We start from the raw sequence: 244,792 nt of genomic DNA on the forward strand, positions 1-244,792 counted from the left end.
TAAATAAATATGTCTATAAGTATTGTAAATTTATTATTATTTGTTTATTTTATAAATATTTAAAAAATGATATTAAAGGGAAAATCTATTGTAAGAAATTACTTTCGTCTAGTCACACTGTCCTTATTTATACGTACGTAGTAATCTGAATTCGGCAGTTAATTAATAATATTTTTTATTCCTCATAGGTATTTTTCATTTGTTTAGGAGCTCTTGGTCTACCTAAGGTCGTAAATATTTAATAACCATTTATTACACATATAATACATACAAATCAATGTAATTCCTATAAAGTGCAGTTGCTGTCCTGGAAATGTATACTTATTTATTTAATTTAAATAAAATATGAATATTAAACTGTGTATTCTATTAAAAATTGATCTAAATGAAAAACAATAATAAAAGTGATCAATTGGTCACGCCAAGTAATACAATGAAAGCGTGATAATTGATTCATTTTGTTCAGAACATTGATAAGACGAGGCACAATTTATTTGTGCATTCACCTTTCAATTATTAAATTTCCTTTATATAACGTAACAATATAATTATAGTTACTTACGTTATTTTTAAAGTTAATTGAATTATTTTCATTAACTTTTACATTTAAATTTAATAACTGCTACATTACAATGTACTTTAATAGGAACATTTTAATTTTACAACAAAAACAAATATTCCGTTTTGTAAAGAGACCTTTATAAATATTTGTTGTCGCTTCGGTGACTTTTTTGTATGTTATAGTATTGTATCTTTGTACTGTATTGTATATATATATAAAGTTCTATTATATATATAAAGTTGTAATTATATATATAAAGTTCTATTTAAATGCAGTGAAGAAAGTGTCTGCCCGGATAAGCATAAGCTCCATTTTTATGAAATTTAAAATGTACACTAAAATAACTCATTATAACATATTTTTGCGACATAGAAACCATAAAACACGAGCAGTGTGTATTTTGACAGCGGGTTATTACACCAAACACCAAATAGGTACTTCGAAAAATTTGTTCACTAATTATTAGTCGACGATGACGAAGTTTTTGGAATTGGAATATAAAGGCATAAAATTCAATTACGGATACATGTATATGCATAATTTTCTTAACAAAAACAATAACAAAGACTTCCTAGTATAACTCATAAATATAAACGTAACCTGCAGATTTCATATGCTCCAAACCTTTCGGTAGGAAATTTTGATTTGAAGTAATTCAATGCTCATAGAATTAAATTCCTTGATGGTACTTTTTGTTCCTTAGTTCTTCACTATAGCAGTAAATATAGATAATTTGGTATCATATTAAATATCTATTGCAGAGTTTAAAAGTCAAACTGAACTATTATGTATGTCACAGGCAAATTATTTTATACACAGAAATTTAAAAAGGCTGTTTTCTTGCACATTCCAGAAAGCAAATAGTCATAGATAAAAATATATTGTTTTTTAAATCTCATGACAGGTTTGCGCATTCACCTGCAATAAATCTAATACGAAGTTATGACTAAATGGTTAGTTAATTCAGTAATTATGCAACAGTGTAGTTTCGTAATGGGAGTTCATTGATCATCTCAACGATGCGCATGCTCGTGGGTATATCGTAGTTCCGGATAGCATGTTACATTTTGTTTTAATAGACGTTATAAAGCTCCTGTCTTTTATTTAACGACATTACAATTAATCTTGCTCTATTTATAACCGGTTTTTTTTATTAAAATTCCGCAAAATCACCAAGAAATAAAAAAATAATGGAGACGCCTAATGTATAATAATATAATAATTTAACTGACACAGACAGTGACAATGACAAAATTCGCTTGTGATTTAGAATAGATTTCTGCCACCCAAATCGTAGATATAATTTATAAAAAAAAAGAAACTAATCTGTTGTACCGAAAATAATAAGTATTTACTTATAATATAAATAGTGAAGGACACATTAATATGGCATATTACAACATGAGATAGTGACTTCATCCGCGTGCATCGTTGTGTTCAGAATAATATTTAATGATAGCTTTTTTATTTGTGAACTAATTGAAATAAAATAACACAAAATTTTATGTGAAGCATATCACAATATAGTGAAAACCCAATTCAGTTGAGCCGTTTCTGAGTTAAGCTCGGAGAAACGCATAAGCAAAAAAATCTAAAAATCATTATTTTGTATTTTACACGCAGACACGTCAATCATTAGGAGACTTTACCAACGAAAGTCTTCTAATGATTGATTTTCACTAATATCTTCCATGAACAGGTTATATTTGTATTATATGCACAGATATTCTAGATTGATGTCAAGTACATGATTTGCAAAAATAATCAGATGTTCCGAATCAAATCTAAAATGTTCAATATTTTACGATATGTACATAGGTGTGCATATTGCAAATAATTACGCATTTTAGAATGTTGATTATGTAGACACATATTATATTAATACTGTACTGAAATATAGTAGTGAAATATTGACTCACATGACTTTCATCGCTGCATGCGGTCTGTTGAAAGTAAAGTGAGTTTACATAAAAATAATATTAAGTACCTACTTGTCTTAAATTGCGAACTTTATGCAAACGATTTGACCGCCGTGGTATGGAATGGAGATATTTCGAGCATATATGCGAATGTGAAATTTACGCGTAAATCAACAAAAAATATATATGATACACACTTTTTGTTTCTACTAATTTAACATAAATTATAATCACATTATACTTATGAACGGGTGCTCCTTGTGGGGACTGATTCACGCTAATCACTATGACTGATTTATGTAAATATTACAGAAAACCATAAAATGTAAAAACAAATTTTGTTTTACTTGTTTAAAAGAGCAAGAGGTAAGTTTCTTGTTCATTCTTTTTGGCTAAGTTTGTTTTTCGGTATCGAACGAAAATCTACTCATAAGTGTTTTTATATTAAGTTTATTTGAATACAGACTATCATAACTTAATATGAGAAATAATAATACCAGTCCTATGCTACGTTTGATAATTCCCTATATCCACTCTGGAATATGTCTACTTCAGCGACCATCTGTTCTGAAACAGATATGACGAGCACGCTGTCACTTGAACTCGCAAATTCGAAGACTATGTCGGTGAGCTCAGTTGTGCCGATCTTAGCACCGCATTAGGGGCATGTATTGTGTCATGACCATTATTGTTTCATATATCTTTTATGACAGTTATCCTTTAAATCAATAAATCTATTATTTCAGTAACTCTTAAAATATAATATTACATTTTCTTTTTCGGATTTTCCTGATTAGTTTCAATCCCCATTGTAGTCTTTATTCATTAGTACGTTATGCATCAAATTCGTAAATACGACAAAATCTTATTGAGGATCTCAATGGTACCATGGTAAGTAATATATTTATATAGCATTGTGGCAATTAGGTTCCAGGTTAGATTTCCGGCGTTGGGCGGAGGAAAGGAACTTTTCTAAATTGCCTCAGGTCTAGTGGTTCTGGGTTGTTGTCTGATTTCCCATAACACAGGTAAATCTGGTTTGAACAGCAGACAATTAGTGTATTTGCGTAGAGTATATATTAGATCTGTGATAACTTTGTTGCTAAGTACGTCGTCTCCAAACAAAGTGCGATATGTAAGGCATTCACATATAACTATGAGTGTTATAAACGCGAAAGTTTGTCAGTATGGATGGTCAGTTGATGATGATAGAGAGATGAATGGATGTTTGTTTCTCTTTCACGCAAAACTATAGAATGGATTTTGATGAAACTTTTCAGTAATATAGTTTATACATCAGAATAACAAGTAGGTTATAAATTTCATGCGAGTGAAACCGTAGGCATAGCTAGTATCAATAGATACATGTATGTTATATATATATTTACACACACACTAATATAAATAAGATAATTATATTTTAGTTTCTTTCTAAATAATTCGTATATCATGAATATAAACTTTAATACCTTGTTATTAAAAATATTCTTTAAAGGAAAATATTATATAAAAAAGTGTAGCGAATTTATTAAAATAAGTTTATATTTAAGATTTGCTTCGATACAACAAAGTCATAATTGGAAATAGTATTTGAGCAAAAACTGGAAATAAGACGGAACCAATATACATCATAATATTTTGCAATCGATAAACAAGACATTATGGGATCTTACAATGTTCTCGTAAGTGGCTCAAATAATGCTTATATCTTTTACGATAATATAACGTTTTATGACGTTGTTTTAAGAAAAGTTATCAAATACGTACTTATATAGAAATGAGAAAGTGAAATTAACGAGAGTAGTTACAAGTTCATATTGGGAAGTCTTTTTTGTTTATCAAATTTTGTTTGTTTGTTAATTTACTTTCCAAATTGTCGTTTTTAATTAATTATATTTATGCAATTGAATCTAATAAATAAAACTATATTATTTAGCATTAATATATATAATTATATAAGTATCAGTAGGGTTTACAATAAAATTGTATACTGTATTTATATTCAAAATTAAAACCTACTGATAACAATTAAAGTGACTATCCACAAATTGTACTAACAGTAATATACACAACTATGTTATATTCGTAGTGCTTATTTACAGTGGCGCTACTAGAATACATTATAATAAAAATAAAACAATATTTTCTCCCTGTTCCTTTTTTGTATTATACCTATTTATTAAAACGACTGCCTTAATATGAAAATTCTTAGTTATACTTTATGGATTTTGGACATGTTTGGGAATATTCAAAATGCATCTGTTTATTTAAAACTTATAAGCTGTGGAGAAGAATGGTTACTAGGATAGAGATGACTACCAGTCCCTATTACTGACAATGCTTTCTATTCTAACCCCTTTTTACTTTTTAATATATTCTAAGGATTTATTGTCTTTCCGTGACACCGGAATGAGTACCATAATTATATGAAGAATATACGATACTTTTTAAATCATATACCAGATTGTTTGTTTTTATATCGATAAGAATTGTGGTCCTTTTAATAATAATTGTTTCGATATTAGTCAGAATCCTACTTCCTGGTGAGAGCCGTTTATTTGCCACACATTCACAAGGCCAAGTTAATTCTCGTCATTCACTTATGTAAATACTAATTAAACTTTACGAGTACTTACCTACTTAATTTCGTATTCTAAATTGAAATAATATTAAATAAACTTGATATACATTGGTTTTAGTTTAGAAGATGTCATTAGCGATTTCACCCACTTGACTAAGTGCCTATATTAGAAATTAGCCTATATCCTTTTTAATTTTATGTTTACATACCTAATGCTAATTTTCAAAATATCTAAATAATATGCTAAATTTCATGATGATTATTTTTAACTGGACAGCAATCAACTAGGCAGTCTAACCAAGAGTGGTAGATGATCTCATATATGTAGGTTTATTATTGTATATGCGTCTGGCCGTTAACAAACAAACAAAGTGATTTTCGACTTTGTAATAACAGTTAGAATGGATAATTTAATAAAGATAAAGAAATAATGAACCTGTTTTTGATTATATTTTTATTTACCACTGTAGTAATATAATATTAAATTATATAAATATACCTAGGCACTTTTGAATACTCATTTTTTTATTGCTCCACTTATTCGGCTTTTTTTAAACGATGCGATAAATAAACTATGTTACAATGATTCTATGTGGTTTGTCTACTTATAGTTAGTGAACTCATATAATTTCATATCGTTCATTAATCGATAAGTGAAGTACATGTAGGTACATGGGAATAAATCCTAGATTAGCGTTTTCCTGTGAACATCGCCTCAGTTGTTGGTCGTAGGTAAAGGAAGTATAGTAGATAGTCCTCGTAAAACGATCCGGTATGTGACCATAAAATTATGTTCAGCTATATTTTCCGTGGGAATATTCCCTTTTAACATTTTTTTTTCGTTTCTAATACATCTTTGTTATTATAAGTACTGACTTAATTATTTGAATCTCAAAAACGTTGAAAAGAGTCAGATAAGGCAACGAAATTACAGTAATTAGGTACTAAGTAACTTAGTCCTCCAGAATAGCAACTCATGAGTGTTACGGGTGTTACATTATGACAAACGGATATCGATCCGTGGTGCTTTTCTTGTACATATATAAGTGGTACGGTTCTTTTACTTAAAAATTATAGATTCGAATTTGTGACATATTTGTCACTGTTGACCGGGCTACTGTTAATTAATTATGTATTTTGGATTCTCTTTACTACTTTTTATTTATGAGGAAGATGTCATTTTTAACTAACTTTTCTGACTAAAATTTTTATTTTAATCTAATTATTATATAATACATACATATTATTCAACGTATGCAAATTTGTACTGCAGGTAGGCATTTGTTTACACTCACACATATAGTTAGATATTTATCTTACCTCAAGTAGAGATAACATAAATATTCTGTTCTGTTCATATGTAGATATAGTGCATCTTTAAATGTTATTTATAGTCTATACGAGTGACATGATTAGTGAAATGGAAATATCTCAGATATTTTGCGAAGAGATCAAGGAATTCCTACACATAGGTATCCTTAATTATACTCGATGCAATTTCTACTAGATTTTAAATTTGAACAAATACCAGTGTTAAAGTTGTAATTCCTAATACATGAGTTTTTAATACAAGGTTAGAAATTTTAGACTTTCATTTACATACATTGACTGTTAAATTTTTGTTCAAATACTTTATTTTGTATATACCTCTATCTATAATGGTGCTCGTAGTCTTAGTTCATTGGAATTGATTGTCATCATTGTGGTATAGAAATACACATGTGTATAATGTGGTATAAATAGAAAACGTAGAAGACGATGTAGAAGTCTACCTTTGGTAATATACTGATAGTCTTTCGAATAAAGTTTAAATTCGTTAGTTACTTAAGAACTATTTAAGTTTAGATGGAACATTTTGGTATTTTAAACTCGTAAAAGCTACAACTATGAAAATAAAAGCAAACAAAGAGTTATTCCTATTAATAATAATAACGATTATGTTAGTTATTAATTAAATCATAATAAAATAAACACAAATATGTTTGTCCATAATTGTAAAGGAAAATAGCAATGAGTTTCGATTTTCCGATAATATTTCTGGTATTCTTTTAAATTGGATCTTAAGGATTGCAATTATTTTGCGATATACTAAAAAGGCGGTAGATAGCGAGGCAAATACCTTATACGGGTTTTCTAGCCTATATAGCGTCAATTTATTTGATTCCCGGGGCCATTGAAGTAGGTAACGAGTTTATAATAAATTTCAATCAGGAAATTTAATTTGCAAATAGTTCAGACGTCGCTTCCTTTAATTGAGATAAAGTCGAAGATTCATCTTACACTCGATACAATTTTATGCAGGAGATGGAAAATGTTTCAAATAATCTTAACGAAAGTTATAAATGCGAAAATTGCTTGTTTGTTTGTCATTGCTTTCATGTATGAGCGGTTTAACCAAACATCTTGAAGGATATATGTATACTTAGCGGTTGCATTAGAAAGGGATATTGATTACTTTTAACCTAGTCCCGTGAAGGAAATTGTAGGGGCTAGTCTATATTAATATGTATTAGTCTATGTTAAAATACTAACATAAACTAATACAATTCCTTACTTAATATTACAAATTGGAGAAACTGTCTGTCTACTTGTTTCCTTCTTATTACTAAATAAGTGAACAGCTGGATGGTAGGGATAGTAATAAAAATATTACCTACCCGCATAAGAAGCCGAAGGAATAAATGATTTTGAGTTCAAGTTTGAATGTAGAACGGACCTTAATGTAATTTGATACTGAAATATTGCATCAAAAGTTATAGATAGTTATAGACATAGACTATCTTCTATTTAAGAAAAACCTGGGACACGGCTGTGGATTTACTATAGAAAGAAAAAAAGTTGTAATACAAAACGTAAAAAGTACTTATTATATTTAAAAAATGTAAGCGCAAGGATATATATGTAGTTATAGTTGGCTACATTATCAGTAATTACCATAGACCTTATTTTACGTGGACAACACCACGATTTATTAGCGTGTAATAAAAACTGAAGCGAATACATATCAAGTTTGTTTTATAATACTTCCATTTGGAATAAGAAATTAAGTGATCGCGAAGTTTAATTAAGTAGTATGCATATAATTGATTGAAGAGAATTAAGTTGTCTTTCCGAACTTGTGGCAAATAAACCACTCTCACTCGGAAGTTGATTTCCGGATAATGTCGAAACAATTGTTAAAAGAGGACTTTATGGACAACATAAGTAGTTATTATATTTTCATAAATTCTACCAGATAGGAAAGTGCCCCTAACTGCCAATAGTTCTTTAAAACTAATTACCTAATATCCGTGGATAATTAACTCAGCGCCATCTAGTCCTACGGTAAGCAGAGCCTGTATTATGGGTACTAAACAACTGATATACACACATAGATATATATTTTTAGTCAATACATATACTTAATTGTAGTCATGAATATAAATGATTGCACCGTGTGAGGAAATGAACTCGCGACCATCGGAAGTAAAGCGGTGTGCTACACCACTAGGTGACCGACGCCGTTAATATCGTGTTCATTATTATTGCAAGTAGAAGATTAAACCTAACGTAATTTCGTTTAATTCTTGCATTCACTTTCTCCTTTCTTATACGTACTTACCTACTCTAGGTTGAAGGACATGTTCGTCTATATAAAATATAGTACTATATGATGAAGAATTGAACTTCAAAGATTAGGTAATATTTTAGTTAACTACGATCACTGAGCACAATAGCTATTTAATATTATAAATTCGAAAAAAACTTAATATTTTTTCTTCTACTCTACGCTTTAGCTTTTACAATTACCATATTTGGGATATACATAATATTTAAAATGCAGAATATAGTATACTTTTATTTTAATCCATCATGGTTACATGGACATAGTCATAGGTCTAATCTAGTGTTTTATTAATAACATGGAAAAATTTTAAAGTTTTTCTTTGAATCTGTTTATTGCTGAATTTATAGCAACGTTACTAGTTTTTTTTTTAAATAAATATTTTGGTAAATTGTATGATCTCGTAATTCACCATGCTATGCACGTGGTACTGGTTGATGCTTTTTATACCCTACAATTTTACTTCCATGTTTTAAGACCCCTAACAAAAACACAGTTTATTATAAAGTAACACTGCTTGGTAGCTTAAATAAGCGAGAGACGAGAAGTTCGGACCAAGTTCACTACTACCAAATTTTGACCTGATACCAAATATTATCTTTAAATTTAATCCGTTCCACTGTTCAATTCTTGGTAAGAAAGTAATCTTATTTTCAGTGAGGAATTGTTAGTAATGTGGAATAATGACCCTAATACTAGCAACGTACCATATCAGGTTGACCTCCACGCTGTTCCCCATGGAAACCATCGTGGTAAATTGCCATTTACCAAGATGGGCTAACTAACCTTCTAAAAAAACTTCGTGCTTATTTTATCGTCCTGCACTGGTGCCCCGCCAGCTTAAACCGTTAGCCCAGGATGTACCATTTCGTTATAAACCATTAAAAATTCTTATTTTGATTTATTTAAATATTAATTTACTGTTTCAATGTTTTCTATTATGTCCCCAGATATGTGACGTCTCTGGTATTTCATAACATCAGGTATCCTTGCTCTAAAACCAGTCTACATGTGAGGTCTTTACCCTGATGTCTTTAATTAAACACGTCGACTGGCTCTCCACGTAATTAGCAACACGAAGTAATTGTCACGTAAAGACTTCTATAGATGCTTGTTAAGGTATCGTAATGCAATTGAAAAAATCATTTAGAATCAATCAATAGCTTTTTATGTTATCTTTAGTAACAAACAAGAAATGCAAAGTAATGTATGCATAAAAGATGTAAGGAGTGTAATGTAAGGAGACAACAGACTTATACTTTTTTCATTAAACAACAATGCACATTCACACAAAATCTTAAAAATATAGAACTGGACAACATGTTTTTAAAAGATCAACAGTCTAATTTCTCTTTACCAAATTAGGTACTTCATATGAGACGAGGCGTAAAGACAGATAAGATAAGATACTAATGATCAAGTAAATTCGAAATATTGTACAAATGTGTAGATGTTGCTATCTCTCATTATTTGACAGTCAGGTGGACAGGATGTAGATTTTTATATCTTGCGGTAAAATGTTCTTATGTCAGTATAGGATTATGTACCCACATATACTATTGACCGAAACTTAGCTTACAAAATAAGCTTTTGATAGCTGAAATATGTAACACAAACGCATACGGCTTTGCACCTAGTCTAATAAAAAATTTAATATCATACGATACATATGCATTTAAGAGAAATTTAGTACACAGAAAGTAATTTTTTATCATTGAGCTAACAAAACCGTGAATACAGATATTTTAATATCTAAATCTTCACCTTTCTTATAGTTTGACATTTGTAAATCTTGATTTTCCACCAACTTGCACACGTAGGTGAGCCCTCGAGGGATGACCACTTAGCCTCTGTAAAGGGCTCTACTTCATCCGGTTTCTCAGTTATCCAGCATCAAGGTGTTGTTTCACTAACAACGGTTAATATTATTTATGTACAAGATCAAGCGACTCGTTTCACTTTCCCTATGTCAACATGTGCATGCCTCTTCAGTTTCTTAGGTCTTAATCTAGATATTCATCTTACCTAGTGTATATCTCAGTCTATTTGTAGATATAATAATTATACAATTATAAATTTTAAATGCACCAAAATGAAATAAATAACTATTGTAATAAATTGTAGGTATTTGTAATAAAAAGTCGCACCATAATCGGTCCATTCTTTTTATTTTTTTCATCTACTGAATGCCACGGAACTCTGGATTGTGTTATATACGCCTATAGTCCTCTTTCCACGAATTGCAGGAGACGCGATAAAAATTTAAAAATATTTCCATTTGAACCAGGCAGAATTTAAAGTAATTTTTAAGTTTTAAATTACCAGCGTCACCAGTGTGGAAACCAGTCAGAGAAACTGGTGATAAATTTAAACAAAGTTCTGTCACATTAATCAATCACGATATATCAATGAACAGTCTAATAAGGGTAGTAGAAAAAACTGCTGGCACCAACCAACATTGACATTTCTATGCTTCAGTCAGCTCGTGACTACGGCGTCGTAGTCGGAACGTGGGGAGAGGTAAATGCTTTTATTTACCATAAAATTATTCGTGTTTATCCGATTATTAATAAGGTAATTTAAGGTAAGGTGGTTCTAAGATTACCAGAATAATAAATTTACAGTTTATATAATTCTTACTACTACTTATTACTTTAATTTCCTAATAATGTTGATCTGTCGATGGTAATCGTGATTAGATTCACTTCATTACTTTAGCTGTTGATTAATTTTTACTAATAAGTAACTAGTGTAACATCTTGATCTTAGTAGTTACTCTAATATTTCTTATTTATCATAATTACATAGTTTAAAACAAAGTCGTTGACGCTATCTGTCCCTATGTATGCTTAAATCTTTAAAACTACGCAATGGATTTTGAAGCGGTTTTTTAATAGATATAGTGATTCAAGAGGAAGGTATATTATAAATATTTAGAATACATGTATACCTGTGCGAAGCCGGGGCGAGTAGCTAGTAGACGCTAAAAGACATTTAATATTCCCAAAATAGAAGATGACAGTCTTTAACGAATCTACCGAAGTACAATATCAGTAGACACACAAATGAAAATTATGGTACTTTCCACAGATTAAATAATAGTTACTTAAACGGTTATTCAAGAATTCGTGAGTTGTATATATTAAAAATTGCATCATAATAGACTATCATTGTAAAAATTAAGCATAATACTAATATATTATCATATATACGATATTAATATGTTAATTATAAATCGTGGTAGTCTCTTTAGTCATTTCAGTAGTAGGTACATTCTTGTTTCATAGAGACCAACTAGACTTTGCTTTATAATATGTATAGATGAATAGCATTACCCATATTATGCTGTTATAGAGAGCTCATGCCATTCTAGAGGGCAAAAGTTCCTTAATACCCTATAATTTCACTAACATATCGTTCAAATTCAATATCAGCATACGAAGCAATCTGCTTGGCAACTGAAATAGATGAGACAGCAATATCCACAAATACGACTTTGTACAAAAACAATAAATAAGATTCTATTATTTAAGTACAGCTCAACCCTATATCGCATCTTCCCTGTGCAGACGATCATAAACGGCGAAAGTGCACGCACCCTGCGTCCGGACGTATAAACGCATGCGTTGCACGCCGCGCGCCACTCGCGAATTGAGCACGAATAGGTGCGCGCGCGCATGCCGCCTTACCGCAACGTGAACTCTGGTGCGCGAAAAAAGTGCATAGTGGTATTAATTTTCAAAATTTGTGACCAATTTCATACTTTCTACGGGTGTGAAGTGCAAGTCCATTTTTGAACGCGGTGAGTTTTTTTAAAATCTTGACTATGACTTGATATATATATATATTTTAATGTTACATATACGTATAATTTATTTTTTTAAATTAAGTAAATAATATTTAATTATTATTGATTTTCGTGGAAAAATTAAGAATTGTCAATAAAGCTGTGTATATTACGTATTTACTATTTTTTTAACATTTAAATTATTTTAATAAAATAATAATAATATAATTAATGTAATGATAAATAAAATATGAAAATGGTTCTTAGAATTTGTAATTTATTGTTTGTATGCGCGAGTAAGATGTATCCATATATTAAAGGAAGTGTTTAAATAGTTTCATTAATATTTTAACAAGTAATAAATATAAAATTATATACACCGTTATAGACATGAGCCTGCATGTGTACATTGTTTAAAATGGATCATAGGAACCAATTACAATTACGAAGCAACATAATAACTCTATAATTTTGCATGTTTTATAGCTCCTAAAGATATGAGGCAAAGAAGTATTAAATTTGCATCAACTTGCATACTAACGTGTGCAGCTCTATCCTCATTTTAACAACAGATATTTCAATCATGCATCAAAAGCAAAGTTCAGCAGCTAAGTCGGGTCTGGATGTGAAATTGTTTATTTTTTCAGTTACAGTTAAAATTTCTTTTTGTCACAAAAGTTTTTCTCCGCAAATCGCGACAATGGTAACCATAATAAAAACTCGTCACCCACTCAGATTTTATGACAAAGCACTAAACTCGAGAAAAGGTAACGGGTCGTCAAAAAAAGCAACCTCATCTTTTGACTAATCGGACACCAAACTAGCGGACGGACGTGTCAATTATAGTAATAATATTACAACCGATTATCTTTGCTATTTTAATGAAAATATGATTTCGAATCAATTACTCTACATTCGCGGACGATACCGTTTTGACGGTAATCGATTAAGAGAATCATTTTACGCACGTTTCCGTGAAAGTGCCAGACAATTGGGTGCGAACTTAGAATGTAGAAAGTGATTATTCGGAGTACCGTGTTATGCATAAAACTAAGAGTTTAAACAGAGGCATGAACTCGAGTACCAGACATCGTCTAGATTTGCAGACTTGGCACCTGTGTTTACAACTCTGTACATACATACACTTAAGCTTAATATTTATGTATACTATAATTTTATAATCGAGAAAAAATAATTTATGGCACACTATTTATGGACTGAACCATAATTTAATCTTAGAATCGAATAAAAAAACTAAAAAGAAAAAAAAATTTATAACAAATATAATTCTAACAAAAATATTTAAATTCAACGAAAACAAATTTTACAGATATACCAGAATATATCCACTCAGCTTTATGGCCTATTATTCTATGCGAACATGCTGCTATTCTTCAGTGGCACCAGGTAGATAAGAGAGCCACTAAATAAAATATTAAATAATATTTATTCAGACTTAATTATTATAAAAAGAGAATAAAAAATATGGCATTGTACATATAATCTATATCTTTGAAATAAACCTTTGTACAAGTCATAATAAAGCATAAATAAATAAGTATCTATGTGAATAAATAAGTATCTACGTGAGACTATTTTAATTTAATCATATTTGGATTCTATCCAAAGTTACGCGTATAAAAAATCGTAATTTCATGATCGCTATAAGTGGATTTGTCTTACATATTCGTATTGGCACAGATTGTAATTATTGTAATCATATGTGATAGAGTCAATAGCTTCATTACGTGCCATGTGGACTTGAGGCAATATAGATGTACTATACATATTCTGAGCTAGGATTAATAGAATAATCTTGAGAAGATTATAGTACTAATCCTAGTTCAGAATAATATATATTCGTTAATTCTTATTCGCTTATTGGGCCTATTACTTTTGTAAATAATTAGATATAGATACCTAAAAAGTTAGTAGGTACTTTCTTTTTTTTTAAATTATATTTATTTAGTTTTTTAATTTGTTTAGAAAAAAATAATATACCTACATATATTTAATGAATGTACATACAATGCGCCGAAAATAAAAATAGAGCAAATATATATAATGCGCAGAACTGCCAATGCAATGCGTGTTCTAACGAGACTAGTGTTTTTTTAATAAGTATAGCCGTGTTCGTGTTGTGACGCCACTTAACGGATATTAGTGAACGTTTTGTTAATATTTGCCTGTCAAACCATTGACATGTAATGTCATCTATCTCTCACCTTCGGTATGAACTTTCAGCGGATATCCGTAGAACGGTCGGATGATTCATATGCTTAGAAAATTGATGAATGCGTCGCGAAATCTTAGACATTGATGTCAGAATATTTATATTATTAAATATCAGCATAATTTTGTTGTATCTGTCACTCCTTTCCATTAGATATAGTTAACAATAAATTTATGCAAATATTAACAATTTTGTTGTATAATTTTCATCAAGAATGACTAAGCAATCGGTTTTTACAAGTCTCGAAATTTGAGTCAAAGAGAGAAATCAATATACGTATACGATAAAATTTATTATTAAATATTTTGTTTATTAATTAACATATTTGTTAAATATTTTGGTATATTACGTTTTTATTGATGGTGACGGATGATGGTGAATAGTTTATTTGTTATTGTTCAACAACATTTCATAATACAAATAAAAAAAACTATTAAGTAAAAAAAAAAAAAATAACATCAACGCGAGAATAAACTCTGTACATTAAATTAATTAATGTATATATATATATATAATATACAGGTAATGACCAAATTTGAGAAACTTTTTTTATTAAATAAAAAATAACATACATTAATAACGAAAAAAATACTTACATAATCTTAAACAGAGGTATTGCAATTACGTAGTATAAGTAAGTACGTGTGTACGTGTATATCTATGACTATATTAAATTATATACCATGCTCCTAATTAATTGAAACATTCCAAAATAAAGGAAAATCATGGTAAATATTTGTATCTACTCTGTATCTTGATGCTGTCCATTGCTGACAACTTGGTGACTGTTTAACAACTTGATAACTTAGTGACAGTCGTTTATAAGGTGAGAGTCTACATTCATGTATATACACTCATTAATAGTATATGAATTTATTGAAGAATGTAAATACTTATATATATATACACTAGCTTTTCTACACTACGTACTACTACTACTACTACTATACGTACTTATACACTAGCTTTTCCCGCGACTTCGTCCGCATGGAATATAACTTTATTTTTCTAAAATAAAAGTAGCCCATGTTATTCCTTATTACAATAGCTGCCTGCCAATAAAAGTCCCGTCAAAATCGGTCCATCCATTTCAGAGATTAGCCGGAACAAACAAAAAACAGATAAAAATTGTAAAAAAAATATTATAGTGTATGTATCGTATTTATATTCATATGCATGTAGTAAAAACTGTTATTTCAATATTACAAACAGACACTCCAATTTTATTTATATGTAGGTATAGATTACAACTTTAGTCAAAGGCATTGACGTGCCTACATTTTGGTAACATCATTAGAATTTGACTTGACAGGGAACGATTGTTTTTAGTGTTATTAATATCGAAATACGCAAGAAGGATTCAAACCTGAGTACCATTTAGGCTGTGTTACACCGCTCGAACATGCGAGGCCGTCTGATAATAGTCGTAGTATGTTGAGTATGATGGTTGTCTGTGATACTGTTCATATCCATAGGCGATGATTACCACTTTGCATCAAGTGGGCCGTCAGTGTGTTTACCATTAAAGTTATATAAAAAAAACTATCAACATTTCCAGAGAAGCGTTGATGCCTGAAAGCAGGCAATTCATGACAGGTCTATTATTTGCTACACCCACAGAGGTAATTATTATATAGACCTTTTTTTTAGTAAAGTCAGCATCTATCATATGAGCGTACGAATTAATAAATGTTCAGATATCTTCATAAACGTCCAACTCTGGCGCCGATAATTGTATGGAATTAGTGATGTGAGATTGATATTACGGATGGGTAAATTGTATCGCTTTATGTCAGCGGCCACTATGATTTAACTCGCCACACTTATTACATGAAACGTTTATAAATCTTTCACGTTCCGCAAAATTGAGGGAGCGTACTTACTGTATTAATTTTGGCTTTGTCTATATATGTAAATTTATACGAGACCAATATTTTTTTGGAAATATATGGTGATTTCAATAATAAATTGCATTAAAAATAATAGTTTGATAATTATATAATTTGATTATAATTAGATAAATAATTAGATAATTTGATAATGTAATAAATAAATTGCATTTAAGTTATATAACAACTTAAATGATATGAAATTAAATATAGTGATTGGTATTGTTATTTATATTACATACATAGCTCTTACTTTTAGTTTTTACAGACATGAAAATATGTATATTATTCTTCATATAATTGAGTAAAATTGTTCTTCGTCTTATTTAATATGCACTTGCTAGAATGCTCGTGGTCATTATGTAGTGGAGTGAGAGACAGATATCATCCGCCTTACGACAGCTCGCCATTTCTCCCTACTGGCTGCCATTCTGGTATACTCGTGGAGTGGACTAGAATGAAAATTGTTACATATTTTAAATTTATATTAATTATTGTAAAAATATTAAAATTATGTCAAGTTTATATTGTCAATATATTTATGTATTATAATAATTATATTCCAGTATCATTAAAGTAATCACTTATTATATAATCCACAGAAGGTACATATATAGAGTTGTATAATATAGTCCTATGTGTATGATAGTGTAATGAGCCATTAACATACTCGTAATAGTGGTGTAGTTACAAATCCCAGCTAAACATGATGGCCTTTCGTTTTCATATTGCTATCAACTTGTGGAGGTTTATTACTGAGTTTTATTTCATTTTAAAGAGGGAATAAGTCCTGAACAAGCATAAACTGGAACGCACTTGTCATGAAAGCATCCATTAGACACGTGTGCAAATCATTATTTTACGATAGTAAATAATTGTCCCAGAAAATATGCCCATAGCTTATTATGTCTCGTAAAAAGGTAGTTGAGATTATGTAAACCCGAAGAATTTTAGGTTTTAAAATTATTATAATTATCAGACATGAATGTTCAACCATTTTACTTAAGAGTTAGGTTTTAGTTTTGTCATTATTTAGCATTGCATTCGTACACGTTTTCATTGATTTATGTTCCTCTGATAAGCATAAAAGCTTTATGACTAAAGCTTGCACAAGCATTGTCCGCCAATTACTAAGACAAGTCAAACGATCCAAAAGCAGTAGACTATATTAAAAAAGGTTACAATGAATTTTCAGCTCAAATGCTTTTTGATAATTTTGTCGAAATTTGCTACAGAAATTATCCGAGCTATATCTAACGGAATGCGAGTAGTGGCCGGCGGCGAGCGGCTTGTTAGTACCATTTTCATCGTTAATCAGGGCTTACGGACGAATTATTTCTGTTGTTATGCCGTAACCGAATTTATAGGATGGCCACAAACAAGCTTGCTAAATCTTTATGGTACGTATTTCACCGTCAAGTGGTTGTGAATATGTAGGTAACTATGGTCATAGTTAAATACTTGAGCAGGACCACGGTGAAACAAACTTTATTACTCGGGTATAGCAGAACAGTTAATATTCACAGCTTAATAAGAATAACAGTGACAATGTATATACTCGTAGTATGCTTTTCTAAAGTAATTTAGGTAATAAACAGTTGTTTTCCACGGTTTCGTTTACTACAACCTGTTGCCTGTCTTTTCTTTCGGAGTTTTATAGGAAATAGTGTACTATTAAAGAAATGTATAACTATATATTATAAGATTTTATACAATAAATTTAATACATAGTTCCATAGACAAAGTAAAAAAATCACAGTAGCAAATATGTTTAAGATTATTAGAATTCCGTATAAACTAAATTACAGGTAAGTAAATACATATTTAGGTTACGTATTCAATATGTAGGTATACAGTAAATTAATGTTCTTAAAGGTATAGTAAAATATAGTAATTTTAACTTTCACTTTAAATAAAACATTTAGGTAATACATATAACGAGACATTATTAAGTTCATTATTATTGTTTGTAAAAGAAATTTGTAGGCACAATTCAATACATTTATCTTGCATAAAACATGATTCACACGACTAATCGAATGAAAGTGTGTGTGTAATTTGTGTAAAAACGCTTTGTCTGCGTTCAGTCTACAGATAACCACCGAAATTGGTTTTTGAGTTCATCTAATATCACGCAAACACTCTTGAATAACTGTGTGAACGAGCGGAAGCGAGACCGACATTTAGCTTTATAATTATATAAATCTCTGCTCTCATTACACTTAGTAGTATTAAAACGACAGTTTTACCTGTACAATAAAGAATAAATAGAATATCGGTGTTGATTAGTAAACATAATTTTTTTATAGTACTAGCTGACTCCTCAAACTTTGTTTGCTGTATACCTAAATTAAAATTACTATTAAAAAATAGGTTGGTGATAGAAGGGTGAAAATTTAGGACTGTGTGTATTTTTAATGCCATTTTATAAAAAAATAAAAAAGTACAATAGATAAAAAATAAATGTTAGTGGTAGATAACCCTTATCACTTAGGGGAATAAAAAAAGATATTAGCCGATTCTCATACCTTCTGAATATGATTATAAAATTTCATAAAAATCGGTCAATCCGTTTCGGAAAAGTATGGTAACTAACATTTTGAAACGAGAATTATATATATAAGATTGTTAATTTTATTAAACTAAATGAAATTATATCGGTTTTAATTCAATGATATTTATTGAATATTATTTGTGGAAAGTTCTAACTGGATTATTTCATATAAAATAATAAGTTTAATTTTGTTGTAAAATTCAAAGATTTAGATACATTAAATAAACTGAAATTTGTTTATATAGACTGGAAATAATAAAGATATTAAAGTATTTTTTTAAGAGATTATTAAGACAATATCAGGTTTATTCCAATATTTTATCCAATTCACTTTTGCCATTATGCTTTTTGCTTCAGATTTCGCTATCGCTCGTTCACCTTGTCCCGGTGTTAATACATTTATACAAAAATATTTTTGCAGTGTAGATAAACTTTATTGCTGTACTATAAAGTTGATTATTCTACAATTTAGATGACATTTACATTCGAGTTGGATACAATACGCATTATTCTGCGTACCACTTGCTGCCGTGATTACTTTCGCTATGTAACTTATGGCTTTATAATGATCGACAACAGTCATTCTTTATCATAGACATTTGACCAATGCCTCTTGACCTATAAATTGTATTAGGTACATAATAATTGAGTAGAAAATTTCTAGCATTCATAGGTCGTACCCATTGCAATTCTTCATACAATAACTAAAAGGTATTTTAATTTTTATATGGTGATTTTTTCAATACGCATAATGTATTAGTAATTTTGTGATTGTCATGAGAGTGAATCAAACTGATAATACAAGTATTTGTCAATAATTGCTTAATTATTGAGATCAAGAAAGACTATAATAAGAAAACAAGTAACATGGAACAAAATAACAATAAACAAAAGAGAATCGAAACGGAAAGAACCAATAATAACCAAGAATAAAAATAAAGGAATAGTGACGCAAGAAATATGAGTGAATAAGATAAATGAGATAAAGTTGACTGAAATATACGAAGCAATACAAAATAAAGCTATATTAGATTAAATACAAAAATTAATATTGAGCGATAGTGGCAGGGTCTTCTCTTACCTTGCTGTGTATCATAAAACAAGTCAAATGTTGTTGAAATAAAATAGTATAAAAATGTGCAGTAAAGTGACCTACAATAAATTGCAAGTTGACCACAAAATTGAATCGCCATCATTACCCTGGATACAACGGCATTCGTGCTTATCTCTGTTGTACCTACTTTCGCCTCTCCATTATTTATTCCTGCATATTTCTTTAGAGAACCGCTTCTTTATTGTTTTAATACATTTATCAATCTTATAGTCTAGGAAAACATAATTTATTTAACAAATAAATCAGTTGATTTTTTCTAGCTTTTTATTTAGCAACGGGTAACATTATTTGCGTGTGATATAGTCATTATTAATTAATGTACGCTATTTTTTCTACTTAATTTTTTTATAACTCAGGTGTCCTGATGGTGCTGTAGGTATTGTGCTATAGCTCCATCAGGTCCTGGTACTATACAACTGTTGCTAGGCATATAATTGTATAAAATTTAATTATTAGCACTAAATGATACTCTATATACTAGTATATACTTACAGTAGATGATACAAGATTTAGAACGTTTGTATATTTTCAAACAATAGGTATTTTTTCAATCCTGATGTATATGTAACTATTTATGATAACACATGTATAGATTATATAAATATGATTAAAGTCTTTACAGTGTGCTTTTAGTTATTTTGAGTGCTATTCAATACTGTAAATGTTAAGAGAGGGAGGAGCTGTTAATAGTGGGTTTGCTGGCGCCATTTCTAGTAATGTACCATGCCAGGTCGAAATCCATGCGGTTCCACCGGGAAATAGTGGTGGTTAATTCTTAATGAATTCGATGAGTTAACTGACCTCCACTAGTGCACTTCTAGCGAGGCCGAATGCACCTCATTGTCATCCATACTAATTGCAACGGAAAATTACATAACATTGCTGACAGTCAACATTTATAGCTCGAATATGTACAATGAAAACTCGGGATAGACTACTCGGAAATCGAAAGTGACACAGGTAGCCGTAGGCGACTCGCTGCTACTTTTGTTTCTGCAGTTCTTTACGGAGGGCAATTATTACCTAACAGAAAGTAATTTACGGGTTATTAACTGTAGCCTCATTCAAATCATTTACCACATGTACCTATACAAAAGGCAGTGAAAGGAGGACCACAATTTGCATTGCGAATTAGAAGTTTGTTTAATTAGCTTATTACATTCGCGAAAAGCCTTAACAGATAGCTACCATCTGTTACGAGTTTTTTGGCAGCTCTCACCTGTCTTTTGTATATTTTGTGTAATTACGCTTTTGTGGTTTAGAATGAAATAAATTGTTGCGAGTATTTCTTTGGTGTCTGGCTTTATTAGAATAGAGAACGTCTGATAATACCACGTATAAATAAGAGGTATTTTTTCCCGTTTCTTAACTAGATTCACGGTTGGACGGTGTTCTTTCAAGATTTGTAAAATCTCAACGAGATAACTGATCTAATAGATTGATCTTTACTTTTTATTTGAGTTATATTATTATAAGATAAACCGCGTGTAATGCAATACGACAACGTTGATACTTTCAATTTTTCGACACCTTTTCAATTTCAGTTAGCATGATATTTTAGTATTTATTTTTAAACCTAATATTTGTGTAGTTGGTAATTATCTAGTGAGAAGGAGATATAAAACTTTTTTTCCTATTTAAATTTGGAATGCTTACCTGTTTTATAAAACATGGAGTTTTATTATCTCCATAATTTAAGTTACGATTTATACAAGTTGGCTATATATAGGTAGTCTTTATAGATAGATAATGCTGTTTTATTTATTTTTTCTAAAAGAAGAAGATTTCTTCAAATAAAAAAATTAAAACAATTGTTTACTCACGACGCCTATTTAAATTGTAACGATATAGGGCGTTGTCATATGTTTTACATTACAAAAGTAATAAGTCATAGTGTATTGTATTGTTATTAAGAAATTAATAAAAAAAAATGTAACAATTTTGTTTAGTCTGATATATATCCTTCATTAACAATGTTATAAAGTGAACAAATATGAACTATTAGTTCATGTTGTCTGAAAACATGTCAATAATGGTCTATTGTATTTATGAATGAGTTGTATATTATCTTTCCTTGTTTATTTCCTATTTACAACATTTCATTATTTACTGCTTGTACTATCTCATAAATCTATGCAAAGAATTATTTAGGAGACCAGGTTAGCTGTGACTTTCATGCATTTAATTTTACTGTACTTAATGGTTATACTACAGCGGTAAAGTTTTCACATCGGTAATTTCCATGTAAAGTATCTTATAGTATTTGAACATTGGGGAATCCCTATACTACTTATTCTTGAAACTATGTTCAACTTATTTTGGGATTGAATTAAGTCTGCGTCGTGATTTATTGTTACAGCTCTAAGTGGTAACTTGATATAAAAATACGAGTATAAGTGTATCTCATATTGGATGCAATTTAGCTTATTTTACTTACAAATACAAGTAATATAGACTTTCATAAGGGAAAGAATATTTATAATCAGCCAATAGTTTGTTGAGTTTATGCATTACAAACTTACATACAAAAATCTTTGAATTTATAATATTAGTATAGATTGTGATATAATATTGATCTTTGATTCTACATTATATGAAGTCCCAGAACAAAATTCTTGCTTACACTTTTTTACGCTGTTTAATGAACTTAATTAGTATAATACATTATAATATGGGCGATGTAAATACCTATAAATCGGAGCGGAAGACAAAGTACATTCAGCAAAAACTTACCAGCCGGCTCTTGTTTACATCTATTCGTAACTTGTTTACTAGATGCCACTATACAGACACTTGCATTGGTTTTATATACATATAAGGATAGGAAAAAATAATGTTAATTAAGTGCGCAATTTATGTTGTACTGTTTATTTATCCAACGAGATAGTTCTTTGCATTTACTGCTAAGTAATGCGGACAGATTAGTTTTCGCTTTACTAGTATAAAGTAACGCTTTTATTTATATAATAACTAGCTACGCACCCTTTCTTCGTACGGGTGTTATTGTTATAGACACTTCTAATTTGCATAGATATAATATGGTCCATATAGCTCTTACATGGGACTATCCATAAGTGAAAGTATTTTCAAAATGAGTTAAGTATTTTTTGAGTTATTACAGTTTAATCTATTACAAAAATAAATAATTACACTTTATAATTTCAATTTCGAAAATATCAAAACTCTATGTTTAGTATCGGATTAAGCCAAATAGCAAATAGGGTAGTAAAGTGTAGTAAATTCTATCAAGGACCCCTCGATTTCGGTTTAATTAGGTTTAAAAAAATAACTATTACAAATTAATAAATTTAAAATAATCAAATATTACCATAAAATAAAAACAATGACTAAGAAAATGCAATTTGAAGCGGCCGGCGACCGGACTCGCTCGTCTCGACGTCCGTCACTTTTGCGTTATATAATGCAAACCCGATGCAGTTTTCTAGTGTATTAAAATTTTACGTATATTATGATGATTACCTGCCTAATATCGTTTTGCCGTATAAATTACTTTTTGTATAGTGTATAGCATATAGTGCCTACTATATCCCTATTGTCAGACCTACCAAATATATAGTAAAAATCGTTTTGCTGTTTTGAAGGGATAAGAACACTGTGACACGATATTATAGTATACAAGCTGTTCCCGCGACTTCATCCGCGTGGAATTAAACTTTATTTTCTAAAATAAAATATTTTTTCTTAAATTCCACTTTTATTTATATATTAGATTAGATGAGATTTTAGTATCATATGAGATGAAACAGTAGTGAAAGGTGTGTTCAGGAACTTATAATCTCGGTAACTCCTATTTATGCAGCAAAACAACTTGTTTTATAATCTGTATTTCAGTTTGAAGTATAATTAATGTATGCATTAAAATTAGAGAGTGCAGAGTCATATCTCAGTCCACATATTATTAGTCGGCTTGTCAGCAGTTATGTATGTTAAAAACAAATCTCAGGACAATTCACACAGCGCCATCTAGACCCAAGTAAAGCTAGCTAAATCTTGTGTTATGGGTACAAGATTACATAGATATTTTAAATGATACAAATACATAGATATTTTTTTCGTAAATACATAAATATTATAAATAGAAAATACTCAGACCGATACAAACAATCATACTCATGAATACAAATATTTGTGTCGTGCGAGTAATCGAACCTGCCAACCAACGAGGCCGTCTCAATAAAATAATAATTTAAAAATAATAATATATGAACAGAACAAATTTAAGTAGGCACATACGCATATCAAATTGCGAATGTTCCATGCAATGAGAACTGTAACAGTACCACAATATACGGCCACCCATGTCATTAATATTAATGCAACTGAAACAGAGGCGTGTGAACTTAAAATTAAAATATCCGTAACGCGCGCACGTGAGTGGATTTAGTTAGTGCTAACTGTCTAGCTTAGAATAGGTAGCGCCGAGATTGATGTGATCTCATTGTCCAGGTAAGACTTGATCGGCAAGAATTATAAGTCGAGACGCCGCAGAAATCATGCCGATAGCTTTTTATTCGCAACATTGTTGGACGCGACTTTGTTGCCTCGTTTGTGGTGGATTTCTGATATAAATCACTTGCATTAACATACTTATAAAGTATATTATTAAATTAACTGACCAATTAGAGGTTTATTTTGATGATCTTCGTAGTGCAGTGGTCAAGCATTACATTTTTTGACGATCACAGATTTGATCTTTGCAAAATGCGAATATATCGTATTTATTGGTGTGACAAATTTTTCTATTGTATTATATATTAGCTGACCCGCCAGACGTGTTAGCTATTAATATTTAATTCAAACTGTCAAATGTGTTCATTCCTAACGTTAAGTTTGCTGAATGTTTGCAATTCCACAATTTTTTGTTTTTCGTTTCTTGAGGACTCTTAAAAGTCCTCATAATGAAACCTAAAAAGATGAATTAAAATGGGTTATATGTCGTCCTATATCAACGACAACCATAGATCAACGACTGTTTCTTTTAGGAACAAGTTCCACTGTTGATGTACTCATTTGTATATATATATTCATTTATACAAATATATCCAACCGTACATTTTGCTTTATCTATCCGTTCGCAAGAGTTAGATTACCAATTACTTTTAAATGAAAGACAAGCCAATTTATCCTACCACCATTTAACACGAATCTTGATAAAATAAATCTCGGTACTCATATATTTTTTTCACGGACCATATTCAGAGTGGTAATATATTCTACAGTATCGCTATCTACGAGTAAAATTTTGTTTTATTTTTATTTTAACATTGCATTCTCTCTCGTTTTCAATTTTTATCACCTGAAGCAAATAAAATACAAAATATAACTTATTTATCTCATTATTATCTGTATAAAAATTTAATAATATTTCACTACTATTACAAATATATTACATTTTCCAAGTGTTTAAACAATTTAATTTCTCAATTAACAATTTAAATTTAATATGATCAAGTTTTTTCTTTAGGGTTCTTATTATGAACTATTCTCCAATAATTACGTTTCCTTTGTGCCTGAACTCTGGTATTTATAATAAATATTCCAGTGACCCGCCCTGGCTTTCCCTGAAAATCTCTCAAGCAGAATGTACGTTTGAATTAATGAAAGAATTTATCAAGTCGGTGCAGTGGTTCCGGAATTCATTCATCCACATAACAAAATCGGCAAAATTCGTATTATCACAGATAACATAATATGTATTATACTCGTAGATTCAAGGTGTAAATAAAATGAAGAAAGGTGATTGATGGAAATTCACTGGCAGAGAGACATTATTTTATTTCAATAATTATGAAAATTGCCATTTTATCTTCTAGAAAAAGATCACCAGAAATTTATTACTCATTTTAAACCGTAATTACAGATACCTAATTATCACTTTAAAATGAAGATGATATTAATAGGGGCGTTTAAAAACTAGTTTCTGGGCTGTTGAGAAGGTACTCAACAATTAAATTCATATCAAGGTTCTAAAGGTCTGTTGGTTCAGACCTTAACATTGTTGAAGCCAATTACCCACTCGTCACATAGTAACGGTTCATATTGCCGATCAAATAAAGACCATGCCCCGATAACATAAGGTTCTTTATTAAATATCTACGCTTTAGTTAAATATTTATTATGTTTTTGTGAAGTTAAGTCAATTATTGGTATTTACTTCAGTAAATTGCAAAAGAATAAAAATAGAGAGATCAGGTGTAAATGTGTTTCACGGGACATAATGAATAAGACAGAGAAAGGACTATTACTAGAAGTCGAAACTGCTGAGACTGTAAATAGTAGGTTATGTATCAACCATAAATAATATCAAATGGCCTAGTAGTGGTTAATGAATCTATCGATAATAAATAGATCTTTGCATTACTCAGGACAAAAAAGAAGATGTCAGACATAACTGTCTCGTTCTATAAAGTGAATTCAAACATAATTATATTAATTATATACATAAGGATATTTGATTTTAAAGAACAAAAAAATATCCTTGTTATTAACAATGACATTTGTTTTTGACTTGTTTAAACTTTCTGTTTACTTCTATTTTCAGTAATGCAAGGTAAATTTTAAGATATAATTTGCAAATATTTTCTGTATTTTTTAACGCTAAGGGGAACCTAGATGTATCATTGACATGGCCAACTGTATGTAATCTATTTCTATCGCTAAGCAGTTAGTTTTATAAGCTGCGTTAGAATGGTGAGAAATGGTAGTGAAATTACTTGCACAGAGGCATTATATCTTAGTCTTCAGGAAAGGTAATGTATAAGAGGCACTACAGGCAAAGCATATTTTGCAATGTCCCTGGCACGATATATCTTTCCATAGGTGTTTAGCACTATCAATCAAGTAGGCCGTAAGCTTATTTGCTTATATTCCAGTATAAAAACTATTAAGCCGATATATATAGGTACTATCAATCAGTCATGTCAAGGGCAAGAATTAAAAAATGAAAAATGATTTTAAACGGAAGTTTTATTACAACACAAGATCAATTTATTATGCAATAAAATTTTGACACTAGTTGCTTGTAAGTTTATTCTAAAATTCGTAACGCCCAGTTTACTGTTACCAGTTACCCATTTCTTTTGCGGTAAGAATTAAAATTAACGAGCGCATCTATCCAAAGTTTAACGAACTTTACTTACCTAAAAGTTGATGACTTCACTCGCAGCATACAGACTGGAGATTGGGCCAAGAGTATTCTTATCCTGAAAATAAATCTATAATCATAGAAATAAGCAATATGAATATAAATACTATAATAATAAAGCTAGGTGTGATAAGCATAAACATGAACAATTCTTTTTTTTATTATGCTCGAACAGCTTGTCCGTAGGAAAGAATTTTAATTTAATATTTAATTATAATTGAATGCCTTATTTTATTAACATTCCAATAATATCATTAATAATATAAAAACTAATTGTAGTTATTATTATTTCATATAGATTGAAACTTATAGTTTATTGCTAAAATGCTAAACATACCATTTTTTATAAACATCGATAGTAACGAAGATAATTAAGTAATATAGATTTTGACTACTAATACGAGTAGTTACGCCCACCTGATAGTAATCGGTATCCGTCGCCTATATACGTGAACAACACTATATTATAATCTCACGCTTGTGATAGTGGGATGTTGCTGACAGCTTACCCATCATTCAGATTCTCATGCGTTGATATGTCGGGGACGTAAGAATAATAATATTATAGAATAAGATAATAATAATAATTTTACAGCCTTATTTCACCCTCCAATAGAATCACATTTCATGAATCAAAATGTTTGGCGGCTGAAATAGGTGAGCTTGATTACCTACTCAACTTTTTACAAAAGCTTCCTCCGTAAAGTTAACGTTATATAACAACATAAATCTATACGCACCGAAATGATGACGGGACCGTAACAAAAGTGATTTGAAAGTGGCGCATGCGCATTTAAGACGTGACATCGTATTATTCGGTTTGTGTTGTTGGCTGCACGTCGGAACCCCACTGTGAACGTGTAATGTCATTTTCATTGGTTACTGCTTAACCATCAACCCGTACAAGGGTTGCCAACATAAAAATATTGAGTGTTTGTAGGAAGAAGTAAAAAATAAAGTAAAGTAAAAATATTTATTTGACGCAAACTACAATCAGTTTGTACACATTTGTAAATACTGATATGAACTGATAAATATAAATGGGATCAGAATACAGTTACCAATGTGCTTTATGTCTAAGCTGTAATGCTCATACGCTGATTTTCAGTGGAATTAATGCACCGTCACTTTTTGACTGATTTTCATAAGACAAAGATTTTTCTCGTACCTTATACTAAAAATTTCGAACTCGGGATCCTCGTATGTTGGCATCCCTGTCCCTTATTGAAGATAGATTGGTAAGTACAGCTTGAAATCATCTTTCTATGGACGCAGTTGGGGGTGAGGAGTCCAAATGCGTATCAAAGATGCATTTCCGTGCAGCTCTACTATTCTGATCTGTGAAGCCTTGAAATTTATAATCGGTTATTGACATTTAATGTCAATTATTAATTTGGGTTATTATATATTACTTTTATTATATTTTAACGTTACTTCACTAATTAATGAAAAAACTTACTACTTACAACATAGTTTACATTTTAGTGATAAACCACCACGTTTACGTTCCTTCCTATTATATAATCAATCTTTACATAAAATTACATTAACAACCGTTTTGTCGTTAAAAATGAGATATAGTCGTACATGCACTCGCGAAAGATCGCATTTATACTAATACTAATTGTATCCGCGGCTTCGTCTGCATTAACTTTTATCTCCTATTTTAATACTATATTTTTTTGAGATATACTATATGATAGCTTATTTCCGTTCACATAGCACCGTCCGTCTAGTCGTTTAGTTGTTAAAAAGGTCAGACAGACAGACACTTATGCAAAAAAAAATATATATATACATACAATTTAATATTAAAATTGTTGTGTTTAACTATCATAAGTACTAGTGCACCGAAGATATATATTGCAGGATACGTTTTGGTACAAATCTGTCGGGCCGGTATATCGAGTAGAGAATTTATTAATTTATTATACTACGTTCTCTCTACATGTCCGTCCGACTAACCCAACTAATCTTGTCACGTACCAACTTGTCAAGCCCAACCGATCCTCCCTACTGATCAGGCACTACTTATCATCATGCATAGGTATATACTTCACAATGGGAGGGGAAAATTTTTTACTAATTCACATTGAAAAGCATTTTTTATGTTATGTCATGTTTTCATTATCATAAAAAAAAATCATATCATAAACGGAAAATTTACGGCTTCGGTGGTCTAGCAGTTTAGCACACCGGCTTAGTTCTGATGGTCGCGGATTCGATTCCTCGCACGGTACAAACATTTGTATTTGTATGATTGTTTCTATTTGCCTGAATGTTTCTTATGTATTTATATTATGTAAATATTTACATAATGATGGTGCTCTAAGGGCAATTATTATTATAAACACACAAACAGTCAAAATATATACAGATATATATATATAGAATTTGATCTCAGCACAATTTTACTATTTTATTATATATTAAATATAAAGATAAATAAAACTATGTCTATTCTAATCTAAGTTAAACCCATTAAATAAAATCCTTAGATTTAACAAACAAAATTGATATCTCTAACCAATTAAATTATAACAAGATTAAACCGGTTTCTTTATGGGACATAAATTATCCATGTAATAAAATTATTTATGGTGTATTTTAGGTTAAATAAAAGCTATATTTATTAGCATGACCATTTAATGGAGATGTATTGGTTGATTAGTGTCCTAGCGGAGCTTTAATATGACATTAAATAATTACTCATGACGTTTAAAACAATTTTTAACAAAAAAATTGTACTGCCTACAAAAAAGATGAGCTATAAATTATTTATGTTATATTAAAAATAATAGCTTGACGGCCTCGGTGGTCTACTGGTTTAATACCAATGGTTGCGGGTTTGATTCCTCGCATGGCACAAACATTTGTATTCATGAGTATGATTGTTTGTGTCGGTCTGGGTTTTTTCTATGTACAATATGTATGTATTTAGAAAAAAAATATCTATGTATTTGTACCAGTTATCTAGTACTCATAACACAAGCTTTAGCTAGCTTAATTTGGGTCTAAATGGCGCTGTGTAAATTGTCCTGAGATTATATTATTATTATTGTATCTTATAATAATTCATATATAAAGATATGCTATAGGGACGGACGGATTAATGTTTAGAAATTTAGATATCGAGGCATAGTTTACTTTGTGTATATGATACGCTGTAGTTTTTTACTTTTTAATCAATTTTACTTTATATTATCATTTATATTCTATAATGTCTGACAGACCAGTTGCTGGAAACAGTGTAAACTAATAGGATACTATGACTTTATACTGTTTGGTCTGGATTGTTGCATTTCTTCATTTTATATTAATTTAGATATTATCTTTTTGTATCGAGCTATTTTCCATTTATATGGAATATAAATAAATTTCAGTATTGCCATAATTTGTTTAGTACGCGTTCTACTAAGTTGGGGATAAAATCGCTTTATATTGTAATATATGTGCCGGATTATTATAAAAAAATGATAGTGAAGATCCTATAGCATCTATCCATTAATAAACTGGTCAATTACCATAGCAAAAAGTGAAATTGCTATCAACACTAACTACCAATCTTATAAGTGGCAAATAGTGGCAATTTTCGTGATGACAAAAACTATAGCGATCTTTGATCGAGTTGTGGTGTACTTTTTCAAATCGATCATTATACGGAGTTTAACAATTTTATGAATATGTATCATTATTATACTGGCATTCATAAAATTTTTACACCTCTATTAGAGCAGATACATGTTATTAATATCGTTTAGTATGGTCTAGATAATAACGCTATTAAGTAATGGATTTGAACTTAATGTCATAAACAATGTTGTATGTTCAGATTGTATGTACAGACATATTATCTGTATGGAACACCGTACTATAATAATTATATATAGTATATAATAATAATACCAATACATCTCCAATAAATATGGGCGCTCACTACTGGACGTATCTTATATTTATCATCCACGTAGATTATCAATTATCATTATCAACAAACAACAACATCCACTACATACATTATTATATATATCAAAAATTATAAGTTTGAACATTATTTAAGTTTTATTGACAGAAACTACACTTCTATATGCATTTGTGAAATACATGTCGTGTGAGTAACTTTTAATTGATTTAATGTATAATTTAAAACAATATATTAGAATAGGTACTGCACTATAAAGGAGATAAAAATTTTTTGCTTCGCGTATATTTATACATATGACATTTGTCATGACATACTATATCTATAAAAATATATTTCAGTATTTCGTAAGTTTAGTACAAGTTGGTATGCATAGTTATATATATGTAAACAATATAAATAATAGGCGATAAACAAAGAGAGAGCCAAGGGTCAAAAATTTAACTGATTATGTGAAAAATAATAATGATGCAAGTGAAAACTGGTCAAGTAGTTTTCATTCCAAAACCGACCACAAACAAAAGACTCAAGCGTGCGAGAAATTTCAATTACTAGCAATTACTACGTAATAAAAATGATTAAACCCATATCGGTTGAATCGTAATCAACGTAAATAAACGAGGGTAATTGTTTAACACTCTTGACATTTAGGTAAATTGTCAGATGTGCGATAGTTGTTAAAAGTCCAGTCTCACTTGAAAGGTTTTGAGAATCAATTCTCTGTAATTTTAGTCGATCCTCATTTATTTTATTTATTCCCCTTAAATACTGTAGATATTTATCGTCTGTTAATTACTCTTGGGCATCTTAACGGCTAATTTTTTATAAAACTTTAATGATAATATATAGATAATACCCTAATGCATACAATATGCAAATTTTTAAGCAAATGAAGTTTCGGTATGAACTTGTTGTTAATATAGTACAATTGACCGCCAAACGATGATATTGTAGATCACGCAGAGCCATCTTGGCTTCTGTAGTCTTGTGGTTTAGTACATTACCTTACATCGATAATCGCGGATTCGATTCTGCAGGAAGCAACTATTTGTATCACCAGTATGATTCCTTGTATTTTCTATGTAAATAAAAAAAAGTATCTATGTATTTGTAGAGCAAATTAAGCAGCTTGGGGCTACATGACACTGTGTCAATAGTGTATTATTATTATTATTTGGTTCCAAACGAATCCTAACGTGTACTGTGAGAATTAATTAAAAATGCATACATTGTTTCTTTTTTGTAAATACAGTTATACAGTCATGAATATCAGAGGTTTCCATCGTGCGAGATGGAATTCGCAATCAATGACAGAAATATTACTAATCAATAAACAAAGAATAAATAAATGTTAACAAACTATTGACAAAAGAACTTACAATTTCAGTGAGATATTTATAAACAGACTTATTATACAAATGGGAGTAGTAGCAGATAAAAATAAGTTTTTTCTCGTTTACGCGTAACTTTTTCTGGAGTCTATACCTTCACTCTTTTATTCATGAGATGGATAATAACTAACATCATTCCCAAATAGGGCTAACACGTTCACTTAAGTGATAATAGGAATGCTATCAAAAACAGTATCATCAGCGTGAAAGGATGTTGATTTTGCTACATCTAAGCGTTTGCTTGGGTGGTCTGTATAAATATTGTCATGAGACGATTTCTCGATGGCGTAAATGCACTCAAATAATCAGAGCACAGAGACACGGAAGAGATTCCTATGCGAGGGCCTACACCTGGGATTAGCACGTTCAAAACAACTTAAGACAAACTGCGGTACTGTTATATCATTCATTCGATTTACGATTTTACTACAGACGCAATAAAGACGTAACTGATGCATAATTTGATTTATAGCGGCAATTACGATACTACAGTCATCACTTTTTACTTACACTTGCTTATAAGAGGACAGGTAAATTATAGGAAAAGGTACTAATCCCTGGATCATAATTTCTCTGTACTTTACTTCATACGGATTATGATTTATTCTAAACGGTAGGCATTAAAAATAGTTTTGCCGTTTATAAATTATATTATATTACTGCCTCATTTTATGGTACCATGGGTGCAGTAAATCATAGCTCATTTGACGTCACTATTGCAGAAATTGAATTTATTTCAACTGACTTTCAAATGGAAGTCATTTTCAAATGAATTATTTTGTATAGTACGATCTTGTTGCTAAATCTGTAGATATTTTTGATAATTTCTTTTTATTCCAGAAAATATACCCTTAGTATCTACTACAAACTAATTATCTAATTTTTTAAAATAAAATTATAAATAAGTAAGTATCTATATTTAACCCGTTCCTGGGTTTTTAGAGACAATATCTAAAATTTTGCTAATATTTATTAAATCTTCTTTTATTATGTATGCGTTGTTAACTTTATTATATTCGTTATGCTATTGTTTATTTTTTTATATTGTTTTGTGGTTCTAGTTATTTCGACACTGTTGTTACTTTTGCTGTTTTAAATAGTATTATCATGATAAATATATTATTTATATAATGCGTACAATTGTAAATAATTGTGAAAAAGTTTAAAATAGTAAGTGCAAATCTCGGAAGTGTGACACCATACATTATTCCGACTCCTGGATGTAATACAATAGGACATTCACATATTGCATGCATGATTAGCCTGAATGAATATTAAATTTATTTATGTATCTACTTTACGGCGGCAAAAACATATCCTGACATGTAAGCGTGGTAAAAACAATTACAACGAACGTCGATAGCAATATAGTTGTCACAAAACTTATGTCGATGCGACACGAGCAGAATTTTTATTGGTTCCCAATATATAACGGTAACGTGTTATTAACATGCAAAGTGTCTAGATATTTAGCTCTCGATTCGAGTTGCTTGGTTTTCATCAACTCGTTTAATTGTTTGTACACATTCAAACAAAGCAGGGAAGTGTTTGCGCGACACTTCATAACGGGATGGTAGTACAGTCATATTCATATTCATGAAGATAATGGAACTGTTAGTATTTCCTTCGAAAGTTAGATCATTTCTCAATCTTAGAACCTTTCTTATATGCAATTCATAAGGATTAAGATGTCATGCCTGGTATTCTGTATTTTCATTGCCTTCAACCAAAACAGTTTACAAAGTATACTACTTGGAGACTGAAATAGTTGACAGTGTGGTCCCTACGACGGTAGACGACTTTTTAGAAAGTCTATCTCGGTAATATGTGTAATTAACTGATTCTTATCATTATTATCTATTTATTTAAGCGTATCCATAATACGATCCTGTTGGCTAGTTAAAAGAGCCGTGATCTCGACGAAAGATAATAAAAACTAGTTAATTATGCATGTTTTCAGCGTAAATATTAAGATTATGGATGCATTAGGCGTATTTATTTATAATATCTATTTATTTTCATGAATAATTGGTCAACTACCAGCTTAAGTGCGGAAATGCCAGGACGGACTATTGGCAGTATAATTAGTCGGTGCGGAGGTATTTATCACCTTAGTTCTCAGGAACATCGACTACAAACAATAAGCCTCAAGTAGTGTAGTTGTGTTTAGTAGAAGGTTATTGCTTTTTAATGTGGTACTAATTTTCGAATAAAAAATGTAAGAAATAAGTTTCTAATGAAAATAGAGCTGCCAAAGGACATATATACTACGGACAGGATAAAGCTTGTACATGATCATTAACCGTAAAGTAGAAAGTTGAGGAACGATTTATAAAAATATGATAACATACGATCTTCTAAAAAAATATGTATGTGGTAAATATGTTAGTGGATATTAAATAGAAATAATGTATCTTCAATTTAAATGAATGTAATATGTTGCTCCTTTCAGTGGTTATTTTTATTATTACATAAATAACTGCAAATTGAGTAAGTAGAACAAGCAAGTCGCTGTGCTTATGTTTTTTAAACAAAATGAGAACTATGTGTTTTTATTTAAGTTTTGTGTCCAAAATAATATAATCTTCATTACAAAGCGGTGAATCTAAGACGAATAATGTTTTTTTTTCTAACTATACAATGGTTTTTATTCGATGTTTGATTGGCATAGTAAAGTGCCATGTGTATGTACCTACTTTACACAAATACAATGACCTTACATCTTTGCATGCAAATATTGTCTATTGTCGACGATCAAATGTTTGTGTAACGCTTGTTGGAAAGATTAGCGAATATTATGAAATTTTCAAAAACATTTGTCATGTCATCAAGATTTTTTAGTCAATTGAGCAAGAGCTCTAAGAAGTGCTTTTTATTCTGTTTTTAACTGCATCTGTATTAAGTTCAGCCAGTATTTAGAGTGGAAAAGAAATGACGAGAAATTGCATCATCGCTAACAATACAGAACATTGTAGAATAATTATTTATTTTTCTTTTTGTATATCTATTTTATCAATTGATCTGCATTATTGACTTATATGTAGGACAGAAATCTGACAAACAATAAATAAAGGGATTAATTTAAAAATAATTAAAACTTGTTGGTTAGTCAAATTCTTAGAAAGAGCACGTAACACGCGATTAGTAGTCATTGTAGAAATGTCAAACCGTCTTGTGTCCATGCCAACATATTTCTATGAACTAGCTTTACCTGGCATACTTGGAGTTATGTTCCGCTAAGAAGTATTCGTGTAAACTTCTTAACATGGCTAATATAGATGTGACATTGTATTACGCAATGATTTTACGTGATAAAAAATCGAGGAAGATTTTTAATTATAATATAATATATGTAATATAAATATATATTTAGAACTGAACTCGTTTTCCACTATAAGTTGCATCATATTTCTTCTTTCATTTGTTCCAATTTGTTGATTCCAAACTTTCCATGGCTATATATAGAAACTAATTCCATAGAACAGATATAATGTATCATACCTTTGCCATATTGAGCCATTGGCATTCCTTTAACCATATATAACGGTAATTAATTTTATTGGTCATCTAGCTTTTATATAAAAACATTTCCAATTAATTATACCTACTATTTGTGTTCTTATACCTCAAAAGAATATCTCATAATTATATGTAGATAGATAGATAATATATTTATTCGTATCCGAAATATTACGAACAAAATGCTATGAACAGGTAGGTATATACGTGTAAGAAAATTATACATAAGAAGAAATAAAAACAATGCACTTTAACTTACTATGTATACTTTATAAATGAAAACAAAAAAAATATATATTAGGTGCCACAGGGATACGAAAGGGTTGAGCTACTTAGTGAACAATTTACTCAACGAGCAAAACACTGATTTTCAGTAGCAGCCCGGGAGTGGTGCGAACGCGTGCATCAACACAATCGGCCTAATGTATATAAAAGTATTTGCTTAACGTAATACATAATATTAATTTTAACAAGCTTCTAACTGATGTTATATATTATTATGACATATTTCTCATAATAATTTAGCACTTGTTGTCTTTTATCAATACATTTAATATAATATTAATTAACAGTAAATTCTAAAGCTATAAAAATATACAGTTATATTATTTTGTATTTATAGTATATATTATAATGAAGTAGAAAATCTGTTCAAAATATTGTAGACTAGGGAAGTAAACCATTATAATAACAGTATAAGCTGAGCAAAACACTAAAAAACCATCATCGGGTTAGCATCATTATTTCAGCTGCAAAGACATGGCTTGGATATTATTTGTTACGGGGGCATGACACATTAGGCTTTCCAAATGGGCATCACTTGAGTTCCACAAGTGTCACATCATGATATAATATACATATATACTAATCACTTGGGCCGTGAGCATGTTATTTACTACATTATAGTAACACGTACCCTTTAGTGGGAACTTAGCGAGTTGTTATGGTGGTACTTGCAATATTAACTAACTCAACGATACCAATATTTATTGATATAAAACTTGTTATTAATTGCATATATTAATCTAGCCCCATGCTGTGTAGCAGTATCGATTAAAAATGAATAAACTAGTATTACAGTAGCCAACTGGATTATCATAATTGTGAACATGGGTTTATAATTATTTATTCCATAAAAGCTTAATAATATACGCAAATATAATGGTATTACATCAATTAATATAGGATTTAAGGGTAGATCGGATCCAACAAGTTAATACATGCTAAGTATAATATAAAGCTCGAGGGAAGACATTATAAATTTTAGATGCAGAATAATATGACTGTTAATTTAGGTTACGGTAGTTAATAAAAAAAATATGGTGCTTTCTGTCATATACATTAATGCGTGGTATTATTTAGTATTATGATAATTATTGGCTTTCAAGATTTTAAAAGCGTTTTTAGAACAGTATAGGAATATTTTATCAGGCATCCTACGAGTGTCCTGGGAGGGTTGATGTCAGGCAGGCGGCCGGTCATAAAAAACTGAAGCCTAAACTATTCTCTCGTAATATGAATTTGAGTGAACGAATTGATGATCGGACTAGACCGATCGGACCGTACCCTGAGGCGATGCGCAGGTGTAGCACCCGGCCACAGCGAGAAATGGACAAGGGTTGTTGCAACACAAAGGGCGGGTCAAAGATAAGATAAGAAAGGGTAAATAACGAGATGACAGCAAACAGGGATGAATGGAAGAGAAAAACATATTACGTCGACCCCAAATAAATAGGATAAGGAAGAAGCAGATGATGATGATGATGAATGTTGTATTAGTTAAGGAAATAACTAACTTTATCTGCGCGAAACCTTTAGTTCTCGTTCCAGAGTGCTAGAATTTCTATACCCAATAGTGAACTCACTATTGGGTGTACCCTTTAACCATCCTTTAACCGAAACACCTCTTATAGAGACAGCCTCTTGGCGGCTGAAATAAGTGAGACATAGGTATCTACGCAGGCGATTCTGTGACAAGTTTACCTCAGCGCAATTTCATAGATGATCATAGCGTATTGCCGGTATTATCATTTAGTCTTCCTTTTGGTATATGGCCGTTTCAGTTGCAAGTTTCTTTGATATGTAGAGATATGCTTCTTTGGAAAACGTTATTACCATTTTCGCAATTTGCACAAGACTTCAGACGTTCCTCTCTTACTTTGTGACAGGTTTGAGATTACCAATGTAAAGCGCGGGTTCCGTTTATTCCCTGTTGTAACGAACCTCCTTGTTAGAATTACGAGCAGATATCGCTTTATATGGGAATTGATAACGGTCGTAGTATTATTTGTAAATTAATCATAACTCTGTATACTTATGTGGGAATCTTCTATTATTTTCTGATTCCATTTTTTTTTTCTTTTTAATATATTGAAGGATTTTTATACCACAATGGTGGAAAGCATATTATTGTCAGGTATATGTTATCTAATCTATCTATCAAATTAAGAAAACTATAAAATAAATAGGAAGTCTATTTTTTTTGTTTTGCATATTGCTACTATAGTCCATCGCAGTGTTATCAATGAGATGGTCAATAGTACTACTCTTTTATAATACATATTGTTAAGTCTTAATTGAACATAATACAACTGTCATGAAGCGTTTAACTGTAAAATCTACGTTGCATTCCTGCCACTTAATACGTCTTAACTGTATCAGATAGATATGAATCTTTCTCTGAGAGTAAATGATGTAATTCCTTCTGCCAGCATCATAATAGACAGGTTTGTTTTTACTACCATCCTTTGGTATCTATGTATTGTCTTTCATAATGCACTTCTACAGACCATAGATAATTAATTAAAGGTATATTTTCCAGGAAACGAATAAACTGAACTTCTATTACATATTAATTACAGTGTTTCATTTAATTTTTAAATACAATGAGATATAAAGCTACTAATTTTTTGCCAATTTATCGGTGTCTTGTTAATGCACTAGAAAAACACACTTATGTTCATCACCACATAATAATTCTATAAGTAAATATAATTTTGATGAATGAATACGGCATGGTTCATCCGCCTGCGCTAAGAGTATACGTTGGGGCACCAGTCAAGGTTTATAGGATGTGGATAGAGTCAGGTCAGTTAACCTCAACTATCATTGTAAATTAACAATAAATTAGCGATAATAATGAGGGAGACCACGTGATCGATTTAACATGGAATATTGCGAGTCGTAGGAAACTGGATAATTACTAACACATGTTGTAATAATAAATGTTTTATTGCTTTAGACTAATTAACGTCATAATAAATTATCATAGTTATACTATAATCATATTAACTAAACATATTCTCTCTTATTTCTAGATATATCAAGCCGTTTGCAACAAGATTGCAGAGCATCTATCGGAAACTTGCTGTGAGGTGAGTAAAAAACAGTGTATGCACGCGTACCGATATTTGTAGGGGATACTCAGTTATTATTGTTAAGATTTCTGCATTCCGTTATATCGCCACAGAGATTTATTCTAGCTGACCCGGCAAACATTGTTTTGCCTTATAAATTACCATTATTTTATTATTATTTAGATCATTTATATCACCAAGTGGTATAAAAAATAAAATAACACGCAATTTTGACATTTTTGTATAATAAATAAACAAATATAATTCTCAGTCAGATCTATCAAATAGTCTCTTTTTGAAAAATATTACGAAAGCATAGCAATTTCATTAAATTCCAATTCATAGTTATAAAATATAAGTTAATTATACTGCAATATTATGTATCTACATAGTTTCCAAATCAATATGTTAATAACGTTTTAGTTTCAGAATGAAAAGAAAGAATGAAAGTCACAGCAATCCTGAAACTACAAATATTGATTTTTAAATATAATACGATGCATTTCAATATTGTTGTTGTGTACCGTATGTATTTGATTTTTAGTAGAATCAAGTCTAAATATTGTTCTTTATAAAAAAATGTACCTGGAAATCAGTTTTTGTCTCTGCACAATAACCCATATTGAATTTAAGACCTTTTTGCATTGTTGTAACTCACACATATTGATATAAATTAGTTATTCTTAAGTTAAGTAGAATTAAATAAAGTTGTGTATATTTATAAAAATGTATTTTTGTGTATATTGTCACAAATACATAAACTGTTTATCTATCTATATTACTACGTATTTTAATCTGAAATACTTACCTAGTGATAATCTAAAAATAAAAGTCGGAACTATAGTAATTCGAGCATGATCCCGCGCGAATTGAAAGATTACAACAAACCGGCTACCGAGGGCTATAAAGGTGGTTACACACGATCGCATCTGCCATTACGCCGGCCGTTAGAAATTATAGGCAGCGGATTTTGACGCGCCAAACTGGCCTCAGGCCGAGCAATCCTGTGGGATATTTATCCACTATTGGCATTCTTCGCTGATGTCTTCAGTTTGATCTGAAATGAGCTTTAGCTTAACAACGTTTTTTACCTGTTTCTCTAGTACGTAAATTCTGCGCGCGACTTGTACGACTGAGGTATGTTGAAAGCCTTAAAGATTATTTAACCTATTTTTTTATTATGAGGTTTTGGATTATTATTTTTTATTTGTCTTATAGAATCTGTATCACTTGTAATTGTCGAAGACCTAAAGTGCTCATCTTATATTTACTATTGACTACTGTCTAATATAATAGAATAGGAATTAAAGGGTAATTTTTTTTATTACTTTGTCTATGCTAAATTTTATGAGTGTCAGTTGAGGTTAACATGTTATAAAATTTGGCGTATATGATTACTCAGTAGAGTTAAATTTTTAAGGTACCAAGAAGATACAATTTTTTAAAAAATTAGCTAAAATCAAGGGTCAATCAATCAAAGATTAGTATGTTAATGAAGAAATAAAACCTTTGATATAATATTTGCAAATTTACAATTATAACTTAGCAAAGTACTGGCCGTCGTACTGAAAACTAACGGTATCTCTCCATATGAGGAGGATGTTAGTCCATGCATGCAAGCATGTTGGTCAGACGCCTTGTTTTAAGTAGTTCATATTTTCAGTTTTGCTTCTCTTAAATTTGTAGGTATCCTTGGTTAGTATAATCGGTCTTGCATTTATAATTGAATAATTAGCGGACCCGGACTGACGTTACTATGGTACTGCCCCGTCTAATTATTGTTTCAAACAATAAAAATAATAACTGTGTTTTCAAACCAAACATAAATATAGAAAATAATTATCCAAATCGATTTACTCGACAACCATACGCACAGAATAAAATTATATATATACATATGTATAATAATTAATTAAGGCTATAATTTAGAAGCCGATATCCTAAATATAATTTTCGATATATTATTTGTTAGGTAGACTGTAAACCAAGGGTCTTCAACCCGCGGCCCGCGGACCGTTTGCGGCCCGTTGCTGTGTTTTCTGCGGACCGCCAATACCATAGGCCCACTCTCAATAACGACAAAAATTAAGTAATAAAAAGTGCATTTAATATAAAACAAAAAAATCCTTCTAACAATATATATGGTGCGGCCCGCTGTGCAGAATAAAAATGTTTTTGGCCCTCGATTTATAAAATGTTGATGACCGCTGCTGTAAACTGTCGATGCATGGGTCTGAGGTTCCCAGTCTTATCTATTTCAGTCACCAAGTAGCTTGGTTTATAAGCTGTTTTAGTTTTAGGGTGGGAAAAGACAGTCAAATTACAGCATAAGATGCACGATATATTAGACCATCGGAATAGCAACGCATGAGCGTGTTTATGTATAGAGGCGACGATTATTACTGAGGAGATTATTACATGAGGAGACTGTCTTCGGTTTTGCCATTCCAATTCATTCTTATGGAATTATAATAATATTTATATACATAGTAGAAAATAAAGTCGCTGTCGCTGTCTGCCCGTCCCTATGTATGCTTAAATATTTAAATGAAGAAGCGGTTTTTTTAATATATAGATTCAAGATATATATAATACATGAATACTCGTACGAAGTCGGGGCACGTAGCTAGTATTAAATAAAGAGCTGTTTAATGTGGAATATAATACTTTATTATTATTATTGTATATGAAATGAAATATGCATCAAGTACCTTCATTCAAGCATCAAGCAAACATTGTAGCCTATTAATCACGTTCGACTAGAGCTAAATTGTACGTACTTTTCGAAGCGCTTGACCGTGTATGGACCTCTTAACGCATAGGTTTTTGTACAGTCAGCGTAAATGGTTAGAGAAGAAAATAAAATTGTTCGTTTCGATTATATAATATATACATCTATGGATACTAAATATTATGACATTACATATTTCATTTATATAACCTAATATGTTTAAATCATATGATGTAACATAAAAATATTGACGTGTACTCTATGCATCAGTCCCCAGGAATGACAATGCCCGAGTGGGATGCCTTAATCTTGTTTGCCATTTCGATTACATAAAAAATATGTTATTTTTCGCACTAACTGTACTTATATATGTACCGCCTTCTTTAGTGTAAACGTAATTTGAGCACGTCAAGTTGGCGCTTGGTAAACCGGTCGACTCGATAATAATCAGTTCACTCACTCATTTGTCAATGCACTCGCCAGCGCCAGTAGTCACAGTTTTGTTTTGTTATCAATATATCAAACATATGTTTTATCATATTTTTCATATGGTTTTCTAAGATATTTGTCACACAATTCGTTTTTAATTAGTTAAGAAAGTATTTTGACTTCAAACAATACTTTTATGTCAAATGTAATGTATGTGTATGTAATGTATTTCTAAACTTCCGGTGTAAATTACTCTTCTTACCTATTCATAAAATTAAAACCTCATACCCATACAAACTTATTTTAACTATAGAAGCTGCCTATCACAAGAAGGCAATAGCTTGTTTGGATATATGAAGAATAAATTAAATACAAAACAATTCAAAGGTAAAATAGGTTTACTACACGTTTGGAATTTTTTGTATAAGAAGGTAAATCACTGTATCTCAGTAATCATATTTTTGGCAAAATCACCGAATTTGGTAGGAGCCATGAAAGTTAACATAAAAGTATCTCTGGTATAGCTGGTATCAGTTTTCTGCTGTAGCTGCTTGCAACCTTGTTGCATTCCGTCAATGTATTACGCAGCCTAGGCATTATTAAGTACTACTTATTTGCTAAACTGTTAAAACTGCAAATAGGTACTTACCTTTGAATCATGATTTCATAAAAATAGAATATCATGTTGTCTATTTATTTCGTCGCTAATTATTCCAAACATAAAAAACATTTTCTACATATATAAAATGTAAAATAAAAATATAAATATAAAAAGTCCATTAGCAGTACAGCATCAGTACACAGCTTTAATGTTGTTTTAATTACGCGTTTTGCGTGTTGATAAAATCTCAAGAGAAATTAAGACTCAGACGCATTTACCACCATATCTTTTTTATCTCTTGCAAATTGGCCCAGAGATTTAATGTAAATGTTAAACAAACAAATAGAACTTTTATCTCATTAAGATGTACTTACATCTTTACTTTTTTCTAACGTCGTTCAAGTTGGGTACACTAAGATGTTATTACAGATACAATCTACATAATAATTATAAAGAAAAAAAATCATTAGGTGGAAGGTTCTCACCTGCTATGCTCAGCCTGATATGTTGTATCCCTTCGATTGATCCCCCGTCCAATACAAACGGGGATCGAAATTTCGACGGCATGAGCCGCGGTTCAAACCCCTCGCGGTGCTCTTAGAATAAAATCGTATATGTCAGGCTGGAGTTGGCCTTCAATTGCTCAATAAGTCCTCCTATCGTCCAATAAAGCCATAAAGACTAGCTGCGGACAACAGCATTAGAGTAGTCCGAAAATAAGTTGAGGTCCGTTGACAACCATCGTCAGTTCAGCCAGACAATGTCTTTACTATTGCTAATGTCTATCCTGTCTGGAATAACAATCGTGACGTTATATTATTTATTAAAATATTATAGATATCCTTAGTAATTAATAGTACATTATCTTGCATCCTTGTTCAGTATCGGTACTGATCTTGCCAGCACCGATAACTAAATTACAGGTACGATTTCTGTGCTACACAATCACTATTGAAAGCACGAAATAACTGCAAAGTGTGAAAAAATCACATCTTATTTTCAACTGTTCAAGTAAATTGAAGTAGATATGAGCAAATCACGGCGACGTAGTACTTACCACTTCCTTATTATCCGTCGGCTAAGCAGAGTTTCAAATTGTCTGCGGTGGCTTTTGTTCATCAATCAAGTCATTTCTTGGACCTTACAGAGCCAACCGTTTCAGATTTGCCACCTTATTTGGTAAACTATAGACGACTTTTGACGTTGAGGAAGAAATATTTTGTCACTATAAATAATAATAATAAATTTATTTAAGATTGCAAATCCATATTTGTGTTGATAACATTTTGTATCTACTGAGTAAGTTTGTAATCCAAAAAGCCATTAAAGCCGCCAAACCTCAGTTTTATCTATTCTTTTGTTTCTTTTTGTTTAAAATATATATCATTGGGTTAATAAAACGTACTCAGCGGCACCACAAGAATAACATAAAGAAATATATTTTTAATCTTATGCAATATGTATTCCTAACAGCGTAAATTTTCAGAAGTACCTAAAAAAACCATTATCAAAACTTTTACAAAACAAATTAGTATTAAAGTTTTCATTATTATTCATAGTATAGTTATAAATAATTCATAGTAGACTTACAATAATATAATACGTAAATAATGTAGTAAATTACGACATGTTATGCTATAGTTACTTATAAAAATCTTGCTTTGTTTTTGAGAAATTATGTATTCTTATCATGGCAATATAGATGTAAAACCGGTACAAGTTGCTTTTTATCTATACAGAAACAGTAAACTGCAATATAATCTTGACTTGTTTCTTTTAAGTTAATTCAGCCAATAATAAAATGTTCATTAAGATCCAGAGAAAATTTGCGAATATATTTTTAGATTTAGAACTTTCTATTCCATATTATTTATTTCACAAATAGACTCGCAAGATTAAATTTTATTAAAGTTTTTTATTCGCAACTTATTTCATGCGGTAAAAATTACCGTAACCAATAAATAGAAATATCTGCATAATGATTAATGAGGTTGTTTTTAATTAACTACAGCTATCTCTATTAGCGTCAATTGTTCAGTGAGATTGCAAATACGTCTCTATTTATTGATATGCAACACCTACAATACAATTTAAAGCCTCAGAGAATGTTCACTAAGATTAAATTTGAATTTTTGGTGATACTAGATGAGGTTTTATGTGAAGACTAAGAATGAAAGCTTGCCTGATTTTTTTGCACGTAATCATTTTTTTAAGAATTTAAAATTATCCTTCCTTTCAAAGGAATATTATTAACATATTCATCAGTTGACTGCTATAAGACCAAAACTGAACTTTAACTATATATCTATCTACCTTTTATTTTCACTATTTTTAATCTGTTGGTACAAGAGTCAGATATAAAAATGAGCACTCAGCAATCCATTATGAATTCTTCTCGCACAACCCAAAAACGTGGCAGATGAAGACTAATGAAAAATATATCTACAGCCAAGAAACACTCTGAGGTGTTCTCATTTCATTTATACCGTCATAAACCAAGACCACAACTACTCTGTCAATAGTATATAACTTAAGAAGGACATGACTAGACTTTATAGAGATTTTGTTGAACAAAATGTACTTGTAACTACCAATTTCACAAGTCAGACATGGATACAGAAATTTCTCGAAAAAGTACTCCTAATAATATAATATGAATTTACGCTATCGTCTTTTAGAATGGTGACAGCAATCTTCAAATAACTGTAGGGCGACTTGAGGGTGAAATGCAGATGGACGATGCTGTTGATGTACATACATAGAATTGCGCGTAATAATTAAAAGCAAAGAGTTAAAGATAGTGCCCAGTGGCATACCTTGGAAGAGGCCTTTGTCCACCAGTGGCCTGCACTGTGATAATGATGATTCTAACAATATTACTCGATCCACTAGTTAAGTCGCCTTATTATGTACTCGTACGAGTAATTGTCACAAATAAAAATATTCCTATGGGGAGGTTACGAGGTTTATGAAAATGTTTGCGAAAACAATACCCAGTAGGTATTTCTTAAATATAAAATTAATAATTTTTCTTTTTGTAAAATATCACGTGTTCTTGTACACCTCACAACATTATTACTAATATTAATATATATTAATTAGTGCGCAAAACATAATTATGTTTTTTGTTTTAATTGTTTTTTATTGCACACACAGATAGGAGAATGACAGAAATGAGGTAAAAATTATGTGCAATATTCCTCAAGCAATTCGTAGTCAAAGTACAGTGTAGACTAAGTACTCTTTCATAAAATGTTATTATTAATTGAACAACTATTAGCTACCAAAACATGAGCGTGCAACCGTGAGAGCGATGCTTAAATCTATTTTTCACGACTTATAAATCGTTACTTTGATAAACGCAGACAGCTCCCAGCATTTTGGGCGCAACATCGTTTCGATTAAGTTATTAAAGTAATTTACCATTATACTGTTACTATCCAACTTTCAAACATTATAAATCTACCGATCGAGAACAAAATATGACCATTTGTTGACGTATTCACACAAAGGTCTTCACAAAATGGTTACTCCAATTAAAATGTCACTTATTATATGATATATTACTGTGTAAATCATGTAAGATTCACATAGAGGAAATTATACAGGTATCCATATTAATGAGTTGTTTTTGTTCCGTCAATATTGCGCTGGTTATGGCTTGTATATTGTAATGAGTCTCATTCATTCATTTGAACAAGTAAATTGGACATGAATTATGTCATAAAAGCTACTCGGTAGCGTAATAAATGTGTCCATAAACAAATTAAGTAATAAACAAATCAGATATATATAGATACCTACATTAACATATGAATCTATAATTTAAAGTTATTTTTTCTATCGGAAAGAAAATCGATCGAATTTATTTCTTACATTAGGTAAGATTTTTTAACGCTAATAGAGGATCAGTTTTGGTGAAATTTTTATAGTGAAATTATAAATACCAAACTTTGAAAATCTAATACTTTTGTAATATGTTTAAAATTGTTTTTAGGGAAAAAATTTTATGCAGGAAAATTGATGCTCAAAAGCCGCTTAAATATCCTGCATGAATATTGATTTGGTTTATAATGTGCGCTATTAGATAAGTCTAAAGACATACAAATCAATAATATGATTTCTATTCCTTCCACTTTCGAGTTTTCTAATTTTCGGCGCAGTTGCATGCGCATGCGCATGATCTCCGTGATCCGCGATCATGGTGCATGCAACAAAGTCTGCACGAAAGTATGTAGTTAGTGATTTACCAAGCGATTATCGTAACTTAGCATACTTATTACATTTTATAATACTTGCCCTTAATTATTTTTATTATTATTTTTATAGAATCACACAATGACTATTATTTATTTACTTTCGAATGACTATAGGAGGGTGTGTTGTTATGCTAGCAATGTTCAATGTCTGTTTGACATCAACGTGGTAAATTCATGGTGAATTTACAATGGGTTAACTGACTTCATGTTCATCTTATCATCCTCCACTGGTGCTCCGCCAGCGTAAACCGTTAGCGCAGCCGGGTGCATTCATGAGTATGTTTGTCTGTATCGTATTGGATGTTTTCTATGTATTATAGATAGATGAACCCGCGACAATTGGTATAGCGCAGTGTGTAATTTAACTTGGAAGGGAACGAACCCACCGCCGTCTGATTATTTAAGCGGCTTTTGAGCATCAATTTTCCTGCATAAAATTTTTTCCCTAAAAACAATTTTAAACACCTTTTTTATTTTGGATAATAATGGAATGGTGCACCCGGCTGCGCTAACGGTTTACGCTGGCGGAGCACCAGTGGAGGATGATAAGATACATAGAAAAAATCTGTATTAATCACGAAAATATATATCTGTGTATTTGTATCAGTTATCCAGGACCCATAACAGAAGCTTTAGCTAGCTTAACTTGGGTCTGGATGGTGCTGTGTGAATTGTGCTGAAATTATTATTATTATTAGTATATATTTTAAAGCATTATAATTGTTGCATATTTTTTAATTACGGTTTGGAGATGATAACATTTAAATAGCTGCTTGCCATTTTTTATAATGGAACTTGTATATTCTACAACGGCATAGAAACTCTTAACATTAGACAACGCAACCTTCACACGATTATGCAGTAAGAAAGTTTTGACTTTGGAAAAAGACAATTTATGACCGGGAGAACAAGGTCTAACCGCTATTTATAATAATATGATAATTGTAAGAGAATTCCAATTAATTAATTATACGTTAACTTTGTTTTTCACATTACCTTAAAAGAGTAACGGTTCGCACACATTATTTCTCTTCATACGGAAACAAGTAAGTAAGCAGTCGCCATCTGATTACCCGAATATTTGTAACGTAGCTAATGGTGTATTGTTTGGATGTTATCTTAACATCTAGACTCGGGTAGAGTGAGAAACGTGAACATGTACTTTACCTACTTATAACTAATTGTTGAATAGATTTCAATGTATAGATGTCTAGAGAAATTGATAGACTTCATGTTGTAACTGATTTTCAGTAATCTTACAAGTTACAATTAAAAAAAATGATCCTTTAAATAAATCGAATTTTATTAATTTGAGATGTGTTTTTAAAATTAAATGGATATATTGTGCATTATCATAACATAGTTAATAATTTGTTAATAAAATGTCTAATAGCACATTTTATTTTAAATAAATATATTAAAACAAAATATATAATTAATTATCTATATTTGTTGCCCGCAAAATCTATATTTGTATTTTTTGTGAAACATATTTTTTTTACAAAAAAAGCAATAATGAGACACGCACAGATGTAGATACATATAAAAGTACAATGAAAAAGAATAATAAAAACCTTATAATAAGTACTCAACCCTATTAATGCGCATCCAATGTATTCTTGTCTCATTTGCCTCAACGTTTAGAATATGAGGAAAGAGTTGATTGATGGCAATCAGCCACTAATTTACATATTAATAAAGATGTAAGCGTAATAGACTGGCGCTATACATTACTCGTAAAGCATCGCCCTTTTTCCATATGAGAAAATAATGCAACAATTTTTAATGGTAGAAAATACGACGCTTCTAATATAATCTACCTTGCATATTTTTTTTCATTCCGTCAACAGTAAAATGCAAATTTACAGTTCCAACCACTTTATTATTCGCCAATAAAAAGTCCAAATAGCATGCATTTTTCTCACGTAAGGTGTTAAATGAGAATAATTGTGCCAAGTTGTGTTCGATCTAATTCATTCTCAGGTGTGCTTCAGTCAAGCGAAGCATGACGTGTGCACACATAGATACACGTAATGGAATAAAAAGTACTTTTTTCGAATGAATTCAATGTTATCTAAATCAGATATTACGTTTAATAACAGAGGTAATAAATCTAATCACTATATTAAAATGGATTACACTTGCATATTCAATTGTCTCACACTTGGTGTATACTGAGTTTTTAGTAACACACAATTTTGCTTATCAATGCTGAATTTGTGTAATAGCTTTTTTTTTAAACCGGTTTCTACTATGGGGCCATTCAAAAAATTTCGTCACATAAATTTCATGATTTGGATTTGTCACATTTGAGATTAATCTCGCTCAGTAGGGTAACATTAAAAAAAATCTAGAATATATTAAATTAACGAACAAATATCAGTTTTAAACATTTATTTTATTTCTATTTAAAATATTTGTAAGTAGATGTCAATAAAGTTATGCTTGCAATACATATATTGCTACGCAATGTCGTCTTCGTATATTTCCTTAACGTATAACGAAAGACGGGAAATCCATACACTACGATTTTCCCTGTACAAAAAATATATAACTACTGTTTTCCCCATTATTAAATTAAAAAGAAAAACTAAGGACTTAACAAAAAATGTTATAATTTCCTAAGAGTGCTACTCAATTCTGTAGTAGTATTGGTTTTGCTTAGTGTGTATCTAGTGTATTATAGCATGTCCAACCATAAAGAGATACACCAGAAAAACTGACGGCTACTCTATTGATATTATACGATCCATTTTGAGTATATAAAAAGCATTTTATAGAAGAATTAGCGACCGGTTTTGCACCTGTTGTGCACTTGATATCATGTTGCGTTTATATGATACCATATTATTATAAATCTTCTTATAATTTGCTAGAAAAGTAAAGAATTAATGACGCTTATTTTTATTTGAAAGCTAGCTGGGATAGTTTTACCAAGTTTTAGAACTGTTTAAAATTTGTGGTGCTCGTGGACCTTATGATAATTACTATTTTTTTTTAATGGCAAATAAGCTGACGGCAAGTGGTAGCCTGTATACATGACCAGCACTATGGATATCATATTATCACGTGTAATAGTCCCTTCATAAATCCAGGAAACTCTTCACGTCTGATTTCCAATGTGACTAGAGCGGGAAGTCAACAAATATTTATTAAAAACTGTAATTATTGTAAAGGTGTAGGTATAAAATTTATAAGAGGGCTCACAAACAGGTCAAAAGTGTAAGAAAAGCATATCAAAATAATATAATATTTATAGAAAGGAGATGGTCATCGAAGTCAGAAAAAGTAAAACAAAGTACGCGAATACATAATAATATATTTGCTATTGTGAGTTTTTGAATATAGTTTATATTCGTAACCATAGTATCTCTGTGCAGTACAAAGCTACACCTATTTCGGTTTGGTGCGGAATGCTCTGTGTATTATTGGAAAACTTATTAACATAATAAATCCGGAAATACTAATTGTTAGAAATTTGTTTGGTTGTCTACACGTGATAATCGCGGTAACAGCCTATTACCTTACCGATATTTGTGTAGTTTACAGTATTGCAATCTGTTTACAAATAAATAAGTTACGTGTACGAAGTCGCAGGCTCAGCTAGTTTGAAATATACGAGTAGTACTGTGGCAAAAAATGTAAGAATAAGCAATGAGGTATGAGGAAGTCTGAAGGTTACACCAGTAATAAAGAACTAAAGAAATTGCAAAGTATAATCGATTAACTATATATTACCATATGCATGTCACGTGAAGGAATGAAGGTAATTAAAAAATATGTGGAAGTGAACATGGATGGAACCAACCCGGTTTATATGAAAAATAACTCGAAAGGGTATGGATACATTATGAGATACATACTAATATTATAAATGCAAAAATGACTGATATTCGCATTTATAATATTAGTCTCTGTCGTTTCAGCTTTACGGCTGAATAACTGTACATATTTTTAATGACATTTAGCTTGAAGATTGTAAAAGTATCACGCCGATAGACACAGGCTATGTTTTAACTTAAAAAAAAAATGGGTGAAACACATAGTATAAATATAAATAAAAGAAATATATGCTTTAAATAAAAAACAAGCTACCCAATAGAGGAGAACTTACAAAATCTTTGCTAATACATCCAATAAAAAACACATACTTTCTTTTGACTTTCCAGACATAGAGCTTTGTGAATGAATCAACACTAAATAACGAGACAATACCAAAACTAAAATGATTAATTAATAATCTCGAACCTCGGCTTCACCGCTCGCACTAATATTATAATTTTCTTATTACCAAAAATTACTTACACATCAAGATTACATCAAATTACACGTCTAATAGCCATAGCTCTGTAGCAGGGCACTTTATAAATAAAAGAGCTGCCTCCGGAACTAATTGTAGGTTGTTTTTAACATTCATTACTAAACAATGTAACGGTTACCGAAGTAATGCGATGGCTGCACAAAAAGGCGTATAGACAACTCTTAATTTTGATAAATGAACTGGAAAGATCATTTCGTCTATTTTGTAACTAGGTATCTGTCAAAACAAACTTGCGTGCACGGGGCCCATCTTAAAAATTAATTACTAAACTCTCATTCAATTTTCACTTTGGATCTTTGATATGGCAGCTCGTGTGTATAGAAAGTTGATATGCAAGTAATCTACTTGTCAAAGTATGTAGTTTATTATTAACAACCCTTAGAGAAGGGAATTGTTTTTCGATTAACGCGTATAAGTTTCTTCAAGAAGTTACGTGTTATTCGCGATATTTTTGTATCTTTCCTTTTTTGCAAATAATTGAGTTCACTTATCGACGGTGTATAAATGACATATATATGTCTGTTAGCTTCGCACAAATAAGTACACGTAATTTAATGGAAATATGGTAAACATAGTATGTATATCCAGTAAATAGAAGGAAAATCAAAAATAGCTTAGCCATTTGGCAAGAAACGAGTTTGGCAAGAGTATATACTCTTAAGAGAAAGATACGTTTCTTGGATATATGTCCATACCAAATAGTAAGAATGTAATAATTATCCTTTTTGATTGATAAGGACGATGAAGATGCCGAAGGAATCTTATTGAAATACTATGTGAAGATAGAATGCTAAGACAACGGATATATGTTACCTTTTATCTCCCAAAAAAGCAGACGATGTAACGGGCAACAGCTAGTAAGATCGTATCGATATCGTGATCCATACTAAAGTGAGGAGTTATGTATTTTTCTCTAGATAACCATTCACATGTTTATGGTAGACATGTGCTATGTAATTTCATCTAATGTGTTCCCCTATCACGTTTCAACGATGAAATATGTTGCGAAAATTGGATATTCTACGTGAAGCGTTCACGAGTTGATTTTCTATGTTACACTATTCACTCATTAGAACGTGTAAAAATGTTTGACTTCCTTGAAGCCACCACTTGCTTTTATTATGTGACTGAACGGTATATTTATTTTGTATTATTTTTTTCTTAACAGCCTATGTATTTTTATTTTTTTTATAATTTTCTATTTTATTTATTTAGGTGTACACGAGGAGGATTCAGGAGTTAACGACGATAAATTTAAGTATGAGTACCTATATGTAATAGGCGATCTTATCGTACAGTTATATGTTCTTTATAATCTTACTTAAAAAGATACAATTGAAAATTTTGTTTAAAAATGAAATATAGAAGTTTTCATTATTAAATAAATGAGAAGAAATACAATTTTTCAATCGATTACAAATGGGTGCATATATATAGATATTCGATTAGAGTTTTTGGACACGTGCAATAAACGTCAAACTAATGACGCTCTTGTAAAAAGTACAAAGTATCAATATTTTTTTTGCAATCAAGAGGAGTAAAACCAATTTGACAACCCTGGCGTACAAATTTATTGCTTGAGACAGATAAATGAGTAACCATCCAACAATTCACTGCTTCAAGGCATGTACATAGAGCAAGAAATGGTCAAGATGGAACTCCTACTACTACATACGTTGGTACATCAAAAGAAATGCATTATTCTTTAAATGTTTGACAACAAAAGTCTTGCGATTTCCATATATACTGTAATATTTTCATTAAGCTATTAAATGTTGTAATTACAATAAAATGTTATCTTTCTTTGAAATATTTTAAATACCAATAATTGGTATTCACATTATTTTATGTAATTGTTATTTTCTTTCTGTGAGAGGAACAATAAAGAGTTTTTCATCAATTCATTAATTCATCAATTATTTTTCTGGAATGATTGAAGTTTTTTCAAAATTTCAAAACTTTTCATAGTTTCATCTAAAAGAATTATCGTTCCGAGCACAGAAGCATTGTATTAATTTTGAGCACTTTATTGTTCTTTATTTTATTGCAACTGGTGTTCTCTCTATACTTTCTTCATGCACTGCATTAGTTGCATACATTAATGAAGCGACATTAAAACATACCCTAGTCTATTATACGCGCAAAATATTCTGTAAATCTTGTAATTATGCTTTTGTAGTAGATACTATTGATCACTTCTGAGACTAAAGTTATTTCATCTACATTGAAGTCAATATGCATTGAATAATTCTCGGCTTGTAGTCCTAATGATTCAGATAACCAAAGATTATTAAATTCAATACCAGATAAGTTGTATAAGGTGTCTTTGCCAATGGATTTGTGTTAACTTTAATACTAATTGTATAACGGTAAATTTTGCATTGTACTGTTCTTATCAAACGGAAGTTGATGAAGTCTGAACCCTAGTGTTTATGATATTAATAATTTAGATAGGGCAATAGATATTTGCTTAATAGGAGACGGAAATTAGCTCAGTATCTTAGTGAGTTGAATTTTATGAGTCATTTTCGATTCGATCAGGTATATGCTGGCTGTGTAGAATAGAATGTGATTTTGGATTCATACCTACATGTTCTCCTCCCGCGGCGCTCCTGAAATTTTATCTGTAGTTTGTAAACTATGTTTCTGTGCTATTTTTGTCTTTATTAATAAATAAGGCAGACAATTTGACGACACTGAAGACGTTATTCGAGCACTAGAAAATCATAGACGTAAATAGAACAACCGCATAGACCTTTGTCTTTAACAATTAAATGTTTAGTCTTTAATAAGTCATTAGTAAAAAAATATATTTTTATTTTACTATTTAGATGACTGACTGTCTCTATAAATGTTAAATTTTCATATATTTCTTGCACATTTTGTACTTGGTTAACAAACAGAATTGTATGTATGTTTTCTGTTCATTAATGTTTGTTTTCTTAATATCACTGTTACATAAAGTACCTATAAGAAAACAAAAATATCTTCGTTTGTAATATATATTGATCATAAAATGTTTTGACCGAACTTAAAAATTCTTTAACTTTTTGAATGTTATAAATTGTATTATAATAAATTTACAAAACTATGAGTAAACTGGAGTAAGCCTGGGTTCTTTTAAAATATTTAATATACACTTCTAAAACCTACAAGACGTACCTATGATTTTAGCTGCATAACTATAGTGTTGTATCTAATATGTATTGATGTCATGTATCTACAGTATGATTAGATTTATCGACGTAGGTATCTACCGATTAGACCAGCCAGGCCATAAATTATAATCGAGAATTGCAACTAAGTTTCGTTATATTGTAACCGGTTGTTTCATTGTAGCTTGTCTTCATGTATTATTTAGGAGGTATTGTGCATAAATTGAAAAGCTAATGTTAGGTCCAGTCGGTGTATGCATTGTTTGTACAAATGCTGTATACAATATCATAAAGGTTTGCATTGAAATATAATTGAAAATTAACATTACAAATGCAAATACTATTATTGATTTCTATAAGTCTTTTGAAACTTTGGTATTTTACTTTGTATATACTCATTTCAATGTTTTTATCAATAGTAACATAAATCATATTACAACCACCTTATTTTAAATGGTCGCGGGATCGATTCTAGAAAAATATAAATATGGGTATGATGGTATCCTTTTCTTCCTTTAATAACTCAGGACAATTCACATAATGCCGTCTACTCCCAAACTAATCTGAGCTATATATATATGGATAATATTTATGTTTGTGTTACGCGTGTGTATTATATTTGAATTACATCTGACAAGTTTACTAAAAACAGATGTAATTTTTAATTAAACTGTATTTTTACAGTGTATAATATAAACCATTAATTTTGGTCTTAGTCTAAATTCATCGATTGATTAATTTATCTATTGTATAGATTAGTAGAATGCCAATACGGCATTAGTAGCGGACAAACATGTATTTACAACCATACAGTAAAAATTCCAGTAGCTAATCTGTTGGGCTGTCACATCGTAGTAATTAATAACAGATAAAATTTACGATTTTTTTATATACTGAACAGCAACATATACAACTATTAGGTTATTATGTAATACCCGTATTACAACTCCTGAAATTCCATTTTGGAGAACGAAGATGTCATTCTTCCTATTCTGTAATTTTACCCTTCAAAAGACTTCTTACAAAGTCTACCTCATTATTTAATGGATTTATATTGTTTTTTTTTTTAATTCCACTACCATTAACATGTGTGAAACCACAAGCATTCAGAGCGGTAACCTGATCACCACTACTGGAAGCATTACGACCTTCTCTATTCATACTAATGTTGTTTTATTTGTACTGGAGATGCAGCCATGTTTCTATGTATATATAATATCATAATAAAAACTGCTTAGTTTGGAACTAAATGGCACAATATGAGCTGTACATTCACCATCATCATCTCTCACCCCTCTCATCTCGGCTCGATCTTCAGCACTTCTTTTTTAGTTATTAGCTGTCCTTTGTTATTATTTATTTATTTTGTATAATATACATAATTAAATTATATACATACAAAGTCAATATAAGTAGCAACCCTGTATATTGCGTGCACGTGCGAGCAACTTCCCGGTAGCATAGCGATGGCGACACGCTGAGTGCTCCTGCGCACTCACGATATGTCTTGTTTAGAGCAAATGTGAGGGATGCTTACGTAGGTCGAGGGCAATTCCTATTATACACTAGAAATATATTTCTCCTTTTATAAACTACTAGTTTTTGTATCGGTAGTAACTACATGGTAAATAAAATAAAACATATTTCAGCGAGGGTTCTAGTTCTTTAGCTTCCTAATTAATGTCTTGTTTAGTGCAAATGTGAGAAATCCATACATGTGTCGAGGCGATTACTATTAGATATTACTACTATATATTTTATTTTTATTTTCTAACTTCTAGTTTGTTACTACTTTTCCAATTGTAAAAAGTGGAAGTTATCTTCATCGTATAAATACAGAAGCCGATTTGTCCAAGTTAGAGACGATACAATGACTATATCTGGGTTTTAAAAAATACTTAGTTAATTCAGTGTTATATAAGCTTATTGTTTTTATGTTTTATTTAGTTATTGCATTGGTTTCAGTGCATAAAATTATTATAAGTAATTGTAAACATACTCTCACATCTATATACATATCTCCCACACAGGAACACATGATTGGACAGTCATCTAATTACTTAATGCAAAAACAATTAATACACGAATACCATATTTTATATAATCAAAAGTATAGTTTTTTTGTTACATATTACATATTTATGAGATGTATACTCCTAAAATTATTATTTTTTACTATGATCCAATATATTTACATTGTAGTAACGCAAGTTTTTAACAGTGCATACTGATAATTTGGAAGTCTCGAATGAGCTGGAACAATCCCTAAACCCTACTTGTATTAAAGTATTGAATCCTGAATGTTACTTTGATACCCTAACTTCTAATAAATATTCGCTAACGATTATAACTGTAAATATAAGAAGTCTTAACCGAAATTTGGATGCATTTTTGGTGCTTGTTACTAGGTTTAAAATTAATTTCGACGTAATTGTACTGACAGAATGTTGGTTGGATGACAAGGTTACTATACCTGATATTACAAACTATAATAAATTTCACACAAAGCGAAACATTAATCAAAATGATGGTGTAGTTACGTATGTAAGAAATATTATAGAAGTTCAAGTTTACGAACCAGATGGCATAGAAGGAAATTTTCTGATATTGAATATAGGTAATCAATACCAAATTGTGTGTACATATAGACCTCCATGCTTTCATAATCCTGGTAATTATTTGGATTCAGTCAATTGTATTTTAAGTAATCTTACAGCTCCTAATATAATTTTTACTGGTGATATTAATCTTGATATTTTGCCAGGACACGAGTCTGGATATTCCGCAGAATACCTTAATCTATTGTCTATACATGGCTTACAACAATGTATAAATCTACCAACTAGGCAAAATGCGTGTCTCGATCATTTCATGGTGAAAAGTCATGGTTCTCCTAAAACATATGTATTAGATGAATTTACTGACCATTGTCCAATAATTTTGTTCATGGAAAAGACCAATATATCCAATAATGGTAAAACTATAAACAAGACTTTCGTTAATTTTAATGCAATAAAACAAACTATTAAATTTGAGACATGGGATACTTTATATACTTTTAATGATGTTAATTTAGCAACTGAATATTTTAATGGAATACTTTTTGAATTAGTTCAATCTAACAGCACAACTAAAAAAATATCTGACAGAAATCGTCCTCTAAAACCTTGGATATCAAAGGGTGTAATTAAATCAATAAGAAAAAGGGATAAACTACATCAAAAACTAAAAAAATCATTAAACAATGCAGAATTAAGAGTAGAATATGTAAAGTATAGGAATGCGTGTAATAGAATCATAAAAACACTTAAAAAACAATACTATCAAGAGAAGTTAAAATCTGGTTTAGGTAATTCAAAAATGACATGGAATACAATTAAGGAGGTATGTAACATAAGTCAGGCTAAAGTAACATCATCTGAGTTGTTAAAAATGAAAGAAACTTCCAAGGACTCTCTTAATGTCGCAAATGATTTCTTTATCTTTTTGTTATAGGCAGTAAATTAGCTAATGATATATTAAATAAAATTGGTAAAACAGCAACTCAATTGGCTAGTGAAGCGTCAACAGCTGGTCCACTAAAAACTATGTCACTATTTCTAACTGATCCAGGAGAAGTTAAGAGAATAATAACCAGTTTAAAAACAAATGCTGCTCCTGGGTGGGATCTCGTTTCAACCAAGCTCTTAAAAATTCTGAAACACGAAGTAGCATCACCAATAGCCTTTTTATGCAACCTGAGTTTTGAAACGGGGGTCTTTCCAAATAATTTGAAACAAGCCATTGTATGTCCTATTCATAAATCAGGAGATAAATTGATACCAGCAAATTATAGACCAATCTCACTCCTTTCTACAATATCAAAAATTATAGAAAAAATTGTTAACAGACGACTGATTAATTACTTAGAAAAAAATAACTTATTGGCATCAAATCAATATGGGTTCCGGAAAAAAAGATCTACCGAAGATGCAGTGCTTAATCTTACAAACAAAATATCTTCTTATCTTGACTCAGGAAACCATAGTTTGGGTGTGTTCCTTGATTTACAAAAAGCATTTGATACAGTGGTATACCGGTCCTTCTAACTAGGTTACAAAACTTTGGAATCAGGGGCCTTTCGTTAGAATGGTTTAAAAGTTATCTTTCGAATCGGAAACAAAGGCTTCGTGTTGAAGGACATCTATGATTATGCTAATTGTTTATATATCCCAATAGTACTAGGTCCTACCCTGTTTTTAGTGTATGTAAATGATTTATGTATGATGAATTCGCGAGATATGGATGTTTTTATGTTTGCGGACGACACTGTTCTTCTATTTCATGCGCAAAATTGGATAAGTTGTAAAAACAAAGCAGAAGAAGCTCTTTGTAGGGTTACGCATTGGTTAGATAATAGTCTTCTGACACTAAATATTGAAAAATCCAAATACATCTGTTTTACTAAAACAAAAGCATCTAGACCCACCCCCGATTTCAGTATAAGAATACACACGTATCCCTGTAATCAAGATAAACATTTACCAACACATTGTAAATGCACTGAATTGGAATATGTTGATAAAATTAAGTACCTCGGAGTATTAATGGATAACAAATTAAATTGGAATCCTCACATCTCATATACTGCAAAAAAAATTAGAAAACTTATAATAATATTTAGAAATCTAAGGGAAGTGGCTAACAAGGATCTGATTCTGCAAACTTTTAAGGCGTTATGTCAATGTATTATTAATTACTGCATCTGTACGTGGGGATGTGCCTCAAAATCATATTTAATTGAACTTGAGAGAGCCCAAAGGGCGGTGATTAAAGTTATGTTTTCACTACCATATAGACATCCTACAACGCTGGTATACGAACATGCTGATGTTTTGTCAGTGCGTAAAATGTTTAAGACGATATCATCGTGTAACTGTGCCAGCAATAACATGTGAACCAAAACGCATTATTAGAAAATTTAAATATCCAATTCCATTTGTGAAAACAACATTTGCAAAGAAGCAATTTAATTATATAGCACCTCGGTTATACAATGCACTTGCTGGCAAGGATAATGATAAATTAAAGGATAAATCTAATCATGATATAAAAAAGATTATTTTGAAATGGCTAAAACCACTTGAATATGAAAACTGTGAAACACTAGTGTCCCCGTATTGGTATTAATATTTATCTCTCCTTCTTCTTCTCTTATACTCTCTCTCACACATACACAACACACACACACACGCACACACACACACAGAAACACACACACACACACACACATACACATACACTTTGCAAGTAAATAATGATAAGCTTGTGTTATTAACTTATCTAATTGTCTTTTTATAAATTGTAATTCCAAACATTGTGAATTGTAAGAGGAGGGAACTGGTACCTAAAATACAAGTTTCTACTTAGTTTAGGTACCAGGGAACAATTTAAATTGTAAATATTGGATGCAAAATAAAATTATTATTATTATTATTATTAATTAAGTAATTAAGTAGCATCGGTAGCAACTACGTAGTAAATAAAAAAAAGTATGTCTTAATTCTGTCATAGATCTCTAGTTTTCTTGTTAATGTCTAGTACAATATAATAATAGATTTATTCTATCTATTATTATATTGTCCTTGAAATCAGGATATTAGAAATGACTTGAAGTGGTGGTATTATATATTCTTCTTCATGACATCTTTGAGTATCCATGTTCACGTCGATTAATGATTAATGCTTTCTTACGGCTCTATAATACTGTAATTATCGTATTTATTACTTGTATATTGGTAAGGATTTGTAATCCAGACAATTATGATGATGATATGAATGAAATTGAAGCATCTGCTTTTATATTACAGCGCATATTTGTATTATTACATATGTATATATTAAGTATTAAATTATTTTACATAAATTATACACTATGAATAACTCCTTTATCTATATTTTGAAACAATGCAATATTTCCAAACTTTTATAATTCGTATAAAACTAACATTTGACATGTTTGTTTCAGATTTATGGTTTAACTACACTGTTGGGTAAGTGTAAAATTATTATTCACCCTTTTTTGATACTAGAAAGATTGGAACCCAAGCACTTTGATTCTAAGTCGGGGTAGTGACTACTAAATCACAATGTTCTAATAGTAATAGTAAACTAAATTATTCTCTTATAAGGAGAGACCATTGACAATAATATATCATTATGATAGATGAGAAAATGCACGAAAGCGTGAATTAAATTAGTGTATATTTGCCTAATGTATTTATAAAATGATATGCACTGAATGGGATATAAATCAAACAATGACGTAACAATAGCAAGATAGTCGGCTCTCGACTTTATTATATGGTTTTCTCTAAGAATATTATCTATGTGCTTACAGTTTAATTTAAGTATATATGAATTATAGGTAGAGTCGTCGAGGTATAAACTTTTCTAGTATTGTTAGAAAACAAAATAAAATATAGGTACTTTCTAATTACATTCAATTTACACGTAGATACGTAATAAATTTATTTGTTATGATAATTTTTTCATTGTTATACAATTAAAATATTACTTTAAGTACATTTTTAAGGGCTCAATTTATTTTTGTTACCTACCTTAGCGATCAGTCGCAAGATTCTTTAGAAGTAGTCTTCAGTACAGTTTGATTTATATGTGAAAATGTCGTCGTCTCAATTGACCTTTAATGGACCTAAGGACCTAAGGAATTTCATTAAATTCCTTCGTATCAATCTTTGAAAATAATTTACAAATCAATTCTATTAATAATTTAATAGACAAATTTGCATTAAATTGGTATAGGTTTACCTTTAAGATTTTTTACCGTCGCTACTAGACCATCTATGAGGTTTACACAGTATAGACAAGTGTTAATCAGAACATGTAATCCTCAACCAGTTGCGAGCCGAATTGCTAATTATGCGCACACGTCTACAAATTACTGAAGCAGCCGGCGCACCATCCATTTAGCAACCAACAAGCATGACGGTACATACAAAGGCTCCCTAATATGATGATCGTTTTTGGACCACTTTCTTCCAAGTAAAAAATCTACAATTCATTATTGAGTTAATAAAAAAATCGTTAAAAAACCTAACACAATTGTCACGGGTGTTAGAGATTGGCTAGCTGCGACCGTCCACTGCCGGTTATGTTACAGTTTTATTGTGAGCATGCTTCTTTTTTTGCATTGTCAAATTTACAAGATTCGCTTTCACTGGTACGTAGATATTACTGCAATTACGATGGTATATCGTACAATATATTATGACGTGTTGGTATTTATTAATTTAGTCTCAATTCTAATACATATAATAAATCACTTAAATTACATAAAAAGATAAACATGTAATGTTAAACTGAACTCTCTTTCATTTTTAAGTTAATTATACTACCTTTTACTCATCTAAATATGTACCCATAATAATTACGTTTCCTTAGCCATCAATGACGGTAATAAAAAATAGGTAATATCCTTCTATACCCTAAATACTATTATGTATATATATTAACTAAGTACTATAACGATTAGTTAAGCCACGAATTCGTGAAAACTAAGTGACGAACTCTCTTATAGAATATTATTTGAAATTACTCTGTTCCTTCTTGTTAATTCTTACTGACTTTAATATAACAAAGGAATATATTGAAACAAATTTAGTACGTAAAGCTTCCTAATTTAATTCATATAATTTTGTATTTTATGACGGATAAATATCTACGCACTCGTATAAAAACAAATGAATGATAGACGAGTGATAGCGCTCGTTCAATCTTTGCTTCGATCCAAATTATCGCTGAATCATGCCTGTCATTTTGTTACATAATGTTTAAGTATCCAATGATGGGAAGTGATATCATTGCAACTACTTAAACTATTTTGTAGGTTATTTTTTGTGTCTGCTTGGCGATGATGCGGGATTGAAAATGATTGGTTGATATTATAAATGTATTAACGATTAATATTTGTATATCGCTGTGTTTCGAGGGAAGGATGAATATCCCATATGGCATATATAATTAAATGGAACGAAGTTGTGCCAGCAAAACAACGTTGGGCCAGCTAGAAATAATATAAATATAAATCGTCTTTGTGGTCACGGCACTGGCGACGGCCATTTGCCATGGTAGCGCTGAAGACTGAAGGGGGTAGTGTATCGAACCATCACCCTTCAAACAGTAGTCCTCCTTCATGAAGGTGGGCAGCATGTTGGTGGGGACCCTTACCACAAACGCCCTGAAACTCGCAGGAGGCATAGAAACACAGAGACATAGAGACCGCAATGCACTCATTCTTTGTGTAATCATATGATATTCTCCTGAACTCCTGGTGATGCGTCAAAATTGCAATTTCGCAAGTTCAATACGACCTGAGATTATTTCGCAATACCGTAACTTGTTTTTTTTTCGACTAGTGCAATATACTTACTTAAAATATTCCAGGTTATTGACCTCTACAGAAAACCGGTATCTATTTATTGCAGTAGACATTTAGTAATAAATCATTTATTTTATTAATAAATTATTCGTATATTTTATTTATACACTTCAATGCGTGTGTCGATAAAATTTCCATCAGTACACGTTCAAATTTTTCAAATTATTCATTATTGTTTTGCACCATTTTCATGAGAACATGACACAATCTGTCACATAATCATGTTAAAAGTAATTATTATGTAGAAATTATCTATAATTTATACAGTTTTTTTTAAATAATGATTTCTTTGTAATAATTGAATCGGAAATTATTGTATTTCAATTAGCGAAACAACATGTTTCAAAACAGGGAGTAGATAGGGAGAACAGATTTTTCGAAGCGCCATTTTAGTTTTCATTTTACAAGTTTTATTTGACCTTACTCAACATTGGTAAATAAAATTTTCCACGACTATTATTTGCAAAAGTCATAACTAAGAAAGTGTACGTTGAAATCTTCGAGTTCGAGTTCTTAATAAACACTTCCACGTTTATGATAAAAGCAGTTAACGCTACATAATTTTCGTTGAATAAATAACTGTCTTAATATTGCAGATTTACGACTGTTTTTTTAACTTTCAAAGCCATTTGTCAACTAGTTCACTAGATTAAAGTCGCAATTAGCGAAGTTATTTTGCAAATTAACACACATGCTAAAGAAGTTTATTTACACTTTGTTTCAGTCTGTTACCACAATTACTGCTAAGTTTCTGATAAATATTTAATATCAGGTACATATTTCAACCGGATAATATGGTTCAGTATATTAAAGGAGTTGGTATTCGTCGAACGTCGTATCAGTAAACATATTTGAGAAATGATTCTGTAATTCTAGACTATTCTGTGACAGCAAAGCACTAGTTACTTTTCGTTATATATATAATTGAATTTGCTTTCATTTAAAATAGTAAGATAATGCCAGCGACAAATCAGCTTAGGATATTAAAGTGAGACGAGAGACGGCTAAAAATTATATGCTTTAGATATAGAAGGTCTTTCTCTTAGGCTATTAAAATAATGGCGATCTGCGTTTACTATGTACATTTATGTCCAATAACTGCGGATGCCAACGATCTTTTCGCACAGCTACGCAAGGATGATGTTGTTAGGTGTGTTTATTACTGGGAACGATCGAGACTATTCATTTGTTTGAGGTCGTTCAGGAAATATAATTTGATTATATTTTTAGTGTAACTACTTGGTTATAAATATAACGGTATAGAATAAAAAGTCGAACAATATATCGAAATTTTAAAATATTATATTTGTATATATTCAATTAATTTTGAACTCTTGCGATGTCAATTAATTCTTTAATATTCCTATTAGTTTTGTATTTAGATAGTGTAAACGTGTAGTGTTATCTGCCATGTAGTGTAATAGGTATCCTAAATTATTAAGGAAACCTATATCAAATGTTTTACCATGGTCATGTCATGTTATGTCATGAAAAATGATTTTTAACATTCTCGATATTTTATTTTAACTCATTGTGTACACCTTAATGACATAAGACTGTAATCAGAATGGTCTAAAATAATCGTAATGGAATAAACTTTACTAAATTATCCACAACCTGATACTAGGTTGTAATCTAAAGTGACTTCTTATTATAAGGGTTTGTCGCATCAACAGTGATAGTAATGAGTGTTGCATGTGCATTAGAAATCACTTAGTTAACTTGATAAATGTCCCCAGGCTACATGTGTATTTGCACGTCACATGTGTGTTATAAGTATTCACTGAAGACCATGTAATAATCTATAGTTAATCAGTTCGTGTTGACGTTTCTATATTATCGTATCGTATCTTTATAGAAAATTAGATAGACAGTGCAAGTTTGAACTAATTGGTATTTCATCTAATGAGTTTCTTATTCGAAAGGGTGTATCTCAAGCATCTATTCTTGGGCCATTTTTGTTTTTATACTGTTCTTTATGCTATCTTATCTTATCTTTTTGCTATAATAGATGTACTGTAACTTACACCAACTAAAATCCTGTAAATATAATAAATGCTAAGCTAAGCTAAATATAATATTACCATTAAAGAATATATTTTATATATAGTATTTCTAATTGCACAATTTATTAGTAAATATAGTTCTAAGCATGAAGACTTATAATGCTTAAATAATATAATCTGTAAGTTTATAAATAATATACCAGTTCGTCGGCTAAAGTCCGTAACAAAGAATTTAAACACAGAATCAGTTATGCAATGCAATCTATCCATCCAACCTCCATCTCTGTATTAGACTAAGATAAAAATCGCCCGGGTACTTATCAAATATGAACTCCTATTATGATAATCGCGCGTCAATATTAATTAGTAACAATGCAATTACATAGAATGCATGCCATAAATAACTTTTTTATTTGTTCTCTTCATAGCTTGAGGCAAATGGCATTCTCGTATTGTATTACAACACGCGTGTAATGTTGTGTGTATTATTATTTTTTATCTTAGCTGGTTGTTAACTAGATGACAGATTGTATATTTACTGCGTGTTATTCATTTATTTATCATTTAAAAGTCTAATAATAAATGTGAGTATGGTCTCTAATGTACAAACATATTATAATAATACACGAACAAGCATGCCTATGCATTGTTTGTAAAATATCGTTTTACCCAATATTATAAATCTATAAACAGGTTGTCTGTAAAAGATGCGTTTAGTGATAAGGCCGCCTTTTGTTAAGCACATTCTTACGAAAGTTTTCTTTTATGCCTGTTTTAGTTTGCAAACAGTAAAAAACAACATAAAAAGAAAGGGTTCTATTGAATCTACGTATGGAATTTTGAAGTAGAAATATACATTATAGTATACAATATCAAATTACAGGCAATTCGTTCGACACGCTACGATGTCTAAAGCAGAGACTATATTCATTGCCTTTGGCTGTAAATTAACCAGTTTTTGTTCCCAAGTTGGCGTCAAACATTACTAGTTAATTTAAGGTTTGAACAATTCAATATTCAATAGTTTTTATTGTAGCATCAACACCCTCACCAATGCTCTAGTTCAAATTTTGTAGCGCATGCTTTTAAATAGTGTTAATAAGAATGTTTGCTATAAAATAGTAAGTAGGTAATATTTACAGATACAAACTTTTTTTTAAATTGTCTACGTTTAACTTTTTGAGTCTGTATCCAATGATTTCATTAAGATAGATAAACCATCTGTACAAAATGAGAAAATCGGAGAACAATTTTTTATAGGATATTAATGAAATTATATAAACATTTGTGATATTCGTTACAAGTAGAAGATGATGAGTGCTTTCATGAGCAGGTCAATTAGTCTATCGTAACAAATTCACCAAGAATAAACCAAGATGGTTTCCAGATTCCAAAATCTACCATCAATCAATCTACCTCCAGTCTCTATAAACTAAAAGATATTATAATGCTGTTTTCTCCTCTTTATATTAAAAAAAACTTGCAACTAAATAAAACTAACTAAACCATTCAACATATACCTAATAAATTTATTAAATATTTTTTTTTATTTTTTGTAAAAAAGTAAATTTAATTTGTATATAAAAATAATACTTTACAGACAGACAAAATACTTTATATGCATGCTTTTATTTTGTAGAACACCATTAAACTACAGTATCATTGCAATATAAGATTAATATCGAGAAATCGTATGTACCGATTATAAACGATTACTCAAGATCCATTACACCATTTAGCTCGTATGCTTCTGGCTATAAGCTTGCCTTTAATCCAACCACAGTAACACATATATCATTACTTTACATTCTGACGTTATCTATATCCGACTAAATTAGGAAGGTTGTTTAACTATTTCTGTCTTTTTCCTATCAATAAAGAATAAATTCTACTTGTTTTTAAAGAAGCAATCCTTATGCTAATACTTCAAAGTCTCTGTAAAAGTGAAGACAATCTTACATGCTTGCTTTATATGGTTTATTAATTGTATTCCTATTCCATTTCTTAACGTGGCGTCATTGGTGAGGAGGGCACTATTAGTAATAGTAATTGATCGCCTTATTGTTGGCAGTGCATGGTACATTGTTCAGGTCCCCCTGGAAACCGTCGTCTTTATTTCCTGGTGGTAAAAAACCACGATTGCATAACTGTCCTGTCTTCGTGCTCATCATATCATCCTCTTGTACCCCGCATCATAATTAGCGAAAACAGATAAATCATTTCATTATCATTCATAAAAAATACATATAACATGTTTAATACCTAAAAGGGGCATTAGAAACGTTGTATATAAATTATAAGAAACGAAAATATATAAATTATACCTAAATTATATAATTTATATATATAACGTTATATATAAATTATATAAAGAAAATAATAATATAACAAATAAAATCTTTATTAAACTACAATTTAGAAAATTAATTTGGTGAGTGTCAAAATCAATTTGGTAGGTAAGTAGATTGTATTATAATAAGTTCATTTGCATAGTTTTATTTCCTTATAATTTATCATGATACGCTAACTCATTTAACCCCATGCTATTCTTTATTGTGCATGAAAAATTCTATTACCATCTATTAAAAAAAATGTTAGTTAGGTAGCCATAAATAGTTGAAAGAATTTTTAAAAATACTCATTTTTCATTTTCAAGTAAAAGATCCTGTCATAGATAAGTTTTAAATCACATATAAATATTCCTATTACTATAACAATATAACAATTCCACTCTATTAATATTTGCGCTTTATTTTTTTTATAACAGAACAGTAACAATCAGACTTATTCATGGTAATAAATCTTATAGCGGGCGTCTTCTGTAAGATATAACTTAGCTTCATTTTAAACATTGTCAAACAGTAATGTTTGATATGATAAATGTTAACAATATATTATGTGGAATAATAATAAATTTATTCCTAGGTATTACGAAGTAGGTAGGTAGGTAGTAGGTATTGAAGTTACAATGTTGTATTTTTATGTTCTGATTTGTATTATTATAGGTACTTAGAGATATTTATATTATAACTAGCTAGTGTTATTGTGCCATATATACTATGAAAGGAGTAGAAAAAAGAGCCTACTTCCTTTTCTCAGATCTACGAAATATGAATCGTAAGTTTAATAAAAATCGATCAAGCCTTATCGGAGGAGTTCAATAACAAACACTGCGACACGATATTTTGCTACATAATAATGACACTAATGTATTATGTAAATTATAAAAAGTGAAAAATATTTATCTAGTTTTAAATTAATTACAATTCATTATGTACTTTTAGTACATAATCTAAGGTAGGTCAAACATCAAAACATTTGAATTTGTATAAGTTTATATATTGCCATATTAAAAAATCAATGACTTTCCACCGTCTCATACTCCAATCATATGTAAAAAGGTAGTTGGAAATTAAAATAATATTTTAAAGTAAATATATTATTTTCTGTTTGTTAGGGATAAACTCAACCATTACATAGTATAAAACAAAGGGTTGTCCCCTAACATTATTTTTCTATTCTTGGGGAAAATTTTCTATTTATATTTTTTTATTGTGTCATTAAAAATACATACAATCCTAAATTTTCATCTTCTATCACCAACCTCTATTTTTTATAGCGTTATTAATGTATGTATATGGTAAGATAACGTTTGCCAGGACAACTAGCTTTAACAGATATATTATATACATATATATTTATGTTCATTGTATGTATTACTTCTGTTATAACGTGCGCCACATACCCTTTATATCAATACTTATCTTTCCTTTCTCTATTTATATTTTATTCAGAGGTTGCCTGGAAGGTCTGCTAAGCGATAAGGCCGCCTTTTGTTTTAGTTCACGTAAATTTATTATTTTATTTATTTTCTGTATCTTGTGCAATAAAATGTATAAATAAATATAAAAGTAATCCTTACATAGAATGCACCCGTGCGATGTCGTTGCGGGTTGCTGGCTTTAAATGAAGCTGTATCTACTTTCACTCTATATCAGAAGCGCATTATTATAATAAAGCCGGCATGCTTTTGTCTTATTAGAGCGGTCAATGATAATAAGGTAGTGAAACGTGACTGAAATAATAGTGGACTAGGCTTTTAGCAGTCGTCACGCGATTTCCGAGAATTGAATGATAGAATACCTTCGATAGAGTTCGCGTTAAACATTTTCTTTTCTAATAGTCAGGTACTTTTTTAATTAAAGAATATCATATTCTAACAATGAATATGTCATTTCACAAGAAAATATACTTATATATTTATATGTGAAGCTAGATATCACATAGGTCACATTACCTACGTGCCTACGCAATTACCTTCATGTGTGTGGTAGGGTCTTTATTAATTAAAATATCTACTAGTTAACCTGGAATTTGAAGGCAGGCAGATATTAAAAAAAAAGAATGAAGAAAAATATTATGCAATTTAGCTTTTGTGAGTATTAATTAAATTAAAATATATAAGAACCCAAAACAATGTAGTTTAAATTCTTATTAAAAATTTCAAATTCGTATATACCTAAATGCATGTTTATTAAACTTTATTATTTTTAAATACCTATAAAGTATCTACAACACAGAAATTGTAGCATATTTATATTGAATAATTAATTAGAGAATTTCTAAATAAAGCCGCGCCACAATAATTTATTACTTAAATTAATTTAATTTTCTCTAAAGAATTTATTATTCTGTGCAAATTTAATTTCTGCTTATTCATTTTTCGCGAGTCTTCCCTTGTTACCACCGTAAGAATTCATTCTGTCTCACTCTAACGTACTGTCCGCACGTGAGAGCAGGCATCAGTGGTTGCGGTGTATTGAAGGCCGCTCGGAGGTCGGTCGACGACCTAGCTATTTATATCTATCGAGTGTAGCAACCTGTTGTCAGATTCCGAACAGATTACTTCTGTCGCAGAGCAAGCACGGACGTTAGTATACCAGTTTAAAAAAAATAACCCTCGTCCACAAAAAGTGCAGTGTCATTCATTACACGTTGATGATATGACAACGATGTTAGCAGTAATTATAACAGTTGTTTCTTAGGTGATAAATTGATAAGTAATTTAGATCCCTTAGAACTTGTTCCAGGACTCGTTCTCGGTACGGTAAAGCGTGAGACTGCGAATAATTTAAACCTTTGTAATGTGTAAATTATTGTGTCTTGCAGATGGTAATTTACAACCCATCAGCTGTGTTGTCTGCCTGTTCAGCAATAATTATATTACTATGACTATTTAAATAACACACGCTAAGAGTAACTACTTGAAATGGTTACTGTAATGTATGGTAATATAACCAAATGTATAATAAATAAATACTTTTAATTTCTAAAAAACTTTGTTTGTAGTATATGGATATTTTAAAAAACAAATAATTATTAAAATATTATGTGTAACATTGTTTATTAAACTAAACGACAGTTTTATCAAATCCATTATCTATACATAACTAGTTACATATAGGCTGTATACAATCAAGATAATCCATAACTTTCAAAAGTAAATGAGATTGACAAAACACGAGAATATTTATCCTTTAGATAATGTTATAAGCATTTTTATTTAAAAGATTTAAGAACTAAAACTAAATTGTACTACTCTGATATTTACTCGTATTTCACTTCAATGCACAGAATACAAAATATAATACAGTAAATTTTGGCGGACTTAACACAATGCGGCATTTTCTACCAGTCAACTATAGGTGACGCCGAGAATAATTGGTGCCGGTGCAAACGTAATATATGATAAACACAATACAATAATATATTATGTAAATATAAATATTTAATCTGCTCTGTGAAAAAACGTGAAATGACGGTTGTAAATCAGATGTCAAGATCCCACCAGAAGAGACGTCTACCCAGCGATCCGCAACTTCTCGGGTTGCCAACTTGCAGCTAATTTCACTCCAACACAAATCAAATTAATTAAGCCCATACACAGAGGTGTTGGCATAATAATTTGCACAGAACGCCCTTTCGACTAAGACATTAATCTTTTCATTTAACATCGTGGCTGCTCTGTAATTATTCATCGATTATAAAGTAGCCGTATTTTGATATTTAATGTCAAAATAAACTTTAAATATACAGACCAAAACATAGTTCAGAGGTCAAATAAGTAACCATTTTTATGTAATTGGTAAAAACAAGCTGACGGCGTAACTCATTGTAGTTGTAACCGTCACCTTTATACATGAACAACATTAATACATTGCTATTACGGTGGTCATAAGTCACAAGCTGCTTGGCGACTGAAGTAGATATGTAAGACAGGTACGCGCACAGTATATAATGAATAAATATAAATAACCCTGGACAATTAACACGACCCCATCTAGTCCCACGGTAAGCAGAGCTTATGTTATGGGTATTTATTTATTATAAATACATACATAATACACATAGAAAACACCCAGACTGATACAAACAGTCAGACTCATAAATATAAATGTTTGCACCGTACAAGAAATCGAACCCGCGACCATTGGTAGTAAAGCGGTGTGCCAAACCGCTGGACCACCAAGGCCGTTTATTTATGATAAGTTAATGTGTGCGAAAATTTAGTGGCGCTTGTTAATGTGACCGCGAAAGGTATCGTTACTTTAATCAAGAGCAAAAGAAACTTTGCATAATTAATGATGATTTCTATTCACTAACTCGTTCCTACCCTGTGAACAGTGTCGTAGGCCTATTAAGTTATTTTTCATATAAAACCCACGGTGTGTAATTAACTAACATTTGGGGCGTATCTTGGATGAAGCTACATGAATAATCACACGGTACTTCTCTTACAAAAGGAACTATAATGTTTAGAATATTAAGCACGTTCGTACTTAACATGATTTTCCAACATACTGAGTGACCGCACTGGAGTCTGGTAGAACAAGTAGTAAATATTTTTTTTTAAGTTTTTCTAATACCGTAATGGCGCCTTATTTAAAGTTTACTTAGTTTGTTTTTAGAGGACAATATGAGTGAGTAAAGGGTAAAGGCCTATATGGGTACAATATGCTGCTAAGAGAATACAGCTAAAGTATTTATTATTTACACATACTTAGTATATATTTATATATATATATATGCATAATTTTGTGTGTCCATTTGTCTATCATTTTGTTACCTATTTCTAAGAAAAAGGTAGTAAAATTGAAAATGTAAAAAAAAGTTTTTATTCATGTTTTTAAGGAATAAATGATTACTTACTTAATATATTTAAATTTAAATTCAGTTTAGTTGTAAGAATAAAAGTCGGTAAGTACAATTGTAAAACAGATGACTATTGATCGTCTATTAAATAGTAAGGGACATAGTGAAATTGCACGAAAATAGCAGATAACAGTTTTCATCCGAGTGAAATCGATATAACTATCGAGTAAAGCCTGAAGTTATCTAAACACCAGGTGGCGTTGTATAGAGAATAATTCGATTGAAGTATAATAATTTTGTATCGGATAATGAAAAAGCGATTGTGCATCGAAACTTTCGAAATCGACTACGCAATCGTAATAGCGATCGGACAAAAGAACAATAGAATTTATGAACTTTAATTCGATGTAAATAGTACCTATAAATACAAATTATTATGCAGTTTCCAATAAAATTTTAAATGTAAATGATTCCATTGGTTATGATAATATAAAGATTTAAAATGGACCTACTCCAGCATTCCCACCAAACTAGTATCATTAGGGACACATGTAAGGTGATCCACCGGTTAAGCACACCTCCTTATATCTGATGATCGTGGGTTTGATTCCTCATTCTATGCACATTTGTATTCATGATACATTTTCTACTATTTTTATACAATTATAAAATTTTATGCAAACACCGAATAAAAAAAATATATATTATACAATAGTTAGGAACAATCTCGATCACGATCTTTGAATTATCAAAACAGCACAGTACCAAAGACAGACACACATGTCAAACATAACTCTTTTTGTATCTGAGGTTAAAAAAGAAGGTTCTTAAAAAGATAACTTATATATTCTTTTGAACATACATACATGTTACATTGTTACATGATGTATTCGTAATTTCAGATGGATTTTTATTACTCTTAATACACTACACTCAAGTTGATTTCTCAATTATTAAGACCTCCAAGTCAGTAGATGACATTAAAGAGACATTTAGTTAATTTTTTCTTCTCTCAACTCCGGCGACATTTAGTTCACTTTAGTATTACAATGTATGTTGACGTTTTCATAAATGCCAATCATAAATAAATGTCATCATATATAAGTAATATAATCGTATTGCGTCTGTAAAAACTCAACCACTTTTTTACACTATTGATTGTATGTATCTTTGTAATCTAGAGTCTTAAATTGAATTTTACTTTGTTTACCGCTTTCTCTAACAACTTCGGTGGTTTAGACGTTTAGCGTATCGTCGATGGCTGTTGGTTCGATTCCTCGCACTACCGTCGTATTGAAATTGTTTTTTTTGTTACAATATTTAACAAATCCCCAAATTTTTTATGATTTTCTTTACTAACAAATCTCGATGTCGTCACTCTAGTAGTTAGATAGAAGTCCTTGTTCTAAAATTAGTAATTTCCTGTCTCTATTTACGTCTAAGTGTTTAAGCTACTAAGTCATTATATTACCTTGTTAACCGTGTTTTTATTGGACTGCGGCATCGTTTGATACTCTCGGTATTACTTACCATCTAAGGTGTGAACATTAGGTATGTGAAGTGTGTGGTCAAAGAAATGATGATGAAATAGGTAACACGACCATTTAACGAGGTTTCTCTCCTATTTTATTACAAGACTCACATGGAATGGAATATGTCATTTACACTTCAAGAAAAGTATCATTGACAAAGTATTTAATAATAAACAATTATAATTTATAATTTACTATCTATTACTGTTTTTTTTTTAACTATGTAGTAATGTTATCAATAATGATAGGTGTGTAAGGTGGTTTGTGGTTCTCGTTTCCAATCTGAATTTATTAATTATATTTCATCTTTATTAATTAAAAAGTATTTATTTAAGATTTTCTAACTGATTCTAATTTAAGTAGATTATTTTTATATACGTGTCAGTTATATGATTTGATTGTAGTTTAATTAGGCAAATTAATAAATAGATTAAACTATTTTACGTCAATTTATCATACATGTATATATGTCAATGTCAATTTTTCGCTATACTTAATTCTACAGTCGACAACGTGACCAACACTTAATATAATAAAATTATAACTACGACATTTGTAATTGCTATGACGGCGCGGATATTTATTAGCATTTAATTTTACTTAGTAAAATACAGTAAGTGTAATATATAATATAATACTTAAGTATAACATACCATCACGTATACGTGATGGCGTATAAAAGAGGCATTTTTTCTGACGTAGTGAAGTCAACATTTGACAGTACCACATTTCGCTAGGTGTAATTGAATTCACCGTCTGGTTTTTTAGTTTAGAATGGCCTTTTGAGGATTTTAAAACATGATAAAAAAATGAAAAAGTTGTTGAATTTTCTTTGTTTGAGAGAGACTGGAGAGATAGTTAGTTTATATATGTATGAAGATTTTATTGGTGCTAGCCCTATTTGAACTCTAAATACGGTATTTCGGTTTTGGGGTAGTAACTTTAGTAAAGCACAAGGCCGCAACTCTACTCCATAAAAATACGCTGTTTATGGTTACGCCAAACGCGATGCGTACCTGGTTTGTTGATGTGCATTGACACCCCTCCCGGCTAATTCAATAATCAGTGATGTCATAGCTTTCGCCGCGCGCGCACGTCGCACTCATATCGCACCCATGTCTTAATAGTTGTAATCAACCTGAGTGAATTCCTGAGATTCCCGTAACCGTGTGGGCCCACTGAAGAACAAGCACATTGAAGTAGGGTAAGTCATTCATATACGACCAGCCAGTTTCCTATACAACAATATAGTCCATCGAAGAAGGCTAGATCATAGCCACCGCCGCACCATTTATTGGCCTTCCGTCGCCGGATCACAATAGGAATCGCAATTTATTTATTTAAAATTTGTTTTAATTTTTTCCTATTGTGAAAGTCGAGTGAATGACTCGCATGTAATATTGAACCTTATTGCGCATGTAATAGGATCTATTCAAATTGCATACCACGGTTGCACAAATATAACGATACATTGGTATTTTCGTTAATAAATAAGTTTATATTTATGTCGCTTATGAATTGTTCATAACTCGCAGCGCAATTCTTCAATTTCGCTTTATATCTGTTTGCGTTGTTTCGTTCATTTAATTTCACATTCACCCGCATTATATCGATATTGTTCGATCGATCGAAGCTTCTAGAAATATTATGGTTGTCGTTATACTATTTGACGAAACAATATTACCTGTCGAATATTATGTATGATGATTGTAGTGTTTGAATGTTAAGATTGTTAGTGTTGGTTACCGTAGTCTTTACACAAGAAAGTGAGCAGGGCAAGCACACTATTTAATCTGAATAATTATTGATAGGCAGCGATTTTATTTCTGTTCGTAATAGATATTTTATTTCCTTGCAGTGCTCGCCGTATAATACGCTGGTTATTGTAAATTGTTTGGGTATTTAGTTCGCATAGCTGTTTTATACAATACATGTCGGTTAAAGATCGTGCCCTACGTACCTATGATTAAGTTATACGTGGTGTATCGACACAGTGACTAACAACAACGCTTTAGACTACTCCCGCGTAAAATAATAGTTGTGAACGTAGTTATTTTATATCTTTTTAGTTATAGTTATAGATATATTATCTGATTTTCTATGACATCACTCACTTCGATTTCGCTTTATGTATAGTTTATGTTTCGCTCGCATATTTTTTTTTGTAGATGTATGGTCGATACCTACATTCCGTATTGTCGCACTTATGTACCTACATACTACCGCTTATGAGTAGGTATATATAAATTTATTTGTCACGCGCTTTAGTGTTTAAAACGTTATTGTGATTTACTTCTCGCACCGCATATTTAAAATATTGCTTTATGCATTATTTTATTTTTCTCGCATATAGGTATATATAGATAATAGTTGTACCTATTTTTCGCATTATTAATTAGTAGTTTTATAGCATAGTAAGCATATATTTTTTATGTATGCTAGTTTATATCGCGCATCATTTCTCGCATTTGTGTACTTATTTTCGCTACAAGTACATCTGTCTGTCTTGTAGGTATTTAGTACATTAAATACCTATTATACGTTATTATTGTTTATCGCTCGCACTTTTACGGTAGTACAGGTATAGTTGTACGTTATTACCGCACATAGTTTTATACATCGCATTTATTGGTTTTCCTTTGTTATTTTTTAAGAAGTATATATATAAATAATAATAATGGCTAACACAAACGCAAAATTAAAAATGTATGAAGCAAAACGTGCACAATATTTTTCGCAACTTCAGTCTATTTATGAATTATCTTCGAAAACTAAAATGGAGAAACATCGTAATGTTTTTATTGCAAAAGTTAGCCTGATCGATCAAATGCGCACCGAGTATGTTAAAATTGTCGATGAAATTATTCTCCTTAATTTGGAACTAAACCCTGATTATGTAGTTAATTATCAATCTCTCACCGCTTTTGACGAAATGTTTTATTCTATAAAGATGATGGCGGTCTCGTTACAACCTCAATCTTCGCTAACTCCAGCTCCCGCTTGTCAGTCTGCTTTACCAGACAACAAACAGGGATCAGTAAGGATCCCCCAAATTGTGTTACCAGTCTTCTCAGGTGATATTTTAGAATTTCCTTTCTTTTACGAAACATTCAAACAGGTTATTCATGACAATGAATCCTTTTCGGACTCAGAACGTTTTCATTATCTTATGAGTCACCTGTCAGGAAAGGCTAGAAATCTGTGTGCTGGCTTAGTACCAGCAGCCGAAAATTATCCTATATTGTGGCAAGCTTTAATCGACAAGTATCAAGATAAACGCTCTCTTGCAACGTCATATTTAGATAAATTATTTTCTTTAAAATCAATTAACGGTCCTTCGGCAATAAACTTAGAAAAATTTATTGATACTTTCTCGTCGACTATCGCAGCATTAAAGCAACTTAAAATTGAAAAGCTGGATGATTTTATATTTATTTATATGGGATTAAAGACATTAGATCAGGCTACCGCGCAGTCGTATGAGTCATCAATTAGAGGAGAAGATGACATACCGCAGTTTGAAAATTTTATAAAATTTATACGTCAACACGTAAAAATATTACAACGCACGTGTAACCGCACCGCCGGCGCCGCTGCCGCCACCAAGTTGGACGGTCCCGCCGCCGCGTCCGCCAGTGGTCGTGCACAGTCGCATCAACGATCGATCGCTCGATCGCCACGTACATTTTTAGGTACTAATCCTACGCAACGCATTTATTGTTCCTTATGTAAAGGTGATTCACATTCTCAATTATATAAATGCAAACAATTTTCAACTTTCACAATTAATGATCGATTTAATTATATTAAAACTAACCGTATGTGTACTAGATGTCTAAGTAGTCAACATAACTCTTTCAGTTGTCAATCAACTTCCGCCTGTCGAAATTGTAACAATCCGAGACATCATACGTTGCTTTGTTTTAAAAATAATAATTCCGCACCTACGCAAGTATCTCAGGATACGAAAAACGCACAGACATCTTCTACGCACGGTCGCCAATTACCACCATCTTCTTCGTCGCAATTGCCTCCGCTTGCGCACACACAACCCACACAACAGACACGATTAGAACCAACTCCCGTTCCTATTGGAACCACCACTGGTGGAGACAAGGAGTCGTTATGCACGCTTTCATCGTCCATTCATGAGCAGCCGTATGTGACTGAAGTACTTGCTACTGCCAAGGTATTTGCTACTGCTCGTAATGGGAGTGATGTTGTCATTCGCTGCTTATTGGACCCCGGGTCACAAAAGCATTATATTACTTCTAAGTGTTGTTTAAAATTGGGTTTAACCATGCAGCCGGACGCACATACCACCGTTAAGGGTATAGGTGGCGCCACTGAACCAGTTAAGGGTGCAGTTGATCTCTCTTTCCGATCGAGATTTAATCATGAGCAATATTATAATATTCGCGCTTTAGTTTTGAATAAAATAACAGGTAACTTACCAACATGTCAAATTGATGTTGGCGCGCTCAGTTACTTAACTAATATTCCGCTCGCAGATGATACGTGGGGAACACCATCAGAAATTGACCTTTTGATTGGTGTCAACCTATTCGCGACCCTTTTGTCTGGAGGTAAAATTATAAATTCACCTGGTACTCCAAACGCGTTGGAGACTGTTCTCGGTTATCTTATTTTAGGTGAAGCTCCCACCTTAACTTCTACGTCTTCTTCATTCTCGTTCTGTTCCACCACTTCGTGCGAGGTTTCAGTATTAATTCGCAAATTTTGGGAGATTGAAGAAGTAGATCGCAAACCAATAACAAGTATAGACGATAAATACTGTGAAGATTTTTATACCACAACGACCACTCGTAACGAATCAGGTCACTACGAAGTCGCTTTACCATTTAAGTATAGTTCTAAGTCTTTAGGGAACTCTTTCGATATCGCTAAACGCAGATTTTATCATTTGGAACGTAAATTCGCATCGCAACCGCAACTGAAATACCTTTATGATGAGGTAATTCACGAATATATAGGAAAACAATATATTTCTCCCGTAGACGTAATTGAAAATAACAGCCCTAGTTATTTTATACCGCATCACGCAGTCTTACGTGAGGACAAAGTGTCCACGAAAATAAGGCCGGTACTAGACGCAAGCGCGAAGTCTAGTACTGGATTTTCGCTTAATGATATTCTACATACAGGTCCTTCCTTACAACAGGATTTATTTATTATTCTCTTGAATATGAGATTGTTCGCAGTCGCCATCTCAGCTGATGTGCGACAAATGTATTTACGAATAAAAGTTCGCCCGCAAGATCGTTGTTTTCAACGTATTGTATATAGATTTAGTCCTAATAAACCGCTCCAAGTCTTTGAATTTAATAAAGTTGCATTTGGCTTACGTTGCAGCCCGTACTTAGCGTTACGTACTGTAGCTCAGTTAGCTTCCGATGAAGGAAATAAAAACCCTATCGCACTGGTTACCATTGAAGATTCTATGGAACCTTATTTATATTCGCTCGCTCGCAAATTTTCGTCATGGATGAAATTACTTCGTGTAATTTGTTATATTTATAAGTTCGCTAACATTCTTCCACGCGGCGTCATATCCAGTTCCGATTTGGATTTCGCCGAACGTATAATTATTCGCGCTGTGCAGGGGTTTCATTTTAAAAACGATATTAGCAAGTTAAATAATAAGAAACCTTGTACCGCATCAATAATTAAATTAAATCCATTTTTATCAGACAATCTCTTAAGAGTTGGTGGTCGTCTGACTCATTCTGATGAAGATTTCGATTATAAACACCCTATATTACTTCCGGGCAGAGATCATATAGTTCAATTAATTGTAACACACTTTCATCGTAAAAACCTGCATACAGGCCCAGAATTGTTAATGTCAATACTACGTACTAAATATTGGATTCTCGCCGCTCGACGTATGATTCGCACGATCGTAGCTAATTGTAATATTTGTTTCCGCAATAAACCGCGTCCTACATTCCCACCGATGGGTGATCTGCCTGCACTAAGGGTGAAGGAAGTTCCTAAAGCCTTTGTCCATTGTGGCTGTGATTTCGCAGGTCCGTTTTTTGTAACCCCTTATCGCGGTCGTGGTATAACCACTCGCAAAGCATACGTTTGCTTATTCACGTGCTTAACCACTCGGGCTGTTCATATTGAGCTCGCAAGTGAATTGAGTACAGTTTGTTTTCTCGCCGCGTTAAAACGTTTTCTCGCTCGTCGCGGTCCTATTCAATGCATGTATACGGATCATGGTACTAATTTTATAGGGGCACGATCCTACCTACGTGAACTTTATTTGTTTTTATCGCAAGAATGTAGATCTGTTTGGGATAAGGAATTAGCTAACAATGGAATTAAGTGGACCCTTATCCCTCCTAACGCACCGCATATGTCCATTGCCTTTGCAATAATATGTATTCTATAAGATAGGTAGTACGCATTTATAATAGGTTAATAAGTTAAGTTAAAATCCTTTACATTTTTCTTATTTAGTAAATTCCGCATTTGATATTTTTTGTATTTTTTCTTTATTGTTTTTTGTATTTGTCGCATTCGCAATAAGGTTCAATTGTGTAGTTCCTTTATTTTTTTCTTTGTTAATTTTACTTTGACATTATGTCAAGGCGGGGGGCATGGTTACGCCAAACGCGATGCGTACCTGGTTTGTTGATGTGCATTGACACCCCTCCCGGCTAATTCAATAATCAGTGATGTCATAGCTTTCGCCGCGCGCGCACGTCGCACTCATATCGCACCCATGTCTTAATAGTTGTAATCAACCTGAGTGAATTCCTGAGATTCCCGTAACCGTGTGGGCCCACTGAAGAACAAGCACATTGAAGTAGGGTAAGTCATTCATATACGACCAGCCAGTTTCCTATACAACAATATAGTCCATCGAAGAAGGCTAGATCATAGCCACCGCCGCACCAGTTTATTATAAACATTAATGTAATTTGTAGTACTCTACCACGTTTGAAATAAAGAATATATTGGCGTAATAAGTTTAAAAGATAAAATGCAAACAATTATTATAAATTTGTTACCCAGGTGCGGATCACAGTTGGAGTCCGCTTGGTATAAAGCGTTTGTAAACGAAACCAAATAATAATGTCTTGTAAAATTTAATAGCTTTATAATTTTACTTGGACATGGATAGAAATATCATAAAAGACATTCTTGAATAGTGTTTGCCGTACGAGCTGTACATTTTCTATATAATTGCAAGTTACCTGGTTTGTTATTAGACCAGTAATTTATATCTTGTCTATTACATGGAATTATTTTTGGATACGGAAACAATGTCTTGAAGAAAGTATTTAATATGAACGTGGATGGATATAATGTATGAATAGAAGAAGACAACCGAAAAATAAAATGGATGGATTGCGAAAGATGATATGTATAAATAATATAACCTCAGATAAATTCCGATGGGAATTAGTCGATGAAGATGACATATTACGCCGACCTTGACTAATTAGATGCCAAGACAGTGATGATAATGATGACGATGTATAGAAACCTTTACATCGAATTGTACTAATATAAATTATAAATGAGATATATTGAACATAGAGCCTAATTGTTTTGAATAGCAACTTTCTGTAAACTCCAGGGTACATAAGCATAATACACTAAACTTCAGCAATGGGAATGGATACACAAATTATGAAACCCGTAGCAGTTCATTTCACTTTTAATGGAATAGTAAAGAAGTAGACATCTACATGAGATGTCTACTTCTTTACTATTCCAATTTCATAAAGTAATGCATAAGTATATATTTTTACCTTATATTTTTATAGTAATATTTTTAATGCCTATGGGACCTTAGACTATTACTAGTTTTATCTTTGTTCCGATTTATCAACGAATAGATAAGTGCATTAAATAAAATAACTAACGTGAACGTTGTTCATTCAAACTTTCGCTTACGAATTATAGAGTGTGAGAAATTGCGTTTGGAAAATATTTGAAAGCCGCGATGAAGAATGAAATCTGATGTATTATTTATGAAGACACTGTTAGATATAAAATGCCCTTATATGGGAGCTGTGTGTGACATTAAAGATGAAATCGTCTGATATTCCGCAAACATTCCAATGGCTGGTGCATCAAATAATTTGAGAGCATATTCCTTTAACCTTTCGACGGAACTATATAATGAGAGTTAGGTTAGGTATATAAGATATTTTATATAACTGAATGGCAAACAAAGTGAAGACCATCAATTCATTGTACAAAAAAGTAGTCTGAAGAAAGAAATTAAAGCTCCTCCATTTTTAACTGAATTGAAAAATGACAGTAGAGGCAATAAAATTGCTAAAAATAATTTAACCTCCTTGCAGTGCAATGCCAATACATTTACATTATATTTATATCATTCGAATATGGCAGTTGACTATGCCTTAAGCAACAGCGCACCTTACAAGCACCCTGGGGTATGCAACTATTCTTGATTTACGTTTTCAACTGAAAGTCATTGCGTGTAAAAATAACTTTAAGATTAAATGATTAATAAATTAATTTATAGATTATTGAATACAGAATAAACTCATAATTTCTGTAATAAGTATATATTTCTGTTGATTTTATTCCACTGCTTTTTCTACGAAGCTTGTTGCTTGTTGTTAATTTCATATTTTATATGTAAAATGCTGTCTATGTTCTTGTGGCAGCTTGTGGTTCGCGTTATGAGTTCTGAGATACATTCGTACAAACATCGAACGATGTTTCAGTTATACATCTATTTTAGTTAAATTTATTAAAAATGTAGAATTATTAAAATCAAATAAAAAATCGTTTATTGATGTAGTACATTTTAGCCGCTTATTAATTTAAAACGTTACATTTTTATATTATAATTTTTTCCCTACCGTCCAGTGCAGTATACGAATAACGTACAGGTTTAATTATGAAGAACTGGCAAGAAACTCAATTAAATTTCTTAATTTTTTTTTTATATTTTTTAATATATGTCTGATGGCTTTAATATATGTCTTAGCTATAAATAAACTATAAAATAATATATAATATTCGCGCAATTTAATAATATTAATTTATTTAGAATAGTTATGACAAACGTATATTAATTTTATACCTAAAATTAAGTTGAAGTTATTTAGTTGGTATATAAACATATTAATTTTTTTATATTTAAATAGCAATAAAGGTATATTAAAATATTTACATTAAGCTTTTATGTATATGTACTTCTTTGATTAATGTGCTTAATTTTTTTTTATTTTATATATCTAAATAATATAATTATTTACGTTGTTAAATATAGGTATAATAATACTATAAAGTTTATATCACTAAGTACACAAATTCTGATATACGGGATATAATTAAAAATTTGTTTAAAAAAAATACTGCACTGAAATTTTTCAAACTTATAGAAGCTATAGATATCGATAGATGTAGCTATTATGGATCCAATAACCTATAATAACGGTACTAATCCAATCCAGTAGCCTGCAGTAGTCAAACACAAGGCTATCTTTTGAAAGATCATGTTCAGGTGGCACGAATGTTGACGCATTATTGATGATAATCCACTCCTGCTACCGGTGCAGGCCGCGCCGCGGGGTGTCCACGGTACCATCGAGACCGCCAAGTGTAAACATATTTTTTTCAAATTATAAAACCAGAAGTCTAATATGATTTTTTTATGTCTGTTGTTATCTCCAAGTGATGTCACACAATTAGTTTTTTATTTAAAGACCAAACTAATTGGCTTTTTTGTTTCTGTGTTTGAGACCACCGAGTGTATTTATCTTAAGTAGTAGTTGAAATTCGATCATAATTAATTTAAATTATAAGTTTTATTATCTAAGAGTACCTAACTGTAACTATTCTAAAGTTAGAGGCACTATATATAGGTATAAACAATAGAGTATATATGCGTGTGTCTGTCAAATACATGGTAGTTTATGTAATGTTTTTTTAATTAATTAATGATAGAATAATATATTTTTAGGTATTTTAAAAAAAATGCATTTTGTACCCCTTTTCTATGTAAACTATAATGTGCGCAAAAAGTCATACTTCTCCGTCCTCGCAATCATACACGCAGCACGCAAATCATAAAAATATATTTTTTTTGTATTATATAAATTATATATTCAAACATTGTGCGTTTTGTTTCACGTATAAATATATAGAGTTACAATACCGAAGCGTAATATCTTTATTTTTTGTTTATATCTCGGTATAATAATTAATATGTTCAACAAAAGAATCGATAGTCAAGGAATTGTAAATAAATTAAATCAAATACACAACAATTACGTACATATAAGTAGGTAATAAACAGTGAGTAGTTCATAAAACAGACAGTGAAAACTAACAAATAATTTTCGTTCATTTGAGGAATTCTTCATAATTTAAGGTAAATATAAATTAGCCTCTGATAGAATTTGTAATGTACTTATTCATATTTATAATTTATTTTTCTTAATTCTATAGGGGTTGTAAAAATGTAGAAAAAAAACATCTATCTATTTCTAAAGCTGCAAATGAAGTCTAAGCTATTATTAAACGTAGTAATTATAATTAATTTCAAATAAGGAAGTCACTACACGCACTTTAATCCCTAATATATGTACATATTTAATGTAACAGCACTGATGGAACCTTTTATTTGTCACGCATTGGGTGTAAGTTCGCCTCTATTTCTACCCTCGTCTGTCATAAAATCACGGCAATAAATCTGTTACAAGAAGGCGTTGCGTGTCCAGTAGCCGTGTTCACATCATCGAAGCCTTTAACACGCTTCGACAGCGAAAGCACACCTAATTTATATGTAAATATAGCAATTAGAACCTTCTTAGTTGGATATTTACCTGCAGATTCCTATCGCGACCGTTAACGAGAGATTCAAATATAATAATTATGGTGAATTCTAGCAAGCAACTAGCTCAAGTACTAAAGGCATAAATGATCTAATTCGTTAATATATAGGTACTTACTTATAATTTAAAAAAATATATTTTTTTTAAATGATATATATTGTAAAAACTAATCCGAATAAGTCGCTAAAATGTCAGTTAGTTTCTTAATTAAATACAAAATAGTTAAAAAAATACATTACGATTTTTCAAGAGCTATGAAAGATACAGCGATACTATGTTTATAGATCCGAGTTAGGTTCCAAAGTAGAATGATAGGCACTAGTACAAGTTACTGGAGCCATAGATGATTCTTTTTGTCATGTAGTTTTATAGACATTACAAAAGAATAGTTTCTTTAACTAAGATAAATATACTTCAAATAATAATTCAAAGTAAATTAATCAATTGACGGGGCACCAGAGAAAACAAATTCACCCGGAATTTAACATGATGGTTTCAGGAGAACCGCGTGGAGGGCAACTTAACAAGATAGATAGATTAGCATATATTAGACAGATCGCAGTACGATTCGTGTACATATATATTACATAAAAAAATATGATGTTTCATTTTAATCAGATCATCTTCTCTGTTCGCTCTAGAGAGGATATGGAAGTTGATCTGATGAAATGAATGAGTGAAAACAGTAAGCATCGCATAATCTCGCACGGTGAAAACATTTACTCAGGAGTATGATTGTTTGTATTGGTATGTGTTTTCTTTGTATATTATGTATGTATATATATCTAAGTTTATCGTGGGACTAGATGGTGCTGTATTAATTATCTTTAATAAAAAAAACTAATTGATAAAACCTATTAGTAAACCATATTGATTTTATGGAACATAAAAAAATACTGTAACGCTCATAAATTTAAGTTCTTTTTACAGGAGATACTCGTAAGTTCATAGGAACTTATTCCACATTTCCCACATGGAGTAATATAGATTACGATGTTACTTTAGAAAATAGTTCCATATTTAGGTATGAGATGTAATCATTTAAATCTATGTATATTTACACTAAGCTATTTTATAGTTAATGCAAAATAAAAACGATACTCTAATGTATACACACCTTTATACAAACAAACTTCTAATTTAAATCTAGAATATAACATTTCTAAATTGAAACTCTAGATCAAACGGTTAAATTCTCGTATGATACCAATTCCCATCTATTGTATCCCGGACCGGTAACCGATAACCGGTATCCGGTAACCACTAATGGGTGCTCAGCTTACCGGTCCTAAGATTTATTCCCATCTTATCCGGAATAGATTGCGTTCTGTTATAGATTAGGAAATACAAAGTTGATTTGCTTCCACTTATTATGAGATATCGGATAGATACTTGTTCACTCAATATTGTTACAGCAATGGGATGGGTCGAATAAAGGTCATAGATTTATTACCAATTGTGGTTGTTTTTGTCTATGGATGATATTATATTATTAAATATATTTGCAGACTTTGCACAAAGTCGTCGAGGCATGCATCTCACCTTTATCTGTCGCAACCCGGGTATTTTCTTAACTATGTTTTGGTTGAAGGGTGAAATATGGCTGTGATATATGATAGCATTTGAAGGCAGGACATATGTCCTCCGGAATTACAACAAATGAATGGAATTACAAGTCTTACTTGAAAAATTCATAAGTCGTGTTATTATCACAAAATTATATCAGCATTTTGGAATCGTAAATACAGGATATAGTAGTATATATAATAGTAAATACACTACATTATACACGAAAATTGATATTACGTTAGTACTTCATAAATTGACGCATTCTATCTTTGTTTTATATATTTCTTTATTTGGGAGACAAAATGTTTCAGAATGTTATTAGTGTTCAAGTACATACTTATGAATGAATAATAACAAAACCTATACAGAAATCCATGGATTACGACTATTGTAAGAACTTAAACTTATTGAAAATATGTAAAAAAAAAGAACTCGTATTGTAAGTACAACAATTAGGTACAAAATAGTGAATAAAATATTTTTATGTTTATTCTCTACATATAACTTGCTAGTGAATCTATAGTTATTTATATTGACCGTAATATTCTCATCCCAGCATATATATGTATTGTGTCATTCTCGATATCTATACACATACTCACTAATGACTCATAAGGACCTACCTTTTTTTTAAATGTTTTTAAATCGATAAATTTTGAGTATTACAATTAAGAGCCGTTATTATTATCCAATGTTAATAACGCCCACACACAATATTATCACATCGATACCGTTACAAAATAGTTCTAACGCAAAAAGTGTTTTGTATGCAAAATAGTAAATAAATATTCTACGTCTCATAACAAGATGAGATTAAGTGATATGTTGTTATAAATTAAAGATGATTTTATGATCTTTATGTAATTTGAATAGGCAATTTATTTGCTAATTCTCTTAATCGTTGACCTCATGTAATGTTTAAAAAAAGAAATAACATGCTAGTGACATTTTTTATTATATTATACTGTGATATAAAGTATAACAGATCTTTGCTAATCATAATTATAAGGAATACGTAAGAAATTGTGTGTTTAGGATTTCACTTTCTCTCACTTCACTTCATAAAAAAACGATTCATTTCTTTATGTACCAATTTTAATAATTTGATCAAAGAATCATCAAATTGTATTCAGAACCATTCGCGTAACATACAAAACTAAATTTTTACACCATTTTTACAAAAAAATCTACTTAATACCTAAATCTGTAATGTTGCCATTTTTTATTATTACAACATGTTTATTTAAATAGAAATGTTCAAAGACATACTTTTCTTCAATATACAATTTTAATTCTTTGTCTATAGTATTCAAATGATATATATGAGTATAACTAGTGGTTCGCACCATCATTGCGGGGTGTACATAACTAACTAATAAAACAAATTACGAGATTATCCACTTCGAACATACAAATAATCAAATTTTTCGTCTTTATAATATTAGTAGGTACGTATACGTTTGGTTGTTATGGATACCTTTATTTTTGCATTTTTCCAGAACGTTATCTATTTAACTAACGTTTTTCCATTTATTTCCATTCATAAATATTTCATTCTTAATTCATCATCCAAATATTTTTTTCAAATGACCGAATCAATACATTATCTTTTTCATACATCATACAATGTTAATAAAAAATCTAACGGATCTTGACATTACCAGAATTGAAAAAAAAACCGTTTCAAATTAACTACTAGCGTTTTTCTGTATTGTTGATAAATGGTTCCATATTTCACTTGACGATTTATATAAATCAATTTAGTGCATTCAATTCATTAATTCAAATTTTTGTATGTTACGCAAGAGCGTCTATATGTATAACATAACAGTATGTATAGTACAGATGTTAAAATTATGTTTATAAAATTTCTTATACAATTTACTATAGTAAATAAACTAAGTGTAAAAATTTTGTGTATCTATGATAACGTATAATAATTATAATTTCATTAAAATGTCTATGTCTCTAAGATAATAATGTATCATAGAGATATAGACATTTTATGAATATAGATATTATAAACATTGTCAGTTACGGTTATGACTTTTTTGTTAAAATGTATTAATTTTAATTATTGTTTTGTTTTTACTTAGTGTACCTGCTATTGGTTCCAGTCAAATTATGGCATGAAGCTGTTTTTGTATAAAATATAATCACAAATTATTCTCTACTAATATAACATAAAAATATTTGACTCGAGCAAAGAAATTGTTGAATTCCAATAAATTCTGCCGTTAAAATTGATGCTACGGAACAATTGGATTATGATCAAACAAACTAATCTATTCAGCATAACGAAATTACAAAATGTTATGACTACGAGCTACGTAATGACCACGAGATCAGTGGTGACCTTCGGTGGTCTTGTATTACTATATAATAGGATATTATAGAATATGAAATGAAGCAATGTTATATGTATTTCACGAATTAGGTTTAACTATTAAAAAAATATAACAGTTACATATAAACGTACCATTTCTTACGGCCTTATTACTTTCAGCAATAAGGCCGTCTTATTGTAACTATACATGTATTGCTTATGCCTTTACTGTATGTTACAAATAAAGTATATTATACCTATCTATCTACTGTGGACTGACTTTTTATGCCTTTATAACCTAGTACCTAACAGTGGAGTTACAAGTAATTTCACTACCATAAGTTTTTTAATCCTTTTTTTCTTTATTGAAATAGCAAACAAGTTAAAGCGTACCTGGTGATAAGCTAAATAACTGCTGCAGGTGTGTTGCCATTCAAGAAGATTAAGATACCTCTTATTCTATAATTTCAGTGCCGATTCTGCAACCTACAACGAAACACACAGCTTTAAAAAACAAGTAGCTTAGCGGCTGCAATAGCTCCCCTATTTACCGAAGTGTTTAAGTAAACAGACTACTTTTCTGTTGTAATATAACAATTTATAATAAAATAGAAACTTTTTTTTATGGTAGATGTAGAGACAGAGATGTGAAATATATATATTTTGTTTTATAGTTTTGATAAAAAATACATGACAAAATTTTAAATAGATCAATATTAAAAGAGTTTTTCAATTTTCACACTCTAACTGAGATAGAATACAGCTTACAAAGTAATTTGCTTGGTGAAAGAAATTGTAGTTATAAAGTTATCCACGCAAACGACTTTGTTATAACTATACTTAGAATAAAGGATTCAAGCGCCCACCACTAACACCTTACTGCATTTATGTCTCTGAGATCTCTAATGAATGCATTTCTTTACAGGCAACCTGAGAGCACCCTTCACATTACTGGCTGACGCTTTCCGTTTATGAGGTAAGAATAAATTTATAAAGAAAAACTGACCAAGCTTGATTAAGCTTACTAACCTACGATTCAAACCGGTATGTTAGAACGTGTTAGTAGATTTTGTTCTTTAAAGAAGTACCGTCTATCATATAAGGTTATAAATCCTTTTAATTGCAAAAATTGATGTAAATCCGTTCGGTTTTAGTATATATGTATATCACATCAATATTTAAAGAAATTTAATAATACATACTTAGAATTAAATTTATAAGACTTATTTTAACAACAGTATTTTTTATTAGGTGTATAGCCTGAGTAAGGTTTCCCATTTTATTTTTATTGTTTTTATTCAGTGTTTATTGATAGTATACTTATAGTACACACTGTATCAACTGCCTCAACATATCCATGTAGGAAAAACCACTACTAAACAATAAAAAACATAAAAGTTACAAAAAAAAATCGGATTATATTTGTAATCTTTTTTATACTACATATTTTTATACAAGCATAAGGCCCATCTGGTAAACGTTATGGACGTCTGAAATACCAGGTGTGTCACGTGCATATTGCCAACCCTTAATATACCCTTCCTAAAAACTCCATGCTGCGATCGCTCGAGAAAATTTGTAAATATACATATATTATTATGTATGTATCTATTGTATAAATATTGACATATAGAAATTGAAATACTAGTTATTTATGATAAGAATTGCTTGTGGGTAACGCCGACGTTTCCGTATTGAAAAAGACTCGGTTAGTCGGAAAAATGAATATTCATACCAATGATTGCGATACGCAACTACCGTTTTAGAATCAAATGAATTCAATACTCTTCCAAAAGCGGAATCTCTACAAAACAACCATCCAGCGATATGCCCGTGCGATATGGAAAGAATTTTCTTTTGACACTTCTTAGTAGAATTCATACGCCATGACTGTGTACTCCTCTGAATTAAACATAGTTTAAGTAGGGTTTTAAGTAGTTTAAATAAGCCTTGTTTTTACAAGGTTTTGTTAAATATGTAGCAGGATTTAACTATACAATGTAATATGTTAAATAAACACCGATTGTCTTAAATTACCGTAAATATTAAACACTAGCTATGCCCGCGGTACCAGTATGAAATTTATAGCCTATGTTTTATACTGATATATATGTATTAGCCATAAAGTTACTGCAAGGTTCCATGAAAATCCGTTTAGTTGTTTTTGCGTGAAAGAGAAACATACATCGATTCATCAATTTTTATACTCACAAATTTTCGAGCTTATTATATTAGTAAGAAGAAAAGGTAAATAGTTGTAAGATAAAAGTAAAAGTTGAACTATATAGTTCAACTACATTCTCGCGCTAAGTAACAATTCACAGTAACATTATTATTGTGTTACTTAAGTATTATGTTAAATCGAACATTTTTATTTTTGTATTATTTGACTATATAATTACCTAGAAATAACACTTGGTACCTATTAAAAATACTCGTGAGAACTACGAGATATTGACCCAAGGGCCCTTAGTACCTATTCTATAATTTGCTAAAAAAATGAGGCTTGAAATTATTCAATAAAAATCTCTTCAATGTTCATTTATTACTTCTATTGCATTTAACTGTTTAATTTCCAACGCTCTTCCATAATACTTGATGAATACCGATTTGCTGCACCGTCATTAATTATAGATACAAAACGTATTATTATTGAAAACATCACACCTCAGTGATTTCATGCGTGTTAACAACATATTATCTGTTACTTATACGACATTAAGTAATTTGTCATTTAATTCCGTGAAACGCTTTATTGGGTAATAGTATGCTTTTGTACCAGTCTATTTAAACTAGTAAGGATTGCAAAGTAACGGGGTTTTCCAGAAGACACTATTAAAGCTTTTATAGAAATAAATAAAAATAAGGATTTTAATTTATTTAACAAAATTTATACCTTAGGTACTCTAACTCCCGACAACAAAAATAACTGTAAGATGTAAAAAAATTCATAACCTTCATAAGTCCTAATAATTTATAGCAAAAAGCATTTCTGTCATGTCAGTTTTTTTTCGGACTACTCTAATGTTGTTGGACGCAGCTGGCCTTTATAACTTCACCGGACGATAGGGAGCGAGTGCACTCCAAACCCGCGGTAGGACTTATGGAGCGGCTAAGCCCAACTCCCGCCTGACGGATACGACTTTAGTCTGAGGGCACCGCTAGGGGTTCGAATCTCAGGCCGTCGTAATTTCGATCCCCGTTTGAATTAAGCAGGGGATCGATCGAAGGTGCCTTTTCATGTCAGTTTTTAAATAAATTAAACAAAATATTAAAATCAATAATAAAAATCGGTCTATTGTTAAGGAGCTGCGATGCCGCAGACTGACATGTTAAATATAATAAAATACGCCTCTTTTTGAAATTATGTTTAAATGAATAATAGGCAAGCTCACATGAACAGACACTGCTAATCAGTGTCTACTCACAAACAGATATGATAAGATTAAAAAAAAGGTGTGACAAAGCTAAACTAAAACATATATATACAATGTAACTGACTGCATGTTGCAACTGAGTGCAGAAAATATGACATTGACAAGTGTAATTGTAGGAAGCCATAATTCTTTTCATTATAAATGTAGTTAGGAAGTTAAAAAACTCCACTTTATATGAATCGTTATTATATACATTTTTTGTAATAATTCAGTGAATCTCTAGTTGTCAGTATAAGAGTTCTATTCTATTAATAAATAGCTAGCTAGCTATTAGCCGTGACTTTGTCTGCACAAACTATCATTCCCTATTTCACCCCTTCCAGATATTTTTTTAGATGTATTCTACTTTAAGTCAAATTTAATTAAAATCTCCTCAGCCAATCTTTTGTGAAAACGTAAATAGATAAACACTCTTTCATGTTTATTATATTAATGCTGGTTAATATAAAATTTTGAGTCATGGGTATTATACTAGGAAATATACACATGAAATAAATAATAATATTACATACCTATATTTAGTAGATTGTTCGTGACTTATAGGGATAGTAGTGAGATCTAGTGGAGGAACGTGGTGGCCCGTATCACAAATTTTTCGGATTCCTCGTTCTACACAAATCTCTACATTTGCATTAAATTTAACATGCCCAGTTGGCTCTGATGCACTTTATATTATATTTTTTGTGGAAAAAATAAATATACTATTAGTATTAGACTCATCATTAAAATCAGTTTGATAGTTTGTGCGTGAAAGAGTAACAAACATCCTTCCATACTCATAAACATTTGCGTTTATAATAATAATTAGATAATTGTAAAATGACAAACAGTGACGACAAAAACGTGTTACATATTTTGTGAGCTAAAATTGCACCTAATGTTTGCACATATTTAATTATTCATAATTAAGGATTCCTGCCATAGTTCTGTCAACTATAGTCAACTATGGGAAGTCTCAATTGTTAATACGTCTGTTACATTGTTTCTTTGTTCTATTTATTGTCTATGCACCAATGTCCACATTAGTACATCTCGTGTGAACTTTGAATAAGGAATCACGACTGGCTAAACATTAATAATTAATAATTATTGCTGCAGACTGAAGCGTCTGCAATTAGCGATCGTAATTAGTATGTTACATAATATAGTAGACATGTGTGGTGTTAATGACCCACTCGATTACTCTCTTTTCGAAGGAGTCATCCATCTAATGTTATTGATTTCATTCATCTATATATTTGCATAAATATATAGAAGCTTAATTAGAAATGTTGTACAATTAAATTATGCTTACGTTTGAAATGTTATGTATATTTATTGACTTAATGTCAGTAACCTAAGTTTTTGTATTCAATAATTATCGTTAATTTACACAGGGTAGACCGTAGTAAATATTTAATACTATTGGTTACATGCGATTTCGTCTGCTTTTTTTAGCGTATAACTTTATGTGATATAATCTATCATCATATCATTAAGATCCGTTCAGCCGTATAGTCGTGAAGGAGTAAGAAATAAAGAGACGCATAGAGAGATAGACACCCTGTTACACTTATAATATTAGTGTAGATATAATTGAATTCTACTACAATTCTAGTAGTAATTTTATTATGAAATAATAATTTTGAAATTTTTTTACGGTACATACGTGCATATAAGATAATAAAAAAAAAACATTAAGTACTTCACTGATGGTAGCAGTTCAGCGCAAGTAGTCCGTCGGAGAGAAGGAATTGAATAATCTAAATTAATAATATCTAATATTAATAACGTGGAACGTATTAGTAATGTTTATAATAATAAATACTTATTTGCTTACTTGCTACATAGTACAGTTTTGGTTCCTACTAAATAATAAAAGTTAAAAACATAGAGCACCTCGTTAGCATAATTAATTAATTAATTCTATATAATATTATTCGTTAAATTCCTTTTCAATAAATATATCATAATACTAATAAATAATAAACTATCTATCTATATAAACATTTTTATTTAATAACCAAAGCATTGAACCAATTTTAATGTAATTTATAAAAGACTAATTTAAAAATACATCCTCTGTAATGAAATACCTAATACAAAAACAGTTTATAAATAGGCAAATGACATATTTCTGAACAATCATAAAATAAGTACAACAAGTTAAAAATGAAGCGCCGGAACTACTCGTAACTATAATTACATCTGATTTATCTTAAGTTTTAATTATGTTTAGATGTCAAGACTTGATAGTCTCAGTATGCAACAATGCAGTGTAAAAATAAACGTTCCACATCTGATATCATATCATAATATAAATTGTCGAATTATGTTCATGTCATGCTTTCTAGCTGAGTTAAGAGATCTTGTTATGTATGCTCTTATTTTTTTAATTAAAACATCTTATCGTGGTCAATAAAAACTTACATAATTGTTTTGTTTTTATAAAAAAATTGTAAGAAATTTAGTTCTAATGCATATTAATAAAATTTGTTACTGTTCTTCTAACTTCGAATAATGCTTTAGTCTTTTAGGAAGTCATCTGCGTCGGTAGATCAGTCTCACGTTTTTCAGATGCCAAGCAGTTTGCTTTGTAAGCTCTATTCTTGCTGTAGGATGCAAATTAGGCAGTGAAATTACAGGATAACAGGTATAACTTCTTAGTTCTCTGGAACGGAAATGCATGAGTAGTAGTATTACGGGTGTCTCATGATAAATTACATAATACCTCTACTGCTGTTCATGTACATAGACGACTGGTACCACTTACCATCATCATCTTGCTTGCCATTCAAATTGTTTAGAAAATATACTGGATAAGTAACAAGACATCTTAGTCGTCCGAAATGGCAACCAATAAGCAGTGTTACGTAATATTCGAACCCTCGCAGGAAGTAAGGCTGTGTGCTCATGCGCTAGACCATTGTATATTTGATTGTATTGGGGATATAATTATTATGTTGCATTTATTGATACATCTTTATGTAATAAAATAAATTAGAAAGTATGTTTAGCTGTGTGTTTTATCACTACCCTTTCCCGACCAAACAGCAAAACGGATTTTAAAGAAATTTGGTGTAGATAGATTGTATCTAGAGGACGGACATGGGCTGTATATTATCTAAAAGCAGACGAAGTCGTAAGTAAGTATTATAGTTACATATATTAATATTTATTACTCACATGTTAACTTCAATCTGTTTAACTGTCTGAATGAGTATCTAAATGAGTAAACGCACACGCGTGACTCTATTCAGACCGTGACAAATTTTATTGCACTCATGTTAAATTATAGTAAATTTACCGAGGTTAATTATCCCGGATTTTATTTATTAATTGCCGTAAAATGTTAAACTAACATCACTTGCCGTCGACTGTCACGAATTAACCATTTAACCATATAAAAATAGTTTTCAACTCTGTTTTATGCGAGTAAAGTTTTACCAAAATTTAAAAGGTAATTTATTTCTTATAAAAAATTGTTGAGTTATCAATCTTATGGTAAATCATCAAGTCATCTGAATAAATCTGTAGCTATGGATATCACGTTATCATGTGACATCAGTGACAATATTCACCCGTTGCTATTCCGGAGATTGGTTTACCTCTTATCCCTCTTATCCTGCAATATCAATCCATTATCTCATCATTCAACTTAAATACATACAGTAAGAAGCTTCGTGGCTGAAATAGATGATTCTATCCTCCAAAATACATGCCGAAAAATTATATTACGCCTATGAATAAATGTTGAGCAAAACCAGATTGACTTTACTACTAGTAATATAAACATAGTAATGAGTGTGTAAGTTAGTTCATCTTAACTCTCGGACTAAAATTTAAACCTGAGCACTAAGTACTTTAACGATAGAATAAAAGAGAAATTTCAAAGGATCGGTTATTTTATAGTCAGGTCGTAGCGATAACTTTCACTTCGTTACCTATTTTTTAATATTTGCTGTCTTGACTATAAGCAGTGTATTAAAGTTAAATAAAAGGTCTAGACTATTATTACAAGGACTTGAGGATAATAAAAAAATAAATGATGTAAATAATGAGCATGAACCTACTCCACCTGACTCCAGACGAACTTCATAGCATTCCATGGAGCGTAGAGCCAGGTACATCGTGTGGTAAAGAGGGAAACTGGGAGCGTTCTTGGGTATCGTGACTCGGGTGTAGTTTTAAGAGGCCTCTTGCCGACGTACTTCAACATTACAAAATTAGTAAGAATCTGAAAAATTTAAGAGAATGTCGACAATAAAATATTCCAGTTCCAGTTCATATAAAAGGGAATGCTGTACGGGCGGGTATATTAATTGAGGTTACTAACATTTTCATAATAAAATAAGTCACAAACTTTTCTTTTCATATAGTATTTTTTCCCTACATGGACGTCCAATTTTATACCCTATCCATCTAGTACAATTGACTGATTCATATAAGAAGCATCGTAAGGCTCTCAAAGGGTAATTTACGTCACATATTAAGGTAGTAGGATGTAGGAAGCAGAGAAAACCATGAAATGGGTCATCGATCACTCAAACATGTAATTAAAATGCTGACAAACTGGCAAATCCAGGATTCATGTTGCTGATGTCACTTTCTATACGTAGTATTATATAGGTATAAAGAATTTGTACATTGATATATACAATTCAGTAGCTTTATTATTATTCATTATTTTGTACTATGTAATCCTATTGACAAATAATACTATTTAAATCTTGTTGCGAACTAAAATTATGTATTAGTGAAGTTCATTATCTGTACATATTTGTCATTATCAATCTCGCTGTAAGCTTACACATTTATCTTTAAGTTGCGTACGCGCCGGCTGCCGGATAATCTGTGCTAATGTGAACGCCACGCTAGATAGTGTTGCCAGCTGTCACGATCTCGCGCCATTATTCATACGTCTACATGGTTTTTAATCAATGTGGTAAGATAAAGAGCGCGATTTTTATAAAATAAAATTCTGAATCCATTTCTTCGATTATTATTTCACATTCCTATAATTTCGCCTTTGTCCTAATTAAACGAGATGTTCGTGGATCTGTTAATGTATATTAATAACGGTTAACATTTTTCATCAGGTTAACCATTACCTACAATTTGTTGTAAAAATAATGATATCTTCACTGAAAACAACTGAAGTATACTCTATAGTACTTCAGTTTATTTAAATAATAGACAACCGAGACTAGATTTAATCCTTTAATAATATTATTTTAGGTATATTACGTATGTCAATAATTCATATTCTTTACTGTTACATATCTAAAGAAATCAAATATTCAAAAGTAATACCTAAAACGACATATAGTTTCATAATAATACAAAATTGTTCTAGCAACACTGTCGAAGCTAATAGTCTGTAGTCTTATCCGACTTGAAAAGGCCGATAGAAGCCCTACAGATGCCTTGATAATTAGTACTTATTACGTCTCTTACTAGACACGCGGCTACAAAGTAGCCTGTTTAGTGTGCTATGTAAGATTTTATCGTTGACGTAATGGACTTTCATATTGATTTAGTAGTTAACGATATTTATAACAGGACAAAAACTGGGGTATATGTACCTACATTGTTTGTTGGTTGTTTTATTTTAAATTATTATTGTAGCACAACAAACCTTTTTACGTACTTTGTATTCATTTTATTAAATATATATATAACATTCTTGTCAATTACTATAATAATTGTTGCTATCGCGTGTTCATCCCTGGTGATTCAGGAGTAGTTATATCGGCTATAGGAATCATTTTATTACGAATTAAAAAACTCACTAAAAATCTTTTTTGCACTTTTTATAATAATCGTCCACCATCTTGATTTAATCGATATGTATTCAAAACACCATGAATTGAAAAGAAATAAATACTATGAGTACGGACTTTAATAATCGTTCAATACACAGAAAATACAATTAATTCAGTACCTAAACTATTTGTAGGCAGTTGAAAATCTTCCACACGGAACTTTAGTACCTTAACTATAAGAAAGAGGACATAGTATCTATCATAAACTTGATTATAAAGCAAAAATAATAAATGTATTTTCTCATTGATAGTTAGTGGTCAACTTGGTAGCGATAGCGACCCGCTTTTTCCATTGTGATGCTCGATTCAATCAATAAATATGTACAATACTAATCGTAAATAACTGTTAGGTCTTGTAAGATTCAATCGAACCAACGTTAAAGTAATCTAACTCACATTAATAGTGGAAAGTGCTACTGTAGTGCACTTTTGCCGATGGCACTACAGGACTGCCCATATATTATAGTTATGGCTCTTTGAAATCAATAGACACTCATGGATTAAAGACGAAAAATCAAATTTAATGGTAAATTTGATTTTATTCAACCACAGCTAATTTGTAAATAGTGATGCGAGTGTTTATTTAATGATTGATAATGGAATTGTACCGTCGCTTGCGCTAATGGTTACGCTTATGGGGCCCCAGGAAAGAATGATAAGTGGAGGTTAAGTCAGTTAGCCCATCCTTGCAAATTCACCAAAAATTTATCACGATGGTTTCCATAAATACGTAGCATTTTATAGAACTAAGATGCATTGCCTTCTAAGCTTAGCCACTAAAAAAACGCATATCTGCAACATATGCAGTGCAATCTGCATCATATATATTTTTTTTGACGCCACAATGGTCTCTCTTGACCAATCATATGAGACAATAACATTCAAAAGCGAGTTATTCCACTCTGAGCAAGTAATCAGGATATTTTATTTTCAATTCTTTTATACAATAATGCTTTTCTGTACCGAGAATATCATATTTATCACTGATCTTATATTTGCACTTGATTTTATTATACTCGACAGCGACAATGTCTCCTTTTTAGAGTTCCGTAGACTGTCTCTCCATTTGCAAAATATGCTTACTCTGTGCCCACATATAGGTACTTTTTAAATTTATGTACATATATTATTCTCATGTAGGTGGTGCCTCATCCTATGATGGCGATTTTTATTCCTAATTACTTATCTTATTTTATTACACATATAATATAAAATATATATATATATATATATATTATCTTAGTTTCCTTCCCCATAACTAATCTTTAGTTGAAGGTTCTAAGGAAATATACTTCGTATAAGCATAACTTAAGTGAAGTATATACTACCTAAAAATTGTTGAAGTAGGTATATTTTCGCATACTGTAAGGTAACAACAAGAATTAAAAAAATATTTCTACTGAACCTTCAACATATCAACAAATATTCGATTTGGCTTTATTTTTTGTCTTCAGCGTGTGACAATACTTTTTATTTTAATAAGCATATATTCGCAATTTCCATATGAATTGCCTTTATTATAACTGATAGGTACCCATAACGTGTAGTTTATTTTAATACGATCATATATTGTTAGTCTTTGTGTTTTATTCCTATATTCTTATAAGTATTAAGCTTTTGATAAATTGTAGTTATATATTAAAATTTAAATAATAAAAGAATCTTATTCTTCTATGTTTTATTACCATATACAATATTATTAAAAACGACTATAATCTGTTTTTCTTCCTTTGCCTAAACTAAAAAAATTAAACAAACCCAAGTACTTCAATAAACAAGAAAAAAATACTTACGTATAATATGGATACCTCGAAGTAAAGTCCTAAACTAAAACCTTTGGATAATATCTTCTTATACGTATGTAATAGAGATAGCTTCTTTATTACCGATATATAGCTCTAATTATGTACGATGTTGTCGTAAATATTTATAATTTACCTATTTCTAAAATTTATGTAAGGCTATTTTCGTAATTGCCATATCTTAGTTGAAATGATTGTAATTAATAACTGTCTACACTTGCACTAAGTAAGGAACCATGATGTTTAAAGCAAAGCACGCGACAATATATTATTTTAATGTTTATGGTAGTACATCAATAATACGGAGAAAATTCTGCTCAGTGCCTGCGACGGCCGGAGAAATGTCTGGTCTGGAACCATTCGCACTTTGTTCAATTACCAGCGAACTGCTTTATCTCTGATGGTATTAGAAAGCCTTTTACATGCTAAATAGCAATGCTAAATCTATTCAGATAGGTAAATATATGAATTTCTACAATTACTTTTGAGCATAACTAGATTCAGTTGTATAAATTGGTTATGATGATTGAAATTATGTAGGTATAACACCCGCGTCTTTGTTATGATTTATAACAGCCGTTTACAAAAATTATAATTTTATTATCATCACTACTAATGACTAATGTAAATATTTAAGTTATTAAACTTAAATATTTACATTTTACTTTTTCCCGAGATTCCTTCGGCTTTTTTTGAGATATAAATGCCTATGTTCGCCCTCGTATTACAATCTGTCAGATTTCATTACGATCCGTTCAGCTGTCTATTTATTTTTTCGGTTTTTTTTCTCGACTAAAAAGATGAACAAAAATAAATAGATAGACAGATACGCCCACATTTATCCCTAATAATATTATTATTATTAGGGATTGTGAAATTGCTTTAGGATACCGATTTCCTTCCACTCGTGAAATTTTAATACCTATACGTATAATTAGTAAAAATCACGGGATCTTACCACGTTTTATATTTATTTACTGAGTTCCCGATATTTCGGTAGTGTTTCAACCACCATGATCACGGGTAGACTGAAGAGCAGCGGGTAGATGGAAAATGAAATCTTTTTATGGGCAGACATATGCGTCTACCTTCACACGTCTTCGTTTGTTGCTACTACTGGAACTCGCTCGATATTCATCTCGGCAAACTGTCTCACAGTATCTTTACGTACATTTAATACATTTTTTGATCGCGTATTTTGTTTTTGTGTAATTATATCAATCACTGGAGTCTAGGGCATTAGAGAGCCTATAGCCGTTTTCCCGATTGAAATTTTTATATTTTTTTCGGCCTCTCTAACCATTCTTGGGATATAATGCCGTTCTGATGTTAACACTTTTGGTTGGTGTAGTTCAATCCAGTGATTGGGTCCCGATCCCAACAAGTGTTCCGCTATGGCTGATTTACGTGGATCGTTGTTTTTAATAGCTTTTATTAATAAAAGTCAATCACTGGATTGAACTACACCAACCAAAAGTGTTAACATCAGAACGGCATTATATCCCAAGAATGGTTATGAAATACAGAAATATAAAAATTTCAATCGAGAAGGCTATAGGCTCTCTAATGCCTGGAATCCAGTGATTGGTTTAATTAAACAAAAACAAAATACGCGATCAAAAAATGTATTAAATGTACGTAAAGATACTGTGAGTACAGTTTGCCGAGATGAATATCGAGCGAGTTCCTTCCAAACGAAGACGTGAAGGTAGACGCATATGTCTGCCCATAAAAAAGATTTCATTTTCCATCTACCCGCTGCTCTTCAGTCTACCCGTGATCATGGTGGTTGAAACACTACCGAAATATCGGGAACTCAGTAAATAAATATAAAACGTGGTAAGATCCCGTGATTTTTACTAATTATACGTATAAATAATGACCGCGTCAAGTTTAAAACAGTATTTAATACCTATTTTCGCCAGTCGATTAATAACAGTCAATTCTGCAGTAACCATGCAATATTTTCGTATGTATCAATGTCATGAAATCCATTAAACAGTATGGTGTATATAATATAATAATATTAATTCTAAACTATACATTTCAATAGATTTTTATCATAAGTTCTCACGACTTCTGTACAGATTTATATTCAGTCGGTACGAGTACCAGTTATTGTCTACGAACGCCCTTAAACAACTCGTATCGATGCATGATTTGCACACACAGGCCTTTTTATAAAACCTAATAACCATTCAATGTATGTCGTGAACAGGGGGCGCTGCTGTAAATTAAAATATCAGCCAGTTTATTTGCATGCTACACTGAACGTCCGATATATAAAACGTTGTACGGTGCTAATATTTTTGCCATTTTCTATGTGTTAGCCTTCCCGTGTAAGGATGACAGGGTGTAGTTTATTGGTCTTTGCTTTAGATGCAGAGGTGCTGAACATTTTTATTGCTGCATGCAAATTGGTTAGGCCGTTTATATAATGCTGTCAGGGGTAGTCATTATGACCAAGTGCAATGCCTTTTTAGTCTAAAGGCGATAGGACTAACATGAAAATACCATCTGATATGCTTAAATTCACTATAACAACTAACATTTGTCACCGACGTTGGCAAATTGATGAAACTTGTGATAAATATTGCAAAGAGCGGGTGCGAGCTTTCTAACTCTTGGGTAGCTACGTAGGTACTTCTTATCTTCGATAACCTGTGTCTTATGTGCCTTAATTGCTTATCTTAACCACATAGATTTGCATTCTAGCTATTTTATCACCATGATCTTGATGAAGTAGTCAGTTGGCCCCTATTACTAATGTTTTAACTGTACTGTCGAAAGTCTGTTCAGAAATATAAAACAAATAATGTTTCGGTAGATTTTTTTATATTTATTAAATATGGATCAATTAGGTTTAAATAGCTTCAAACTTAGGTGGAAAACGCATTCAATTAAAATTACAATTAGCTTAGTAGTATTATTATTATAAGGAACAAAAACTTGAATTCAAAAAGTACATGGTAAGATTCTCTACATTTATAAAATAAAGTCGCTTTTGCTGTCTGTTCACTTAGCTCATTTAAATGACTACTACGGATTCTAATACAATTTTCAGCAAAAGGTTATTTAAGCGGAAAGTTTATATGTATAATATATACATATTATCATACAAAAAGGCCGAAATAAATTGCACGCGCGTAAAACTATGGGCACAGCTAGAATTTAATAAATGAAAAACCTTTTTCAATTTTTATAAGTAAACTTCATAAAAATCTTTTTTCTTCATTTTTGTTTTATTACATAATTATAGTCTATAATTAGATTGATTGACATGAGTCTAATACGTTGACGACCACTGAAACCTAAACACAGAATACGGGCGGCGCCTGCGTGTTTAATCGGTGGCGATCATTGAATTCCTCATTTAAATAATAGTCAATTCAGTAACCAAGCGGGGATCGTATTTCCATATCAGTTATATTTATGTAACGCGCCAGGAGCAAACCCTCTATGGAGATTAATAACGTTTATCAAGAACTAATAAACAGTTGGTTTCGCTTACGTTCATAATAGGATAAGGTGCGTTAATAACCAACGGATATACAATGTATGCATTTAAAAAAATGTATTTAAGTGTTTCTATCAGTTATAAGTATTTAGTATCCATAGTACAAACTCTGGAGTTTGAGACTAGATGGCGCTGTATGTGTGTCCTAGGTTATTATTTTTAAACATTCATTTATATTTGCTCTCTCAACATTTCTGGATCTGAAATATTGGTAATATTATATTTTTTTATCTCTGTATTAATTTGACTATATAGCAATGTAAGCCCGACCTTCAGTAACTTGAGTCGATTATATAATCTCGAAGATATCATCAAGTGGGTCCAATGTTATTTTTTTCCAATTTTATTTTACTCAATAACTGTATCGAATTCCAAATGCTCTCTGAAAAAATCTGATATAATATATACCTATCTTGAAAATAATATTGAGTCATATATTTGCTACTGCAATAATGATAATGTATGAGAGTAAACATAGTATAATAATGCTATTCTGTGATGTGATACATGCAGGATGCTGTTTGTATTGGTGACAACAAATTAAAATATCTCATATAGGTATATTACATCATCATCGTCAACTAATCATATGATAATAAAATGATAGAAGGAGATAAACCAACAGTTGACTACCCCTGAGTTTGCATACACTCTATTAAAAGCCGTTCCAATAATGTTCCAATGAACCGTCTATCTATCCATTGCAAATTAATTACACGCAAATATATTTTTTCCTAAGCACATGTCGGCGAGTCAATGCGATCGTTAATTTTTCCATCGACCACAAAAACTTAACATATTAATCAATGTGACAAACGATTGTGACGTACGCAAAATATCGTTATCATAATTGCTAATTATATGATCATAACGGTAAATTCTTATGTTTGCGTCAAATTTCTTAGCGTGTCTTCACGCTCAAATTAAAAAAGATATATTATTTACAAACCGGAGTCTTAGTAAGTTAAAAATAGGCTTGCAATTATATTATGTACAGTCTGTGCTAACATGTAAAGGATTTTGTACCTTGCCACAATAACGTTCGCTTAAGCTAATGTTTAACAAAGTTTAGAATACTATATAATTTAATTAAGACAGAGTACTGAATTGTTTCTGTATAAGTATACGTGATTCTAGCTGCCTATGTCAATTCTCTGTTATCGATTAAATTATAATTATAGATTTTTATAAGAGTTTTGACTCACTCGTCTTATTGTCCAGCTCCATTCGACATGTTATTGTTGAGTGAACCTAAGACTTTGGCAGAAGTAACCGGTATTTATTGGAAATAAAGAGAAACGCTTTTTTTTTGAAAAAAAAATTTTTTAGGGAATATATTCGTGTATTTTGGAGTTCTTATGGAGAGCAACACGCTCTCTTAGTATAGTATTTTACTACCCCGATTTACACTAAAAAGGTTATGGGTACAAGTCAGGCTGATATCAAAAACCACAGAACAAAAGAAATAAATGAACACCAATGGCGACAGAATGGCTGTCAAAAGTTGCATCTATTCTATCACCTAACAAAAAAATATACACAGTAAAATGTGGTATGACAAGTATACATAGCGTTCACTGTCATAGCGTCATTAATCGCCAATGGCTTTGACTTCCCCATCCAGGATAACAACGGTGACAATATATTTGTAACTTTGAGATTTGTATTTTATATGAACAGCAATAGTAATCTGAGTTGTATAAAATTGTGGAAAATGATAGATTCTTTTGTATATGGAACTATATTTCTTCGTTTTATTAATTGCAGCTGCCTTTACAGCTTCACCGAAAGAAATGGGGTTAGTACTGAGGGTATGCTAAGAAGAAAAGGGTTATAGAGCAACTGGAGGCTAACTCTAGGTGCGCTCTAGTATTCCAGTCTATTTCATCATACGGAAGTTGGGACCGTAATCTACGGAGCAATAAAACAATATATTTATGTACTTAACTGTTGTGTTCCGTAATCAATTAAAGCAATGCAATCATCATTAAACGATGACTTCACAAACAAGTACCACATAATATAAATCACCAACAAATCGTTTAAGTCATTAATACAACCATTAAAGTTATATGGCACGTCATCAATTTGTAATTTGCTTTAGACAACCGTAGAAACAAATATTTGGTTCATAAACTTTTTTATATAAGACAATCAGATTTAGCAGTTTGATTGTAATTTTTTTTCATTTTTAGCGATGATGTGTTGTTGAAGAATGTTATGGAGGTAGAAATTAAATGAATAATTTTATTTTGTTATTTAACTAGCTGACCCGCACTGACATCTACGTCACGTATGTATAATATATTTATAGTATGCCCCATTAATAGCCTGAAATAAATATATAAAGGAAAAAATATAAAGAATTTTTAATGGCGAAATATTAGTTAGAGAATAGAGTTTTCAACTAACCAAACAAATTTTTACTTTTCATATTATTATTTAGATTTTTTTTTATATTCTGCAATATAAAGTCTGGTTATACCATTGATATTGCCTGTGCTTTTGGCTCATTTCTTTATCTGTGACTATAATGGCAAACAAGCTAACGGCCCATCTAATGGTAATCGGCAACTGTTACTTATATGCACATGAACAAATCTAGAAGCATTAGGTACACCATCACTCATCACATACACCAGTAGTGTTCTTCATGCGTTGCTATTTCAGAATAAGATATCTTACAATTTCACTAGAATATCTAACCTTTTAACTTAAGCATGGCAGGCAGAGATTAGGTAACATAGAAGTACTAAGTGGTCCGTGTGACTATTTTGTATAAAGCATCGCACTGGAATCACTGATGTATAAATGTACATACACTAGAACAGGTTTCCTTAAATTCCCACTGGAACAGAAAAAAAAGAACTACGCGAACAAGGCTGTAAATTTACTATATTTATATTCGTAAATAAAATAACATAGGTACACTATTGAGATTATCTGTGGAATGAAGATTATTTTTACAGTGTATCACTAATACTTTTCATATTTAAAGATAAAAAATATACTAACAGTTTATTATAATGATAATATAATGTTATGGAAGCATTTAAGTTTTTATGCCCATTCACGGGGGCGTCATCATTTTCTTACCAATCACTAACTAGTTCGAGCCAACATCCAATAATTACGATACTATTTTATATTATGTTATTTTAATCACCTTTTCCCATAGCATAACTATTAAATTGATAAACCAGTCGGAGCTAACTTGCAATTTTATAAGATTACAGTTTTTGTCGGATTACAAGTTTACAACTGTTACAGCAACTGTATCCTACACGGATGTTAATTTCACTCAAGTCTCAGGAAGTCATAAGTCACGGACCAAATTGAAACTTGAGTAGAAGTTTCTAATTACGTACTGATTAGATTCAATATTCTACAGTATAGCTAGTTTTCCAATATGCTCTATATCACAATAGAAAACAAAATTAAAAATGACAAATTCTATCTAATTAGTTAGTAGTAGTTAGCAGGTTTCAATTCTATTGGAGGCGGTCCCTTTAAAGTTAAATAAAAAGAAATTATCCATAATAATATAATGTAACAATAAATGTATTAAGCTACAATCATATGCAGGGCTTGAATCATTTTCATAAGCAATTTGTGATTGTCTCATGCTCTGGGACTAACGACGAGGCCTGAATCTCAGTAGACCTGAACTTACCCCTCAGTTGACGGTTCTTCGTATATAGTTACGAGTATAAGATATTTAGTATGTATAAATAAATACGGAAATGTGTTTGTGTAATTTGTTAGCTGTCTGTTTGTTATCTTTTCACGACTAAGCAACTCTTCAGAGCTTAATCGTAAAGATAGATTATATCTAGCTTGAAAAAAGCAAACTAAGTTTTGGATAGCTATTTTGATATCAAATATCTGTACAAGATATATTCTTGATATCAAATATCTGTACAAGAATATATCAATATACATATAACTTAAATTGCTACCAACTTTCCACGAGCTGTCCACCCACTTTCTTCTTCATTTTTCTGACATTCCTGCAGAAATCAGAGATGACTTGTTCGCATGCGAAGCCATAATAAACAGCTAGTAGTAATAAAAACACAACAGATATTCAAATCTTCACCGTAAAAAAATATGATACCAATATATTTTTTGCTAAGTATCTAACTAAACCGCTAATGATCGTCAAAATAGTGGGCGTAAGAGTCTTAGCATGTATTGATCATATAACTATGAGTGCTTATTGCAAACCAATCAGATTACTGTTGTACTTCATTACATGTATACTAACTACCGATTATTATCTGATTCACCAATCTACGAGTCGTTGATCCCAACTGGACATTTTATTCAATTACAAACATTTATTACCTTGTCAGTTGTCAATTTATATATAGTACACCAAAAAAACTTAACTTGATGACAACTGGTGAACGAATCATCATTTTTTGTGACGATAACCGGCTCGTCAGAATTTAAGTTTTTATTCATACTCTTATTTATTGCTGTAAAAAGGAGCAACTGTGACAGATAAATAAAAGCACTGTCTATAATATTGCATACTCATCTTTTAGTAAATGTATGTTTGTAAATCGAATTTTTCAAAAGCTTTTGTTAATGCATTTTTTGTTTATTACAAATGAAAAAAAAACTAGCCCTGGTAGCTTCACCTCCAAGGCTGGTTTTTTATTTTCAATATTCAGTACAGAAATTATAATCGAAGGCATTCTTTTATTTTGATAAGCGTAATAGTATATAATATAGATAGAGATATGATATAGATATATATCGATAGATAGAGCTTGTACGGTATTCTTAGCTATAGCTTACACGGTATTCGAACACATTGAAATTTTGATTTCAACATATAAGATTCTTTTGAAAATGTATATTTAGGTCTACTAGACTAAAGTAATGTATATTTATTGAAAATAAATTTTTATTATATATTAAATAAATTTGTGTTACGTAGATTAAATAACATTAAAAAATGAAAATTATATTATTTCTGGACATCTCTAAAGCACTTTTATGGAAACTTATGTATTTTTCAATAATTATCACTTTCCCTTGTTGTTTAGGGTAAATTGCCGTCATCATAGCAAACGATGTCTATTAACTGTTGTTTCTCCATTTTTATTTTGATCTATTATGAAACACGATTTTATTAGAAACAGAGTCATAAATGTAATTTTTATTTCAAATGTTATATTATGTTAATTTGTAGATTTATCTACGAATGTTTTATTAGCATATACCTCCTCCAGCTGTTATAGTGCTCTATTACCTGCTACTCACTTTGCCCCTTGTGCCCCTATCATAGTATAATCTCTTGAATACCAAAAATCATATATTTGCTGCCTTTAATTATTTTGCATCTTAATATCCAGCTCCATTTCAAATTATCTATATTATTATGCGCTAATATATAATTTTCTTGACTTTTCCTTCTTATCTCCGAAGTCTGATATCACTCAGCTTGATTACTCCATTGTTTTTTGACACTTTGACAATCTTTCTCTAATAGAAAAGAGTCAAAAATGTAATATCCACTCATGCGTTGCCCTTCGGAAGTAGTTTATGCCTTTTCTCAGTAATTTCACTGCCTAATCGCACCCTACAACCAAAACACAGCTTCCAAAATAAACTCCTTGATAGCCAAAATAGGTGAGATCGAGATAGTCTCGCAAATGACTTTTCATAAAATTCATCTAAAATAACATAGAAGGGTTCTATTATTAAGGCGTGAAACCCTAAAAAATATGCCTCCAGCACATCGTAAACATCAAGTTGTGTCCAAGCTTAGCTGGTCCGTGTTTCTAGTTTATAGTTATAATTACAGTTATAATAGTTTGTAATCAGTAAAGGAAATTGTACGTTGTGCATTATTATAACACTATGCATTTGAATATATCTCATTTGCTAATATTATTTTTTTTATTAACCACGATTATAGTCAAATTACATGGCTGAGTGTATCGCCTTAAGTATTTTATAAAAGTAGAATTAAATCTCAGTAATAATACATCATACTCGTATTAGGTAGGCATAGTGCAATACATATCTTAAAATCTGCAATAAATTTCCTTTATGCAATCGCTTGGGGCTCTTATGGAGCGGTACAATGACCATATTCGAGTTTTTCAATACCTAGTATCTATACACGTATAGAGTGAATATTTTATGAATTCCTGTGTTGTGAATTATAATAGTAACTGAAACTACTACATATTTGTAAAATATTCCAGTACCATTTGAAGGTTATATTATAGATAGACGTAGGTAATATAGTATATAATTGGTATGCATATCATTTAACCGGGCGAAGTCATACCATCGTTATTAAAAATATAACAGTCATATATATACAAATTTACTATATTGGATTTTTTATATTAAAAAAAATATATGCAATAACGCCTATCATTTTATAGCGGTATATGTTATAAGCTACTCTTGAAATGTTCTAATGTTCTTGAAATAAATTAGTACACTTCAAAATGTTTATATAAATTTGTAACCAATACAATCGAACATACCGGAACACACATAACGGACACAGATGCATTACAGAAATGTCCTTCAGAGTTGCGACCTAATGGCATATATGGAAGTACAAATTCAGATGTAAAAACAAATTAAAGTGTATTAAAGATATAATCATGTCGTCTAGTAAATTTTCTCCATTTTAGTAGATAGAAGGACATAAGAGAAACATAGGAAGAAATATAAATCAATTTTTATATACAAAAAACAATAATTAAGAGTCATTTCGTTTTGAAAAAGTAATATATAAATAATATTACATAAGCACATAAATAAATCGTAACGTAATCGTTACTAACGTTACTTAATATAACAAGAGCAGGCATAACGTAATTTTATTGCTATTTAAGCATACGCTTTTTATAATAAGCACCCACAATCATGGTATTAAGCACTAGACAGCGTTCTAATGATAAGACTCTAATATATAATGATATCTGATTTTAATGATTGCAGTACATCCATTTTCACTGACACCAATATTACATGATTCAATTTGAAATTCCATATAAGTATTAAGTACGTCGAACAGAAATCAGGCAACGTGTCTTATATATTATTCAAATATAAAATGAAATAATTATTGTAAAGTACAATGAAATAAAAAAAATATTGTAAGAAATTTTCATATTTCTGACTGATTCGGAATTAAGTTCTGTTATTATAAACTAGAAATTAATCATATATATGATTATCACTATCTTTAAAAATTATTTAATGATAAAAAGGATTAAAAATACATAATGAAGTTATAGAATAGTATGCAAAACGTTACAATCGTATATGAAACCTTTTTTAATAACATTTCATTTTAATGATACGATATTTAATTATTGTTTATCTGTTGAAAATGAAAAGTTTATATATCTAATGAGGGTATGTATAATTATCCATTCACTCTGATTAGAATTGTAATTTTAATTCCGAACGAAATACAAATAACACTACAATTATTTGGACGAATGATCCAAGGTCTAATTTGTATGTACTCTCACTAGTTATTGTTTCTACTTAGTGAAAAAATACACTCATAGTTTAACATGAAATATTGCGTACTACCTAATAATTTTATCACTTTCGTTTTCCCACAATGTTAACATAAATTGTATTTTAATGTTTCCTGCTTTCTTTTAAAACGAAAACTAAGTACATCGACTACAAATGTCCACTAGTTTTTTATTCGCAAAATATCATCTTATGTAGTTAATGCTTTATTTTCATGAAGGTAGGTATAATTACAATAACTACAAGCGTAGGTGCAATAGACAGACGCAGGCACCTTTATAAACATAGAGTGTAAATTAGAATTGAGATTATTGACGCTTACACCATGTGTTAAGGGTACTACATAACTGATATAAATATGTAAATATATTTTTTTACCAAACAATTCATACTTTTGAATATAGATGTTTACACCGTGCGAGAAATCTAACCCGTGGCCATCGGAAGTAAAGCATAGAATTTTATTATATTAGGTAGAACTTATACTGTAATATTTATAAATTCAGTATCAATACTGAAATAGAACTATATAATAACATAAGAACAAGTACATCTACTTAACTTTAAGTTTTTCACCTCACAAATTGAGTAGCCAATTTACTCACCAAAATGTTTCTGCTCTAGTGATATAGTAACGGAAAATAATAACACATACTGGTATTGTTATAAACTAGGAGAATGACATCGATGGGGTCAGTTAACTTTAGTTAAAGTTTGTTACTCTACAGTATTTTTGCACTTACATACAAACTCAATCTCAAATAAATACTAACTGATTATGGGAAACAGTAGGCAACTATTTCATTTAAACTATGTAATTAGAATATTTGTTATTTATATGCATATAACGTAATTGTAACATAATTTTGTTACCTAAAGAGCTTACTTTCTTTATAAAAAATAATAAAAACTAAATTAACATATTAAGTATTTAAGGTAATAATATAATACAATAACTAATTAAACTTGATGAAATTTTGTACATATGATACGAATACTCAGTCCTCCAGAATACATGGGTGGTACCACGGACGGCACATGATAACGTGTTGTTCACGTATATGTTATGTATATGCAACGGTTACTATATACCACCAGGTAGACCATCATCTAGTTTGTCACATAAGAAAAGATTATCTGTGGCAATTTATTTTTAGTCTGACTCTTCGGTGATGTTTATTTCCTGAGAAAAATTCAAAGGGGCAGCGGTATACAGGCTCCTGCCGAGTTGGGTTTATATATATGTATAGTTAAAAGTGGGCATGTTAAGTATTCACAATATGAACAACATTGGACTTACCTAACCATATCTCTGACTACCCCATCATCATCATTATCAGTATAGTCAAAATTTATTTTATTTCAAAAGTGCATATAGATAATTAAACTCTAGTACATACTTTAAACGTACGTAACTTTAAACATTGGATAGATTTCAACCTAATTGAATTCATACATATCAAGGCTTAAATTGTAACTGTAATTTGTTTTGCTTTTTGCAACTGATTGGTTTTTTCTAGTACAGCCAATTAAGATATGAATGCTTGTAATTAAGGTTAATTATGATATCTCTGTGAGGCTTTCAATTTACGCTTATCCGAAGAAATAGATAGCAGGTTATAATGGACCAATGTGGGGTTGAGGACCGACCTTGTCGGGCTCCAGGCCTTTGTAACTTGATCCAAGCTTTTTTTATACATCCTGTTTACTCGGTAGCTGACACTTTCTGACTCAGTGCATAAATTTAGTAATATATATTTAAATTTTGACGTGTATTATTAGAATTATCTACATAATACAGATATTATTGAGGAATGATACATGCTTAGTATTTTTTTCTATAGAGCATTAGCTTTTTTATATTCCCTAGAGCTTTAGATAAACGTCACAGATAAGATAATATATAAACGTCTTACTTTTTAACGAATATATTTTTAAGGCGAGTGATTAAATTATTATATCAGATTAAATATTGATAAAGTAAGTCCTAATCAACAAAAAACAATAATTTTGACATATACATACGTACCCTCTATAAAGGGTTCTTAAAGAATAGAGCTTATTTATGTAATTGGAATGGTAAACAAACTGACAATCCACCTGATGGTAAGAGGTAACTGTCGTCTACATAATATGCAGTACTAGGGAACAGACGGTAACTATTATCTACTAACTGAACGGTAGAGAAAAAAATAATTAGAATGTAAAAACTTGACGTTCATAAGCGGCTAATATGTAATGCTACATGAATAAATGATTTTTTAATTTAAATTTGAATTTGAACTACTGACACCATGGTCTCATCTGACACCCACGATACCACTCATGCATTGCCATTTCAGAGGACCAAGATGTCATGCCTAATCTGTACCCAACAAAAAATAATACAGTAGCAAGCTTCTGACGATTGAAACAGGTGACAACAAGGACTAATACTTAGACGATTTTTTAGTCTACTCCTGGAAAGAATTACTAATATAATAGACCCATTTTACAACTTTACAATACTGAAGAAAATATTGATATTTGAAATAGAAATAAAACAGCTCTTTTAATTTTGAAATTGAATCAGGAACTCAAATCATTATTCAAGATGAAATACACAATTTAACGTTAGATTTATACTGTGAATATGCACTTCAAGGAAATGAACGTGTCAATTTGATCTTGATATAAATCTCATCTACATGGAGATTTGCATGTTAAGTGATAAATTATAAACTCGGACAAATTTGTCACATGTATTTACCTATACGCGATAGTAATTCTTGTCATTTTTAAGAGCAAAAGGATATACAAATGTATGAATATATGATCGTACCTATGTGTAGGTAGGTGTTTATTTAATAATAATAATATATCAGAACAATTCACACAGCGCTATCTAGTCCCAAGTCATGCAGAACAATTTTTGCACCGATTTGCGAAATTCTTTCACTATTTCAGAGTAATCTAGACTGTTATGTTAATGCTTTTCCCCGTATGGGAATCAGCTAGTATTTCTGACAAAAAGGACGTTGCCTTACTACTGCTATTATATAATTCCTTCATAAAAACATCAACAGATTTATTCTTCCCGCTTAATCGTATCACGGTAATGAAAGGTGAGATTAATTATAGTGGCCTGACAGCGGGTGAGCAGGTGTGAAAGCTTTGATTAAGGTGCCATTTATAAATTATCGAAGCTCACTCTTATAAATTGCACATCAGATAACAAATTTAAAACTTTTTCGCGATAGATATTTACCATTTTTTATAAGATACCGATATTTCAAAGATACTGTAACTTATAATACAGTGATATATATGCGTCGATTTATATGAATGCTAATGCTAGCGCTAGGTTATCCGCGAATTCGTCCGCGTGAAATTTAACTATTTTTATATTATATAATTTAAAAATAAATTGATATAGGATAAGTTACTCCTCATTAGCTATCTGCGAAGGAAGGTTCCATCAAAATCAATCCAGTCATTTCAAAGATTAATAGACAGAAACACTAATATTTTTAAAATTACGTTTTTAATGTAACCAATATTAGTAACCAATTAGTGAAAAGCTGTTAGTTTAATATTACAAACAGACAATTTTATTTATTTATTATGACATGTAGGTAAAATACTAGTAAGTTATTTAGATTGTTACTTGCGATTTCGCTTTTTTTGACATAAAGGACAGCCTATTCTTATATAGAAAGTATATATTTTATATAAAACTTTTGTCTGCCTGTATGTTTATTCTTGTAAATCTCGGAAATGACTGTACCGATTTTGACAGGATATTCTCTCGCAGTTAGTTAATGCTACAAGATTTTCAGTTGTTTAGATACTAACACCACTTATCAAAAAGAATTGTGATAAGTAAATATTGAATAAAATAAATATATACACAGTTGAAAACTTGCTTCATACTTGAATATATTATTTTCGACGTACTGAAACAAAAAGATAATAACAGTGTAAGGCTCCTTTGAATAATTACTCTAATCGTTTTCAACTGCATAATACATTTTTAACGCTCATTCAGTTGGCAGCTGGGTGATGATTTATGGAATTACACGCCTGCAGCTACGTCACACGATAATTCATTCTTCGTCACATTGTGACATAAAATATTGCATTTATCTCACATTACGCAATTATACAGATATGCATTTATAGTTTTTGTATAAAGAAAACAATTAAAATCTATTGTATACTTTTTGTTTAAAATCGTAATTTTAAAGTCATTTTTATTCCAGTTACCACAGTGGTAGCATCTGATGGTAAACGGTCTCTACAGGCTACTTTGAAGGTTTAGAAAAAATGCTTATACTTAAGTTGATATTTAATAAATTGCTTTTAATAAATTGCTTTTATTTCGTAATAGAACATATATTAATTATATTGAATAGAGATATTGTCCCATACATGCGCTATGTTAATGTAGGTATATTTCGTTTAGGAAATAAATGAAAATTTAATTTAAGTTATAAGCAATAAGAATATAAAGCGTATCTATTATATTTATACTTTATAGATGTACTTTAAAATAAAAGTATAAACATAACATGATATATGTGATATGAAAAAAATTAAAATATTATCTTTGCCGAAGTTTCTAAAATAACATCTATTTAGTAAACTAGGTAACTATGTGAATGTTCACACATTTTTCGTGTGATCAAGTTTTTTATTCTATTAATGAGTCGCCATCCGTCTTGTATGAAATTTCAACTTTCTTGCAACGGATTGTATGATAAACAGTAAACACTGTAATTGAATGATGTGAAGATTAAACAATGTCGCATTTGGTGTTAATCTTTCTTTTTCTTTTAATGGAAACGAATTTAAATGTAAATCTATCTATATTACAATAAAAATCCATATACTTAATCTGTATAGTATTTTAAATACATAGAATCAAATATTTTTTTATATTATACATTTTTTATATTTTTTTAATTTGGATTCAACATATATTTTATTTGGTGTTTATACTTTATACTATAATTGTGTATCTATAACTTCTGTGTCTTATCTAATATAGTGTTTTTCTTTCTTTTCAGATAATCAAGATGGATTTATCAATAACTTTCGTGCTCCTAGTTCTCATATGCCACGTCCATAGTGCACCCAACTCTAGAAGGTCACGAGCGGCTGGTGTATCACTAGAAGAAACTAACAGTCGCCAAAGCAAACTTGAAGAGAAATTCAAAGAGTCCAGCACAACAGCATCACCAGCACCCAGTAACAGAAAAAATAAAGCGCTTAATCTATTCGGTTACTTCCCCTCATTTCTATCTTCTGGTTTAGATTATTCTGAAGACGATGACGACGACGTAACCTTTTCTGTAAATGATGATCATTTCGATGATGAAGATCTATCACGGACGATACCTTCGAGACGCCGACAGCAGAATAAGAAGAAAAACGGAAATGGAGACTATCAAAATGACAACATTAATTCCTTGCAGTATGATAATTCACCGATATTCTATATCAGACTGCCTCCAACACCATATATGTTTGTGCCTGGTTTAGGCTACGTGTCGCAACCTCCCAGCATGGGACCACCAATGGGTCCTATGATGCCTCCAGGTGTCCCTCCTGTGGCTGATCCATTCATTAATTTACCTATAGACTTTATATCGAATGGAAAACCTACTGGCGTCTACCAATGGAATGGTGGGGCTGGTTATCCACAAGTGCCTCAAATGCCCCAGTTGCCACCAGTTGACTTCGGATATGGTGGACCACAGCCTATGATCCCTTCGGTACCTCGACCAGGATATAATACACCTTCGTATTCTAAGCCCAAACCTAAACCTACTCCGAGTAACTCCAAAGTTACGAACCTGAAAGGTCCTTACGTTTTTAATGGCAAACCTAATGATAACGTATATGTTTTAAGGGACACATATAACTCAATATACTCGGATGCCCTTCAAAATTTCTATCCTTAAGTTGGGCATCGTTACTTTTAATTAATATGTGGCTCGTATCGAGCTGTTGTAATTAAGAACTTTGGTGATTCAGAAACGTTTTCTATAAAGATAGCACGCACACTGACATGAACATAGAGCATAGTTTCAATATTTTATTTTTATATAGATTTGATTATTTGCATAATGCCATAAAAAAGTAATTTACGCAGACATCAACGATCAATATTTTTTTGAATCAACTATTTGTGTTAATATTTTATATTCATCAACAACTAAATTAATTACAAACTTATTTTCTTATTTCATGAAAAATTGTAAATTTTTAGTTTGCCTATTTTGAAGTATAGTTATCATTGCAAATGTAATTAACCATAGGCATAATTTTTGTTGTTATTCCAAATTATGCCTCGTTACGATTTACTTACGCAGAAATTTTTAACACAATATATTTTTAAAGCAATAATCTCTCGATAAGAATATTACATTATTATTTTACGCTTTCATTTATTTACGAGTTTATTTTAAATTACTAGATTTAATAGGTCCATATAAGTAAATTGTTTTTAAATTATTTAAAATATTACTGTAGAATTAAGTACGAATCTACACAAGAGGTCTTGTAAATGAAAAAAGAAATCAGATATAACTTTACATTTTATTTTTAATATAAAGTCTTAAACTTTATTTCATAATAAAATAGATAAAAACAATGAACATTGTATTGTATTAGTTTCAAACGATACGACTAATATAGTTATGAAATAGACTAACAGAGTAGAGTGTGATTATTTTACATTATTACGAATATAAAAATACTCGACTAATTTTATTTTTATACGTATTATTAAACAATAAGTAAGTAGTAAGTGATCAGTTGACAATTTTTTTTATGAAGTAGTGTTTTCAGTCAATACCTACTAGCTAGTTGTCACGAGTTAATATGTTAAATTAAGGATATTTATTTTTTTAATTAATTTATTATTGAATAATAGCTTACTTTCTAAATGTACGTACAAATTTGTAAAAATAAATCCGTCCTCAATTTTTAATGAATTCTAAATTATAATTTGTAACGTAAAATAGGCATAATTGTAAACACAAGTAGGTAGGTACGTATAAATAATTTTACATGTAAATAATTAGGTAGATACTAATTGTACTTATCTAAATTATTTATCGGTTTCTGATTTAAGTTTAACTTAAACTCATTGGTATCGCTTGAAGATTATAAAAATGTAGCTGCTTATTGAAAACAGAATTATACCTACAGTTAAATCAGAAACCGGTCTTTTAAGACTAGAAAACCGTAAAATTTAAATACCTAATAATAATGATGCTTTTTTTCATCAGTTCCACATATTGCTTAAATTTAACTAAAAAATAAATTGTATCTAGTATAAAAATGTTTATTCTAAGTCTCTCAGTCTTGGTAATATGATTAATGCACTTTGCCTTATCGATGATATTATACTAATAGTAGTTAATAAAAATCTATGCATAATTAATTAATATTCTATAGGAATACAATGGTGCTGCATCACGATATGTATTGTAGGTACATGTAATCCTCGCCTTAGAGAATACGAACTGCTGAATATCCATCGTCATATACAAACATCATTGCATGCAAAATTTATTGCATCTACATCGTATATAACAAAATATATTCCATAAGAATAGATGTGCATGCCTAATGGTATGCCTCTGTACGTATACCCTGTAATTTCACTGCCATTATCTCACCTTTCAAACTGAACACGTCCGTAGAAGCAAGCTGCTTGGCAACAGAAATATCTAAGTGTATTTAACAAAAAAATAGAATGTAGATAATTATGAAAAGTACCTTATACTTTGAATACAGAACAAAGTATCTTCAGTTAGATATTTTTATCTTAAAATATGTTAGAAATGTAATATTTATTGAGTAAACTACTACCTACAGATTTTTGTAGTTGATTCTAAATTCTGATATAAAAGTGTTCCCCAAACGTTTTAGTGCCTTAGCCTTTATAAAATTCTTATGCAATCTGAGTTACTATCTTAGATAATATTCTTTATACTTTGTTTTCCAGTTAAGTTTATAGAATATTTCTTTTAATTAAAAGCATTGCCTTATACAAAAATAAAGTAAATGAAAGTTACTTCATTTACGATAGCGTAAATATATGTAGGTACGTAAATACATCTGAATTTGTCTACTATATAAATATGTCTTGTATCATAATAATGTCAACAGTAATGTGTTTTTATTTATAAGTTATGAAACCAGTAATTTAATTTATATTATGTCTGATAATACAATAAAATAAATTATACACCTATTCTTATGTTTGCGTTTTATTTACAATATTTAATTATTTATTGGTACCTACAGAAATGTGGAGAATGTATCCACGTATGATGCTTCTAATTTTAGAGTTAGAAATAGTACTAGACTATCTATGTATATCAAGCAGACGTTCCAGTTAAAAGTACCTAGCCATCTAGAATAAAGTTTTAAAATAAATACCTATATACGATTTAGTTTATTTATCTTAGGTACCTACATTAATTTTTGACGCCATATTTCTAGAGGTTTACTTTATTATACCTTCTTATGGTGGCAGGTATTTTGAATAGATGATACGGGAATGTATCCGCCTGCGCTTCCGGTTTACGCTGGCGGGACACTCGTGGATGATCATGAGATCAGATACGATAGGATCTGACCTGTGATCCTGTGAATTTGTCACGATGTGCTCAGGGATCAGCCCATCGTGATAAATTCACCAGAAATTTAAAATAACGTTTTTCAGGGGGAACCTCGTGGAGGTTAACCTGACATGGTATATACAAATTCACCAGAAATTTAATATAACGAATTTTAGGGGGAACCTCGTGGAGGTTAATCTGACATGGTATATACAAATTCACCAGAAATTTAAAATAACGTATTTCAGGGGGAACCTTGTGGAGGTTAACCTGACATGGTATATATTTTGCCTTCATCAGTCCACATTACTAACAATACCCTTTTCCCCCGATGTTAACAGGTTCCACAAATAAACTTCATTTTAGTACTTTTAAATGGGTTTTTAATCTATTGACCTTTGGGGATGAAACAAAAAGATTGAGAGAGAATCATTCCCCGTCCCATCAAAAATATCATTGCTCCTTTAACAAAATTGTTGTACAACTTCATATTCTTAACTAATATATGTGTGAATGTCAACTAGTAATTAGGACTTCGTTGGAGTCATGATATTATACCTATATTACCATTAAATCTATATATCTATACATATAAATAAATTTGGAGTGTCTGTTTGTAATATTGAAATAACCGTTTTTTAATACATGCATATGAATAACACTAAAATATTTTTTTTACAAATTTTGTCTGTCTGTCTATCTGTTTGTACCGGCTAATCTCTAAAATGGCTGCACTGATTTTGACGGGACTTTTATTGGCAGGTAGCTGATGTAATAAGGAGTAACTTAGACTACTTTTATATAAAAAAAAAAGTTTAATCCACGTCGACGAAGTCACGTTTACAGCTAGTATACAGTAATAATAATCCGCGCACCACTAGTTCGAGAGTAGGTAAATACGAAGATTAATTTAGTTATTGAAAGTAGTTCAATAAGATGTCTTGTTCTAATGATAAAAATACCAACTTAATTCCGTCCAAATAAATTAAAAAATTAAAGGGCTTATTGGAATTTATTGGAAACTATCGATACATAGGTATCGATAGTTGTTAGAATATTGTGGGTTTTTGATACGATGTTGTTGTTCGAGACGATGTATATTACAGCTGATAATAGACTGACAATATGTACATTTTTTTGGACTACTCTAATGCTGTTGGCCGCAGCTGACCTTTACAGCTTCACCGGACGTTAGGGGGCGAGTGCAGATGGCACTCCAAGCCCGCGGAAGGACTTATGGAGCGGCTGAAGGCCAACTCCTGCCTGACGGATACGCCTTTAGTCTGAGGGCACCACTAGGGGTTCGAACATCGGCTCAGGCCGTCGTAATTTCCATCCCCGTTTGAATTGGACGGGGGATCGATCGGAGGGGACAATATGTACATAGAAATAATGATCTTATAAATAACAATAGGAAAATGTAAGGTGGGATGACACAGTTTATCGATACATAGGTATCGATAGTTTTCAATTGTTCTCTTCCCAATAAAGCCTGCATAAAAAATTGTGAACCCTAAGAGAACAGTGTTAAGGTCAGTGCGAATGTATAATTCACCAGCACTCACGATCGTTTCCAGGGGAAACTAATTCCAATTAACATAGTATGTACATTTGCAACTCTATGAAATATAATAATTAGGTAACGAGGACATTATTTCTACGAGCATGCTCCTTTATTTATTACATTATCTATATTATGCCTATTTTCTACTAATCACTTATAAAAATTTGTAAAAATTAAACGCAGCTGCAAGGCAATGTTGCCAATTCGAAAAATATTTAAGCTGTCAATTCTGTTTGACAGTGACTTTAGCAGTCATTCTGTCAGTCATATCATCACCAAAGTATGGATAATTGTAATGTGAACATTCAGCCAGCCCACAGTCTCAAACTTTGAATCGACTACAATAATTAAATAAATACAATGTTATTTCATTAATGTTAATGTTAATTAAAATAAAAACAGTATATTATAAGCTTTACTTGTTTATAATTTCGGTAGTGTTAAAATCATAATGCGTAAATAAACAGAAGTGACGACTTGGACAATACCATAAAAGAATAAAAATGTGTTGTTTCCTTTGATAGCAGTGGTCTCGTTAAAATAAAATCATGTTTAGGAGTCGGAGCTGGTTTGGTGGTGGATGGGGACGGCCCAAGAATCCCCATTCGTTGGAGAGATTAAAATATTTACATAACATTCTGTGTAAAAACACGACAGTTTCCGAGAGTAATCGAGGTACATTAGTGGAATCCCTGAGGTGTATAGCTGAGATATTAATATGGGGAGATCAGAACGACAGTTCAGTATTTGAGTAAGTATCAGCTTATTGTTATTTTAATTAGTAGGTTTGTTGGTATCTTGGATACAAGATTGACGTTATGTGTCCTTGGTTTTATTTTACGATACATGTTTATTACCATTGTTATAGCTCTTTGTTAGATGTATCCAATATTTACTGATATTATATTGTCCAAGTGCTAATTAAATATTGTCCACTAATGATGTACTTTTATTGTTTACTAGCTGTACCCGCCTTCGTCCGCATGGAATTTGTCTTTATTTTCTAAAATAAAAGTAGCCTTATTACAATAAAGTTTTTCCTTATATACCTGCCAAAGAAAAGACCCGTCAAAATCCATCCAGCCATTTCAGATATTACCCAAAACAAACAGGCAGACTGACAAACAATTGTAAAAAATGTTATTTTGGTGTATGTACCACATTTATATTCTTACACATGTGGTATAAAATAATATTTCAATTTTACAAATAGACACGGTTTTTGATTAAAATGCTTCCTGAAATATGTCCCCCACTCGAGGTATATACTATAGCAAAGGAAAGTTGTATACCACAGTACAAATTTTCAGTGGAGCCACCAGACATTGCAACAACATGTCTTACAAATCATAAATCTTAATACACTAAACTTCACTATATTACGCACAATATTATCATAATCTTTAATTTATGATGCTTTTTTTACAAATATCAAATTTAATTACAGCTTCTTCTTGGAGAAGAATATGCTATCATACTTCTTGAGGATAATGAGACAGAAGTGTGGTGGCTCATCTTTTGTATGTGTGCAACTGTTGCAGACATTAAACATACTGTTTGAAAATATCAGGAATGAAACATCACTTTGTAAGTTGCCAGTGTAAAATATCAAGCAATTTTTTTACAGCCCTGGTGGTCTAGCAGTTTAGTGTACCATTTCAATTTTAATGATCACAGGTTCGATTCCTCGCACAGAGCATACAATTGTATTCTTGTGTATGATTAATTATATTGGTCTGGATGTTTTCCATATATAGTATGTAAGTATTTAGAAAAAAAAATAACTAAGTATGTATTTATATATTAGTCATCTACCCATAGCTCTGCCTACCTTGGGAATAGATTGGGCTGTGTTAATTGTTCAGGGTTATTTAATGATTTAATTTATACCCTTTTCAATTAAAAACAAGTCACATTTAATAGGGTACTTGAGTATTTTGTTTGAATGATGAAATGCTAGGTGTGTATTAACAATTTTGACTTAAGTATGAAATTGTACATTTTTATTACATGTATAATTTGTTTATACTAAGTATTTGAGAGTCAGTAAAATAAGTTTTTTACTCTACATTAAAAAAGAAACTTCGCCTTATTTTTCTAAATCATTAAAGGTCAGCAAAATATATTTTTTACTTCATAAAAAGATGTTTGGTTTCAAAATCTGCCTGATGTAATAATAGTTTTGTTATTTATTATTTACTATTAGTAAAAAATCATTTAAGTATATTAAAACTTATTATTACTTAATTTTAATTAAACAGACAATAAAAATAGTAATAATGTATAATATCTTCCTTGTACATTAATAATCATGTAAGCTATTCTTGTAATACATAACAAAATTATAATTTTGGTGTGGCTTTTCATTACTACATACTTACAATGATGCTTTACTTTCAGATTATCTACTGAGTAACAATCATGTTAATTCAATAATTGTGCACAAGTTTGATTTCTCTGATGAAGAAGTTATGGCTTACTATATATCGTTTTTGAAAACTTTAAGCCTTAAACTGAACAATCATACAATACATTTCTTCTACAATGAGGTAAATTGTCTATACTAATCTTACTAAACACATTTTCGTCTTTTCTTTTGAGTACCTACTATTATTGTACTCAGAACTAATCCAAAAATGTTTCTGAATAGCTCTAATTGAGAATTGAACTCACAATTACTTATACACAATATACAAGAGATAGCTGAAAACCCATATTTCTTCTAGATATAGTTCTATTTTTGTTATGTATAATATGATAAAGGAATTATGCAACCATCTGTACTAAAGATGTAAAAATATATGTTGAAGCTCCAGTAAACAATAATTATTATATAGCATAAAGTCAGGTCAATATACAAACTTAATTAATTCACCAAGAATTTACCACAATGGTTTCAATGGGACACTACATGGAAATTGACCTAACATGTTACTTTTCTAGCAATGGGCTTACTAGACTAGCAGTCCTCATTACTAATAAGCTCCTCCACCAATATAGCACTAATAAGTATGCAAGGTTTGAGTTCTTCTGGCCTCAAAATTACGTTTCTAACTGATGGTAGATTTTACTTATTATAAGTGTCTATAATAGAGTTTAATAGACTTACATGACAACATATGTCTTATTTTGATTTTGATAATCTTACTGGGAATATGAAAGGATTAAGAAAACAAAAAGCAAATAATATTGCCATCTATAAATAGAATGTAATACAAAAATTACAATAAGATGTCTGTAATTGCAATTTTTTCCAGCACACAAAAGACTTTCCTCTCTACACTGAGGCAATAAAATTCTTCAACCACACAGAATCAATGGTTCGCATTGCAGTCAGGACGCTGACTCTCAATGTGTACAGAGTGCAGGATGCAAGCATGTTGCGGTTTATTAGGGACAGGTAATGTTGCTTTAATTGGTTAATTAGCTGTGGTTTCAACTTTATTCTTTCTGCATGTAGCAATGCAATTAATATATTCATCTGGCCAAATCATACTGGCCAGCTAGTATTTGAATCTATTCATTCATGTTATCATCTCTACTAATATTATAAATGACAAAGTTTATCTCACTTGATAAATAAATGGCTGTACAAAAATTAATTAAATTTTATGTAAAGATAGTGTGGCAGGACACCAGTGTAGGATAATAAGATTAATATAAGGTAAGGTAAGTAACCAGGAATTTATTATGATGGTTTCCAGTGGGGACCGCATGGAGTTCAATCTGACATGATACATTGCTAGCAATGGGGACAATACTCCCCATTACTAATGAGTCCCATTTCCATACGTAAAGATAATTTGTATCATGTGAATGGGCATAGGCTATTGTTTATATCAGAAAACAGACGAAGTTGTATGTAATATTTATTTCAAACAATAATATTGTTAGTAATGATAAAATACATTAAAAGACTATTATAATTAGTTCATTAAGCCTATTCTATTTACAGATATGCCTATTTGTATTATAAATAGTTATATAACTAATTCTTTACATATTACTAATACTATCTATTTGTTTATATGATGTTTTAAATTTATATAAGCTAATTATCAACTTGCTAATTGTTCTCAGAACTGCGGCGCCGTACTTCAGTAATTTGGTCTGGTTTATCGGTAAACACATATTGGAATTGGACGCGTGTGTCAGAAATGATGCTGAGTAAGTCATTATATATAATTATCTGTGATAATTGTCATTCAATAACACGTTCACTGGGGTTGGTACTTAGCAATTAGTAATTATAAACAACATTTACACTACTTGTTTTGAAATTTTTTATGTTAAGTTTCACAGCTTCACCCTCTATTTTAGGCTTATTATGCTGAGAAGGTAGAATATTTAAGTGAACTCCATTAAAATATTAAAACTAATTTGATACTTGTGGTCTATTATTTAAATTTATATTTAGAAACCCTTATGACTACATAGCGTTTTATTCAAACTGTTGTACTATAGAGCTATACTTATGTATTGCCAACGAGTTTTGGAAACAACGGATTTATATTATTCTAATTTGTTTAAGCAACTACCTGTAAAATTTGTCACTAAACTTTGTTTACAATGTTATTTCAATATGTACTATTTTTTTAGCCATCAGTCTCAACAAAAATTGGATGACTTAGTTGCCGAACACTTGGACCATTTACACTATATAAATGACATCCTTTGTCTCAACATTCCTGACTTAAATGATGTTCTAACAGAGCATCTACTTCACAAACTTCTTGTACCTCTCTATATATACTCCTTAACATCTGATTCTGTAAGAAAAATTGCAAGTACCACACAGTATAATAGAGATCATATACAGAGTATAGAAGTTATAACTAGAAATCTGGAAGCGATACTGAAAGGGAAAAATACAGAAGTCTCCCCAGGGAGAATAAATTTTCCAAGAAGAATGGAGTCGGAAGAGGAGAATAAACCTTCGGTCTCTTGTGTAGTCTCTCTATTTCTTTTATCTCAAGTGTTTCTAATAATAACGCATGGTCCAATAGTCCACGCATTGGCCTGGATCATTTTACAGTCAGATTTATCAGTATTTGAAGATGGTGCTACTAAAATACTAGAAATGTACATTAGTAATGCAAAATCGAATGTTAAGTTAGAGTTTTCGAAACCGCAGTTGAGTCTCGAAAAAGCTTTAGAGAGTACATCTGGTCATGACAGAGATTATACCACGCCAGACTACAGCGGTCCTAAAGCATTTGGTTACGATACAGACCATTCCAGTTGTGATCTCGATCCAGAATTAGTGTCTACGTCCTTGCCGTCCACTTCACAAATGAGTGAATCCTCTAGTATTGCACACGATTCCACTGAAGATTTAGTTACACAAATACACACCCTGAAATCTAATGTGTTAGTGTCGCCAAAAGAAAACATGCCAGATTCACCGTTACCTGAATCCGAAATTGATTCAAATGCAAAAAAACCATCTTCGGATCTGAATAATATAACGGATGAAGAGAAACAGAAGTTACTTGGTGCTACGCCTACCACGTCTAGAGAAAGGACTTTGGCATTAGATAGTATATTGGAGAGAGAAAATAAAGAGATAGAAAAGCGGCCGTTTTTGAAGACTATACTAGATTCATTAGACTGTAGTGAGAACGATTATAAAGCGCTATTTGCTCTGTGCTTATTGTTTGCATTGATTAATAATAAAGGTTAGTCTATTGATAATTTAATTTAGATTTTTTATAAAAAATAGGACTGTATAAATAATTTCGTTTTTAGATCTCATTATTAATTGCTTATAATACTAATAGTACTCATTATTAAATTCATACCAATATTTATTTTTTACTCTAAAAAGTAAATATTACAATTTTTTTTATTTATAATACTAATACTGATTTTTGTTTGTTTTGGCTCACCTCGGTCTTTAGTGGGTAAGATATTACTTGATTAATTAAATAATTCAATTAAATGTTTCAACGATTTTTATTAATATTCTTATTTTTATTTCAGGTGTGAATACAGAGTTGTTAGATACACTTCTGTGTCCGGAACCTGAGATTGTTGGTGCTATACCCAGTAGTTCAAGCTTAGAGACTGAGACGACATCTAATGAGAGCAGAGAACAAACACCAACACTTGGTGTGAGATGTTCGATGCAAAGTTTCAATACTTTGCTAATTTCTAAATTAATGACGATTGCTTATTCGAGCTGTAAGCCTGGTAAGTAATTTAACTATGACATAAAAAGTGTGAATACGCTACAGTTTTTTCACATTAAATAGTATTAAATATCTACTGTAACCGTTGTCAGACTACAATGCGCCGAGTATAATATATGCATATTGTTAACGTGAATAAATAATATGTTTTTTTGTGAAGATATTATACTATATTATTGGTTTCACTAGAACATTTATTGTAAACAACGCGTTTTGCTATTTCTTGTAAACCATTCTTATTGTTATCAATTTATTTAAAGCCACGATTAAATGACACTATATGATTAGTATAATATTTGTCGTATGTATTGGTTTTGTCTAGTATTTTTTTTAATGTTGGTCTTTTTACCAGATGGAATAGTATACCCCATTGCACTAACGGTATATGCATCAATAGAAGATAATAGAACGAAGATAAAGTTAGGCCAACTATCTAATCGTAGCGTATTTACTTGTAATGATGACCGTGATGGTGATCATACATTACATTGTTAGCAATGGGACCTCTAGACCCTTTACTAATTACCACTGATTCCCTCCCTACGATGTATGAAGGACTAGAATATATAACATGATCGCCTTTTCCAGCGTCCAAAGTCCGGCTAGTAACGTTGGAGTTGAGCGTTACGCTAATGCGTATAGCGATGCAAGGCGCTTCCGGAGTGGCCGGGGCTCGCCACTTATCCGCAGCAGACACACTGCGAGCCCGCGCCGCATCGCTCGCGAGGAACTTCTACAAGTGTGATGACATATTCCTCGATATGTTTGAAGATGAGTAAGTATTCATAAGATCACAATCTCTAACTATCCTAATTATCTGGATGAATGGCGGTCCTCCACCATGCGTTCGTTTTCCAGAATTTTTTTGCCTCGCACAACCACATTGTGGTTGCCTTTCAGCAGTGGTATTTCCAGACAGATACGATATTGAAACCTTGAAGAAAATAACTTATTTCTTCTTAAAAGGCTGAGAACGCACTTGCACTTCCCCTTGTGGTGCGGGTGCTCATGGGCGGCGGTAATCACTTACTATCAGGTGAGCCGTAAGCTCGTTTGTCCTCTATGCTATAAAAAATGAGGGAAATTTTAAGTAGGAAATTTAAATTTTTATCAGGATGTGGCGCTAAGTCCAATAGACTCATTAGTGGCTTATTAACTGTTAAGTACGACATTTTTTTTTTCTAATTCAATGTGTCCTTTTATTTATAATATTATTGTAGGTACAATAAAGTATTACAAACAAACAAACATTGTGTCATCCAGTTATTAATGTATTTAAAATTAATGACTTTTCATTTCAGGTATTGTGAAATGAGCAAGCGTCCACTGAACGTAGAATGGCTGTGTATGGACGCAGCAATATTATTACCACCTACCCGAACGCCCATGTCGGGTATAGCTTTTGCTAAACGGCTGCCTAGTGGGGAAGTGAGTATTAGTTAATCGTATATACTATGATTATATTTTAACCTCCGTTTTATATTTTTCGTACTATTTATGGTAAACAAGCTGTTGGTTCATATGATATAATTTATGAGCAATATTACCTAATAAGTGTGCTGATACCGTGATATTCAGTAGTCAAATGTATGAGTACATATTATAGGTTATACCTATTAGTTTGGATATCATAATAGGAGGAGGAAGATTTGAGTGTTTGTTTGTAATGGATAAATTATAAAATTAATTAACAATTCATAATTCATAATTTTAACATTAACAAGTTTATTATTTAAAAATAAAAAAAACATTCGATACCATTTCTGTGCGAAACCGGGGCTAAGCGCTAGTTTCATATAAGTATATTGCCTTTTGTTTTCTGTGACAGATGGAAAGGGCTAGAAGAGCAATTAGAACTTTCTTTCTAATACGAGACCTATATTTGAAGTTGACTGGAAAATCTGAGACGCAACTTCCTCTGACTAACCCGGCGCCATTTGTTCAAGTTGGAGATGTTTTAGATCTTAGTAAGTTAATTAAATAATTAGGGTATGCTTTTGTGTTCTTGTTCAGACTTACCTTTGTCTAAAAGAGTATGTGACGCAATTAGCTTATACGTGTGTATGTGTTTATGACGACGTACGCAGTAGGTTACATAGTAGTAGGTACAATACGGTAATCGTCAACAATTAAATTCGTCATGAACTCACCAATTTTTGAATAAACATTCCACGGATTATTGGGTTTCATTATATTATTTTAACGTTACTAAGTAATGGGTGATAATTACATTCACACTTTGCATCAATATGTTTTTTATTGACTTTTTGGCGAGTCGTACATCTCAAGACACCTTTTCAGAGACACCAAGGACTCTGACTTTTTTTTTAACTTCAAATATCTTTTTCTTCTGATTGTTTTCTAACATCACGAGAAAGTAACATCGTTACCTATTTACTATTGTTTATGTGTGTGTTTTTTTAATATATGTTGTATGTGGTTAGTAGGTATACGAAATGTGTTAAACTAAGTCTTTTCTGTTCTACCTTTGCAGATGATTCAGATCTTATATCATGTGACATAATACAGAAGGACGGCACTTGGCAACACAGGTTCTTAGCTGTGGACAATATACAGATAATATTGGTAGAACCAGACAAACAAAGGTTGGGTTGGGGCGTAGCGAAGTTAGTTGGCAGCCTGCAGGACCTAGAAGTAAGCTTCTTTCCTCCTTTAATTATTAAAGCTTGACTCAATAACAGGAGTAATAAAAGTTTGACTGGCATCGCTGCACCTAATGAATTTTAAGATAATGTTGCAGTTTATTTTCTTTTAAAATTCTGACGTGATCTATTTGGTATAAATTATTACAATATTTTTTTTTATTGTCAGGGGTTAATTTTTTTTATATTGGCCGCTTTTTATAAAGACCTTTAGAATCATATTATTTTTTACAGTACATATTCTATTATTATTGCCAGAATGTTAATTATGACGGTAGTTTATTTTGTAGATATGAACTGAATTTAAAGTAAATTTCGAATATAATACAATCTCTGAAACGGAAATTCCTGGAAAATATTTTTTATTATATTTAAATGTAGGTACATATTGCGAGACTGCACTATTCAGTGTTTTAGATGATCAGTCATAATTGATTTAGATACAAGGCGATAAAGAAGATCCTCGCTGCCTCCATCTAACAATTCACAAGCCTCGTGTGGGCGCCAGTGGTGCCCTGCCACGGACAGTATTACTTCGCGCCAAGTTCAAATTCGACGATCACATTCGTAGTATGGCGGCGAAACAGAGATTGACAAAAGTAAGAAAATTTTGATGATTCTGAATACCATAATCTAAAAGTATTATATTTTCTAATTAGTTATGTGGCCCCATTCTAGGCAAAGGCCCTTATCTTCTCTTTTTAATTATCTCTGTTGAGTAAAATCTTAAACTATACAATTTTAATGTATACTGTAGTATGGGAGCAATATACCAATTTTCCTCAGGAGTGAATAGTATGTTTAAGCATACTTTATTAGTAAACTAGTCACTGTTTTATGGAACTTACTCCTTTTTTTAATTTCTTAACAAAATCTAAATAAATAAGTTGTGTTTATAACATCAAATATAACAACATCTCAGTGCAGTTCACACAGCGCCATCTAGTCCTAAGCTAATCAGAGTTGGTCTTATGGATACTAGATAACTGATACAAATATATGAATTCATTTTTTTTATGAATATACTGAGAAAACACCCAGACCTTTAGAAACAATCTTAATCATGAATACAACCGTTTATACATTGCGAGGATCGAATCCGCGACCATCGGAAGTAAGGCCGTGTGCCTTATTATAAAACTTCAAATATATATATATAGTCTATACAACTAAATGACATGTAGTCTTATAAGGAACTGCTTCCTATGTAATGTCTCTTAAAACAATGTAAATATACTGTATTATATATAAAACACAGTAAATTTATGTACAGTATATTTGGAGATATAAATTGAAAGATTTTTGCCGTACAATCCTGTACAAAGTATAACAGAAATCTGGTCGCTGAAATGAAGCTAAAATTCAAGGGTCGCACGAAGTCTCGCCAGAAGAAGATGCAGCAGATCGGACGGCTGCTGGAGGTGTCGGGCGTGTCCGCGCCGGCGATGGCCCCGCGGCATCGCCCGCTGTTCTCTCGCCCCGGACTCACCGCCGTCCGACGGTCCACGGGTAACTAACACACACACACACACACACACACACACACACACACACACACACACACACACACACACACACACACACACACACACACACACGCACACGCACACGCACACGCACACGCACACGCACACGCACACGCACACGCACACGCACACGCACACGCACACGCACACACACACATACACACACACACAGAGGAGCTTACACTTATAATGTGGAAAGGGCTACCCGCCGAGGTTTTCACAAGAGAAGGGTATATAAAGGTACTAAGGGTCGCCCACGTGCACGTGACATCTTGGGTTTCGAAAAGTCCATAGTCTACGGTAACCATTTATCATTAGGTGAGCCGTACGCTTGTTTGCCAGTAACGTACTATAAAGAAAGCATCGACCATTTAATAGAAATAATCTTTATTCATTAAACTTCATTAAACACACTCTTGAATAGTCATATTTTCGGAACGCAGACTCATTATAAACAGAACGAGCAATAACCTTGTGTGTTGCTCTTTTGAGTAAATGTTTGTATTTTAAATAAGTAAATACAATAACAAGTAGAAGCATGCTATAATTAAAAATAAAAATCGCTACGCAATTTATTTTTAGTGCAATCAGATAATATTGTCAGCGCTATGAATTTAACATTTTTTGTACAAAAATATTATTATCATTTACACACTCTTCAATCTTATAATAAGCTTTTTTTTATTAAAAAAATACTTTTCGTGTTTGTTGCTCTTGTGTTCTTGTTATTCTACTGGTCTGATATACATAACTTAAATGCAGCGGTGACACCGTCCATTATGCATATTCTTATTCAGTAATCACAAGTAGATTATGAATTAGTAAATAATTAAATTTTTTTCTTAAATAGGTGGAGAAGGTGATGATACAGAGCGAAGGCTGCGTAGACCGAGCGCACACATGCTAAAAGATGGCATTGTGGTTTATAGAGAACGCACCACAAGTCGAGAAAGGTTAGTACTAGCTTTTCTTATTGCCTAGACAATGTTATGACAAACATAATGGTGTATATTGAACATTTCATCATTGTCTTATACTGAATAATAAGATATTCTTTTAACTTTCGATTTTTCTATTATGTAATATATATACAAGTAATATAGGACATCTCAGGTTTGTTTATATTTTATGACTAGTACAGAATTCGTTAATAATATAAAAAAGCTTTGGAATCTTCTTCTACAGAGTTCTACCTTGGTCCATTCCAACAATTGATTTAAGTAATAAGGTGTTCGCAGTTATGGATTCTCTGAAAAGGTTACGTAATTCCTAAGTATTGCTAACATAATTAGCTATTGTTACGTTCTAAGTTCGGTCACACATTCTGTTCTGTCCGACATAAGCGACACTGTTCCTATTGGCGCATTTCTAAGGAGGGCGGGGCGTAGAAACCAAATGCGCCAATCGAATGGCAGTCCTATAGAGCAATCAACCTACTGAACCGAATGTGTAACTGAACAAAGTCTTGTCCTGCTCTTTTTGTTCTTAAATACTTTATTTTTATGCATAATTTCATATCATCCATGGTGATAAGATAATCATCTTTCTTATAGTTAAATTGGTGGTCATTTCGACTAGTTCCATCCGCATTCTATATGATACTTCATTATTAATACTATTATAATCCTAACGTGAATAATATTGCTGTTGATACGCTATTTTCCTACTTAACAATATTTGTCTATAAAATATGTATTATGGTAGACTATTATAGTGAGACCGTATTTTGGATCCCACAGATAAAGGTAGATAAACATACATTCGACTTAGTTCGTGAAATTTGTACATAAAATGCACAACATTGACGTCTCTATAATAGTAAGGTCGTTACGAAATTAACTACATATATATTATGTTATGCAGACTTTGTGCACAGTTCTCTGCATTTTGAACGTTTGTTGCCAAACTCTTGTTTTTAAGGCTAGCTAGCCTTAAAAACTGCGTTTCGGGACATCTTATTCCTTCGAAATGGTAGCACACGAGGGACAACATAGAGGTGTCACAGGATAGACGAGGTTTTGTTTACTTACCACTCATCATGTGCCCTAAGCTTGTTTATATTATTTGAAATGTAGGTTCGCAAATACTGGACGTATATTCATGTGTTTTCTTGCAATCGATAGGATTACCCTCAGCTTAACTTTGTGGTCGTGTTGGCTTTTCTGGACTGGCAGTCTCTATAAATTGCTTTCATAATTGGTGGTTGAGTCATTTTGTGTATAATATTGTTTAAGAAAAATTTATGTCATGTATTAAAGTATTAATAGTGTCAATAAAACTATGCTTTTTAACAATAGTTTTATTCTCTCTTATATGTGATGGTATACTTAAGTAGATTTTTTAAGGAGTCGTCTGCATTGCTGTTCACCTATTTCAGCTGCCAGTGCAGCTTACTTTGTAAGCAATGTGTCGTTTGAGGGCTGACATATAGCAGTGAGATTTCAGGCATATGTAACCATGTTTCTCTAGAGATATGGGGTTTACAAGAAGGGTATATAGTTTCTTAAGAGTCAGCAAAGTGCTCTCCTGATGATTCAGGCGTTCATAGGCTGCGGTGACCGCTGTCATCAGAGGGTCCGTGAGATCGTTTGCCACTGCCGTGATATAAAAAAACCTTAGTCGTGGGTAATGACAATACATTTATGATAACGTGGTACAACTTACCATCAGGCAGTCAGCTCGTTTGCGCCAGTTACATACAAAATCTTCCTTGAAAATATTAAGACACGTATCACTATTCCTTTCTATCCCTAAGATGCTGTAAGTGGATGAAAGGTATTTGGGATGAAAAAGGACAGTAAGATATTATTTATATTATTGGTATACAGAGAGCTAAAAGATGGATAGACAATGTGAAAGATGATAAGAAAAAAAGGGACTAAATTACGAGACTGCGAACAGGGATGAATGAAAGAGAAAAACGTATTACATCGACTCCAAATTATATAACTACACTACTACAATTATATATATGGGATAAGGAAGAAACAGATGAGAGAGAGTTCTGTAGCCCCAATATTTATATGTAATTTAAGTTGAATTATTTTTATTAATATTACAGCAGTGTATCCCGCAATAGTAGCGCCCACGCGTCAAGGGAAAGTTCTCCTAGGTCGCGCTCTGAAGATATACCCCTCGAAGACATCAGGAGGAGTAGTAATGTGGTGACGAAGAATGAACCCATCGCTCCTGTTATACAAGCGGTTAGTTCACATACGAGTTCAATGAGAATGCAATAGACATACTCGCATGTTTTTGTTTATTGTGTAAGGATAAAAACACAAATAAAAAGATGTACTGCAATTAATTTTAATTCAATAGATTTTTTTGTGAAGAATGTGGAATTTAACGGCTATACCAACATGGTAGAATAATATAATTTAGAATCATATTAATATATTTCCTAGACTGCTTTATCAATATTCATTATTATATGTAAATTATTAATATCTGATCACAATGTATCGATCTTCTACCATATAACCCATTCAAGTTTTATTTGGAGTTGTCTTTCTCTTGCAAAGGTGTGTTGTATTTTTTCCCTTTATAGGCTCATATGATACCCTGATTATTAATACGTAAAAAAGTAGAATGTTATAAAAATTTATATGTACATTTGATACTTTCAGAGCCAGCCGAGTACATCATCACAGATCCCAAAGCCAGTAAATTCCTCTGAAGAGACTTCTTTTATATCAGCGGATGCACCGCGATCGAAGCGCAAGGGGCTTGTCGAGACCATTTGATATTAGCTACAATATAAATGACTATAGAAATAAACATCTTAAATCCTGTTACAGTGAGTTGAATTTACAGTATCAATTAACATTTCAAACTTGGTTCGGACAATGGTCATTGATGATTCTGTATTAAAAATATTTTATGCAGAAATGAAAATGATAAGAATCTATCAAAATATACGTGTATTATTGACTAATAATAAAAACCATTTCAATTGTAATTACGTTTAACAAGGATAATAATGTTGTCGTCGTCATCGAGCGCTCTGTCTCTTTCCATAAGAGGATATTTTCATAGTCATCCCACCTACATTTGACGCCATTTTAAATTTTAAAAAACTCATATTCGAATAATTTTCGTAGGTGCACTGATATTATCCCTTTATGAATACCGCACTCTAAAACGTGAAGAATATAATTAACAATTCTGAACACAGTGCCATCAAAATAATAAGTATTTCACAAAAAAATATATCATACAATAGTCATATAAAAAAAACTACTAATAAAAAACAAATAAATATTTTATTCCTTATTTTAACTTTTCTTGGATGTTGACTCATCGTGTGAAGTGTTTAAAAATGAATTGCATATGTAACCTTATTTTGTATCATCGTGGGAACCCAAATAGATTTTATAGAAAAAAAAATGGTAACAAAAAACATTCGCTTCTTTTTTCGACTCTTAAAAGAGGAAAATTTAAATAAAGAACTATATTTTAAAAACCGCAGTTATGTTTATAGTTCATAAAAATGTGTACGTTAATCTTTTTATGGAGTACCTTTTTAAACATCACCTATATATAGTATGAGGCCCTACTGCGTAACATCATATTAAATCAGTGTTTCCCAACGTGAGATTCACGCTCCAGAGGGTGGCAATTTGATTGTTAAGAGGGCCATTCCATTCCATTCGAAAATAAACTTTATTAAAATTATGTGGGAGGTGAATTTCAATTTTTCCTTATATCATTGAAGATTTTCTTACTGTTTCATTAACAATTTCCTAGTGATTTCGTCCTAAATCCAATTTTTTTTATTTAAGTGAAGAATTCAATTTTGTAATGTTATAAATTATGTGTGTTACATTATATTATATCAGTAAAAATATTGGGAAGCACTGTATTAGATAGTCCTTTTAGTTTAAATTGTAGATAATGTATAGTTAACGAAAGTATAATTTATAAAGGTGTATTTTTGTAACTGAATGATATCGATCTCTCGTTACGTCCGTATATTTCTGTATGTGATAAATATTTGTAATATAGATAGAATATTTTAGGCGATTTCATACGAATCATAATTACTATTAGTTTATTGTCTTATTCGCTCTCATGTTGCAATCAGAATGCGACATACTTAGTGTAATCTTATTAAATTGGAACCATAGATGGCACAGTATATCGTCGCTGTATATGGATACGTGGATATACTGTGTTATATCTATCTATCTATCTCTATAAATGTATGCCACTACCTTTTTGAGAAAAGACACACGAAAACTTACCGTATTCCAAAAGGTTTAATCGTTTTTTTTATAACTAAATGAGTATTAAACAAATTTAATTTTGAGTTTTTAGTAAAAAGTACAATTGCATGTACACATGTTTAAATACTCAAACGCTTTTTTAGTCAAGTCACGTTTTATATATTGCAGACAACTGGCACCTATTCTACCCAGTCTCACACCCATGTGAGAAAGATATTAGAATCTTTATTTTGCTATTTTCTCATCTTTCCTCTCTGTATCCCACATGGTGGTGGGGTCAGCTTTCCTTGTTTTTCTCCGCCACTTTACCCTGTCCCAATCGTCGCAACCATCGCCTTCAACCTCACACGCGTATATATATTTAAAATAATGACATACAAAGAGAGCAAAGTGTAAATAGATCCATGTAATGTTTTTAAGTGATAGAAATGCAATTCGTCTGAAATCGCCTTTTTTGTAACCGAGTCTGCGATTTTTTCTATATTAACTATATTATTTTAATTTAATATATATCATAGTTACATTTTTATTTTTCTATAAACAGTAGTTGTACGTTTTATTTTATAATACACGCAGACGTCTATGTATATAGTAAAATAATGTTTATTGTAATATACTGGTAATTTGGTATCATATTAATTAGATTAATTTTTAAACTTGAGTATTTTATTTAATTTTAACAATGTATTAGTTATAATTTATTTCATTGACTCGTTACATAAGCACATGACTATAGTTACGTATTAATGGTGCGTACAATATCTCATAAATGTAAACATTAAAAAACTATTACTACTAAATATAATATATGTTGGAAAATTCTAAATAGTATGGACAGAAACTATTCTATCATTCGGAATAACCCAGCTCAGCTATAGATAACACAAAATATAATTAGTACTCTCATATCATATTAAAATGTTTAAATACCGATTTTATTAGAAACACTATAGGTATATATTACAATGACGGGTAGTATAATTTTTACATTTATTTTTTTACATGTATTAAATGCTTGCTGACGACAATAGACCTATATGAAGTGGTCTGCATAATAAATGAATGAATATTAGTTGCGCTAACTGTTATGTTGTGATTTTATTTAAGGTTTGCAATAATTGATGTAATTTTGTTTAGAGACATATTGTAGTTGAAATGGAATATATAAAATGTTACATTTATTCATACTGTTGTGTTTTTTATTACAATCCACCAACTGAAATAAGTATTGTTGATTATTGTAAAGGAAAGTACCGGGATTCCTTTCACATGAGCCGTTAATATTATTCCCTTATTATACAATATCTAATCTCATAATAAGAAGGAAATAAATGTTTTTTTTTTTTATTTTATAGTGTACAAAACTATAAGAGGGATTTGAAATTCTTATTTTCTATATATTTAATTCTCCTTTGTAATTCTTGTATCATTAGAATTCTACATTATCCTGTATAAACTTAAAGATAGAATATCTTTAAAAACGTTAAGACTTCACAGGAAAACTTCGATAATATAACGCAACGTGTGACACAAATTCATAAACTCAAATAAAATCCTTATAATACGTACGCTGAGGAAATTATTGACAGTAGACCAAAGTTTGTATAGTTTCATAGAGAAAATGAATATGCGAGTGTGTTAAAATTTTAGAATTTTTTGTAGAATACTCGTGCGAAGCCGGAGCTAGCCGCTAGTGTCTAATAAACGGGGCGTATCATCATCGTATAGCAGTAATAGCATTGAGTTGAAGCAGTTTTTGATTCCGTCTAATTCTATATTTCAAACAAACGATTGGAATTATTATTGCTATTTATTTACGCATGTAGTTATGCGTAAATATATTTTACTTGCGAATCACGAATTTTACCTTTCCGTGTTTGGTAACGGGTAGTATGCAACCTATGTAATGTAAAAAATCGACGTAAAGGTTATAAATTGTACAGACCTTATAGGGAGTTTATTATACTGAAATGGCAAACAGCTGACGGCCTACCGGATGGAAAGTAGAAACCGTCTTTTTAAGTTCGTCTTAATAATGTTATGGTGCACTCACCTGCGCCAACGATATACGTTGCCTGGACGCCAGTGGAGGATGACAAGATGAGTATGAGGTAAGGTCGGTTAGCTCATCATGGCAAATTCGCCAGGAATTCAACATAATAATTTTCAGAGGGGACTGTGTGAAGGTTAACAGGACATGGTACATTGCCAGCAATGGAGTTATTAATCCACATTACTAACAATCCCCTTCCCACCAAGTAGAAACCGTCGCGATACGTGAACAGGACCACTGGAAATACGTTGAATGTGATTCCCGGAGTACTATAACGCGGTACTAGTCATGACGCTAAGATGCTGGTGTTAAATAAAACATTGTTGTCAACTATATTTTCCTTCTAATTTATTTGATTAATCATCTGCTCTCTATACACATGATATGCACCAATGCCTATAAATAATACAAACGATTAGTAATGAACAATATATGGTATGACGTAAACTAATTATTTACACAAACACAATAAATCGATCAACATTACGTTCCATTGCTCTTTATCATTATGTAGGTATATATTGTAAATCTATTCATATCGTTTAGTAACTTCTTTGAGCGCTACGACATTAAATTTATTATATATTTCAAAATTAAATACAAACTTAAATATATTTAATATTTCGTTCAACATTTTTAAACAACATTTAAATCACAGTGATCATTATATCCAATTTGCTTATTTGCACCTTATTAGGTACATTTCTAAAATGAAGAGACACATTTTTATATATTTTTTACAGTACAGTTTTGAAGACATCGCATAATAAAATACCGGATGACTTGTTTTGCCGTTTGGAGATAGTTTACGTGGCATAGGTATGCTAGAATTAGAATTACAATCAATAAACGATTTGAGTTTTTTCTGAAATTACAGTAGCTACCAGTAGACAAAACGCTCTAAATTGTGTACAGCCTGACAAACGTATCTTCCTACTCCGCGCTCAAAAGTGGGTTTTGTTATAACGAGCAGGAAGACTTGAGAAATAAATATGAGAGTATATCATATTTTTGATTAATTGTGAAATAATATTATAGTCAAAAATATTTTTAACAGTACACTTTCTAAATAATTATTTGAATAAATAAAGTAACATATATATATTTGTTATTATTAATCCAATTGCCTTATTCTCCTTTTTTCTGAACGATAAACAAAGTCATCTGATATATATAAATCGCCAACTTTAATTAAAAAGGTCGTAGCGTCATAGTCGACTCTTAAATAAAGTAATAAACTTACCGCCCTTAAAACGCACCTAAAGCTTTCATTTCAAATCTAAATACCGCATCACTAGCCATTAAAATTCAATACAGACAAAGTAGGATTTATAGATAGAAATTATTTCTTAGCTTACATAATACTATAACCGAGACAAAGTAACAATTCGTTATGTAATTTTTCGGCATAAAATTTATACAATAAAATATAGCACTTAAAAACACACATATTTTGCTAGAAGCAACTTACATATACATACATAAAACATGATAGTTTCAAAGTGAAGATATCCAGCCAGAAAAAAACATTGTATCCAGTGAAAACAATATCATCTATATAAGAATGTGCAATAGTATTAAAATATTAAGCAAGTAAATATTGGGTATTTTTTTCTTTATAAACTCATTTATATATACTGTTTTGTATATTGTAAGAAGTAATTAAAAACATATCTAATTAAAACTACATTTTTTGTTACAGTACGAAATTTGGTAATACTCGCTTCACAAGTCCACGTTGCCTAATCGGAGATATCTTCACTATCAAACTAACAATAAGACTATTGTAATGCTATGTAGTGTAAAGGTAAGAGCATAGTTTCTGCATGGATAAGTGTCCAAAAAATGAAGCTAGCGCTACAGTATCAAATGGGTCAATTTTAAAGGAAGCACCAAAATGATAGATTAGACTTTTTAGATTATAATTCCTATATTCACGAAAAAACAGAATTCTCCCACAAGCGTATTTTAGATAAATGTGTATGTTAAAAACACAATGTTTCAAAATTTTTTTTTCAATTGAAGATAATTGTAGATAGAGTATACGAGAACACACTTTAATAGATTAAGTAAAACCTTTAGGTATAGAACATTGGTATTCTTTATGAATGAGGAAGTTAAACTTTTAATTAGTCATTAACTGATTAAAATAAACCAAACAATAATCGCATTTATTAACGATGAAAAAAATTATATATGAATATAATTTAAGCTCCGAAGCTATCTTCCAATAACAACTGTTAAATTCACGTCATACCCTCTTGTTACTCTAGCGCTATTCTGGAGGGATTTAGACCACACTGCAGCGGGGCATGTGCTACTTTGTTACCATATAAAATCTCCTTACCTCTAAACTTCATAGTATTTACTATGTGAACTGTAGAAACACTATGAACTTTCCTACTAATAAATTTTGCGGTCTGTCTATACTTTAATATCAACAACAGTATCCAAATATTGACATTTTAATGAACATGTCACTAACGCAATCTCATAAATTATATATACATATCAATATATTCCGAATAAAACATCACTCAAATAGCTATTGTTATCAAAGTATAGTTCCATAGGCCTTTTAAAACAATGTTTCACTTAACAAAATTATTCTAGAAGAAATCTATCTCGATATCACTTTATAGGAAACATTAAGAAGCAACATTTTCCATGCAAGCTTATGGAAGCACAAATATGCACAAAATTTATTGAAATACATTATATAGTACGTAAGATCATCCGTTAAACACTCAAAACAAGTTAGAATAGTTTTTAAATATTTAGTATAAATATAAAACGTATAACACACAAAACTCTCTGGCTCACAGTATCATTGAAAAATTCCATCTTAGCGAAATTGACGCAAATATTAACGGAACTTAAAGTATCTGTTAGTAAATTGCTTATTTTCCTCTTTACCAAACAAAATATTTATATAGGAATGTATAAATGCTAAAGTCTAAAATTATAACTATTTATAGAATTATATAATAGCGAGCGTTGAAAATAAAACATTGGTGTTATAGATGTGAAAATGCATTTTTTTTAGTTAACAATAGTTTAATTTTTTATAAACTTATCTATCTTAGATTTAGTAAATGAGCAGACGAATTTCCCTTCGTAAAATTTGAATACGAATTTCATTCTTGAACCGTCGATACCGAATTAGACAGTTGGTAAAACATCTATGAAAGTAAATGAAAATTCGCCTGCTGATAGACAAAAATAAATTAACCCTGTCACCAGTTATGTGCGCTTGGATTATAACAATAAAAATGAAATTCCATATATCGCTCCACAAAAATATAGAATTATGTGTTTACCTACGTTACAAGAAAAACATACTGAATAAAACATAGATAAACATGAAGAAACGAAAGAGGATGACAATGTATCTGATGGACATCTATTTCGTTAATTTACACAACACTTTGTTACACAAGCCAGTTAGTCTAAACGAAGCTCATATTTTTCTTAACATCTATACGTTACGAGTATTAATGTATTTGATTTTGTAAACATGTATATAATTTGGAATTACATTAGATTTTAGGCCATCCATTTTGTTTTCCAATACAATTTCAGCTTGAAGGTTTCACCTAAAATCATTGTAAGTAGTTACATATTTAGTATACAATTATCTAAGAATTGTTTAGTATACTTGTTATAACTCTTGCAGAATATTTTTGTAATAGATAGGAACCATAATATTAATTAAATATAAAATATATATTTACTCCATTGTTATGTAAATAAATTACTTTATTAATAGGTAATATAATTATCTCATTTTCTGTAAATAAATTTATGTCAACCAAGGTAGATAATGTTCGTGCTATTTTAAATATATTGATACAAGCGGTAAATATAAGATAAAAGGAAGTGAGATTTCGAAATCTTATCACGAAAACAAGTAATTGACCATTCTTAGATTAAATAATATAAAATAACTACATTAATCTGATTACCAAGGTATAATTGACAAAAACTAATCAAAATCTTTTACAATAGGTACATGTTTTCTGTTTCGTCATATAGAAACTTAACTTCGAAACGTGTTATACACTTTACTCACAAAAAGTTATTCGTCACCTTCATATCATATTCTAATTAAAGTCTGCAGATATACATTATATTTCACTACTAAAGGTGCAAATATTTCTAAAATATATAATATATTTATAAACAGTAAACACTATATTGTGCCATATACAACGCACGCGTAACACACATGTAGGTATGTATGTTAATTTATCATAGTTACACATAACATAAGTATAGTTACTGTTACACAGTATCACTCGCTATACACCAAACATTATGTATTTAGCTAACTATATTTATTATATTTTTGGTGTATATACGTAGTTCATACGCCAAGTTAATATAGAAATTTAATCATTGTAGTATATTATTATTATACGGGTATAACTTTATCAATACAATAGACATAGAACTAACGTAGGAAAACATTTTTATACCCATCGAGTAAGTTCTTGGATGAAAACACTATTTGTATCCAGAAATATTCAGTAATATAGTACATTACTAAACTGTGACATCACTTGAAAACAGTTTATCACTGAGATGTAGGTCAGATTAAATGAAATTAGTCCCACATCCTGAATAGGTATGATGATATATATATTTTTTAAAGTAAGGTTAAACATCAACATTTTGATTACAATACATATTGATTACATACCCATATAAAATTACTCCAGTTTTCAACGTCTCATTCTGTCAAAGAATGATTTCAATCCTCATTCATAAATTGTTTACTATATATACGCGTATATTCTGCAATAATAAAATATGCGACTTGGTTGCCAACTATTCTCATCTGAAATAAATAAAAATTGACAGTAACATTATATGTACTATTACCATAGCATGACAATTTCAGTTACAATTTATATAGATCTGTTTGTAACTAAAACAGACCAGATACTGACGTAATATAGGGTACTTCGTTAATTTTAAAGATATCCTTAATACAATGATTATATGCTACATTGAATTACACTCGGCGCTTGAACTACAAGTATCGTTTGGACATAATTTAAAATAAAGTCACGCACATACGCCATAACATTTTATACATCAGTTAACAATCATTATTGTCAGTTATATATCTATTTATGAATTTATTTATATATATATAAATTCGCGTCTAGTAGTAGGCAGTTTTAACACAATGTTTATATTTAATTCACTATTTAATTTCATACTGTCTGGAGGTGTGGTCTTTAATGTAATGAAACGACTTGGTCGTTTTTTCTTGAATATTAATATCTTATTTTTCTCCAAATATTTTATCAAGTGTACAGATCTATAGTCTTTTCTACCGTAGTAGTAAAAATGCACCAAATATTCAATTCCTTGATCATTTGCATTTAATCAATTCCTGCATAGACAAATAAATCATATTATTTTATCCTATTATTAATACACAGAGTGCGGCATGACAGATTAGTTTCCTGGACTGGCAGCGGACATCACATGATAAAGTGATATCCGTGGTGCTGTAAAATAAAAAAAAATACGATATTTAATACAACCTAACCTAATTATCTTAACTTAATTAATCATTTATGATATTAAGTAAATTAGACAGATACGGAGTAAATTAAAAATTCCATTGTTTTTAAAGAATTATGTGTAACTCTCATCATAATGATTTGTACCAATAAACTATTATTTTTTATTTATGGCTATTAGTTATAGAATATCTTATCTGTGGTTATAAACAATAAGACCACACCTCTGTTTGCAGTATATTTACTAGTTGGCTTTAAGACGGATGGATCTAGCACATTCAATATTAAATTGCTACAAACTTTGAATGAACGTCTTAATTTAAATATAATATACGAACATGTACGACGGCAAAAAATGGCGGGTAGTTCGCTTTACTTTCAATATATGACGTTAATTATTTAGTATCTTTACATAATACACAATACTAAAATGAAAAAGAACCTAATACATCTATCTTTAAGAATAAATGAAATTTTATCCACGTTACGTACGCACTTTTATTAGTAGGGTTTTGTACAACGTTGTTTGTCTGCGTTGATTCTGTCTCACTTCAGTAGCTAGACAGCTTGATGTTGTAAGCTCTATTTCAGTTAAAGGGTAAGATAAGGCATTGAAATTACAGAGTACAGAAATCTGACATTTTAATCCTTCTGAATGGTAACTGGGCATCAAATGGTGAGGTGACGTTTTCCACATATCGATGGATTGTATTTTTTTTTTGTATGCTAAATAGTGTCTTAAGTTTGTGCTAAATATCGCGCAACATCAAAGCTTAATATGATTTTAGATACATACATAAATAATAATGTACTTAGTATTAACGTCATATATTGAATAGATTTTGAAGTTTTCACAGCCCAATACCTACCCGGAAACACTTAGGTCTGGCAGTTTCTCAAATAGATGCTTCACTGATCATGGAATAAAAGCGGGTTATTTATAGTACAAAAAATCAATTTAGAGTAACATACAATGTGTAACAATACGTTTAGTTTTAATATAATTATACAAATAGGTACTATTTGTTTGGGTTGGAATATTTGAACACATTTATTATGTATATTAATGATTTTATAAATATAATTTTTAGGTCAAAAATATTTCTTTACCGCATTAGTTACACATTATATGCACATACACCCAATCCGATAAGACGAAGTTCAAAAACGAGCAAACCATTAAAAACTGATACAAATATCGAGAGCATGCGAGAATATATCCAAACGTGCAAATAATCGACGACCCGTAGCTTATCGTATAGAAAAATCACTCAGAGTCTCACGCTATCACATGATCGATATCCGAATCGATAGAGTCAGATCGTCCGGTGGGGATATAAAAAGGGGGTATTGCGAGAACGTTTATTGCTTCGTTAGGAGCGCAGCTGGGCGGGGCTGAGCACGAGCTCGCCGTCGGCGGCGCCGGCGAACGACACGTTGCGCGGCGGCGGCCGGCGCGGGCCCGCGACCCCCGCGGTGGCCCCCGCGACCCCCGCGGCCCCCGCCACACCCGCCACACCCGCCGGGCCCGCCAGCGCGCTCGCCTGCAGCGCCAGGGCCGGCCGCGGCGTCGCGGGCGAGCTGCTCTGTGCGCCCGCACCCGGCTGCGGTGAGCCCTGACGAAAATAAAGAGACAAACAAAAATGTTATACACTAACCACAACTAAGTAACCTGAAAAAAGAAAAGGAGAGAAAATTTTAACTCTATAACTTTAAATTTATATATTAATTATATAAATACAGATTTATTGACGACCTCGGTGGACTAGCAGTTTAGCACACCGCTCGCCTTCTGATGGTCTCGGGTACGAAACCTCGCACGGTACAAACATTTGTATTCATAAGTATCATTTTTTGTATGCGTCTGGGTGTGTTCTATATATATCAGTTACTTAGTATATGTAACATAAGCTTAACTTGAGACTAGAAAGGTGCTCTGTGAAACGTTCAGGGGTATTATTATTATCCAATTAGAAAAAACGTAAAGCGTACCTGCGGCAGCGAGGCAGCATGCACGGAGAGATGCGAGGGCGCGGAGGCAGTGCGGTACCGGCGCAGGCGCTCGTCCTCCTCCCCGCTGGAGAGGCTGGACACGTCGCAGGAGGAGGCGTCGAGGCGGCGCGCGGGCGAGCACTGCGCGGGCCCGGCGCGCAGGCCGCGCAGCCCGCCCGCCGCGCCGCCGGCCAGCGGCATCTCCTCCCCCTCCCCGCATCCGGACAGTCTGTAACACATACAGTGCCTCTATACGTAAGTATAATTCAGATTGAGTATGCGTATTAAAACCAGTGATCGTCCAGTGGTCGAAATTTTACTTCAGACTTTAACAATAAACAAAATAGTATGTATGAATTTGTGTGTCAAATACAGTATCTGTAATGTTTTTTCTTTGTCTTTGCCAATTTTCGTAAAAAAAGGTACAAAGTTTTTGCATTTCTTGATAGTGGGCAGTAACCGTCGTTTATATACGTGAACAGTACTACGGACATCGTTTTCATATTACACCCGTGAAATCTAAGATCGTATCCTCTAATATCTTTATATATCAAAAATTTAATTATTTACTTTTTCTAATTTGAGCCATTTCAATTACATAAATGGGAATAGCCCGGATTAGGCGCAATATAACAGCAGTAGTGGGGGAAATTCACAGCGCAACACGGATCTCGCTGCACAAAACATTTGTCGAGTTGGGAAGATATTGACCCTGATTTTATTGTCGTGTGTAGGCCGTGTGAGTACCAAATGTCACCTATGTACATGAACAATACTATACATATCACATCATCATATGACTCAACCAAAAATAGTTGTTGTTAGTGGTGGAAATTAACAAAAATACAAAATAGTAAATGAAGATTCCGTGTCGCATTGTGACTTACGTACTTCAGATATAAATGCAGGAATTCAAACAAAATAGTTTCCTTTATCATAATATATTTTCACGGATGAAACCAGTTTACCTTCTGCTCTCCTTGTAATTGGTCCGCCGTCGGCAGCAAGGCTTTGCAAATATGCAAAAGGTGATACGCAGCAAACAGCACGCCAAACCAGCGATGATGAGCGATGGTCCCACCAGACGTAGAGCTGGCGTTTTGAAACCCTGTAACATTACACAGTAATCTATTTATAACAAATATAACTAATATATTTAAAACAATAAGTATTAAAGATCAAAAAAGTCATTCAAATTCATTTTATAAACATTCCACAGTGAAATCAAAAAATGTCAGTCATAGAATACGAATAATCTGTTCGTAATTCTTGATTTACATAGGTAATAAACACGTCACATTGTGCTAACTGACTTGGCCTCATGCTATTGGCATCATTTACTGGTGCCTAATATGGACTCTATTCTTCGCATTTAGTCTCTCATCTGGACCTGGGCGCGGAAGCTTCACGTAACAACATCACCGTTTCGAAGATTTGTGTACGTTGTGGGGCCACTGCTACGCATTCTAGGATTACGAGAGTAGCCGTTTCTTCGGCTTCAGTCTTGACAAAAAAGACTGTCTATGGCACCTATTATGTACAAGTGTTTGTTTAAGGGACAGGGGCCTGTTATTGTCCACTGGTGACTGGACAGCGCAAACCGGTAGTGCTGGTAGGTGCATCATCATATCATCCATTTTAAAGAATATACACACACCTTGTCCCCGGTGCCAACGAAGTATACGACGAGCCCCACGGCGAGGATACCGAGACCAGCATATAACAGTCGCGCAACGCCCCACGGCTCCCCGCTCGTCCCTTCCGCCTCGCCTTCCGACTCTGATGATGACCCATACGAAGCGTCTCGCACCTGAATAAATTTAGATTAAAAAAACATTCAATTCAAAGGACACTTTCAATTTGACGCTCTCGGCGGTCTAGTGAAGTGAGCACATCACCTTACTTCCGATGATCACCGATATAATTCCTCGCAAGGTACAAATATTTCTATTAATGAATATGACTGTTTGTATGGGTCTGGGTGTTTTATATGTATATTACGTATGTACATCAATGCTATCTCATGCAAGTTCTACGCAGTTGATGAAAGTAATATTTTGTCCTTGCGGATAAAATATATTTCATCATACAGAATGAACGAGTATTCGATCACAAGGCGCTTAAGCTTCTGAGATAATAAATTATTCTTAACAGTTTGCCTACACACGAGTTACTCTAAAAGGCTGAACCCCTAGGACTACTTTTCTGTTGGAAAACGCGCTCTCCGCTACCGTTTAAGCCTGGCGAACGTACCCGGTTGTTTCTGTGCCATTTGCCGCGTGGGTCTCGCCTGGCCCCAGGGTGGTCGCCGAGCACGGAGCAGCGTCTTGCCGCGCCCCCTGCGCCGGTGCCGCCCCCACCAACGGACACTGCCGCCGCCTCCTGCCACGCCGCGCGCCCAGCTGCACACTGTAAACCAGATATTATACGTGTTACCAAGCTATTCAATTAATTTTAAAAATTAAAAGTTCGCGTCAGGTTGTCAGTTCTTTGTCGTGGTTTCATTAAAACCACGCAAGAGCAAATCCTTCTATATCATTGGGAAGAAATGAGTTACCATGTGATTACCGCCGTAAACACCAGTAAAATTGAAAGTGCGATGTCGGTCTTTTAAGAAGGATAAAGCTGTTTTCTTGAAGATTTCTATAGCGTATGTGTTCGGAAATATCACTGCTGGACGGTTCCACAATAAATTGGTGCGTGTGTAATTTGGTGCGTGGCAAAATGTTTCTGAAAAAACGCACGGTGGAGGACCGCCATTCATCGAATTCTGGATGATCACGATGGTATTTTATTTTCTGGCGGTTAGTTAATCTTCCTTATTAATGATTATTATACATATTTTCTCTATGGTCCGTGAGCCAACAACAGGTTAAGGTGACCAATTTCCTCTTGAATTTATTACATTATTATATCTTTCTTTATTTCTATTTTGGCAATTATTTATTGTCTTTCATCATAGTCATATGAGCGACCAGGCATTCGGGTCAGAGGACGCAACATCCCGACAAATATTTTAATATCTTTAATCTCCTTTATATTTAATCAATTAATTTTAATTAGCGTAATTTTTTATTTATATGGAACAAAAGTAATCTAGTATAAGGTAGGTATTGAATAAAAAAAACTATTGAAATTAACTTATTTGTGTTATTTTGAATCCATAGTAAACGCCAAGAATTTATTGACTACTACACAAACATACATAATACTACAGTACGAAATTGTTCGAGATCATGCAAAAACTTTCCACTTTCATTTATTGTAACATAACAATAATAATAATATAAATAATGGAATGCCTATAAATTTTTATACCTTAATCCAATACGACTTCTAATATAGGGTTTTCGAAGGTGAAGAAGGTCAAACAGGACATACCATAGCTTTAGAAACTTTTAGATACTAGTCACGCTTTTGGTAAGGAGTCATCCATATTTATATCACACGAATTTCATAATTGTTTATAGTATCCCTTCGTAGTATGATGTTAAATTTTAATCTTGCAAATTTTATTAAATTAGTAAAAATATTTTTAAGTATTAATAGTTGAAATTTTGTATCTGTACTTAGATTTATTGATTGTATTTTAAAGTTCAACCCCTTGTCACACCATGTCACATTTATTTCGTCCTACCCCTTATACCCCCTAATTTGTTACGTAATTTATGATGAACAGAAAATAAGAACATACTCGATAGAGCAATGGTGTATTTGGAGTGTTAATATGTGGAATCGCGGGCGATATATCATGTACGAAGCGAAAACTACGTTGCAATAAAACCCCACTAAAAGTGAACATAAAGAAATGCGAATATAAACAACAGGAAATCGTCCACTACCGAAGTAAGTTGGTATATTTTTGCAAAGGTTGATTGATAAATAAAAAATGTTTATTCGTTATTTATTGTTAGTGCTTTATTTAGGAAGTAACATACACATAAATAAAATTGAAGTGTCTATTTGTTATTTCAAATTAACTGCTCTTCACTAATATCAAAATATAGGTATAGGGTACCTGTATCAAAAAGTTAGTTTAATAAAATGTTTGTCTGTGTGTCTTTTTTTTCTTGGTAATGTCGAAAACGGAATAACGATTTTTGCTTGACTTTCAATCTCAGATAGCTAATATTATATATAAGGAGTAGGTAACTTAGGCTATTTTTTTTTAAAACTATCTGTACCCGCGACTTCGTCCGTGTGGAATTTAACTTTATTTTCTAAAATAAAAGTATCCTAAGGTACTCCTTACATGAGCCACTTGCCAATAAAAGTCCATCCGTCAAAATCGGTCTACCCATTTCAGAGATTAGCCGGAATAAACAGACAGACAGACAAAAATTTAAAAAAATGTTATTTTGGTGTATGTATATGCATGTAGTAAAAAATGGTTATTTCAATATTACAAACAGACGCTCCAACTTTATTTATATGTATAGATTTCATTTATTTTAATAAAAAATAAGTTTTTTGTACACGCGTACGAAGTCGTGGGTAACAGCTACTTATTTATATATATTCAATACAATGGTAGACTTTTTATATAAAGTCGTCTGCTTAATCTAGCTTTATAAGTCGTGTTTTAGTTATAACAGGAGAAATGTGGAATTACAAGATACTTAGGCATGACCTCATAGTCTTCCGGAATGGGAACACATGTTGGGTACAACAGGCGTAGCATAAATTGTTCATGTAACTGAAAGGGCAAACAAACTACAAGTAACGATTAGATTAGATGGCCCTAATGATAATCGGAAACCGTAATCTATACACATAAACAGCAGCATAGTTATCACATTAAAAACTTCTAGATGATCTAGCGAGAATCGAACCTGTGACCGTTGGAAGTAAGACGGTGTGCAAAACAGCTAAAACACCGAGGCCGTGAAGATAATAGATTCTGTTTCTATAAAAATAGTTTATGAGAATTAACATGCAATTGCGAACTATGACTTGATTTATGCTGGTGAAAATGCTATTACAACTGGGTGGGCGCGCCGCACGTCACCCCATCATGCAAACCTGGATTAAACGCCCTACACACGACACAAAAGTTTGGGGTAATATTGGAGCAGTGGTGGTGAAAGTAAAATTGAGTCTCCGTATATACTCACTTACAGCCTACACATGATACAATAATCGCCCTGAATACAAGAGCGCCCTGGACCTTGTTCAGTTCATCAGTGCCGATTTCCCAAAACGTACCTACCGATTCGATTTTACCCCCAACAATATTCAACAAGTTATTGGATAACAGAAACTTATTATGGTGTAGATGTCATACATATGCCAGTGGGGCATAAGAAGATTGTTAATAATATGGACTGACTTCAATGCCAGTAATATACCATGTCAGGTCATTCACGCGGTTTCCCCAAGAAACTATCGTGATGAATTCTTGGTGCATTTGTTACGATGCGCCTGACTGACCTGGCCTCATATTCATCTAATCCTCCACTGGTGCCCCACCAGCGTAAACCGTTAGCAACCATTCCATAATCATAAAAAAAACATGCGAGTATCAGTAGTTATTTACTGATAAAGTATGCCAGCATCAGCTCAGATGCACATCAGTCGAGCAATAGCTGAGTTTGTACCTATAGTCAAATATTTTATATAAGTTTTATATAATTGTATTTATTATTGGCCGTATTTTTTTATTGCATATAAATAATGCGTAATATAAATCTAAATAACGCTCTCCACCACTGCTCCCATATTGCTCCTGATTTTAGTGTCGTGTGTAAACAGTTTCATACCTACTGTGAAATACTTATATATTATATTATTATTACATTGTTCGTGTACCGTGGTCCGTGACGGTTGATATCGTTTTGTTGAAATGAATAATGCCTTTGTAAATACCTAATTTCAGCGAAATTGTATACGTACGTATTTGTGCCTATTCTATAAGTGGTGCATTTAGAAATTTCTGCAATTCAGTGTATTTTATTGCTATATTTCTAAATTCATGTTAGGTATTATCCGTGCATTACATTAATTAAGATACATGAAATCTATAATTGAGATATGATGTGGAAAGCGGCAACATTTTTTATGTTCTCGATTATCCTGATCTCGCTAGAACCTAAGTGGTCTCGGACAGTGCGGTTTCAGAGCAGCTTCCTCCCGCGTACACTTAGATTGTGCAATGAACTACCTACCGAGGTTTTCTCAGAAGACTGTAGCATGGAATTTTTCAATAAGGGAACTCTTATCCTTTAATTTCACTGTCATATATTACCCTACAACCGCAACACATCTTATAAAGTAAGCCTATAGTGACTGTAATAGGTGAGAGAGAGACACACAAAATTTATTTTTTAAAAGGTCCTCGGTTAAAAACAAAGAATTTAGATTATGTTTTAGTGCTAGACTAGACTTGCACTTGTCCCTATTGCCCTAACCAATATTGCGTTTGCTACACACGCAAATGTAGTCACAATTACTGTCTTGTTAGTAAGCTTTACGGCATAATTTATGCCGTGGGGTATATTAAGATACTTCACAAGTAATCCAAATAAGAAACCAAGTTTTCCGGAACACAGAAATGCGGCTAGCATCATGGGAACCTTTTAATTACATTTTTAATTTTCATTATTTTTAAACGATTGTTATTGTAAAATGTAATCTTTTCTATTAATAGTCTCATACATAGCTTTGTACAATATGAAAAGACGACAGTGAATGAATACTAAAAATACTCGTGAACGACGTGCTGTTTTTAGTCTGTTCTAATCACTATAACTAATTTAATCGTATATCGTTAGTCAGTTGAGTGTGTATTTAATATTTTGACTCTAATAAATTAGCGCTCATTGGTACAACTTAAAAATGTAGTTGCAACAATTATTTTAAAGAGCAACACGCAAGTTTCTTTCTCATTCCTTTTGTGATGAGACAGCCTTTCAAATGGGCGGAAGATTAGGAAAATACAAGTATGACTATTTAAAAATGCATAGTTTAAAGGTTATTTGAATAAAGAAATACTATTCATTTCTATATTTTTTACTATTTAATAATGGAGTAGTGAATTAAGCACATCATTCGTCTAATAAACAAATATAGCAATGTCACATACTACAACATAAAATACACATATATATAATACCAAGTAATTTATTTTCATTATATTTATTACATGCAATTTTGCTTTCAGCAGGCAGCTCTGTAATACGCCTTTTAGTACCTAGATATGCAAATGTTTAACTATGTACTACATTAAATACATTTAATGGTTTAAATGACAAGAATTAAGAAAATCTTTTCATTTATTTTTACATGATCTAAGAGATTTGCTGAGACTATCTCTTCTCAAAGTACGCGTAATTCACATAATGGAATTTAAAGAATAAAAAAAAATCCAAAAACAGTAATTTATAACATTAATACTAGATTTAAAAGTCTGTCGTTCCTAAGTATCCTTTAGAAGAGTCACTAGGTCTTTTATAGAAATGGATATCAATTTTTACTATATGATACCAAAGGATATTCTGGAATTACCTTTAAATATCTAAATTTAAAACTTTTGTTAAATCATATTTATTGCACAAATGCTATTTACTCGCTAAACAACGTGCTTACTTAAAATTTATTTCACAGCAGAAATAATTCAGGATGGTATCTACTTCCTACGAGAGACATACGAAGTGACCTTATATTGCCTGTAAATTATCTAAGGCATAGAAATGAAGAGGTATTTCCGAACTATAGAAGTTTCACTATAGAAGTTTTCACACGCAGTGAAACTTCTCTAAATATACAGTTACTATACTATACAACCTGCATATTAGGCGTTATTATTCATCAATTTCGAGCGTCACAAATCATAATAAGGGTGACGCGAAAGCCTTAATTTCTGCACTACATGCGATTGAAAATTATACCGTAGGCATACCTGCACAGAGTTCCGTGTCGTAACGGTGTAAAAATACAGTGCAGCTCTACCCATTTTATCCTCAGGATATCGTAAGACTCGATTAAGGGAAGAAAGCATAAATATACAAGGTGCAAAAGAAGGAAATTTAAAATGAATATCTATCTATACCAAGTCACTTGTCACTCTACTTTATAAACTAATTCCAATCCGATTACATTGGATGTGCCGTTTCGCACCGTTTGATACTGTTGAATTGTACATTAGCATCGCGTTAATTTTTAATATACATTAATTGTCACACCTATTTATAATTTTTTTATTCACAACGTTTTCATTATCTTTAGCTATTTGTACCTACGCTGTCTCATGTGGGTTGAAAATCACCACTCCACTGAAAATCAGACCTGTGATATAACTTGGTTATGCTACAGTATAAATGCTGAGTTGGTGTCACTTACTGCGTTGCAAATAGGTTTAAACTTTTATGCTAGCTAAATACACTACAAGCGTTATTCTAAATTCTACTGATACCTACTGATGTACTGCTGAATAAGTCTTAATATATTATTATTATTTCCATATTACGCATTCCATGAAGTAACTGACATTGTTATCGATTTATTTGGTGTATTCTTGATGACTTCATGAAAGAACAGTGCAAGAATGAATAAAATTAATAATATAATATAATAATAATCTCAGGACAATTCACACAGAGCCATCTAGACCCAAGTTAAGCTAGCTAGAGCATGTGTTAAGGGTACTAGATAACTGATGTATATACATAGATTTTTTTTTGTAAATACATACATATTATACACAGAAACCACCCAGACAGATACAAACAATCATACTCATGATTACAAATTGTTTGCGCCGTGCGAGGAATCGAACCCTCGACCATCGGTCGTAAAGCAGTGTGCTTGACCACTTGAAATTGATATTGAGATTAAAGTCCAGACTAGATCTTCACAACAGTGTGTTGAATAAAAATTATCGAAGAGTAGTTGAGTTACTTTAGGAATAACCAAACTAGTAATTAATAACAAAATGTTGGTTATATTAATTTTATTTTTTTTAGTGCAGATCCTTATTCTGTGAGCAAATTTCCGTGCCTGACAGTATGATATAACTATATTTTGGTATACTTGTCGTTAGACCATAATTAACAACCATCTACGGTGATTATTATTACTATGAAAATGTATGAGATTTTAGTCGTCGATTTCTTTGTATGGGTTATAAATATCTATTTTTATGATTCTTTCTGAACCCAATCATTATTTACGCGTTGATTTGGTGCAATATTAACTTCATCGTTATTGTAATTGGTTATCATTTCGTGGAGTATAATCATAAATTATAATCTACTAGGTATGCCAATTCACAGTGCTATTTGACAATATCACCAGACATTAAAATAAATTATACCCTAGGACGATACCTTAGTCACGAAACATAAGCTGACTGAAAAACAACAAAAATAACGTACCATACAATATAGTTGTATAGGTAGGTAGGTATATAGGTATAGGTATGTAGTTATTCCGTAGAATTAGAATAATATTATATTGCCTACTTTTATACATACTATCATACTATTTATGTACTTACTTACTACCTACATCATGAGTAACCTTTTAAAACATTATATATAAATACTAATTTGAAACCTAATAGTAGTAGATATCTTCAATTCGTGTTTTTTTATGTAATTGGAATGGCAAAGAAAGTAATGGCCCGCCTGATGGTAACCGTCATTTTGAATTTGAAGCATATACACTCCTAATTTTAGAACAATTTGATCATTTTAATAAGTTAATTAAGACTTATATTTACTTATTTGTTAAAGTGTATATAATTTTCCCTTGACATGGCAATTTCGTTTCTGACCATGTTTCGAGGTACTCTATCTAAAAATAAAAAGTATTAAGTAATATTACACTGTAATCCCTGATGGTAGCATTGTACCTTCGTACACGATTCGTACTGTAGGCGTAATTGTACAAGAATTCTACGCCTACGCTAGGAGTGGTGTGCGAACATGCTTAGCGCCCTCGCGCGCTATAATCGTACATAATGCATATAATACGAGGTTTGTGTTAGCGCCTCTGACTATAATGCATTGTGTGCGATTACGCCTACACTAGGATTCGTTTACGTATTTACTCAGTGCACATAAGAATATTAACTCAGCGTGTACCGACTGCAAATAGCTATGACACAAATAAAAAGAGTTATTATTATGGTTAAAAGAGGAAATGGAGTGGAAATACCGGGCTCATATACATAAAATATGATTATACATATATATATAAATGAACATAAAGAAAATAAAGACAAATATATGTAAATGTCTTATTCCACAGTGATACTGCAATGGCTACGCTAAAACTTGCAGTCTACCGTAGTAGTTTTGCAAGCTAGTAATCCTACCGGCTGGAAATAGTAGGTACATGATTTGCGTTATCGTCTCTCATTATCCTCAATTACAGTGTATGTAATTATCCTTATCTATGCAAGGACTCGTATGCGATGTCCTTAGTAGCATCACACGCTAGTAATCGTATACAATGTAAATAGTACGTGATACGTGATTACGTATTGTGTACGACTACGTCTATACCATACCAACTACAGGATTACGAACGCTGTTGAAATCGTAGTTAATACTCGATAGGTTCGTGTTATTCGAGTCTACTCGAACCGATTCGGGTTATTCGAATACGTTATTGAAACCTTCAATAATAAAGCACAGAACTGTAATTTTATCGGCGGGTATCACTTACTATAAGGTAAACCGCAGGGTTTCTTGTCTTCTAGGCAATTAAAAATAACGACGATATCGCGTAACATATGTTCTTTATATAAATAACAAAGTTTTGAAAACCTTTTTTTAAAAATCTGTTAACAATTTCATAGTACCAATCTATTATCAAATTTAACATAGAAGAAATTATATTTACTCGTATTCGGTGAAATAAACATTGAAGTACCTACTATTATGCAGTACCGAATATCTGGCATGTTTTGTCAATAAATTATGTAGTGCCTAATAGGCATTGCAGTTTGTTATCAACATAGCAAACACATAGCGGCATTCGTCATCGTCACGTCACTAATATCGACCACTGCGATGTCTGCACTGCGGGGCCTTGACACGTCGACATCGATGTCACTGCCGTGTCAGATTCTGTATCTGCACATATCGTAGATATCTGACAAATTATCGCCTTGTGAATATTTTATATGCCTTTTGCCGTAGTTGCATTTATGTATTTTTGATGGAGTTCTAATGTATTTTTATGATTACGTATGTATAGACTGTGTTTTGTAGAATACTAGCCACTTGTTGGCCATGTTTTGAGAATACCAAAACTAATATATGGATATGCTATATAGTTATGCTCTTTTCTCATCCGCAAAATTGTAGTTGGTAGAAGCAAAATTGTAGTTGCAATGTTAGTTTATAAGAACAAAGATACAATATAAATTTGTCAGCCGTAGAATTATAATTAAATAGTAACTAAACCAACCTAACCAGTAAGTTAGAAGAGAGAGCATTTGCCACTTCAAAATTTTAAACGTTGTGACTGGTTTTGAGCTTACATTTAGTTACGCAGTCTTCTCTCTTCTATACCTACAATTATATACATATAAGGAGAGAAGATGTACAACTGAAGGCTTGTATTCCACATTGACTCAGGATTCTCTTCCTGACCCTCGGTTCATTCTATATTTTCTCTTTTTGCTGTATTCGCGATATTGTCAGCTTTTTTGGGATAAAAGTTAACAATTCACATCAAAATTAAGAAATGTACAACCGTTTAATCGTAGAAAGGTAGAAAACAGACAGACAGATATTCTTTCGCATTTATAATATTTACATTATTTAATAATGTTTCTACCACCATTACCTGATTTCCTTTATCGCCCACACCTATTGTTTGACTTGCTCGATAAATGCCAACTTATTTATTTCTAATATAATGCTATTCCCATCCCCTTATTTTCGCCTTAAAGGTTAAAATATCTCCTATAACTTCTGACACAAGAACCAAACCTAAATGTATAATACATAGATTGAGATTATAAAGAGAGAGAGAGCCTGATTTTAATGTGAGAAATTCTATAACCACTGCACCTACTAATACATTATTTCATTATATACAAACAGCGGTACATTGTTCCAGAAAAACGTAGACTATAATATATAGCCTATTGTATGTTTATATATGTATATAACACCCACAAATGCGCCGGGGTCTACTAGTTATAAAAATATGCTTTGGTTGGCTAAACAAATCCGTCTATTTGGATAAAGTCGCCTTAATTAATTTCTTAACAACTTTCTTATTCTTTACCTTTTACTTTTTTTATTAGTTTATTGTACAGTACAATAAACGAATAATAACGAACAAATGTTGACTATGTTTTATAAGTATACAACTATGGGAATATTTTCACGATACAATGTATAGCTGTACAAAGCATTTGTCACATTTATTAAGCTACATGTACCTACTACTTATTCAGCCATGATCATTAGAAAGTTTTACAATATAGTTATTCACTGTTGTAAATAACTATGTTGTATTAAAATCCGTTGTTGTAGCAACGGATTTTAATGCCGGTTTCACTATCATTTGACTAGATAGTATTTTCACGAATAATTATTAATATAATGAATTTTAAATACCGAACGGTATTGGCCTTAAAAGAGAATTCAATTAGTTTACTTATCAAATATTTTATATTTAAAAGAGATTGTATGTTTTTCAGTTGTTTGTATGTAATGTAAAAAAAAAAAATCCTATAGTTTACGTTACATAATCATCATACTTTACATTTTAATAGAGCTACTTTATTTTTATGATAACACCGATACCTGTATTATATAGGCATTAGGATCTAAGTACAATATAATGAAAATTATTATCAGGTAATTTATATACATAGTATAAAACAAAGTCGCCGCCGCTGTCTGTTCGCTTATATCTTTTATTACCCAACGGATTTTAATACGGTTTTCAGCAATAGATAGAGTGATTCAATAGGAATGCTTATACTCGTATGTATAATACATGCGAGTTATATATATATAGAACAAACAGAGAAATTCAAAGATTTGTAATGAATATGTACAAAGCGGATATGGGTTGCTGGTATTATACATAGAAATACTTAGATACATTTTTTTTGTAAATATATATTTACGTAGAAAACACATAGACAAACAATCATACTCATTGATACAAATGTTTGTACTGTACGATGAATTAAATCCACGACCATTGGAAGTAAAGCGGTGTGCTAAACTGCTGCACGACCGAGGCCGTCAGTATAAAAATATATTTATAAAACATTATTATTAACTAAAAGCCCTTTCGTATATTTAAATGGTGACAAAATGCGATATACTCGTACATTTCCTAAACGTTTTCCTCTCCGCTCACATCTCGTGCATGAGCCGAGCATAAGAAATGTAACATTTTCTTATTACGATGCGGTATTTGAAATATTTCAATAAAGACCTAACCGCAATTACTACGTACTCTTACATATTTTTACCATTTACTTAGTTTATTTAATAAAGTATTAGCTCTATCTATAGATATTTTTGTTTATATTAGAGACAGGATATTTCTTTTAGTATTATTTGAATTAAAAAACATAATATATATGATAGGTCCATGTGACAAAATGAGTAAAATGTAATTCTTGCCAGCTCTTCTCCCTTGCTAGCTAAGTTGTACGGGACAGTAGGGATAGTGATAAAAAAATTACATGCATAATCGATGGAAACTGTTCTATATGTATAAATGGTTTTAAAATTAGAATTGGACATCTTTTCAAACAATTAAAGAATATTTTTGAACAAAGTAATAGTATCTATATATACATATATATATCTACTGGTATATGTATTATAGTTATACTACCTACCGGTGTGTTCGATGCCATATTTCATCTTCAAACCGGAACACAGGTTGCAGTGCAAGCTAATGGCAGCGGAATTGCATGAGATAAATGATATATATATAATATATATGTGTATATCTATAGATACTAAAATATAACAAGAATAAGTGGCTGAAGTGTCCTTTTTACTGAAAAAGACGTATACTTCAAAGTCAATATGTCAGCAGTAAGTAAAAGTATTGCTGCATCATTCCACTATCATTTTCACCTCGGAAACCTTGCTATAGCAAAGCAAACCTTAATTTAACCTCAATAAAATCCAAATATTTCCTAAGTGACACGATATACGAAAAAAACGTTGCCAAACAGAATTGAGCCATGAGACTTGTATAATAAAGTCTTGTTATATTTTTAAAGAAAAATATTGCTAACACAGCAGCGTTTATGGTGTAGGGTAGCGGTAATAGCTTCCGTATGATAGCTGAATGGAAGCCGACAGCGTTCGCTTGCTTTACAAACGCGCCGCTACGCAAACTACCTAAGCGATTTTGAACAGTGACGTGTTATTGATATCAGCGTTGTTTGATGTATTTCTGATAGCTAATAATATGGCAAGCGATTGTGTGACTTATGGAATTATACGTTAGGTTAAATGTATGTCACACTAACTCATCTAATTAAAGCCGATGGCTTCATTATGCGTTTACCACTGAAACATATATTTTCACGCTATTCTTGAAAAATATTATTTTATGCAATAATATTTCAACAATATTTTCTAAAAGTGGAGATTGTACCTACGAACGATAGACCTGATTTAATTGATGAATAGGATACACCTCTGCGAGAGGGATGTAAATACCTTACTTAGCATAAATAGATTCGTGTTAAGGCCCATTTAATTATATTAATGTAATACAATATAATATAATATCCTCGACAATTTATACAACGTCTTCTGGTCCCAAGCCTAGCAGACCTTGTATGGACATGGATACTAGACATTGATATACTTATATACGTTTTGTTTTGTAAATACATACTCATGAATATAAATGTACCATGCGAGGAATCGAACCCGCGATTAGACTAAATAAACGCTATGTTAGACTCTTTTATGATGAAGGATATAGGCTATTATTAAATAAAATGAAATTTTGAGAGTTGAAGTACGTTATCAAAGATTGAGTGAAGAAGTCACGGGTAGTAATTTAAAAACTGAAACTAAGAGATCGGTCGCACTCATCTTCTAGATATAAAAATCTATTGTTCATAAATAAATCCAAGAACATCAAGTACATAACTATTCTATAACTTAAAATTCAATACTTCATAATTTAAAATTCAATTAGTTAAATTGTTCCGCAAACTAATAATAAATTAACCTTTGCACTGTTTAATAAATGTTTAAAAAAGCAAATAGTAGAATATACATTATGCAATACCGTCGTTCCGGAGTCGTACAAATTGCACTTGTGCTAATTAACCCCTCACGCCTGTTGCATTCTATACAATTGCGACAAATACTCTTGTTATGCATATGTTATTAAATTTATTACGTATACAAAGTGAGTAGTACTTAAGTGTCCTGAAAAAATATGAAATAATTTACTTGAGTTAGTCTATAAAGAAATAATCAAACTTTAGTAATACTATGTAATATTATGTTATCTGTGGTAATAAACAACAATAATTTTGTTTGTTTATTCACAAACATTTGGTTATTTAAAATAGTTGACCTAATAAATAAAGAATACCTTAACCGTCAATAGTTTTCAGTAAAACTAATCAATATTATGCCGTTTACAAATTTTTTTTCAGTATACTACTACTAACGATGAATAGCAAACAAACAGCAGGACAACCTGATGGAAAATTGTCACCGTCGCCTTTAGACATGATACATATAAATAGCACAGGGGTCACCACAAAATACATTGCAATACCCGTGGTACCGTCTCTATATCGGAGATCAAAGGTATCATGCCTCCTTACGCTATAATTTTAATGCCATTTTATTATTTCAAAGCGGAACACAGCTTGCACACCAAACAGCTTAAACAGTACGACTTAAAGATTGAAATTTGCCCAAACAACACAAACGATTGTCGAATTCATGTGTTGGTTGACTCTGATTAAGATAACACCCAATTGCAATTCGTCTGTGATTGAAAAAGAAATTAGTGGAGTGAAAATAAAATGCAGTTGCGAATACTAGTCTCCCATCCATTGATTTCTTTTTGAAATGGGTTATTCATACAATTACAAATTTTAATGCTAATTTTATGAAAAAAGTTTGAAAAGGTCACATTTGTATATTTTCTTCCATTTATATATAACATAACTAATTCTTCATTCCAAGAAATTAAATATGATAAGCCTAAAGATAGGCATGTACATCGTTTTTGTAGGTATTCAACGTTTTCTGTAGTACAAAGGAATGTTATAAAATCGAATGGATTATGTATTTGTGTAAGCGTCTTTACATCGTCCTTCCAAAGTAATTTGCGTTCTTATTCAGAAATACTTTGAAGTACGATTTGCATACCCCGTATGATATTTCTCATAGCAACGTACCTCTAACGATTTACTTCGCATCTTGATAAAAGAAAGTGGTACCGTTTGTTAAATTCCTTAATATAATTTGCCTTTCTCGTCGACCTACTTCAAAAAGAAGGTTCTTAATTTGAATGTTTTTGTTAGTGTTACGCGATATCTTCGCCAATTCTTTTTGCAATCAATAGAGTTTATTTCAGTGTTGGTTCCGTACAAATTTCTTTTCAGTTAAAATTTGTTATTTTTCATGGAGCTAAATTTTATATTCAATTATTTACGTCGGATGTTGAGATGAAAACAAACAACCATCTTTACTGTCTTGATAGTCAAATTTACTGATGTTTACAGGACAATAAGTAGAGGTACGACAGAGGGTTTCGTGTTTTGTTTGTGGTCGAGAGGTAATAAAGGTGCTTTTGTAGGTTATGGGTATCTTTCTATAACAACCATCATACTACTACTATGTAATATTATATTATCTGTGCTACTACGCTGGATAGATTGCCTGGCATAGTTTCATTTCATTTGGTTATTTTGGTAAAGTCATATATAACATGATACTAGGTATGAGAACATAACACACGTCCCCTCCGAACGATCCCCCGTCCAATTCAAACGGGGATCGAGATTACGACGGTCTGAGCCGAGGTTCGAACCCCTAGTGGTGCCCTCAGACTAAAGTCGTATCCGTCAGGCGGGAGTTGGCCTTCAGCCGCTCACATAAGTCCTTTCGCGGGTTTGGAGTGCCATCTGCACTCGCCCCCTATCGTTCGGTGAAGTTGTAGAGGCCAGCTGCGGCCAAAAGCATTAGAGTAGTCCGAAAAAAAATAACACATTTTTATATGCATAACTACAAGAAGCATTATTATACCAATACATAAATACTCAAAAATTTATAAGCATTAAGAAATAAATATTAAATTTGTTTTTTTATATAAGGAAGCAGATATCTTTTTAACTAAATATGTTTCGTGACAGTTGTAAGTGTAAATGCATAACTATACATAAAAATATCTAGTTGTTTATTGTCATAATACTTTGAGTGGTAATACGAGTGATACAATATTGATAGTAGTTAGGAAATAAAAATAACGAAGTCAGAAACAATAGAAAACGGGATGAATGGAACGAAGAGCGCCTGAGGACGATAATTCAAGAAATGTTACCCGTAATATTTCTTGCTAAAATTGTTGTTAAAAATGATACAGTACATTGTTCTCGACTACATTGTCTGTGACCTAGTAATTTAGCCTTCAAATATTTGTTTTTCGGGTGTAACACTGACAAACGTAGAATTTTTAATATCTAGGCCGGCAGTAATACTGCAAAATTGTTCTCTGAATAGACATTAATCGATACTAATATAATATGTTTTATGAAGGTTAAGATATGTCAATGAAATTACGGGATATAGAGATGTGATACCCTTGGTGTATATATATATATATATATAGGCAAATGCATACAGGAAACAGTTGCAATTACGAGCGAGTTGACGAGTCATTAGCTTGTTTTTGTTTGCTATTTCAGATATATAAAAAAACAAACTTGAAGTATGCTTATTTCTTGATAAATTATATTATTAACTATAATATTAGACGACTCAAGATATCAGTACTTGAGATACAAAGGGGCAGCAGTAATGCTATCAATTTGTGAGCTCTTTCAGACACTACTTACTTGTAGACAAATTGAAGTCGAGTGGAGAATATTATCTGATTCTAGTATTACAAAAATAATGAAAACTTTGTGAGTATGTTTCATACCTAATCATACTACTAAAGAGTGTGTGATACATGTATACACAAAACATAATATACATTATTTTTCGATATCGATTTAGGTCTATTTAATTGAGACGACCAAGGTCACAAATTGGCAATTAAAGTTTAAAAAAATCTATTACAAACTATTACACACAAGCAGTCGTGGAATCTCAAGATATATTTATTCACATCCTTGAATTTAAAATTTAACTTATATTTTTATATTATTTTAGATTTAAAAGTCTTTCTACGTGATGGTATATAAGGATTATAAGCACTTGCTCGTACTACAAATAATTTTCACCAGCAGTAAGTGACGTTAAGTTACTCTAGTTTGTTCATGGCCATTGCTGCATTGCATTAAGAAATGTTGTCTATTTTATTTTTAATTTATATTATAACTAGCAGACACGACCACGCGTTGCTATGTATATATTATTTTATTCAAGAACCTTAGGTTCTTGTATAAAATAATATTGCGACTATATCTTTCAAATTACACATCCAAAAAATTTCGCAATCGGTTCAGTAGTTTAGGAGTTCATCGCAGACAAACAACGTGACAAGTAACTTATATATATATATATATATAAGATAGTAATAAAACTGTATCAGGACAATTTTTATAACGCCATCTTGTCCCAAGCTAAGCACAAATTGTGCTATAGATACTAGATAACCGATACGAGTACAAAGATATATTTTTTATAAATACATACATATGCACATAATATATAAAACTGGAATCCTTATGTTTCAATCAACCCACTGTTAATTGTTACTCCGTCTGTACTATATTTCACAAATTAGTAATGGTTGATTTGAAATTTGGAAGTTTTAAATACTGCTCCGAAATGATAGCCTGTAATTTCAAAAGATAAATAAAGGGTTTTAATAATTTTTCAATTTAAAAAATAATACCACTACGTGACATAATTAGCTACATAGGCTTTACAAAAGCTCTTTGTCAACATATTAATAATTTCCTTAGTACAGGTTCCGTATCAACTTCAAACATAAATATTTAATTTTTCACGTCCTTTAGCCTGATGGCAGTATCGACTTGCAAATTACATATATTAGTGGGACCTAGAACCTAGTAATTTTACTCGAATTACAGCGTGCAAGCATTAAAATATTTATTATGGTAAAGTAGTATGTGACCAGATAACTTTGTTCAGAGTTTAGTTTCTGGTCAATAATAATAATAATCTAAGGACAATTCACACAGCTCCATCTAGACCATGTGGTATGAGTACTTGATAACTGATGCAACTATTTAGAATCTTTTGTTTTTCGTAAATACATATTACATATTCAATTCACTCTGACACTCTTTGGAATAAGGTGTGCTAAACAGCTGGACCACCGAGGCCGTCAATGGTCAGTAAAGTTATAAATATATTCCCATTAATGTAAAAACGTCACAACACAATTAAAATTACACAATGTACCACAGTGGTGAATACACAAAGATCGAAAGTTCAGAATAAACTACACCTAATTTCTCTGAAGTAATAGTGCGAAACTGAATTCAACTAATACTTTTTTTATGGTAAACAAGCTGACGACGCAAAGGTGGAAAGGATTAACCTGGACAATTTGAAAGATGTTATCAACCCTGAAGTAATACGTTGAGATGTTTGAGTACTACCACAAAGTAAAAGTAAAAACTTCTAATCCAATCATTACAAATATTAAAATTTTTCACAGAAACACAAAAAGGAAAGAGAAATTAAACCGCAAAGAAGTAATATTGCTAAGTTAGTCCAGTATTAAGTTACATATTCCTCGAGTTATTTTTGTTAAACCATTGGTAAATACCAGCAAAAGTGTGATGATGTAAATTTACAGGGTACAGAGTCATCTTAGACCACCGGAGTGGCAACGCATGAGTCATAGACAAGTCATAATAATTGTAGCGAACTCCTTGATAATTTTTTATACAATTTTTAAATTTTATAATAATATATTCTTTGTCATATTCTTTTTGTTACTTTCTATTATATATCGCTGTCATATTAGTCGCATTTTATTTTATCTCCGTATTTTCCTTATAAAACCCTCAGCACCTCTCACTCATCAGACATATTAGATACCTCCGCTTCAATAATAATGTGCTTTCTATGGTGCTCTTCACTTATTATAATATATGGACCGTCAACTTGTTTGCCATTTAATTATATAAAACAAAAAAGTTGCCATTCTTGGTACTATTACAAGTATCAAAGTACCTTTGAATACTAGCACGCTGGTGACTTGAGAAACCAATCGAATACCCTATTATTATATTTATATTTTCATTGTTCATAGGTAGTATTTTAGGTATGTATAATTAATTACTTCAATTAACTTAATAGTACCTCATATTAACCATAGATTATAACTTTCAATAAGTCAACCATTTATTATTCAATATAATGCCATAATTATGTTAATTTGTTTAAATCTTAAATTGTTTTCAATCAGATTCGTTAGTTAATAAACATTATTTACGAATTAGGCTGCCCCTGTAAAATAATACATATATGTATCTATTTTTGGTTTTATATATAAACAACATATAATTATTTGCATTTGATCATTTGATCATATTTATATGTTACACAACAAAAGTATTTTTATGTATGTTGTAAGTTAGTAGTATAATTTGTTGTTAGAATTTATAGAATCTACTACCCTAATACGGTCAGTATTAGAGTAGTAGATTCTAGTAGCGACTTCATATTTGTTTTATTCTTAAAACTATAATGTATAATAGTTGTTATTAATATTATAGTTATTACTAAAACATACCCATGAAGCAGGAGGATATCTCGGGAACGGTGCGATTGTCTTCGTGGCGACATTACTTGGTAATTCATGCTTGATCCCTCTTTTAAGTCGCTGTTTTCTTCTCTCCCGCGATTTGGCTCTTAGCATAAGAGCTGCCTGCATACTTGCCAGTTTTGTGGCCTTGGATAAGCGCTGGCAAAACACTCAGCCGGCGGCCAAGAGCAAGCGTCACACGACTAGTTCACAATACACGCACTACACCAGTCACGTGCAACGTCACAACACTTGGACCGCTTTAACGTCTACACATTTAACTTTAAAAACTCACTAGCTTTATTATTTAGAAATGCAGATTCGAGCAAATTTACTAACACTAATACTAGCGCGACTATAGAACTACTAAATTTTGAATCTACCTATTTATTACTTTATAATTTAATAATTTTGAAAATATTATTTATATTTTACACATCAAACGTCGATATCACTCTTATATTAGTCCCATCACAGCGTTAATTACTTTCAATTGAATCTCACTTTTAAATGCTTTAGAATTGGATAAGATAGGCACAAGAAAGGCGCAAAACTATATTAAATTTATAGCTAATTGAACGATTTAATTACTTAGTGGTCGTTATCTCTTAATATACGATATGTTTGTGAGAAAATAATGAATAATGGAAGCAGGCGCAATTTGGCGTTTAATATAGATTAGTATTACGTTTGTTATGAAACAACGTTTGTACTGTGTCCACTTTTTTTAATGGTTTCACTCATGTTTCGTTCCTGATATCAAGGCGAAGTCTCTGATTCTTCGACACCTGCCATCGGACGCTGCTCCGTTTAAGGTGTCGCAGTTTCATGGCCGGCCCAGTTTTAACACTTCACAAAACAACACTATCTTATAACACATGTTATTGCTTATATTTCATTAATTCACTGGCGCTTCTCTATTTAAATTTTAATTAAATAACTTTAAATGAAAGATCATTTTGTTAAATGGAAGGCTATTAAAGGTGCTTACAAACGAAATTTTACGCGAAGTTGCATTGTCTCGCTCATGCTATAACATTAATTCTAAATAGATCACAACAAACATTTACTTAACTACAGTACATAAATATAATTTGAATAGTTTACAACACATAAATTTCTTATATTCTATTAGAGGCCATACATAAATCACGTCACATGAATTTCATCACTTTTAACCCATTTTACACATGTGTCAAGGACAAGGGGGCCTCATCCTTGTCATATGTGTAAGACTCTCGCTCCCTAGTGTGAAAACACATACTTTGGAACTTTATTAAATATTTAAGTTTTCCGTCAACAGTTCTAGTGTTGTGTATTATTAATATTATATATTAATTTTTTAAATAAATTTTATTGTGTAACAGGTGGAGGGAGTGAACTTAAACAGTCTAACAGACTAACCTAGTCTCTTTCCTCCCCTTGTGACGTTCAATCTGTGAATGGCCCTTTAATACACATGCTTAGTCTGATACAAACATATAGACACACATCACAGGCAATTATACCTCGACGGTATCGCATGGTGAATGTGGCTCGGAGACGAGTGCGGAGAGAGGTCGCGGCGGCGCAAGCAGGCGGGACTCCCAATGTTGGCAGGAGTAGGCGCGGACGCCGGTCGGCGCGGGGTGCGGTGGGCTGTGCGAATGCGGGCTCGGCGGCGCGGGCTGCCGGCCGTGCTGGCGCGCCTGATTCAATACACCTTGTTGGTACAACTTACAGTTGATAAAATTTACATTTTGCAACTACAAATAATAAGTAACAGGGAGTTATGTAGTTAAGTATTAGTTTTAAGGTACAATGGCACTGAATGTGCATGGCAACTTTTAGTTTGTACAAAAGTCACAAAATTTTGAATATATAAAAAAACAAGTAGTTGCTACCTTTTGGCATCGCTTCTTCCATATAAAGAAAGAGGAAAGGAAGGTCTGTATGAAATTTTATATACTATATATACATATATATTGTAATTGCTTCTTCTTTTTATATATATATATCCTTTACTATTTTTATACGTCCAAGAAAAAGGATCGCGGATATATGTATTTTAATTTATTTTTAGTTACCATAATAATACAAACACTTCTCAAAATGGTGGAATACACACATATCCGATTACGATTGTTATCCTGGATGGGATAGTCAGAGGCACTGTCAACTATCGACATCATTGTGAATGAAATACTTTGCATCCCCATTGGGCTTATTATTTAGTGTCATGAGAAAGTGTGTTGAAAAATGTCGTACGATATACGTGCATATTTAACACACTCGGCTCTATTACACCCTTGCCTTCGGCTCTGGCTGATTATTCGCCTTGTGTGTTATAACCATTGGAACGTACTTATATTGTACCTATCGGCATACTATTATATCACTAAATTTATACTGTAAATTAGGCTTTATGGTAACAATTTACCTTACGGCCCGCGAGCGACGCGCCGCCCGCCGCCGCGTACATGCACCGCCGCCGCGCACCGCTCACCTAGCGCGGCCCATCCTCTACCCGCCTCGCAACTCCGCGGTCCTCCTTGCCTTATCGAGGATAGTGAAGGCGCGCAATGGCGCCTCGCCACTCCACCGCATCCGTGCCTCTAGTGAGGTACACCTACAACATCCGTCCACGTTAACGGCTTCATTTTACGTCTATTTTAATGTCTTTTATTATTTTTCTTTAAATAAATTATGTCTCTTAAAGTAGTAGTAACAAAATATTTTAAAGGTTATGGGTATTTAATGTTTTATGGATACAATTATGTCATACTTGATGGCGCAATGAAGAGGCTTGCTTACACGAAGTGAAAATCTTCAGTATCTGCTAGAAATGCCTACTCTTTAATATTTGCCTGTTAAAAGCATAACACGTGTCTAATGGTAAATAGTAGTCTATAGATATTACAAATACCAGCTGTGTCACGTGCTCGTTTGATCCATAGAAAACTATACCATATCTTATTTTTTAAACAAAAACAATATCACTTCTTTACGAAACTTCGTGTAAGAGGCCTCTCAAATATTTCTCAGGTAAAATATTGCAATATTATTATATTGATACGTTAAGAATAATTCTATTGTACAATCTCAATACCGGACATGACAAAACAGTAATATTTCATAACTTCATATTTTTTTCATTACATTTATTACATTGACGTTTTTATTATACTAAAAAAAATAAAAAACAATAAGCCACGATAAATATGTTGCATTATTCACAGAAAATACGTACAGCAAATATATACCTAAGGTATACATGACAAATTATATAAGGAGCGTTATTAAACACACATAAAATTGTATCTTATGACCCTATTACAAAGTCACTAATCAAATGATATTACATTACAATCTACTAGGTCTACATTCAATCAGTTCAATTCACACATTTCTTTTAACAATAACATTTCTAATTCAACCTTGTTACATATAAAATTGTTAATATGTTTGAAAAACATAAAAATGGTATTTACAATAAAAAATATTTCTATAAATATTTCTTAGTCGTAGTTTCAAAAATACATAGTAAAAAAATTTTCCAATAGCATCAACATTAATTTAATTTTATTGCTACATTTTCTATCCACGCTTATATTTCACTCATTTGAAACATTTTTTAATTCTCCACTTATATACAATATTTGTTTCCTTTCTGGTGTGTATATGTATATATATGCTTGTTTTTTTTTATTTTATTATATTTATAATTTATTATTATTTAGACTATATTAATTTATATATATGTTTGCATATATTTCATTGTGACGCGTATTATTTATTGCACCTATTTCTAACATTCCACAATTCCTCTCAGGTACTCAAAGGTTAACTGGAAGAAATCTATCTTTTGGGATAGGTCCGCAATTTTACACATATATTCTATAAGTCAGTAGTGTCCTTTTATTTATATTTTATTGCAGAATAAAATACATATTACAAATAGACAGCTTTAGCGCAAGACAAGTCATTTTAGATCGTTAAAGCTATAATAAACAGATTCACATACAGCCGACGTTATTGTGCTTATTAACGTAATCTTCAGTGAACATCACGTTAAATATACGTCTTACGTTACTGATGCCCTATTTCACAGAATCTCAGGGAGATTACAGTGTTATTTCTTAAAATTCCAAAATTAACTTCTTAAGCGGTGCACTTACTCTGGAGTTATGGTAGCAAGAAGTGAACTGTGCTTTATGGCCTATATTAATAGTTACTACACACTCTGTTCTCAGCTTAGTGTATTAATTATTAATAAATAAAACTTATTTGCGTAAAAGAATATATACATACAAAAGGTATAAAAAAAACAAAGAAAAAGATACAAAGTAAGTACGTACAACTATATTAGTTAGTTAACAATATTCGACATAGGTACAATGAACGATATATAACAAGTGTCTGTGCAAACCACTAATTTTCATGTATTGCCTAGGGACAAAAGCGCGGACGCATGCAACGGGACCGCCACATCCATCCAGTCCCACTACTCTATCACTAACAGAACTCTAAAAACAATTGTATGATTATAATATAAAATAAATAAAAAAATATTGAAATACGATAAAATAAGTATAACAGAAAATTAAAAAAAAAAACTCATTGCTAGTTGCCAAATCCCAATTAATAAAAAAAAAGATAATAAATCAGCTTGAAATTTAATGCTCATATTGGATATCCTAAAGACTGACTTGGTACATCGGCATTCGTGGGTACCTGTGTCTCCTGTGTGTGTGATGTCCGCGGTACTGATCATTTAGGCTACAGTTACCACTTTCTATTGCAACAATAGTCTTACTAAAGATATATAATAAATACAGAAGAAATCATGTACAAACTATAATATAAAGGACATTCGTATGCGTAAATGTTCTATGCCGATGTATACTGCGTTTATATGAGCAGCTGTCCCGTCCAGATGCTAATAACTACTATTGTATTATATAAATAATGCGCAAATGGTCCATTTGGCTAGATTTTGATATTTTTGTGTCTACTACATAACTCTTGCTAACACCCGCAATGTTTCTGTATATAACCATCTGCGAATGTAGCCTAATGTTATCTAATCAGCTTTATTAATTATTTTGTTATAATTTTGCGCCAAGGGTGTGTAATAGAAGTGTAAAATAAATCAATAACTGTCAAATTGCTAATTTAAACCGTATATACCGTACGGTACCGTAATATACCACTTTTATCACAAATAGACATAACTTTATATTCTACGTCTTATAAAATTTTAAATATTTTATCATATTCTAAACGTTGTCTTTCAAGTAGCGTTCATAATATTTATAGAAAAAAATCCGTAGTCGCCGTAGTATGTCGTCTTTCTCCACCCGTCCTCATAAGCCGTCATATCTGAGTTGAGTGAGCTCAGATATGACGGCTGATGGAGATTTCCTTTTATGAATATCATCTCTTACACAGTGCAATGATCTCTTATTTCGTAATTCACTTTCATATTAAAATCTTTAAATAATGGTCCTTACTTCTATCTTCTCTCTCTTTATAAATATTAGCTTTTGAATTTAAATATTTATTACTCACACATAACGGTGGGCAATGAAATTTTGTCCAGAGATAGATCATATTGTACTTTTGGCTCAAGAATACTTTTTACTCCTATATACGCAGGTAGAGTGGGAAACAGTTAATACGTACTAACATATTAAATTTTATTATTGTAAGAATGGATAACTAGATCCAATTCTCTGAGCGATAAATTATTTTGGATTTTATCGATTATGGCCCAAGTTTGTGATAAATGACCTGTGATTAAGTTCATCAACATTTCGATAATTTGTTTAGTTATAATGATTGAGAACTTTACACGTTAGTTAGGAGAAGGCACATATTTCCATGTTTGGTGTAGTTCCTTATTAAATTGTTTTTCAGTTGTTTGGCGACCTCGATGGTCTATCTGTTTGACTTACTTCCGATGGTAGCGGGTTCAATCACCACATAATGTTTGTATTATGTGGTGATTGAACCCGCTACCATCGGTTATATCCATAAATATAACTATTTCTAACAGCTGTTCAGTACCTAACCACATCCTAAGTGCTGCTTTAGGAGCCACAGATAAAATAAAATTACATATTGGAACTAGATGGCGTACTGTGGATTATCGGAACAAATAATTTACAAGGAGTATATTTTTTTAACCTTTTAACTTAATGAATTGAATTTAAATAAACTTTATTATAAATATTTTTTGAATAACACGAATACATACGAAACCTCATTTAAATGCATTTTAGATATTTTACCACTTTCTTGGTTTCAAATATCTCTGAGGAAGGAAGGTAAGTTAAATAGTTAAAATACGCTTATTGGACTCTGACAGGTTTCTTTATATTTTTCATTAATTTTCAGTTGTATTCGGTGCCATTTATGAGTTTTATTTGCTCAACAAACAATAAACAAATGCATTACTGAATCTATCATCAATCTATTATAATGACCATTGTTAAATCACTTGAATTATATGCAGCAATGCAACATACTTTATTGTTTTATGGTTTCAGTGTAGAAAGCCAGTGCAATTATTACAATACGTACGATACACTGATTAATAGGAGTGGCAACAGAAAATCATGCATAGAACATGGAACATGCAACTGTTGCTATTTTTCATTAGAATCACTAGTGCTTTAATCATTTGTCCGCCATTTTAGATAGCATACTTAGATAGGTATTTCAAATTATCGTAATAGATTATGAATTGTTAATTTTTATAGAATAATAAGAATTTTTTATGTAACAGGAATTGATTTAAATTATATTCTGATAACACCCACTTGATGGTAATTTGCAACCATAATAGGCATATACATTTATAAATATATATATAATTGTACATTAACAGCACCGGAGGCATTTACTCAGGCGTTTCCATTCTGACTACAATGTCATGCTTTCGTACCCTGTAATTTCAGTACCATAAAAATAGAAATACACCTTACAAAGAGAGAATAGAATAGAAAATTCATTATTCAAATCGAGTTTAATTTAAGCACTTTTGAAAGAAAGAAAGAAAGAAAATTGTTTATTTGGTACACTGAAAATAATTTTTAAAATTTAATTTACATTTTATATTAATAATTAGAGAATTATTATTATTAGAATTTTGAATATTCATAGCTATTTTTATTTTGTTGCTCATTCTGAAAATGCGAAGAACGAGAAGAAACTGATTAGAGTAGACTAGTCCCTACAAACTAATGCTGGTAAACTACTACTAGTAAACGAGTACAGTAGGGATTCTACAGCACTCGTTTACTAGTAGATATGTCGGATAAGCAAGCCATCGCTATTCAACTATATTTTAGGAAACCCAACACTTTAGTGAGCATTACTACGCAAAATACTCAAGAAAGCAACAGCAACAGAAATAGGTGAGACAGAGGACGTAGACCACTCTATACAAAGTGTGCCTAAGTAATGATTATCATAACGACAATCACAAACAATAATATAAGTTTAATGGAATGAATATAGTAAAGCCGGTCCCAAAGCGGTTTTCCCCAATCTAAATTAATGCCAACGCTTCGAATCTTGTACAATGTCTACGAGAGTTAGCCAACACACTCATTAATATGTATACTAACTTCGTTGTGTATCCATTGGGAACTGTTAGGGTGCACTGACTTGTTTTACTCACACAGTATTACCACATGCATACTTGTTTAGGCTATAGATTTTTTTTATACATATGGAATGTTCTAGTAAATTTGTATAAACCTATTGTGTTTGTTTAAATGACTGAACGCACTAATGTATGAAATTATCAGACTGATTTGATTATATTTTTTTAGTTTTGTAACCTGTCTATTTCTTGTCCACTGCAACAACCTTTAGAAACAGATCAAAAAGGAAAAAAAAACAAGTAATCCGATAGAAGATAAATAAAAGCAGTTCGTTAATAGAGATCTAAGTGAGATCTTAAAATGGTTTGTTTTGGTTTGTTACGATATATAAGGATATTGCATCATTATTTTATAAAAATATAATGTCGTACTACAAAAATATAGGAATTCAGAGTTTTTATAGCTACATTAGAGGGTCGTTCAAAGTTCAAAGAACGTTAAGATCGGCCGATAAACCGGTAATATCGTGCCACTACCGTCTTAGAATAGGTAGTAATAGAATAGGTATGTTTCTAATTTTTATTACATGGCTGCTTGTGATTCTTTGTACACTATTTATACTCATCATGTGAATAGATTATGTCAAGTAAGTATATAATAGTATTCTAACAAGTCTTAAGAACACCGAAAATGCAACCTTAATTTGGTTTTTTATAAAAATTAAACCTACTTCTACTTTGCAATTAAAGAAACACTAAAATCAGTCTAAAATTGACAAGATAATAAAAATTGGAAAGATAGTGTAAAATATATATACATTTAATATAGTCTCATCGTGGACCTCATGTTTGACATTGTTTAAATTTAAAACTCAGGGAATGAAGAAAACGGAATATTACACAGCTATTTTAGATCTCTTTAGCCATGTAGAAGATTAAATAATAAAAGTTCAAAACTAAAGTTATCAATAATAATGCAATTCATACACGTAGTCACCGCGTAGACTCTTCGTAGAGGTAGCGTAGCACTTAGCTACAAAGTGCTATTAGTTCTAGGAAAATGTTTCGACGTTGTCATATGAAACTATCATATAGAAAGAATTATTGTGTATATCAATTTATAAAACTTATCAAACACTATTAGTAAAAAGTTTTACAATATGTTATAGTAGCTGGTAGCACAGATTACAAAAATAGGTTAAGAATTATTTCAATCTAATGAAATCGCTGATCATGTTCATGCTATATTTGTAACATAATTATAATCCTATTATTATATAATCATTATGCATTTATTATACATAATGCACATTGCACCCTACGTTGAGGGGCTTTAGCGAAAGGGTAGACGGTGGGGAGTGCGTGACCACAGAAATAGGTTAAACGGGCAATGACGCAATCGAACAACAACTTGTATATTTATAACGAGCTATTGAGAATAAGCAATCCCTTTTATGAAATTGACAGAAAAATAAACATTTGCTTAATAAAGTTTACTTAGATGAGGAACGTGCTGACGTTATTTAATCATGCATGGCATTTGTAATCAATCAAATCAATAGTCATGCTGTTCGTCATAGAGTTTATTTTCGACTTTTCCTATTCTTGTACTTATGTATTTGTGTTTTATTCCTTTAGTCGCCTTTTACGATGTCCTGGGGATGAAGTGAAGTAGTGACGAAGTAAGAATCGATAGTGTTATTACAATATGCACTCAAATAAATAAAGAAGAAACTTGGTAAGATACATAAAAACTATAAAAGCAAGAACTTTATTTTTGTCCTAGGATGTATGAGTTTGCTGATTGCCCTAGAAATATTTATTTTATTGTCATATTATATATATTGTTTATTACTACAACTATAGTTATACACATAAAAAATATTTTAAATCATTTCTATATGCACAGATAACCATATTTATATTTATAATCGAGAACATATAATATGAGATCAGATCTTACCAAGTTACTAACTTGTTTCCAAAGCTTCATTAATTAATAAATGTCTAAAATATAGCAGAATTGTTATTTTACATTCATTTGTAATTGAAATAAAAAACTTAACGTAACTTTTTTATATGTGCAAATGCATGATTATGTACTAATAACAAGTATAAATATTTATTGGCAGGAAACCGCTTGTCATTTGTTTTTAAAGCAAAACTTCTTCGGAGCGACAAAAAATCGTGCTATGGGTAGAATATCGTTGTACTATGACATTATCAACTTAATTGTTCTAACGGTAGGTTCTGACCTTCAAGAAGTGAATATCTTAATTTGACTACCACGAATTGCATGTTCTTTGCCCATCTTCTAGCTGTTAGTGAAAAAACTTGTTTAGATCACGTGATACATTTTTTTATTTTAATAAATTTAACAATTTTAACAATTTCTCTATTAAGTACGAACAAATTAAAGAACGAAATTAATTTTATATTATAACAAATAATTGAAGTTTTAAAATATTATTTCACCCATAGATACAAAAAGCTATCAGCGATAACCATATGTGGTAGTAACGTGCAGTGTATACGATGTAGTTACCAAAGTCAAAGTCAAAATAATTTGTATATATTGGAATTACATAAATTCTAAAGAGTACATCAACATTCTCAAGACTATTATACTTCTGTGAATATTCTTCAGTAATATTGTAAACATGTTTCTGTTTAAAAATAAAAATAAAAATAAATTAATCATAAAGAACACTATCAGTCATTTATACACGTTATAATTTTTCTCAGTATCCCTACCATCCAGCTCGACTGGCTATTATAATTAACAGTAATTTAGACCATAAGGCGTTTGATCTTTTTTTACTTTTAACTTTAATCTATAAAAGTGGAATTAAAAACAATACACTCTGTATATGTATATATACCCCTAATTTATAAAGGAAATAAGGAATGATTATATTTCACAGTTAACGTATTATGTAGTACACTATAAACTGTGGGATCATTAAACATGCAGCGGGTACCTCGCTACAGAACTATAACGGAATATTTATTATTTTCCTTTCGTCTTCAATAATGTATGAGAACCAGTATGATATAATGTATCCAACATTATGGCTGAAGGTAACTATTTTCACACTTCTGTTATTGAACATATACATATATTGATAAAAATATACTTAATACGTTGAGATAAATTTACAGTTACATTAAAAGTAATAATAAAGCAAATAACAGCAATATTAAGAAAAAGTATTATTTAACTCCAATTATATAAACTTTGTACCACATATAGGACCGATAAATACTCGATATATAAAATCCACATTTATCTTCTGTACTAATATTATAAATACGAAAATGGGTCTGTTTGTCCGTCTATACTGTCACTTTTTACAATACAACAATAGGCAGTATCTCAACATTTAATGTGAAGACAATTCCTAAGGATATACATAAAATCTCAAAAAAATTAGGATATAAGCTAGTAAATTGTTGTAATTTTATTTAAAATATATATAGGTAAAAAGACAATACTGTACTGAATACTCAGAAATGTATTATTTATTATTTTTGTATTTAAATTTATACTTCTTTTATTATACGCTCTTGACCATCGTTCCTAATATATATATATTTCCGTAAACCACGTCTTTTCTTTTTGCCTATATAAGTATAAAATAAAACTTTGCCAGTAAAAGACGGTATAGACATCGTCGCCATTTTAGCAATTCCATATAGGAATAGCGCATATATCGTAGCGTGACAAGATAAAATTGTAATTTAGAATCAATTACGGCAAACATGAAAACAATTCCTTACCATAAGGGAGGTTAAAAGAATTCTTGAATAGAGCAAGATTATGTTCATATGAATTTTTTTATTATATCAAAGTGTATGGAAACTGTGCAATAACAGAGAGGCTTTCGGCCCCAGTGGTTATTGTGGTTTAGCATTATACTGGATTGCGTCCCGAGAGCAAAGTCTCCGTATTGAATTTTAAAAATAAAATAGGCATCTATTCGCTTTGCTGGTTTACGTATAGAGTATTACGTATACCTATTTACTGCAAATGGAGTTTCAATTCTTAAATAGAATAGAATCTACAAGAAATGCAATGTAATAACGCCAGTAACTTGATGCGCAACTAACCATTATAAAAACAACTGGAATTGAAATATCTAAAGCCTCAACCTCTTTTTTACAACATCCAAAGGCTTGATATGAAGCTGTTGCAATATTTCCTTATTTTTTTATATCTTTAGAATAGCAAATAAGCTCGAGATAGGTAAATAACTTTATTTACCATAAATTATTACTATCAAAAGCGGTTTAACTATGTTAATAATGTGTACTTAAAGCAATAGTTTAAAAATAAGAATGACAGATAAGCTGTCACCTCACCTAATAGTAAGTGGTAACTGTTACCTATATACCTGAACTACGGATATAACAATATTAAATGACGCTTATGACATCACTCATGCGTTGCCATTCCGGCACTATGGTCTTAGGCCTCTTATTCTATAATTTTACTGCCTTATCTTACAATTCAACCGAATTATACATTTAAAAGCAAATGTTTGCCAGCTAAAATAGGTGAGACTGAGGTCCACGTAGATGATGCGACGTTTTGCTGAGTATAACTCAGTGTAAGAATATTATAATTGCATCATTTGTAATTATATACATAAAGGATTTGACAGTTTAATATACAACAATTACTATGAATGAAAATTACATCCGTCAAATAAACAATACCTACTTTCAATTAGTTTATTAGTTTAATAAGAATAATTATTAGTTCAAGAAGAAACAATAGCCACTACGTTACACAATTCAGCTCCAACTTAATGTGACCAATATTTCAATCGCGAGTTATATATAGTTACATGACAAAATAATAAGTATATGCTACAGGAACAGAAATTTCCATAAAAATACAAATCTCCATTAACAATTTCCGAACAGATATACTAATGATTGTTACTACTTGCAGGGTGATTAGAGTTAACACATTTTTTTTACTATGCCTACTAATATCATTTTAATAATAACCTACTACACAACAATGACAAGAAACCGTTATATTTACCATCGAAATTCCTGAACGAGGGCCGTTTGTCATTCACTTATAATATTTTAGTGATATTTCTGGATGGAATACTAACTGTCGGCTGCCATGCGAATAATCATTTTGTAAGTAGTTTTTTACATGATAGACGCAATAAACGTCTGATACTTGTTCGTATATGTCAGACACAAAATAATCGTATGAGACCCCTTCTGCCACTTATGCAAGTCTTAAGCTTTTATCACTATCCGTCTAGTTACTTCAACTAAGAAGTACAGGCAAGATATTCAACTAACAAATTTATACACATAGGAATATGCAAATACTTAAAGTACCTCTTAGCTATTTCAGATGCGAAGCAATTTATAGTTTAAAAAAACGATATCTGGTAGTGAATTTACAATGTATTTTATTATATTATGCCGTAGTTTTTAAAAATGGTAACGCATGGGGATTTTGAAGTCCTCATATAATTACGATAATATCCATGATAGAATTCATGTTTATAGGCGATTGTCATATTGCATCATAAAAAATCTACAAAATATAATTCCAAAAATATATCTTGATTTATTTTTATTTTAACAAGTTATTGATGTCATTTTACTTTTTATGTATCGTTGTTTCCATATGGATTTAAGATATTCTGATATCTGTAGTAAGTACAAATACACTTTCGAATTATTAAAATAGTGTTATAGATATATAAGTATATAGATGCAAACCTTTATAATGTGTATAGTATATCCAGGGCCGTAATGACTTTGGTCAGATAATCTTTGGAATCGTAAGATTTCTTAAATGATGCAAAAATTCCAATGGAGTTGTAACTTTTCTACAGGAGAAGTAAATAAGTTATTAGAGGCCAGCGATATATATAAGTTTATATATGCAACACATAAAAGTTAAATGTGCCTACATACATAGTTGTGTTTTAATATCACACCTGTTCGGAAAGTTTCTTTCCTCACAACAAGGTAAAAACTTTACTCTTTACAAAAATAGGTCAATAACGGATTTTCTTGACTTTCTTCAACCACGATTGTGTGGCGACTAAGTAGTCTGCCTTACCTAATGTTGTTTACTAATTCGAACCCTATGTTTTTATTCATGAGTATGATTGTTTATTGGTCTAAGTGTTTTTTTAGTATATTACATACAAGCAATATTAATGACTATTTCTGTCAGTAATTAAGTGTCCATAATACAAACTGTGCTTAATTTAGAACTGAATGGCCAAAATGGTTTATTTATTTTGTATCAGTATAAATTATTATGATTTATTATTAAAAGTAAATACAAAGTTCTATTACAAATTACATTTTATGTTGTACCTTCTTTTTCTTAATTCCTAACAGTAGAATTACCTACTTGGAAGAAAGGAATAAATATATACAGCCATGTTATCCACTATCATATTAGTACACTGAACAGAGAAGAAAAATGTTCTGTAGGTATATTGGTGTAATAATAAGTGGTAACCCGTGAGCTAATAAGATTGTTTTAGGTGTAATTATAAAATAACTACTAATTAAAAAAATAATCAAACAGAAAAATATCATCGAAATAAGAACCTCGCAATTTCTGATGTTGGTAAAATGCTATATTTGCAGATTTATTGTAAGACTCCTATGATAAAATGACCACGAGAATGTCGGAGCCAAATACAAAGAGACAATATATTATCTTATCTCTTAATACAGCATGGCAGGCTTTATAGCCAAGAATATATAAGCTCCTTTTGTATAAGTTCATGTTTAGTGATTCTATTAGAATAATGCGTAGTTCACGGAATATAGAAATACGACTCTTTTTGCGTTATCAAAGTGCAGATCAGCGCTACTAGCACTATAACTGTACTATAACTGTGTTACGACTCGCTCAAAATATAATCCAGATTTGACTATTTCAATAAAGAAACACATTGGACTACAATATATATACAGCATTTACGCAATTATTATTTTATTCCATACAGCCCTAACCTTTATAATATTATTAGATATAAAATATAGTTGTTATTTTTTTAAAACCCATTACACCTACTAATTATTACGTAAATTATTTTATACATTAATTTAATTATTAGATTTAACGGTAAACTGTATTTTTTAAACGCACTATACCTATATTATTATATAATAAGTAAAAGTTGAAAACATATTTCATGAAATATAACATTCCGAAACTATTTCGTTTTTCTTTAAGTTCATTCTATTTGCAGGTATTCATTTATAAATTAATTGATGCTAGAGTTTCTGAATAATTTTACCTAGTCTGCTATATAAGGTAGAAGTCTGCAGGTGAAAGATGCAGGCTGAAACAAGCGCCGATGTATAAAACCTAGTAACTACAACCACAGATAACATAATACTGTGCTGAGCTTTAAACTATTTATTTTCCATGTGTTAATAATTTTTAATTATTAAATATTCAATATCTACTCCATTCGTCTTTCATGGTATAAAATTCTAATTATTTTTATTATATTATTAAGATATCGAAAAAAATAATCCAATTTTTTATTTTACGTATAATTTGAAATTTTTAAACGATTTTGAATATTCATTTTAAACGCAAATAGCGTTTTCCGTTCTATATACAGCACTAATATATATATAGGATCAATGTCGAAGCAGTGATGGTGAGGATCCTGGAACGCTACCTAAGTCGCCTCATGTGTATTAAAATCGGGGTCAATCTTTCAGTATCACGGTGAGCATACCGATTTTACCCCGTCACCACTTCCCCGATCTTCCCCCTCATTTTAGTGACCGTTTAATATAAAAATTTGTCAAATTTAAAGAGATTTCTGAAATGTGTATTACTTTCCAATAGAGATATCTTTCCAAAAGAAATATGATAATACGCAACACATAAACTCGTACCGCACATCGAGACAAAGCTCGATCCGATATTCAATTACCTCGAACAATTAACCTTCGACAATTAATTACCAGCCAATATTTAATACAATACCTAGACACGCCAATACAATGGTCCGTCTCGTATATAATTCTGCACTGGAATTTGACGTGGGAAATCGTGACAAGGCACTAGTACCTACTAATATGTAGTTATTAATATTATAAAGATGTAAAAGTGTACATATTTGAATGAAAATATGTCATAGCATCAGTAGCGAATAAATGTATTAATAATTAATTTTACATATAATGGAACATACTGCTGATTAATATATTTCATTATAACAAAAAAAAACATATGTTGGCGGTCACTATATTCTCCCTAATGTAGTTTAAACACTGAATCTGTATTTTTATTATAATCATGTACAAGCTCATTTGAATAGGAAAAAAGCTGAGTTTTTATCAATTCTTCTTAACACGAAAGCATTCTGAACTGACAGTAGATTTATCATAGTGTATGTAATGAGAGCTATATAAATAAAGATATCTTGATACACTAGGATAATGCTTAAGATACTATTTTGTGTGGAACATTGACGGATGACAGGATGAGGATGCAGTCACGCCAGGCAGCACTACCATTCACCAGCAATTAACCACGAATTTTATTAGGACCGCGTGGATGTCAACCTCTCTATTAGTCTTCTTGTCTATTATTAAGAATAGCACCCTCCTTATCGTAGGCTATTTATGTTAAATTTGCGAAGGGGTATAGTTTGTAATATGATTAATAGTAAAAGCGTAGTGTAGCGTCATAGGCTAGTAAAGTAGCGTAGCGTCGGAGCTTAATCATAACTATATGTATATTGAAACTTAGTCATTTAAGTACAGAACATTAACAAACTAATAATATTGTATCTGGATTCATACTAGATTAAATAAATATTGATATAAATTATGAAAACAATTGTCACAGTACAAAAATTACTAGGTATAATATTCAATCATGAAGGTTTAAATATAAATAATAGAGCATCTAAATATTTATAGCATAGTGTAACCCATTTTTGCCATTTTTGAAAAAACTATTAGACGAGAAGAATAAAAAAGAGGATTTACACATGATTGTGTCAAATTTATAGTTCATCATCATCATCATTTCAGCCTGGAAGCCGTCCGCTGCTGGACAAAGGCCTCCCCCAAAGATCTCCACGACGATTTATAGTTATTTTGACACAATCATAATCGGAAAACCACCTTTTTACTCTTCTCCTCATTCTAAAATGAAGATTCTCCTCATGATATCCAAATTCATGTACATTTTACATTAACAAATCCAATAAAACAGAGGGTGATGATAGCCAACGTCCTCTGCTAAATTGTATTGAACTAAGCTCAGTGAAATGTGAACAACCTTCATGCTAATAATAGTGAATCTGTAACTGCTTTATTTGTATACCTATATTATTCAATACAATGATATTTATTTCAGATCTCAGAGGGACAATCAAGATTTTTTATATAAAATTGCAAACGAGTTAACAGTCCAATGAATAGCACTACGGACTAAAGTATCATGAAACTGCCATAGCTTACAGTTTTAATCGTAAAACAGTTTAAAAAGCAGGCACCTGACATGAGTGACACAGGTACTCACGCTGACATCGTTGTACAAAATCTAGTAAGTAGAGTTCTGCCCCGTTGAATTAAGATATAGAAAAAAAATATTTTGAATATATTTTTTGTCTCAAATAAGTGCCATAGCCATAGTTTAGTCAAATTATATTACACCTCTTTTTGATCGAACCATGTAGATATATTATACTATTCACATATAAACATAATGATGAATCAGATACCGCGATGTCATTAGCATGCTTTAAAAATATTGTTAATTAGTAATTTCGTTTATATAAATACCTATATGGTATTATTACAACAAGACTACTACGGAGTAAATAGAGAGGATCTAATGATAAAAGCCTCTACATCCGTCTCTTGTTTAATATACTTTCATCTCATGCACGTCGGCAACGGAATTTCTACATTAACAAAACCTTACTTTGTCTTTTTTCTTGAACTTTCCTGAACGGAACAGAAGTGGTATGTAGTAATTAGTCTAGAATTATATTCGTTTATATAATAATGTGCAGTACTTACATATGTATTTCCAGCAGTGTATTAATATCATTTGATATTTATAATTACATTATGAATACCTACGACGCATTATTGCAATACTATAGTAATGTCAACTTTCTATTTATATTATATGCAAAATTTGCGTCTATATACTTATTTCATGCATATAATACACCTATATGTATTATATGCATGAAATAAATATATAAATGAATACTTACAATATTTCAGAAAAAATCATTGTCGACAATATTTAAGTTAGAGGTATGAATATTTTATTTTAATTAGTTATTTATTTCATTTCAAATTTATAAACAATGAAAAATATCATTACACTATGGCACATTACCTTACTTAGTAATTAATTTTGATTATACCAGAGGGAAAATGAAGTAGTAACAGCACATCGTTTATAGACAGCGCAAATAATAGCAAAATTACTTAATAAATCAATATAACCTGAAGGCCATTATTAAATTTACAATACTATTCACTATATATTATCTAGGACATGAGACAATGCAACTGTTTTATGTTTATTCAAGAGTGCAATAATATATCGAAAATGGCAGATACATTTTGCCACGTAAAATGGAATACCGCGGTAATGACGTCACCTTTTAATAAAGAAAGCAATGAGCACGAATTTATGTGGTCGGGCGACAAACTGACCCACTGTTATTGGGACGGCCGTTGCCAAACCCATAATCCCTTAATTAGCCAACCATTAAAGCACGTTTTAAAAAACATACACTGCACTTTTAACACTGGCCGAAAACTTTTTATAGCGCCACAATAATGCTTTTAAAATTAAATTGAAAATGGCGCCATTCGAATTTCAAAGTTTCGGGCGATCGCGGCGGTTACGTTTATTTGCAGCGTTGTGCAGGGCGTTCGGCGTAGCGCGCGCGGGCGCTGTATGCGCGGTGTTGGCGCCCCGCCGCCTCAACCACGACTGACGACATGGAAATTCGATTTTTCTGACGTTTCCTCCGCGCCTTGCTTCGCCACGATCGAAGTGCACGCTACACGAACAGTCACCCACCGCTGATTTTGCACGTCCGCTTACAGCAATAATTTCGGTTAGTTTATGCCATTTTTGGCCGAAGTAGACGGCAGTCATGTTAGAAAGAGCGCTATCACGCGAATGTCGGTCTGTGATTCTCTGTAAACATGACCTTCATATTTTCCCTATCTAGTAAGTAATTTCGGCAATCTAAACATGATATTATAATGAAACGAAATTATATTTTTACTTAGTTTATTTCACGGATAAAATTATGTAACTGGAATGGTACGCAATCTGACGGCACTGTTGATGGTAAGTGGCAAAAATCGCCTATGTTATTCGGTGTGCTGGTTATATAGGTATATCCACGATTATCACATCGTCATGTGACCCACACATGGGTATCTCATACGTTGCCATTCTAAAGTAATCAGGTGTCATGCTTCCATACCGTAAATTTTCAAATTAAAATACAGCTTTTAAAACAAATTGGTTGAGGACTGATATAAATGAAAGATAAGTACCAATGCTGATGACAATGTTATCTAATATGCAATTAAACGAATAAAACTGAAATGCCAAAATAAAATGTAAATGTATATAATGTTTCTAAAAATGTGTTATCACAACTACTTATTTATAAAATGGATTTCATTTAAATAGTCTAAAATTTAATCAAAATTTAAAACAAAATACGGATATGTCGGCAAAAAAGTAATACGTATGAGTATGTCGATATATGAAATATCAAATAAATATAAATAATCAATTGTTTTAAGAACATCATATTGTCTCGATTAATTACCCCATTCGATCTAACAGTAGTAACAGTGTGTGAAACAAAAAAGTCTCAAAATTTAAATAAGTTAATACATTTATGATAGGTAAAGGGTAGAGCTATCGCGCTATCTAATTCTTATTTAATTTCAATTTAATATTATGTCCACTAAATTGGCCGGCCCTCGGCATTCGTGACATAAATAATTCATGTTTTCCGGTGTATTGCCCTAATGACTACAGATATTTAACAGGTCAGAACTCGTAGGTCTGTGAGCTCATATGCTAAATTAGTAATATGTCCGGTTAACAAGTTAATATAAGTTGATATTGTGTTTTTTTTTTGTCGGCATTTAGTTCTACCATTTAAATACTTCTACTTTGTCACATTAAGTATATAAACTAGATAGGTATTAAATGCTTGATTTTGTCAATAATTTCAGAAATAAAAATAGACTATATTTTTTCTTTTTACCTGTGTATGTATGAATTGCGGAGTGTCAGTAAATGTTTATTTATTCGTTTCTTCTCTGTATTGGTATGGTATGGTATGGTATGTTAGACTCCATTCTCCGCAATCTCTTTTCTCCGCACAACGGCCCGAATGTGAGGCTATCACATTCGGGCCGTTGTGCGTGTAGAGCCAGACTACTAACGTAGCCAGCCAAGCTCCTCCCAAAAGCGCAGAAGACTCCTGGTGTCTTCGCAGGCTTCACGGAGCGACCTCACCGTTCCGAGGATTTGTTTTCGTTGTTGGGCCACTGCCGTGCACTCCAGGATTACGTGAGCCGCCGTTTCTTTAGCTTCAAAGCAGCCCCGACAAAGGGGGCTGTCTGTAGCATCAATTTTGTATAAGTGTTTGTTTAAGGAACAATGGCCCGTTATTGTCCCTATCATTATTTTAAGGTTTTGTCTATCTAGATTAAGTAGACGTGTTGTTAACCGATGGTTCGTTTTTGGAATTGCCACTTTAGATTGTTTGCAATCAGTGGTTAGGTTCCATCTTTGGTTTTGTATTTCGGTGGATCTCTGGCGAATCCAGGTGCGAAATTGCGAGAATGGTATTGGCATGAGCGGGAGGGGGCCTGCAACCACCATACCGGATCCTACTCTCGCTAGTTCGTCCGCGGCGTCATTGCCATATGATCCGCTGTGCCCCTTTATCCACTGGATAATTACTCCGTTGTGCGATGCAATTTTTTCCAGGGCGATGTGGCACTCGATTATTAGTTTGTTGTTGGATTTTCTGTTCTGTAGTGCTTTAAGCACGGCTGCACTGTCCGATATGAATTTAATGTTGAAATTGTTGACCCCTAACCTGTATACGGCTTTTGCTGCCTCGGTCAGGGCAACACATTCGCACTGAAAGATCGAACTGTGTTTGCCGAGCGGTATAGATATGTTCATGTTGAGGTCAAGGGAATGTGCCCCAGCTCCTGAACCGTTCTGTGTTTTGGAGCCATCTGTGTATATGCGTAGTTCATTTACTGCAGATTGGTCCCTTTCCTCCTCCTTCAATTGTATTTGGTATTTCCTGTTAAACGAGTGGTATGCTTGAGTTCTGTCACATGGAGCGGCAATCAAAGGTTCATATTCGATTGCTTGGTTCAGGATGGTTGTGTGAGAACTGTAATGGTTTTTGCCCCATAGACCTAGATGGTATAATCTTGTGGCAGCTATAGCTGCTTCTTGCTGTATGTATAGGTCAAGGGGTGTAATGTTAAGGGCTATTTCCATTGCCATTGTTGGGGTTGTTTTCATACATCCAGTAACTGAAGAACATGCAAGCCTTTGGAAAGATCTTAGTTTGTTGACTGTGGTCGTAAGTTTCGACCTTGTCCACCAAACCAAGGCCCCATATGCCAGCATTGGTCTTATTACTGATGTGTATAGCCAGAGAGTTATCTTCTCTGTATTATAATTAGATATATTTCGCAATTTTGTAATTATAACTCAACATGTAGCTTGAAGAAAGCTGAAAAAATACCGTTGTCATTATTTTCTAAAATAGGATCTACTATTTGATGATCTAATTTATTGATATGAGTTTTGTATGTTTACATGTAGTTAATATAAGTCTAAGTAATATTAATTTCGAAACGATAAAACATTTCTATTATAATGAACTCAATATAATTCGCTACATTTTAATTAATTCACAAACATTAACCTACCTAATTTTAATACATATATAACATATAAGAGTACGCTAGGGGTCAAGAAACGCCAGTCATGTCATATAAGTAAGAATAATGATATTTGGTTGGTGAGTAATGTAAACTAACAATGGATTTTGAAGTATCGGGTGTGATAAAAATCGAGAGAATAAAGGAAGTGTTATTCAATTATATTTGGTAAACATTAAATGTTATAAAAGTATAACATTTAATTCACTTTATTTATAACGCATCGTGTTTTAACTTTACTAGTGTATATTTAAAAAGGTAAAACTGTATTTTTTTGTATACGTGGGTGTTTCATTCTCGCCCATTACAGCTGCAAAGCAATTTGCTGTGTTTCGGTAGAAGTATGAGGAAGATAGGGCAGTAAAGTTACGAGATACAAGGCATGATATCTTAGTTTAGTAAAAGTCAATTCATGAGCGGTAACATGAGTGTCACATGATGATGTCCAGGTATATCGGTAACGGTTACTAATTATCGTCTGGTCGGTCGTCAGCTTGTTTGCCATTCTCATTATACGAAGAAGTCTAAGTTTTGAACCTAAAACATATAGGCCCTGTAGTATGGAATCCAATAATTTGTTACAACCTTATATAAGACTAGCTTTTGCCCGCGGCTTCGCTCGCGTTAATTTATCCCCTTAAGGGTGGAATTAATCAAAATCCTTTCTTAGCGGATGCCTACGTCATAACATCTATCTGCATGCCAAATTTCAACCCGAGCCGTCCAGTGGTTTGGGCAGTGCGTTGATAGATCACTATGTCAGTCACCTTTGAGTTATATATATTTAGATTAGATTTATTTAAATAATTTATTTATGTGTTTTTTATTTTTATTTCACTAAACTAGCAAATTACCCAGTCGACGTGTAATATCGCCTATGTACTTGAATATAACACACTATTACTGGGCAACCACCTTTATGCTATCCTTTAAATCGAACAAGAGATTACAAATAAAATTACATTCAAATAGATATAAGCTAAAGCTAAGTCAAGTCAATAAGTCAGTTTTAGATAATGTTTTTAAATAGTCACATTTTCTATAGAGAAGAAAAAACAAGCTATCAACTTATATGATGGAAAGTAATACTTAATCATTACCTACAAACCCAGAAATTTAATCAAAATTTAGTAAACACTACTTTAGTATTACTTATCTTATGGCACTATGCAAATACGGAGATAGAAAACCTAACATATGTAGATGTAAACTGTAAATTTATACAACATTCGTATGCCGTTCAGTTTTTGCAAATTGAAATAAAAAATGGAAATCTCGATACAGTTGAAATATTCGCAACCATTTTAACGTGTAGATATCCAGATAGCTCCCGCTATCTCAAATGAACATTGCCAGTCTTTACAAACATTTTTATTTTAGATTTATTTTCCATAAACTTTCTTTCTATCGACATTTAAAAAAATTTCGATTAATAAGGATTGGCGTAATAACTTTTTTCTGTAACGTGGCCATGACAGCGTCATATCATTCTTGAATAATATTATTAGGATAAATATCCCTTTTATATAATAACGTAGAGAAACATACCTAATATAACCAAAATATTAGTGATGAATATAAATGTATGTAGTTTACGGGAATGTATTAAAAACACCGCGGTTTATAAGTTTATTAATCTATGTTATTAGTTTAATAAATATAAATATTATAAATACAAAAAAGTGACAAACTGACACATTTTTATAATTAAATAGATCTTAATAAAACGTGGAGATAGATTCTATCACGATCTCGAAATAAATACGAAATTGCGGGTAAGGACTAGTAACTAATAAATACATGCTAAATGATCCAATTTTAATATGTTCGATATCAAAGCAAAACATGTGTTGTGTTATAAGACACGACAGTTAAAGCGCTGCATAACCGATGCAGATGCCAAATCTTTAGCGAAACTGGTGTTAATAGTTGAGCGGCAACCACTTTGGCACCAAACTGCATATTCTGTTCGAACATTTTTAGTATAATCGTTTAGCACGTTTTTATACATGTCATAAAAATGAGTATTAATATTCTATTTATATTTCTGTTGATGTTATTTGTAATGATGAAAACTACATTTGGTAGAAGCTGATAATATAAAGAAAAACATTATTAGTAGCATTAGATTAAATTTAATTCAGTCTAATAACTTGGAGTTAGCTCTAAAATCTATGATATCTACAGACTTTTTCGCCTTCCATTAACTCCTTTAGATTTAGTTTTTAGAAAAAGATAGAATAGAAAAAAGATATTTAGAAAAAGAAATACCTCTTTCAAATATTTTAATTTGGTAAAACAAGAACCTCTTCTCGATCTTTGAGAAATAGTTTAACATAGAGAGTCTCATCTCGAATTTAAAACATATCAAATTTGGATATAGCTATCAAAATTTAATAAAAATCTAAGTTTAAACCATATATTATATGTATATTACCGCATATGATTCTCAAAAATTTTTAAGTTCAGAATGAATTTACTGCACTATAATAATAGAGCATTACACTGTAATTTCACATGATAATTTTTAAATTAAAAGCAATAAAAGCGTTTATATATTTTATCGAAAATCATAGTCCACAACCGACATTTTAAGACTATATTACCGTGAAAGGCATATCATGGAACTTTGAGCCACTTAAAATCTCACCCCGTTGGCAATTTTCCAACACGCTACAATGTACTTACAACTCCACAAGTCATTACCATCATATCTTCAACCGACTGCCAAAAGTAGCAGGTTCTCAATTTGATGGTTTTTTATGTACTTACATAAAAAACCATCAAATTACATGACAGTACATACTTCATGAAAGATATATGAGAGGAAAAGTATATTTAGGACTATATTAACGTAATATAACCCAGTCAAACCCAGTTTGTTTTTCTGTACATATGTTGTTATACTTATTACGTTATAAAAACCAACGATATTCTATAAGTATTACTTTTCCCTGTCAATACGAGTCAAATAAATATATGCAACTGGAATGGTTTTATAATATGATAGATTAGGATAATACATAGTACAACTAGTACTATATAGCTGCAACCTAGTACAATAATTTAACTTGTTGTACTACCATAGGTTGCAGCTGCATTGTCATTTATTATATATACTATCCTAATCTATCATAGTATAAAACCATTAAATATAAGTTTAAAAATATAAAAGAATATTAGGTTACCAATACCATATGTGTTCCAATTGTGAATGTTATCCAGTTGATGAATAATAAATAAAGAAAAAAAGCCTAACGCTTAGAAGAAAATACCACAAACATAACAAAAGACAGCTTTCAATTTCTCGAAGTCTCCATCAGATACAGATATCTTGATTTTTAACTGAACTTGTTTTAGTAAGTACAGCTTAGACAATAATAGAAAAAAGTACCTGTATTAATAAATCAATACCGACCTATTCACAAATTCTATATTGTGTAGGTACTAACTCACTTGAAACATTGAAATGTATTTGCGGAGTTCTGTTCAATTTGTTACATCGCTTTTTATTTTTGAAATGGAAGTTACGAAGCTGAAGTACTATTTATTTTCTGAACTATTGGAAATGTTTGTTACAAAAATGTTGTCGATATTAAAGCTTTATTAGTACGTCTGAACATTTTGTTGAGCATAAAAAAATGATGGAAATAGACTAGCAATTAATGGAACAATTTTTTTTTTATGTAGTTGGAACTACAATCTAACCAACGACCCTGATGGTATTTGGTTACCATCGAATATATAGATGAACAGCACTACGGATATCACAATATTATATGTCACCCATGATATATCAAGTTGGAATTCCGGAGTGTATATTGTCATTATTAAATTTATAAGTCAACAAAAGAAACAATAGCGAAGTTAGAGTAATGGTATAATAGTTTTTTTTTACACCACTGTTTAATATTTTATTATGGGTTATGGTTATGAAAGCTACCTGAAACGGAGATATCTGATGAGAGGTTAAACATAAAACCGATAGTTTTATGAGAATAAATAGGGAAATAATTAAAAATGCGACGACATATATAATAGATTATTACAAAAAAGAATATTACAAAAAAATATGATTATAAAATTTGAAAATAATACGAAAATCCATGAAAGAGTTCCGTACACTACCTATAGTGTAAATGTAACCGACCATATGCGAATTTTCTCCTCTCTCTTTCAAAATTGTATTTTATGTGTATATTACTCGATACCTTTGCTAATTCTAAACTTTTATTCTTTGTGTAATCGACAGCGTTTTACCATAACTGAACCCTTTCTTGTGGAACAAAAACATTTAAATTATACTCATTCATCTAAACTTTTTTCTACTTAAATTTTAAGTGAGAACTTCAAGTAGGCGATAGGAGGTATTTGGAGCGTTATTACATTATCAAATAAACTGGACTGTAATATAAATTTTGAAGTTATAAATAGCAGTCATTTATGTTTTCTCGTTCATTAGTAAATTATACAAATATATTTATTATATATTATCACACAAATCTTTGAATTTCTTGCTTTTCTGAACTATAATATGCCATCTAAACCTTACTCTCAAATCGTAATTTAAGCGAGGTAAGCATAAAGACCATGCTCTTGATAATGTAAGGGCCCCATTAGAATAGGCATACATAAATAATAATATTGTAATATTATCAGTAGTAGCGGAGATCCAGATATTCTCCGGGAAGTACTACTAATCCGATTTTAAAAATTATTTTAGTATTGCATAACCCTTTTATTCATGAAAGATTTAGACTATATAACATCACGCTACGGCTAATAGAAGCGGAGGTGGCATGAAAAATTAAAAATCGGGTAAAATATGACGCAGACGATGTTGCGCGGATCAGCTAGTAGTATTTTTTTCGGACTACTCTAATGCTGTTGGCCACAACTGGCCTTTACAGCTTCACCGAACTTCAGGCGACGAGTGCAGATGGCACTCCAAACCCGTACTAAGGCTCCTTAATTTCGATCCCCGTTTGAATTGGACGTTGGATCGTAGTTGTGACAGATCTATTCGTATTGAATGTCTATGCTCCCAGCACTATGTTATTCCATTAGTCAGCGCATTACAATGGCAGTTTAGTGGCGGTTACCTGTTAAACTAGTTAGTAGAACATGACTGCCACGAGTCAATCTACTGTCGCGTTTACTGTCTCCGCTCTGGGACTATTCCGAAACAATGTTCATTGTAAAAGCAATTTGTATTATAACATAGAGACGGTATCTTGAAATATTAATGTTTTATACTCCAATACTATTTTAATGTTATATTTTCATTGTACTGAAGTATTTTTAATATACTTTTTTATACTTTGTACAAAGTATAAAAAAGTATATTAAAAATACTTCAGTAGAATTAAGTGTTGTAATGAAGTATATAAAATTGAATATATGAGTATATTTATTTCATTTTGTTACATAAATACACAAAAATAGATGCATGTAATGGACTTAAGACCTTGTGGCAAGATATATATCAAGCCTATCTATTTATTAGATAACTAATTTAATTTTATGAATTTTATAGCAACATGAGAAATCTCAGTTTTTGTAGTCTACTTCTGACGGCACAGATAAATAAACAACGTGATGATTTGCAGGAGACTCTCATACGTGACTTAAAGATATTTTCATAACATTTTTTTTTAATTTCTATTAATTAATTTAATTATTCGTACACATTGTAATGTGATTGATGTATCAATAGTTGTATACAAGACATTTAACAGCAATCCCTGCACTAAACTGAAGGTTAGTGTCGCAAGAATCAAAAATCCTTAATTGCAGAAACATTGCCAGTTGCCTGAACAGGCAATAATTGACAATGCAAATGCGTGTAAAAATTTATATATTAGTAGGTAATTTTATAATGTGCTATATAGTAGAAGTACTTTTATAATACGCTAGACAAGTTTTATTTCACTTACTATGTGCCAAAAACAAAAGTAATAATCATAAATTGCATAGACTTGTAAATTATGTACATTGTATACACTGTATAGGATAGAATCCCAAATGAACTTGTATTTTACATTGAAAATAAGAAGTTGCATAATTTTATGTAAATAATAGTTTATACGTCTTGAATTGCAAAATGAAAATCCTGCAATATCGCTGAAATTTTAAAGCAATTGGATACAATTGCTATGCTGCCTTCGGTTTAATGAAATTTTTGTTCAGCATTAAAGTTTTATAACTACAATAACTGCACTGACCTACCATAAAGACTATATCTCAGGTTTCTATTGATTTCATATTAGAAGTATTAATGTTTCGTAATTCTATAGTTCAATTGTTTTTATTTGTTTAATCACGACAATTTTGGAATCAAATACAAGAGTTAACTTAATTTACAATTATTCTCTGTATTATCTATGGTTGAATAATAAAAAACGCCGCATGGTGTTAAGTCAGCCAAATGTACTTATTATCTTTTGTATTCTGTGCTTAGTACTTGATATAATAGGAATTTAATCGGTTATAATTATTTTACACTAATTCCATTATCAGTATTTAATATTTCTAAATTACATATTATATTTATTTTCGACTCTGCGAAAATAAGTTATTTTTACGGTAATATTTTAAAGCAAACTAATTTACCACGACGTTTGCCTATAAAATATTTCTGCCGCACCATAACGTGTGTTTGCTTCGCAAACGAAGGCACATAACGATTTACGAAGCATATTTTATCACTGTCTAAATAAATCACGTCGAATAAAACACTAAAGTTTAGTGCACACATGAACACTGTACCTATAATTGATATATTGTGTTCAATAGAACACAATATATCAATCAGCCTCATTCAAACAAAATTAAATATAGTCCGTTTTTTATACCTACCTACCTCGAATTCGGAAAGTAGTTTAGCCTAAAAGCATGAGTAACAAAGTTGCCATTCACTACACCATATATAGTCATTTATATATCTAACTTTATATAAAATATATTAATACATGTTTTTTTTTTTATTTAACATCCATGTGATGACGAAATACATATCCCGCTCGTTATCCTACAATTAAAAATGTTGCATTTAGAGAATCTTAATCGGTGTTTACATCATCGGAGGGAAATATAAAATGACACACAAAATTAACTGTCAGTCAGATTCGAACTCATCATCTTAGAAGTTATAATTTGGGATAAAAAACCACTACGCATAAATACTCTATATTGATTATAAACTATCATTATTACAATGCCTCGTAATACAAAAGACGCAAATAAAAAATATAGATTCAGCAGTATCATTACATAGTATAAAATAAAGTCGCTGTTGCTGTCTGTCCGTCCCTATGTATGCTTAAATCTTTAAAACTACGCAACAGATTTTGAAGCGGTTTTTTTAATAGATAGAGTGATTCTAGAGGAGGGTTTATATCTATAATATATATACCCCCTTGCGAAGCCGGGACGAGTAGCTAGTAAACAATATAAGATATACTAGCACTGTGAACTTGATAAAAATGGCATTTCTTTGTGCAGTTAAATGTCAGTCAGTCCTGGCCACGGTCCAGTATGCCCGCCCGGGAGTCATTCCACACGGATAATCCGGATAATGAGACCCCTTCACATTATACCTCGCAGAGGCTTAGCCGGATAAGGTTTCTGCAAGTAAATATGCTTTATGGATAAACTTGAAGCCAAGCAACGATGTACTCTAGGAGCGCTAGTTTATAGCTGAGACGGTTTAAATGGAGAGCATCCATTAATTGTAGACTATGCTGTTGACTTAGTAGGTCAAATTGTACTTATAGTGAATAGCCTAGACTACTCGTTGGTAAAATAGCTTATTATATATTGTAGTTTTTAAAAAAATCATAAAATGTTTGCCCAAGCCCAGAGAACCATGATAAAAATGATTAAAAAAACAAATCTTCACTCTTTATAATGCTAGTGCAGACAAGATTGATGAGATCTATTATTGTATACATCAATATAAAGTCTAAATTATATACATAGATATAATAAATTAAGAATAATGTAGACAGTTACATGGGCTCTGAGTTTTGTTGCCTGATACTCCAAAAATTTATTCTTTTACTGACGTTCAAACATCGGCAGAAGAAGAAGTAAGACAGAAGAAACTAAGAAGTTAAGGATTGTACTATTATGTATAAAACCGATAGGCAATAAACAAGAAAGAGCTTTTTATGGCGACCACATGCACGGTAATGAAGACTGTTTTCACATAAGTATAAATGGCAAACAGAATGACGACCAATCCGATAGTAAATACCACGTAATATCACTCATGTGTTGGATACCATACCGAAGGATTAACATGTCAGGTTTCTTATCCAGTAATTTCACTGCTTTACCTCACTCTTCAAATGAAACATATTTTACACACCAAGCTCCTTGTCAAGCTAAAATTGGTTAAACAGAGGTGCAAGCAAGCGATTTTTTACTAAATCTAGCTAAAGAGGTAGACTATGTAATAAATATTTTAATGTCTTTTAAGGAGTCAATGAATACACTTGACCCTGGATATATACTCTATGGCAATATTTATGGAATGTTTATGATTAACAGTGGACAATAAATGTTTAGCGTATAATATTATAGCAATAATATAACCAAAAGTGTCATACTATTTGGTACTCCATAATAATTAAACCAGGATCATAGATATGTTTTTTAAATATATGAATATTAAATATATACAGTATATAAAGAGACAATCCAATTACAATATTTCAAACTCACAAATCCCGAGAACTCGGTGCATGCATTGAAATGCAATCAAATTATTCCATTCTGACTCGATTCCAGTGGAACTGACGTCGCGTCGGTTGGAATGGAATTATGATTCCTGGCTTGGCAACGTAATAAAAGGCGTCATACGGATTTACGATTTTCAATGTGATGCGAGAAATCGTATTGAGAACTGCTGACAACTTTGTTACGTTGAATTTATTAAAAGTTGACAACATGTGAAGTGTGATATTTATTTATATAAAACTAGATCCTTATAGCCCAATATCTATGTGAATTCAATTTCACTTTAAAGAAGAAAAATCTTATGAATTACCATTAATTGCATCTTCAATGTTTTTTAGAGAAAAATAGTCTTGTGATATATATCTATGTTTACGTCAAATATTAAAATCTGATCAGCCGTTTGGTAACTTCAAAACAACAAACAAAGAGACCCACATTCACATTTATAATTCTAAATATGAATCAGTGACTTTGTTTACTCTTTGATAAATGTTTTAGTTCTCGGTGGTCTAGCTGTTTTGCAAGCCGCCTTACGCCGATCGTCGCGGCTTCGAGTACTTACGGTACATAATTTTTTTCATATATGAGTATGATTGGCTCTGTGTATACTATGAATTTTCAAAAAATATGTATTTAAGTATATATATGTATATCAATTATTTAGTCCATAACATCTGCCATGGTTACCACTTTACATTATATAACATTTTCGTACCACTGCCATTAAACTAAGACTGTGGAAGTTTGCAATAGTGTCTCTCACCTCCATGTTGGTAGGAGTTTTTAGTCCCAAACCTGAACAAACAGTTCCTCAAAAACCTTACTAAAATGGAGATCGTTTAAATTTGAGTAATTTAAAGAAAAAGCATAATTCCTAATTAGTGTAGTCTTCAAGTGTACACAAGAAATGTAATAATAGAAACATGTAACTTTAATCCATTCACGCAGTTATTAGGGGTCGGTAGGACAACAGGTGGTAATTAGACCTGTAAATAATTAAAGGGTACAACCCCAACCAGGTTGTACGTAATCGACACCTGTGCCGTTAATAATTGAGTTAGATTGCTACCAGCTTTAATATGCCATGAGATGGGGTCATGGTTGTTTGATGGAAACAACGTGTCGAGATTGTAGAGAACAAAATTATTGTTATGTCTTATATGAATCATGTAATATTACTTGTATTAATAATTGTAGTTATATAGCATTTTTTTAACTTTATTAAGAAACAACAAATTTATACTTAAACATACATAGTACTTGAAATAATAGAGCACCAATACAGATAGGTATACCTTCGCCTATAGACACACGGGCACAACAAGCTCGTTCTATTCGCGAGCTGTTCTTATAATTTTCTCCCTTTTTGTCTGAAACACTGTTCATATACCGCCCGGAGAGAAACCGGAAGTGCAGAAACATGAACAGCACTACAGACCTCACGTTATCATATGACGCCTGCGATACTACACATGTGTGGATAATACAGGAGGCCTAAGACGTCATGTCTTTTATTATCTAATTTCACTGTCTTACGTTACCCTACAATGTAAACAGCTTACAAGGCAAGCTGCTTGGCGTACGAAATAGATGAAACTGAGGTACAACTTTCAGTAAAATTCCACCTGCGGTAGTTGTGTAGCGAATTCTTCAGTTAATAATAATAATTTCAAGGAGATCATATGTTGATATTATAGTAGTATATATAGTATTAGATGAAATTGATAGTGATACAAACAAGATAGGAAACAGTAAATTACTTTGCATTTATTTTAATTTCAAATTACAATTATAGTCAGATTTTTGTAATAAAATATTAAATCATATATCCTCATATAATACATCATTACATCAATACATCATCATTAATTATATAATACATATAGATAATGAGATAGGATACCCGAGAAATGATCCCGATTTATAAATTAAATATTTCAACGACCTTGCCTAAACAACCTTTCACGCCTTTTCACTTAAATGCATTTTAAATTTTCACCTCGTTAACACATGAGTTGGCGAGTGTAAACATTCATGAATCAACAATCAGGGCGGTGAGCAAACCTATTAAGGGGAAATTTAAACTCTATGCCTCAAATAATAAGGACACTTGAAGGGATGTACTGGCGAAATGAAAAAGTCCTATAGTTTACTAGAATCAATTGCAGTGTGACCTATATAAATGACCTCAATTCGTTTGTGATTTAATTAAAATGCCAATCCTTTTCTGTTTTGCTCTATTTTGTATATTAATATTCAGAATGATATTCCGATACATTGCAATATTGTTGCTGCATAATATTGTGAAATTCTGGAAGTGTGATTTCTTCTATATATTTACCGACAGTACACAAGCTAAGCATATTATAAAGTAAACATAAAAAAATATATACACAGCAATGGATCAAATAGAAAATCAACTAAAAGTTATTCGGAAGCAGTTTATTTATTGGATAACATCAGCATGTGATTACGAAGGAGGATGATATGATAAACATAAAGTCAGGTTGGTTAGCCCACCGTAGCGAAATGACCAGGTATTCACCACAACGATATCTTGTGAACTGTCGGTGATAGGTGATTGTCAGCATGATAATCTTCTCACAATTAAGGGTTAAAGGGATACAGTGATACTTGCTGCAATAGATGGAACCAGAACAAAAGATAGTTCACTCAGCCCCAATATATAGCCTGTACTCTAATAGTTTTCTAGGATAATCTAATATTTTATGAAAGATGTATTAAATGTATTTTTGCTCAATTCTTGCAATCATAGAAGAATTTCTCCATGAAATAAATTTCTGCATTTATATAATAGAAAATGTCATAATCCTATAGATTGTGTAACCATGAGTAAAGAAAAAGTAATATAAGTATCTTTACATTGTCATCTTATGACAAAGCTCTGTGTCAAGGCCACATTGTCGATCAAAGTAGAACACTATAGGTTGGTATATACATGATCTGTAGATACATCAATCTTACCGTTAACATGTCATTATTTTCAATTTATTTTCAACGTTGCTCAATGGGAGAAATGAAATTTATTGGAATTCTTGTAAAATATTTTGTCGTAAATAAACGGGAGATCAATTTATAATGGTTATGAGTCTGTACTAGAATTAACAGTCAAACTCTCCTCGATAGTCATTAATCACTGAGTTCCTCCATGTCATATTGTAGGTACGATCAATATAGCTTAGATACCTAAACCAAATGTCAACTTACAAGCTTACATAAATTTACTTATAAAGATTAATCTTTCGGTATTAAAAAGTCGCACCTTTAGGGTTTCGCTTTAACTTTGTAGTTTGAAACCCTAAAAAGACTAAAAAATCTCTAAGTTGACGCAATACGTACGTTTCCATAGCCTGCTACTCATCTCTAAGATATACAAGTCGTTCATTCTCTAACATCGACAGTTATATATAAATTTGAATTTTCCATAAGCATTCTAGATATTCGACTAACTCGCTCTTAAACATACATATCCACTTAAATTGTACTATTAGTAACAAGTTACCTGCCATGATTTTACCAGTGTACCTATTCAAGTATTTTATATACATTTGGAATAATACACATAAGAAATGCTCAAATCCGTAGTGTTTCCAGAATCTACGAGTACTTCCCATATAACAAAATTCGCTCTCCCTCTCTGACTCTATAGTATATGATATCAAAAGTCCTCAAATTGACTGCCAATTCTAAAATTGGTTGCAAGTGAGTTTTTTGTAATTTTTCTTTTACGACTATGTCTATATACTCGTACAAGTCCATGACGCTCTATGGTCTAACATAGTTTATAAAAATATTGTTATTTCAGATACACCATATTCAGAGGTCAAGTTACACTGGACATGTGTACAGTGAAGAATCAACAGTTGAGCTGCTGTCATCTCGGGCCATCAATCACGTACTGTATCAACGCTTATAGATTGTTGAACGATCGCTTCCATCGCTGTTAACAATGTGTGCGACATTCTATTAAAGGGATCGACATTGTTTAATCATGTATCTTGATCAATAAACAAAAAGAAAAATAAAACCATACTAGTTACATTTTTAGTACACACTTTTTTAGATATTATTTCAATTTAATACAATTTAAAATACGTTAGTTTACAATCTACTAAAAAATTAAATATAGCAAAGATAAAATTCAAATTGAGAATTGTCATTATTATTACAAATGTATGTAATTTGAAAAAGAATATATATTTATAACAATGGGAAATAATTACTGTGAGCATATTTACAGCTATTACAATTTTCTTAATAGTGAAGAATTAAAAAATATCGCGTGGTAATAATAATACGTGGTGGTTGTTCATTTGTCCAAAGATAATTTGTATAAGATACATAACTTTTTACTCAACATGCATTGATACTCTATTACAAATATAATAAGGAAAATTAAAGTAAGATTAGTCTATATTATAGGTTATATACGCCAGCAGCCTTCTCCGTCTATACTAATATTATAAATAGGTATTTTTGGGAATTTCGATGTTCGAGGTATTTTCCAGTACTAGGAATCCGATTTTAAAAATTATTTTAGTGTTGGATAACCCATTAATCGAGGAATAGGCTATAACATCACGCTACCTCCAATAGGAGCGGAGCTGCAGTGAAAAATGTTGCAAAACGGAGTAAATAGGACGGAACTTCACTAGTCATAACTCAAAAAAATTAATAAATATGAATGTTATTTTCATATATAACTAGTTTTCACTTGTTTACGTTAAATTCACTACCAAGTTAAGTAAAATAATGCATACACTAATAAAATGAAGCTTGAAATAACAGTCATATACGAAGAGAACAGCAATAAACTAACAATATGATTCACGAGCAATTTCGCAAACGATCCATCATGTAAAGCACATCGAACCTCGCCAGCTGTTCTGAACATATAAACAACAATTAATTACACATAATGAGAGTATAATAGCTGGTTCACACTAAAACGAACAGTTTTGTTCTAACATTATTCAAATTGAGATAGAAAATAATAAAGGCTTATGAAAGAAACATTATGGAAGTAGCACGTTGATTTCTGACACTTGTGAGTATGTAAATTGTATTTATATGTTAATAGTAATAGTCCGTGGCTGTCGGCCTTTAGCTTGTAGATTTTAGAGCTTTCATTATATGAAACCATAAAACAAAAACCATAGGAATCAAATATATATTTTTGACTTTACATTATAAAGAGAGTGAGCGGATTTTGTTATAAACACCAGAACCACTACACCGATTTGAGAAATTCTATCACTATTTGTAAAGAATACCATAGCATTTTAATATTGACAATTGTTATTTCTTATATCTCACGCAAGGATTAAAGGTACGCTTATCACTATCATTTCAAAAATTTCTATCGAAAGGTTTATAATTGATACATATATATTGATTATTGTTATACGACCTCCGTAATTTTCACTGTATCCCTATGCTAAACCGAGTAATAACTAATTTTATACATATAATAAAACAAAGTAACCTGCTACGTCCATGTGTATGTTCATGATAATTACAAAAACAACTGAAAGGATGTTTATGCTTTTCGTCCATTAAAAACTAATTTTCAAGGGTTAGGTTTGAAAATTATTTAGGTTTTATGTACATTTTTTGAAAAACTCGTGCTAGCCCTAGTTATATATATCCTTACGTATAGACATTTTAAAACAACGTTAAAATATACATATATAATAAAATAAATACAAAAGAAAGAAATCTCTGTTTAGAAAAGCACAAGCGACTATAGAGTAAACAGCTGGCCAGTCGGCCTGCGCATAGTCTAATAAAACCGACCTCCACCTCTAGAGCCAATTACACGCTCCGCACAGTTGGCAGCCCTGCATTAAATAGGTTCGACATATAAGAACCTTGCTGAGCGACAAGCGGAGCGGATAAAATAGATATCGAATATTTTGCATTTTCCCCTGAATTTGCCAGCTTTTTTACTATATAATAATATCTCAAAATAATCGCAGAATCATCTAGTCCCAAACTAAACGCTCTGCTTAGTTTGGGACTAGATGATTCTGCGATTGTGTTATGGGTATTAGACAACTGATATAAATAGACAGATATATTTTTTGTACAATATGTATGTATATTGTAAAACAAATGTTTGTACCGTGTGAAGAATCGAAGCCACTGCCATCTGAAGTAAGTCAGTATGCTAAACCACCAAACCACTGAGACCAAAGTCAAATACACATATGCAAACTAACTATTGTATGCGACTACATCTACTTTTTAAAAAAAAGAAAGCCTTTGTCCATTTTAGTAATACAAATTATCGTCATATCAATTTAATTAAGATTTGTTCCTCTGTAGGTAACAAACAGACAGGCAGATAATTGCACTTATGTATTTATAATATTAGTATCAATGACATATATCTGATCGATCTGCAAATCAGTTAAATGAATTTATATGCATGAATACATCTTTATATAAATTCCTGTAAAAGCACACTTATATTTAACACACTGTAAACATGATCGTGCCATTAGAGACTTCCAACAAGTATTGCAGAACTGCAGAAGCGAGAGATATAGGTAAGTTATTGGAGCGTCATGATTAGTCTTGTTAGTTCCATGCACCTAAAGATAGAACTTGCTCCTTTCTCGTGTACTCTCAGTACAGTTTTAACATTAATCCACAGATGTATACAAATAGTTGGAATTAATGTAAGGTATACAAAAATAAGATAACATTTTTTTCACGTACAGTAATATTACAAAATCTTTATAAATACTACCTGCTACCTATAAATCTTTGTTTTCTATATTTTTTGAAGAAAGTTTTGAAACTCCGAAAGATAAACAGAAATTTAACCTAAATTCAAGTATAGTGATTTTGGGTGTACTTGTATATATGCATAATAAGTGGTTAATGCATTTCATATACCTATTTCAGTATTCAGTTTATGACAAGCCTCTGTATGGCCAAATGCATGACCATTATCACAATAATGCATGACAAATTGAGTATCGTTCATTATAAGTGAAGAGAGAGAGTGAGAGAGAGTGTAGAGAACTAGTACCAATTTTAACTAAAATGGTAGTTGCTACAAGAACAACAATAGTAGCAATATTTTGATTAGTTTTACACGTTATAAAAGTAAATAGAGAACATTCTGATATCTTGAAATATTAAAAAAATCCATATTATACTAATATATAAGGTACAGTAAATAACATCGTTCTATTTTCAAATGATTTCAGAGCTTGAAGCTTAGAGTTATATTCTCCAATCCGTTATTTACTCGAGTCCTCGACTGAACAAACTTCTACAAGTGTACGCTTCGTATAAACTACTTGCAAGTATAACTTTAATCACGACAGTAAGTTTAATTTAAAGGAATCTGACTTGTACTTTACATTTCAGTACCTATTGAAATGTTAATCTACGTTAGCAATGTTTTATTACAGTACCCTTTTAATCTAATAAAAGAAAACGTTTTGTCCTTGTTTGTGTTTGTTTATCAAATAATGTAAATAAACAATAATATGGTTAATTTTCTGATATGTTTAATACCTTTATAAAAATCCTCTAATAGTAATAATGAATATTGAAATAATATGAGGTAACGGAGAAGGATAATATGCTTGTTTGTATGTTTGACACAATTTTAATATTAGATTTTCAAAATAGATGTTCATTAAAATTGTCTATGAAGTATCTTTCCCATAAAATTTATAGTAGTCATTGACAAATATAGGGTATACTATAGATAACTCAACAATTTTACATTTTATAAAACTATTGATATACAATATCATTAAAAAGTTAATAAATATTTTATATAAAAAAATTGTATGTACACTAATATTGTAAATGCGAAAGTATGACTATCCGTCTGTCTGTTTCACGCGATCATCACACGATCCTAATGTAATTAACAAGAAGACAGACTGTATCACGAGGCTATCTCTTAATATAATAAGTAACTGCTGTATTCAGTACTGTAGCATGTTTTCTATGATCCTATATATCTAGCCTTTTAGAAACTGGCATATTTAGGAATTGTGAGTATTCGAGATTAGCTGTTATATAATAAATTACTATTGCACATTATTATATTTTAATTATTCTATACATTTACTATATCAAATAATTAATACAGATTATAATAAATTTACTGCAATAGTAAATGAGTACTTTCCGCTCCGCTATCCTCTTCGCTCATGCATACAATTTTAGCCGAAACGCTGAGGTTCGAGGTCACACTATGGCGGTATTGTACGCCGTGCAACAGAGAAGTACGGACGCGCTGCCCACCGTAGGCACCGTAGCACTATTGTAGACATTTATTGCGTTGTGCACACACAAGTGAAAAAAAAACAACAACAAAATATAATTAAGTACTTATGCTGTAAGCACATTAAACATGAAATATTGATTTCATAAGTGGTATTCTTAATTGAAACTAAAATTCATTTTTTAATTGCACTCATTGTATAAACCATATATTTATATGTATTAACAAAGGTAACATTACTCGTATTTAGGAGCTTCCGACATTTCGACGCTGTTACAAACATCTTGGTTTGTTTCAATTATCTGTCAAACATATTCTATACACCGGTAAACAACCACAAAAAATAGTTTAAAATAATTTTTAAATGCCGTTTGATACGTTACGTGAAGTACGGATGCGCTGCACGGATCGTAGACACCGTAGCACTATTGTAGAGGTTCATTGCGCTTTGCACACAGTAGAAAAAAAAACAACAAATTATAATTAGGTATTTATTATTATTTATTTATTTCAGGCAACTAGGCACATATTATAAATACCTTATAGACTAACATACATATGACAATTAGGCAAATTGTAACATCTCGGCTGGAGGCTCCTCTGGAGTTGTACAAACGTGGAAATTAAAGAAATATAATAATATTAAAGTAAATTAAAAAAAGGCACGGACGAATACGTGTATGGAAAATTGTATTTGAAATAAAAAAAAACATACATATGACATAATATTTTAAAACTAATGCTGTGAGAACATTTAATTGAAATATTTATTGCATAAGTGGTATATGGTCATAGTGGTGGAGTTCTTAATTGATACGAAAAAATCAAATTATAATTGTACGCATTAACGTGTATTTACTATGATATTATTAAAAAGCTTCCGACATTTCGACGCTGTAACAAACATTCACTGTTCTAACAGCTTGCACCTGTGATCAGGACATTTGTAACAGCTTCAGTACGTAAACGTTGTTTCATATGTTACGATTGTAAATAGTTATTAATTTTTATTGTTATTTAGCTTTTACTAAGTTAAAATATACATGATACTTATAGTCTCACTAAAATAAATCATTATGTTCCTTAATATACTGTCTATATTTTTGTAACATTTTCACTACTAAACAGATCTTAGTGAAGTTTAACGTCAACATATTCAATTCAGTAAGTCTTATTCAAAAAGTGGTGTTTCAAGACTGTAAACTTAAGTATATTTATTTGGGTATTTATAAATATATAAAGGTTATTTTATATAGTAAAGAAATCTTATCTTGCCAGTAAAAATACCGTCACGGCTGTCATTACAGTTAGGGTAGTCAGACTATTATCAATTGTCAACGTTGTGCTCAAGGTATGCTTCAAATTCACACACACTTCAAATTACACCCAATATTAGAATTTTTTATTTACCACAATTGCCGGGTCAATTTTGGAAAATAATGTTTAAGTAGAAGCCGTTATACGCAATAGCAGGAAGCCATATTCAATATTTCAAGTTTTCAATCAATTATTATTCAATCATTTCAATCTGTTTTCATTTAACCTGTGTTTCATTTAACCTTTGTATTGACACAATCAGTCAAGACAAGTTTATTTATGTCTATTTTGTATTTGAAATTCTTTCCATTGCGACACGACTTAGTTACGTGGACTGTTAAGCTAGGTACTAATTTAGATTCAGTATAGAGTTGGTATGGAGTACCTAATTATGTTATTTTGTATCTAGTAAGAAAGAGCCAGACATCTAACCGTTTAATCTAGAGCATAAAAATCATATTAAGAATACTTATTTTATATATTCTTATGACTATAATTCGAAGTTGCGGTTTGGTCGCCGAACAGAACACTAGGCTTCCAAGCTATATCCAAACTATATTCAATTCCTGATGATGCCTCGTTCTGAGGCGAGACACGTGTCGCAATATGGGTATCTCAATACCGGCTGGAATTTGATCACCATTAGAGTCGTAACGGTAGTCAAGTTTGATTTGGATCAAACTTAGCATTGAGCTAACCGCTTCTATCACTGATTAATTAGATCTCTTATAAATATTTATTTGATAACCTTATAGTTTAATCAGAAGTTTAATTATTAACAAATCAGATAATATGTCAGAAGTTTAAAGTGATTTACAAAGCTTTTATATCTGCCAAATTTAATTCATAATCTTTCATAATATTTAGTCAGGATTGAAACTAGGCATATAGCAAACTTCGTATAGCAAACCTTAGTAGGTAATTAATGAAAAAAAGTTTATTTCGCAGTCTATCGAAAATTATTCATTTCACAATTAAATTTTATTCGTAATCATAAGACGTGTTTGAAAACTCGTGATAAACTTGGCAATTAGCGCCAGTGGACCATTTTAACCTTTTTCATACTTATTGCCTAATTTTCTTCATTTGAAACATCTTAAATTCTTCTATCTTCGTTCAAATTGAGTATGTAATAGTAATAATAACATAGGACAATTCACACAAAGCTTATGATATGAGTAATAGACAGCTGACATAAAATATTTACATACATATTATACACAGGAAACACCGAGACCAATACAAACACTTATAGTCATGAATACAAATATTTGTACTGTACAAGGACTTAAACACGCGATTAACGAAAAACCTGTGTGTGTCCTAAACCGCTACATCTTAGAGGTCATCATAAAATAAGTAGTATTAAATAAATCTACTGGGGGAAGTGATTGTTAGTAAATACATTGCTAGTAAATTATCATGTATCAACCACCACATGGTCTCCACTGGAAAGTGGTAAATTTCTGGAAAATTTATCACAATTCTCCACAGGTACCTCTCCAGTAATTACTGATAAGTGGTGCGGGGGCACCATTCCATTGTCATCAATATAAAAAAGTAACCGCAGACAATAAATATCTTTATTCTACGAGTATGTATCTACATCTATTTAATTTCAACCAACAGAAGTTTAATTACGTATCTAGTATCTGCCCTAGACAATAATCATTTTTGTTCTATGTATGTATATAATATAAGTAATATTTTAAAGTTACGACAAATATAATTAGCTGTTGGTTAAGTATTGTATTTATTATTATATACAGAAATGAAAGACTTTATTATGTATGGGACCCATTTAAAAATAGGTAATTTTATTATTTGTCTCATGCTACGTTGTCAGCCTACAACTATAAGGAGCCAGAATCACGATAAAGAACATAGACGGTTGTATCTTAAAAAAGCAAAGTTGCGGGTAGCAGTTTGTTCTTATAAAGATGAGCAGATTATTATCTTTCATCTAGAACAGGAACCGACTGTGCCTGTGAACTCGGAAGTGAAGCGGTTCTCGCAAAAGAGGTCAGTTTTGATTCTGAAAATATAACGACCCATTTTTTAATACTGACTGAACTAAAATTAATGACTTACTTTTCTGTATGCTAACGACCTGACCTGGATAGGTGATATTTTTTTTTACAGGCTATAAATTGAAACAATATTGAAATAATATTAAATAAAACGCGTATTTCTAGAACTTGGTAACATAATCGATATAAAATAATTACTAGTTAGTAATACAATATTGTTTCTTCATAATATAAATGAATGTAATTTCATCAAAGTTATTTAATTTTAAAATCATATTTCAGCCATTACGACTAAAATCATTATAGGTATATTTTTATATTCTAAAACACACTAATAAATAAAAAATGAAAATGGAAGAAACATTCCATAGTAACTGAAACAAATTCCAAAATTATGCCTCGGTAATACAGTAATACAGTAAATATTAAAAATAATATTACCGAGATCGACTTCGTACGCAGTCGTCGGCGTGATAACCTCTGTCGCATCAATTTTTTCCGTAAACTAACTTGCTTTTTAATCTGTCTTTTATTTGAAAGGAAATTATAGGGTATGAAGACATGACATCTTAAAATATCGATGCATAGGGACAGTCACGAACACCACGATGATAACGTGATGTCTGTGAAATAAACTCCTGCTCATTTATAATAATAATTCACACAGCGCATCTAATCCCAAGCTAAGCAGAGCTTATGTTACGGGTACTAGACAACTTATTTGAATACATGGATACATTATTTTATAAATACATATATAATGTACATAGAAAACATCCAGACAAATAGGAAAGCTATACCGTGCGGGAAATCGAACCCGCGACTATCGGATGAAAGACGGTGTACAAAACCGCTAGATCACCGATGCCGTGGCAATTAATAACGGCAACGGTCAGATCAATAGACAGACTTCTTTTCTAGTTTGTCTGCCATTTGAATCAATAAAAATAAATTACAGTTGACTAAAAAGTATGGTTATTATTACATTTATTAATATCTCCAAATGAATGTTATTCTTGAATGAAAATTATTTTAGAGATTATATAATTAAATTCATAAAATTATACCATACAACAAAGCAGGCACGAACACAAAGTCTAATTAAGTATGCCACTTACATAATAATACGAGTAAGCCTATCTCCTCCGCCATCTTCAGAGTTAAGGAAGTTATAACTCATGGTTTTACCTTATAAGTAAATTACAGAGAACATTATATAGCTGTCTCATTTCATCATAAGACTATGGAAGGTGGAACCTATTTCTATGATTTATTCAGCTAGACTAATTCGCACTATTTCGTTTATGTATAAAATCCATTACGTTTATTATAATAACGGCCTCGGTAGTATAGCGGGTTTTCCGCCTTACTTCCGATGTTCGTGGGTTCGATAGAAACTCACACCAAATCACATGTATAAATCAAATATTTGTAATCATGAAACAGGTGCGTATTTTGTAATTGTATTACAAACTCAACAGATTTAAACAAATACATATGTGTAGTATTACTTAAGTAGCTGTTAGCCACGACTTTGTCGGCACATACTTTCATCCCCTATTACGTCCCTTTTAAATTATTATCTAAATCTAAAGTCTATGTCCATCCTCATGATACTCTATCTGCGTATCAAATGTCATTAAGATTCATTCAGCCGTTTAGTAGTGAAATAGTAAAACACAGACAATTTCGCATTTATAATATTAGTACGAATACCTTCTGTTAGCAAATACCAGACTATATAACTGCTGCTAAACTGCGGACGAGTTGACATTCGGAAGCCTTGAACACTCCCCCGGGCGCGTCTTGTGAGAACAGGCCACAGATAACAAATCTATACACAATCCACCACTATTCGGCAAACAAGACAATTATATGAATTAGCTTTTGTTTATCTGTGCCTGAATTGATATGGAACGGAAATACTTACGTTGTTTGCGTATTTATTTCAATCTTGTTAGTGGTGTGGGATACTCTGTGTTTACGATGAATTTTTATTGTAACGTGTCATTCCTTTTTATATAAATATTTTATATTTATTGTTGTTGTAGGTAACTATTACAATAATTACCCGAACTCGTCAATGCTGATTTTCTATTTATTACATTTTTTTTTGTTATTATTACTTTAATGAAGAGATCGGATCAATGCATCTGCACTTTCATATTCAACGGTAAACAAAATTTCGAACCATAAAGACAGACATCTTTCAAGAAAGTACTTTATAATGAAAACATTTTATACAGCACTGCGTTGTGCATTATTTACGGAATTCAAATAAGAATACCTACGAGTAAGAGTACCTATTACAAAATGCTTATGATAGAACATGTTGGTTTTACTGAACAAATTAAGCGTAAACAAATTATTGTTATGTAACTGCTGAATAGTTTTAATTAAACGTAAGAGATAGCTGTCAAAAATTAATTATTCCTCATCTCTTTGTTGAGCGACACCCTTCTAAATCTTCCTGTAAAGTTTTAAAATCGCCGAACTTCAGCAGCGAAAGTTGGGCGACCTACGTTAATATTTTAGTACTAACTTATACTGTGCTTATATTATACGTAATAATTATGCTTATTAAATATAATGTAGATTTGATAGTAATTTAATTATCTTGAAAGTTGTTAAATTCGGTTAGTCTACTGATTACAGTAATGTTGAAACTCAATTATAAATTAGTTAAGATTAATAATAATAATAATTTAAGACAATTCACACAGATCCATTTACTCTCAAGCTAAGCAGAGCTTGATTATTAGTACCAGACAACTGACATAAATACTTAAATACATTCATAGAAGAATCAAACCAGTGGTCATCGGAAGTAGGGCAGTGCTATACCACTAGACCACCGAAGTCGGCCAAGAAGAGTGGGATCTAGAGGTCCCATCACTAACAATATATATTAGGAACTCCACGTGGTCCCTCTTAGAATTAAGAAATATTATCGAGAATTGTAGTAAATGAAAATTAAGTCAAATTAATTCATTTGACTTAATTTTCATACTAACACTGAGGGAATGCCCAAGTCATCAGCGCAGATAAAAACACCATGCCGTTATCTATAGGTACTAGGTATTATTAGAAAGAGAGTGAACTTATTTTAGAACAAATGTAATTGCACAGATTTGAGAAATCCATTCACTGTTGGAACGGCACTTAGGTACAATTACTACAGTGAGACGTAATTTTCATAATATTGTGTTATATAAAGTTTCATTACATAACGTTATGAGCATCATAGCAAAGCCTAGAGGACCACTAGAATTTCTATTAAATACACAATGAAAAGTAAACAGAATAAATTTCAATATCGTTTAATTCATTCAATTATCAATACTATTTGTCGCCCAGTAGTCGAAATTCGACCATAATTAATTTAATATTCAGTGAGACTATAGACAAATCATATTAAAGACAAACAATATTAAAGTCTTCGTAATTTGATCACTTTGACTTTAACAATAAACAAAAGAGTATTATGCGTGTGTGTATCAAATACACGGTAGTGTGTGTTATACTTTTTTTATTGATTTAATGTATTTTTATGCATAATTTTAGAAAAACGTTAGTATGTTGCACTCCTCATCCTCATAATTTACATAGGGAATATAAATTATAAGTGTGCGAAATTTCATATGTCTCCGTCCGCGTAATTTTCGTAAAAACGGGTACAACATTTTTACTTCACGAAATAATATACAGATAAAACCAGTGCATCGCTATATTATTAAAGAACAATGATATGATTAAAGAAAATGAAAAGATCAAAACGTTCCAATATCGATAGTTTCAAGTTTATAAAGACAGTTTCTATAAAATATATATAGTCTTCTATAGACTGAAACTGTTTTCTATATTCTTTCAATCTAAATCCACCTTAGTGAATAGGTTTAGTGCATCCGAGCATCCGAACAATGAATGATCTGGCAATGCGGTGTACACGACCCCTCTTTCTTTCACGATTATTACACCGTAATTTCCCTCCGACCGGAAAATAGAAAATGGGTCCATTACCTTCCGTGCCGAAGTTGGACCGTCAGCAGACAAAACGAAATAAACAAGGAAATACGACTACTACGAACAAATGTTGCAATTTAAGAATAAGGACAAAAGCAAAAGAAACTTTTAAAAAAATGTCATATATCTTACATATGTACAGTTTTGTTACATTGCACATCTAATTTAATTTACTAAGAATGAAAAGGTCAAAGGGTTACACAATAAAAAATAAAGTTTATTCATTTATGGTAAAATCGTTCATGAGCACAGGCGATGTTTTGTGATCATGCGTTATCAAAATAATGTTGCCATATCATATAAATAAATGGGCCGTTTTCATTGTATATAAAACAAGACCTAAATATACATCAATGATATAAAATGCAATGTATGTATCTACTTCGTTTCCGCAATCACATCTCGAATTCTTCCTAAACTCTTTTTTTAATTTGTAATGCTGACTCTACCCGCCTATAGGCCGTGACCGTTATTTTTATCAGCAATAATGTCACAGCATGAATTGCCAATTTTGTAAATTTAAATAAATACTTTTATATCATCTAAATATAGTCGAAGTTGGTAAAAATAACAAGTAACCAATAGACAGAACAATTGTTATTAGATTTAAGATCTCATTTTTTTTTCACAATTACAAAATTAATTTTAATCATAATATGTATAATAAATATGTCCCATTATAGTAACAAAAGGTAGGAGAAATCGTACATTTCATAATGACATATTTCAAAATATGCATTGTATATCTACTCAAATAAAAACAATTAAGTGTTTTTTTGTAATTTCAAATTAACAGTTTTACTAAACAATAAATATATGTGTACATTTTGATATAATTATCTAATTTTACGCTTATGTACTTCTTCTAAATCACACAACAAATTCTGATTCGTTTATCATCTCTATATTTTATTATATACTAGCGACCGGTGCCTCTATTTCTTACGGAAATAAATGACAATGGAAAGAAGAACTAGATGTAGCGGAGGTATTAGAGAAAGTATTGTATTATAGATATGAACTGTTCGGAAAGAAATATAATATAATCTTATATATAAAATTCTCGTGTTAGTTACCATACTACTCTAAAACGGCTTGACCGATTTTTATGAAATTTTATATGCATATTCAGTAGGTCTGAGAATCGACTACTATCTATTTTTCATACCCCTAACTGCCAAGGACTATCCACCCCTACATATATATATATAATTATTTTTATTTAGGATTGAAAAATACATACAACCCTGAATTTTCACCCTTCTATCACCAACCCCTATTTTTTCTGGCTTTATTGCCGGGACAGCTAGTATAGTATATAATTAAAATATATGACAGTGACACATCATTGGGGAAAAATTATAACCAATGGATGAGGCAATATATTCTTAAGATATTGTTTATAAACCACATGAGTACATAATAAATATCAAATGAAAATATATTACATATATACATACATACCTACTCTTCCGTTTTAATTCTTTCTATTAAAATAATATCTCAATATTCATATATTATACTGAACAATTTCTAATGAAAACCTAATAAAATTGAATAACACAAAGGTAACCTTTAAACCAATCATATTCTTATTGCCACTTGTACGGAAATCACACGTTACAGATCAAATAGATCGTTTGTATGCAACTACTGTTTGAAAAAGGCAAGTGTCGGGTCGAAGGTAAATCTAACAATACTTCAGATACGTTTCAAAGAAATCGTAATAGGCAAGAAAGGAAACTCAATCGATTAACTACAAAAGAATTGATTTTCAATAAAAAAGTGATACAATAATTATATAGAATAATGTAGAAAGTTACCGAGTGTTATTTTGTTGCGTAAAAAACGACTACACATACAAAATTAATACATATTCAACTTATTAAAAATAATAATCAAGGTTATTGTGTAATTTATTTAAAACAAGCTATATGTAATATGGACCACTCTGGTTTTAAAGATCTGGACAAGGCCCAAATTCAGAGAAGCACGACTGAGGAAATCTAAAGTAATCTATTCCTAAGCGAACTATCTATATTCTGTAGGCGATATAGACCAGGACCTAGAGCATTTCCAAACTAAAACGAATCTAAAGACATCTCATAAATTAAAATGCATCGGTCCGTACATACTGTGTTTACGCCATACTTAACGCTCAAGAAACCGGACATAGATAGTGATGTATTTACGTACTAAAAATCTTTAAATGAAAAGTGGAATAAAATCTGCCTTAAAATAGACCTTGATAAAGATATTTTTTTTATTTCAGTTTACTTTTCAAACTATATTATAAATTAAGTGTCATAAAATATGCCTTATTAGCAAACTAAAAATAGGTAAACAATAAAGCAATTAACATTTGATTATATACAAATTCATAGTAATCTAATAATTTATAAAAATACGTATTACATAGTTATGTAACTTTAGGTTGCAGGGTGGTTTTATGGGGTGAAGCAAAAATAATAAAATGTTATTAAAAATATAACATAATAACAATTTTAAAAAAGTTTTTCACTAAGTGCACTCGCAAACACAAGTATTTTTCAAGTGAAAAGCGCTACACCTCACGTGAATACATCGTTAGGCTACGTGCCTCGGACGAGCAACGAAAAATTGCAAGTGGAATGTCGGCACCTCTTTCCTCTCATCTCTAGTCTTTGTTATCAAAAATGGAAGAAATTTTTATGCCGAACTTGCTGAGCCCGAAACTTTGTACCCATACGTCGTGGTTTCGGAATAATAATATAATAATGATAATAGCCCTGGACAATTCAAACAACGTTATCTAGTCCCAAGGTAACAACTTGTGTGGGTACTAGACAATTGATAAATACTAAGAGTTTTTTTCATAAATACATATATAATATAGTAAAAAACACTCAGACCTATACAACACTAGTAATACTAATGTATACAAATGTTTGTACCGTCCAAGGAATCAACCGCGCGATCATCGGAAGTAAAGTGGCGTTATCAATGGCTAGATCACAGAAGCCTTTTTGTTTATTTTAAAACATAAAATCATTTTTTTGCAGTTGATTGGATTGGATTAAAAGTTTGATCTCTTAATGATAATTTACATTTAGTTAGTAATTGTATTTTTTTATTTTATTTATTTATATTTGCACATGCGTATACATAAATTTACATAAGATAAATTAACAATACACATGGACTCTGTTTAAAGAGTATGGCAATTTCGTAGATGACTCATTCCAATAATAAAATTTAAAATTTAGATCTGTTGTAGTGTCCAGTTAGCTCCTATAGTACGTCTGTTAAAAATTCTTTTACTGTATAGTAAGCTTTGTCGGTCAGTAGTTGTTTAAGCCTTTTTTTAAATAAATTAATTTTATCTTCTTGTTTTATGGTTTCCGGGATTTTATTATATATTACAATGGATCGGTAATACGGACTCGCCCTAAACATTTCTATTTTAGGTTCTGGTAGGGCCAGTTGGCTTTTTAATCTATTATTACATTTAAAATTAAAATATGATAAATGCTCATGAACAAATACAGCTATCTCCAATATATAAATAGACGGTAAAGTTAATATTTTTAATTTTTTAAAGTGTGGTTTGCAACTGTCAAATCGCTTTATGTTTGCTATCACGCGCATGCACTTTTTTTGTGTTATGAATAGGTCCGCGGCGTTTGTGCTTTCTCCCCAAAGGATTATTCCATAACGAAGCCATGCATGTGCATAAGCATAATAAGCTGCCACTGCGCATTGCGTATTCGTATTCCTTTTTAGCATCGATAACGCATATATAAATTGTGATAGTTTTGTTTTTGTATTAGATATGTGTTTTTTCCAGTTTACGTATGTATCTATAGTCAGGCCAAGTAAGTTGAAATCTGGTACCTCTTTTATATTATGCTTAAGTTGGATGTCTGTTAAATTTAGCGGTGTTTTCTGGTAAGGTCGAAATTGGATAATTTTTGTCTTAGTCATATTAATTTGAAGGTTGTGATCTAGAAGCCAATTCTGTGTAGTGACAAAGATTTCGGATATATGTGAGTTATTGTCGCGATCATTAGGACATTCGAACAATAACGATATATCATCGGCAAACAGAACACATGCTGAGTTTGTAATTTTGAAGGTCATTTATGTATATAAGAAACAATACACATCCCAGAACACTCCCCTGAGGAATGGAGTGATTAATGTTTCGTTTTTCAGATGTGACATCAGACAATTTACAAGTATGCTCATCGTAGTGGTTCACCTGTACGTATTGTACTCTATTTGCCAGGTATGACTTTAACCATCTGTTTGCTGGTCCGCGAATTCCGATACCATTTAATTTAGAAAGTAGGATTTCGTGAGATACACAGTCATAGGCTTTTGTCATATCTAGTAACAGTCCGACTGCGTAATTCTTATTTCTTATATAGGTTAATAATTTTTGGATGTAGTGGTAGACAGCAAGTGTAGTTGAGCGTTTTTCACGAAAACCAAACTGGTTATTATCAAGTAGTTTAAATTTTTCCAAGAATTTATAAATTCGATTTGACATGGGTTTTTCAAATATTTTTGATATTGTCGGTAATAATGCAATTGGTCTATATTGACTGGGGTCATTTGGGTTTCGTCCTTTTTTCAGAATTGGTATTATTTTTGCTAATTTAAGTTTATTTGGAAATGTACATTCTTTGAATGATTGATTTATTAATGTTGTTAGTATTGGCGTTAATTCTTTATTGCAAAATTTTATTAATATTGGTGGTATATCGTCATAACCGGTACTATATTTATTAGGCAGGTTTCGTATTATTGAGCTTATCTCTTTTTCGGTTACAGATTGCAAGAACATAGAGTTTAATGGAGAATTGACGGTAGGCCGGCCACTTGGACGGGCTATTGCGTCGTTTTGTTTACCTACTGATATAAAATAATCATTAAACGTTTCCGCTACGGATTGTGGACATGCAATCATACAATTTTTGGAGTTAATTGAAATGTTTTTAAAATTTTTTTGATTTTTAGATTTTGTAATTTGTTTTATTAGGTTCCACATTGTCCTAATTTTGTTTTTTGAAGTATTCATATTTCGAATAAAACTATTCCTTTTGCAGGTACTAATGCTTTTTTTAAGGATTTTTGTGTATGTTTTATAATGATTTTTTAGAATTACGCTATTACATTGATTTGTTAAGGTTTTTAAAATTCTTTTGTGCTTACACGATATTTTTAAACCTTTTGTTAACCAATTTATTTTGTTCTTTGTTATGTTATTTTTTTCCTTTAATGGTATATATTTATCTAATAACTCTTTTAGCTTAGATTCAAATAAATTATAGTTTGTATTTATATCATTATTTTCCATTATTATTTCCCCCCAAATTAAATTTTCTAATACTAATTTGAAAATGTTCATGTTGCTATGACTAAAGGTCCTTTTTAGCGTTTTTATTGTTCTAATTTGCGGTGTTTCCTTTATATCAAAGGTATATGTTATGCCCTTATGGTCCGAAAAACCGTGATCTTCTACTGTGATATTATATTCCCTGCTATTAGTAAACAAGAGGTCTATGCATGAGGAACTATTACTTGATTCTCTAGTTGGGCAATGTATAATTTGACGAAAATTATATTCTAACATTTTGTTAGATAATGTTTGGTAATTTAATGAATTTTCAGAATTGTTTATATTAATATCACCGGTTATTATTATGTGCTTGTTAATTATTGATTTCACTTTATTTAATAAGTCATCTACGAAATTGAAGAATATATCTATATCTCGATCGGCTCTATAAATCAGTACCAATAGGAAATTCGGTTTTATTTCTACCGCGCAGCACTCTACTATGTACTCTACTGATAAATCTGAAAAATCGGATTTATGGGTAAAAGGAATGTCATTTTTGAGTAGTATTGCGACTCCGCCCCCTCTTCTCTGGCGTCTATAGTAAGCGGCTCCGAATGTATAGTTATTTATATGTATGAGTTCTTTTTGTTTTTCGTTTATCCATGTTTCCGTCAGTCCTATTACATGATATTGATTTTCCTCTAAAAAGCTTTCCAAAATGTGTATTTTGTAAAATTTAAATCCATATCTTTTTTTAAATCAAGTTAATTCACACTTGTGAAAGTATATTGTACATCTGCTGCTTTGATAAAAACAAAATGTCAAGTTACACCAATATCTTAGAAACATAGTAAGCCCTTAAATCTGTCCTGATGAAAAAGATACAGAACTATAAATAGATTCACACAATCAGATAAGTTAACTAATGGCAGACTGCATCAACAAGGCTAGAAATCTGTCCTCCAAAAATAGTGTCTCTCTTATCTTTCATAGAGGCAGCAATCAGTTACAACGTATATTTTAATATTTTATTGTGATTTATTTTGTTAAACCTCACAATTATTTGAATTCAGTGGAAAGTATAGGCAGATATTGTAAAGTAAGTTTATTTTGCTCTTACAGAAATACAGTTATACAACCAATAGGTCACCTGACCATTACCTTTATACCTCGTATACAATACACTGAAACAAAACTTTTCTGCCTAATTAATACTACGCGTGTAGCTTTCAATAGAGGCGTAATATTATTTTCATTGGCATCACGTGATGTAGGTGTATTTTTTGTAACTAAGATTGTTGTAAACCAAGCAGGTTTGATATAATTCCAAAATATTTTTTTAAATTAATTATAATAGGAGAGTGCTCTCGCCTATATATACGCTTATCATTCGCCACTGGTGCTCATTTTCATCTGGTCATGATAAGAAGAAAATCAAGATGAGCTGAGTTTCACAAAAAATTAACCATGATGGTTTCGAGGACACGTGGAAATCGAAATGACGCAGTTGGTACTAATGGGGGTGAATAGTTTACACGAATAAAAAAGGGTAGGGGAGATGGAGGTAAGATGGGGTAGTGGGTAAGACGGGGTACCCACCAAAATTTACAGTTCAAATTGATCAATCACGCTCTTTCAATCATCGTGCGACGCGCCCATGAGATTTTTCCAGTGCACAGTGTCGAAAAAATGCATAATAAGTGTTTTATTGCAAGTTGCTTATCACATTTTCTTCTGGCTTAACACGTGACTGTGGTTTGTTAAATAACGTTAGCTGGTGAGGTGTTGTTGTGATTGATGCTTAAACTAATCTATAAAAAAGTAGGCATTGTGTTCTTTAAATATTATTGACTGTTTTGTTTTTATTTTTTTTTTATTATAAAAGGGCTCTGCGGGCAAGATGGGGTAACTGATGAGAATAATTCGGTTCTAGTTTGTTTTCCAAAAAATGAGTTCGTTTTTGTGAGTTTGTCTTTTTAGAATGATTCTACGATTAACGTCGTCGGTCGTGATGAAGAATCCATGCGGGAAGCGAAGAGTTTAAGCGGTTTTGGATGAAAAAAATATTGGACACACAGCAATCTTAGTCATCTGAACAGAAAAACTATAGAAAATAGAAACAAAAAGAGAGAAAAGATGAATTAGAAAACTACTACTACTACTACTACAAAAGATCAAAATAAAAAATTCCGATCACCGAAAACAGCAAAACAATGAAGAGTTTCAACATCTGATGAAAGTGAAGATGGGGGAACACACCATGTATGTATTGTGATGAAGTTTGTTCCGTTTCCATTGAAGGGTGGATATCATGCTCATTAAGTGGAAGATGGACTCATAATAGCTGCGTAGAAATAAGATGATGATGATGATGATGATGTCTACGTGTTCTGGATAATCATTGTTCTACAGAGATCATAGGATCATTCTCATCACCCCATCTTACCTCTACCCCATTACCAGCACCATGGGGCAAGACGGGGCAAAATACCTTTTTTTATTTTATTTTTTTTTTCTCTCAAATGTGTTACCGTACTCAATTGTAATATTAACGTGTGGGTCGAAATATATATTTTTAATTGTTTCTAAACATTTTTCCATCGTGTGAAAAAATTGCGTTTAGTTGGAGCATTAGTGTTAGTATGTAATATTATCTTATCGTGGTCCATCCCAAAATGTTGCCATTTTTGAGTACGACTAAATTAACGTTCTAACCAATATAATAAGTTGACCTAACTCATAAGTTGCTATGTTGCTATCGATATATTAACTAGTATGTTGATATAACTCTGTATACAATATACGAAACAGAATGTACACCTAATAATTGCCTTATAATTTGCTTAATTATCTACGACATTCACTTTACATAATTGCAAACAATAAATTACCTATCGGAAGTAATTAGCGGTTTATTAACAAACATTTTCTGTGTTTAAATTTTCATACGGAAAAATACAGGATATTATATTGGGGTTTGCGAGTAGGAATGACTTAAATTTCCCTCGAGACTCGTAAACTCGTTCATCGCCTATCTGTTATCTATTTTTGAGTATCACTGCGTGTAGGGTTACAGATGCTTCGTCATAATACACTTTTTTTTTATAAATACAAATATCTTTATTATAGATTGGATTATCAGGTAATTTTGTTTATTACAGTTAATTCAGGTTATATTGTACGGTATAACTTTATTACTAAAGTTTCTTCTTTACTTAAGTGGAATGGTAAACAATTTAACGGTATGTAGCAACCGTCTAGAATGCTGAATGGTAAATAGCGGCAGTCTACAAAGCTGCAATTTCTACTAATACAGTCCCGTGTAATATTTCACTGGTATATATATCTTTTCAAACTGTATATATTATTATAAAACAGCACAGAATCGCACGTATATATGTATTACTTCCGTGGGTGCGTACCTATACTGTCTCATTTATTGGTCTTCCAAGAAAGCATCGTATTGTCTTTGTCTAGTTGTATATTTTTAAGAGTAATATTTAGATGGAGAGTTAATCTATCTCTTCTTTTATATACAGTAATTTGCTCCAGTATATCTGTAGTACCAGATCCAGTGCCTATAATGCGTACGATTGTGGGTACTGGATTTTATTAATATGTTTTTTTACTTAATAACAATTCGGGTAACTGAGTTTGGTTAAACTAAACGATGATTAATGTTTCCAATATTGAAGGCTTCGGTGGTCCAGCAATTTAGCACATCACTTTACTTTTTATCATCACGGGTTCAATTACTGCAAACATTTATATTTAGAAGTATAATAGTTTCCGTTAATTTCGGTTACGGATATTGTTTTTTTTAAGGAATTTCCATTGTTTGCTTCACTTAGGACAAGATGCCGCTGTGTCTTATGTTATTATTATTATTTGCCTTTCGGGTAACCTACTATTTCATGTCATTATACCATCGGAGTATTTTTTTCTAAGTGAATGATAATCCTGCTTGTGCGAAAGATATACCCTGATAAGGCATCAGTGGAGGATTATAATATGACCATTAATTCAGATCACCTACCCTATAGCTGCGCATTCCAGAAACAACCACAACGGTGTCCAGGACCTACCACGTCCATTTTTTCTGACACGGTTCCCCTCCCACCCCTCAGAGTATTTCATAAGCATTACGTACGAAGATTGCTCGTTTCGTATTACAGGATATGAATTTGACGGCTGTCAACATACGATATTAGTTTTAAAGAATAACGAACCCTACTTGAACGAAATGAAGTCGAGAATTGTATAATAGTATCTAAGTTACAACCGCGAACGCGTTACAGCCAAGGTTAGAGCGTTTTTACATCATTTATTCATCGTATTGTTACACAAAGCTGAATTTTCTGTTTGCACTCGAGGAAACTGTCGTAAACGGCAAAACGACAATTTTATTGAAGGGATTCGTAGGCACCTACGCGGTTCTTGTATATGCATTATTAAATAAAACGTTTATATATGTTTGCGTGACACAGTTCAGGAAGTAGCAAGGTTTTTTGTCGGTCTGTGAGAACTTAATTTCGTACGGCAAACGTTAACTTTCACCGATATTTTTTGGGACTAAGTTCTATAGGAAAACTCGTATCTGGGCTTTACCCCAACATATATTAATGTGACAACGACATATAGGTATTATATTAAATTGTCTACATACGTGTTAAAAAAAATATTTTGTGTTACCTAAAAATGGAAGGAATTAAATAACAATTAATACGAAAATCATAAAAATACTTTTTGTATTTTATTGCATTTTTATATTATAATAAATTAAATTTATTTCTTTCAATTTATGTAAAACTTATCTATTCTTTTATTAGCAAAATACAGTTTAAATTTGACTAATGACAAAATGTTCTCTCAACCGTTGTCGTAACCGCCTAAAACTTTTCAATCCAAATCGGAAGCTCTCTTAAGCTGATTAATTAAAAGAAAAACAAAAGATCGTATCTCATATACCCGGATCCATGGCCTGTGTAATGGAAAATATTAGATATAGCCAATTATAAAATATATTATACGTATTTTTTAATTGGATATCTCGTAGACAGTAAATAGCGATTTGGTCTTGTTTATTATCAAAAAGGCATAAGTTTAAATATAACAGACACTAAAAAATTGCTTGTATTATAGAACTCTGTATATTATAGATTCTTCTGTGGTGGAGATAATGATTAATAAAGTATTAATTCGATGAATAACAGTAGTATAGTCCATCGCTACGTTAATATAGCTAGCGAAATGGGTACCTATGTCAAGTGCCCGGTTAACCACGACGTCGACGCTTAAAATTGCCCAATTTAGGATAACTGTTATAAAGGTATTATTATAAGTCTTATAAGTATGACGGCGTCGATGGTCTAGCGGTATAGCACACCGCCTTACTTGCGACAGTCGCAGGTTCGATTCCTAGTACGACACAAACATTTTAATTCATGAATATGATTATTTGTATTGGTCTTTATGTTTGCTGTGTATATTATTAAAAATATTTAAAAATTTGTATCAGTTTCTTTAGTATCTGGCGCTGTGTGAATCTTCCAGAGTTCATATAATTATTATTATTATTGGAAGTAGACTTAAATAAACAATTATTACTATCTAAGTATTTATTAGGGACTGCATTATGTTGTTCATTAGAAACCAAACATTTTAATTTGTAAAATGAACAAAACAAAACCAGCAAAGCGACAAACAAAATATAAAATAGTTACAGACCTCGGCTAAAACAGTCCTTAATTCGACTGAAGGCTGTATTTGGGGAAAAGGTACCATTATCCTAATGTCTACTGAGATAATATTGTATAATCTAATAGGCTGAATAGTGAATCTGAATAAATGACGAATTAAGGTCGAGGTTATACTGGACAGGAGGGAGCGGTAAGAGCATATAATAAAAATATTGTCATTATGAATTAACAACAGTTAATTTGATCATAGTAGGTACGTCTGGAAATCTACAAGTATAAACTTGTACTGTACGATTCAAATACAATTTCGAACAAATCCGTCACTAAATAGTCAGTTTTTAATTTCATTCATCATTAAATTATTCGTAGTAAAAACCGTTTTACTACATTAATAAAGTTATAAAATATATTACATTCGCTCTCGATTTGCATGTTACTCTTTTTAAAGTGACTTTTATTTTTGAAAATTTAAAATGCCCCGCGTCCCGCATTTAATTTTTCATACCTAATAATACATTCATTTTCCAGATTGCAGCCAGACTATAGAAAAAGGATAAAGACTTTCAATATTTTAAACACCAGACCCAAACCCCCAGACAAAAGGTTGTTATATGTTTGAATGTATCGATTATTTTAGTAGACAACAAACATTATTTTTTTTAGTTTAAAGTTACTAAACATTGCCCATTTTATTGTTGTCAATTACAAAAACATTTGTTATTAATTACAATAAAATGTTTCCCTATAGATAAAAACACATTACTACTATTTGAAAATTTCCGCTCCCGCTTCTATAACATGACCTGAATGCAAATCATTGGTCGTGACGGCATACTATGATCGACATTCATGTTTTATACTAGCCTGTTTGCATAATACATTTAGGTACAAATTAAGCTGACAAAACTTTTCTACGGCTATGAATTATGTGAAATTGAGTTATATTTTTCGTTTTCTTTACCTTAGCTTTACGGAAATTATATGTGTCTCCGTTTCTATTTCATAGTACGACTGTATATTTTTTAAAACTGTTCTTATTTAATTTTATAATTCGCACTTTCATGATTCTTTGCAATTTTCTGTTCATACTATATATGTATAATTCTTAATTTTAAAACTCAATGTAATTCTATACGTTTATACAACAAAATCGTTTGATATTTTTTTAGGATATGAAAAATAAGATAAATCCAATCTTACCATCTTAATACGTATCTAATGTCTAATTACTACGACTGAACTTATTTACCAGTTTCTTGCTCGTTCTTCTTAATGAACGTTAAATTAAACAAAAATAACTACGACTATTCAAAACTGCGTAAATTAATTTTAGATAATCTATTCTATATATAATTATATAGGTATGCATACAATTCTTGTGTATGTATACCTAACCTATACGGGTATTTATCGCTTAAGTCTTCCTAAAGTGCTGGACTAATTTGGATGAAATTTTTGGGTTTTTGTTTGGCCTGAAAACACAGTTGGAACCGGTAGGTTCCAATTGTGTTTTGTCCTGCCAGGAAACCAGGAAACCAGGAAGCCAGGAAACCGTACTGGCAGGACGTCTCCCGGGTCCGGTAGTATAAATAGATGCTAACAAATCATAGTCATGATAATCAGGTCATGTCAACCGATGATTGAAGTGTCCAGAGAGGGAGCGAAGTGTCTCTTCTAACACTAAATCTAAATGGTTTAGCCGCAATCACTTCATAAATCAGCACTGCATGACACTGCTCGTATTATCAAGAGCTTCTTGACTTCTAGCTGCAGCTACAATGGATAACACAGAGTTATTTAAGCATAGAATAAATACTATATGTTACTATCTAAAAACCCCAAGTTCATCTACTTTCTTGCAATAAATAAATACCTAATGTCTGTTCTGATGATGAAAATATGAAGAACATGAGTAAAGTACTATGTTAACACCACAGTTCAATAAATAAGTATAATGAAAATGTAATATAGAACACTAACAATTAACAAAACAACAAATTAATTAAACAATAATTAATTCAAATAATTTTTTTTTTGCTAAATAAAATAAACCAACCAAACCGAACCGTCGCGTTGCTTTAAAAAGATAACTTTGAGATATGGTTCTTGTTTTACATATAATATAAGTAACATTATAAAACAAATTATCCCCGCCACGTCTGTCTATATATTCTCGATAATCACAAAAACTTAACAGATGCTACGGTTGATTCCGTTTTCATCTATTAATAGATTAATTTCTGAAGAAGATTTAATTGTATAATTTTATAGGGTTTCGTGAAAATTTATTTAAATAGCCGTGCGAAGCAGCAATGGGTCGCTAGTTTCTTTATAAAGTATCCATTAGTTATTTTTTATTTACCTGTCAACAATAATGATCTCTACCGTGAAATGTGCAGCCTATAATTCCGATACAAAAACAAACAAAGGAAATACCGGGCTCGTAACCAATCACAAACGACAATATCTCATACCATAAATCTAGTGAGTACTTACTGGTGTTGTGTTGTTGTGATTCAGAATTATTGACTCGTTTTGACTTGTTAGTAATCTACATATGTACCTAGACGTAGACAGCCAATTATATAAAATAGGTCATATACATATAAGATATATTTTATTATTATCTATATACATATATTTGTACTTAAGGTGGTGGGCCAATATTATTATAATAATATTAAGTTGTTATAGCATAAATTTTATTTTAGTTAATAGGATCATAATTACTTTAAAACGTACTTGTTAACGTAACTACTCGTTTAGTATATCTATGCTATTTATGATCAGGCTCACAGTTTATGATTTTAGTTTACAGAGTAAGATTTGAGAGACAATCCTATCAGCTTTATTTTAACGCTGTACTGAGAGAAAAAGATTTTTTTTTCCAAATATCCGCCAACAATGCATATGCATAATACTATAAATATGACATTGCATAATCTCATTCTAGATACGACAGTTGACTATCTGCTTTAGACACAAATATGATTAATCAAAACGTCACACATTATCCGCACAGCTAAGCAGACACTCCATTAGGGTTCTCAAAAATACTGTTCAAAAAATATCCTTTTTTCTCTCATTAATTAAAAAGAAGAAATTTCTTTTTAATAAAATAGTTTTATTGTTCTATCAAAAGAAGTACACAAAATATTATTTTATAAACGCTAGCATTTCAAGCTACAATAAAGCTTAAAGTAAATAAATATAATTTATTTTAGAATGAAACTGTCAATGTCAACCAAGTGACATGCTCTCACATGCACTGCATTATAGAACAGACAGACAGATAACCTTGTTTTCGGTATTTTTTTAATTTTAATTTTTAATTTATATTTACCTAGCTTTTAATTCAAAACATAAAATCTTTGTATCTTTTATTACGAAAACTAGTTAAACACAGTTAAAATTTATATGGAGAGCAGAAATTTAATATTTTTACTAATAACGTTAATAATAGGTTAAATTTATAAAAACAACAATACACACACTACAATGCGATTTAGTCTTTGACAATAACACCCCAGTAATATTCAAATTTCAAATTTATATTAATTATTATCAAAATAAACCACTCGACAACCAGTAATATATTTTATTTCCCGTACAAAAAGTTGAGAACCCTACACAGTATGGACTATTTTGTTCGCTTATAACATCAAGGAGTCGAGTGCCTAATAAATAAAAAGCGCTTCGAGAGGCGAGACCGATAAAATTCATGAAAACAACTGACATTTTAGTAAAAATCTCAGTGTGTTGTTTTGACACTTACACAAAAACGCGTAAAGTTCACTTCAGCTTGTTGAATTGTTAAATGCTATATGTAATTATGTCAGTGCTCTTGATCTTATTTTCACAGCCTGTTTGTTCCACTTGTGAAGTGTTTGACCTCCAGCGATGGAGTGTAATCAGTAAATACGGGAAATTTGTCAGTGCCATAAGCAAGTTATTTGATTTCATCTCGTGCTACGATAAGCGCGAAACTCGGTCTTACGAGCTCAATAAAATATATACATACTTACTTATATTACTAAAAATACCAAGCAGGCTTATTCTATAACTAAGCAGCTAACATTATACACCATAAAATATGTTTTTCGGAAAGTCAAACAGCTATTTCTATACATAAATATATAAAACTCATATGTAACAAATTCTTTAACGGTACATAGCCGAACTTTATTTGTGTATTCTGTGGATACATCGCTACTTGTGGGTATGTTGGTCTATTTATGTACTTGTACTGTATAACTACAACTGAAACACTGTCACGTGATTACTTCAATATGTTAAAATTGGCTAATGAAAAATTTAATCTGGTAATACTATTGGCGAAGATTATTAATTGGCATAGGACAATTCTATATGACAAGTAACATGTAAAATTACACCGTTAATCTTCCTAAATAAATAAATAAATAATAAATAAATAATAAATATATAAGAGTTCAGAGTTTGTAACAAAGTGTAACATATTGTTTCAATCTGATCGGCTTATTCGATTATTATATCTTTAAAATTTTATTTAAACGGTTTATACATGAAGCATCAATATCCTATCAGAGGAATTTTAGTAATCATAAGTCATGACAGTCAGTCTGACATGACCTGGATAAGATGACTCATTTTATCCTCCTCCACTGGTACTCCGAAAACGTAGACCATTAACGCAAGCGGATGCACCATTCTATTATCAGCCATAAAAAACCCCAAACAGACAGTTTTACATCACGTAACGATTTTATTTTATGTAACGAAATGATAAAGATTGATCATTAAAATACGTAAATATAAGTTAAGTACTTGTAATAAAGAGTAGGTGTTCAGAAGTCTGGCACTGGCATTTACAAATCTGCCTACACTAACGAGCAAGCTACAAGCAACAAAATATAATTAGGTAGGTATACATAAATATATGCTTTTCCACGCCTAATTAACTGAAGGTATAACAGAAAACCTTTTACGTGGATTTGTAGCTACCTACCATGCAATTCACTTCGAAATTATAACGAAACTACCGTGAAATAGATACACAAAAATATGAACACGCTTTTTGTAGGAGAAGAAATGCGAAAATATTAGTTTTATTATGGAAAAATTGTTGTCGGTGTGATAGGACGTGCACGAAGTTAGGAAAGTTAGTCCATCTTGGAGATTGTTAGTCTCTTTGGAGAAACGCGTGGAGTCGACTTGATCTCACATGCCAGCAATGGGTGGCTCACAGGGGAGAGGGGAGTTTTAGTAATAGGGGTTAAATTACTGACAATGACGAATATGTACTTATTACTAATAGGGGTTCTATTACTAACAATAACGCATCGTCTCCAAACAACAGTTGAAATGAAAAAAAATATATATAAACATGAACAACAACATGAATATAACTAAATGTCGAAAACATCCATAGCACTACTCATATGTTTTCATTCTGAAGCACTAGGATGGCACGCCTCCATATCCTGACATTTTACCGTTTTGCCTTAATCTTCTACCGAATCACATTTTACAAGGCGAGCTACTGGCGGGTTGCGAGTACTTATGACTTTATACAAAGTCAACCTCAGTGAAAAGAGGCCAGGGTATCCTCGATAGTCGATTCTTGAAAAATGAGGTGTCAAGACCTGCTTTCTCTCTCTTATAAAACTATATACACGGAGGTCAAAGCGAACTACGTGACAGTTGTAATGAATGAGACTTACTGTACGTAAATCATAATATTTACATAATAAGAAACGGAAGTGTATATCTATGTAGATGACTCTAAGCTATTTAAGATGGATTTAGACCAGGCGAGCGAATACTTATCATTCCGCTACTCCTTAATTTTTTGTTTAGTGTAACCCTCGTTTAATTATGACGAATCATTCTAGCAATATTCTTTTATTGATCCATGACATTGACTTTGATTATATATAATGAGATTTAGCCTAAACATAATAGGTTCTATATTAGAACTCTTTACCTATACTATTTTTATCTGCAAATTTAGACTTTTCTTGATTCTACGTTTAAAAACAATTAGGTGAGTAATAAGTACTCATAAAAACAAGATTTTTGCTATTATTTTATTTCACTAAATAAGTCTTCAATGCTGTTTACTCAATATAGGATTGTGCGAAACAAAGTAAATACAAAACTGCTGTATCATCACTTTCATATCTTTGAGAGAAGTAGTACGAACAATACTATCACAAATCAGTTAAATAAAAGAGCGGCTACCACGGTAGGCCACCTATCACCGTATCGATTATAAGCGATATTTAAAAATTAACATTTGAATATCTCAATTAAGATATTTTAAAGGTTCATAGTTAATTTTACTACGATATTACAAAAAAATATATTTAAAATATAATAATGTTACTTATTGATTACATAAATGGGGCGGGGCATCTACCATGATAATATTTTTTAAAACCTATATCGACGACGTTTTAGAAAACTTTAAAACAGTGGCATATCGAGTGTGTACAGTGTACAATTTTTTTTTACTCCGAATAATCCAGTAACTACATTGTATTAAAACCTGTTTTAATGCAATGTAGTTTCTGGCTATAGCTACTGTCTATAGCTACTTAATGTATTTCTTTTCTGTTAAATCTTAACATCTTATATCTACGTATTTAGTTAAAAATATACGAAAAATAATATATAAAGTTATAAATAAGATTTGTATGACCAACTTAAGTAAGTATATGGGTGAAATATACGAAAATTGAAGACGTACAAATCACTGTTCCTTGTGGTCTTACTATATAAATGTATATTTCAAAACATTAAAAAGTTGATAAATTCATACATAAATAATCGTCGGATTCGTAATCATCCGTTCATTTTTACATGAAATGTTAATATACAAGCAAAGATACAGATCCATAGACAAACAGACCGTATTCGGCACTTTTACGACTTATATATATAGATTATATATGAGAACATATGGAAACATGATTCAATATGTAGAACATAAATTTCCCATAATGTACATTTATTATACATTCGATATTTAAATTCGAACTTCAGAATGTATATCGATTATAATATTAACCGATGTGAAAAATATTCCACATCACTAGCCAAAGGTCCACCCTGGGACAATAGGTAGATAACTTACTCCCATTCATCATGTCGGAGGCTCGTTATCTCGAAACTCGTGATATTAAGGGATCGGATCGCTTCTCATTTCATTAGCCGAGTACAGAAATATCATAACTGGTGCGTACACGGGACGTAAACAAAACTATTCTTTCAGCTGTATGTAGTAGTACCAGGTACTTTATTATACTTTATTGTACTAGCTGTGCCCGCTGTTTCACCCGCATGAAATTGATAATCTATGTGTTGTTCAGATATTATTGTTAAATTTCAATAAATTATTAAAATTATTCTCAAGTCCATGGAAATCGTTCGAAAACGTTATTCTTGATTATAAATTTTATTTTTAAGATTATTTTTATCTATATCGTCCAGGATTATTAACAAGTTATTTAAATTCTTATACCAATTATATCAAATTTTATAAAGTAAATTAAAACCATAACAGTCCTCTAGTTTTTACAATATGTGGTACACCATATTATAATATTTTCAAAATTGGTAGCCAAAAAAAATATTTTTTTTGGCTACCACCACAAGATGGAGAATGGTATATACTTTATCAATCCTCTCAATATAGGTATTAAATGAAAGAACTTAAAGTACCATCTGAAAGGTAAAGATATAAAATAATAATTAAAAATTTAATATATATTCCAACTAATACAACTATTGTACTGTATTATATATCTGCCTCTATTTTACTAATATTACATTATAAGAATATTGCTCCGAACATTATATGGACCATTATGCTGTCATAAATAAATTATTACTTAATACAATATAATCGGGCAAAATAGTGATTCTGCCCGGTTATTCTGCAGTTTGCCTCATCATCGGGAAAATTGTTTGCAAGCTAACAGTAAATTAGTGTCGAGTTATTTGTCGAGCACGCGTAATTGAACTGATTCGCTCATGCTACAACTCAATAATGTCTGATATATTAATTGGCTTTCTGTATGCTTCATATACTCTATCATAATAAAGTTCTCAGTATTCCTGTATACATGTATACAGTTATACTGAGAAGTCATTTTGTTGATTGAAACATTAAGTAGCTACTATATAATATCAGCAGATTACTAGTTAGGTAGAGAATATTTCTATATAATATTACGTTCGTACGTATATAAGATGTAACTATGGACTTTTGGTAGTAAATTTATTTAAATAAATAAATATACTCTGAAGTTTAATTTCAATTTAATTCATTGTTTAATATATTTTTATAATATAATCCAGATTAAAAACAAATAATTCAATAATAATGTTTTTTATTGACCACAAAATTGCTTATTTGTGGTCAATGTTAATCTTCTTTTTAAGAGAATTAAAAATAGCGAAACTGTGCAGTTTAATCTCAAGAGATCAAAATTAGTTTCTGAATGACTGGTAGAGCAGATATGCCCAACTAGCTGTATTCTTGCAGTTGTCAACTTAAATTCAGGTAACAAATATCTTGTCTATCCATATAGAATATCGTCTCTCTAGGTATCAATATTATGCGAATGTGTCTACAAATTTTTGTGTAAATGAGTAATGAGAGTTACAAATGTCTATCCTCCCAACCTTCGGGTTATTAGTAGGACCTATGAGCAAAAAGCTTTTTCATATATATATTAGTATAATATGAATTTAATATGTTACTCTATTATATTAACATTTTGTTCCATAAAAATCCTACTATGATCGTGACGAAATTTGTATGTAACAAACAGGTGTAAACACAATCGATTACAACAACTGTGATCGAAAATCGGTACAGAAATAGAGATATAATATATTAAAAATCTCCTGTTTGTAAGTGTATTCAGCAGGAACTTGAAAACTTTTTACTTGTGCTGTCAAGAAAATACAGTCAAAAGAATTGATGTTTAAATGTATTCGCAAATATAATAAGTTTTTTTTTTTGCTATGTTTGGACTCACGACATTTTAAGTACATGTCGGGGTAGTAAACCCCGTCATGTACTTAAGTTTTTGATGTACTTAAAAAATAACTGTAAAAGTAAAATTACTTAAAAAAATTAAACATTTATTACCGGATAACTTTATATTTATGTATAAACCTGACTATAAAAATACAATAGAATTTAAAAAATGGCAAAAAAAAGTAATAAAAGCTACCGTCAATTCACGTAAACATAAACAACGACATTAAAATGATTACACTGGCTTCTTAAGCGACACTAAACGTAAATGTTCTACAACGGTAACAAACGACAAAGCAAACAATCGCACTAAGTGGCCACTCGCGCTACACCTGCATAAAAGGGAAAAATGCAAATTATTGTTTGCCTACACTGACTACAACTGTTTGATATAATAAATAATTTTGTAAATAAAGGGTAACACAAACTATTAAATAGTAGTTTTTGTCTGTGGATATACCTGTCACTATCCTGGGAGATTATATCTCTTCAGAACTCGTCTCATAAGCAATCTGACAGATTTTATACAATAGTAGCTTTTTATATACAATCTATCTTCGCACCAGTTTTTGTTAAGATCCTTTTACCCGCTTAGTCACAAAACGATGACAAAAAGGCAGACAGACACACTTTCATATTTATAATGCTTAATTTCGGTAATTGTTGAATCACATTCTATTACAGATAATTGTAAACACTATGAATAATATTATTTACTTGTAGCTGATTTCTATATCAGATACATTTCGAGCAAGATAAAATAGATAATATTTAGATTAAATGTATAAGTTTTACAATAATGTTATTCATAACGATTGCAATTATCTATACTATAATGTAAAATTTTTAATCAACCATTGACGAATTAACCATTAAGCATTATAAATATGAAAGTGTGTCTGTCTGCCTCATCATCGTGTCACAACTAAACAGGTAATCGGATCTTAAAATGCATTTAATTATAAGAATAATTTATCCTATTCAAAGCAAATAAATAAATACTATGAATTAAGATTTTCTATTTGTGCAATAAAACGTAAACATACTTACAATAAACAATATTACCTAATATATCTAAACAGGAATGCATGAAGAATGCAAATCTGTCACTTGACCAAAGGTTGACAATATAAAGTTGCTGTGTCCCACACAGCTTGCCAAAAGTGTCCAGACCCTGGCAGTTTGTTGGGGGAGAAAAACGTCGTGTGCATCCGTCCTGGCTGTCACTGTATGTAGGTCACACTGTCCTTATGCAATTCGAGAACATTGCACACTCATTGTTCATGTGCTGCATATATTTTAATTTATATTCTACTGGGACACAAACTAATAGACCACCGGATGTAAAATATTACGTGTATATATGATATCGTTTTGTATATTCAATTAAATGGATCCCACTGAACAGTAGGTTTGATTATAACAATGACTGCTAGTTGAACATTTTATTTAGTGATATTCATTTATCGGCATTTGAAAAAATATAGACTAATATTTTCTTTTCACTTCTTCTCGATTCAGAATATGTTCCGAAATGACAGTAGTTTAGACTTAACAAAAATAACTATAATAAATTTACGTGAACGAATAATAATAATAACCCTGACGATTCACACTGCGCCATCTAGTCCCAAGCTAAACAGAATTATGTTATAGGTAGTAGTCAACTAATGGAATACTCGAATAGATATTTCTTTTGTAAATATATACATAATAAACTAGAATAAATTACATATGTATTTGTATGTATAACAAAATAATTTAAATAAGATTACCAGCTGCTGTACGTACCACTTTTATCAAAAATAAATTTCATTTAATTTCAGTATGTATATTGAACACATAATAATTATATAAAAAAACACCAAGACGACACAAACAATCATAATCATCAATAGAAATGTTTGTACTGTGCGATAAATCGAACCCCCGACCATCGGAAATAATGTTGTGTGCTGAGCCGCTACACTACAGAGGCCGCGTGTGTGTTACAATTTTTATACACATAATTCTGCTTAGCAGCTGAAATAAACAGAAAAAATAAGTGAAACAGAGGTACCTCTGTAGACGGCTTTGTAATTAAACTCTCCCTCTGGTAAAACTTTTTACTGATATTTTACGTGCGTTAATGGCTTCATAAATTAAAGGCATAACGTTAAATGAGTGAACGTTACGAAGTAAAACAACCCCGACTTTGCTAATTTTTGTCAGTTTATGACGGCCATATTTGTGTTATTCTCACTATGTGTAGTGTAATGATGTGGGTGATGTTAGATTGATCCTAATACACATTAACAACGGTTATGATAGGACCACTAATATTGGCTGTTGTCATGTAAAAATCATCAAGCAGTTTTCTTCATTTTCTTCTACAGTACCGAAGATTTATTTTTATCAATTCTAAACAGTTGTTTAAGTACTTTGGTATCACATAATCGGAATGACAACAATGAGCTATATCACGGATGTCACATGATAAAGTGATGTCATATTCAGAACTATAGGCGATGATTATCACATATGAGAAGGCCAGATTGTTTAATATTTCAACTACATTAAAAACAGTTAATAATTTATTACGGAAAAGAAAATTTTAATTATAGTTACACTTTATTAATATATATATCTGCCGATGTTTCGACGTTACTGTTGCTCTGTGGTTACAAACTGACTGGAATACGTATAATATATTAATATCGATAAATGTGAGTACTTTGTTGAACTACCATCAATATTATGTGTACAAAATTATTTATAATAAGATCCGATTAACAAAACTAATAAAACCGTATAAAAATATTATTAACAAATATATAAATATATTGTTTCTGATACTCTGACATACGTACTTTTTATAAGCAAGTCTCTCTAAAAGCTATGGTTTTATAGAAATATGTTGACGATTTTGCTTAGAGAAATAACTCCGTACGAATATCGAATGATCGTTTTTGTTAGACAAATACAGGAATCGGCGCGAAATAGAAGTTACTCTGAAATATAAGATGCAATATACAATGTAATGTTCCAAAATACATTACACAATCTAGATACAGCAGTAGTATACTCTAAATAAATCCCTATAATATAAGATAGTATAGCTGTAGTTGTTATTTCTTAAGAAACAATACTTTTATTATTGTTATGGTAAGGTATAATAAATGAGGTACCGTAAATGAGACACTCAAGTCGGTTCGGCCGTAAGAATGTAAGCTCCGCTGAAATTAAATTGTTAAATATAGTAAAAGTTTTCGTTTGGAAGTGAAATTTATATCAATAGTTGCAAAATATTCAAATCTTGCAATAATTACAAAATTAAAAGTAATCTTATAGTACAAAGAATGAGTGCGTTGTGTATACTATGTTGATAATCGCATACCTCCACCTTGTTAATATGTGTTTAATAAAAATAGCATTTATTTAAAATAGCAACACGCAAGTTTCTTTCTTTTCTTGTGAACAGGCTGCATTTCGAAGTAGTATTAAATAAAAAATAAAGTATACAAAAGTGCTTAAATTAAGTTTATTTGAATAAACAATATTTCTATTTCATTGCTACTAGTGTACAATATTGTTTCGATATCCCTCAGAAAACTATCATGGTTAATTCCTAGTAACTTCTCCACTGGCTAACTGGCCTGATTTAATGCTCATCCTTTTGTCCATACATTGAAGCCTTGTAATTATATACCTACCATTAGCGCAGATAGATTCAGTTATTATTTCAAATCAAATCAAATCAAAATATAAACACATTTTGATTTGTTTTGTCAAATTTACCGTTAGTTCAGAATGCTTTCGATTAGAAAAACTGACAAGAAACTCAGCTCGTATTCTTTTCAAGTGTGATTGTACATGTTTATATTAATACAGATTCGTTTGTAAATTCAAATTTGGAAGAATAATACTTTTAATTTGAAAATATATAAGCCATCTCAGCGTTTTGTACGGGAACATATAAAGAAACTCACAAACATTTATACACTTAAAGCCTCACTCGTTTTGTTTTGATACTCGTGTAAAAAGATTGTAAACCACGGATGTTTTTATTTGCAGCTTACTTCTGGAGCTTTTCAAGTAATGGGCTCTTATACAACGATATGTATACAAGGCAACATAAACGTAGTTTCAGAGAGGAGTACTCATATTACAATGCGCTTAAAGATTTTGTTTTAACAAATAACGTGATATATAGAATATATCCATATTAATTACTAATATTATGAATGTCTGTTTGTTACCTTTAAATGACGAAAGAGTTGTATGAATCTTAATTAAATTTGTCGTGAAGATAAATTGTATCACGGACATAGGATATCTTAATAGATAATCCTCAATTACAGATAATCCTCAATAAAATTGAGTAAAGTCGCGATAACATCTAGTATACAATAAATATGATTATTTTTATACGTTATAAAGGATCGTTTCTAAATGTGAAAATTTAACAAACGTAGAGTACTACGTGCGTAGACTGCTACGTATTCTACGTCTACCGGCTACGACGGTCTACGCACGGTCTACGTATTTTCTATTAAACTAGCTATTCCCGCGAAATCGTCCACGTGGAATTGAACTTTATTTTTCTAAAATATAAGTAGCCTAAGTTACTCCTTATGACAAGCTAATGAGCAGTCCAGCCATTTTAGAGATTAACCGAAACAAACAGACAGGCAGACAAAAATTGTAAAAAAATATATTTTGGTATAAGTACCGTATTTATATTCATATAAATGTATTAAATAACGGTTATTTCTATATTACAAACAGATACTCCAATTTCATTTATATGTATGTATAGATGAAGGAGTGATTGAGTAGATGCATTCGACCGTCATTTAAAAAGAAACTATTTATTTTTGGTCTCTAATTATAATTATATTAAAATAAATTAAAAACTCTTTTAAGTACTGAAAGATATACTATCTACAACATCTACGAAAGATATATTATCGAAATATGGGCAATATATTTTTTTAAATAGATATGCAGCCATCCCGTGTGAAGCCGGGGTGAATCACTATCGCTATATTATGTAATAAAGTAAGTAAGTGTTAATTTTTCAACTTAAAGTCTATAGTTTAATATTTTTCAAAGCTGGGTCGTACATAAGTTTATTGTCTAATTAGGTTCTTTCATAAATAAATCTCAGAATCCCATTTTTATAAAGAAGCATATGTGCCCATGGTCGTGAAACTAAAACTCAACAATATTGGTTTTCTTATATTCTATGTTGAGTTCTACTCAATATACAATTCAACATGAGTAAACTCAATATAGTACAATACTTGATACTAAGAGGATATCAAGCTACACATAAAATAAATCGAATGCATTTTTCCGGTACAGTATTTGCATCTTATAAGATACCGTCTGGATTATACGACAAAGAAGAAAATCCAATGAAAAAGGGAGTTATTTTCAGATGGTTTCCATTGAGAAAATAAGTCCAACACATACAATGTTCAAGTATATACAGAGCTTTATGTCTTTGTGAAGTCCCCATATTACGAAGTTTAAGAACAAAGCACATTTGAACATGATACTTTGTAGCGAGGCAACAACTTCGCAGCGACTGCATCGTATTGTGACATATTGCCACAAGCTGCCTCGACTACGACCTAGAATAATGTTTTGTGTTTATTATAAACTAGTAGTGCCAGAGGCTTCGTCGGCATGTTTAACAAATTTAACTTATTTTTTATTAAAATAAATATAATTTAATTTCTTCTTTGTAATGTAAGTTGGCTCTATTATATGCATTTAGCCTCTTATCTGGGCCGTTACGCATGTAAAATTTAATCCTTATAACGAGAGCTATCTTTGAGTGAAAGTCACGTCAAAATAGCCGTATTAAATATTAGTAAGATTGTTTTTATGTAACATATACACTTTTGTATGCATTTAGTGAAAAGTTCTTCATTGTAAAATTCCAAACAGGCACTTAAATTTTGTCTAGACTAGTTGCGCCTTGAGCTTCGTCCCCATGTGCATTTGTAAATGCCATTTATTTACGACAATACAACGACTAAAATAAGTACAGCTAAAAAAAAACAATTTTTAGTTGTCTTTATTGCATGTATTTATATTTTTCGAATAGGTATTTCTTTAGTATAAACTAAAGTTGTTGTATATATAAAGTTAATGTTGAAACATACTTAGGTTTAATTTTCATACAAGGAATGTTATTAAAATGTATGAAAATTTCACTCTAATTCCCCCAGGCATTTTTACGCGAATCCCTAACAGATAGTTGTCACCTCGACACCTTTAACGATTTCATTATACACAGAGATAGGACAAGCATGTGTGTTTCTTTACGGTATTCGAGTAAGGTGTTTTTAAACAGTACTAGTATGTAATTACTGAGGTAACACAATAATCATTACCAATCGGCTTTATGAAAACGAAGCTATGATATTGATTCTATGAGGTCATATTTCCTGTAAATACACAAGATAGTATTATCTATGATTTATTGTTTCTACTGTCACAGATCTAGTAATCATCAAATGAATGTATTTATTACATATATATATAGTTTCCAAGTTTGTAAAAATGCTTTTTTTAAATACATACGCAAATTTTTGATGTTATATTCTGAAGCTCACTAATCTCAATACTTAGCGACCGTCGACTTTGTATCAAAAAATACAGTTGCTTTATTTCAAAATGTGCTATTTAATTCAATTCTGTACTTATGTTCAGACTAATTACTCACAAGAATGATGTTATATAAATGTAACATGCATAAAACTGCTGAATGAAATGTACTTAAGAAAAATATCAGATAGTCATATCGCCTGTTAGTCATATGTACCCAACATTGTTGGAAATTTATTTGAAACATAATATAATAGATATATTATCTATTATATTAAATTACAATACATTACATATAATTTAATATATTTATATTAAATTAAATGTAAATTATTATTTAATAGAGCTGACCCAATTAAGATGGGATAAGGCGAGGAGAGAGAAAGATAAAATATTAATTAATTGTTTCTTTCTTAATTTCAGTTTTAAATAATATATGCTTAACTCATAGACCATAGATCACAATTCATCACAATAAGGAAGAAACATTGGCATGAATAGTCATGGACAGTTGTTCCCCATATTGTGTTTTATACAACTTGGCGACAGATGAAAACGTCATTATCATATTAGTACTGCCGATATGTTTATGACTGTTATATCGTTCGCGTTACAACTGAATATTTATGTTCATTGTATGTTTATAAACCCATTCAAATAAGCGTACGTTGCTAACAAATTATTATTTGATTATAAAGATTTATAATAAACTAGTGGTATAAACGATAAAACTAATATAGCACAAATAAAGTATCTAGACAACGCCATCTATTATTTGATTAGTGAAATTGTCCAAGATATATTGATACTTCATAAAATTAATTATTTCAGCCTTTTGACCCCGTTCTCAGCAGCCGATATGTTGTATATTGCCGTATTAAACATTTCCCGGATAAATTTCATCTTAATTCTTACAGCAGTTGCTGTTATCTGTTTGCGTGTTAACGTATGTAGAACCTTAACGAGCAAATAGTACAATTTTAGTTTATGTAAAGAATAAGTTGTCATCAGCTCCCATAACTAATTAGAAACTACGACAGTGTCCATGTTTACTTAGTGTTTCGTCCTCGCAATTTGATACAGGACGGGACACTGATATTTATGGAAGAATTTGTTAATCAATCATATATCAATAATGGGAAAGACTACAGGAAAAGAAGAGGCGCCGTCTCTTCTTTTCCTATAGGCTGGAAACCGCAAAGGTAAGATAAAGAATTATGAGACGCCGAATATGCAGCACCAGTCTTCTTCAGATTTTTTTATAAACGATAATGGAATGATACACCCTCATGCGCTAACGGTTTACGTTGGCGGGGCACCGGTGTGCAGTTAGCACATTTTGACAAATGCCATTTTACCAAGATGGTTTCCAGAGGGAACCACGTGGAGGTCAAACTGACATGGTGTTATTATGGACATATGTATTACTAACAATCCCCTTCCCCCCATTCTCTATATATTAGACACCGCTTATTACTCTCTAATAACAAAGCTTTCTATTTATGAAACAATTTTTAAAACTGCCATAACATTTGTGTTTATCCACATACAAAAGAAATCTTTTTACAAATATTAGTATAGAGAGTATATAGATCTATGTTATAGTAGTAAAAATAACTATGACAATGCATGATTGGTTTTATTAGAACTGTTTTTAATGCTCTTGGCCGCACCCTCGGATGTCATAATATATTTTATGATACCCTTTCTTTTTCAGATGGACAGTCCGCTTGTTTGTTATTACATTTGTATGGAAAACAATGTAGATAATTTTATATAGAGTCTCTTTTAGACTAGTGTAACTTTTTACACTAGAACTAGTCTAAAGTTTTGCTTCGTTCGTGTGGGTAGACTAACAATCTACTGTGGATTCTAATCTCAATATTGAGTTCTTTTGAAATGTAACAATTTAAATTCATAGCAATATCACTAAGTTCTTTTATTGGACACAAAATATAGAATTAATACGATACTAGCGTACAATTCAAGAGTATAAAAAGCTACGAAACAGTGCAATCCAATGTCATTGGATCGGAAGTAGATTCCAAAGACTGGCAGAATCTGGCCTACTTTTGTGATTTAACAGCAATGTGTACATTGTTTCAATCCGAAGGTTAGTGGCCAATGAGGTTTGTAATAGAAGAAACTAAGTAATTCCCTCAGGAATGGAGACCCACGATGGCTTCAATTGATAGTATAGTGAGGGTCTTAATTATACAAATGTGAAATGTCGAATTGCTTATTTTAAGTCCCGACGCAACGTAGCTGTTAAGTGAATGGGTTTGGAGGGAAAGGATTATTAGTAAGGTGGACTAAAGAACCCATTGCTAGCAATCATCCTGTCATCCGCCACTGGTGCCACGCCAGTGTGTGTCAAGGGTAATTGCCAGGCAAATTTTTATGCTGCTCTTTTGTTTGAAAGCTGACGTGATGGTTCTTAGATACATTTTTTTTTATTTAGAGGATGCCTAAAATTTTAATCTAACAATTATAAGATTTGAATAGATGTCCGCTTTCTTCCATAATGTTTTTTTAATTTGAAAGTTAGTGATAAAACAGTAATTCTGATGTTTTAGTATTAAAATTTCTGTAATACATTCAACTAATCTTTTAACTTAACATACTTCTAGAACTGATATTTTTTAGTTATAGTTCTAATCTACTTAAACCAATATATCGCACTATTCCTGGAAAAAGGAAGTAAGTGATTTTTACCAACTTTTCAGGAGCTTAAAAAAACTGTCCTATATTTTTTGTATGAGTTCTAGAAATAAGTTTCAAAGAGAAAATCGTAGGTCACAGTTGCCTTCAACTACATGTGTCATTTAATTTAGGAACAGCTTCATGTACTTCCAGATAATCTAAAAAAACACGGTTACTTCTGTATTCCACGAAACACAAAGAACATTTGCAGGGGTAACTACAATTATTGCTTTTTTGTTATGTATTTTGAAATATATGAACAAATTTAACTCTACTTACGCCTTTATACTCTCCTATATTTCATTATAATCTAGAGTTGCAAGTATAATTACGTTGTTATTTAACGGAAAATCATTTTTTGTACATCGAGTTACGTATTTCTAGGGAGCCATTTATTTTAGTTTAGTTAGTGTATTTATAAAAATAGCTTTTATAATGCGGAAAGTAACTGAATATTTAATTTGTATCATGTAATACCTACTTCTTACAGTAAATAGTCCATTATGTGCGTGCATGTAAGTCAAAAGTATAAATATAGGGACAAATTAATTTAGAGAATATAAAGACAAACAGGGTTATTATTAATTTTTTATTATTTTTAAAGAAATGTTTATTGCCTTCATAATCCACTTAATCAAAAAATGTTTAAAATAGTAATATTTTTATTATTTTTATTAACCTTCATTATCCTCAACTTCGGAATCGGACTCTGTGGTAGCAGATTTAGTACTTAAGTTCTTATAAAACGTCTGATAGTGTGGTGGTATGTTTTTATCTTTATATAGATTCATCAAGTCTTTATATATATTTTAGGTATCGGTAGCGGTGCATCATACTAATGCCTGATTTCAGAAGGCTCGCTGTGTGCAGCTCTTTTTTTCTCATAAGTCTTCCCCTTCTATTTGTCTATTATTTGGTGTCTCATCAGCGAATGCGTATTTTATTTGGAATTTCCCCGGACATTGAGGATCTGCCGAAATCTCTTTAATTTTACTCCAACTCGTGTAGTAAATATATTAGGTCCTAACATATGAAATTTGTAAGGGAGTAACCTAATTACTCCCTTACAAAACGCCAATTTCAGTTGATTTTTCAAAATATTTATTTAATCAAAATGGACCATCCATTGCTATTCATGCACTTTTGCCATTTGATAGGTAGTTTTATTGATCCCTTTACTAAAAAACCATTAGGACGGGAATCGATAAATCGAACTTGATTTTTTTCCCTTGCAAGAAGTTATCCAAAATTTGAAAGAAAGCAAGATCCGGGAAGTACGGTGGATATATTGGACATTTGAAGCTCTTCTAATTTCGTAACGTTATCCTGAAGCAGCAGTGGCCTATGGTGATTGACCAGTCTCGGTTGTTTAGCAGCTAGCTTTTCCATCATAGTTTGCAATTGCTGACAATACACATCTGCCGTAATATTCTGCCCAGATTTAAGAAAGCTGAAGTGAACAACACAGGCACTAGTCTACTAAATGCTCACAAGCAACTTTTTTTGAGTTTGAATTTTCGCTTGGGGCAGGATTTGGTGAGTTTGCTAGGATTCAGCCATTGCGATGAGTGTTACCTATTATCGTACAAGATATCACTTTTCATAACAGGTAATGATTCTATTTAAAATCCCTTCATTATTATGCCGGTTGGCTAATGTAACGCAGCAGTCTACGCACGTTTGTCGATTTGCTCCATTCAATTCATGATCCACCTTTCAAGCTTTATTCACCTTCCCAATTTGCTTGAAGTGGATTAAAACATTTTGTTACTAACACTGCAGCCTGCAGTTAACTCGGACGTGGTTAGCGATGGATCCGCTTCCACATTAGCCTTTAATTCTTCATTATCAACCTTGGACTCTGGCTGCTCACGGGGCTTGTTTTGCAGATCGAAATTTCCAGAACGAAAATATTGGAACCACTGTGTTTTCTTTTGCGACACCATCGCCATACACATCATTAATTCTTCAAGTCGTTTCTGCACACTGGTGCCACGACGGAATTCGTACTCTTAAAAAACGCGATATTTTATGTTTTCCAAAAACCAAAGATGGAAAAAACATATGGATTACGGT

At 31.3% G+C, this 244,792-nt stretch overlaps 3 protein-coding genes across 6 annotated transcripts; 2 read left to right on the plus strand and 1 right to left on the minus strand.

Annotated features, from left to right (window-relative positions):
- The first annotated feature begins 12,245 nt into the window (after positions 1 to 12,245).
- LOC131843863 (WW domain-binding protein 11) lies at positions 12,246 to 119,305 on the plus strand. Its single transcript, XM_059192624.1, has 5 exons — positions 12,246 to 12,468; positions 39,558 to 39,614; positions 61,100 to 61,124; positions 89,896 to 89,946; positions 116,106 to 119,305. The coding sequence occupies exon 5, from the start codon at positions 116,115 to 116,117 to the stop codon at positions 117,000 to 117,002; it is 888 nt and encodes a 295-aa protein (XP_059048607.1). The 5' UTR covers positions 12,246 to 12,468; positions 39,558 to 39,614; positions 61,100 to 61,124; positions 89,896 to 89,946; positions 116,106 to 116,114; the 3' UTR covers positions 117,003 to 119,305.
- Positions 119,306 to 121,541: 2,236 nt separating this feature from the next.
- Positions 121,542 to 135,449, plus strand: LOC131843849 (protein CLEC16A homolog). 4 transcript variants are annotated; one of them, XM_059192604.1, is made up of 17 exons: positions 121,542 to 121,990; positions 122,687 to 122,826; positions 123,640 to 123,788; positions 124,497 to 124,639; positions 125,320 to 125,406; positions 125,839 to 126,917; positions 127,222 to 127,431; positions 128,019 to 128,205; positions 128,732 to 128,858; positions 129,259 to 129,397; positions 129,925 to 130,085; positions 130,534 to 130,692; positions 131,449 to 131,602; positions 132,470 to 132,572; positions 132,805 to 132,876; positions 134,681 to 134,822; positions 135,249 to 135,449. In XM_059192604.1, the coding sequence occupies exons 1-17, from the start codon at positions 121,788 to 121,790 to the stop codon at positions 135,363 to 135,365; spliced, it is 3,372 nt and encodes a 1,123-aa protein (XP_059048587.1). In that variant the 5' UTR covers positions 121,542 to 121,787; the 3' UTR covers positions 135,366 to 135,449. The 4 variants fall into 4 exon arrangements, with proteins under 4 accessions (XP_059048587.1, XP_059048588.1, XP_059048589.1 ...); XM_059192605.1 differs by having other exon boundaries at positions 131,461 to 131,602; XM_059192606.1 differs by lacking the exon at positions 132,805 to 132,876.
- Positions 135,450 to 145,810: 10,361 nt separating this feature from the next.
- On the minus strand, positions 145,811 to 169,821 carry LOC131843867 (microtubule cross-linking factor 1). The gene is made up of 7 exons (XM_059192628.1): positions 169,780 to 169,821; positions 168,869 to 169,048; positions 148,683 to 148,838; positions 148,087 to 148,239; positions 147,398 to 147,537; positions 146,430 to 146,658; positions 145,811 to 146,053 (listed from the first exon to the last, which is right to left on the minus strand). The coding sequence occupies exons 1-7, from the start codon at positions 169,819 to 169,821 to the stop codon at positions 145,811 to 145,813; spliced, it is 1,143 nt and encodes a 380-aa protein (XP_059048611.1).
- Between the last annotated feature and the right edge of the window lie 74,971 nt (positions 169,822 to 244,792).

This window comes from Achroia grisella, unplaced genomic scaffold (assembly GCF_030625045.1).
Source record: "Achroia grisella isolate CSIRO2021 unplaced genomic scaffold, CSIRO_AGI_Agris_v1 utg352, whole genome shotgun sequence".
Lineage (NCBI taxonomy): Eukaryota > Metazoa > Arthropoda > Insecta > Lepidoptera > Pyralidae > Achroia > Achroia grisella.

Excerpts from the sequence above, each read along its gene's own strand:
- LOC131843863 (XM_059192624.1), top strand. The coding sequence starts at position 116,115 with ATGGATTTATCAATAACTTTCGTGCTCCTAGTTCTCATATGCCACGTC.
- LOC131843849 (XM_059192604.1), top strand. The coding sequence starts at position 121,788 with ATGTTTAGGAGTCGGAGCTGGTTTGGTGGTGGATGGGGACGGCCCAAG. Across the intron at positions 125,407-125,838 it reads TGTGTCAGAAATGATGCTGA|CCATCAGTCTCAACAAAAAT; the intron begins GTAAGTCATTAT and ends CTATTTTTTTAG. Across the intron at positions 134,823-135,248 it reads TCGCTCCTGTTATACAAGCG|AGCCAGCCGAGTACATCATC; the intron begins GTTAGTTCACAT and ends TGATACTTTCAG.
- LOC131843867 (XM_059192628.1), bottom strand. The coding sequence starts at position 169,821 with ATGTACGCGGCGGCGGGCGGCGCGTCGCTCGCGGGCCGTAAG. Across the intron at positions 169,049-169,779 it reads CGTCGCTCGCGGGCCGTAAG|GCGCGCCAGCACGGCCGGCA; the intron begins GTAAATTGTTAC and ends GTATTGAATCAG. Across the intron at positions 148,240-148,682 it reads AATGGCACAGAAACAACCGG|GTGCGAGACGCTTCGTATGG; the intron begins GTACGTTCGCCA and ends AAATTTATTCAG.